Raw genomic sequence first — 255,867 nt, forward strand, 5'->3', positions numbered from 1 at the left:
TTAGCAAAACGTGCAAATGGTTTCTGCATTTCTATCCACTCTCGTGTTTCCAGACGACCTGACTGCAACCTGGCAGGGATGTTTAGTTTGTGTAGTTATTAGGGAAGAAGCGGTCAGTCTGGGAGAATTTATAGAAGACTGTTATTCTTGTTGTTGATGCTTTTATGTGTGTGTGAGTCTCTCATCTTCACTTTCTTCATGCCCTGTTTGTCTCAAATGTTCATATGTTCGTGTATGCTCCTGCTGCATGTCATCCATCTGTATACAATAGAATCTGCTCACTCTCAAACTGTCATTCTAATAAATCAAACTGCCATGATTTATTTCTTTATTTTCTCTCCTTTAAATTAAAGCAGAAGTGTTAAAAGGCAGGAATGTACAAGTTGAGTATACAATATACTCTTTTGTTACAGCAGTGAACATAATTTTAGTAGTAGTTAATAGTAAATATAAAGGAAAACATTTAAAAGTCAACTAAACAAACAATTGTAAAAAAACAAACAACAACAACCAAAAAACAGATGTTTCCCTGGCAAGATGGTGCAGTGGTTAGCACCATCACCTCACAACAAGAAGGTCCATGGATCAAATAGCCTTCTCTCTTCCTGTAGTCCAACGATGAGGTTAGGCTAATTTCTGATTCTAAACTGGCCACCAATTTAGAATCATAAAGTAACTTAAAATAACCTTATCTGAGTTTGTTTGAAGCTTTAAACTCAAATCTTTCTCAGTTGTTTCCTGCTTTACTTCTCACCAGAGTAATTGTGCAGTAGTATTCTGTTTTTCATCAGTTTTATTTTCTATGTGATTTTTAATTGTATATTAGTAAATTCAGTTAAGTTTCTGTTATTTCCCCGGAGGGATCAGTTGGTTTGAGTTTTGATTAGTTTTAGTGTGAATTAAATTTTTTTTTCTTCAAAATATTAGTGGTGCCAGATACTATTATTTTAATAATGTGCTTATCTAAACCTCCTAAATCTTACAAATTCTTGTCACACAGTCATCCCAGTCAGGTTAACCGTCTGCATTAATGTCTCTTCGGTCTGCTTGTGCTGGAAAATTTGACAAACCACAAAACCATTTTTTATCTGTTTTTCATTTATTTATTTATTTTTTCGTTTGATTGAATTTTTAGTTCCGTTGGCCAAAATGTTTTTTTACACTAAGTGTTACTTTTTAGTTTAATTCACTATATAAAAAAAACTTGCTTTTTGTGGAAGTTTTTTTTCATGCCACCACTTCAGAAAATCCAAATCATGCCAGGTGATAAGTACGTGACCAACTGTTAACATTTGTCCCAAACTGCTGCTGCGTCCGCCTAAATATAAGGCTGACAGGAACACCCAAGCAGAATAACCAGATCTCTTAAAGTTTATATAATCTGTGATAAATTTATGATAAAATGACGCTCTTGGGCTTTAATAGCGTCTCATCTGTGGTGGATTAATGGACAGGCGTTCACCGTCGATGCCTTAAATGCAGAAAAGGGGTCCTGTCTGTTTGCGCATGTCCGACAGATGATGCTGCTTTAGCAGACAGCAGCACGAAGAGCTGACACGCTGATTACAATCCTTATCAACGTTATGTCGCCACAAAATGAAGTTTCCTTACTCAAAGATTCCTGAGGAGTAAGTATCGCTCTTTTTAACACAGGTCACGTCGGTGCTTTCCGTCAACGAGAAGCTAAAGTTTGCTAACCAGCTGGCCTGTTCACAATAAGCACAAAGAGGCTCCTTATTTACTGTGGTGCTTGACTTGAGGTAACCTTTTGAACGATTTAACATCAGTTTTCTGAAGGTGTCCGGTTCTGCTTGGGGTTCACATGGTGTTTGGCCACTGGAATCGTCCGGGGTGATTTATTGAAGGCTACAGGCGTTAGCTAGCTGTTTAAAACTGCAGCAGGTTGAGACTGGATTGTTAGACAGATGGCTAACGTTACCTAGCTGCAGACTGGCTGTCAGAAAGTTCACCTCTCCCGCTGTAAGACCACTCCAAGAAAGCGGTTCAGCCTTAGGAAGACAGCTTTAGCTGGTGTATGTTTGAAAGGTTGGGTACAGAGGGTAAAATAAGTGTGTGTGTGTTTTATATATATATATATATATACAGCTAGGACTGAAGCGTCGATGTGTAGCCCAATGCATTTTAATTAAGATTAAGTAGAAAAGCCTGGTGTCTGGCATCTGACACAAACACCATTTCTCAGCAGGAGACTTAATCTGAAACCTCGGGGAAATTGTGCCAAAATAAACGCACCTTTGTGGTAAGGAAGGATGAGTGCTGATAATGTTTTATTGATTCCTGATTGTTTAAAAATTAGGGTTACACTGGCTTAGTAACTAACTGCTTTATATTTTGGGTCTGAACACTGTAGACAGACTTGTTTGTGTGTATAATCATAAATATGTCACTGAATAAAGTCAGTGAGCACACTAAAAGGCCTACAGTTTCTATGGATTGTATAGTTTATAACTGGTTTGTCTTTCCTATCCTGAATAACAAGTCAATCTTAACTTCCACTGTTCAGACGGTTAACTCGTGATGAATCATAAACTGCAAAATGGAGGATGATTCGGCATTTGTGCTTCTTAACAGATCCTCTTCCCTCTCAGTGGAGGAGCTGAGAAAGGAATTCTGCTGCAGTTCTCAAAATCTTTATATTCTCAATTAATCTTAATTCCATTAAGATTCCATTAATCTATTTTCTTAATTGTTGTCTTATTTCAAATCTTAAAAAAAAACTCCTTTAAAATATATTTATTTGAGTTAACATGAAGTCAGAGGTTTCAGTGACACTTTAAACCACAGCATATATAACTATGCAATATTACAGAAAAGTCTGAAGACTGCCTTCCAATTCCTTTTTATGGAGTGAGGAAAATGGAACTAGGTGCAGCAATTTACTTAATATCCAGAAATAAAAAGAAATGCAATATGTAAGGCAAAATCACAGTTTGTATTTTATAACAAGCTTTAAAGTAAATATTTGGTTATGACCACCAGCCTGACTTCTTAGGTAGCTGTCTTGTAACTTGCCAGTCTTCAAGAATGGTTCTCCAGGCTTCTTGAAGAACATTCAAAGCCCTTCTTTGGATGTTTGCTGTCTGCTGTTTGGTTTTGAGATGATTCCACGCTGCTTCAGTGTTGATGTCCAGACTCTGACGAGGCCAGTCCATGACTGATGGTGTTCCACTGTCTGTGGTTTTGTTTTTTTAAATCAGGGTATGCGTTTACTACACAAAGCTGTGGACAGTCAGATGTTTGTGCCGCATGGTGTATCAAAATCTGATGGTACATTTCTATATTCATGAATCTATCAATTTTGAAAAGATCTCCACCAGCGTGACTGAATGCAGCTCCAAACCATGACAGAACCTCAATTATGATTTGTTGCCACTGATTTTCAGTGTGGTTTCTATGTAATTTGGCATCCCTCAGCCTTTTCTCCCCCTCCAAACATAAAAAACATTCTTATGAAAATGGTAAGGTACAAGAACTGAACAGAAAATGAGTGAAAAAGCCACCAATGTCCAAATAGAACCTTGAAAGACATTAAGAAAACTTGGAAAATTATTGCTCTGTGCCACACAAAAAACAAAGCCTAGATCTGTTGAAGAAAATTGTAAAGAAATGAGAGTTACTTCAAGGCTTTTGCACAGTTCTGAATATGAGGTGTGTCTGTGTGGACTCACAGCTTCCAGTTCTGAAAAGTGAAGCTAGCGTATTGCTGATATAATTGACAGTCAAGAAGGGGATATAACAGTGAGATGTTAAAGAATGGCTTGTATGAAATATGTTTGTATTACTGGAGAAGATGAAAGTAAGTAATTCTAAAAGGACAAAAGGAAGAAAAAATGGCATTGTTTGTTTTCCTTATTTAAAACAATTCTTTATGTCACTGGTTCTGTACCTCTGCATTATGATGAAATATTTAAAATAAAAGTTTTAGATTGTGTTGTAAGCATGGCTCTTTGCTTTTCCCCAATTTTTTTTTTTTTTAATTTTCTGATTTGCTGCTAAAACATTTTGGCACATTCTTAGCTTGACACAGAAAGCTGGCTGGCTTACAGTCTGCCATCACTCTACAACTGTGCTGCTTTGTTCATCTCCATCTCAGCTCCTTGCTGCCTGCAGTGTGTACACAGTGAGCTTATACAGAGCCATGGTTTCTCTTTATTACAAGATGCCATTTGCAAAAGGTCAAACTGAACTGTGAAAATCAGTGATGCCAAAGTATTTTCACACCAATCTAAGTATGTGTGTGTCAACGGCTGACTTTGACCTGCTCTGTTTGTCCCCCAGTATGGTGAGGAAAAGGTGTCCCGTGCTGCATTAGTTGAAGAGTGACATGCTGGCCCGCCTGCCAGCATCAGTTAAGCCTACCATCAGACTACTTTCCCGCACGCAGATGAACACTGGACCTCCAAAATGTAAGTGCCGTCTTTTATCATGTTGTGGTGTTTCTTTTGACTTGTCATACTAGTCAAGCTGTTTTGTAAACACGACATCCACAATTTCCAAAGATTTAAATGACACTAAAGTTTAGTTGTATAAAATATCTAATCACTGAGGATCTGAAACTCGTAGTGGGATGACCTTCTAGAGCAATGCAGAAAATATGTAAAGGATAAAAATTACCAGTAAGTTTTAGACAACTGATTTTAAAAAGCAGTTGACTTGTGTCCATGCTTCCGGCTTTTAAAATGCAGTTAAATATTCAACATCTGTTCAGAACATTACCGTAAGTGAAGTGGATTTTGTTTGAGGCTAGTTTGGGTGCACAAATGATGGCAAATTATTGAAAACTTCTGAATTTATGTGGCATTTCCCACAGAATAAGATGGTGTTTGTGGCTATATTGCAGCAGGATGAGTATGGACAAAAACCAAAAACCTACTTTACTAAATAACCCAGTGAATGTTAGCATATTTACTTTGTGGCAGTTAATCTTAGTTAGTCTTTGTTTGTCACCTGGCTCTCTGGTTTACAAAAGATTCCAGAGCAGAACGTGCATAATCATAGCCAGCTACAGTCTGCTACTGTGTGCAAGGTGAAGTACTGTCTGATCAGTTTCGCAGCATTTGGCTTCATCTGAGCAAAGGGACCTGCCCTGTCTGACAAATGGTGAATAACTGACCGGACAGAACCTCAGAGCAAATGGATAATAAATGCAGAAAAACCAGAACAAGAAGCAACTGAAAGGTGGCTGCAACAACTTGAATGGGGATGTCCATGGGTTCTGGGGTCTGACTATTTTGGGTTTCTGATAATGGGGAGACTTGTATAGGGTGGTTGTTTTGTTTTTTGTTTTTTTGTTGTTGTTTTTTTTAAGCCCAGTATTATTGAAATCTGGTCCACTTGGCAGCTTTAGAAAATATGAGTGCATAGATAACTGTGTAACTTCTGTGTATTTTTGTAAATGTTACAGTTTTGGCTATTAACAAAGACCCCCACCAAACACATTTTCAAAACTCTATACTATAGACCAGGGGTGGGTGAACTCCAGGCCTCAAGAGCTGGTGTCCTGCAGGTTTTAGATCTCACCCTGGGTCAACACACCTCAATCAAGTGATTAGCTCATTACCAGCCTCTGGAGAACTTCAAGACATGTTGAGGAGGTCATTTAGGCTACATTCACACTGCAGGCGAAAGCGCATCAAATCTGATTTTTGTTTTTTTTGACCCTATGCGACCCATATCCGATCATGGTATGACAGTGTGAACGGCACAAATCCGATCTGGGTCACTTTCGTATGTGGTACTGAATCCGATACATATCCGATGTTTTAGAAAGCGACTGCTGTTTGAACGGTCATGTCGCATTAAATCCGTCTTTTATGTCACCGACACAAGACCGACGGCAATTATCAGCTCCGGAGAAGCGCCCGAGAAGACATCGCGAACGAGCGCTTCCTGGCCATCCAGTGTAGATGTCAGTGAAACTGTTGGGAAGACATTGTTGGAGAAACGTGAACATATTATTTGTACTGTATAATCTGCAGATTCTGACAAATCTGCAACTATCCTTTGAAGCACCGCTCCTCTCTTAAACAGCAATAAGGATCATTATTAGGCTATTTACATTATTATGTAAATAACAAAATAACTTAAAGCAAAAATTGGGAAACGTAAAGTCCGAAGTCTTTATATTAACGGCCATCTGTCAAACAATACTGTTTGGTCTGGGTCTAAACAGAGCGCATCTAAAACCTGCAGGACACCAGCCCTTGAGGCCTGGAGTTCTCCACCCCTGCTGTAGACAGAAGATGTTTTAAAGTTTCCCCTAAGAGCCGGTCACCTTGTTTTTTACCGCCAGTTTGCATTGAAGAACTTGTATAACTGCAGGCTGACAGCATGTTTCTCTATAAAGTTTTGTGCTATGTGAAATCCCAGTTGGTGTTATTTTCTAAGAATGTGCTTTTTTTTTTTTTCTGATTTTGCACATCTTGCAGGGGAAACTACACAGAAAATGAGATCTGCCAGCTATCCAACCCCAGCAGAGTTGGATGCCTATGCTAAGAAAGTTGCCAACAACCCTTTGACCATCCAGATCTTCCCGAGTAGCGTCAAAGTACCTCAAAAGAAGCACATTCGTCGCACAGTCAACGGGCTTGACACATCCTTGTCCAACCAACGCCAGAGTCCCTACTCCTCTCAGGTCGGCACCAGTGGGGGCCTGCTGGCTGTCCTCTGTGCACCTGTCAAAAACTCAGACACTAGCCACACCCGACAACTACATAATTCAGTCATGAACCCTCACAGTGGGCCCTACACCACTGAAAGCACTTTAAACCATCCTCAGCCTGCTCCTCACCTACAGGGTCCGTCTCAGTCTGCACTCCAGAAGCAAAACTTGGTTCACCCTCAAGCACTACAGCAACAGCACCGTTTGACTCATCCAATGGCTTTGCAGCAGCCTCACCCACAAGCTTTACAGCAAAGGAATATGGCTCGTTCACAAGCTCTCCAGCAGCAACAGAGCTTGTCCCAGATTCAGGCGCCACAGCAGCAGAGATTGGCTCACCCACAGGGTATGCAGAGACAGCAGAGCCTCCCTCACACACAGACTGTGCAGCAGCAGCCACAGCAGGGCCAGTCATGTTCGTCAGTTGTACCACAGCAGCATCTTTCTCATCTGCAGTCACTAAAGCATCAGGTGGCTCCTCCACAAGCTTTACATTCACAGCAAGGAGTGACTCGGGATCTGCGCCACATATCTGATGGATCTCAGCTTCCGAGCATGCAGCACACCCAGGGGCTAGTTGGGTCGCAGGCCCTTCCCCAGGCTGTTGCTGCAGGCCCTCCTACCATGCCTAATTGCCCCCAGCAAGCCCGACTGGGACCTTATGGGCCGCAGAAGCTCCCTGACCCAGATGCCCCACCAAATATAACTGTATCTACCTCCACCATCCCACTGTCCATGGCAGCCAGCCTGCATCAGAACAGACCCGGTGACCTGAGCATCATTGTGCACCAAATCAACCAACTGTGTCAGGCTCGGGCCGGTATGGGCACCACCTCAGTCTGTGAGGGACAGATTGCAAACCCCAGCCCCATTAGCCGCAACCTGCTCATCAATGCCAGCTCAAGGGTGTCCTCTCACCACCCAGCTCTGGGCAATGTACCCAGCAGCCTCATGGTGGGACCACCAGACAAAGCTGCAGCCCAAGCTCCCAGCGTTTCTCTCAATTCACAGCAGAGTATAGCTGCTGCTAATAGTGTACCTGCTTTTCACACCAACCCTGAGAAGGTGGCGCAGCAGCAGCTTCAGCACCATTTACATCAGCAGAAACAACAGCAGCAGCAGCAACATTTTCAGCAGCTTCAGCAGCTGCAGCAGCAGCGCTCCTGGGCTCAGCATCAGTTAGCCCACATGCAGCAGCCTCCTGAGGGGGCCAATCCTTGCAAGAATCCAAGGATGGAACCTCCAGCTGAGTGTGCTTTCCCCTCCAGAAACCTCTCCTACAGCCACAAGCTACCAAACAGTGCACAGAGCTTTCCCCTAAATCATCCTGCAGAAAAACCGCAACCCTCATCCCCTGTTAAATGCCCAGCAAGTTCTATGCCTTACGTTAATGGCCACTACATGAAGCCACCGTGGAGCAGCGTTCAAGCAACAGCAGGAAACAATGGCCCTCAAGACCTCTCAGTGGCTTTCCAGGGAGGGCAGGCTGCTGCTTCCAGAGACAGAATCCCAGGGGCAAAGTATAGGCCAGGGAAGGAGGGTCCTAATGACCAGTCAGAGCTGATGCAGAATGTGGATTTCTTAGGTGGGGATTTTCAGATGCCCAGCTTTCAGGAGCAGAATGTGGATGCAATGGGGAATATACACAGGTCCGCCAGGAGCCAAGTTCAGGAACCTGGCAGCAGCGGAGCAGTCCATGCTCATCGCCCAGGCTACTGTTAAATGTGCGTTGATGCCCATGTGGCGTGTACTGAATTTTGTTTTTGTTCTGGTCTACAGCTGCTTTCAGCTTCTGTATTTTACTCTTTAAAACCTTCAAAGTGTGCAGTTAAATTGCATTGCTTCAGAGCTTGATTTGGAGACCCACCAGGTGTGATGTTTCAAAGTATTCCTCAGGTCTTAAGCCATGTCGTACTTGTTGCAGATGAAGGGTTTTTGAGATCGTTGTCGACTGTTTTATCTCTGGCACAGATGTGCTGCTGTTTGTTCATATATCTATGGTGTTCAGAAATGTTAATTTGCAGCTGAGACTATGCTTGCCTTATGATTGTCACAGTGCTTTTCATAGGTTGACATGGAACAACTCAACTTTTATTAGCATGTGTGGCCTTAGAACTGCCCAGAGGCAAGATAGAATAGGATGTCTTTTGTGTAATGTTTTTATTTGCAATTATTTATCTTCCTAACAGCTTTGATCCATTTGAATGGGGGTTACTTGTATATGCAATTATTAGGACTGTTGACAGTGCTCAATCCCATAGCTGCAGTGTACATTTGTAAAGGGGTCTGGGTGTTAGCCAGAGCTTCCCTATCAGGAATACTAACATGGCTTCTGAACGATATTGTTGGTGGTCCAGGTGATTTTTGACATTGCTCTTGGTGGGATGTTTTTTTTGTTTGTTTTTTTTTTTTAAGGAAGAAAAAAAAAAAACCCTGCCAGAACTAGCAAAATCGGTAACCTTCTCCATTTCTGAGATTCTTGTTGTGTGGGAGTTCTTTTTAAATGTTTCTTTTTTGTTGTTGTTTTTGCATTTCTGTACATTGTCTTACTTGAATCATAGAATTTGCTTTTAAATGTCATGCTTAACATTTGGAACAGGGGCAGAAAGTCTCATTAGCTCCCCACATGTTAATCTTTAGGCAATGTGAAACAGAATGGGTCCCATTACTTTAAACTGAGCGTGTCTGTATGTGAAAGGTAAACTGATCATGTGCATGCATGCAAGTACGTCAGCTCATGCTACCGGGGAAAATGTCATTTGCCTTGAGCACAGGTTGTCACCATTTTACTACTGTAATGCAAGTGAATTGATGTGGCGTGGATGTTTCCTTTTCTGTGGGGCTTGTGGTCAGTTGTTCATCTACTTGTCACCGGCCTTACCACGTGTCGTATTTCTGTGACCTACAGAGAAAGAACTAAGAACATGTAATGCAGGTCATGTTGTACTAGATGTACCATAGTTGATGTTGTCTGGGCTTGTGTTGCTGCATTAACCTCAAGCCTTCTGGAAAAAGCCTTAAATGACACACTAGTTATAGTCTACTTTAACAGTTTCTTTGCCAGGATCACAACTTGTATGGCTGTGAGGAAGGTTGTTTGTTTTTTTTCCTTGTTGTTGTTGTTGTTGTTTTTTGCCCCTGAACTTTGGTTTCCCTGTTTAAAGCTAATGTTGGATTATTTGGGAGGTGTTAACATGGACAGGCAGTAGGAATGGATGATATTGCCTTAAGGTAATAATGCTACTCATCCCAGATTATAAAGCCCTCATCCTTCTGTCTGAAATGTTGCCTATCTAAGGATTTAGGATAGTGGAGAAAAAAATGACTTGATAGCAGATTTAATAGGTATTTAGCCCAGGGATGTAGCAGTTATTTTAAGGTATTTGAACTGTTTTTAGTTGTTACATGTAATATCCTCATAGTTTAATTTATTTTTTGGACCACTGCATCCTGAAGCCATAGGTATTTTCACATTAGGTGCCATAGGTGACATATTGATGCAGGCAATAGGTTTGCATCATTGCTTTAATGTCTTTCACAACAGCAGTTCTTTTTTTCCTAACTGGATTGTTCTCAGAACATCGTACAGATTAAAAGGGAGAAAGAATTGCAAGATAAATCTTCAAAGAGACAATTCTCTTACAAGCTGTAGCTTTTCTGGAGTTCAGTCTTTGTACTTAATGGCAGTTTTTTTTTTAATTACTTTTTAGTTTAGGTTTTTAGTTTGTTTTTGTTTTTTTTTTTCTGGCTCTCAGTTTTGATGTGCCTGCCCCCTGAAGCTGCTATTAAATTAAATCTTGACACACACGTATGATCTGTGTGTGTGTGTGTGTGTGTGTGTCTGTGTGTCTGTGGTGATGATATGGGCTGTATCAGTGAAACAAGTTCCTATTTATTTGATGGGTGAAAGTTGTCACCAGTCAAATGCAGGTATGTTTGGCTGTTTGTATGTCTTACGAGCCAAATTTTAAAGAAGATTATGTATTAATGAATTAAAACTGACCAGTATTCAAGGTGGCAGAGTGAAGTCTGACCCACTGTGGCCTAAAGACCTTCCAAGCCTGTTTGAGTTTCTTTAACATTAAGTTGACTGGGTGAAAACACTAAAGGATTAGACAGACCCGCCCTGTTAATGTTGAACTGCCTCGTTACAGCCCACCACAGTCAGGTTCTGCAGTTTCATATGAAGTGCCTCCACTGGGTGTAGTATGGAGAAGTGTGTGTGTGTGTGAGTGAGACTGAGTGCTTGCGTGTATGTTAAGCTTGGGTACTTGCACACAGGTGTGCATGCTGACAGAGGTGCACAAAGTTGATCTCTGATGGGGGGGACCAAGCTGCTTAGTATAACTACTGATACTGTGTCATGGACTGAAGTCCTGGAGTGTGCCACGATTCCCAAACACTGTCAGGATGTGTGAACTGTTTGCTGCTGACTCACTGACCAAAGTGACCAGAAGTCCCTCTCTAACCACTCTGGCTGAAAGCCTGTAAAAGCTTGTTAATGAGCAGCAACCTGGTGACCTAACAAAAAGCTGCTGGGGTTCAATAAAGTCGTGTGAAGTAAACGTACCGATGTGAAATGCGCATTTATTTAAAAAAAGGAAAAAGACAAAGAGGAAAAACAAAACAAAAACTAAATGACTTTAAAAAAAAAAAAAGAAAAAAAATCTAGAGTGAGTCGTTCCTTTCTGCAGAGTGCACCTCAAATGTTCTGGCTTTACCCAGAAATCTGGAAATGCATTAAAATACAGAAATATTGTACAAGAACCGCATCAAGAATCACATCTACTTAAGGATGTTGTAGCTCAGCTTTTAAGTTGATTCAGATGGCAATATTTACTGGGGCGCAGACATAACAACTCTCTCTAGATTTTGACTGATTTATATAATTGTCTTTGGTTATCAAAGACATGTTGTGAACAGTGGTGGAGGGGGGGCTTACTTTCTCTACTTTGAAAATGTGATATTCCACTTTTGCCTAACCTTCAGGAAAAAATGTCTTGCACAAACATTCCCCTAACCAAAATAAAGTTTTCAAACACAGCTATTGACTGACTTTTTTTGTGAGCAACATGTTTCAAGGGTTTAAAGCTAATAAAACTGCATATATGGAATTTCACTTGAATCTGAATTCAGTTTAAGTAGAAAGATATTTGTATGAATATTGAATGGACAACATTCTCCTTTAGGTTTTTCAGGTAGAGCAGAATTTATGGTTCCATCTATTACAGCAAGTCGTCCAGCTTCCAAAGCAGCCAGACCATCACACTACCACCAGGTCTGATTGTTTGTTTCACCTTGGAACTTTCCCATAGGCGCTGTTTTTGCTTGGTTTCTTTATTGTTGTTGAATCATGAACACTGATCTTAACTAACAAGTGAAGCCAGCAGTTCTTTAGATCATTGGTGGGGAACTCCAGGTCTCAAGGGCCGGTGTCCTAGAGGTTTTAGATGCATCCTTGATCCAACACAGCTGATTTAAAAGGTTAAATGACCTCCTCAACATGTCTTCCGAGGCCTGGTAATGAACGAGTCATTTGATTCAGTTGTGTTGACCCAGGGTGATATCTAAAACCTGCAGGACAGACATAACTGTCTCTAGTAGTGATGTGCGATACCACTGATTTCCTTTCCGATCCGATACCAAGTAAAATTCAGGGTGGTATCGACGATACTGATCCGATACCAACACTTTGTACAAAAACATATTTTATTTATTGTATCTCAAATTATAGCATAATGATTACAGGTCATCAGATTACTTGTTCTTATCACCTAATAATGCAGAATTCATCATATAGAAATAAAAAACCTGAAGTTGTGTGCTACTTGAACACCTTGCCTGCCTGCAGCACTAAAGGACTCCGTGAGAGATGTCTGTCTCGCCCTAGCAGCACCTGTCCCTGTCCACTCCTCTTCCAACCCCTCTTCAGTTCGCCTCAACATACGCTCGTCGTATTCTGTGATGGTTTACTCTGAGGTGTTTGACAAATTTGTGGTGTTGCCACAACACCTCACTTTCTTGCCACATGTATCACAAACCACGTTTGTGGATGTAAAATACGTCCACACATGACTCCAGCCATTATCGTGAGTGCGCACACCAAGGGGCCGTGACACATTTATACAGCCGTATTTCGCTCATGACTATGAAAGGCGGAAGAGGAAGTAGTTCCTTCCAGTCTAGACAATCCGAATGAAATAGGTTCTTCCCACTGTGTTCCTGTTAATGATAAACTATCGATATTTTAATGTGAGAATCGATTCTAGAACATAAATGATTGGTATCGAAGGAATCGATATATCCACACATCACTACTCTCTAGATTTTGACTGATTTATATAATTGTCTTTGGTTATCAAAGACATGTTGTGAACAGTGGTGGAGGGGGGCTTACTTTCTCTACTTTGAAAATGTGATATTCCACTTTTGCCTACTTGAGGCCTGAATTCCCCCACCCCTACTTTAGATGTTCTTCAGTCGGGGGTAAAAATAAAAAAGAGAAGTTAGGAAAAGGCACATTCTTTCTCTCGGCACTGTAAAAGATGTCATCAGTTTTACCAATTTGACTGTTGCTAAACTGGCAACATACTTAGATAAGAGGGCTAAGTTATAAGCTAATGCTAGCCAGTTTGTTTAGATAACTGCATGCATAAACTATCGATGCAACGCACAGATACCTGCTGACTAGTGCTGAGTAACATAATAAAATTCCCGAATTTCATTCACCAAACCTGAAGCACAGACTTCTTGGACAATCAGTTTCATGCCAGATAATTATTTTGAAATATTCTATAAGACACAGACCAACAAAAAAAACAAACAAAGAATACGAGTTCAATAACTCCAGTCAGCAAAGTTATTGCCTAGCCTGCAGCTTTGGACTAAAGCTAACTGTGTCAGCACACTCGTCAATCAAAGCAGCCGCACCATAACTTGAGCATCCGGATTGATGGGTTATTAGAAAAAAAACTTCCTCTGCCTGTTGTTAAGTAGGAAACAGTGCATAAAGACGAACACTTTCTGTGCCATCTTTAAACCTGCTTTTCATTGCTGTTAAGTTGAACATTTTAACCTCAGTTTGTGGGTGGATTGCCCAACTTGTGGAAATAGCTTTGAGTTGACATTGGAGGAATTGCAGTTTTAGGCACTTCATGATGACTTCTTCCTTCAGTTAGAACAGTTGGAAGAAAATAGTTCAATTTAGTTTTATTTTATTTATATCACGCTGAATTGCAAAAGCATTCACCTGAAGATGTTTTACATTGTATGAAGGAGACACTGCAATAATACAGAGAAAACCACCAATCAAACAAGGAAGCACTTGGCAACAGTGGGAAAGAAAAACTCCCCTTTAACAGGTAGAAAACTCCAACAGAACCAGGCCTGGAAGGGGCAGCCATCTGCTATCTGAACTACAGAAACGGGCACAAATTGAAACTTCAGTCCAGGAATCTCCTGTCCTCAGCTTAACCATAATATAAATAATATAAACTTGAAGACCAAGATACACGACCAACAAAGGATCACACAGCGGTCTTTTCCTGTTTCACATGTTAGGCTATGCAATCTTTTGGTAATTCCACGTCAGTGGAAACCCAAAAAAAAACACGTACTAAGAGGCTCTAATGGCTGTGTCTCAATGTCACGGCCCATGTCACCTCTACTTGCGGCCACATAACGACATGAAGAAATATTATTTTTAAATTATTGTTCAAAAAATTATTTAATATAAAGGCAATAGGCAGAGTGTTCCAGGCATAGCCCGAAAGAATGCAGCCTCATGGGCAGTGTAGCCCAGTTGTAAGTAAGCTATTAAGACTCGACTGTACACTGTGTTCGTGTTTTCCTCCAAAGACAATAAGTTCCGTTGGAGCAGCCTTTCAACACCTCTCTCTGTCTCTCGCTAGCAAAGTTGACCCAGACAACAAAGTAAAGCTAGTTTTCGGCTACAAGCCCGACATGGAACCAACATATTAACCCAGGGGTGGCCAACTCCAGGCCTCGAGAGCCGGTGTCCTTTAGGTTTTAGATGTGTCCTTGATCCAACACAGCTGATTCAAATGGCTAAATGATCCCCTCAACATGTCTTGAAGTTCTCCAGAAGCCTGGTAATGAACTAATCATTTGATTCAGGTGTGTTGACCCAGGGTGAGATCAAAAACCTGCAGGATGCCGGCTCTCGAGGCCTGGAGTTGGCCACCCCTGTATTAGTCCCTTTACTACGGTTTGGAGCCTCAGACTTGTTTTATATACGCGCAGAATCGTTTTAATACGAGATCGCTGCTAAAAGTGCAGCCTTACCTAATGTTCACTTACTCATTTATATTAAGATTTAAAAATCTAGTTGGTATTGGTATGGCGAGTAACCTTCAGTAATACGAATAAATCACACAACAATTGCACATTCAAGTAGTTGTAAAAAGCTTGATAATATATTAAGTAATCCAAAGTAGTCAGAATACGTTACTCTCATTGAGTAATGTAACGGAATATGTTACAAAATACATTTTGGGGCATGTATTCTGTAATCTGTAGTGAAATACATTTTAAAAGTAACCTTCCCAACACTGCATGTGGATCATCCAATGGGCTTAACGTTGTTTTTTTTAGATAAGATTTTTAGCAAAATACATCACTTTCTTCTGTACTTTGATTCAATTTTCTAGTTTTTAGTGGACCTCAGCGTTTTTGACTTTGGGAATTGCTGAGTTAGTGTAACTATTCTCACTTTCTCGAATTTCTGCTGTATCTGTCCCAGTGATAGATTGAAATTGAAAATAGCCATTGTTTCGAAAACAGCATCAGTGTATTTACAGGTAATCTCCCCCTTATTAAGAGTTACACCTGCATTTGTTGTTTCTATTTAAGTATTGCTGTGTTAGGAATTCATTGCTGTTGAGTCAATGATTGTTGCATCTGTCCACCAAAGGCTGGGTCTGGACTATGTTTTAATAGGGGTAACACCCACATATACAATAGAGAGGCTGTGGAAAATCACAGGCTGAAATGCACCTGTTTCTTTCTGCAACCATATAAAACTATTTTACATATAACTGTGAGTGCAATCCTATTTTATAGCGCATATTAGCAGTGAAAATGTGCTTTCTAAACACAGTGTAATGCACAAAGACAGTGGGGCGAGCTGTTTTTAGTCTCATCTTGCCCTTGGATATAATAAGCAGGGTTTACTGAAAATACAAATATATAAATGTAATATTTTGTATATTAACACTGGTGATGTTTTGCTTTTTGTTACTAAAGCTGTCACTTTAGTCTGAGAAAAATTGCACCTACTAATTTAAGCTAACCATTCTTCCCTCTCCGTGTCAGTGGGCAAGAGTATTATCATACTCCTTTCTCTCATTTTATACACTGTTTTGTTTGTTTGTTTGTTTGTTTGTTTGTTAATTTGTTTGTTTGCTTGTTTTAATCAATTTTAAATCATGCTTTTTATTTGTTTTTGTTTCTAATGTCTCTGTAAAGCACTTTGAATCACCTTGTTGTTGAATTGTGCTATACAAATAAACTTGCCTTGCCTTGCCTTGCCTCTGAGTGACTGGTGCATCTCCATGCTTTCCACAGAAGAAGGACACAATACAGGAAAGCACACCGTTTAGGAAAGATATTTTTAATGAATTAATTGTAGTAACTTAGTGTGTAACATTTAAATATTTGTTTTCATTCAATCTGTCCAGTCTGATGTACTAATTTACCCTAAATAAACAGACATTTTCTCCACGAGTAAACCAAAGAGAACTTTATTCCATTTTCACATGTTTGAAAGTGTGACTTATGTGATAATAAGTACAGGAGCTATAATATAATTATATGAAGATAAAAAAAAATAACAAAGATATTTTTAATTCTACCCATTTAAATGGAAACAGAATCAGTTGGCTAGTTGCCCTCCTCAATACATCATTTAAGTAATATAATATCCAGCAGAATTTCTTGTGCACACTAAAGATGCAAGATAAAACATTTTCTGAAAAGTCGACTCCTCCCTCATATGCATCACATTCGTTTGAGGTGATCTTGAAACAAATGATGCGTGAGATATTGTTCTTTGTTTCTACTCAGAAGAATGAAACTTATTTACACTTGTGACCAGACTGCATTTTGTTACTACTTTTCAATCTTGTTCCTCGGTGGAAACTGAAACACCCATGTCTTAATATATCAATACTAGGATGTGAACACTCAGCTATCATAAGACTGTGAACACGTAATAAAGAATGCAAAACAACTGACAACAGCAAACTCCTCTTCGGCATATACTTCAGTTGTGTGTAGGTAGGTAACACTTTTTATCCTAAGGCTCAAAAGTTTGACTTTAAATAGAGTCATGCAGATTCACACACATGCATCTGTGCTATCTAAATATTTAATTTAATACAAAAATTGCAGCTCTTTCATTGCAATCACAAATTTAAATTTGCCTGCTCAAGAATGTGACAATCAAAAATTCTGAACCCAAGCTGAAGCTCTGTTTATAGAAGACAGGTAATGGGAAACCAGTCAGGACATAGTGGGCTTTCAGGGAGAAAGCTTGAAAGGGACATGAGATAGAACTGCTTGTTTCAGACTGGAGCTGCTTAAAGTGCAATAAAACATCATTATTAGCAGTGACTAATATAAAGCTACTTCAGTCTAATCTGGTTATGGCTCTAGCAAAAATAATTGGGGGATTTTTATATTCTGCTTAATCTAGGGAATGTGGGACTGCTGCTGATGTTGACCACGGTTGTGTATCCTCTTCAAGAGCAGATTTACAGGCCCTCGAATCCCTGAAGATTTAAATGGTGCCTCTTTAGTAGCATTTTTGCAGAAAGAAATCGTAAAAATGTGCGTGTGGTCTTTTGTCCTACCAGTAAGGCTGCTGTGAAGCTTGCTTCCAGTTTGGATTTGGGAGACAGACACTTTTAAGATTAGGCTTAAAACTTTCCTTTTTGCTAAAGCATATAGTTAGGGCTGGACCAGGTGACCCTGAATCCTCCCTTAGTTATACTGCAGTAGGCACATGCTGCTGGGGGACTCCCATGATGCACTGAGTTTTTCCTTTTCAATTCAATTCAATTCAATTTTATTTATATAGCGTCAAATTACAACAACAGTTGCCTCAAGGCGCTTTATATTACACAGTAGAATAACAGGTATGATTCAATGCAGAGAGGTCTATTAGTCAGTCACCTTTTTCACTCACTTTGTATTAACAGACCTCTCTGCATTGAATCATATCTGTTATTAATCTCTGTCTCTCTTCCACAGCATGTCTTTATCCTGTCTTCCTTCTCTCACCCCAACCGGTCGCAGCAGATGGCCCCGCCCCTTCCTGAGCCTGGTTCTGCTGGAGGTTTCTTCCTGTTAAAAGGGAGTTTTTTTTCCCACTGTCACCAAAGTACTTGCTCATTGGGGGTCATTTTCTCTGTATGTATTATTGTAGGGTCTACAATATAAAGCGCCTTGAGGCTACTGTTGTTATGATTTGGCGCTATATAAATAAAACTGAATTCAAATTGAATTGAATTAAAGATTAGAGTCAACTGAATTTTGTTTTTTTACCCATGCCAATTCAAGTGCATAACTCTAGCTCCTAGCAAGTGGCTGGGTAGAGAACAAAGACTCTATAGTACTCATCTGTAGTCAGTGTAGGCTGTCAGTCCACTGTTTACCTAAGTGTCAGTGTGTGTCTGTTTACTCTGTAGGAGGTCATAAAATTTGGAGTCTGATGAGTCAGTGAAGCTCACTTCTGTCCAATGACAGTGATACTGTGGCAGATACTGGGGCGATCGTGGCCTTGGTCGTTGTGTCCTTGGGCAAGACACTTCACCCGTTGTCTACTGGTGGTGGTTAGAGGGCTCGGTGGCACCAGTGTCCGGCAGCCTCGCCTCTGTCAGTGCGCTCCAGGGCAGCTGTGGCTACAGTGTAGTTTGCCATCACCAGTGTGTGAATGTGTGTGTGGATGACTGAATGTAGTGTAAAGCACTTTGGGGTCCATAGGGACTAAGTAAAGCGCTATACAAATACAGGCCATTTACCATTTACTGAGGTGACTTGTAAATAAAATATAATATCCAGTATCTTAACTAATATAATGAAGAATTGCCTGGAATTTTTTGAGGTCATGGTTGCAGACTTTAACAGCATCCCACCTGCAGGTTCCAGATGTTTTTGCTTTGGTTTGAGAGTCTTTCAACTGTGTTGCTCATCAGGGCTATCAGCATGTTCAGCAGGAGGATGTATGTGAGAACTATGTAAGAGATGAGCAGGATGTGATAAACTTCTTTGTACTGAACGTCGTCCGTGAACTGCAGATCTCCCATTCCAATAGTGAACTTGAACATTTCCAGTATAGTAAAACGAACGTCTCTATAACCTAGCTTATTTACAGAAGCAGTCAAGCTCCTTCCTTGTAGCTGTATGTCAGCTGTCAGGTTTTGGGCAGCTGACACTACTGTAGGCGGGTCACGTATAAGAGCAACAAAAGCTATAAAAAAAAAAGAGAGAGAAAATCCAAGTCAAAACTGCAAATCTTGGTAAGCATCTATTTTGCACATTCGTATGTTCTTAGATTTGGAGTCTATTAAAATCTTACCAGCAGAAAATCCAAAAAGCAAGACACAGTAAACGGATAAAAAGTGCAACAGGTCACGTAAGATCATGTAAAGAGAGACACATATTTTAAACTGAGCCACTCATATCTGCCCAGGCAGCCTATTTTCATAGTTTTGGTAACAAAACCCTTACCCTTTGCATCATGACACCATACATCCCTAATTGCTTGGAACCTCTTAGGTAGTAAAGAAAGTTCACCCAGGCAAGAAGCAAGGAGAGCACAAGAAGTCCAACGTATTCCTCCTGCCCACAGCCATACATAATCACACAGATCAGGAGTGCTGCCTGCAGGAAACTGCAAAGACAAGAGATTTCTAAGACAGCAGTAATAGTAAGGTCAGGGTATATATAAATATTTCATGGTGATACTTACAACACAATATCATTGAATCCATCAATAGATAGGACCCTGAAATTCGGAGGGTTCCTACAGAAATGATTTATCTAGGGATTTGAAGGTTATTACATTAGTAAGTTTAACTCTTTCTGTGTGAATGATGTGACCAGGTTCCACTTTCTTAGCGTCTTATAGAGAAAGATTAGTGCTCCAAAGACACTGAGGATCTCACCAACACAACGGAGATGGTCAAGTGGAAAATTTTCAATGGGAAATGGCGGCTGAGGGTTTAAGAGTCTTTGCTTAGGCAAAGGTGAATGTCTTAAAACATAAACATTTGTCATTTAAGTTAGAGGATGTTTAACCCTTTTTACCTTTCCATCCTTTCTGTGCAAGGCCACAGCAGTGAAGATGGTCAGGTAAACCACATAAAGCAAGAAATTCATCAAGAATAATTTGGAAGCGAACCTTTCCCACTTATTCTGAAGAAGACTGCGAAGTGGTTCAATCTGAAGCATCTCGGGACGATTCTGAAATTTACAAGATAGGTTTTATATTAACCTCCTTTATATTAACCCAAACTCTTTCATGGCATGCATTTTTAATTTCTCTTTGCTATTTGGGCTGATTGGGACCAGATGAATGTAAAAACAAAGAATTACCTGATTTTTTTCCTGATTTTTGTTTCTGAGAAAAATGAGATGCACATAAGAGGACATTTGTTTTAAATTTCGATAGAACAGTATATATCATATATTTAATATTTGCTAAATTTATCCCATGCAATACTATCTAAGCACAGTGAGGCAAGAGGATTTTGCTACTGTTAATTTCTCTCTACACTGCCTATGCATAGAGTACTTCTAGTTTCATCTGAGCACATTCAACACTGTTTCCATCATTGTTTAAAAGGCTCTACTGCCTCTACAAACATACCCCACAGCATACCCCATTTCCTACTTTATCTAAAACATTGGAGGGAATAAAGCATAGAAATATAATAAAATAAATTAAAATGAGGTCAAAATTGGAATTTCTCACCGGAATCTCACTCCCAAAAATTATTATCTCTAACACAGAGTTTTCTTCATTGGTGTCAATGGAGGTCATGTCATAAAGTGAAGAATGAACAGGTCCGTAGACCCATTCTGTAAACCTCCTGGATAGTGGCCTTGTCTCCTCATCCATGAATTCTCGATGCAGCATGTGCCTAAACAGCTGGCAAATGAGAGAGCAGAAAGGAAAAGATCTATCTCAGAGACATTATCATTTTTATTTTCAGTGCTTGCTGTAAGTAGGTCAGGTCATAATAAACCTTTGTTAAATGCCCATTAATGCCACCTGGGACGCCAACTTCTGTGGAGGCAGAGGTCTATATTATATACATGTGACCTCTAACCACGTGACCTTAACTTGTCTGCTGTTTTGCTTGTGTGACAATCATGGTGACTGTATAGAATCAAGTGGATAAGGCCCCATTCACACAGGCCTCCATGACTATCTGGTAACCACCAGCCATGAGGAGAATGTGAGTATTATTATTTATTATAATAAATAAATAAATAAATCTTTGTTATTCTACAAAATGTGCAGCCATTTAATTTTTTTTATTTTTTTTTTTAGGTGATGGTCTGTGGGATCTGTGAGAAGCCATGTGGTGGAGAGGCAGCCAAGGAATGCTACCATAGATACCACAGTGGACGTACAGAGGTACATGGCAGATCCTTTGATTCTCCGGACAGAGGATCCACTCTACTTCTGGGCAACCAGGAAGACTGTATACCCCCATCTTTACAAACTTGCGTTGCAGTTTCTGTGCACTCCAGCATCATCTGTTCCATGTGAGAGGATTTTCTCTAAGGCAGGAAAAATTACATCCAAGAAACAGACTCAGTCCTCACACAGTGGAAAAAATTCTTTTCTTAAATAAAAACCAAACAGGATAACCTTAAATGCATTGTGTTTACTTTAAAAGTTTATAGAAGTTTATAGTTTTAAGCATTTTCCCCTCCCAGTTCACAATCAATTCTTTCCCCAGGTCCAAATATGTAAGAGATTTGCCCAATATAATAATATGATTTATAAACATACCTGTCCAGCTCTCTAGTGGTTAATTGCTAAGTACATGATGTATCGGAGGGGCTGGCCCAGCACTTCCTGTTTATATAAGTTCATGATGTCATTGATAGCATCACTGGGTGCAACCAAATGAAGGGTTTTTCCTTTTTGCATAGTATTGTTTATTTTCTTTAAAGCAACCTTTTGAGTTTTACTGTATAAAGTGTTTTACTTTTCAAACCATTTAGTTGTGTAAATGGGTGCGTAAATTAAATGAATATTCTTATTGTTTCTTTTTTTAGATTGTGTTGTTTGATCTAACCTATTTCTTAATGGTAGTGACTAATGAGGTTCAGGTGCGTGTAAAAAAAAAAGTATACAAAATGAGATGGCAGAATGGAGATGCCAGAAAATAAAATACACTAAGAAGAAATTTGACCAGTCTGCTGATAACATCACCTTTATTAGTCCCACACATGGGAAATTTGTTTTGTTACAGCAGAAAGTGAACAGTGCACAGTTATATAGCAAAAATTAGAGAACACTGGAATACAATAAGAATAAGATACTGTACACAACTGTACAGAATAGAAAAGAATAAAATAAAATACTATATACAATAGAATAAAATAAAATATACAATAGGATAAAAATAGAATACAAATGCTATATACAACTGAGTTAAAATACAATTTTGTCAGAAAAAGAATATTGCACTTAGTCTTATTGCACATGTGTGGGTTTGTGTGTTCGATTAGCTGCAAAGTCTTTGTTGTGGAGTCTGACAGCAGTGGGGAGGAAAGACCTGTGAAATCGATGCTGAAGTTGAGAAGTAGATGCCATCTACTTCTCAACTTCCTTACCGCTTGAACTACATTACCTCACCAAGTATCATTCAAAATTGTATTTCAAATAAAAGAAACAAAAACAAAGCCTTACACAAACCCTGGAGTGTGCGGTCAGTACAATCTGTGGTATAGATGCATGCATGGGTGGAAGAATGGCGTACGCAATATTGCTTAGTAGAGAACCAAACCAAAGGCAAAGGTGTCTCAAAGTAAAGCAGCACCCAGCAACTGACTGCTTATGGCTGTTAGAGAGCACAGGGCCCAGGTGTTGCCATTGTCACTGATTGGGAATGAGCCCTTCCACCCCTCCAATGCCTGCAAATTAGACACACAAACAGCCTAAAAAAAATTTTAAAAAAGGCAATATGGAGTGGGTCGTCACACCACTGGTCTCTCTCTGACTCCTTGTCCTCGCATACACTCAACCTTGCCTCCTCTTTACATACATATTGCGTGGCCACTCTGACTACATGCCACTACTTTTCCACAACCATCTTTTTTCTTTTCCTAATTGCTAATTGACACACTCATTTTCCCCACCTGTGCCACTTTCAAGAGATGTTTTTCAGTTTCACTTGTTTCACTGCCATCTGCCAAAATCCCTTCCCTCAAAAAAAGTTGCATAAAGTCAGGGTTCCAGGCAGTTCTTGGCCAAATGAGATTCAGCATAAAGTACATTTCCTTAACTCTTTAGAGCATAACACAAAGCCTGTAGAGAGTGTTGCAGTTTTGGCAACAAACCTGTGTGTAATTATCAACTTAGTGTCTGCACTGCAATGTACCCACCCCACATGCCATTTGGACTCTCCCTTGACCCATTCCTTGATAAACATGAGTTTGTCAAAATTACAAGTTGTTAAGTAAGTAAAGACTGCTCCTCCTCTTAACAGGTCATAATTTTAAAATCCATCATGTTATTATGAATGTAGTTTAGAAAATGCTTCTTACAAAAATATCAAAAGACAATAAAAAAAACTAAAAAGGATGCCAATGTTCATCTTGCTCCTTCATCAATTAGTAAGCTTGGGGGGTTGCTAAGGCATTCCAGTGAGAAAAAAGTGAGAAATACTGACTGCAGCATCATTGGTGTCTTTTATTTCTTTGTTTCTTGGCTGCTGGCGAAAGTATTGTCCCTAAGAACAACTGCATAGGATCGAGGTTTGGGACAGTTTTTAGCCAAGTGAGATTCTGCATTACATAAATGATATTTCCTTAATTCATTGTAGTCTCTTACGTTGTGTCCCAGTGCATTACAACTTCAGCAACACACCTGGCTACATGCATCTTCTGTATGTCCATATGTACTGCATTTCTAAAAAATTATTAATTGACATAATGAATCCCCCAATCTGCACGAATAGTGAAACATGCAGGTGGGTGACAATGTCTTTCATAACCAGTTGGGTCTTCCTTTAATTTAATTCTAAATTGTCTTTTCCCTGTCCATATTCCCAATGCAACTTTGATCTCCTTGACTCTGGGTAGCACAGTTACAAATGTCCCTAAAAAATATTGTATTGTCTTTTCGGACATCCACGGATTGTCCGTGTGGACTGTCACAGTCTGGTAGTCATTATGGTACAAGGGAGTTACAAGAAAGTCTTGAAGAACGATGTTAGCAAGCTCAAGTACTAACCTGGTTGGTTAGTATTTTCTAATCCATACTAAGCAAACTAATGGGTCTAAAATTAGACGGGTCTGTTGTGTCTCCATTTTTCTTCCTTTTTGTCCCTCTCCAACCAATTTCAGGACCTGGTACAGATGTTAAAGCTGGTGAGGCGTGATTGCAGATGCCATGCAGGTGTGTCCATCTCCCCTGCAGCAGCACCGCAGACCACGCCCCGCCACAAGACCATGTGCTATTCTTTCATACGTTAAATCACATTTATGACCATCTCATCCTCTCCACACTTTCCTGTAGGGCATTGAAAACTTCTTGTGGACTCCCTCCTTTTTAGGAATGTTCTTGTGGGTAAACATTCCAGAACAATTTGCCATGCCAAATCTTTTTAACATTATTCCAAGTCAACTTGCAAGACTTTTTATTCTGTTTAAAGGGAGTAAAATTGATTTCCGGCTAATGGCAGTTTGGTGTGAGTAGTAGTAGTGAGCTACTGCAGAGTTGGCTGTTTTTTCAATTAAAGGAGGCCTTTGACCTCGCCGAGGAGCCGCTGCTAGATCCTGTTCACCGTACTCTGCCTCCCAAGCCTAAGACAGGTGAGCAGCCCCATGCCATAGTAGTGAAACCACATTACTATACTGACTGTGTTAAAATCCTGTCGAGGGCAAGGGAGCTTCAGTGGATTAAGGTGAACAATTTGACCGACTCTGTTTTCCCCAATTAGGCCGCCAAGACGGCGCAAGCATGTGCAGCCTTCACAGACTGCTGCCGCCAGCTCAAGGGGTCCGGTTCCCACTGCTTCACCCAGCCTGGCTGCGGATTACTCGTGATGGGGTCACACTGGATTTTACCTCTACAGAGGAGGCCAAAACTTACAAGATGATAACCAAGTAAGAAAAATATACCTAGGGGAACTGTCGAGGTTTCCGGTTTATACTTTTGAGGAGTTTATTTTTCTTTCTCTTGGGTAAGCTATTCTTTGATGTTCAAAAAAATGTATGGGTCAGTTTTTAAATGTTTGTTCCTTATGGGTTTAACTTAAACAGTACTTTCACGGCAGGCATTCTTGGTTCTTGAGAATACTGCCTATCGTATATTTTCCTTTTATACTACTTGTCTAGTTCTGCAGAATTCACCCAGCACTTAGAAGTGTTTTTTTTTTTTCCTATTGCGCTATTTAACTGTAAGCACAAGTTTGTCATTGACTCTGTACCGTTCCTTCATTTGGGGAAGGACAGAGTGCAAGCAAGGGGAGGGATGGATGGGTGGTCTGAAGCGTGAAAAATGTGAAAAACCCAGATATAATATTTTTACAAGAAACACACCTGCAGGATACACATCATTTCAAGCTTTAGTATTCGTGGGTTGGGGAGATCTTTCATTCAGCCTTTAACTCTAAAGCCAGAGAAGTAGCCATTTTAATTAGTAAGAAGCTTCATTTTACAGTTTCCAAAACAATAAAGGATAAAAAAAAAAAGGAAGATTCCTTATAATCACTAGTACTCTATTTCACACTCCTGTTTTAGTAGTTAAACTTTTTGTTCCAAATTTTGATAACCCAGATTTTACAAATAACCTAATTAGCACTCTTCTACCAATTGTCTAATTCTCGCTGGGGAGTTAAATTGTGTAATGAGCCCGACATTAGCCGGCTCCTCACTTCGTGTCTTTCCTTAGTCCTCTATGTCAAAATCAGTCTTGGACTTCATGTCTCAGAATGGGTTTGTAGATCCTTGGAGGACACATAATCCACAAACAAAAAAGTATTTTTATTCCTCTGAGGTACACCAGTTCTATTCCCATATAGATAATTTTTTTGTTGATAGTTCTCTAATGCATTAAGTCAAGTCTTCTGAATACTACCCAATCGATATTTCAGAACATGCTCTGCTAAGCCTTGATAAAAACTTCATTGGTAGACCTCGCTCTTGCCCCCCTTGGAGATTTAATACTCTTTTACTATCTGACGATTTATTTAACCTTTTCATTCTATTAGCAATCAATGACTTTCTGGTCAACTATATCAAACTAATACATATAGCTGCCAAGTGCCTATCTTCTATATCTTCTACCCCAGCACTTTCCTGTCCTTCATTTTTAACATCATATAGTTCTTCAAAAGTTATCTCTTCCTCTAAAGCAGACCTTCCCAAAGTGTGGGGCCCAGAGCCATAGCGGGGGGGGGGGACAAAACTCTTGGACACTGCTAGCAGCCAGAGCAGGCAACATTGAGTGAAATTTAAAACTGCTGGCTAAGGGTAAACATAAATTTAGTAAAATTATAATTCACGAGAGCAGTAATGACACCCGGTTATGTCAGTCGGAGGTCACTAAAATCAATTTTGGTGTTTAACTTTGCCAAAACAATGTCGGACTCGGTAGTTTTCTCTGGTCCCCTCCTCAATCGGACCAGGAGTGACATGTTTAGCCACATGTTCTCCTTCAATTGCTGGCTGTGTGAGTGGTCTCCGACATGTAGGCTTTATAGATAATTGGGAAACTTTCTTGAGGAAACCTGGTCTTGTTAGGAGAGATGGCATCCATCCTACTTTGGACGGAGTAGCTCTCATTTCTGAAAATCTGGCCAAATTTATTAAAGCCCCCAAAATGTGACTATCCTGAGTTGCAGCTTCTCTCCTCTCAGCATATGTTGGCATACATCTTATTCTATTCATGCTTGATTGTCTGGCTGTTATGAACCTACCCATAATTTGAATCCCAGTGGCTGGATTTTGTTCTGTGTGTTCTGTATTTTTAAGAACCTGCAGGTCCTTGCTGATTGGAGAGCTGGCAGCTGCTGATTGATTTCCTGATCAAGTGGCTGATTTGAAAAACCCTCTACAGCAGCAGCAGACCTGTCCTTGGCCTCCGAAGCCCTTGATGACTTTTTGTGTGTGTGTTCCCTGAGGATCGCTGAGCTGTGTAAATAGATTGTAGTTACTTTTCACGTGTAAAAAGGTACTGAAGCAGAAGGGGTGAACTGCCTTATTATTATCTATACTGTTTTTTCAGTTAGGGAGTTAGGGTTAGCACTTGTCTTTTGTTTGGTTTTTGTTTCACCCAGGGTTTAGATAGTGTTTTGCTTTGACAGTCTGCATCCTATGTTAATGTTTTCAGTTTTGCGTCTGCTTTGTCTCGTCATGTTTGATTACTCCCAGCTGTGCTCTCCTTCTGTGTCTCCTTCCCTCGTTATCCCTCTTTGTATTTAAGCTCTGTCTTTGACTTGCTCTGTGTTGCAATCTCCCTCATTCCACACTGTGTGTTCTGTCTGCAAGCCTGCCTGTTTAGTTATTTGTGTTCTCAGTTTAGGTAGTTTTCTAAGGGTGTTTTTTTTTTTTGTTTGTTTGGTTTTTTTTTGTGTCCCGTTTGGATCTTTAGCCATCAGAATTGTTGTCTTAAGGCCAAGAAAGATGCCAAGCGGATTTATTTTACCAAGTGGATCATCATGGCCTTGCCATATTGGTCCATTCGATTGACCTTTATTATAATTATGAATTTATTTTATTTTCAGTTGCTACAAACGGGACAGACATGACTGGGGGATAGGACAGGGAGAAAGAATGAAAGAAAGAGAGGGAGAGAAAGAAAACCAAAGGGGAGAAGAGACGGTGAGAAGGGGGGAAGAAAGAACAAACAAACAAACAAAACACCTGGGTCACCTGTATGGAGAAAAAAAACAGAAGAGAAAGCAAACAACAAAGAGCAACATAATAAAAAACATAATAAAAAAAACGGCACCATCACAATAAACTAGCTAGCAGTAGATATCAGTAGATACTAAATAATAAACGATATTGTGCAGCACGCAAGATAGACAGCGCACAATGTGCTTTGAGGCAGCAGCCAAGAAAGCTGTAGTCCGCGTCTGTGAATACCCGTGTGCACACCCGTGTGCATACCTGTGTGGATCAGCATGCTTGCATTCCAAAGGTTTCTCCATGTAACGATCTGCTAGGGAGTGTGGGGAGCCACAGCCCCGTCCTCCAGGGCACGAAGCAGGTATGGAGGAGATCAAAACTCCAGACATCCAGAGGCCCCCAGAACACAAGAGACCAAGGAAGACCAACAGAGGGGCAGCCGCGCCACTGTCTCAGTTAGAGCTGAGGAGAGTCCCAGATGAGGGCTCACTCAGCAGCCGCGGAGCAGAAGCCAGGGGGAGTTGCAGTGACGCGCCCGTGAGCTCCGCCGGCAGCCAGCTGTGCCTGAGTGACCGAGCCCCAGGCCGAGAGGCCGGGGGCATCCCACCTCCGAAGTGGCCCGAGCGAGCCCCAGGCTCCAGGCCCCGATAAGCGGCCGCCAAGGAGTGAGCCGGTGTGTACCTGGATGCCCACCCCCAGACACAAAGAACCACCAACGCACCGACACCTGAGGGAGTCCGCCACTGGCAGGGGAAGTGGTGGTGGGTGGAGATAGGCCTCCAAACCTTGGAGGGCCTGAGATGTCCCCAGAGAGGTGGCGTCTGATACCCAACCTGACATATAGACACAGACATACAGGCACACACAGACACAAACATCCATTCCCACCCTCATGCTCTCATATGCACTTACTCCACACTCAACCAACGTGGAGACAGACATAAAGAGACGCTGTACACACGATCACACTCCCCAAGCGTACTCTACGAACCGGGTCTAGGTACCCTTGCCCCTGGAGGAGGGGAACTGCACCCAGACTCAGGTGGTGTTACCCTTTTCCCTGCGGTGGGGAGAGGCAGACCGCCCCGTTGTTTCTTTTCTAACTGCTTCATGCATGGGGAATATGTAAGCCAGGTATAGCAGGGTAAGAAGTATATCTATTTTCATCACCAGTACTTTGCCAGTAAATGAAAGGTTGCAGGCTTTCCATATAATAATAATAATAATAATAATAATAATAATAATAATAATAATAATAATAATAATAATAATTTATTTGCCATAGCTAATCTTTTGGACCAGTTGTGTAGGGCCCGCTAACCACCACTGTAGCGCTTACTGCACTGTGGTCCGAAAAGATTACCAGCGTCAACTTTTCATGGCCTCACATATATATTAGGGGTGCAATGATACACAAAATTCACGGTTCGGTTCAATACTTTGGTGTCACGGTTCGATATTTTTTTGATACAAAACAGTGTTCATGCCATAATTTTTTAATTTGTCACTTATTAAAATTATAAATATATATTTTAACTCAAAAGTACAGTTAAGGAGTTACCGCGGATCGTCCCATGCGTGGGGCTGGACGGCGTCAACACGTTAACGAGCTAACTGCGCTAACGCACTAGTTCCCACCAGTGTAATTGAGCATTGCGTGGCACATACTGTTTTACTTTTGTCCATGATGCGCTTACCATCAGGGTCATAATTCACATGACAACCAAAATAGTTCCAAACGCCAGATCTGAATGAGAGTGGGGGAGGTTCTATTTTGGGTAGTGTTGAGGCAGTTGCCATGTTGCAACGAGCTTAACTTCTGTCTCGCTAGCTTGCTCTGCGCTCAGTGGATCTGCGCTCGACAGTGGAGCCTAGGCAGAGTAGTGGAACGCAGATCCACTGAGCTCTCAACACAGACAGCATCGTCAGAAGAAAAGTTGATAAAATAAATTAAAAATTTTGTATTGTTCAATATATACAGTGGGGCAAAAAAGTATTTAGTCAGCCACCGATTGTGCAAGTTCCCCCACTTAAAATGATGACAGAGGTCAGTAATTTGCACCAGAGGTACACTTCAACTGTGAGAGACAGAATGTGAAAAAAAAATCCATGAATCCACATGGTAGGATTTGTAAAGAATTTATACGTAAATTAGGGTGGAAAATAAGTATTTGGTCACCTCAAACAAGGAAAATCTCTGGCTCTCACAGACCTGTAACGTCTTCTGTAAGAAGCTTTTCTGTCCCCCACTCGTTACCTGTATGAATGGCACCTGTTTGAACTCATCATCTGTATAAAAGACACCTGTCCACAGCCTCAAACAGTCAGACTCCAAACTCCGCCATGGCCAAGACCAAAGAGCTCTCGAAGGACACCAGGAAAAGTATTGTAGACCTGCACCAGACTGGGAAGAGTGAATCTACAATAGGCAAGCAGCTTGGTGTGAAAAAATCAACTGTGGGAGCAATCATCAGAAAATGGAAGACATACAAGACCACTGATAATCTCCCTCGATCTGGGGCTCCACGCAAGATCTCATCCCGTGGGGTCAAAATGATCATGAGAACGGTGAGCAAAGATCCCAGAACCACACGGGGGGACCTGGTGAATGACCTGCAGAGAGCTGGGACCAAAGTAACAAAGGTCACCATCAGTAACACACTACAACGGCAGGGAATCAAATCCCGCAGTGCCAGACATGTTCCGCTGCTGAAGCCAGTGCATGTCCAGGCCCGTCTGAAGTTTGCCAGAGAGCACATGGATGATACAGCAGAGGATTGGGAGAATGTCATGTGGTCAGATGAAACCAAAGTAGAACTTTTTGGTATAAACTATAGATATAACATACCATGATCACGAAGGTGGTTCACCCAGGGCGAGGCTCAACCATTGCACTCCGGTTGTGCTGACCCTTGTGAATTCCCCAAATGCGGGAATCTCAACTGCATAATTTGTGGTAGTGGGGGACTGCGTTCGCGCTCTCCCCTCACTCTTGTGTCCAAAGCAAAGATCCATGTGTCTGCTCTTCTCTCGGTGTGCCCTTTGAACTGGGACAAAATGCGATGGCTTGCTCACGTCAATGGTTTCAGGCATTGGAATCTCTTATCGAGATGGTAAGAGCGGCGAACGTCTCGATAAGAGCGTGGAGCGAACGGCGCGAGCCCCTAATTCGGCTCCCTGTTCTAAAAATGTGTTTAATACGTTGCCCCCAAATCGGGGGCGTATCAGATATTAAACTGATAAGAACAGATTTTTTTTTTTTTTACCGCGTATCTTTTTAGGTCTTCGCTTACTGCTGTGTTGGCTTTCCGTCTCGCGTCCTCCGCTCTCTCTGTGGTAGTTAGCGTCACATCGTAATATTTCTTAGCTGTGCTCTGTTGTAGGCAATAGATCTCTTCTGGCTGTATGTTGAGAGCGTCAAAGAGGATTCTTCTCCCAAAAGTTATCCGGTCTTGGAAAGCAGAGTCTTTGTCGATCAAATCAAAACGTAAAGTATTCTTCATTCCACTCCTTCTGTCCATCTCTTCCCCATAACTGGCCGACGCAGTTGCCATATTGCTTCTCGATAAGAACAGATTTTTTTTTTTCCTTTTTTTATTTTCAAAAAACAAAACATCACATACATGTAGATTATTAAACATCACAAAGGGTAAGCCTATTCTATACAAAGCGAGACATTTTCTCTCTCCATTGATCGAAAGGTTCAAAGGTCCTTTCTACAAGTACTGTGGCATCTAAATAGCAAAATAATAAGTCGTAAAGAGGAGAAACACACGTTCAATTGTACAGTCATACCAAAGTTACATCACATCTTCTAAATTGGCATAAAAATCCCCGTTACCTTATTTTCCAATCCTTTTATCAACTCAATACTGATCTTACCATGTGTTGCTCTCAAAGAAACGAACAAAACAACCAAAAAACTTTTCTTCTTAGGCCTCTATATTAAGTGACTTCTAAGGAATGTCTTTCCATCCATCTTTGATTGTATCCCACCCCCATTTCAATTTCTCCAGCAGCCGCACTTTTTCTATTTCCTTCTCTACCAATCTACATATACTCTTGGCTGTCCATTTGTATGACCCCAAAATATACCCTTGCCGGGCCTTCTACAAATATAGTTTTACCAAGGACACTAATAACAAAGACTTTCCTTTTCGGTTACTTCCCTTCTCCCATCCCGTAAGGAACATTACTTCATCGTACGAAATCCCTTTTAAACAAACATACTGCTTCTGCATTTCACCCCACACTTCCCTCGCAAAGGGGCATCCCCACATTACATGTTCTATTGTTTCTTCTCTTTGACATGTGCTTCTTGGACAGTTCTTATTATCACATAATCTATGTGCATGCATTATTGATCTTACCGGTATTTTTTTATGCAGCAGCAGCCAGTTAAAATCCCTGCAGCCGTTGCTCAGTCCCTTCTCCTGAGCTCGTATCCATACCTCCTCCTGCACCCATGAATTTTGGGTGTGCATTTTCTGCACCATGGCTCTATACAATTTTTTTGTGATTCAACATGAGGTCTTTGTCCTTATATTCCTGATGCTTCTCCCGCCATTTAATCATCCTTGAAAAATAGTCTGGTCTGCTTTCCGCCCTTGGCACCCTATTATCCCACTCGATCAATTGTCTCATGGGGCCAGATAACCAAAAGCGGATCAAGACTTGGCATTTATGTACATTGGACCTGTTCAATAAATTACATATGTTACTGTAATACATCACATCCATTTTCAAAGGGATGTATGGGACATCCCTCCCTCCCAGAAGCCAGAGTGTGTGTTTCTTTGGCCTCGCAGGAAGCCACAGTGACTCCTCGTCCCGGCTTCCGGCGTCACGGTAGGCCCTGTTTGCTTGGCTGAAGGGGCAGATCTCAGGCCCCGCCTGCTCTGCTCCAGAGTTCCACTTTGACAGGAAAGGGGTGGCTGGAGAGGAGCACATATGTTACTGTAATACATCACATCCAATTTCAAAGGGATGTATGGGACATCCCTCCCACCTTTTGATATTGTCTGATACATAGTTGTTCTTTTACATATTCATACCCCCCCCCCCCCCCCCCATATTAATTTAAAAATTCCCCGTGTTAGCACCTTCCTATGAGTCTGTAGCATTGGAAAGACATATGCCAAATGGAGTAGGGCAGGTAAGATGTCAGCTTTTACGGCCAAAACTTTGCCAGTTATAGTAAGCTTTCTTTTTGACCACATCCCCAATTTCTTTAAGATCTTTGCTATCTTCAAATCCCAGTTGTAATTTGCATCCCCCCCTGGATTTCCAAAATCTATGCCCAGGACCCGCATGGGCCCTTCACACAAAGCGTCTCTCTCCTACCTGCCCATCGTCCCAAAAATTTATATTTTGATTTCTCCTGTTACGTTTCGGTGTGTCAGTGTTTTGTTTTTGCGTGACTGTCATGTGTTTCCTGTTTTACTTTGAAGGTCTGTTGTTATCTTAGTGTGTTCAGTTTACATTTTCCCTGTCTCGTCAGTTCTAATTTGCCCCAGCTGTGTTTCCCTCCTGTGGTCCATTCCCTAATTGCTCCTTCTATGTATTTAAGCCTTGTGTTTCAGTGTGTCATGGTCGCGATCTTCCCCCCGTTGTAAATAGTTTGACGTCTTGTGTTTGGTGATGTAAATAAATGTCGTATCTTGCTTTAAATCTCGTTTTGGGGATTATTTTTGTGGAAGCTCGTATTAGTTTTTTCTCGTGTGTTTTCATTATTTTTATTTTTCTGCGTTGCACCCCGGTTGCCTAGGCCGGGGTGTAACATATGGGGGCTCGTCCGGGATTGCCTTCGCTGGGGGGTCCGGGGACCGCCCCAGCCTTTGTCGTCTGCTGGAGGGTCCGTGGGACCGCTCCAGCCTTCATTCGCCTTCGCTGAGGGGTCCGAGGACCGCTTCAGCCGTCCGCCGTCGCTGGAGGGTCCGAGGGAGAGCCTTCGTGGTTTTATTTTCCTTATTTTTATTTTCCTGCGTTGCACCCCGGTTGCCTAGGCCGGGGTGTAACATATGGGGGCTCGTCCAATCGCTGGAGGGTCTGAGGGCCGATCCGGCCTTCGTCCGCCTTCGCTGGAGGATCTGAGGGACCGCTCCAGCCTTCGTTTGTCTTCGCTGGTGGGTCCGAGGGAGGGACCGCTTCAGCCGTCTGTCTTCGCTGGAGGGTCTGAGGGCCGATCCGGCCTTCATCCGCCTTCGCTGGAGGGTCCGAGGGACCGCTCCAGCCTTCGTCGTCTGCTGGAGGGTCCGTGGGACCGCCCCAGCCTTTGTCGTCGCTGGAGGGTCCGTGGGACCGCTCCAGCCTTCATCCGCCTTCGCTGGAGGGTCGCGATCTCCCCCGTGTTGTAAATAGTTTGGTGTTTTGTTGTAAATAAATAGTTTGTTGTAAATAGCTTTAAATAGATTTGTCGATACTTTCGTTTTGGGATTTTGGTGGTGAGCTTTAGTGGGGTTTTTTGTGTGTTTTTTTTTTTCTCTTTATTTTTACTTTTTTTCGTGTTGCACTCCGGTTGCCTAGGCCGGGGTGTAACATATGGGGGCTCGTCCGGGATTGCCTTCGCTGGGGGGTCCGGGGACCGCCCCAGCCTTTGTCGTCTGCTGGAGGGTCCGTGGGACCGCTCCAGCCTTCATTCGCCTTCGCTGAGGGGTCCGAGGACCGCTTCAGCCGTCCGCCGTCGCTGGAGGGTCCGAGGGAGAGCCTTCGTGGTTTTATTTTCCTTATTTTTATTTTCCTGCGTTGCACCCCGGTTGCCTAGGCCGGGGTGTAACATATGGGGGCTCGTCCAATCGCTGGAGGGTCCGAGGGCCGGTCCGGCCTTCATCCGCCTTCGCTGGGGGATCCGAGGGACCGCTCCAGCCTTCGTTTGTCTTCGCTGGTGGGTCCGAGGGAGGGACCGCTTCAGCCGTCTGTCTTCGCTGGAGGGTCTGAGGGCCGATCCGGCCGTCATCCGCCTTCGCTGGAGGGTCCGAGGGACCGCTCCAGCCTTCGTCGTCTGCTGGAGGGTCCGTGGGACCGCCCCAGCCTTTGTCGTCGCTGGAGGGTCCGTGGGACCGCTCCAGCCTTCATCCGCCTTCGCTGGAGGGTCGGTGGGACCGCTCCAGCCTTCCTCCGCCTTCGCTGGAGGGTCCGTGGGACCGCTCCAGCCTTCGTCGTCTGCTGGAGGGTCGGTGGGACCACTCCAGCCTTCATCAGCCTTCGTCCGTCTTCGCTGGAGGGTCCGTTGGAGGGACCGCTTCAGCCTTCATCCGCCTTCGCTGGAGGGTCCGAGGGACCGCTCCAGCCTTCGTCGTCTGCTGGAGGGTCCGTGGGACCGCCCCAGCCTTTGTCGTCGCTGGAGGGTCCGTGGGACCGCTCCAGCCTTCATCCGCCTTCGCTGGAGGGTCGGTGGGACCGCTCCAGCCTTCCTCCGCCTTCGCTGGAGGGTCCGTGGGACCGCTCCAGCCTTCGTCGTCTGCTGGAGGGTCGGTGGGACCACTCCAGCCTTCATCAGCCTTCGTCCGTCTTCGCTGGAGGGTCCGTTGGAGGGACCGCTTCAGCCTTCGTCCGCCTTCGCTGGAGGGTCCGAGGCACCGCTCCAGCCTTCGTCTGCCTTTGCTGGAGGGTCCGGGGCACCGCTTCAGTCTTCGTTTGTCTTCGCTGGAGGGTCCGAGGCACCGCTCCAGCCTTCGTCTGCCTTCGCTGGAGGGTCCGGGGGACCGCTCCAGCCTTCGTCGTCTGCTGGAGGGTCCGTGGGACCGCTCCAGCCTCCACCAGCCTTCATCCGGTTTTGATCAAACATTTCACTTGGGGTTACATGTTTGATTTTTGGGTAGGGGGAAATGTTACGTTTCGGTGTGTCAGTGTTTTGTTTTTGCGTGACTGTCATGTGTTTCCTGTTTTACTTTGAAGGTCTGTTGTTATCTTAGTGTGTTCAGTTTACATTTTCCCTGTCTCGTCAGTTCTAATTTGCCCCAGCTGTGTTTCCCTCCTGTGGTCCATTCCCTAATTGCTCCTTCTATGTATTTAAGCCTTGTGTTTCAGTGTGTCATGGTCGCGATCTTCCCCCCGTTGTAAATAGTTTGACGTCTTGTGTTTGGTGATGTAAATAAATGTCGTATCTTGCTTTAAATCTCGTTTTGGGGATTATTTTTGTGGAAGCTCGTATTAGTTTTTTCTCGTGTGTTTTCATTATTTTTATTTTTCTGCGTTGCACCCCGGTTGCCTAGGCCGGGGTGTAACACTCCTTATTGACCTTTGACCCCGCAGCGCTCTCAAAGGTCTGTATTGTTCGTATCATCTCCCTCACACTTCCATCATCTTCCAAGTAAAGAACTGTGTCGTCAGCGTACTGGGAGATCTTCAACACCTCCCCCCCTGGCAAGGGCACTCCTCTAATTTTCTCGTTTCCTCTTATTGCACATGCTAAAGGTTCTACATATATAACATAGAGTAGGGCGGACAGGGGGCAACCCTGCTGTAGCCCTCTCGTTTGTTGTACTTCCTCTGTTAAGTGTCCATTTATCTTTATCTTGCAAATTATGTCAGTATACATCATACTTATCCAATTCAAAAATTTTCCTCCTATATCAAAATTTCTCATCACCCTCCATAAGAAATCATAATTGACCCTATCAAAAGCTTTTTCCTGATCAAGTGTTACGCATATTGTTGTCAAGTTCCTCTCTCCGATGTATGTAAGCACATCTCTATGTAATTGTAAGTTCCAACCAATCTGCCTGCCCTTTACCCCGCATGTCTGGTCTGCATTAATAATAGCAGGCAAGACTTGGGCCAGGCGTCTTGCTAGAGTTCGACTCAAAATTTTGTAGTCCACGCAGACCATTGAAAGAGGCCTATAATTTGAAAGCACAGCAGGTGAGCCTTTCTTATGTAGTAAACTTATCACACCCGTCCTCATACTCTTTGGCATTCTACCCGTTTCACACATTTCTTCAAATACCTCCAACAAGTGGTCTCCGATGAGATCCCAAAAGGTGATGTAAAACTCCTTTGTGAGTCCATCTATCCCAGGTACCTTGTTATTCTTCATTGTCTTTATCGCCTCGTATAGTTCGTGGTTTGTTATGCTCCTTTCCAAAAGCTTCCTTGCGTCCTCTGGTAACCTCTCTTTCAGAAAACCTAAAACCATTTCTTGAGCCCCTCTATCTACTTCTTCCACACCAAACAATGAACTGTAGTACTCCTCTACCATCTTCAAAATATTATCCCGTCCAGTAACCGATTTCCCTTCCCTTTCCAGTTCCATAATTGCCCCTTTTTCCTCTTTCTTTTTCATTTGAGCAAAAAAATAGGCCGAGCACTTCTCCTGTTGCATATACTCCTCCTGCATAAATTTAAACATTCTTGTTTTCGCCCTCTCCTGAAACAAAACCTCCTGTTCCTTTAATAATATATTCAGTTCCTCGCTCTCTTCCCAGTTTTTTTCCTTATTTCTCTGAGCTTCTATCCCTGCACGTTCGCCGCTTCCGGCTGCTTTCTGGCTCTTGGCTTGGCAGACCTTACTTTGTTTGGCTTTCTTGCTTTTGCACAAAGTCAGCAAAGGGGGCACCGTTCCCGGAGGCGATGCGTGGAGCGAACGGAGCGAACGGAGCCCCTTATTCGGCTCCCTGTTCTAAAAATACGTTTAATACGTTGCCCCCGAATCGGGGGCATATCAGATATTAAACTGATAAGAACAGATTTTTTTTTTCTTTCGAAAAATTTTATTGACACTCAAACATAGAAACCAAACACAGTCATCTCATAAGATTCAAATTCCCACCCAATTTAAAAGATTACTTTTTATTTCTTCCCACCCTTTCCTTAAAAGAAAATGCACAGGAGCGATAAAAAACAGTTTATAAAAGCCGTCCCGTCCTTTCACAAGCTCCTGGTGTTCAGGGGGGATCCTCACCACCTTGCTCCTTCCCACCTGCCTCTCCCGGAGAGCCAGGCCGTTGCTGCTTTGACCTCCCTGTGTGTGGCACCGGCTCCTCCGTCCGAATGGGCACAGAGGCGATTCTTCTTTGTGGCTGCTCCCACGGCTTGCTGCTTGCAGCACAGATCTCTTTTATTGTTGCTGCCGCCATTCGGAGAGCAGTCACGGGGGGGATCTGCATGTGCTTGCTTACCAGCAAGTTTCTGGAGGTCCAAATGGCGTCTTTGATGGCAGCGAGAGTAAGCCACTGCTTTTCAAAGTCTTTCCTTTGTGCCTTTACACCCTGGCTCACCCCATAGAGCACTAACTGTGCTGTTAGGACCTCCCTTGCTGGTAAGTACGGGAATTGCGAGGAGCCGGCCATTGCCCACAGGTCTACGGCAGCGCTGCACTCCCAGAGCAGGTGCCTCACCGACTCTGGCGTGCCACAACCAGGCCGGGGACACATGACTGTTGCAGACATGCCCCGAGAGTGCATAACGGACCTGACTGGGAGGATCCCATGAGCCACCATCCAGGACACATCCCGGAGCTTATGCGAAAGAATGGGACGGCTCACCAAACGAGAGGCCACGCACTGGAGTCACAGCTTCTCGCTCCTGCACAACAGAGATGAGAGACCGGTGTTTAGTTAAAATGTTTAAGTCTTCATTTTCCAAGTTAAAGGAGACTAAAAAGGACTTTAGCTCAGCATAGGCTGGGGGGAGACTAAAAGAGACAGGCACTTTTAGATCCACCGGTATCAATTTTCTCTGTCTTAAGTAGCTCCCCGCCCAAAATCTAACCCACGCCTGCGTTTTGAGGTTACTCGATCGGGCCGTGGCCTGCCTCAGGTGGCTGCTCGTATAGAGACTTCCTACAAACAGATACAGGTCTGGAACCCCCTTTCCTCCATTCTCCTTCATTTTCTTCATTGTCTCCCTTCTAAGTGTCTCCCATTTAGAACCCCATAAGAAGTAGAAAATGGCTCGTTCCAGTTCTAAGAGCACTTTTCGGGGAGGGATAAAGACTGAGCTGACTAAGAGAAGTCGGGGTAAAATCACTGCCTTGATGATTAACACCTTGCCCTCCAAAGTCAGCGTTCTCAGTCCCCAGTAACCCAGCTGTTGCTTCACTTTCCCTATAATTACAGGCCAATTTGTCTTGCCTCCTCCTTCCTTGTCAAACCTGATCCCTAAAATCCTCTGGTCGTTTTGTGTCAGATTCACCTCAAGCCCAGTCAACTCTGTAGCCTCCCATGGTCCATAAAATTGTACCTGAGTCTTATTCTTATTAAGCTTGGAAGCCGAGGCCTTCCCGAACCAGTCAGTCGCTTCAAAAGTCCTCTTCACCGAAGACAGGTCTGTACACAAAATATTGATATTGTCCATGTACAGGACACATTTTGCTACTTGTCCACCACTCCCTGGTATTTCCAAACCCTTTATCCCTTTGTCTCTTCTCAAGATCTGCGCCAGTGGTTCTACGCCGATAACATAAAGGAGTTCAGATAAGGGACACCCCTGACGAACACCGCAGTGTAAGTCCACCGCCCCAGTCAAGATCCCATTAACGACAAATCTACTACCGATCCCACTGTACAACAGTTTTACCCAAGAAATAAACTGCTCTGGAAACCCCATTTTCTGCAGCACTCTAAAGAGATACTGATGCGAGATCCGATCAAAGGCTTTCTCAAAGTCCAAATTTAAGACGATTAGCCGAATGTTTCTATCCCTCGCAAAACAAATGGTGTCCCTGATCAATACGAGGCTATCAGTGATCTTCCTATCCTTAACAGCACAGGCTTGATCCGGGTGAATTATCTGGCTTAGCACAGGGCGTATAAGAGTTTGCTAAAAAGCTTGCAGTCGCAATTTAGGAGCGCAATTGGTCTCCAATTTTCCATGTCGGTCTTGTCCTTTCCTTTATGAGCAAGAGTGACTACCCCTATTCTAAAACTGTCCGGCAGCCTGTCAAGTTGGCTAAAATCTATAAAAACAGAAAGTAGGTCCGCGGCCAAAATGTCCCAGAAAGTCCGGTAGAATTCCCACGGGAGTCCATCCATCCCTGGGGACTTCCCGTTCTTAAAACTCTTAAGACACTGATTGAGCTCAGTCAATGTAAAGCCTTGGCTCAAAAAACCACTGTCTTCAACAGTCTTGTCGATAAACTCCAAGGTTTGTGTAATATTCTCTCCACTAACATTTTTCCTCCCATATAACTCTTTATAATAATCTTCGATCACTTGCATGATCTCCTCGGTAGTCTCAACTTTTTGTCCGGCTTTGTTCGTTAGTTGAGAAACACAGCCAGACTTGCTCATAATTTTCTTGAAGAAATATCTTGTGCATTTTTCACCTTCATCTCTCTCTTTCTCCCTACTTCTTAAAATAACCCCCCTACTTTTTATGTCCGCAATTACCTGCATTTCCTCCTTGACCTCTTTTATTTCATCGTTAAAATCCATCCCCAATTGGTTTAAACGATAGTACCTCTGTAGTCTTTTCTGCAGCCCCATCCTGCGTCTATCCTCAGCAGCCTTCTTCCTTTTCCCGGCCTGTTTAAAAAATAACTGTGTCCTTTCTTTAACCGTTTCCCACCACTCTGCCCGTGTTTCATAAAAGTCCTGGAGGGTCTGCCACTCACGATACCGCTCCTTATACTGGCTGATCAAATTCTGGTCCTCGAGCAAGGAGCAGTTAAGTCTCCACAGTCCTCTCCCCATCGTCACACACGATGCCAGTGTGATAGTACTGGACAGCATCATGTGATCAGAAAAGAAGACGGGCATCAATCTAGCATCAGTTGGCAAGACATCTCTCACAAACAAATAGTCAATACGAGAGGCCCTAGAGCCATCCCCACTAAACCAGGTATAGCCCTCCTCCCTGGGGTGTACTGCTGCAAAACAGTCAGTTAGTTTAAAATCTCTAACCATCCCCTGTAATAAGAGTGACGTCTTGTCCACTTTAAAATCTTGCCTGGCTCGTTTCCTATCCTTTCTACTTAGGACACAGTTAAAATCCCCCCCCAAATACTAAAGGCACCTTTCCCAACAAATGGGGCTGCAGCTCCTCTAAAAGGTCATATCTTTCATGTTTATCATTAAACCCATAGACATTCAGGAGGTTAAAATCCTTGTCCATATAACTCAAATTAACTACAAGTGCTCTTCCTTCTCTCACCACAGTGCTCCCCTTTACCAGCACAAAGGGGTTTTTAACCAAAACGGCTACTCCATCATTCTTATTTCCATTTGATCCACTCCATATTGATGGTTGTGGCCACATGTCCTGCCACTGGTTATAAGCTTTTAAAAAGGGTATTGCACATTCCTGAAGTAAGATCACATCTGACGTTACAGTATTTAGAAAGGATAACACACTCTGGGCTCTCATTTTGGTCCTAACACTTCTAACATTTATAGTTGAGAAGGTAAGAGCCATAAGGAGTAAGACAAAGGGCAAACTAACCATTTTTAAGTTAAGGGGAGGTAATTCTCCTCAGGGAAAAGACTCAGCCCAGGTTTCAAGGATCCTAACGTCAATTTATTTCTCGTGAACAGAGCTCTTCCTTCACCTCACACGGTTCTGGAGGGAGGGCTGGTGCTCTATTCCCTTTACGGACTCTAGGAGACGGCCTCTGCTGCAGCGCTGCATTAACCATACGATCTTTGGGGGTTGACTGCAAAACTATGTTAAGAAAGGAGACCTCATTTGGCGAGGTAGAGGGGAAGACCCTCTCTGACGGTACTTCAAGTCTTCCCCTCTTTCCTGAAACAATTGTCCCGGAGGACAGTTCTGCCGCAGTTCTCTTTGCCAGCTGGGTATCAGGGGGGGACTGATCTTGGGCGCTATCGCTTGAAGTATTTCCACCTCCTTGTGTTCTACTTTCGACCTGTCCGCCCTCCTCCTCCTCTGAGGTTTCTGGTCGGACAGGCCCTCCATGCTCCTCCCCATTTCCCGCCTCCCCCTGTTCCTCTCCTCCACTCACAGGTTTTGGCGCCAAAATCAAATTTTCAGGCCCAGCTGCGTCAATCAAGTCTTCCTCATTACCTATTTCATTCAGGTTTTGCTCTCCAATCAAGCTTGTCCTCTTAAGTTTGTTTGCAAATGACCTAGGGCAATTTCTAAAGAGATGCCCCTCTCCTCCACACAAATTACACTTACGGTCATTTCTACACTCAGAATACGTATGTCCTCTTTCCTTACATTTCCCACAAATGATTTCCTCACATGCTTCCACCAAATGCCCATGCTCCCCACACCTCCGACAGAGCTTTGGCTGCCCCTGGTAGTGAATGTAGCCTCTATTGTCCCCCAAGACTATCATAGATGGGAGATGTTTCAGGCCCCGAAACCCATGGGGGTCTTCCCATTGCTGTATGGGGACCTTCCATGCACAGTTCCAGATTCCGTCCACATCCCTCACCTTCATAGCCTGCCCTTTCACCGTGCAGTATCTTCCCAGCCACACGCAGATGTCTTGAGCACTAACAGTTTCATTAAACATTCTAACAATCACCGTTTTCAAGGTGTTGTCAGTCAGTTTCTCAACAATAAATTCTTCAAATTGCGGTTTCACATTCTCATACCTTATCCAGAAATCCTCCAGATAAACGCTTGAGCAAAAGCTCACGTCAAAACCTTTGTTGAACGGGAGGGTCAGGATACAATTCAGGTCATTTGGTGAAAACCCCAACACCTGTTGAATCAATTTCCTGGAAAAATCCAATCTGGACATCTTTGGCAACTCTCCTTCATTTCTAATTAAGCTAAATCGCACACTGTGGTGCCTCCGCATGCCGGCATGGTAGGCCGCCATGGTGGAGGCACCACAAAACTAACAAAAGCCTTTAAAAAAGACAAGACAAGGCACAAACAGAGAATATTTTCAAAAAGGGCAAATAGTAACAACACTTACCTTCAAAGTGAGGGGAATCCCAAAGTATTTTCGTAATTCTTTTAGTAGACCAAGCACCCAAAGGAGACGATCGCAGTCTTAGCCCCTGCCGAGAAAACAAGTGTAAACTGATAAGAACTTTTTTTTTTTCCTTCGAAATTTTTTTTATTGACACTCAAACATAAAAACCAAACACAATCATCTCATTCAATTCTCAATCCCACCCAGTTTAAAAGTTACTTTTTAATTCCCTTCCCCTTTTCCCGTTTCGTTAAAACGTTCAATGGAGCCATCCCGTCCCTTCCCAAGCTGCTGGTGCTCAGAGGGGATCCTCGCCACCTTGCTCCTTCCCACCTGCCTCTCCCGGAGAGCCAGGCCGCTGCTGCTTTGACCTTCCTGTATGAGACTCCGACTCCTCCGTCCGAATGGCACAGAGGCGATTCTTCTTTGTGGCTGCTCTCAAGGCTTGCTGCTTGCGGCACAAATCTCTTTTATTATTGCTGCTGCCATTCGGAGAGCAGCCACGGGGGGGATCTGCATGTGCTTGCTTACCAGCAAGTTTCTGGAGGTCCAGATGGCGTCTTTTATGGCAGCGAGAGTGAGCCACTGCTTTTCAAAGTCTTTCCTTTGTGCCTTTGCTCCTTGGCTCACCCCATAGACAGTGTTGGGAAGGTTACTTTTAAAATGTATTCCGTTACAGAATACATGCCCCAAAATGTATTCTGTAACGTATTCCGTTACGTTACTCAATGACAGTAACGTATTCTGAATACTTTGGATTACTTAATATATTATCGTGCTTTTTACAACAACGTGAATGTACTATTGCTGTGTGATTTATTACTGTTACTGAAGGTCCGCGACTCCGAACTGTAGTAAAGGGACCTCTGACTAATACGGCGGGGTCCCTGTCGGCTCATAGCCGAAAAATAGCTTTACTTTGTTGTGTGGGTCAATTTTTCTTGCGAGAGACAGAGAGAGGCGTTGAAAGGCTGCTCCAACGGAACTTATTGTTTTCGGAGGAAAACACGAACACGGTGTACAGTCGAGTCTTAATAGCTTACTTACAACTGGGCTCGTCAGGCACTCTTCTTGGCTGCAGTGGTTATTATTATATTTACATGCTTCCAGCTCCCGTTTTTCCTCGACGACAACTCGTACCTTTCCACTCGCCTTTTTCTCCCTCCTCGCGCTCACAGACACATAACGTGTATGGCAGTCCATTCTCCCTGCAGCACGGACTACACTGCCCATGATGCTACATTCTTTAGAGCTATGCTTGTAGCATTCTGCCTGTTAGCTTAGCACAACAACAACAACGAAAAGGCGCTCTCTCACCCAGGAAACACACAGTCGCAGAGAGAGAGAGGGAGAGAGCGTCACCCTGTAACCATGGCAACCGTAACGCTGCCGCCTGGAACAACAGAACGTAGCTGTCAAACAAAACCCAAACAGTCCTGACCCGCGACAACATGAAACAGGAAAGTACCGCAGTGTATTCCATTTATTTCAACAAAGTAACTGTATTCTGAATACCACCTTTTTAAACGGTAACTGTAACGGAATACAGTTACTCATATTTTGTATTCTAAATACGTAACGGCGGTACATGTATTCCGTTACTCCCCAACACTGCCCATAGAGTACTAGCTGTGCTGTTAGGACCTCCCTTGCAGGTAAGTACGGGAATTGCGAGGAGCCGGCCATTTCCCACAGGTCTACGGCAGCGCTGCACTCCCAGAGTAGGTGCCTCACCATCTCTGGCGCGCCACAACCAGGTCGGGGACACATAGCTGTTGCAGACATGCCCCGGGAGTGCATGACGGCCCTGACTGGGAGGATCCCATGGGCCACCATCCAGGACAAATCCCGGAGCTTGTTTGAAAGAATGGGATGGTTCACCATACGCCACACATCTGTGGCTTCTCCAATAGAGAGGCCTCTGACTGGAGTCACAACTGCCCGCTCCTGCACAACAGAAATGAGAGACCGGTGTTTAGTTAAAATGTCCAAGCCTTGATTCTCCAAATTAAAAGAGACTAAAAAGGATTTTAACTCAGCATAGGCTGAAGGAAGAGTAAAAGAGACGGGTACTCTAAGATCTACTGGTATAAGTTTTCTCTGTCTTAAATAGCTACCCAACCAAAATCTAACCCACGCCTGTGTTTGGGGGTTGCTACTACGGCCCGTAGCCTGTCTCATGTGGCTGCTCGTATAGAGGCTTCCCACAAACAAATACAAGTCTGGGACTCCCTTTCCTCCATCCTCCTTCATCTTCTTCATTATCTCCCTTCTGAGTCTTTCCCATTTAGAACTCCATAGGAAGTAGAATATGGCCCGTTCCAGTTCTAGCAGCACATTTCTGGGTAGCAGAAAAACTGCGCTAACTAGTAGAAGCAAGGGTAAAATCACTGCCTTAATGACTAACACCTTCCCCTCAAAAGTCAGCGTTCTCAGTCCCCAGAACCCCAGTCGTTGCTTTACTTTCCCTATAATTTCAGGCCAATTTGTCTTACCTCCTCCTTCCTTGTCAAATCTAATCCCTAAAATCCTCTGGTCATTTTGTGCCACGTTCATCTCAAGTCCAGTCAGCTCAGTAGTCCCCCATGGTCCATAAAATCGTGCCTGAGTCTTACTCTTGTTGAGCTTGGAAGCTGAGGCCTTCCCAAACCAGTCAGTAGCCTCAAAGGTCCTCTTCACCGATGGAAGGTCTGTACATAAAATGTTAATATCATCCATGTACAGAACGCACTTTGCTGTTTGTCCACCACTCCCAGGTATTTCCATCCCCTTTATTCCTTTATCTTTCCTCAAGATCTGTGCCAGTGGTTCTATACAAATGACATATAGTAGTGCAGACAAAGGGCATCCCTGACGGACACCACAGTGTACCCCCACCTCACTGGTCAGGGTCCCATTGACAACAATTCTACTCCCGATCCCATTATATAGCAGCTTCACCCAAGAAATAAGTCGTTCTGGAAAGCCCATTTTCTGCAGCACTCTAAAGAGATACTGATGTGATATTCGGTCAAAAGCTTTCTCAAAATCCAAATTCAAGACGATTAATCGCTTGTTTCTATCCCTTGCAAAACAAATGGTATCCCTGATCAATACGAGGCTGTCTGCGATCTTCCTGCCCTTTACAGCGCAGGCTTGGTCCGGGTGAATTATCTGACTTAAAACTGGTCGTATCCGTGCTGCTAAGAGCTTACTAAATAGCTTGCAATCGCAATTTAGGAGCGTAATTGGTCTCCAATTTCTCAAATCAGTCTTATCTTTGCCTTTGTGAATAAGCGTGACTAAACCTATTCTAAAACTGTCAGGCAATCTGTCCAATTTGCTAAAATCTGTAAACACTGAAAGTAGGTCCGCAGCCAAAATGTCCCAAAAGGTCAGATAAAATTCAATCGACAGTCCATCTATCCCAGGGGACTTCCCACCTTTAAAACTCTTAAGACACTGGTTGAGCTCGGACAATGTAAAAGCTTGCCCTAGAATACCACTAGCCTCAACAGTCTTATCAATAAACTCCAAGGTTTGTGTAATGACTTCTCCGTCCACATTTTTCTCCCCATACAACTCTTTGTAATAATCTTCAATCACCTGCATGATATCCCCGGTATTCTCAACTTTTTGTCCAGCTTTGTTCCTTAATTGAGAAACAACACCAGGTTTACTCATAATTTTTTTTTAAAAAAATCTTGTACATTTTTCACCTTCTTCTCTCTCTTTCTCTCTACTTCTTAAAATGACTCCCTTACTTTTTGTGTCCGCAATCACCTGCATTTCCCTTTTGACCTCTTTAATTTCTTCATTAAATTCAATCCCCCATTGATTTAAGAGATAGTACCTCTGTAGTCGTTTCTGCAACCCCCTCATGCGTCTGTCCTCCGCGGCCTTCTTCTTTTTTCCGGCCTGTTTAAAAAATAACTGTGTCCTTCCCTTCACCATTTCCCACCACAAAGCCCGTGTTTCATAAAGGTCCTGGAGGGTCTGCCATTCACTATACCGCTCCCTGTACTGGCTGACCAGATTCTGGTCCTCCAGCAAGGAGCAGTTAAGTCTCCACACTCCTCTCCCCATCGTCACACCCGAAACAAATGAGATAGTAGTGGACAGCATCAGGTGATCAGAAAAGAAGACAGGCATCAATCTAGCCTCAGTTGGTGAAACGTCTCTCACAAACAAGTAGTCAATTCGAGAGGCCCTAGCGCCATCCCCACTAAACCAGGTATAGCCCTCCTCCCTGGGGTGCACTGCTGCAAAACAGTCTGTTAGTTTAAAATCTCTAACCATCCCCTGCAATAAGAGTGACGTCTTATCGACCTTAAAATCTTGTCTGGCTCGTTTCCTGTCTTTCCTGCTTAAAACACAGTTAAAATCCCCCCCAAACACTAAAGGCACCCTCCCCAACAAGTGGGGCTGCAGTGCCTCTAGGAGATCATATCTCTCGTGTTTATCATTAGACCCATAAACGTTCAAGAGGTTAAAATCCTTTTCCATATATTTCAAATTGACTAAAAGCGCTCTTCCTTCTCTCACCACAGTGCTCCCCTTTACCAGCACGAGGGTTTTTTTAACCAAGACGGCCACTCCATCATTTTTATTCCCGTTTGATCCACTCCATATTGACGATTGCGGCCACATATCCTGCCACTGATTGTATGCTTTTAAGAAAGGTATTGCACATTCCTGAATTAAAATCACATCTGACGTTACACTATTCAGAAAGGATAACACACTTTGGGCTCTCACTTTGGTCCTAACACTTCTAACATTTATAGATGAGAAGGTCAGAGCCATAAGGAGTAAAACAAGAGGCAAGCTAGTCATTATAAAACTAAAGGGAGTTTGTTCTCCTCAAAAGGCTCAACCCAAGCTTCGGGAGTCGTAACATCAATTTATTTCCCGTGAGCAGAGCTCTTCCTTCACCTCACATGGTTCACGAGGGAGGACTGTCGCTCTATTCCCTTTACAGACTCTAGGTGACGGCCTTTGTCGCAAAGCTGCATTCGCCATACGATCCTTGGGAGTTGACTGTAAAACTATATTAAGGAAGGAAACCTCGTTTGGCGAGTCAGAGGGGAAGACCCTGGAGTCCTCGCCAGAGGAACTCTCTGACGGTGTTTCAAGCCTACCCCTCTTCCCTGAAACAATTGTCCCGGAAGACAATTCTGCTGCAGTCCTCTTTGCCAACTGGGTGTCGGGGGAGGGGTGATCTTGGGCATTGTCACTTGCACCGCTTTCCCCTTCTTGAGCTCCATTCTCCACCTGCCCGCCCATCCCCTCCTCTGAGGTTTCTGGTTGGGCCGGCCTTCCATGCTCCTCCCCATTTCCCGCCTCTCCCTGTTCCTCACCTCCATTCACGGGTTCTGGCGGCAAGTTCAAATTATCGGGCCCAGCTGCATCAATCAAGACAACCTCATTGCCTATTGCACTCAGGTTTTGCTCGTTAATCAGGTTTTTCCCCTTAAGTTTATTTGCAAATGACCTCGGGCAGTCCCTGAAGAGATGACCTTCTCCTCCACACAGATTGCACTTATGGTCATTTTTGCATTCAGCATACGTATGCCCTCTTTCCTTACATTTCCCACAAATGATTTCCTCGCACGCCTCTACCAGATGCCCATGCTCCCCACACCTCCGGCAGAGCTTTGGTTGCCCCTGGTAATGAATGTAGCCTCTATTGTCCCCCAAGACTATCATGGATGGGAGGTGTTTCAGGCCCCGGAACCCATGGGAGTCTTCCCATTGCTGTATGGGGACCTTCCATGCACAGTTCCATATTCCATCCACATCCCTCACCTTCCTCGCCTGGCCCTTCACCGTGCAGTATCTCCCCAGCCACACACAAATATCTTGAGCATTAACCGTTTCATTAAACATTCTGACAATCACCGTTTTCAAGGTATTGTCCGTCAGTTTCTCAACATTGAAAATTTCAAATTGTGGTCTCACATTCTCGTACCTCATCCAAAACTCCTCCAACAATGCACTTGAGCAAAAACTTACGTCAAAACCCCTGTTGAAAGGGAGAGTCAGGATACAGTTCAGGTCATTTGGTGAAAACCCCAACACCTGTTGAATCATCTTCCTGGAAAAATCCAATCTGGATATCTTTGGCAACTCTCCAACATTTTCAGTTAAGCTAAAACGCACACTGTGGTGCCTCCGCAAGCTGGCATAAGCCGCCATGACGGAGGCACCACAAAACCAACCAATGCCCCTGGTACAATCAAGCACAAAAAGCCAACAATGGAATGCTTCCGAACAAAGCAATTAATATTAGCACCTACCTTCAAAATGGAGGGAATACCCAGGTTTTCGCTGACCAGACACCCAATGGAGAGGATCGCAGTCCTAGCCTAAGACCGAGAATCAAGTGCGAACTGATAAGAACAGATTTTTTTTCTTTCGAAAAATTTTATTGGCACTCAGACATAAATCAAAACATCGTCATCTCATTTGGTTCACAATCCCACCCCATTTAAAAGGATTACTTCTTTTTATTGCCTCCCTTCACCCCCTTAAAATACAGACTAATAAAATTCAAAAGGTTAAAATAAACCATCCCATCCTTTTACAAACTCCTGGTGCTCAGAGGGGATCCTCCCCACCTTGCTACTTCCCACCAACCTCTCCCGGAGAGTCAGGCCGCTGCTGCTTTGACCTTTCTATGTGCGGTACCGACTCCTCCATCCGAATGGGCACAGAGGCGATTCTTCTTTGTGGCTGCTCTCTCAGCTTGATGTTTGTAGCACATATCTCTTTTATTGTTGCTGTTGCCATTCGGAGAGCAGCCACGGGGGGGATCTGCATGTGCTTGCTTACCAGCAAGTTTCTGGAGGTCCAGATGGCGTCCTTTATAGCAGCGAGGGCAAGCCACTGCTTTTCAAGGCCTTTTCTTTGTGCCTTCCCTTCTTGGCTCACCCCATAGAGAACTAGATTGGCTGACAGGACCTCCCTTGCTGGTAAGTACGGGAATTGTGAGGAGCCGGCCAAGTCCCACAGGTCTACAGCAGCACTGCACTCCCAGAGTAAGTGCCTCACCGTCTCAGGTGCGCCACAACCCGGTCGGGGACACATTTCCGTTGCAGACATTCCTCTGGAGTGCATGACGGCCCTGACTGGGAGAATCTCATGAGCCACCATCCAGGATATATCCTGGAGCCTGTTTGAAAGGATGGGATGATTCACCAGACGCCACATTTCTGTGGCCTCTCCGATAGAGAGGCCTCTGACTGGTATCACATCTCCCCGCTCCTGCACAACAGAAATGAGAGAGCGATGTTTCGTTAAAATGTCCAGGCCCTGGTTTTCCAATTTAAAAGAGGTTAAAAAGGATTTCAGCTCCCCATAGGCCACAGGGGTATAAAAGGAGACGGGGACTCTAAGATCTACTGGTATGAGTTTCTTTTGTCTTAGGTAGCTACCTAACCAAAATCTGACCCATCCCCCTGTGTTTGGGGGATTACTATTAGACCCGGTAGCCTGTCTCATGTGGCTACTTGTATAGAGGCTACCCATGAATAAATACAGATCTGGGACTCCCTTGCCTCCATCCTCCTTTAACTTCTTCATTACCTTTCTTTTAAGCCTCTCCCATTTGGAGCCCCATAAAAAATAAAAGATGGCTCATTCTAGTTCTAGCAATACATTTTTAGGTGGTAAAAAGACTGCGCTAACTAAAAGAAGCAAGGGTAAAATCACTGCCTTAATGACCAAAACCTTCCCCCCAAGAGTCAGCGTTCTCAGTCCCCAAAAAACCAGTCGTTGCTTCACTTTTCCTGTAATTCCCGGCCAATTAGCCTCTCCTCCACCATTCTTATCAAATCTAACCCCTAAAATTTTTTGGTCAGTCTGTATCACGTCTATCTCAAGTCCAGTCAGTTCTGTAGTCCCCCATGGCCCGTAAAATTGTGCCTGAGTCTTGCCCCTATGAAGTTGGGAGGCAGAAGCCCTTCCAAACCAGTCCAAGACTTCAAAGGTCCTCCTCACCGAAGGTAGGTCTGTACATAGGATGTTAATATCGTCCATGTACAGGACGCATTTTGCCGCCTGCCCCCCACTCCCAGGTATTTCCATCCCTTTTATATTCTTATCCTTCCTCAAAATCTGTGCCAAGGGTTCTATACAAATAACATATAAGAGAGCAGACAAAGGGCATCCCTGCCGTACACCACAGTTTACCTTAACTGCACTCGTCAGGGACCCATTCATAACAAATCTACTCTCTATTTCTTTGTATAATAGCTTAACCCAGGAGATAAGGCGTTCTGGAAAGCCCATCTTCTGTAACACCTTAAAAAGGTACCGATGTGATATTCTATCAAATGCTTTTTCGAAGTCCAGATTCAAAACAATCAATCGCTTGTTTCTGTCTCTCTCAAAGCAAATCTTATCTCTAATCAACAAAAGGCTATCCGCGATCTTCCTGCCCTTTACAGCACATGCTTGGTCCTGGTGGATTATCTGACTAAGAACCGGTCTTATCCTTACTGCTAAAAGCTTACTAAATAACTTACAATCACAATTTAAAAGCGTGATCGGTCTCCAGTTTTCCAAAACAGTCTCATCTTTTCCTTTATGAATGAGTGTGACTAGACCCATTCTAAAACTCTCAGGCATCTTATCTAATTCACTAAATTCTGTAAAAACTGAGAGTAGATCCGCGGCTAAAATGTCCCAAAATGTCAAATAGAACTCAATCGGCAGTCCATCCAACCCGGGGGACTTTCCAGTCTTAAAACTCTTAAGACACTGCCTTAAATCAGCTGCAGTAAAAGCTTGTCCTAGCGTATCACTGGACTCGACAGTCTTATCAATATACTCCAGGATTTGTGCAATGACTCGTTCATCCACACTTTTCTCCCCATACAGGTCTTCGTAGTATTCTTCAATCACTTTAATTATTCCTTCGGTATTCCCCACTTTTCCTCCAGCTCTGTTTCTTAACTGAGAGACAGAGCCAGGTTTGCTCATAATTTTTTTAAAAAAGTATCTCGTACATTTTTCTCCATCCTCTCTCACTTTCTCTCTACTTCTTAATATAACTCCCTTACTTTTGTCGTTTGCTATTCCCTGCATTTCTTTTTTTACCTCTCTGATTTCTTCATAAAAGTCCAACCCCCACCGATTTAAGAGATGATACCTCTGTAGTCGTTTCTGTAATCCTCTCATACACCTGTCTTTCGCAGCCTTCTTCTTTTTCCCTGCTTGTTTGAAAAAGGACTGAGTCCTGTCCTTCACCATTTCCCACCACGAGGCACGTGTTACATACAAGTCCTGGAGAGTCTGCCATTCAGTATACCTCTCCTTATACTGTCTAACCAGGTCCTGGTCCTCCAGCAGGGAGCAGTTAAGTCTCCACACTCCTCTCCCCATTGTTATACCTAGTCCAAGGGAAATTTTAACGGTTAGCATCAGGTGGTCAGAGAAAAAGACGGGCATCAAAGTGGCCTCAGTTGGTGAAGCGTCTCTAACAAAAAAATAATCGATCCTGGAGGCCCTATCGCCAGCTCCACTAAACCAGGTAAAACCCTCTTCCTTGGGATGAACCGCTGAAAAACAATCTGTTAATTTAAAATCTCTAACCAAACCCTGTAGTAGGAGTGACGTCTTGTCAATCTTAAAATCTCGTCTAGCTTTTCTCCTATCTTTCCTGTTTAAAACACAATTAAAATCCCCCCCACACACTAAAGGCGCCCTCCCCAGCAAGTGGGGCTGCAATGCCTCTAATAAATCATATCTCTCATGTTTATCATTTGGGCCATAAATATTCAAGAGATTTAATTCCTTTTCCATATAAGTAAGATTGACTAGGAGTGCTCTTCCTTCACTCACTACGGTACTTCCTTTCACCAAGACAAGTGGGTTTTTTATCAGTATGGCTACACCATCGTTTTTATTCCCGTTTGATCCACTCCATATTGACATTTGCGGCCACATGTCCTGCCACTGATTGTATACGTTTAAGAAGGGTATGGCACATTCCTGAAGTAAGATAACGTCTGTCGTTACACTATTCAGAAAGGACAAGATACTTTGGGCTCTTACTTTGGACCTAACACTCCTAACATTTATAGATGAGAAGTAAAAACAGTAGCGAACCAGTCATTTTAAAGCTAAAAGAAGTTTATTCTCTCCACGGCTCAACCCAAGAAGTCGAGGGGTCATACCATCGATTAATTTAATTAATTGATTTAATTCAATTAAACTGATAAGAACAGTTTTTTTCCTTTTTTTATTTGCTTTCCAAAACATTTCCATACTTTACATTCACATTTCACATTTCTCATACATCTTAACATACTACTTTCCAAATCCTTGTCATACCTTCATTTCTTTACACCTAAATAAACATTCTACAGAAAGAAAAGAGAAGTTGATCAACAAGAAAATCCCACAAAATGAAAGACCAGAAACCGAAGAAACAATCGCGTTTCTATTATCTCGCTCCTTATCACTTACCACCTTTTTCTTGGTGGTTTTAAAAAGGTGATTTTCCACCTATCCTTAATTGTATCACTTCCCCACTTTTCTAATTCGTGCCAGTATATACTTTCAAATTCTTTCTCTATTGCCTTAACTGTTCCTATCTCTCCCCATTTATACACTCCAGTTATATGTCCCTGCCTTGCTTTCCATAATTTAAGTTTTACAATTGATATCAGCATACAAATTATTTTGTTTTGTTCTTTCCCCACTCCTTTAACCCCAAACGAAGTGATTTCATCATATGTCACATTCTCCAAGCACTTATAACTCTTTTTCACCCCATCCCACACCTTTTTTGCATATTCACATCCCCATAATACATGTTCAATTGTTTCATCTTCCGTACAGTTTTTCCTTGGACAAACTTTTTGCTTCCCCAAATTATGGGCATACATCGTGACCCTGACTGGTAGCCTTCTATGCAAGTGCAACCAATTAAAATCTTTAAGCCCGTTCTTAAAACTCTTGTCCTGGGCCCGTACCCACACTTCAGAGCTCACCATTACTGGATTGACATTGAGTTTCTGTACCAGTTTCCTATATAGTAACTTGTGATTTATCACTGTATCCTCATCTTTACATTCCGTATATCTCCTCCCCCACTTTACCATTCGCTGGAAGTACTCCGGCCTAGTCTCCGCTTTAGGGCCTTTATTATCCCACCCTATTAGAAACCGGTATGGTATGGACAGCCAAAACCATATCAAGATTTGGCATTTGTGTATATATGTCTTTTTCAGGAGTATACATACATTGCTATAGAATATTGCATCCAGCTTCAGAGGAACGTTTGGCACATCCCTCCCTCCATCTGCTATTTCCTGATGCATTAGCGCCCTTTTCACATATTCATAGCCCCCCCATATGAAATTAAATATTCCCCCCATTAGTTGAGCTCTATACTTCTGTGGCATCGGAAAGACGTAGGCCAAATGTAGCAGCTTTGGCAATACATCGGCCTTTACAACCAACACTTTCCCTGAAACGGAGAGTTTTCTTGTCTTCCATAATCCCAGATTTTTTTTCGACTGCAGTCATCTTCTTTTTCCAATTACACAATGCATCCCCCTCCCCGTTCCCAAAAGAAATCCCTAATACATCCATAGGGCCTTCACACAACATAAAATCACAGATCTTGTCCTTCCTCCCCTCCCACTTCCCAAGGTATTTGTACCTAGTCTTCTCCTTGTTTATTCTCGATCCAGTTGCTTTTTCATAATCATATAGGATGTCTATCACTCCCCTTAAGCTTTCATCATCTGCCAAGTATAATATTGTATCATCCGCGTATTGTGATATTTTTAAGCTCTCGCCCCGGGGCAGCGTTATCCCTTTAACAACGTGGCTCCCCTCCTCCTCCTAGACCCAGCCCCTCCATAACCTTCCACAAAAAAGCGTGGTCTACTCTATCGAAAGCTTTCTGCTGATCCAGGCTAACACATATTGCAGCAATGTTTCTCTCCTTTACATATGTGAGTACATCCCTGTGTAGATGTAAGTTCCATGTGATTTGCCTCCCCTGTACCCCACAAGTTTGGTCCATTTCCACTATGTGTGACATGACTCCTGCTAGCCTATTCGCCAGAACCTTACTCAGTACTTTAAAGTCCACGCACAGCATAGTTAGTGGCCTGTAATTATCTAGTTGGTTCGGGTTTCCTTTCTTAAACAGAATAGTCACCACTCCCGTTTTCATGCTTTCCGGCATCTCTCCTCCCTCCATGATTTCCTTAAAAACCTCCAAAAGTTGGATCGCCACCATATCCCAGAACGCCACGTAAAATTCTTTTGTTAGGCCGTCTGTTACGTTTCGGTGTTGTCAGTGTGTTGTTTTTGGCGTGACTGTTATGTGTTTCCTGTTTTACTTTGAAAGTCTGTGTTATCTTAGTGTTTTCAGTTTACGTTTCCCTGTCTCGTCAGTTCTGAGTTGCCCCAGCTGTGTTTCCCTCTTGTTGTCCATTTTCCTGATTGCTCCCTCTAGGTATTTTAACCCTGTGTTTCAGTGTGTCATGGTCGCGATCTCCCCCGTGTTGTAAATAGTTTGGTGTTTTGTTGTAAATAAATAGTTTGTTGTAAATAGCTGTAAATAGATTTGTCGATACTTTCGTTTTGGGATTTTGGTGGTGAGCTTTAGTGGGGGTTTTTTTGTGTGTTTTTCTTTCTTTATTTTTACTTTTTTCGTGTTGCACTCTGGTTGCCTAGGCCGGGGTGTAACACCGTCTATACCGGGCACCTTATTGGCCTTCATTGCCGTTACCACATTATACACCTCCCCTACTGTCAATTCCCCCCCCAGCTTGCCATTTTCTTCTTCAGGTAGCCTTCTCCTTAGCGATCTTATAAAAACCTCCCCCTTCCCCTCATCCAAGCTCTCCTTTGTAAACAATTTTCCATAATATTCTTCCACCGTTTTTAACAAATCATCTTTCCCCCTTATCACCTTTCCATCCCTCTCCAGTTCCGTTATAACCCCCCTCTTATCCCTAGTCTTCATTTTGCTAAAAAAGTATGAGGAGCATTTCTCATTCTCCTCATACTCTTCCTGTTTTAATTTATATATTACGGCCCTCGCTTTCCTCTCAAGTAATTCCTCCTGTCTCATTTTTAAATTTTCCAAGTACCCTTCCTTTTTAATTTCCCTTCCCCTATTTTCCATAACATAGATTATTTCTATTTCTTTTTGTATTGTGTCGAACTCTTTCTTTCGGACTTTTGCCCTCTCTGTACAATATTCGACCGTAAACTTTTTGATTTTTTTCTTCATGTCCTCCCACCAAACCACGTTGTTACTGTATAAGCTTTTCATCTCGGCCCATATCGGGAAGATTTTCATGAAGCCTTCCCTATAGGCTTTCTCTGCGAGGACGTCGTTGTTAAACTTCCAATACCCTTTTCCAAAGTCTGGCCCTACTATCTCTAGCTCCACATCAACTGCTTGATGATCTGTGAAGAGGGCCGGCATTGTTTTTCCCTCTATTATTTTGCACTTTTTTCCTACTAAAATGTAATCTAACCTACTCTTCACCCCCCTTGTGTTCTTCCAAGTATACCCCACTTGCTTTCCCAGTAACTTCCCCATTACGTCAATTAATCCATATTTCTTAATGAAGGTCCTAAAGGGGAGGGAAAACTTTTCCCTTTCCAAAGAGCAATTAAAATCCCCTCCCACAATAATATCTTTCCTAGTCAAAAAACAAGTATCCATTTTTTGGAAAAGGTCCTTACGTAGCCCATGCTCCACCTGTGCATATACATTTATTATCCGGCATTGAGTCCCATTTTTATCGATATCCACCACCATTACCCTTCCTTGTATTACAGTAAAGCTCTCAATTATCCGAATATCCTTATCCCCACATAACACCCCAACTCCAGTCCCATGTACCCCCCCAATGCTCCAAGAAGCTTCCCCTCCCCTCCATTCCTCAGTAAACAAAGCAACATCCCTCTCATCTCTCAGATGAGCTTCCTGGACCAAACAAACATCGAAATTGTAGCTCAATAAAAATTCATAAACAATTTTTCTCTTTTGGGCACTTTTTAGCCCCCTAACATTCAGGGTAATTATCCGTATTTCCCCCATACCATAAACAAAAGGCAAGTGGAGCACTAAGGGCAAATAAATAAATAAATAAATAAATAAATAAAGAGAAAAAAAATTACAATGAGTCTCTTGGTATATTTTACCTCCTCTCTTGGATTCTCTAACTATCCATATTGACGTGTAACAAAAGGTCTTTTATGAAAGAGTCCTCTGACTTTTCTTCGCTCTCGCCTTCCTCTTCCATATCTCCATCGCTTGTCACATCACTTAGAGGGGTATGCATGCACTCAGTCTGTGTTCCCCTCAACACATACCCCTCCACATTCCCACCTTCCTCCAAAACCTCCTCCCTAACATCCTGATCTCTTAGCTTACCATCTTCAGAGGAAGCGGCTGGACTCACCTTTCTCCTCCTTTTAGCAGACTTTCTCCGTGGTTTTCCGACCACTTCCCAACATTTTTGGGGATCCTCCCCCTGCTGTACTTTCTCGCCATCTTGCTCAAGACTCCTCTCTCCCTTCTCCTCACGTCGCACCATCCCCTCCTCCACACTTTCCACTTTGTCCTCGTTAGCCTGATTTCCAGCAGCTGGTAGCGGCTCCTGTGGCCTTGCTCCTACACCAGAGTCTATTTCCTCTTCGCTACGTTCTTCCCCAATAAGTCCAGTCTTTACCACGGCTGAATAAGGCCGTGGCTTAGTACAATCTCTCGCCATGTGTGCATCCGAGTCACATAAGTGACATCTTCTGGGCTCCTTGCAGTCCCTCGTAAAAATGTCCAAGCTTGCCGCAACTCCTACACCTCACCTGGTCGCATTGTTCCGCATTATGTCCAACACTCCCGCATTTCCTACATGCTTGAGGCTGCCCTGCGTAAACAAGAAAGCCTCTGTCCGCTCCAATAGAAAAGACTGCAGGTGGGTGGCAATATCCATCTTCACTGTTCATATCCGCACTCAATTTGATGCGAAATTGTCTCTTTCCGGTCCATATGCCCAGACCGTCCTTTATCTTTCGTACTCCTGGGAGAACAGTAACGTATCTCCCTAAAAAGTACCTGATAGTCTCCTCCGTGACCCATGGGTTATACATATGTATCGTTAAAATTCTGTAATCATTGCGATACAAAGGGGTCACCATATATCTCCGCAGTTCTTTATCTTCTTCCACAATGCTCTTCCTTCTCACTTCTTCCGCGTATTCTCCTGTACAGAATGTCACATCATAGTGCTTACTTGCAGTGCTCTGTTGTAGGCAGAATATCTTCTCCGGCTGTATCTTCAAGGCTTCAAAGAGGATTCTCCTTCCAAAAGTTATTCTGTCGTGAAGTTGTGTGTCTTTCTCCATGAGTTCAAATCTCAGCGTATTTCTTGTTCCAAAAGTCCATGCGTCCCTCTCAGAAAAACTGGCCGACGACGTCGCCATCTTTTTTTGCTTCCCACCTCCTCTGATAAGAACAGATTTTTTTTTTCCTTTTTTTTATTTTCAAAAAACAAAACATCGCATACGTGTACATTATTAAACATCACAAAGGGTAAGCCTATTCTATACAAAGCGAGACATTTTCTCTCTCCATTGATCGAAAGGTTCAAAAGTCCTTTCTACAAGTACTGTGGCATCTAAATAGCAAAATAATAAGTCGTAAAGAGGAGAAACACACGTTCAATTGTACAGTCATACCAAAGTTACATCACATCTTCTAAATTGGCATAAAAATCCCCGTTACGTTATTTTCCAATCCTTTTATCAACTCAATACTGATCTTACCATGTGTTGCTCTTAAAGAAACGAACAGAACAACCAAAAAACTTTTCTTCTTAGGCCTCTATATTAAGTGACTTCTAAGGAATGTCTTTCCATCTATCCTTAATTGTATCCCACCCCCATTTCAATTTCTCCAGCAGCCGCACTTTTTCTATTTCCTTCTCTACCAATCTACATATGCTCTTGGCTGTCCATTTGTATGACCCCAAAATATACCCTTGCCGGGCCTTCCACAAATATAGTTTTACCAAGGACACTAATAACAAAGACTTTCCTTTACGGTTACTTCCCTTCTCCCATCCCGTAAAGAACATTACTTCATCGTACAAAATCCCTTTTAAACAAACATACTGCTTCTGCATTTCACCCCACACTTCCCTCGCAAAGGGGCATCCCCACATTACATGCTCTATTGTTTCTTCTGTTTGACATATGCTTCTCGGACAGTTCTTATTATCACATAATCTATGTTTATGATTCAAGCAGAGGTCTTTATCCTTAAATTCCTCATGCTTCTCCCGCCATTTAATAATCCTTGAAAAATAATCTGGTCTGCTCTCCGCCCTTGGCACCCTATTATCCCACTCGATCAGTTGTCTCATGGGACCGGATAACCAAAAGCGGATCAAGACTTGGCATTTATGTACATTGGACCCATTCAATAAGTTGCATATGTTGCTGTAATATATCACATCCAACTTCAAAGGGATGTGTGGAACATCCCTCCCACCTTTTGGTATTGTCTGATACATAATTGTTCTTTTTACATATTCATACCCCCCCCCCCCCCCCCCCCCCCCCCAAAAAAAAAATTTTATTTGAAAACTCCCCGTGTTAATTTCTTCCTATAGGTCTGTGGCATTGGAAAAACATATGCCAAATGCAATAGGGCAGGTAAAATGTCAGCTTTTACGGCCAGTACTTTGCCAGTTATAGTAAGCTTTCTTTTGGCCCACATCCCCTAATTCCTTAAGATCTTTGCTATCTTCAAATCCCAGTTGTAATTTGCATCCCCCCCTGGATTTCCAAAATCAATGCCCAGGACCCGCATGGGCCCTTCACACAAAGCGTCTCTCTCCTACCTGCCCATCGTCCCAAAAATTTATATTGTGATTTCTCCTTATTGACCTTTGACCCTGCCGCACTCTCAAAGGTCTGTATTGTTCTCATCGTCTCCCTCACACTTTCATCATCTTCCAAGTAAAGGACTGTGTCGTCAGCGTACTGGGAGATCTTCAACACCTCCCCCCCTGGCAAGGGCACTCCTTTAATTTTCTCGTTTCCTCTTATTGCACATGCTAAGGGTTCTACGTATATAACATAGAGTAGGGCGGACAGGGGGCAACCCTGCCGTAGCCCTCTCGTTTGTTGTATTTCCTCTGTTAAGTGTCCATTTATCTTTATCTTGCAGATTATGTCAGTATACATCATACTTATCCAATTCAAAAATTTTCCTCCTATATCAAAATTTCTCATCACCCTCCGCAAGAAATCATGATTAACCCTGTCAAAAGCTTTTTCCTGATCAAGTGTTACGCATATTGTTGTCAAGTTCCTCTCTTCGATGTATGTAAGCACATCTCTATGTAGTTGTAAGTTCCAACTAATCTGCCTGCCCTTTACCCCGCATGTCTGGTCTGCATTAATAATAGCAGGCAAGACTCGGGCCAGGCGTCTTGCTAGAGTTCGACTGAAAATTTTATAGTCCACTGAAGTTGTGTGTCTTTCTCCATGAGTTCAAATCTCAGTGTATTTCTTGTTCCAAAAGTCCATGCGTCCCTCTCAGAAAAACTGGCCGACGACGTCGCCATCTTTTTTTGCTTCCCACCTCCTCTGATAAGAACAGATTTTTTTTTCCTTTTTTTATTTTCTTTTCAAAGTATCTCCACACTTTACATTCATATTCCAAATAGCTCAAACATCTTATCTTTTTTTTTTTTTTTTTTTTTCCACAACATTTACATTTCTTCATTTCTTTCCATCCCAAAGAGCATTCTCCCGAGCTAAATCCGATTTCCAACACACGAAGCAAAGAACATTTTGATAAACAATAACAACCAACACATACCTACTATCTCGCTCCCTGTCACTTACCACCTTCTTTTGGGTGGGTTTAAGAAAAAAAGCTTTCCACCTATCCTTAATTGTGTCACTTCCCCACTTTTCTAGTTCGTGCCAATATATACCTTCAAATTCTTTCTCTATTGCCTTAACTGTTCCAATTTCTCCCCATTTATACACCCCCGTTATGAAACCCTGTCTTGCTTTCCATAATTTAAGCTTTACAATTGATAACAGCATACAAAGTACTTTATATTGCTCTTTTCCCACTCTCTTAACCCCGAACGAGGTGATTTCATCATATGTCACGTTTTCCAAGCACTTATAACTCCCTTTTACCCCGACCCACACCTTTTTTGCATATTCACATCCCCATAATACATGTTCAATCGTTTCATCTTCCTTACAATTTTCCCTTGGACAAACTTTTTGTTTCCCCAAATCGTGGGCATACATTGTGACTCTTACTGGTAGTCTTCTATGCAAGTGCAACCAATTAAAATCCTTTAATCCGTTCTTAAAACTCTTATCCTGAGCCCGTTCCCACACTTCTGAGCTCACCATTACTAAGTTGACATTAGATTTCTGTACCAATTTTTTGTATAGTAGCTTGTGATTTACAATTGTATCCACCTCCTTACATTCCGTATGTCTCCTCCCCCACTTTACCATTCGCTGGAAATACTCCGGCCTAGTCTCCGCTTTAGGGCCTTTGTTGTCCCACCCTATTAAGAACCGATATGGTATCGACAACCAGAACCATAACAGGATTTGACATTTGTGCATATATGTCTTTTTCAATAGTGTACAAACACTTGCATAAAATATTGCATCCAACTTCAATGGGACGTTTGTCACCCCCTTCCCACCATCTGCTATTTCTTGGTACATTTGCACCCTTTTTACGTATTCATAACCCCCCCCATATGAATTTAAATATCCCCCTCATTAATTGAGCTCTATACTTCTGCGGCATCGGAAAAACATAGGCCAAGTGTAGCAACTTTGGCAACACCTCAGCCTTTATGACCAACGCTTTCCCTGAAATTGAGAGTTTTCTTGTTTTCCATAATCCCAAATTTCTATCTACTGCAGTCATCTTCTTTTTCCAGTTGCATAAGGCGTCTCCCTCCTTGTTCCCAAAAGAAATTCCTAATATGTCCATAGCACCTTCACACAACATAAAATCACAAATGTTATCCTTTCTCCCTTCCCACTTCCCAAGATATTTATACATCGTCTTCTCTTTGTTTATTTTCGATCCTGTTGCTTTTTCGTAATCATTTAAGATTTCTATCACTCCCCTTAAACTTTCGTCGTCTGCCAGGTATAATATCGTATCGTCCGCGTATTGAGATATTTTTAAGCTCTCGCCCCGTGGCAGCGTTATCCCCTTTACGACTAGACTCTCCCTTATTGCACAAGCCAGGGGTTCAGCGTAAAGCACGAAGAGCACCACCGATAGTGGACACCCTTGCCTCAATCCTCTTGTTTGTTGTACTTTGTCCGTGAGGTAACCATTAATTTTTATTTTTGAATTTATGCCCTTATATAGGACTTTTACCCATTTTGTAAAAACCCCTCCTAGGCCCAATCCGTCCATTACCTTCCACAAAAAAGCGTGGTCTACTCTATCAAACGCTTTTTGCTGGTCCAAACTAACGCATATTGCCGCTATGTTTCTCTCCTTTACATATGTGAGTACATCCCTATGTAGATGTAAGTTCCATGTGATCTGCCTCCCCTGTACCCCGCAAGTTTGATCCATCTCTACTATGTGCGACGTGACTCCTGCTAGCCTGTTTGCCAAAATCTTACTCAAGATTTTATAGTCCACGCACAACATAGTTAATGGTCTATAATTGTCTAGATGGTTTGGATTTCCTTTCTTAAGCAGTATGGACACCACTCCCGTTTTCATACTATCTGACATCTCTTCTCCCTCCACGATTTCCTTAAAAACCCCTATAAGGTGTATCCCCACCATATCCCAGAAAGCCACATAAAATTCTTTTGTTAGGCCGTCTATACCAGGCACCTTATTAGCCTTCATTGCCTTTATCACATTGTGTGCCTCTTCTACTGTCAATTCCCCCCCCAACTTGCCTCTTTCATCTTCCGGTAACCTTCTCTTTAGGGATCTTATAAAAAACTCCCCCTTTCCCTCATCCAAGTTCTCCTTCTTGAACAATTCTCCATAATATTCTTTCACCATTTTTAACATGTTTTCCTTCCCCCTAATCACATTTCCATCCTTCTCCAATTTCCTTATAACCCCCCTCTTATCTCTTATCTTCATCTTTCTGAAAAAATATGAGGAGCATTTCTCATTTTCCTCATACTCTTCCTGCTTTAGTTTATATATTACAGCCCTTGCTTTCCTCTCGAGCAATTCTTCCTGTCTTATTTTTAAATTTTCCAAATACCCTTCCTTTATTTTTTCCTTTCCCTTATTTTGCGTAACATAAATATGTTCTATCTCTTTTTGTATTATGTCAAACTCCTTCTTTCTAAACTTTGCTCTCTCTGAGCAATAATCGACCGTGAACTTTTTTATTTTTTTCTTTATGTCCTCCCACCAAAACACAACATTGCTGTATAAGCTTTTCATCTCTACCCATAAAGGGAAGATTTTTATAAAACCTTCCCTATAGGATTTTTCAGCAAGCACATCGTTGTTAAACTTCCAGTACCCTTTTCCAAAATCAGGCCCTTCTATCTCAAGCTCCACATCCACAGCTTGGTGGTCTGTAAAAAGAGCCGGTATAGTTTTTCCGTTTATTATTTTACACTTTTTTCCTACAAGAATATAATCTAGCCTACTTTTCGCCCCCCTTGAGTTCTTCCATGTGTACCCCACCTGCTTTCCCTGTAGTTTCCCCATTACATCTATTAATTCATATTTTTTAATAAAGGTCTTAAAGGGGAGGGAGCACTTTTCCTTTTCCAGAGAGCAGTTAAAGTCCCCTCCCACAATAATGTCCTTTTTTGTCAAGAAACAGGTGTCCAATTTTTGGAAGAGGTCCCTACGTAGCCCGTGCTCCACCTGTGCGTACACATTTATTATCCGGCATTGGGTCCCATTTTTTTCAACATCCACCACCATTACCCTTCCTTGTATTACCGTATAGCTCTCCATTATCCGAATACCTTTATTCCCACATAGCACCCCGACTCCAGTCCCATGTACCCCCCCGATGCTCCAAGAGGCTTCCCCTCCCCTCCATTCCTCAGTAAACACAACAACATCCCCCTCATCCTTTAGATGGGCTTCTTGTACCAAACAAATATCAAAATTATAACATAGTAAAAATTCGTAGACCATTTTCCTCTTTCGGGCGTTTTTTAGCCCCCTAACATTCAAAGTAATTATTCGTATTTTCCCCATACCATAAACAGAGGGGCAAGTAGAGCACTAAGAGCAGGATTAAACAAAAAAAGAATGAGAAAAAAAAGAAAAAAAAGAAAAAAACAAAGAAAAAGGGTTGCGATAAGACACTTGATAAATTTTTGCTCTTCTCCCATAGTCTTTATCTATCCATGTTAACATGTAACAATAAGTTTTTTATAAAGGAGTCCTCTGACTTTTCTTCACTCTCACCTTCCTCTTCCATGTCCCCGTCACTTGTCACGTCACTTAACGGGGTATGCATACACTCAGTCTGTGTTCCTCTCCATACATACCCCTCCACGTTCCCACCTTCCTCCAAAACCTCCTCCCTGACTTCCTGGTCTCTTATCTTAACCTCTTCCGAGGAGGCGGCCGGGCTCACCTTTCTCCTCCTCTTTGCAGATTTTCTCCGTGGCTTTGCGGCCACTTCCCACAAATGGGGATCCTCCCCCTGCTTCTCTTTCTCACCGTCTTGCTCGGGACTCCTCTCCCCCTTCTCCTCTCGCCGCTCCGTCCCCTCCTCCGCGCTCCCCGCTTTATCCTCGTTAGCCTGATTTCCAGCAGCTGGTGGCGGCTCCTGTGGCCTTTCTCTGGCGTCAGAGTCTATTTCCACTTCGCTGCGATCTTCCTCAACGAGTCCAGTCTTCACCACGGCCGAATATGGCCGGGGCTTAGTGCAGTCTCTCGCCATATGTGCGTCTGAGTCACATAGGTGGCATCTTCTGGGCTCCTTACAGTCCTTTGTTATATGACCAAGCTTGCCACAACTCCTACACCTCACCTGGTCACATTTGTCCGCGTTATGTCCAACACTCCCGCATTTCCTACATGCTTGAGGCTGCCCTGCGTAAACTAGGAAGCCTCTATCCGCTCCAATGGAAAATACTGCGGGCGGATGGCAATATCCATCCTCGCTGTCCATATCCGCATTCAATTTGATGCGAAATTGTCTCTTTCCAGTCCATAGGCCGAGGCCGTCCTTTATTTTCCGTACTCCTGGGAGGACAGTAACGTATCTCCCCAGGAAGTACTTGATAGTCTCTTCCGTGACCCAAGGATTATACATATGTATCGTTAAAATTCTATAATCGTTCCGGTACAAAGGGGTCACCGTATATTTCCGCAGTTCCTCATCTTCTTCCACGATACTCTTCTTTCTCACTTCTTCCGCATACTCTCCAGTACAAAAGGTCACATCATAGTGCTTGCTTGCAGCACTCTGTTGAAGGCAGAAGATCTCCTCCGGCTGTATCTTTAGGGCTTCAAAAATGATTCTTCGTCCGAAGGTTATTCTGTCATGAAATTGCGTATCTTTCTCCATAAGTTCGAATCTCAGCGTATTTCTTGTTCCATACGTCCATGCGTTCCTCTCAGAAAAATTGGCCGACGATGCCGCCATCCTTCATTGCTTCTCGCCCAAACTGATAAGAACAGATTTTTTTCTTTTGGAAAAATTTTTATTGATACTCAGACATATAACAACATCATCATCATCTCATTTATTTTCATAAGCCCACCCCATTTAAAAGGATTACTTCTTTATTATCTCCCATCCCCTTTTAAAATACAACAGGAAAACAAATATTTAAATGTTTTTTCCTTTTTCTTTTTTTTTTCTTTTTTTTTTCATAGAGAATTTAAATTATTTAAAAAAAACCATCCCATCCCTTCACAAGCTTCCGGTGCTCAGAGGGGACTCTCCCCAACTTGCTCCTTCCACACCGACCTCTCCCGGAGAGCCAGGCTGTTGCTGCTTAGACCTTTCTATGTGCGAACCCGGCTCCTCCATCCGAATGGGCACAGAGGCGATTCTTCTTTGCGGCTGCTCTCTCAACTTAGTATTTCTGGCACAGATCTCTTTTACTGTTGCTGTTGCCATTCGGAGAGCAGCCACGGGGGGGATCTGCGTGTGCTTGCTCACCAACAAGTTTCTGGAGGTCCAAATGGCGTCTTTTATAGCAGCAAGGGCGAGCCACTGCTTTTCAAAGCCTTTTCTTTGCGTTTTCACTCCTTGGCTCACCCCATAGAGGATTAGGTTTGCTGTCAGGACCTCCCTTGCTGGTAAGTACGGGAAATTTAAGGAGCCGGCCATGTCCCACAGGTCTATAGCAGCACTGCACTCCCAGAGTAGGTGCCTCACCGTCTCAGGCGCGCCACAACCCGGTCGGGGACACATTTCTGTTGTCGACATTCCTCTGGAGTGCATGACAGCCCTGACTGGGAGAATCTCATGAGCCACCATCCAGGACATATCCTGGAGCCTGTTAGAAAGGACGGGATGGTTTGTCAGACGCCACACTTCTATGGCCTCTCCAATAGGGAGGCCTCTGACTGGGACCACCTCTCCCCTCTCCTGCACAACTGAAATGAGAGAATGATGTTTTGTTAAAATGTCCAAACTCTGATCTTCCAATTTAAAGGAGGTTAAAAAGGATTTCAGCTCTACATAGGCTTCAGGAACATCAAAGGAGACGGGGACTCTAAGATCTACTGGCAGGATTTTCTTTTGTCTTAGGTAGCTACCTAACCAAAATCTAACCCATGCCTGTGTCAGAGGATTACTATTAGGACTCGTAGCCTGTCTCATATGGCTACTTGTATAGAGGCTTCCCATGAATAAATACAGATCTGGGACTCCTTTGCCACCATCTTCCTTTAATTTCTTCATTATCCCTCTTTTAAGTCTCTCCCATTTGGAGTCCCATAGAAAGTAAAAGATGGCTCGTTCTAGTTTTAACAATACGTCCTTTGGTGGCAAAAAGACTGCGCTGACTAAAAGAAGCAAGGGTAAAATCACTGCCTTAATTACTAAAACCTTCCCTCCAAGAGTCAGCTTTCTCAGTCTCCATAGGCCTAATCGTTGATTCACTTTTCCTATCATTCCCGGCCAATTTGCCTTTCCTCCACCATCCTTATCAAATCTAACCCCTAAAATTTTTTGGTCGGTTTGTGTCACATTTATTCCAAGTCCAGTCAATTCTATAGTCTCCCATGGCCCGTAGAATTGTACCTGAGTCTTGCCCCTGTTGAGTCTAGAGGCCGAAGCCCTTCCGAACCAGTCCGTAACTTCAAAAGTCCTTCTCATCGAGGATATGTCTGTACACAGGATGCTAATATCATCCATGTACAGTACACACTTTGCCACCTGCCCCCCACTCCCAGGTATGTTCATCCCGTTTATACTCTTATCTTTCCTCAAAATTTGTGCCAGGGGTTCAATACAAATAACATATAAAAGAGCGGACAGGGGACATCCCTGTCGTAAACCACAGTTCACCTGAACTGCATTCGTCAGGGTCCCATTCATGACAAATCTGCTCTTTATATCTGTGTACAACAACTTTACCCAGGATATAAGCCTTTCTGGGAGACCCATCTTCTGCAAAACTTTAAAAAGGTACCGGTGAGATATTCTATCGAAGGCTTTTTCAAAGTCTAAATTCAAAACAATCAGTCGCTTGTTTCTCTTTCGAGCAAAACAAATCGTGTCTCTAATCAACACCAGACTATCCGTGATCTTCCTGCCCTTTACAGTACATGCTTGGTCTTGGTGGATTATCTGGTCCAAAACCGGTCTTGTCCTTTCTGCTAGAAGCTTGCTGAATAATTTACAGTCACAGTTTAAAAGCGTAATCGGTCTCCAATTTTCCAAGAGAGTTTTATCCTTCCCTTTATGAACGAGTGTGACTAAACCCATTCTAAAACTTTCAGGCAGCTTATCTAATTCACTAAAATCTGTAAAAATTGAAAGTAAATCAGTAGCTAAAATATCCCAAAATGTCAGATAAAACTCAATCGGCAGGCCATCTAAACCAGGGGATTTTCCAGTTTTAAAACTCTTAAGACACTGACCTAACTCGGCTGTAGTAAAAGGTTGACTTAACATATCACTAGACTCAACAATCTTATCAATATATTCCAGGGTTTGCTCAATGACTCTTTCCTCCACATTTTTCTCCCCATACAGGTTTTCATAATATTCTTCAATCACTTTTATTATACCTTCAGTACTCACTACTTTTTCTCCAGCTCTGTTTCTTAGCTGAGAGACAGAGCCAGGTTTGTTCATAATTTTTTTGAAAAAGTATCTCGTACATTTTTCTCCCTCCTCTCTCGCTCTCTCTCTACTCCTTAGTATGACTCCCATACTTTTATCATTTGCTATTTTCTGCATTTCTTTTTTAACCTCTCTAATTTCTTCGTAGAAGTGTAAACCCCACCTATTTAAGAGATGGTACCTCTGTAACCTTTTCTGTAGTCCTCTCATACACCTGTCTTTTGCGGCCTTCTTTCTCTTTCCTGCTTGTTTAAAAAAGGACCGAGTCCTACACTTCACCATTTCCCACCATGAGACACGTGTTGCATAGAAATCCTGGAGAGTCTGCCATTCAGTATACCTCTCCTTATACTGTCTGAGCAGATCCTGATCCTCCAGTAGGGAGCAGTTTAACCTCCACACTCCCCTCCCCATTGTTATATCTAGTTCAAGGGAAATTTTAACAGTTAACATCAGATGGTCAGAAAAAAAGACGGGCATCAAAGTGGCCTCTACTGGTGAAAAGTCTCTAACAAAGATATAATCAATTCTAGAGGCCCTGTCACCGTTTCCACTATACCAAGTAAAACCCTCCTCCATTGGATGAACCGTTGGAAAACAATCTATCAATTTAAAGTCTCTGACTAAACCTTGTAGTAAAAGTGACGTCTTATCAATCTTCACATCTTGTGTGGCTCTTTTTCTATCTTTCCTGTTTAAAATACAGTTAAAATCCCCTCCAAACACTAAAGGCGCTTTTCCCAACAAGTGGGGTTGCAAAGCCTCTAAAAGATCATATCTTTCGTGTTTGTCATTTGGGCCATAAATGTTCAAGAGCTTAAATTCCTTTTCCATATAAATAAGGTTAACAACAAGTGCTCTTCCATCACTTACTACAGTACTTCCCTTCACCGACACCAGAGGGTTTTTCACCAATATGGCTACTCCATCATTTTTATTTTCATTTGATCCACTCCAGATGGACATTTGTGGCCACATATCCTGCCACTGACCATATGCTTTTAGGAAAGGTATAGCACATTCCTGTATTAAAATAACATCTGATGTTACACTATTCAAGAAGGATAGAACACTTTGGGCTCTTACTTTAGACCTAACACTCCTGACATTTATGGATGAGAAGGTCAGAGCCATGAAGATTAATACAGAACACAAGCTAGTCATTATGAAACTAAGGAAAGATTGTTCTCTTCAAAGGCTCAACCCAAACTTTGGGGGGGCATACCATCAATTTATTTCTTGTGAGTGTAACTCTTCCTTCACCTCTCCGGGTTCCGAAGGGGGGACCGCCACTCTATTCCCTTTTCGTACTCTAGGTGACGGCCTTTGTCGCAGAGCTGCATTTACCATCCGCTCCTTTGGCGTTGACTGCAGAACTATGTTAAGGAAGGAAACCTCATTTGGTGAGTCAGAGGGGAAGACCCTGGAGTCCTCCCCTGAGGAACTCCCTGAAGGTATTTCATGCCTCCCTCTCTTTCCTGAAACAATTGTCCCAGAAGACAGTTCTGCTGCAGTCCTCTTTGCCACCTGTGAATCAGGAAGGCCAGGGGGGGACAGGGGGGGGCTGCCCTTGAGCATTTTCACTTTCACCACTTACTCCTTTCTGAACTCCACTCTCCTCCTGCCCTCTCTCCCCCTCCTCTGAGGGTTCTGGTTGGGCAGGTCTTCCATGCTCCTCCCCTTTTCCCTCCTCCTCCTGTTCCTCCCCTCCGTCTTCAGGTGCTGGGAACTGATTTAAAATATCTGTCCCAGCTGCATCAATCAAGACATCCTCGTTTACCATTGCAATCAGGTTTCCCTCATTAATCTGGTTTCCTTTTTTAAGTTTATTTGCAAAGGACCGCGGACAGTCCCTAAAGAGGTGACCTTCCCCTCCACACAAGTTACACTTACGGTCATTTTTACAATCAGCATACGTATGCCCTTTCTCTTTACATTTCCCACAGATGATTTCCTCGCATGCCTCTATCAAATGCCCATGCTCCCCACACCTCCGGCAGAGCTTTGGTTGGCCCTGGTAATGGATATAGCCTCTATTATCTCCCAAAACTATCATGGACGGGAGATGTTTTAAACCCCGGAACCCTTGGGGATCTTCCCATTGCTGTATTGGTACTTTCCATACACAATTCCATATTCCATCCACATCTCTCACCTTCCTCGGCTGACCCTTCACCGTACAATATCTCCCCAACCACACACAAATGTCTTGGGCATTCACCGTTTCATTAAACATTTTAACTATTACTGTTTTCATAGTATTGTCTGTCAGTTTCTCCACATTGAAAATTTCAAATTGTGGTCTCAAATTTTCGAATCTTCTCCAAAACTCTTCCAACAATTCGCTTGAGCTGAAACTTACATCAAAACCCCTGTTAAAAGGGAGGGTCAAAATGCAATTCAAGTCATTTGGTGAAAATCCCAACACCTGTTGAATCAATTTCCTGGAGAAATCCAGCCTGGACATCTTTGGCACTTCTCCAACATTTTCAATTAAACTGAAGCGCACACAGTGGTGCCTCCGCATACTGGCATACCCAGCCATTGCGGAGGCACCAAAGGTTTAGAAAAAACACCTGCTACAAACACACAACAGAAGATTAAAAAGGAAACGTTTTCAATACAAACAAATAATTTCTATAAAAAAACCACGTACCTTTGCGCTGCAATAAATAACCAAGGTTTCACCGCCCAGACACCCAAAGGAGAGGGTCGCAGTCCTAGCCTAAGACCAAGAATCAAGTGCGAAATGATAAGAACAGATTTTTTTCTTTTGGAAAAATTTTTATTGATACTCAGACATATAACAACATCATCATCATCTCATTTATTTTCATAAGCCCACCCCATTTAAAAGGATTACTTCTTTATTATCTCCCATCCCCTTTTAAAATACAACAGGAAAACAAATATTTAAATGTTTTTTCCTTTTTTTTTTTTTCTTTTTTTTTTCATAGAGAATTTAAATTATTTAAAAAAAACCATCCCATCCCTTCACAAGCTTCCGGTGCTCAGAGGGGACTCTCCCCAACTTGCTCCTTCCACACCGACCTCTCCCGGAGAGCCAGGCTGTTGCTGCTTAGACCTTTCTATGTGCGAACCCGGCTCCTCCATCCGAATGGGCACAGAGGCGATTCTTCTTTGCGGCTGCTCTCTCAACTTAGTATTTCTGGCTGATGATAAGAACAGATTTTTTTTTTTTTTTCCTTCTTTTTATTTTCTTTCCACAACAATTCCAACATTTTACCTTTTCCTTTAAAATGATAAGGTTACATTCACTTTTCTCCCAACATTCGTTCATAACAAAAAAAAAAAAAAAAAAAAAAAAAAAAAAAAATCCTATTTTCATCTTTCCCCATACAAAGTAACATTTTCAAATAACTTATCATATTACTCCTTATCTCCCCCTCCCCACTTTACCCCTTACCCTTTATCTACCACCTCCTTTTGGGTACTTTCAAAAAATAATCTTTCCATCTATCCTTAATCGTATCAATTCCCCATTTTTGTAGTTCGTACCAATATATCCCTTCAAATTCCTTCTCTATAGCCTTAATCGTCCCAATTTCCCCCCATTTAAATCCCCCCGTTATGCAGCCCTGTCTTGCCTTCCATAATTTAAGCTTAATAATTGACAACAACATACAACGTATTTTATGTCTCTCATTTGTTTTGCCCTTAGCCCTAAAAAAAGTGATTTCTTCATACGTCACCATCCCCAACCCTTTGTACTTCCCCTTTACCCCTTCCCATACCTTTTTAGCGTATTCACATCCCCATAGTACATGTTCAATTGTTTCTTCTTCTACACAATTTTCCCTTGGACACTTTTTTTGTTTCCCCAAATTATGTGCATGCATTGTGACCCTCACTGGTAGCCTTTTATGTAAGTGCATCCAGTTAAAGTCCTTTAAAACATTTTTGAAACTCTTGTCCTGTGCAAGTTCCCACACTTCCGGGCTCACCGTTACCTGATTGTGATTAGCTTTCCATACCAGTTTTTTGTATAAAAGTTTATGATTTAATACTGTATCCACCTCTTTACATTCCGAATGTTTCTTCCCCCATCTAACCATCCTCTGCAAATATTCTGGTCTAGACTCTGCTTTGGGACCTTTATTTTCCCACCCAATCAAAAACCGGTATGGTATCGCTAACCAAAACCATAACAATATTTGGCATTTATGCATATAAGTCTTTTTCAATAATGTACAAACATTTGCATAAAATATTGTATCCAACTTTAAAGGAACGTTCGGTACCCCTTTCCCACCATCTGCAATTTCTTGATACATGTGTACTCTTTTTACATACTCATAACCCCCCCATATGAATTTGAATATCCCCCTCGTTATTTGTACTCTATAAATCTGAGGCATCGGAAACACATAGGCCAAATGTAATAGTTTCGGCACTACCTCGCTCTTTATGACCAAAACTTTCCCCGATATTGTAAGTTTTCTTGCTTTCCATAGGCCTAATTTTTTATCCACCGCATTCATCTTCTCTTTCCAATTACAGAAAGCATCACCTTCCTTATTTCCAAATGAAATTCCTAAAATGTCCATAGGACCTTCACACAAAGTGAATTCACAAATGTTGTCTTTTCTACCCTCCCATATCCCCAAATATTTGTACTTTGTTTTCTCTTTATTTATTTTCGATCCCGTCGCTTTTTCGTAAGCTTTTAAAATTTCTATCACTTCCCTTAAGCTGTCATCATCTGCCAGATATAATATCGTATCGTCTGCATATTGCGATATTTTTAAGCTTTCCCCCCGTGGCATCATTATCCCTTTCACTATTTGGCTCTCCCTTATTGCACAGGCCAAAGGTTCGACATAAAGCACGTAAAGTACGACAGATAATGGACACCCTTGTCTCAAACCTCTTGTTTGGTACACTTTTTCTGTAAGAAAACCATTTAATTTAATTTTTGAGTTTATGCCCTTGTATAAATTTTTTACCCTTTTTATAAAAGCCTCTCCTAACCCCATTTCCTCCATTACCCTCCACAAAAAATCATGATCTACCCTATCGAACGCCTTTTGCTGATCCAAACTAACACAAATTGCTGCTATATTTCTATCTCTTACATATGTAAGTATATCCCTATGTAATTGTACGTTCCAAGTAATTTGCCTCCCCTGGACCCCACACGTTTGATCCTTCTCCACTATGTGTGACATTACTCCTACGAGTCTATTTGCGAGTATCTTGCTCAAAATCTTGTAGTCCACACATAACATTGTTAGAGGTCTATAATTATCGAGTTGATGTGGATTACCTTTCTTAAATAATATAGAAACCACGCCCATCTTCATACTCTCTGTCATCACCTCTCCCTCCATGATTTCCTTAAAAACCCCCAACAAATGTATCCCCACCACTCCCCAAAACGTCTCATAAAATTCCTTTGTTAGACCATCTATTCCCGGCACTTTATTTGCCTTCATTCCCTTTATCACGTTATATGCCTCATCTATTGTCACTTCTCCTTCTAGCCTATCCCTTTCTTCTCCCGTTAATCTCTTCTTTATTTTCTTTAAGAAGAAATCCCCCTTCTCTCCCTCTAGTTTTTCTTTCCTGAACAAATCCTCATAATATTCTTTCACCACTTTTAACATATTTTCCCTCCCCTCGATCATTTTCCCATCCTTCTCTAATTTCGTTATAACCCCTCTTTTATCCCTACTTTTCATTTTTTTTAAAAAGAAAGCTGAACATTTCTCATTTTCCTCGTACTCCTCCTGCTTTATTTTATATATTTCAGCCCTTGCCTTCCTCTCAAGTAATTCTTCTTGCTTCAATTTAAAATTTTCTATTTTCTCGTCCATATTTTTATTTTTTCCCTCGTTTTGTTTTACATAAGTATGTTCTATCTCTTTCTGTAGCGTACAAAATTCTTCTTTTCTTGATTTTGACCTCTCCGTACAGTAATCCACTGTGAATTTTTTAATTTTATTTTTTACATCCTCCCACCAATCTAATTTCTTCATATATAGATTTTTCATCTCTGCCCATAACGGGAAGAGCTCTAAGAATTTTTCCCTATAATCTTTTTCCGTAAGTACTTCATTATTTAATTTCCAATATCCCTTTCCAAATTCCGTTCCTTCTATCTCCAATTCCGCCTCTACAGCTTGATGATCCGTAAACAGTGCCGGTATTATTTTCCCTCGCTTTATTTTACACTTTTTGTCTACCAATATATAATCCAATCTACTTTTCACCCCTCTTGTATTCTTCCATGTATACTCTACTCGTTTCCCCTGTAATTTGGCCATTACATCTATCAAACCATATTTTTTTATGAATGTCTTAAAGGGGAGGGAAGATTTTTCCTTCTCCAAAGAACAATTAAAATCCCCTCCCACTATAATATTCTTTCTTGTCATGAAGCAGGTATCCATTTTTAAAAAAAGTTCTCTTCTCAACTTTGGATCCACCTGTGCATACACATTTATTATCCGACTTTGCATCCCGCTTTTTTCCACATCTACGACCATCACCCTTCCCTGTATTATCGTGTAACTTTCCTTTATCTGTATACTTTTATTTCCACATAACACTCCAACCCCTGTCCCATGTACCCCCCCTATACTCCACGCAGATTCTCCTCCTCTCCATTCCTCCGTAAAAACAGCAACATCCCCTTCATCCTTTAAATGTACTTCTTGCAATAAACAAACATCAAAATTATAAAATAATAAAAATTCATAAACCATTTGTCTCTTTCGGGCATTTTTAAGCCCCCTTACGTTTAACGTAATTATTCGAATTTTCCCCATATCCCCACAACAAAAAGGAAATACAAAAACAAAACCATGGGGACATATTTAAACTTAAGATCCAGAGACAACAACAAAGAAAAATAAAAATAAAAATACCAACTTTAACTGTCCATATTAACATGTGCCAATAAGTTTTTTATAAAGGAATCTTCTGACTTTTCTTCACTTTCGGCCTCCTCTTCTATGTCCCCATCGCTTGTTAAGTCACTTATAGGAGTATGCATACATTCAGTCTGTGTTCCTCTCAGGACGTACCCCTCCTCATTCCCCACCTCCTCAGTCCGCTCCTCTCTGCCCTCCTTACCTTCCATCTTAGTCTCTTCTGAAGAAGCGCCCGAACTCACCTTCCTCCGTCTCTTGGCAGTTTTTCTCCGTGGCTTAGCTACCACTTCCCATATCTGACCGTCCTCACCTTGCTTCTCGGCATCCTGTTCACAAATCGTTTCTCCTTTCTCCTTTCTCTGTTCCACTCCATCTTCCATACTCCCAGCTTTCTCCTCATTAGTCTGATTTTCGGCAGCTGGTGGCACCTCCTGTGCTTTTTCTCCAGTATCAGTTTCTATGTCCGCTTCTCTGTGATGTTCAACCTCGATTCCAACCTTTGCCGCCTCCGAATATGACCTGGGCTTAGTACAGTCTCTTGCCATATGCGCTTCCGAGTCACATAAGTGACACCTTCTAGGCTCCTTGCAGTCTCTTGTTATGTGGCCAATTTTTCCACAACTCCTGCACCTCATTTGTTCACACTTGTCTGCATTATGCCCAGTGCTACCACATTTCCTGCATGCTTGAGGCTGCCCTGCATAAACCAGGAAGCCTCTATCCGCTCCAATAGAGAACACCGCGGGCGGGTGACAATAACCGTCCTCGGTGGCCGCATCCACTTTAAGTTTGTCTTTTTCCGGTCCATAGGCCCAAACCGTCCTTTATTTTCCGTACTCCTGGGAGTACAGTAACGTATCTTCCCAGGAAATACTTAATAGTCTCTTCAGTAACCCAAGGATTGTACATGTGTACAGTTAAGATCCTATAATCATTCCTATACAATGGAGTTACCGTATATTTCCTCAGTTCTTCATCTTCTTCTCCAATGCACCTCCTTCTTACTTCCTCCGCATACTGTACCGTGCAAAAGGTCACGTCGTAGTGTTTACTCGCCGTGCTCTGCTGAAGACAGTAGATCTCCTCCGGCTGTATCTTTAAAGCTTCATAGAGGATCCTTCGTCCAAAGTTGATTCTGTCGTGGAAATCTTCTTCTTTCTCCATAAGTTCAAATCTCAAAGTATTTCTTGTACCATGCGTCCATGCATTCCTCTCATGAAAATTGGCCGACGCCGCCGCCATCCTTCATTGCTTCTCGCCTACTGATAAGAACAGATTTTTTTTTTTTTTTTTTTTTTTTTTTTTTATTTTCTTTCCACAATCATTCAAAAACATTTTACCATTTCCTTTACAATGACAAGTTTACATTTCCATTTTTCCCCACATTCGTTCATGACAAACTGATTAACATTTTCATATGACATTTTCATTTAACGTGTAGCTTATCATTACTCCTTTTCCCTTCCTCCTTTCCTTACACTTTACCTACCACCACCTTTTGGGTACCTTCAGAGCAAAAAAAGGAGAGAAATCTTTCCATCTGTCCTTAATTGTGTCTATTCCCCATTTTTGTAGTTCATGCCAATATATCTTTTCAAATTCCCTTTCTATAGCCTTGATCGTCCCAATTTCCCCCTCTTTGTATCCCCCCGTTATACAACTCTGTCTTGCCCTCCACAACTTAAGTTTAACAATTGATAACAACATGCAACGTATTTTATATCTCTCTTTTTCTGTACCTTTAGTCCCAAAGAAGGTGATCTCTTCATAAGTCACCATCCCCAAACCTTTATACTTCCCCTTTACCCCTTCCCATACCTTTTTTGCGTATTCACATCCCCATAGTACATGTTCAATTGTTTCTTCTTTTACACAATTGTCCCTCGGACACTTTTTCTGTTTTCCCAAATTATGTGCGTACATAGTAACCCTCACGGGTAGCCTTTTATGTAAATGCATCCAATTAAAATCCTTTATGACATTTTTAAAACTCTTATCCTGTGTGAGTTTCCACACTTCTGGACTCACCGGTACCTGATTTTGGTTGGCTTTCCGTACCATTTTCTTGTATAGAAGTTTATGGTTTAATACTGTATCCACCTCTTTGCATTCCGGATGTTTCTTTCCCCATCCCACCATCCTCTGAAAATATTTTGGTCTAAACTCCGCCTTAGGTCCCTTATTTTCCCACCCTATCAAAAAACGATATGGTATCGCCAACCAAAACCATAGCAATATTTGACATTTATGCACATAAGTCTGTTTCAATAATGTACACACATTTGTATAAAACATTGTATCTAACTTCAACGGGACATTTGGTACCCCCTTCCCACCATCTTCTATTTCTTGATACATTTGTAGTCTTTTTACATACTCGTAACCCCCCCATATGAATTTAAATATCCCCCTCATTATTTGTGCTCTATATATCTGTGGCATCGGGAACACGTAGGCCAAATGTAGTAATTTCGGCACTACCTCACTCTTTATAACCAAAACTTTCCCCGAGATTGATAATTTTCTTACTTTCCAAAGACCCAACTTCTTTTCCACCGCGTTCATCTTTTCTCTCCAATTACAAAGCTCATCGCCTTCCTTGTTTCCAAAAGAGATTCCTAAAATATCCATTGAACCTTCACACAAAGTAAAATCACAGATGTTATCTCTTCTACCCTCCCATATCCCCAAGTATTTATACTTTGTCTTCTCTTTATTTATCCTAGATCCCGTCGCTTTTTCATAAGCATTTAAAATTTCTATCACTTCCCTTAGACTATCATCATCTGCCAAATATAATATCGTGTCATCCGCGTATTGTGATATTTTTAAACATTCCCCCCGTGGCATCATTATCCCTTTCACTCTTTGGCTTTCCCTTATTGCACAGGCCAAAGGTTCAACATAAAGTACATAAAGCACAACAGATAATGGACATCCTTGTCTCAAACCCCTTGTTTGATACACCTTTTCTGTAAGAAATCCATTTAATTTTATTTTCAGACTTATGCCGTTGTATAAATTTTTTACCCATTTTTTAAATTTCTCTCCCAAACCCATATACTGCATTACCCTCCACAAAAAATCATAATCTACCCTATCAAAGGCCTTTTGTTGATCTAGGCTCACGCATAGTGCTGGCAAATTTCTATCTCTAACGTATGTGAGTATGTCTCTGTGTAGTTGCACGTTCCAAGACATTTGCCTCCCCCTAACCCCACACGTCTGATCCTTCTCCACTATTTGCATCATTACTCCCGCGAGTCTATTTGCCAATATCCTACTCAGGATCTTATAATCCACACATAGCATAGTTAACGGTCTATAATTATCAAGTTGTTGTGGGTTACCTTTCTTGAATAGAATAGAAACCACACCCATCTTCATACTCTCTGTCATCTCCTTTCCCTCCATGATTTCCTTAAAAACTCCCAACAAATGTATCCCCACCATTCCCCAGAAAGTTTCGTAAAATTCCTTTGTTAATCCATCTATCCCTGGCACTTTGTTTGCCTTCATTCCTTTTAATACTTTATATGCCTCCCCTATTGTAACTTCCCCTTCTAAACTGTCGCTTTCTTCTCCCGTTAATCTCTTTTTTATTTTCTTTAAGAAGAAATCCCCTTTTTCTCCCTCTAATTTTTCTTTTCTAAACAAGACCTCATAATACTCCTTCGCCGTTTTAAGCATATTTTCCTTTCCTTCTATCATTTTCCCATCCTTCTCTAATTTTATTATAACTCCCTTTTTTTCCTTACTTTTCATCTTTTTAAAGAAAAAGGCCGAACATTTCTCGTTCTCCTCATACTCCTCCTGCTTTATCTTATATGTTTCAGCCCTTGCCTTCCTTTCAAGTAGTTCTTCCTGCTTCAATCTTAAACTTTCCATTTTCTCGTCCATGTTTTTGTTGTTTCCTTTTTCATTTTGTAGTGTATAAGTATATTCTATTTCTTTTTGCAATATACGAAATTCCTCTTTCCTTACGCTGGACCTTTCCGTACAATAATCCACCGTGAACTTTTTTATTTTGTTTTTTACATCCTCCCACCAATCCAATTTATTTTTATATAAGCTTTCCATCTCCTCCCATAAAGGGAAGAGCTCTGCAAACCTTTCCTTATATTCTTTTTCCATAAGTACTTCGTTATTCAGTTTCCAGTATCCTTTTCCATAATCTATTCCTTCTATCTCCAAATCCACCACTATCATTTGATGATCTGTGAACAAAGCCGGTATTATTTTCCCTTGTTTTATTTTACACTTTTTCTCTATCAAGATGTAATCTAATCTACTTTCCATTCCTCTTGTATTCTTCCATGTGTACCCCACTCTTTTCCCTTGTAGTGTGGCCATTACATCTATTAAGCCGTATTTTTTTATAAAGGTCTTAAAAGGGAGCGAAGTTTTTATTTTCTCCAGTGAACAGTTGAAATCCCCTCCCACAAAAATATTTTTCCTTGTCATAAAACAAGTGTCCATTTTTGAAAGAAGTTCTCTTCTTAATTTGGGATCCACATATGCATACACATTTATTATACGGTTTTGTGTCCCACTTTTTTCCACATCTACAACCATAACCCTTCCCTGTATTAAAGTATAACTGTCCTTTATTCGTATACTTTTATTTCCACATAACACTCCTACCCCAGTCCCATGTACTCCCCCGATACTCCAGACCGATTCACCTCCTCTCCATTCCTTCGTAAAGAGATCAACATCCCCCTCATCTTTTAAATGTACTTCCTGCAACAAGCAGGCATCAAAATTATAATACAACAAAAATTCATAAACCATTTTTCTTTTCCGAGCATTCCTAAGTCCCCTTACATTTAATGTTATTATTCGAAAGTTTCCCATGTCTTAAAACATAAATCAAATAAAAAAAAAAAAAAAAGGGGGTCTCAAAAACAAAACCAAAACAAATCAAAACCATAGGAGTTTTATTTCAGTATCCCCATTTTTAACTCTTCATATTAACCTGCGCCAATAAGTTCTTAATAAAGGAATCTTCCGATTTTTCTTCGCTTTCAGCCTCTTCCCCCGTATCCCCATCACTAGTGAAGTCACTTAAGGGGGTATGCATGCATTCAGTCTGTGTACCCCTCAAAACATGTCCCTCCGTATTTTCCACCTGCTCGATCCGTTCCTCCCTATCCTCTTTATTTTCCGTTTTTGTCTCTTCTGGAGAAGCACCTGAGCTCACCTTTCTCCGCCTCTTTGCTGATTTTCTCCGCGGCTTTGCTACTACTGCCCACACCTGTCCGTCCTCTGCTTGTTTCTCTCTCTCGGCGTCCGATTCACGTAATGTTCCTTCCTCCTTATTCCTCTGCTCTACTCCGCCTTCCTTGCTCCCAGCTCTCTCCTCGTTAAGGTGATCTTCGGCAGCCGTTGACGCCTCCTGTGTTCTTTTTCCGATATCAGCTTCTGCATCCGATTTTCTGTAATGTTCATTTCCTGCCGCTTCAGAATATGACCTTGGCCTAGTACAGTCTCTTGCCATATGGGTCTCTGAATCGCACAAATGACATTTTCTAGGTTCCTTACAGTCTTTAGTTATGTGGCCTATCTTCCCGCAACTCCTGCACCTCATTTGTTCACACCTGTCCGCATTATGTCCGGTACTGCCACATTTTCTGCACGCTTGGGGCTGCCCAGCATACACTAGGAAACCCCTATCTGCTCCTATGGAGAATACCGCGGGTGGATGGCAATATCCGTCCTCGGTAGACGTATCCACATTTAATTTAACTCGGAATTGTCTTTTTCCGGTCCATAGTCCTAAGCCATCCTTTATTTTGCGCACTCCTGGTAGTACTGTGACGTACCTTCCTAAGAAGTACTTAATTGTCTCTTCCGAAACCCAAGGGTTATACATATGGATCGTTAAAATCCTATAATCATTTCTGTACAAAGGAGTTACCGTATATTTCTTTAGTTCTTCGTTTTCTTCTCCGTGAAATCTCCTTCTCACCTCCTCCGCACATTCTCCCGTGCAAAAGGTTACATCATAATGTTTACTTGCCGTACTCTGCTGGAGGCAGTAGATTTCCTCAGGCTTTATCTTTAAAGCCTCGTAAAGGATCCTTCGTCCGAAGTTAATTCTGTCATGAATCTCGTCCTCTTTCTCCATCAACTCGAATCTCAAAGTATTTCTTGTACCTTGCATCCATGTATTTCTCTCATGAAAATTGGCCGACGCCGCCGCCATCCTGCATTGCATCTCGCCTTGTAACTGATAAGAACAGATTTTTTTTTTTTTCCTTTTTTATTTTTACTTACAACACCATCTTACATTTCCATTTGCTCAACATTCCATTGAATACTTTTCATATTTCACAAAAACATCTTTTACATCATTCATAATAATCCTTCCACCTGTCCTTAATCGTGTCTATTCCCCATCTTTGTAATTCATGCCGATATATCCCCTCAAATTCCCTCTCTATATCCTTTATTGTTCCCATCTCTTTCCATTCATACCCCCCCCCTTATATACCCCTGTCTTGCCCTCCATATCTTAAGTTTTGTAATTGATAACAACATACAACGTATTTTATTTTCCTCCTTCTTTTTATCCTTAGGCCTAAGATTAGTTATTTCCTCATATGTCAAAGCCTCTAGTCCCTTATACCTCCTCTTCATTCCAGCCCATACCTTTTTTGCATATTTGCACCCCCATAGGACGTGTTCAATCGTTTCTTCCTCTGTGCAATTATCCCTCGGACATTCTTTTAACTTCCCCAAATTATGTGCATACATCGTAGTCCTTACAGGTAATTTCCTATGTAGGTGCATCCAATTAAAATCTTTCAAAACATTCTTATAACTCTTATCCTGTGCGTATTCCCAAACTTCCGAACTCACTATCCCCTGGTTGTAGTTAGCATTCCTCACCAGTTTTTTATACAGAAGTTTATGATTTTGTATTGTATCCACCTCCCTGCACTCTATATGTCTCTTTCCCCACTTAACCATCCTCTGAAAGTATTCTGGTCTTGTCTCTGCCTTCGGCCCCTGATTTTCCCACCCAATTAAAAACCGGTATGGAATAGCTAACCAGAACCATAACAATATCTGACATTTATGAATATATGGCTTCTTTAACAGCGTACACACATTTGCATAAAAAATCGTATCTAACTTTAACGGAATGTTCGGTACCCCTTTTCCCCCATCAGCAACCTCCTGATACATTTGTACTCTCTTTACGTATTCGTAACCTCCCCATATAAAGTTAAATATTCCCCTCATTATTTGTGCTCTAAATACTTGTGGCATCGGGAACACATAGCCTAGATACAATAATTTCGGCACCACCTCACTCTTTATCACTAACACCTTCCCAGTAATTGTAAGCTTCCTCATTTTCCATAGTCGTAATTTCCTTTCCACCTCTGCCATCTTCCCCTTCCAGTTCCAAATAGCATCGCCCTCATTATTCCCAAAAGAAATTCCTAGAATGTCCATAGGACCTTCACACAAAGTATAATCACAAATATTTTCCTTTCTACCTTCCCACGTCCCCAAGTACTTATATTTTGTCTTTTCCTTATTTATTTTTGATCCTGTAACTTCTTCATATATTTTTAATATTTCCACAACTTCTCTTAAACTGTCGTCGTCCGCTAAATATAGTATAGTATCATCCGCATATTGAGATATTTTCAAACATTCCCCCCCCGGCATCATTATCCCCCTCACTCTTTTATTCTCCCGAATCGCACAAGCCAATGGTTCAACATATAATACATAGAGTACCACCGATAACGGGCACCCTTGTCTCAACCCCCTCGCTTGATGAACTTTTTCCGTGAGGAACCCGTTCAATTTGATTTTTGAATATATCTCTTTATAAAGGATCCTCACCCACCTTATAAATTGTTTTCCCAAGCCCATCTTAGTCATTACCTCCCACAAAATTTCGTAATCTAGCCTATCAAATGCCTTTTGTTGGTCTAAACTTACACAGATTGCCGCCATTTTTCTATCCTTTACATATGCAAGTATGTCTCTATGTAATTGTATATTCCATGAAATTTGTCTCCCCTTCACCCCACACGTTTGATCACTTCCCACTATATCCGACATTACCCCTACCAATCTATTTGCAATTATCTTACTTAAAATCTTATAATCTACACATAACATAGTGAGCGGTCTATAATTATCAAGTAAATGAGGATTCCCTTTCTTAAATAATAACGAAATCACACCCGTCCTCATACTCTCCGCCATCTCTTCCCCCTCTAATATTTCTTTAAAGACCTCCAACAAATGTAACCCTATCACTCCCCAAAATACCTCATAAAATTCTTTCGTTAATCCATCTATTCCTGGTACCCTATTTACCTTCATTCCCTTCACCACCTTATATGCCTCTTCCATCGTTATTTCCCTTTCCAGAAACTCCCTATCTTCCTCTACTAATCTCCTCTTTAATGACCCCAAAAGAACATCTCTTTTTTCTGTCCCTACTTTTTCTTTTCTAAATAAATCCTCGTAATATTCTTTTACTACCCCCAACATGCTTTCCCTCCCTATAATCTCCTTCCCATCCTTTTCCAATTTCTCTATAACCCCCCTTTTATCCCTACTTTTCATCTTTTTAAAAAAATATGCGGAACACCTTTCATCTTCCTCATACTCTTTCTGTTTTAATTTATATGTTTCCGCTCTTGCCTTCCTCTCTAATAACTCTTCTTGCCTCACCTTTAAGTCTTCAATTTTCAAATCTACATTTTTTTCCTTCCCCTCCTTTTGTATAACATAAATATGTTCTATCTCTTTTTGTAACATATTAAATTCTTCTTTTCTACGTTTAGATCTATCTGTACAATATTCTATCGTAAATTTTTTTATCTTGCATTTTACATCCTCCCACCAATCCCCTTTTTTTCCATAAAGTTCTTTTACTTTCACCCATAAAGGGAAGATCTCTAAAAATTTATCCCTATAATCTTTTTCCTTTAACACCTCATTATTTAATTTCCAATATCCCTTCCCGTATTCCATCCCTTCTATCTCCAAATCCACCTCTACCGCCTGGTGATCCGTGAGTAGAACCGGAATCGTTTTTCCCCCTTTAATTTTACACTTTTTATCTATCAAAATATAGTCCAACCTACTCTGTACCCCCCTTGTATTTCTCCATGTATACCCTACTTTTTTCCCCAGAAGTCTGCCCATAACGTCCGTTAACCCGTATTGTCTTATAAATGTCTTTAATGGGAGAGAAAATTTTTCTTTTTCTAAAGATACATTAAAATCCCCTCCCACTATAATATTTTTCCTTGTAATAAAACAAGTGTCCATCGACAAAAGGAGTTCTCTTCTTTGTTTTGGATCCACATGTGCATACACATTTATTATCCGGCTTTGGACCCCGTTTTTTTCTACATCTACCACCATCACTCTTCCCTGTATCACCGTATAACTTTCTTTTATTTTTATACTTTTATTTCCACACAACACTCCCACCCCTGTCCCATATACTCCTCCTATACTCCATGCCGATTCACCCCCCCTCCACTGCTCCGAAAAAATAACAACATCCTTCTCGTCCTTCAAATGTACCTCCTGTAATAAACATACATCAAAATTATAAAACAACAGAAATTCATATACCATTTGTCTTTTTCTGGCATTTTTTAACCCCCTTACATTTAACGTAATTATTCGGAACCTCACCATTTTGTAGTAAAAAAAGGGGTATCTATACACCTAAGCAGAGGGCACTTAATAATTTTATAACAAAGAAACAAAAGAAAAAAAAACAGATACCATCTCCTAGTTGTCTTTTTGATCTTCATATCCCCTGAAAAAAAGGAAAACTTTACAAAATTAGAGCCAAAAAAGAAAAAAAAAGAAAAACCTCTGTCGTCCATTTTCCCTTCCCTTATTAGTCCATGTTGACTTGCGCCAGCAAATTTTTTATAAATGAATCTTCCGATCTTTCTTCACTTTCTACTTCTTCTTCTTCAACGTCTCCATCACTCGTTAAATCACTCATTGGTGTGTGCATACATTCAGTCTGCGTCCCTCTCAACACATACGCTCCCATCTCCCCTCCCTCTTCCATCCGCTCTCCTTTACCTTCTTTCAAATTAATCTCTCCTGGAGGGACTCCCGAGCTCACTTTCCTACGCCTTTTGGCCGACTTTCTTCGTGGCTTAGCTGCCACTTCCCATATTTGTCCTTCTTCGCACTGCTTCTCCCCATTTTTCTCCCCCATCTTATCGCCTTCTTCTTTTCCTTGTTCGGCCCCATCCTCTCCCCCCCCCCCCTTCTTCCTCATTAGTCTGATTCCTTTCTGCTGGTGGCGCCTCTTGTGCGCTTTCCCCAATATTTGTTCCTATATCCGTTTCTTCATACCGCTCTACCTCGGTCCCTGCTTTAGCTGCTTCCGAATATGATCTGGGCCTAGTGCAATCTCTTGCCATATGTGTATCTGAGCCACATAAGTGACACCTTCTAGGCTCTTTGCAGTCTCTTGTGATATGGCCATTTTTCCCGCAGCTCCTACACCTCACCTGCTCACAATTGTCTGCATTATGTCCCGTACTGCCGCATTTTCTGCATGCTTGTGGCTGTCCTGCATACACCAAAAAACCTCTGTCTGCTCCGATGGAAAACACTGCAGGCGGGTGGCAGTATCCATCTTCCGTTGTCATATCCATTTTAAGTTTTACCCAAAACTGTCTTTTTCCAGTCCATAGGCCTAGCCCGTCCTTTATTTTTCGTACCCCTGGGAGCACTGTAACGTACCGCCCCAGGAAGTACTTAATGGTCTCTTCTGTAACCCAGGGATTATACATGTGCACCGTTAAAATCCTATAATCGTTCCTGTATAACGGGGTTACCATATATTTTTTTAGTTCTTCATTTTCTTCTGTACCACATCTCTTTCTCACCTCCTCCGCGTACTCTCCCGTGCAAAAAGTCACGTCATAGTGCTTACTTGCCGTGCTTTGCTGGAGGCAGTAGATTTCCTCTGGTTGTACCTTCAATGCATCATAAAGGATCCTTCGTCCGAAATTAATTCTGTCATGGAAATCCTTTTCTTTATCCATTAGTTCGAATCTCAAGGTATTCCTCGTTCCATACGACCATGTATTCCTCTCCGAAAAATTGGCCGACGTCGCCGCCATCCTACATTGCTTCTCGCCTTGTAACTGATAAGAACAGATACTACACTTGATCTTAGCCAAAAGGCCGAGAAGCGATACCCACATATCGCACGACAGAAACGACTCATTCTGCTTACTGCAACTCTAACTCATGGTTACAATGAAGAACACAGTCGCCTTCTAACAAATGGTAGAGGACAGGTCGATGTTTTACTGACGTTTTACCTCCGAAACATCACAATATAACTATGGTCGGCATGTTTCAGTTTTTAAACGGCGCCACATATATGACGACACTTTAGTTTCTGAAACGCCGGTCAGCGCATGCCGGTTAATGAGATTCAAAATCACGTGGTCGCCTGCAGTCCAATCAGCGGTCGTTGAGACGGAGCGTCTTCAATTCATTTTTATAACTTTCTTGGCGTTATAATTGTTTTCATAATATGATAATTACATACTGTTAAATTTTTAATGTTTCTCCTCCCGGTAACTGTATTCCTGTTATGTCTGGGCTTTCCCTAATTGCACAAGCCAACGGTTCTACATATAACATGTACAGTAAGACTGAGAGGGGGAGACCTTGGCACAGACCTCTCATTTGTCTTTCATCCCAGCTTTTTTGGGGGTGACTGGGTGGGGGGATATTGCTCACAGCAAATTCCTAAAAACTCCTATTGATCATTGTTGCTCCCATAGATACATTTCAGTTTACCAGTCATGAGGCTCCAAATTATACCAGGAGTGGGGTTTGAACCCACGAGAGCATGCGCTCATTGGAGCTTAAGTCCAACGCCTTAACCACTCGGCCACCCTGGTGGATATATATTGTGCATGCGTGTTCCTTTAGGAAACAGGAAGATTGGTAGGAGAAAGAAACGTATTAATCTTGTTTGTTAGGATCATAGCCATAAATGGAGGACTCTTATAAAGTCCATGGATTTTCATTCACACATATTACATGAGGTATCTACTTTTTACACACTAAGGATCCACACTACCAGGGCTACGGCACACAGCTGTTTTATAAATCATCAAAACCAATACTATCCTAAGATTTATTATATGCAAAAATGATCTGTTCCAAAATGTTTTCATGTAATCCTGAAAACAGAAAAACAATCTTCTGCACTATTAACCATCCACAAATGGAAACAACAGACAATACAGGTGATTTTAGCTAAAAAGCCAAGAAAAAATTGTGTGGTTTATTTTTTTTCAAACGATGTAATTTACAGCCACAGAGGACAGAAAGCTGCAGTATGTAGAGAAAGAGAAGAGTTAAACCTATAATCAACATGAGTCCTTGTAGATGGCAGCCTCCGGTTTTTAAAGACTTCTATTGGTCTCTAGTGGACAACAGAGGTAACTGCAGGATTGGAGCCAGAATAGTGTAACTGCAGTTCAAAACGACATATTTTTTTGATTTCCCATAGAAAGTGTGTGTCCAGCCACGTGTCAGTCCAAGTGGCAGGATTTAGTAATTCTGGTAATAGTTAAATGTAAGTCATTCACAAATATTAAGTCGCAACATTTCAGTCTGACTAACCTTGGAAGATTACACGAAGACAATGTCCAGATATGCAGACGCACGCATATATCTAGCGTATAAGAAATTTCTTTGCACAAACTGTTGAGTCAAATGACATTTGTTTTTCACAGCTTCAGGGGGTGCACCGTTCCTAGAAATACTGCAATACCAGGTCGATGCGTGGAGTGGACGGAGCAAGCCCCTATTCCATCTCCCTGCTCCAAAAATCAATTTAATATATGGTCCCCGGGTAGGGGACGTATCAGATATTAAACTGATAAGAACAGATACTACACTTGATCTTAGCCAAAAGGCCGAGAAGCGATACCCACATATCGCACGACAGAAACGACTCATTCTGCTTACTGCAACTCTAACTCATGGTTACAATGAAGAACACAGTCGCCTTCTAACAAATGGTAGAGGACAGGTCGATGTTTTACTGACGTTTTACCTCCGAAACATCACAATATAACTATGGTCGGCATGTTTCAGTTTTTAAACGGCGCCACATATATGACGACACTTTAGTTTCTGAAACGCCGGTCAGCGCATGCCGGTTAATGAGATTCAAAATCACGTGGTCGCCTGCAGTCCAATCAGCGGTCGTTGAGACGGAGCGTCTTCAATTCATTTTTATAACTTTCTTGGCGTTATAATTGTTTTCATAATATGATAATTACATACTGTTAAATTTTTAATGTTTCTCCTCCCGGTAACTGTATTCCTGTTATGTCTGGGCTTTCCCTAATTGCACAAGCCAACGGTTCTACATATAACATGTACAGTAAGACTGAGAGGGGGCGACCTTGGCACAGACCTCTCATTTGTCTTTCATCCCAGCTTTTTTGGGGGTGACTGGGTGGGGGGATATTGCTCACAGCAAATTCCTAAAAACTCCTATTGATCATTGTTGCTCCCATAGATACATTTCAGTTTACCAGTCATGAGGCTCCAAATTATACCAGGAGTGGGGTTTGAACCCACGAGAGCATGCGCTCATTGGAGCTTAAGTCCAACGCCTTAACCACTCGGCCACCCTGGTGGATATATATTGTGCATGCGTGTTCCTTTAGGAAACAGGAAGATTGGTAGGAGAAAGAAACGTATTAATCTTGTTTGTTAGGATCATAGCCATAAATGGAGGACTCTTATAAAGTCCATGGATTTTCATTCACACATATTACATGAGGTATCTACTCTTTACACACTAAGGATCCACACTACCAGGGCTACGGCACACAGCTGTTTTATAAATCATCAAAACCAATACTATCCTAAGATTTATTATATGCAAAAATGATCTGTTCCAAAATGTTTTCATGTAATCCTGAAAACAGAAAAACAATCTTCTGCACTATTAACCATCCACAAATGGAAACAACAGACAATACAGGTGATTTTAGCTAAAAAGCCAAGAAAAAATTGTGTGGTTTATTTTTTTTCAAACGATGTAATTTACAGCCACAGAGGACAGAAAGCTGCAGTATGTAGAGAAAGAGAAGAGTTAAACCTATAATCAACATGAGTCCTTGTAGATGGCAGCCTCCGGTTTTTAAAGACTTCTATTGGTCTCTAGTGGACAACAGAGGTAACTGCAGGATTGGAGCCAGAATAGTGTAACTGCAGTTCAAAACGACATATTTTTTTGATTTCCCATAGAAAGTGTGTGTCCAGCCACGTGTCAGTCCAAGTGGCAGGATTTAGTAATTCTGGTAATAGTTAAATGTAAGTCATTCACAAATATTAAGTCGCAACATTTCAGTCTGACTAACCTTGGAAGATTACACGAAGACAATGTCCAGATATGCAGACGCACGCATATATCTAGCGTATAAGAAATTTCTTTGCACAAACTGTTGAGTCAAATGACATTTGTTTTTCACAGCTTCAGGGGGTGCACCGTTCCTAGAAATACTGCAATACCAGGTCGATGCGTGGAGTGGACGGAGCAAGCCCCTATTCCATCTCCCTGCTCCAAAAATCAATTTAATATATGGTCCCCGGGTAGGGGACGTATCAGATATTAAACTGATAAGAACAGATACTACACTTGATCTTAGCCAAAAGGCCGAGAAGCGATACCCACATATCGCACGACAGAAACGACTCATTCTGCTTACTGCAACTCTAACTCATGGTTACAATGAAGAACACAGTCGCCTTCTAACAAATGGTAGAGGACAGGTCGATGTTTTACTGACGTTTTACCTCCGAAACATCACAATATAACTATGGTCGGCATGTTTCAGTTTTTAAACGGCGCCACATATATGACGACACTTTAGTTTCTGAAACGCCGGTCAGCGCATGCCGGTTAATGAGATTCAAAATCACGTGGTCGCCTGCAGTCCAATCAGCGGTCGTTGAGACGGAGCGTCTTCAATTCATTTTTATAACTTTCTTGGCGTTATAATTGTTTTCATAATATGATAATTACATACTGTTAAATTTTTAATGTTTCTCCTCCCGGTAACTGTATTCCTGTTATGTCTGGGCTTTCCCTAATTGCACAAGCCAACGGTTCTACATATAACATGTACAGTAAGACTGAGAGGGGGCGACCTTGGCACAGACCTCTCATTTGTCTTTCATCCCAGCTTTTTTGGGGGTGACTGGGTGGGGGGATATTGCTCACAGCAAATTCCTAAAAACTCCTATTGATCATTGTTGCTCCCATAGATACATTTCAGTTTACCAGTCATGAGGCTCCAAATTATACCAGGAGTGGGGTTTGAACGCACGAGAGGATGCGCTCATTGGAGCTTAAGTCCAACGCCTTAACCACTCGGCCACCCTGGTGCATATATATTGTGCATGCGTGTTCCTTTAGGAAACAGGAAGATTGGTAGGAGAAAGAAACGTATTAATCTTGTTTGTTAGGATCATAGCCATAAATGGAGGACTCTTATAAAGTCCATGGATTTTCATTCACACATATTACATGAGGTATCTACTCTTTACACACTAAGGATCCACACTACCAGGGCTACGGCACACAGCTGTTTTATAAATCATCAAAACCAATACTATCCTAAGATTTATTATATGCAAAAATGATCTGTTCCAAAATGTTTTCATGTAATCCTGAAAACAGAAAAACAATCTTCTGCACTATTAACCATCCACAAATGGAAACAACAGACAATACAGGTGATTTTAGCTAAAAAGCCAAGAAAAAATTGTGTGGTTTATTTTTTTTCAAACGATGTAATTTACAGCCACAGAGGACAGAAAGCTGCAGTATGTAGAGAAAGAGAAGAGTTAAACCTATAATCAACATGAGTCCTTGTAGATGGCAGCCTCCGGTTTTTAAAGACTTCTATTGGTCTCTAGTGGACAACAGAGGTAACTGCAGGATTGGAGCCAGAATAGTGTAACTGCAGTTCAAAACGACATATTTTTTTGATTTCCCATAGAAAGTGTGTGTCCAGCCACGTGTCAGTCCAAGTGGCAGGATTTAGTAATTCTGGTAATAGTTAAATGTAAGTCATTCACAAATATTAAGTCGCAACATTTCAGTCTGACTAACCTTGGAAGATTACACGAAGACAATGTCCAGATATGCAGACGCACGCATATATCTAGCGTATAAGAAATTTCTTTGCACAAACTGTTGAGTCAAATGACATTTGTTTTTCACAGCTTCAGGGGGTGCACCGTTCCTAGAAATACTGCAATACCAGGTCGATGCGTGGAGTGGACGGAGCAAGCCCCTATTCCATCTCCCTGCTCCAAAAATCAATTTAATATATGGTCCCCGGGTAGGGGACGTATCAGATATTAAACTGATAAGAACAGATACTACACTTGATCTTAGCCAAAAGGCCGAGAAGCGATACCCACATATCGCACGACAGAAACGACTCATTCTGCTTACTGCAACTCTAACTCATGGTTACAATGAAGAACACAGTCGCCTTCTAACAAATGGTAGAGGACAGGTCGATGTTTTACTGACGTTTTACCTCCGAAACATCACAATATAACTATGGTCGGCATGTTTCAGTTTTTAAACGGCGCCACATATATGACGACACTTTAGTTTCTGAAACGCCGGTCAGCGCATGCCGGTTAATGAGATTCAAAATCACGTGGTCGCCTGCAGTCCAATCAGCGGTCGTTGAGACGGAGCGTCTTCAATTCATTTTTATAACTTTCTTGGCGTTATAATTGTTTTCATAATATGATAATTACATACTGTTAAATTTTTAATGTTTCTCCTCCCGGTAACTGTATTCCTGTTATGTCTGGGCTTTCCCTAATTGCACAAGCCAACGGTTCTACATATAACATGTACAGTAAGACTGAGAGGGGGCGACCTTGGCACAGACCTCTCATTTGTCTTTCATCCCAGCTTTTTTGGGGGTGACTGGGTGGGGGGATATTGCTCACAGCAAATTCCTAAAAACTCCTATTGATCATTGTTGCTCCCATAGATACATTTCAGTTTACCAGTCATGAGGCTCCAAATTATACCAGGAGTGGGGTTTGAACGCACGAGAGGATGCGCTCATTGGAGCTTAAGTCCAACGCCTTAACCACTCGGCCACCCTGGTGCATATATATTGTGCATGCGTGTTCCTTTAGGAAACAGGAAGATTGGTAGGAGAAAGAAACGTATTAATCTTGTTTGTTAGGATCATAGCCATAAATGGAGGACTCTTATAAAGTCCATGGATTTTCATTCACACATATTACATGAGGTATCTACTCTTTACACACTAAGGATCCACACTACCAGGGCTACGGCACACAGCTGTTTTATAAATCATCAAAACCAATACTATCCTAAGATTTATTATATGCAAAAATGATCTGTTCCAAAATGTTTTCATGTAATCCTGAAAACAGAAAAACAATCTTCTGCACTATTAACCATCCACAAATGGAAACAACAGACAATACAGGTGATTTTAGCTAAAAAGCCAAGAAAAAATTGTGTGGTTTATTTTTTTTCAAACGATGTAATTTACAGCCACAGAGGACAGAAAGCTGCAGTATGTAGAGAAAGAGAAGAGTTAAACCTATAATCAACATGAGTCCTTGTAGATGGCAGCCTCCGGTTTTTAAAGACTTCTATTGGTCTCTAGTGGACAACAGAGGTAACTGCAGGATTGGAGCCAGAATAGTGTAACTGCAGTTCAAAACGACATATTTTTTTGATTTCCCATAGAAAGTGTGTGTCCAGCCACGTGTCAGTCCAAGTGGCAGGATTTAGTAATTCTGGTAATAGTTAAATGTAAGTCATTCACAAATATTAAGTCGCAACATTTCAGTCTGACTAACCTTGGAAGATTACACGAAGACAATGTCCAGATATGCAGACGCACGCATATATCTAGCGTATAAGAAATTTCTTTGCACAAACTGTTGAGTCAAATGACATTTGTTTTTCACAGCTTCAGGGGGTGCACCGTTCCTAGAAATACTGCAATACCAGGTCGATGCGTGGAGTGGACGGAGCAAGCCCCTATTCCATCTCCCTGCTCCAAAAATCAATTTAATATATGGTCCCCGGGTAGGGGACGTATCAGATATTAAACTGATAAGAACAGATACTACACTTGATCTTAGCCAAAAGGCCGAGAAGCGATACCCACATATCGCACGACAGAAACGACTCATTCTGCTTACTGCAACTCTAACTCATGGTTACAATGAAGAACACAGTCGCCTTCTAACAAATGGTAGAGGACAGGTCGATGTTTTACTGACGTTTTACCTCCGAAACATCACAATATAACTATGGTCGGCATGTTTCAGTTTTTAAACGGCGCCACATATATGACGACACTTTAGTTTCTGAAACGCCGGTCAGCGCATGCCGGTTAATGAGATTCAAAATCACGTGGTCGCCTGCAGTCCAATCAGCGGTCGTTGAGACGGAGCGTCTTCAATTCATTTTTATAACTTTCTTGGCGTTATAATTGTTTTCATAATATGATAATTACATACTGTTAAATTTTTAATGTTTCTCCTCCCGGTAACTGTATTCCTGTTATGTCTGGGCTTTCCCTAATTGCACAAGCCAACGGTTCTACATATAACATGTACAGTAAGACTGAGAGGGGGCGACCTTGGCACAGACCTCTCATTTGTCTTTCATCCCAGCTTTTTTGGGGGTGACTGGGTGGGGGGATATTGCTCACAGCAAATTCCTAAAAACTCCTATTGATCATTGTTGCTCCCATAGATACATTTCAGTTTACCAGTCATGAGGCTCCAAATTATACCAGGAGTGGGGTTTGAACGCACGAGAGGATGCGCTCATTGGAGCTTAAGTCCAACGCCTTAACCACTCGGCCACCCTGGTGCATATATATTGTGCATGCGTGTTCCTTTAGGAAACAGGAAGATTGGTAGGAGAAAGAAACGTATTAATCTTGTTTGTTAGGATCATAGCCATAAATGGAGGACTCTTATAAAGTCCATGGATTTTCATTCACACATATTACATGAGGTATCTACTCTTTACACACTAAGGATCCACACTACCAGGGCTACGGCACACAGCTGTTTTATAAATCATCAAAACCAATACTATCCTAAGATTTATTATATGCAAAAATGATCTGTTCCAAAATGTTTTCATGTAATCCTGAAAACAGAAAAACAATCTTCTGCACTATTAACCATCCACAAATGGAAACAACAGACAATACAGGTGATTTTAGCTAAAAAGCCAAGAAAAAATTGTGTGGTTTATTTTTTTTCAAACGATGTAATTTACAGCCACAGAGGACAGAAAGCTGCAGTATGTAGAGAAAGAGAAGAGTTAAACCTATAATCAACATGAGTCCTTGTAGATGGCAGCCTCCGGTTTTTAAAGACTTCTATTGGTCTCTAGTGGACAACAGAGGTAACTGCAGGATTGGAGCCAGAATAGTGTAACTGCAGTTCAAAACGACATATTTTTTTGATTTCCCATAGAAAGTGTGTGTCCAGCCACGTGTCAGTCCAAGTGGCAGGATTTAGTAATTCTGGTAATAGTTAAATGTAAGTCATTCACAAATATTAAGTCGCAACATTTCAGTCTGACTAACCTTGGAAGATTACACGAAGACAATGTCCAGATATGCAGACGCACGCATATATCTAGCGTATAAGAAATTTCTTTGCACAAACTGTTGAGTCAAATGACATTTGTTTTTCACAGCTTCAGGGGGTGCACCGTTCCTAGAAATACTGCAATACCAGGTCGATGCGTGGAGTGGACGGAGTAAGCCCCTATTCCATCTCCCTGCTCCAAAAATCAATTTAATATATGGTCCCCGGGTAGGGGACGTATCAGATATTAAACTGATAAGAACAGATACTACACTTGATCTTAGCCAAAAGGCCGAGAAGCGATACCCACATATCGCACGACAGAAACGACTCATTCTGCTTACTGCAACTCTAACTCATGGTTACAATGAAGAACACAGTCGCCTTCTAACAAATGGTAGAGGACAGGTCGATGTTTTACTGACGTTTTACCTCCGAAACATCACAATATAACTATGGTCGGCATGTTTCAGTTTTTAAACGGCGCCACATATATGACGACACTTTAGTTTCTGAAACGCCGGTCAGCGCATGCCGGTTAATGAGATTCAAAATCACGTGGTCGCCTGCAGTCCAATCAGCGGTCGTTGAGACGGAGCGTCTTCAATTCATTTTTATAACTTTCTTGGCGTTATAATTGTTTTCATAATATGATAATTACATACTGTTAAATTTTTAATGTTTCTCCTCCCGGTAACTGTATTCCTGTTATGTCTGGGCTTTCCCTAATTGCACAAGCCAACGGTTCTACATATAACATGTACAGTAAGACTGAGAGGGGGCGACCTTGGCACAGACCTCTCATTTGTCTTTCATCCCAGCTTTTTTGGGGGTGACTGGGTGGGGGGATATTGCTCACAGCAAATTCCTAAAAACTCCTATTGATCATTGTTGCTCCCATAGATACATTTCAGTTTACCAGTCATGAGGCTCCAAATTATACCAGGAGTGGGGTTTGAACGCACGAGAGGATGCGCTCATTGGAGCTTAAGTCCAACGCCTTAACCACTCGGCCACCCTGGTGCATATATATTGTGCATGCGTGTTCCTTTAGGAAACAGGAAGATTGGTAGGAGAAAGAAACGTATTAATCTTGTTTGTTAGGATCATAGCCATAAATGGAGGACTCTTATAAAGTCCATGGATTTTCATTCACACATATTACATGAGGTATCTACTCTTTACACACTAAGGATCCACACTACCAGGGCTACGGCACACAGCTGTTTTATAAATCATCAAAACCAATACTATCCTAAGATTTATTATATGCAAAAATGATCTGTTCCAAAATGTTTTCATGTAATCCTGAAAACAGAAAAACAATCTTCTGCACTATTAACCATCCACAAATGGAAACAACAGACAATACAGGTGATTTTAGCTAAAAAGCCAAGAAAAAATTGTGTGGTTTATTTTTTTTCAAACGATGTAATTTACAGCCACAGAGGACAGAAAGCTGCAGTATGTAGAGAAAGAGAAGAGTTAAACCTATAATCAACATGAGTCCTTGTAGATGGCAGCCTCCGGTTTTTAAAGACTTCTATTGGTCTCTAGTGGACAACAGAGGTAACTGCAGGATTGGAGCCAGAATAGTGTAACTGCAGTTCAAAACGACATATTTTTTTGATTTCCCATAGAAAGTGTGTGTCCAGCCACGTGTCAGTCCAAGTGGCAGGATTTAGTAATTCTGGTAATAGTTAAATGTAAGTCATTCACAAATATTAAGTCGCAACATTTCAGTCTGACTAACCTTGGAAGATTACACGAAGACAATGTCCAGATATGCAGACGCACGCATATATCTAGCGTATAAGAAATTTCTTTGCACAAACTGTTGAGTCAAATGACATTTGTTTTTCACAGCTTCAGGGGGTGCACCGTTCCTAGAAATACTGCAATACCAGGTCGATGCGTGGAGTGGACGGAGCAAGCCCCTATTCCATCTCCCTGCTCCAAAAATCAATTTAATATATGGTCCCCGGGTAGGGGACGTATCAGATATTAAACTGATAAGAACAGATACTACACTTGATCTTAGCCAAAAGGCCGAGAAGCGATACCCACATATCGCACGACAGAAACGACTCATTCTGCTTACTGCAACTCTAACTCATGGTTACAATGAAGAACACAGTCGCCTTCTAACAAATGGTAGAGGACAGGTCGATGTTTTACTGACGTTTTACCTCCGAAACATCACAATATAACTATGGTCGGCATGTTTCAGTTTTTAAACGGCGCCACATATATGACGACACTTTAGTTTCTGAAACGCCGGTCAGCGCATGCCGGTTAATGAGATTCAAAATCACGTGGTCGCCTGCAGTCCAATCAGCGGTCGTTGAGACGGAGCGTCTTCAATTCATTTTTATAACTTTCTTGGCGTTATAATTGTTTTCATAATATGATAATTACATACTGTTAAATTTTTAATGTTTCTCCTCCCGGTAACTGTATTCCTGTTATGTCTGGGCTTTCCCTAATTGCACAAGCCAACGGTTCTACATATAACATGTACAGTAAGACTGAGAGGGGGCGACCTTGGCACAGACCTCTCATTTGTCTTTCATCCCAGCTTTTTTGGGGGTGACTGGGTGGGGGGATATTGCTCACAGCAAATTCCTAAAAACTCCTATTGATCATTGTTGCTCCCATAGATACATTTCAGTTTACCAGTCATGAGGCTCCAAATTATACCAGGAGTGGGGTTTGAACGCACGAGAGGATGCGCTCATTGGAGCTTAAGTCCAACGCCTTAACCACTCGGCCACCCTGGTGCATATATATTGTGCATGCGTGTTCCTTTAGGAAACAGGAAGATTGGTAGGAGAAAGAAACGTATTAATCTTGTTTGTTAGGATCATAGCCATAAATGGAGGACTCTTATAAAGTCCATGGATTTTCATTCACACATATTACATGAGGTATCTACTCTTTACACACTAAGGATCCACACTACCAGGGCTACGGCACACAGCTGTTTTATAAATCATCAAAACCAATACTATCCTAAGATTTATTATATGCAAAAATGATCTGTTCCAAAATGTTTTCATGTAATCCTGAAAACAGAAAAACAATCTTCTGCACTATTAACCATCCACAAATGGAAACAACAGACAATACAGGTGATTTTAGCTAAAAAGCCAAGAAAAAATTGTGTGGTTTATTTTTTTTCAAACGATGTAATTTACAGCCACAGAGGACAGAAAGCTGCAGTATGTAGAGAAAGAGAAGAGTTAAACCTATAATCAACATGAGTCCTTGTAGATGGCAGCCTCCGGTTTTTAAAGACTTCTATTGGTCTCTAGTGGACAACAGAGGTAACTGCAGGATTGGAGCCAGAATAGTGTAACTGCAGTTCAAAACGACATATTTTTTTGATTTCCCATAGAAAGTGTGTGTCCAGCCACGTGTCAGTCCAAGTGGCAGGATTTAGTAATTCTGGTAATAGTTAAATGTAAGTCATTCACAAATATTAAGTCGCAACATTTCAGTCTGACTAACCTTGGAAGATTACACGAAGACAATGTCCAGATATGCAGACGCACGCATATATCTAGCGTATAAGAAATTTCTTTGCACAAACTGTTGAGTCAAATGACATTTGTTTTTCACAGCTTCAGGGGGTGCACCGTTCCTAGAAATACTGCAATACCAGGTCGATGCGTGGAGTGGACGGAGCAAGCCCCTATTCCATCTCCCTGCTCCAAAAATCAATTTAATATATGGTCCCCGGGTAGGGGACGTATCAGATATTAAACTGATAAGAACAGATACTACACTTGATCTTAGCCAAAAGGCCGAGAAGCGATACCCACATATCGCACGACAGAAACGACTCATTCTGCTTACTGCAACTCTAACTCATGGTTACAATGAAGAACACAGTCGCCTTCTAACAAATGGTAGAGGACAGGTCGATGTTTTACTGACGTTTTACCTCCGAAACATCACAATATAACTATGGTCGGCATGTTTCAGTTTTTAAACGGCGCCACATATATGACGACACTTTAGTTTCTGAAACGCCGGTCAGCGCATGCCGGTTAATGAGATTCAAAATCACGTGGTCGCCTGCAGTCCAATCAGCGGTCGTTGAGACGGAGCGTCTTCAATTCATTTTTATAACTTTCTTGGCGTTATAATTGTTTTCATAATATGATAATTACATACTGTTAAATTTTTAATGTTTCTCCTCCCGGTAACTGTATTCCTGTTATGTCTGGGCTTTCCCTAATTGCACAAGCCAACGGTTCTACATATAACATGTACAGTAAGACTGAGAGGGGGCGACCTTGGCACAGACCTCTCATTTGTCTTTCATCCCAGCTTTTTTGGGGGTGACTGGGTGGGGGGATATTGCTCACAGCAAATTCCTAAAAACTCCTATTGATCATTGTTGCTCCCATAGATACATTTCAGTTTACCAGTCATGAGGCTCCAAATTATACCAGGAGTGGGGTTTGAACGCACGAGAGGATGCGCTCATTGGAGCTTAAGTCCAACGCCTTAACCACTCGGCCACCCTGGTGCATATATATTGTGCATGCGTGTTCCTTTAGGAAACAGGAAGATTGGTAGGAGAAAGAAACGTATTAATCTTGTTTGTTAGGATCATAGCCATAAATGGAGGACTCTTATAAAGTCCATGGATTTTCATTCACACATATTACATGAGGTATCTACTCTTTACACACTAAGGATCCACACTACCAGGGCTACGGCACACAGCTGTTTTATAAATCATCAAAACCAATACTATCCTAAGATTTATTATATGCAAAAATGATCTGTTCCAAAATGTTTTCATGTAATCCTGAAAACAGAAAAACAATCTTCTGCACTATTAACCATCCACAAATGGAAACAACAGACAATACAGGTGATTTTAGCTAAAAAGCCAAGAAAAAATTGTGTGGTTTATTTTTTTTCAAACGATGTAATTTACAGCCACAGAGGACAGAAAGCTGCAGTATGTAGAGAAAGAGAAGAGTTAAACCTATAATCAACATGAGTCCTTGTAGATGGCAGCCTCCGGTTTTTAAAGACTTCTATTGGTCTCTAGTGGACAACAGAGGTAACTGCAGGATTGGAGCCAGAATAGTGTAACTGCAGTTCAAAACGACATATTTTTTTGATTTCCCATAGAAAGTGTGTGTCCAGCCACGTGTCAGTCCAAGTGGCAGGATTTAGTAATTCTGGTAATAGTTAAATGTAAGTCATTCACAAATATTAAGTCGCAACATTTCAGTCTGACTAACCTTGGAAGATTACACGAAGACAATGTCCAGATATGCAGACGCACGCATATATCTAGCGTATAAGAAATTTCTTTGCACAAACTGTTGAGTCAAATGACATTTGTTTTTCACAGCTTCAGGGGGTGCACCGTTCCTAGAAATACTGCAATACCAGGTCGATGCGTGGAGTGGACGGAGCAAGCCCCTATTCCATCTCCCTGCTCCAAAAATCAATTTAATATATGTTCCCCGGGTAGGGGACGTATCAGATATTAAACTGATAAGAACAGATTTTTTTTTTTTTTTCTTTTTTTTTTTTTTCTTTTTTTTTTTTTTCCTTTTTTATTTTTACTTACAACACCATCTTACATTTCCATTTGCTCAACATTCCATTGAATACTTTTCATATTTCACAAAAACATCTTTTACATCATTCATAATAATCCTTCCACCTGTCCTTAATCGTGTCTATTCCCCATCTTTGTAATTCATGCCGATATATCCCCTCAAATTCCCTCTCTATATCCTTTATTGTTCCCATCTCTTTCCATTCATACCCCCCCCTTATATACCCCTGTCTTGCCCTCCATATCTTAAGTTTTGTAATTGATAACAACATACAACGTATTTTATTTTCCTCCTTCTTTTTATCCTTAGGCCTAAGATAAGTTATTTCCTCATATGTCACAGCCTCTAGTCCCTTATACCTCCTCTTCATTCCAGCCCATACCTTTTTTGCATATTTGCACCCCCATAGGACGTGTTCAATCGTTTCTTCCTCTGTGCAATTATCCCTCGGACATTCTTTTAACTCCCCCAAATTATGTGCATACATCGTAGTCCTTACAGGTAATTTCCTATGTAGGTGCATCCAATTAAAATCTTTCAAAACATTCTTATAACTCTTATCCTGTGCGTATTCCCAAACTTCCGAACTCACTATCCCCTGGTTGTAGTTAGCATTCCTCACCAGTTTTTTATACAGAAGTTTATGATTTTGTATTGTATCCACCTCCCTGCACTCTATATGTCTCTTTCCCCACTTAACCATCCTCTGAAAGTATTCTGGTCTTGTCTCTGCCTTCGGCCCCTGATTTTCCCACCCAATTAAAAACCGGTATGGAATAGCTAACCAGAACCATAACAATATCTGACATTTATGAATATATGGCTTCTTTAACAGCGTACACACATTTGCATAAAAAATCGTATCTAACTTTAACGGAATGTTCGGTACCCCTTTTCCCCCATCGGCAACCTCCTGATACATTTGTACTCTCTTTACGTACTCGTAACCTCCCCATATAAAGTTAAATATTCCCCTCATTATTTGTGCTCTAAATACTTGTGGCATCGGGAACACATAGCCTAGATACAATAATTTCGGCACCACCTCACTCTTTATCACTAACACCTTCCCAGTAATTGTAAGCTTCCTCATTTTCCATAGTCGTAATTTCCTTCCCACCTCTGCCATCTTCCCCTTCCAGTTCCAAATAGCATCGCCCTCATTATTCCCAAAAGAAATTCCTAGAATGTCCATAGGACCTTCACACAAAGTATAATCACAAATATTTTCCCTTCTACCTTCCCACGTCCCCAAGTACTTATATTTTGTCTTTTCCTTATTTATTTTTGATCCTGTAACTTCTTCATATATTTTTAATATTTCCACAACTTCTCTTAAACTGTCGTCGTCCGCTAAATATAGTATAGTATCATCCGCATATTGAGATATTTTCAAACATTCCCCCCCCGGCATCATTATCCCCCTCACTCTTTTATTCTCCCGAATCGCACAAGCCAATGGTTCAACATATAATACATAGAGTACCACCGATAACGGGCACCCTTGTCTCAACCCCCTCGCTTGATGAACTTTTTCCGTGAGGAACCCGTTCAATTTGATTTTTGAATATATCTCTTTATAAAGGATCCTCACCCACCTTATAAATTGTTTTCCCAAGCCCATCTTAGTCATTACCTCCCACAAAATTTCGTAATCTAGCCTATCAAATGCCTTTTGTTGGTCTAAACTTACACAGATTGCCGCCATTTTTCTATCCTTTACATATGCAAGTATGTCTCTATGTAATTGTATATTCCATGAAATTTGTCTCCCCTTCACCCCACACGTTTGATCACTTCCCACTATATCCGACATTACCCCTACCAATCTATTTGCAATTATCTTACTTAAAATCTTATAATCTACACATAACATAGTGAGCGGTCTATAATTATCAAGTAAATGAGGATTCCCTTTCTTAAATAATAACGAAATCACACCCGTCCTCATACTCTCCGCCATCTCTTCCCCCTCTAATATTTCTTTAAAGACCTCCAACAAATGTAACCCTATCACTCCCCAAAATACCTCATAAAATTCTTTCGTTAATCCATCTATTCCTGGTACCCTATTTACCTTCATTCCCTTCACCACCTTATATGCCTCTTCCATCGTTATTTCCCTTTCCAGAAACTCCCTATCTTCCTCTACTAATCTCCTCTTTAATGACCCCAAAAGAACATCTCTTTTTTCTGTCCCTACTTTTTCTTTTCTAAATAAATCCTCGTAATATTCTTTTACTACCCCCAACATGCTTTCCCTCCCTATAATCTCCTTCCCATCCTTTTCCAATTTCTCTATAACCCCCCTTTTATCCCTACTTTTCATCTTTTTAAAAAAATATGCGGAACACCTTTCATCTTCCTCATACTCTTTCTGTTTTAATTTATATGTTTCTGCTCTTGCCTTCCTCTCTAATAACTCTTCTTGCCTCACCTTTAAGTCTTCAATTTTCAAATCTACATTTTTTTCCTTCCCCTCCTTTTGTATAACATAAATATGTTCTATCTCTTTTTGTAACATATTAAATTCTTCTTTTCTACATTTAGATCTATCTGTACAATATTCTATCGTAAATTTTTTTATCTTGCATTTTACATCCTCCCACCAATCCCCTTTTTTTCCATAAAGTTCTTTTACTTTCACCCATAAAGGGAAGATCTCTAAAAATTTATCCCTATAATCTTTTTCCTTTAACACCTCATTATTTAATTTCCAATATCCCTTCCCGTATTCCATCCCTTCTATCTCCAAATCCACCTCTACCGCCTGGTGATCCGTGAGTAGAACCGGAATCGTTTTTCCCCCTTTAATTTTACACTTTTTATCTATCAAAATATAGTCCAACCTACTCTGTACCCCCCTTGTATTTCTCCATGTATACCCTACTTTTTTCCCCAGAAGTCTGCCCATAACATCCGTTAACCCGTATTGTCTTATAAATGTCTTTAATGGGAGAGAAAATTTTTCTTTTTCTAAAGATACATTAAAATCCCCTCCCACTATAATATTTTTCCTTGTAATAAAACAAGTGTCCATCGACAAAAGGAGTTCTCTTCTTTGTTTTGGATCCACATGTGCATACACATTTATTATCCGGCTTTGGACCCCGTTTTTTTCTACATCTACCACCATCACTCTTCCCTGTATCACCGTATAACTTTCTTTTATTTTTATACTTTTATTTCCACACAACACTCCCACCCCTGTCCCATATACTCCTCCTATACTCCATGCCGATTCACCCCCCCTCCACTGCTCCGAAAAAATAACAACATCCTTCTCGTCCTTCAAATGTACCTCCTGTAATAAACATACATCAAAATTATAAAACAACAGAAATTCATATACCATTTGTCTTTTTCTGGCATTTTTTAACCCCCTTACATTTAACGTAATTATTCGGAACCTCACCATTTTGTAGTAAAAAAAAGGGTATCTATACACCTAAGCAGAGGGCACTTAATAATTTTATAACAAAGAAACAAAAGAAAAAAACAGCTACCATCTCCTAGTGGTCTTTTTTGATCTTCATATCCCCTAGAAAAAAAGGAAAACTTTACAAAATTAGAGCCGAAAAAGAAAAAAAAAGAAAAACCTCTGTCGTCCATTTTCCCCTCCCTTATTAGTCCATATTGACTTGCGCCAGCAAATTTTTTATAAATGAATCTTCCGATTTTTCTTCACTTTCTACTTCTTCTTCTTCAACGTCTCCATCACTCGTTAAATCACTCATTTGTGTGTGCATACATTCAGTCTGCGTCCCTCTCAACACATACGCTCCCCTCTCCCCTCCCTCTTCCATCCGCTCTCCTTTACCTTCTTTCAAATTAGTCTCTCCTGGAGGGACTCCCGAGCTCACTCTCCTACGCCTTTTGGCCGACTTTCTTCGTGGCTTAGCTGCCACTTCCCATATTTGTCCTTCTTCGCACTGCTTCTCCCCATTTTTCTCCCCCATCTTATCGCCTTCTTCTTTTCCTTGTTCGGCCCCATCCTCTCCCCCCCCCCCTTCTTCCTCATTAGTCTGATTCCTTTCTGCTGGTGGCGCCTCTTGTGCGCTTTCCCCAATATTTGTTCCTATATCCGTTTCTTCATACCGCTCTACCTCGGTCCCTGCTTTAGCTGCTTCCGAATATGATCTGGGCCTAGTGCAATCTCTTGCCATATGTGTATCTGAGCCACATAAGTGACACCTTCTAGGCTCTTTGCAGTCTCTTGTGATATGGCCATTTTTCCCGCAGCTCCTACACCTCACCTGCTCACAATTGTCTGCATTATGTCCCGTACTGCCGCATTTTCTGCATGCTTGTGGCTGTCCTGCATACACCAAAAAACCTCTGTCTGCTCCGATGGAAAACACTGCAGGCGGGTGGCAGTATCCATCTTCCGTTGTCATATCCATTTTAAGTTTTACCCGAAACTGTCTTTTTCCAGTCCATAGGCCTAGCCCGTCCTTTATTTTTCGTACCCCTGGGAGCACTGTAACGTACCGCCCCAGGAAGTACTTAATGGTCTCTTCTGTAACCCAGGGATTATACATGTGCACCGTTAAAATCCTATAATCGTTCCTGTATAACGGGGTTACCATATATTTTTTTAGTTCTTCATTTTCTTCTGTACCACATCTCTTTCTCACCTCCTCCGCGTACTCTCCCGTGCAAAAAGTCACGTCATAGTGCTTACTTGCCGTACTTTGCTGGAGGCAGTAGATTTCCTCTGGTTGTACCTTCAATGCATCATAAAGAATCCTTCGTCCGAAATTAATTCTGTCATGGAAATCCTTTTCTTTATCCATTAGTTCGAATCTCAAGGTATTCCTCGTTCCATACGACCATGTATTCCTCTCCGAAAAATTGGCCGACGTCGCCGCCATCCTACATTGCTTCTCGCCTTGTAACTGATAAGAACAGATACTACACTTGATCTTAGCCAAAAGGCCGAGAAGCGATACCCACATATCGCACGACAGAAACGACTCATTCTGCTTACTGCAACTCTAACTCATGGTTACAATGAAGAACACAGTCGCCTTCTAACAAATGGTAGAGGACAGGTCGATGTTTTACTGACGTTTTACCTCCGAAACATCACAATATAACTATGGTCGGCATGTTTCAGTTTTTAAACGGCGCCACATATATGACGACACTTTAGTTTCTGAAACGCCGGTCAGCGCATGCCGGTTAATGAGATTCAAAATCACGTGGTCGCCTGCAGTCCAATCAGCGGTCGTTGAGACGGAGCGTCTTCAATTCATTTTTATAACTTTCTTGGCGTTATAATTGTTTTCATAATATGATAATTACATACTGTTAAATTTTTAATGTTTCTCCTCCCGGTAACTGTATTCCTGTTATGTCTGGGCTTTCCCTAATTGCACAAGCCAACGGTTCTACATATAACATGTACAGTAAGACTGAGAGGGGGAGACCTTGGCACAGACCTCTCATTTGTCTTTCATCCCAGCTTTTTTGGGGGTGACTGGGTGGGGGGATATTGCTCACAGCAAATTCCTAAAAACTCCTATTGATCATTGTTGCTCCCATAGATACATTTCAGTTTACCAGTCATGAGGCTCCAAATTATACCAGGAGTGGGGTTTGAACGCACGAGAGGATGCGCTCATTGGAGCTTAAGTCCAACGCCTTAACCACTCGGCCACCCTGGTGCATATATATTGTGCATGCGTGTTCCTTTAGGAAACAGGAAGATTGGTAGGAGAAAGAAACGTATTAATCTTGTTTGTTAGGATCATAGCCATAAATGGAGGACTCTTATAAAGTCCATGGATTTTCATTCACACATATTACATGAGGTATCTACTCTTTACACACTAAGGATCCACACTACCAGGGCTACGGCACACAGCTGTTTTATAAATCATCAAAACCAATACTATCCTAAGATTTATTATATGCAAAAATGATCTGTTCCAAAATGTTTTCATGTAATCCTGAAAACAGAAAAACAATCTTCTGCACTATTAACCATCCACAAATGGAAACAACAGACAATACAGGTGATTTTAGCTAAAAAGCCAAGAAAAAATTGTGTGGTTTATTTTTTTTCAAACGATGTAATTTACAGCCACAGAGGACAGAAAGCTGCAGTATGTAGAGAAAGAGAAGAGTTAAACCTATAATCAACATGAGTCCTTGTAGATGGCAGCCTCCGGTTTTTAAAGACTTCTATTGGTCTCTAGTGGACAACAGAGGTAACTGCAGGATTGGAGCCAGAATAGTGTAACTGCAGTTCAAAACGACATATTTTTTTGATTTCCCATAGAAAGTGTGTGTCCAGCCACGTGTCAGTCCAAGTGGCAGGATTTAGTAATTCTGGTAATAGTTAAATGTAAGTCATTCACAAATATTAAGTCGCAACATTTCAGTCTGACTAACCTTGGAAGATTACACGAAGACAATGTCCAGATATGCAGACGCACGCATATATCTAGCGTATAAGAAATTTCTTTGCACAAACTGTTGAGTCAAATGACATTTGTTTTTCACAGCTTCAGGGGGTGCACCGTTCCTAGAAATACTGCAATACCAGGTCGATGCGTGGAGTGGACGGAGCAAGCCCCTATTCCATCTCCCTGCTCCAAAAATCAATTTAATATATGGTCCCCGGGTAGGGGACGTATCAGATATTAAACTGATAAGAACAGATACTACACTTGATCTTAGCCAAAAGGCCGAGAAGCGATACCCACATATCGCACGACAGAAACGACTCATTCTGCTTACTGCAACTCTAACTCATGGTTACAATGAAGAACACAGTCGCCTTCTAACAAATGGTAGAGGACAGGTCGATGTTTTACTGACGTTTTACCTCCGAAACATCACAATATAACTATGGTCGGCATGTTTCAGTTTTTAAACGGCGCCACATATATGACGACACTTTAGTTTCTGAAACGCCGGTCAGCGCATGCCGGTTAATGAGATTCAAAATCACGTGGTCGCCTGCAGTCCAATCAGCGGTCGTTGAGACGGAGCGTCTTCAATTCATTTTTATAACTTTCTTGGCGTTATAATTGTTTTCATAATATGATAATTACATACTGTTAAATTTTTAATGTTTCTCCTCCCGGTAACTGTATTCCTGTTATGTCTGGGCTTTCCCTAATTGCACAAGCCAACGGTTCTACATATAACATGTACAGTAAGACTGAGAGGGGGCGACCTTGGCACAGACCTCTCATTTGTCTTTCATCCCAGCTTTTTTGGGGGTGACTGGGTGGGGGGATATTGCTCACAGCAAATTCCTAAAAACTCCTATTGATCATTGTTGCTCCCATAGATACATTTCAGTTTACCAGTCATGAGGCTCCAAATTATACCAGGAGTGGGGTTTGAACGCACGAGAGGATGCGCTCATTGGAGCTTAAGTCCAACGCCTTAACCACTCGGCCACCCTGGTGCATATATATTGTGCATGCGTGTTCCTTTAGGAAACAGGAAGATTGGTAGGAGAAAGAAACGTATTAATCTTGTTTGTTAGGATCATAGCCATAAATGGAGGACTCTTATAAAGTCCATGGATTTTCATTCACACATATTACATGAGGTATCTACTCTTTACACACTAAGGATCCACACTACCAGGGCTACGGCACACAGCTGTTTTATAAATCATCAAAACCAATACTATCCTAAGATTTATTATATGCAAAAATGATCTGTTCCAAAATGTTTTCATGTAATCCTGAAAACAGAAAAACAATCTTCTGCACTATTAACCATCCACAAATGGAAACAACAGACAATACAGGTGATTTTAGCTAAAAAGCCAAGAAAAAATTGTGTGGTTTATTTTTTTTCAAACGATGTAATTTACAGCCACAGAGGACAGAAAGCTGCAGTATGTAGAGAAAGAGAAGAGTTAAACCTATAATCAACATGAGTCCTTGTAGATGGCAGCCTCCGGTTTTTAAAGACTTCTATTGGTCTCTAGTGGACAACAGAGGTAACTGCAGGATTGGAGCCAGAATAGTGTAACTGCAGTTCAAAACGACATATTTTTTTGATTTCCCATAGAAAGTGTGTGTCCAGCCACGTGTCAGTCCAAGTGGCAGGATTTAGTAATTCTGGTAATAGTTAAATGTAAGTCATTCACAAATATTAAGTCGCAACATTTCAGTCTGACTAACCTTGGAAGATTACACGAAGACAATGTCCAGATATGCAGACGCACGCATATATCTAGCGTATAAGAAATTTCTTTGCACAAACTGTTGAGTCAAATGACATTTGTTTTTCACAGCTTCAGGGGGTGCACCGTTCCTAGAAATACTGCAATACCAGGTCGATGCGTGGAGTGGACGGAGCAAGCCCCTATTCCATCTCCCTGCTCCAAAAATCAATTTAATATATGGTCCCCGGGTAGGGGACGTATCAGATATTAAACTGATAAGAACAGATACTACACTTGATCTTAGCCAAAAGGCCGAGAAGCGATACCCACATATCGCACGACAGAAACGACTCATTCTGCTTACTGCAACTCTAACTCATGGTTACAATGAAGAACACAGTCGCCTTCTAACAAATGGTAGAGGACAGGTCGATGTTTTACTGACGTTTTACCTCCGAAACATCACAATATAACTATGGTCGGCATGTTTCAGTTTTTAAACGGCGCCACATATATGACGACACTTTAGTTTCTGAAACGCCGGTCAGCGCATGCCGGTTAATGAGATTCAAAATCACGTGGTCGCCTGCAGTCCAATCAGCGGTCGTTGAGACGGAGCGTCTTCAATTCATTTTTATAACTTTCTTGGCGTTATAATTGTTTTCATAATATGATAATTACATACTGTTAAATTTTTAATGTTTCTCCTCCCGGTAACTGTATTCCTGTTATGTCTGGGCTTTCCCTAATTGCACAAGCCAACGGTTCTACATATAACATGTACAGTAAGACTGAGAGGGGGCGACCTTGGCACAGACCTCTCATTTGTCTTTCATCCCAGCTTTTTTGGGGGTGACTGGGTGGGGGGATATTGCTCACAGCAAATTCCTAAAAACTCCTATTGATCATTGTTGCTCCCATAGATACATTTCAGTTTACCAGTCATGAGGCTCCAAATTATACCAGGAGTGGGGTTTGAACGCACGAGAGGATGCGCTCATTGGAGCTTAAGTCCAACGCCTTAACCACTCGGCCACCCTGGTGCATATATATTGTGCATGCGTGTTCCTTTAGGAAACAGGAAGATTGGTAGGAGAAAGAAACGTATTAATCTTGTTTGTTAGGATCATAGCCATAAATGGAGGACTCTTATAAAGTCCATGGATTTTCATTCACACATATTACATGAGGTATCTACTCTTTACACACTAAGGATCCACACTACCAGGGCTACGGCACACAGCTGTTTTATAAATCATCAAAACCAATACTATCCTAAGATTTATTATATGCAAAAATGATCTGTTCCAAAATGTTTTCATGTAATCCTGAAAACAGAAAAACAATCTTCTGCACTATTAACCATCCACAAATGGAAACAACAGACAATACAGGTGATTTTAGCTAAAAAGCCAAGAAAAAATTGTGTGGTTTATTTTTTTTCAAACGATGTAATTTACAGCCACAGAGGACAGAAAGCTGCAGTATGTAGAGAAAGAGAAGAGTTAAACCTATAATCAACATGAGTCCTTGTAGATGGCAGCCTCCGGTTTTTAAAGACTTCTATTGGTCTCTAGTGGACAACAGAGGTAACTGCAGGATTGGAGCCAGAATAGTGTAACTGCAGTTCAAAACGACATATTTTTTTGATTTCCCATAGAAAGTGTGTGTCCAGCCACGTGTCAGTCCAAGTGGCAGGATTTAGTAATTCTGGTAATAGTTAAATGTAAGTCATTCACAAATATTAAGTCGCAACATTTCAGTCTGACTAACCTTGGAAGATTACACGAAGACAATGTCCAGATATGCAGACGCACGCATATATCTAGCGTATAAGAAATTTCTTTGCACAAACTGTTGAGTCAAATGACATTTGTTTTTCACAGCTTCAGGGGGTGCACCGTTCCTAGAAATACTGCAATACCAGGTCGATGCGTGGAGTGGACGGAGCAAGCCCCTATTCCATCTCCCTGCTCCAAAAATCAATTTAATATATGGTCCCCGGGTAGGGGACGTATCAGATATTAAACTGATAAGAACAGATACTACACTTGATCTTAGCCAAAAGGCCGAGAAGCGATACCCACATATCGCACGACAGAAACGACTCATTCTGCTTACTGCAACTCTAACTCATGGTTACAATGAAGAACACAGTCGCCTTCTAACAAATGGTAGAGGACAGGTCGATGTTTTACTGACGTTTTACCTCCGAAACATCACAATATAACTATGGTCGGCATGTTTCAGTTTTTAAACGGCGCCACATATATGACGACACTTTAGTTTCTGAAACGCCGGTCAGCGCATGCCGGTTAATGAGATTCAAAATCACGTGGTCGCCTGCAGTCCAATCAGCGGTCGTTGAGACGGAGCGTCTTCAATTCATTTTTATAACTTTCTTGGCGTTATAATTGTTTTCATAATATGATAATTACATACTGTTAAATTTTTAATGTTTCTCCTCCCGGTAACTGTATTCCTGTTATGTCTGGGCTTTCCCTAATTGCACAAGCCAACGGTTCTACATATAACATGTACAGTAAGACTGAGAGGGGGCGACCTTGGCACAGACCTCTCATTTGTCTTTCATCCCAGCTTTTTTGGGGGTGACTGGGTGGGGGGATATTGCTCACAGCAAATTCCTAAAAACTCCTATTGATCATTGTTGCTCCCATAGATACATTTCAGTTTACCAGTCATGAGGCTCCAAATTATACCAGGAGTGGGGTTTGAACGCACGAGAGGATGCGCTCATTGGAGCTTAAGTCCAACGCCTTAACCACTCGGCCACCCTGGTGCATATATATTGTGCATGCGTGTTCCTTTAGGAAACAGGAAGATTGGTAGGAGAAAGAAACGTATTAATCTTGTTTGTTAGGATCATAGCCATAAATGGAGGACTCTTATAAAGTCCATGGATTTTCATTCACACATATTACATGAGGTATCTACTCTTTACACACTAAGGATCCACACTACCAGGGCTACGGCACACAGCTGTTTTATAAATCATCAAAACCAATACTATCCTAAGATTTATTATATGCAAAAATGATCTGTTCCAAAATGTTTTCATGTAATCCTGAAAACAGAAAAACAATCTTCTGCACTATTAACCATCCACAAATGGAAACAACAGACAATACAGGTGATTTTAGCTAAAAAGCCAAGAAAAAATTGTGTGGTTTATTTTTTTTCAAACGATGTAATTTACAGCCACAGAGGACAGAAAGCTGCAGTATGTAGAGAAAGAGAAGAGTTAAACCTATAATCAACATGAGTCCTTGTAGATGGCAGCCTCCGGTTTTTAAAGACTTCTATTGGTCTCTAGTGGACAACAGAGGTAACTGCAGGATTGGAGCCAGAATAGTGTAACTGCAGTTCAAAACGACATATTTTTTTGATTTCCCATAGAAAGTGTGTGTCCAGCCACGTGTCAGTCCAAGTGGCAGGATTTAGTAATTCTGGTAATAGTTAAATGTAAGTCATTCACAAATATTAAGTCGCAACATTTCAGTCTGACTAACCTTGGAAGATTACACGAAGACAATGTCCAGATATGCAGACGCACGCATATATCTAGCGTATAAGAAATTTCTTTGCACAAACTGTTGAGTCAAATGACATTTGTTTTTCACAGCTTCAGGGGGTGCACCGTTCCTAGAAATACTGCAATACCAGGTCGATGCGTGGAGTGGACGGAGCAAGCCCCTATTCCATCTCCCTGCTCCAAAAATCAATTTAATATATGTTCCCCGGGTAGGGGACGTATCAGATATTAAACTGATAAGAACAGATTTTTTTTTTTTTTTCTTTTTTTTTTTTTTCTTTTTTTTTTTTTTCCTTTTTTATTTTTACTTACAACACCATCTTACATTTCCATTTGCTCAACATTCCATTGAATACTTTTCATATTTCACAAAAACATCTTTTACATCATTCATAATAATCCTTCCACCTGTCCTTAATCGTGTCTATTCCCCATCTTTGTAATTCATGCCGATATATCCCCTCAAATTCCCTCTCTATATCCTTTATTGTTCCCATCTCTTTCCATTCATACCCCCCCCTTATATACCCCTGTCTTGCCCTCCATATCTTAAGTTTTGTAATTGATAACAACATACAACGTATTTTATTTTCCTCCTTCTTTTTATCCTTAGGCCTAAGATAAGTTATTTCCTCATATGTCACAGCCTCTAGTCCCTTATACCTCCTCTTCATTCCAGCCCATACCTTTTTTGCATATTTGCACCCCCATAGGACGTGTTCAATCGTTTCTTCCTCTGTGCAATTATCCCTCGGACATTCTTTTAACTCCCCCAAATTATGTGCATACATCGTAGTCCTTACAGGTAATTTCCTATGTAGGTGCATCCAATTAAAATCTTTCAAAACATTCTTATAACTCTTATCCTGTGCGTATTCCCAAACTTCCGAACTCACTATCCCCTGGTTGTAGTTAGCATTCCTCACCAGTTTTTTATACAGAAGTTTATGATTTTGTATTGTATCCACCTCCCTGCACTCTATATGTCTCTTTCCCCACTTAACCATCCTCTGAAAGTATTCTGGTCTTGTCTCTGCCTTCGGCCCCTGATTTTCCCACCCAATTAAAAACCGGTATGGAATAGCTAACCAGAACCATAACAATATCTGACATTTATGAATATATGGCTTCTTTAACAGCGTACACACATTTGCATAAAAAATCGTATCTAACTTTAACGGAATGTTCGGTACCCCTTTTCCCCCATCGGCAACCTCCTGATACATTTGTACTCTCTTTACGTACTCGTAACCTCCCCATATAAAGTTAAATATTCCCCTCATTATTTGTGCTCTAAATACTTGTGGCATCGGGAACACATAGCCTAGATACAATAATTTCGGCACCACCTCACTCTTTATCACTAACACCTTCCCAGTAATTGTAAGCTTCCTCATTTTCCATAGTCGTAATTTCCTTCCCACCTCTGCCATCTTCCCCTTCCAGTTCCAAATAGCATCGCCCTCATTATTCCCAAAAGAAATTCCTAGAATGTCCATAGGACCTTCACACAAAGTATAATCACAAATATTTTCCCTTCTACCTTCCCACGTCCCCAAGTACTTATATTTTGTCTTTTCCTTATTTATTTTTGATCCTGTAACTTCTTCATATATTTTTAATATTTCCACAACTTCTCTTAAACTGTCGTCGTCCGCTAAATATAGTATAGTATCATCCGCATATTGAGATATTTTCAAACATTCCCCCCCCGGCATCATTATCCCCCTCACTCTTTTATTCTCCCGAATCGCACAAGCCAATGGTTCAACATATAATACATAGAGTACCACCGATAACGGGCACCCTTGTCTCAACCCCCTCGCTTGATGAACTTTTTCCGTGAGGAACCCGTTCAATTTGATTTTTGAATATATCTCTTTATAAAGGATCCTCACCCACCTTATAAATTGTTTTCCCAAGCCCATCTTAGTCATTACCTCCCACAAAATTTCGTAATCTAGCCTATCAAATGCCTTTTGTTGGTCTAAACTTACACAGATTGCCGCCATTTTTCTATCCTTTACATATGCAAGTATGTCTCTATGTAATTGTATATTCCATGAAATTTGTCTCCCCTTCACCCCACACGTTTGATCACTTCCCACTATATCCGACATTACCCCTACCAATCTATTTGCAATTATCTTACTTAAAATCTTATAATCTACACATAACATAGTGAGCGGTCTATAATTATCAAGTAAATGAGGATTCCCTTTCTTAAATAATAACGAAATCACACCCGTCCTCATACTCTCCGCCATCTCTTCCCCCTCTAATATTTCTTTAAAGACCTCCAACAAATGTAACCCTATCACTCCCCAAAATACCTCATAAAATTCTTTCGTTAATCCATCTATTCCTGGTACCCTATTTACCTTCATTCCCTTCACCACCTTATATGCCTCTTCCATCGTTATTTCCCTTTCCAGAAACTCCCTATCTTCCTCTACTAATCTCCTCTTTAATGACCCCAAAAGAACATCTCTTTTTTCTGTCCCTACTTTTTCTTTTCTAAATAAATCCTCGTAATATTCTTTTACTACCCCCAACATGCTTTCCCTCCCTATAATCTCCTTCCCATCCTTTTCCAATTTCTCTATAACCCCCCTTTTATCCCTACTTTTCATCTTTTTAAAAAAATATGCGGAACACCTTTCATCTTCCTCATACTCTTTCTGTTTTAATTTATATGTTTCTGCTCTTGCCTTCCTCTCTAATAACTCTTCTTGCCTCACCTTTAAGTCTTCAATTTTCAAATCTACATTTTTTTCCTTCCCCTCCTTTTGTATAACATAAATATGTTCTATCTCTTTTTGTAACATATTAAATTCTTCTTTTCTACGTTTAGATCTATCTGTACAATATTCTATCGTAAATTTTTTTATCTTGCATTTTACATCCTCCCACCAATCCCCTTTTTTTCCATAAAGTTCTTTTACTTTCACCCATAAAGGGAAGATCTCTAAAAATTTATCCCTATAATCTTTTTCCTTTAACACCTCATTATTTAATTTCCAATATCCCTTCCCGTATTCCATCCCTTCTATCTCCAAATCCACCTCTACCGCCTGGTGATCCGTGAGTAGAACCGGAATCGTTTTTCCCCCTTTAATTTTACACTTTTTATCTATCAAAATATAGTCCAACCTACTCTGTACCCCCCTTGTATTTCTCCATGTATACCCTACTTTTTTCCCCAGAAGTCTGCCCATAACATCCGTTAACCCGTATTGTCTTATAAATGTCTTTAATGGGAGAGAAAATTTTTCTTTTTCTAAAGATACATTAAAATCCCCTCCCACTATAATATTTTTCCTTGTAATAAAACAAGTGTCCATCGACAAAAGGAGTTCTCTTCTTTGTTTTGGATCCACATGTGCATACACATTTATTATCCGGCTTTGGACCCCGTTTTTTTCTACATCTACCACCATCACTCTTCCCTGTATCACCGTATAACTTTCTTTTATTTTTATACTTTTATTTCCACACAACACTCCCACCCCTGTCCCATATACTCCTCCTATACTCCATGCCGATTCACCCCCCCTCCACTGCTCCGAAAAAATAACAACATCCTTCTCGTCCTTCAAATGTACCTCCTGTAATAAACATACATCAAAATTATAAAACAACAGAAATTCATATACCATTTGTCTTTTTCTGGCATTTTTTAACCCCCTTACATTTAACGTAATTATTCGGAACCTCACCATTTTGTAGTAAAAAAAAGGGTATCTATACACCTAAGCAGAGGGCACTTAATAATTTTATAACAAAGAAACAAAAGAAAAAAACAGCTACCATCTCCTAGTGGTCTTTTTTGATCTTCATATCCCCTAGAAAAAAAGGAAAACTTTACAAAATTAGAGCCGAAAAAGAAAAAAAAAGAAAAACCTCTGTCGTCCATTTTCCCCTCCCTTATTAGTCCATATTGACTTGCGCCAGCAAATTTTTTATAAATGAATCTTCCGATTTTTCTTCACTTTCTACTTCTTCTTCTTCAACGTCTCCATCACTCGTTAAATCACTCATTGGTGTGTGCATACATTCAGTCTGCGTCCCTCTCAACACATACGCTCCCCTCTCCCCTCCCTCTTCCATCCGCTCTCCTTTACCTTCTTTCAAATTAGTCTCTCCTGGAGGGACTCCCGAGCTCACTCTCCTACGCCTTTTGGCCGACTTTCTTCGTGGCTTAGCTGCCACTTCCCATATTTGTCCTTCTTCGCACTGCTTCTCCCCATTTTTCTCCCCCATCTTATCGCCTTCTTCTTTTCCTTGTTCGGCCCCATCCTCTCCCCCCCCCCCTTCTTCCTCATTAGTCTGATTCCTTTCTGCTGGTGGCGCCTCTTGTGCGCTTTCCCCAATATTTGTTCCTATATCCGTTTCTTCATACCGCTCTACCTCGGTCCCTGCTTTAGCTGCTTCCGAATATGATCTGGGCCTAGTGCAATCTCTTGCCATATGTGTATCTGAGCCACATAAGTGACACCTTCTAGGCTCTTTGCAGTCTCTTGTGATATGGCCATTTTTCCCGCAGCTCCTACACCTCACCTGCTCACAATTGTCTGCATTATGTCCCGTACTGCCGCATTTTCTGCATGCTTGTGGCTGTCCTGCATACACCAAAAAACCTCTGTCTGCTCCGATGGAAAACACTGCAGGCGGGTGGCAGTATCCATCTTCCGTTGTCATATCCATTTTAAGTTTTACCCGAAACTGTCTTTTTCCAGTCCATAGGCCTAGCCCGTCCTTTATTTTTCGTACCCCTGGGAGCACTGTAACGTACCGCCCCAGGAAGTACTTAATGGTCTCTTCTGTAACCCAGGGATTATACATGTGCACCGTTAAAATCCTATAATCGTTCCTGTATAACGGGGTTACCATATATTTTTTTAGTTCTTCATTTTCTTCTGTACCACATCTCTTTCTCACCTCCTCCGCGTACTCTCCCGTGCAAAAAGTCACGTCATAGTGCTTACTTGCCGTACTTTGCTGGAGGCAGTAGATTTCCTCTGGTTGTACCTTCAATGCATCATAAAGAATCCTTCGTCCGAAATTAATTCTGTCATGGAAATCCTTTTCTTTATCCATTAGTTCGAATCTCAAGGTATTCCTCGTTCCATACGACCATGTATTCCTCTCCGAAAAATTGGCCGACGTCGCCGCCATCCTACATTGCTTCTCGCCTTGTAACTGATAAGAACAGATACTACACTTGATCTTAGCCAAAAGGCCGAGAAGCGATACCCACATATCGCACGACAGAAACGACTCATTCTGCTTACTGCAACTCTAACTCATGGTTACAATGAAGAACACAGTCGCCTTCTAACAAATGGTAGAGGACAGGTCGATGTTTTACTGACGTTTTACCTCCGAAACATCACAATATAACTATGGTCGGCATGTTTCAGTTTTTAAACGGCGCCACATATATGACGACACTTTAGTTTCTGAAACGCCGGTCAGCGCATGCCGGTTAATGAGATTCAAAATCACGTGGTCGCCTGCAGTCCAATCAGCGGTCGTTGAGACGGAGCGTCTTCAATTCATTTTTATAACTTTCTTGGCGTTATAATTGTTTTCATAATATGATAATTACATACTGTTAAATTTTTAATGTTTCTCCTCCCGGTAACTGTATTCCTGTTATGTCTGGGCTTTCCCTAATTGCACAAGCCAACGGTTCTACATATAACATGTACAGTAAGACTGAGAGGGGGAGACCTTGGCACAGACCTCTCATTTGTCTTTCATCCCAGCTTTTTTGGGGGTGACTGGGTGGGGGGATATTGCTCACAGCAAATTCCTAAAAACTCCTATTGATCATTGTTGCTCCCATAGATACATTTCAGTTTACCAGTCATGAGGCTCCAAATTATACCAGGAGTGGGGTTTGAACGCACGAGAGGATGCGCTCATTGGAGCTTAAGTCCAACGCCTTAACCACTCGGCCACCCTGGTGCATATATATTGTGCATGCGTGTTCCTTTAGGAAACAGGAAGATTGGTAGGAGAAAGAAACGTATTAATCTTGTTTGTTAGGATCATAGCCATAAATGGAGGACTCTTATAAAGTCCATGGATTTTCATTCACACATATTACATGAGGTATCTACTCTTTACACACTAAGGATCCACACTACCAGGGCTACGGCACACAGCTGTTTTATAAATCATCAAAACCAATACTATCCTAAGATTTATTATATGCAAAAATGATCTGTTCCAAAATGTTTTCATGTAATCCTGAAAACAGAAAAACAATCTTCTGCACTATTAACCATCCACAAATGGAAACAACAGACAATACAGGTGATTTTAGCTAAAAAGCCAAGAAAAAATTGTGTGGTTTATTTTTTTTCAAACGATGTAATTTACAGCCACAGAGGACAGAAAGCTGCAGTATGTAGAGAAAGAGAAGAGTTAAACCTATAATCAACATGAGTCCTTGTAGATGGCAGCCTCCGGTTTTTAAAGACTTCTATTGGTCTCTAGTGGACAACAGAGGTAACTGCAGGATTGGAGCCAGAATAGTGTAACTGCAGTTCAAAACGACATATTTTTTTGATTTCCCATAGAAAGTGTGTGTCCAGCCACGTGTCAGTCCAAGTGGCAGGATTTAGTAATTCTGGTAATAGTTAAATGTAAGTCATTCACAAATATTAAGTCGCAACATTTCAGTCTGACTAACCTTGGAAGATTACACGAAGACAATGTCCAGATATGCAGACGCACGCATATATCTAGCGTATAAGAAATTTCTTTGCACAAACTGTTGAGTCAAATGACATTTGTTTTTCACAGCTTCAGGGGGTGCACCGTTCCTAGAAATACTGCAATACCAGGTCGATGCGTGGAGTGGACGGAGCAAGCCCCTATTCCATCTCCCTGCTCCAAAAATCAATTTAATATATGGTCCCCGGGTAGGGGACGTATCAGATATTAAACTGATAAGAACAGATACTACACTTGATCTTAGCCAAAAGGCCGAGAAGCGATACCCACATATCGCACGACAGAAACGACTCATTCTGCTTACTGCAACTCTAACTCATGGTTACAATGAAGAACACAGTCGCCTTCTAACAAATGGTAGAGGACAGGTCGATGTTTTACTGACGTTTTACCTCCGAAACATCACAATATAACTATGGTCGGCATGTTTCAGTTTTTAAACGGCGCCACATATATGACGACACTTTAGTTTCTGAAACGCCGGTCAGCGCATGCCGGTTAATGAGATTCAAAATCACGTGGTCGCCTGCAGTCCAATCAGCGGTCGTTGAGACGGAGCGTCTTCAATTCATTTTTATAACTTTCTTGGCGTTATAATTGTTTTCATAATATGATAATTACATACTGTTAAATTTTTAATGTTTCTCCTCCCGGTAACTGTATTCCTGTTATGTCTGGGCTTTCCCTAATTGCACAAGCCAACGGTTCTACATATAACATGTACAGTAAGACTGAGAGGGGGCGACCTTGGCACAGACCTCTCATTTGTCTTTCATCCCAGCTTTTTTGGGGGTGACTGGGTGGGGGGATATTGCTCACAGCAAATTCCTAAAAACTCCTATTGATCATTGTTGCTCCCATAGATACATTTCAGTTTACCAGTCATGAGGCTCCAAATTATACCAGGAGTGGGGTTTGAACGCACGAGAGGATGCGCTCATTGGAGCTTAAGTCCAACGCCTTAACCACTCGGCCACCCTGGTGCATATATATTGTGCATGCGTGTTCCTTTAGGAAACAGGAAGATTGGTAGGAGAAAGAAACGTATTAATCTTGTTTGTTAGGATCATAGCCATAAATGGAGGACTCTTATAAAGTCCATGGATTTTCATTCACACATATTACATGAGGTATCTACTCTTTACACACTAAGGATCCACACTACCAGGGCTACGGCACACAGCTGTTTTATAAATCATCAAAACCAATACTATCCTAAGATTTATTATATGCAAAAATGATCTGTTCCAAAATGTTTTCATGTAATCCTGAAAACAGAAAAACAATCTTCTGCACTATTAACCATCCACAAATGGAAACAACAGACAATACAGGTGATTTTAGCTAAAAAGCCAAGAAAAAATTGTGTGGTTTATTTTTTTTCAAACGATGTAATTTACAGCCACAGAGGACAGAAAGCTGCAGTATGTAGAGAAAGAGAAGAGTTAAACCTATAATCAACATGAGTCCTTGTAGATGGCAGCCTCCGGTTTTTAAAGACTTCTATTGGTCTCTAGTGGACAACAGAGGTAACTGCAGGATTGGAGCCAGAATAGTGTAACTGCAGTTCAAAACGACATATTTTTTTGATTTCCCATAGAAAGTGTGTGTCCAGCCACGTGTCAGTCCAAGTGGCAGGATTTAGTAATTCTGGTAATAGTTAAATGTAAGTCATTCACAAATATTAAGTCGCAACATTTCAGTCTGACTAACCTTGGAAGATTACACGAAGACAATGTCCAGATATGCAGACGCACGCATATATCTAGCGTATAAGAAATTTCTTTGCACAAACTGTTGAGTCAAATGACATTTGTTTTTCACAGCTTCAGGGGGTGCACCGTTCCTAGAAATACTGCAATACCAGGTCGATGCGTGGAGTGGACGGAGCAAGCCCCTATTCCATCTCCCTGCTCCAAAAATCAATTTAATATATGGTCCCCGGGTAGGGGACGTATCAGATATTAAACTGATAAGAACAGATACTACACTTGATCTTAGCCAAAAGGCCGAGAAGCGATACCCACATATCGCACGACAGAAACGACTCATTCTGCTTACTGCAACTCTAACTCATGGTTACAATGAAGAACACAGTCGCCTTCTAACAAATGGTAGAGGACAGGTCGATGTTTTACTGACGTTTTACCTCCGAAACATCACAATATAACTATGGTCGGCATGTTTCAGTTTTTAAACGGCGCCACATATATGACGACACTTTAGTTTCTGAAACGCCGGTCAGCGCATGCCGGTTAATGAGATTCAAAATCACGTGGTCGCCTGCAGTCCAATCAGCGGTCGTTGAGACGGAGCGTCTTCAATTCATTTTTATAACTTTCTTGGCGTTATAATTGTTTTCATAATATGATAATTACATACTGTTAAATTTTTAATGTTTCTCCTCCCGGTAACTGTATTCCTGTTATGTCTGGGCTTTCCCTAATTGCACAAGCCAACGGTTCTACATATAACATGTACAGTAAGACTGAGAGGGGGCGACCTTGGCACAGACCTCTCATTTGTCTTTCATCCCAGCTTTTTTGGGGGTGACTGGGTGGGGGGATATTGCTCACAGCAAATTCCTAAAAACTCCTATTGATCATTGTTGCTCCCATAGATACATTTCAGTTTACCAGTCATGAGGCTCCAAATTATACCAGGAGTGGGGTTTGAACGCACGAGAGGATGCGCTCATTGGAGCTTAAGTCCAACGCCTTAACCACTCGGCCACCCTGGTGCATATATATTGTGCATGCGTGTTCCTTTAGGAAACAGGAAGATTGGTAGGAGAAAGAAACGTATTAATCTTGTTTGTTAGGATCATAGCCATAAATGGAGGACTCTTATAAAGTCCATGGATTTTCATTCACACATATTACATGAGGTATCTACTCTTTACACACTAAGGATCCACACTACCAGGGCTACGGCACACAGCTGTTTTATAAATCATCAAAACCAATACTATCCTAAGATTTATTATATGCAAAAATGATCTGTTCCAAAATGTTTTCATGTAATCCTGAAAACAGAAAAACAATCTTCTGCACTATTAACCATCCACAAATGGAAACAACAGACAATACAGGTGATTTTAGCTAAAAAGCCAAGAAAAAATTGTGTGGTTTATTTTTTTTCAAACGATGTAATTTACAGCCACAGAGGACAGAAAGCTGCAGTATGTAGAGAAAGAGAAGAGTTAAACCTATAATCAACATGAGTCCTTGTAGATGGCAGCCTCCGGTTTTTAAAGACTTCTATTGGTCTCTAGTGGACAACAGAGGTAACTGCAGGATTGGAGCCAGAATAGTGTAACTGCAGTTCAAAACGACATATTTTTTTGATTTCCCATAGAAAGTGTGTGTCCAGCCACGTGTCAGTCCAAGTGGCAGGATTTAGTAATTCTGGTAATAGTTAAATGTAAGTCATTCACAAATATTAAGTCGCAACATTTCAGTCTGACTAACCTTGGAAGATTACACGAAGACAATGTCCAGATATGCAGACGCACGCATATATCTAGCGTATAAGAAATTTCTTTGCACAAACTGTTGAGTCAAATGACATTTGTTTTTCACAGCTTCAGGGGGTGCACCGTTCCTAGAAATACTGCAATACCAGGTCGATGCGTGGAGTGGACGGAGCAAGCCCCTATTCCATCTCCCTGCTCCAAAAATCAATTTAATATATGGTCCCCGGGTAGGGGACGTATCAGATATTAAACTGATAAGAACAGATTTTTTTTTTTTTTCTTTTTTATTTTTACTTACAACACCATCTTACATTTCCATTTGCTCAACATTCCATTGAATACTTTTCATATTTCACAAAAACATCTTTTACATCATTCATAATAATCCTTCCACCTGTCCTTAATCGTGTCTATTCCCCATCTTTGTAATTCATGCCGATATATCCCCTCAAATTCCCTCTCTATATCCTTTATTGTTCCCATCTCTTTCCATTCATACCCCCCCTTATATACCCCTGTCTTGCCCTCCATATCTTAAGTTTTGTAATTGATAACAACATACAACGTATTTTATTTTCCTCCTTCTTTTTATCCTTAGGCCTAAGATAAGTTATTTCCTCATATGTCAAAGCCTCTAGTCCCTTATACCTCCTCTTCATTCCAGCCCATACCTTTTTTGCATATTTGCACCCCCATAGGACGTGTTCAATCGTTTCTTCCTCTGTGCAATTATCCCTCGGACATTCTTTTAACTTCCCCAAATTATGTGCATACATCGTAGTCCTTACAGGTAATTTCCTATGTAGGTGCATCCAATTAAAATCTTTCAAAACATTCTTATAACTCTTATCCTGTGCGTATTCCCAAACTTCCGAACTCACTATCCCCTGGTTGTAGTTAGCATTCCTCACCAGTTTTTTATACAGAAGTTTATGATTTTGTATTGTATCCACTTCCCTGCACTCTATATGTCTCTTTCCCCACTTAACCATCCTCTGAAAGTATTCTGGTCTTGTCTCTGCCTTCGGCCCCTGATTTTCCCACCCAATTAAAAACCGGTATGGAATAGCTAACCAGAACCATAACAATATCTGACATTTATGAATATATGGCTTCTTTAACAGCGTACACACATTTGCATAAAAAATCGTATCTAACTTTAACGGAATGTTCGGTACCCCTTTTCCCCCATCGGCAACCTCCTGATACATTTGTACTCTCTTTACGTACTCGTAACCTCCCCATATAAAGTTAAATATTCCCCTCATTATTTGTGCTCTAAATACTTGTGGCATCGGAAACACATAGCCTAGATACAATAATTTCGGCACCACCTCACTCTTTATCACTAACACCTTCCCAGTAATTGTGAGCTTCCTCATTTTCCATAGTCGTAATTTCCTTTCCACCTCTGCCATCTTCCCCTTCCAGTTCCAAATAGCATCGCCCTCCTTATTCCCAAAAGAAATTCCTAGAATGTCCATAGGACCTTCACACAAAGTATAATCACAAATATTTTCCCTTCTACCTTCCCACGTCCCCAAGTACTTATATTTTGTCTTTTCCTTATTTATTTTTGATCCTGTAACTTCTTCATATATTTTTAATATTTCCACAACTTCTCTTAAACTGTCGTCGTCCGCTAAATATAGTATAGTATCATCCGCATATTGAGATATTTTCAAACATTCCCCCCCCGGCATCATTATCCCCCTCACTCTTTTATTTTCCCGAATCGCACAAGCCAATGGTTCAACATATAATACATAGAGTACCACCGATAACGGGCACCCTTGTCTCAACCCCCTCGCTTGATGAACTTTTTCCGTGAGGAACCCGTTCAATTTGATTTTTGAATATATCTCTTTATAAAGGATCCTCACCCACCTTATAAATTGTTTTCCCAAGCCCATCTTAGTCATTACCTCCCACAAAATTTCGTAATCTAGCCTATCAAATGCCTTTTGTTGGTCTAAACTTACACAGATTGCCGCCATTTTTCTATCCTTTACATATGCAAGTATGTCTCTATGTAATTGTATATTCCATGAAATTTGTCTCCCCTTCACCCCACACGTTTGATCACTTCCCACTATATCCGACATTACCCCTACCAATCTATTTGCAATTATCTTACTTAAAATCTTATAATCTACACATAACATAGTGAGCGGTCTATAATTATCAAGTAAATGAGGATTCCCTTTCTTAAATAATAACGAAATCACACCCGTCCTCATACTCTCCGCCATCTCTTCCCCCTCTAATATTTCTTTAAAGACCTCCAACAAATGTAACCCTATCACTCCCCAAAATACCTCATAAAATTCTTTCGTTAATCCATCTATTCCTGGTACCCTATTTACCTTCATTCCCTTCACCACCTTATATGCCTCTTCCATCGTTATTTCCCTGATAAGATAAGAACTGATAAGAACAGATACTACACTTGATCTTAGCCAAAAGGCCGAGAAGCGATACCCACATATCGCACGACAGAAACGACTCATTCTGCTTACTGCAACTCTAACTCATGGTTACAATGAAGAACACAGTCGCCTTCTAACAAATGGTAGAGGACAGGTCGATGTTTTACTGACGTTTTACCTCCGAAACATCACAATATAACTATGGTCGGCATGTTTCAGTTTTTAAACGGCGCCACATATATGACGACACTTTAGTTTCTGAAACGCCGGTCAGCGCATGCCGGTTAATGAGATTCAAAATCACGTGGTCGCCTGCAGTCCAATCAGCGGTCGTTGAGACGGAGCGTCTTCAATTCATTTTTATAACTTTCTTGGCGTTATAATTGTTTTCATAATATGATAATTACATACTGTTAAATTTTTAATGTTTCTCCTCCCGGTAACTGTATTCCTGTTATGTCTGGGCTTTCCCTAATTGCACAAGCCAACGGTTCTACATATAACATGTACAGTAAGACTGAGAGGGGGCGACCTTGGCACAGACCTCTCATTTGTCTTTCATCCCAGCTTTTTTGGGGGTGACTGGGTGGGGGGATATTGCTCACAGCAAATTCCTAAAAACTCCTATTGATCATTGTTGCTCCCATAGATACATTTCAGTTTACCAGTCATGAGGCTCCAAATTATACCAGGAGTGGGGTTTGAACCCACGAGAGCATGCGCTCATTGGAGCTTAAGTCCAACGCCTTAACCACTCGGCCACCCTGGTGCATATATATTGTGCATGCGTGTTCCTTTAGGAAACAGGAAGATTGGTAGGAGAAAGAAACGTATTAATCTTGTTTGTTAGGATCATAGCCATAAATGGAGGACTCTTATAAAGTCCATGGATTTTCATTCACACATATTACATGAGGTATCTACTTTTTACACACTAAGGATCCACACTACCAGGGCTACGGCACACAGCTGTTTTATAAATCATCAAAACCAATACTATCCTAAGATTTATTATATGCAAAAATGATCTGTTCCAAAATGTTTTCATGTAATCCTGAAAACAGAAAAACAATCTTCTGCACTATTAACCATCCACAAATGGAAACAACAGACAATACAGGTGATTTTAGCTAAAAAGCCAAGAAAAAATTGTGTGGTTTATTTTTTTTCAAACGATGTAATTTACAGCCACAGAGGACAGAAAGCTGCAGTATGTAGAGAAAGAGAAGAGTTAAACCTATAATCAACATGAGTCCTTGTAGATGGCAGCCTCCGGTTTTTAAAGACTTCTATTGGTCTCTAGTGGACAACAGAGGTAACTGCAGGATTGGAGCCAGAATAGTGTAACTGCAGTTCAAAACGACATATTTTTTTGATTTCCCATAGAAAGTGTGTGTCCAGCCACGTGTCAGTCCAAGTGGCAGGATTTAGTAATTCTGGTAATAGTTAAATGTAAGTCATTCACAAATATTAAGTCGCAACATTTCAGTCTGACTAACCTTGGAAGATTACACGAAGACAATGTCCAGATATGCAGACGCACGCATATATCTAGCGTATAAGAAATTTCTTTGCACAAACTGTTGAGTCAAATGACATTTGTTTTTCACAGCTTCAGGGGGTGCACCGTTCCTAGAAATACTGCAATACCAGGTCGATGCGTGGAGTGGACGGAGCAAGCCCCTATTCCATCTCCCTGCTCCAAAAATCAATTTAATATATGTTCCCCGGGTAGGGGACGTATCAGATATTAAACTGATAAGAACAGATTTTTTTTTTTTTTTCTTTTTTTTTTTTTTCTTTTTTTTTTTTTTCCTTTTTTATTTTTACTTACAACACCATCTTACATTTCCATTTGCTCAACATTCCATTGAATACTTTTCATATTTCACAAAAACATCTTTTACATCATTCATAATAATCCTTCCACCTGTCCTTAATCGTGTCTATTCCCCATCTTTGTAATTCATGCCGATATATCCCCTCAAATTCCCTCTCTATATCCTTTATTGTTCCCATCTCTTTCCATTCATACCCCCCCCTTATATACCCCTGTCTTGCCCTCCATATCTTAAGTTTTGTAATTGATAACAACATACAACGTATTTTATTTTCCTCCTTCTTTTTATCCTTAGGCCTAAGATAAGTTATTTCCTCATATGTCAAAGCCTCTAGTCCCTTATACCTCCTCTTCATTCCAGCCCATACCTTTTTTGCATATTTGCACCCCCATAGGACGTGTTCAATCGTTTCTTCCTCTGTGCAATTATCCCTCGGACATTCTTTTAACTTCCCCAAATTATGTGCATACATCGTAGTCCTTACAGGTAATTTCCTATGTAGGTGCATCCAATTAAAATCTTTCAAAACATTCTTATAACTCTTATCCTGTGCGTATTCCCAAACTTCCGAACTCACTATCCCCTGGTTGTAGTTAGCATTCCTCACCAGTTTTTTATACAGAAGTTTATGATTTTGTATTGTATCCACCTCCCTGCACTCTATATGTCTCTTTCCCCACTTAACCATCCTCTGAAAGTATTCTGGTCTTGTCTCTGCCTTCGGCCCCTGATTTTCCCACCCAATTAAAAACCGGTATGGAATAGCTAACCAGAACCATAACAATATCTGACATTTATGAATATATGGCTTCTTTAACAGCGTACACACATTTGCATAAAAAATCGTATCTAACTTTAACGGAATGTTCGGTACCCCTTTTCCCCCATCGGCAACCTCCTGATACATTTGTACTCTCTTTACGTATTCGTAACCTCCCCATATAAAGTTAAATATTCCCCTCATTATTTGTGCTCTAAATACTTGTGGCATCGGGAACACATAGCCTAGATACAATAATTTCGGCACCACCTCACTCTTTATCACTAACACCTTCCCAGTAATTGTAAGCTTCCTCATTTTCCATAGTCGTAATTTCCTTTCCACCTCTGCCATCTTCCCCTTCCAGTTCCAAATAGCATCGCCCTCATTATTCCCAAAAGAAATTCCTAGAATGTCCATAGGACCTTCACACAAAGTATAATCACAAATATTTTCCTTTCTACCTTCCCACGTCCCCAAGTACTTATATTTTGTCTTTTCCTTATTTATTTTTGATCCTGTAACTTCTTCATATATTTTTAATATTTCCACAACTTCTCTTAAACTGTCGTCGTCCGCTAAATATAGTATAGTATCATCCGCATATTGAGATATTTTCAAACATTCCCCCCCGGGCATCATTATCCCCCTCACTCTTTTATTCTCCCGAATCGCACAAGCCAATGGTTCAACATATAATACATAGAGTACCACCGATAACGGGCACCCTTGTCTCAACCCCCTCGCTTGATGAACTTTTTCCGTGAGGAACCCGTTCAATTTGATTTTTGAATATATCTCTTTATAAAAGATCCTCACCCACCTTATAAATTGTTTTCCCAAGCCCATCTTAGTCATTACCTCCCACAAAATTTCGTAATCTAGCCTATCAAATGCCTTTTGTTGGTCTAAACTTACACAGATTGCCGCCATTTTTCTATCCTTTACATATGCAAGTATGTCTCTATGTAATTGTATATTCCATGAAATTTGTCTCCCCTTCACCCCACACGTTTGATCACTTCCCACTATATCCGACATTACCCCTACCAATCTATTTGCAATTATCTTACTTAAAATCTTATAATCTACACATAACATAGTGAGCGGTCTATAATTATCAAGTAAATGAGGATTCCCTTTCTTAAATAATAACGAAATCACACCCGTCCTCATACTCTCCGCCATCTCTTCCCCCTCTAATATTTCTTTAAAGACCTCCAACAAATGTAACCCTATCACTCCCCAAAATACCTCATAAAATTCTTTCGTTAATCCATCTATTCCTGGTACCCTATTTACCTTCATTCCCTTCACCACCTTATATGCCTCTTCCATCGTTATTTCCCTGATAAGATAAGAACTGATAAGAACAGATTTTTTTTTTTTTTTTTTCCTTTTTTATTTTTACTTACAACACCATCTTACATTTCCATTTGCTCAACATTCCATTGAATACTTTTCATATTTCACAAAAACATCTTTTACATCATTCATAATAATCCTTCCACCTGTCCTTAATCGTGTCTATTCCCCATCTTTGTAATTCATGCCGATATATCCCCTCAAATTCCCTCTCTATATCCTTTATTGTTCCCATCTCTTTCCATTCATACCCCCCCCTTATATACCCCTGTCTTGCCCTCCATATCTTAAGTTTTGTAATTGATAACAACATACAACGTATTTTATTTTCCTCCTTCTTTTTATCCTTAGGCCTAAGATAAGTTATTTCCTCATATGTCAAAGCCTCTAGTCCCTTATACCTCCTCTTCATTCCAGCCCATACCTTTTTTGCATATTTGCACCCCCATAGGACGTGTTCAATCGTTTCTTCCTCTGTGCAATTATCCCTCGGACATTCTTTTAACTTCCCCAAATTATGTGCATACATCGTAGTCCTTACAGGTAATTTCCTATGTAGGTGCATCCAATTAAAATCTTTCAAAACATTCTTATAACTCTTATCCTGTGCGTATTCCCAAACTTCCGAACTCACTATCCCCTGGTTGTAGTTAGCATTCCTCACCAGTTTTTTATACAGAAGTTTATGATTTTGTATTGTATCCACCTCCCTGCACTCTATATGTCTCTTTCCCCACTTAACCATCCTCTGAAAGTATTCTGGTCTTGTCTCTGCCTTCGGCCCCTGATTTTCCCACCCAATTAAAAACCGGTATGGAATAGCTAACCAGAACCATAACAATATCTGACATTTATGAATATATGGCTTCTTTAACAGCGTACACACATTTGCATAAAAAATCGTATCTAACTTTAACGGAATGTTCGGTACCCCTTTTCCCCCATCGGCAACCTCCTGATACATTTGTACTCTCTTTACGTATTCGTAACCTCCCCATATAAAGTTAAATATTCCCCTCATTATTTGTGCTCTAAATACTTGTGGCATCGGGAACACATAGCCTAGATACAATAATTTCGGCACCACCTCACTCTTTATCACTAACACCTTCCCAGTAATTGTAAGCTTCCTCATTTTCCATAGTCGTAATTTCCTTTCCACCTCTGCCATCTTCCCCTTCCAGTTCCAAATAGCATCGCCCTCCTTATTCCCAAAAGAAATTCCTAGAATGTCCATAGGACCTTCACACAAAGTATAATCACAAATATTTTCCTTTCTACCTTCCCACGTCCCCAAGTACTTATATTTTGTCTTTTCCTTATTTATTTTTGATCCTGTAACTTCTTCATATATTTTTAATATTTCCACAACTTCTCTTAAACTGTCGTCGTCCGCTAAATATAGTATAGTATCATCCGCATATTGAGATATTTTCAAACATTCCCCCCCCGGCATCATTATCCCCCTCACTCTTTTATTCTCCCGAATCGCACAAGCCAATGGTTCAACATATAATACATAGAGTACCACCGATAACGGGCACCCTTGTCTCAACCCCCTCGCTTGATGAACTTTTTCCGTGAGGAACCCGTTCAATTTGATTTTTGAATATATCTCTTTATAAAGGATCCTCACCCACCTTATAAATTGTTTTCCCAAGCCCATCTTAGTCATTACCTCCCACAAAATTTCGTAATCTAGCCTATCAAATGCCTTTTGTTGGTCTAAACTTACACAGATTGCCGCCATTTTTCTATCCTTTACATATGCAAGTATGTCTCTATGTAATTGTATATTCCATGAAATTTGTCTCCCCTTCACCCCACACGTTTGATCACTTCCCACTATATCCGACATTACCCCTACCAATCTATTTGCAATTATCTTACTTAAAATCTTATAATCTACACATAACATAGTGAGCGGTCTATAATTATCAAGTAAATGAGGATTCCCTTTCTTAAATAATAACGAAATCACACCCGTCCTCATACTCTCCGCCATCTCTTCCCCCTCTAATATTTCTTTAAAGACCTCCAACAAATGTAACCCTATCACTCCCCAAAATACCTCATAAAATTCTTTCGTTAATCCATCTATTCCTGGTACCCTATTTACCTTCATTCCCTTCACCACCTTATATGCCTCTTCCATCGTTATTTCCCTGATAAGATAAGAACTGATAAGAACAGATTTTTTTTTTTTTTTTTTCCTTTTTTATTTTTACTTACAACACCATCTTACATTTCCATTTGCTCAACATTCCATTGAATACTTTTCATATTTCACAAAAACATCTTTTACATCATTCATAATAATCCTTCCACCTGTCCTTAATCGTGTCTATTCCCCATCTTTGTAATTCATGCCGATATATCCCCTCAAATTCCCTCTCTATATCCTTTATTGTTCCCATCTCTTTCCATTCATACCCCCCCCTTATATACCCCTGTCTTGCCCTCCATATCTTAAGTTTTGTAATTGATAACAACATACAACGTATTTTATTTTCCTCCTTCTTTTTATCCTTAGGCCTAAGATAAGTTATTTCCTCATATGTCAAAGCCTCTAGTCCCTTATACCTCCTCTTCATTCCAGCCCATACCTTTTTTGCATATTTGCACCCCCATAGGACGTGTTCAATCGTTTCTTCCTCTGTGCAATTATCCCTCGGACATTCTTTTAACTTCCCCAAATTATGTGCATACATCGTAGTCCTTACAGGTAATTTCCTATGTAGGTGCATCCAATTAAAATCTTTCAAAACATTCTTATAACTCTTATCCTGTGCGTATTCCCAAACTTCCGAACTCACTATCCCCTGGTTGTAGTTAGCATTCCTCACCAGTTTTTTATACAGAAGTTTATGATTTTGTATTGTATCCACCTCCCTGCACTCTATATGTCTCTTTCCCCACTTAACCATCCTCTGAAAGTATTCTGGTCTTGTCTCTGCCTTCGGCCCCTGATTTTCCCACCCAATTAAAAACCGGTATGGAATAGCTAACCAGAACCATAACAATATCTGACATTTATGAATATATGGCTTCTTTAACAGCGTACACACATTTGCATAAAAAATCGTATCTAACTTTAACGGAATGTTCGGTACCCCTTTTCCCCCATCGGCAACCTCCTGATACATTTGTACTCTCTTTACGTATTCGTAACCTCCCCATATAAAGTTAAATATTCCCCTCATTATTTGTGCTCTAAATACTTGTGGCATCGGGAACACATAGCCTAGATACAATAATTTCGGCACCACCTCACTCTTTATCACTAACACCTTCCCAGTAATTGTAAGCTTCCTCATTTTCCATAGTCGTAATTTCCTTTCCACCTCTGCCATCTTCCCCTTCCAGTTCCAAATAGCATCGCCCTCCTTATTCCCAAAAGAAATTCCTAGAATGTCCATAGGACCTTCACACAAAGTATAATCACAAATATTTTCCTTTCTACCTTCCCACGTCCCCAAGTACTTATATTTTGTCTTTTCCTTATTTATTTTTGATCCTGTAACTTCTTCATATATTTTTAATATTTCCACAACTTCTCTTAAACTGTCGTCGTCCGCTAAATATAGTATAGTATCATCCGCATATTGAGATATTTTCAAACATTCCCCCCCCGGCATCATTATCCCCCTCACTCTTTTATTCTCCCGAATCGCACAAGCCAATGGTTCAACATATAATACATAGAGTACCACCGATAACGGGCACCCTTGTCTCAACCCCCTCGCTTGATGAACTTTTTCCGTGAGGAACCCGTTCAATTTGATTTTTGAATATATCTCTTTATAAAGGATCCTCACCCACCTTATAAATTGTTTTCCCAAGCCCATCTTAGTCATTACCTCCCACAAAATTTCGTAATCTAGCCTATCAAATGCCTTTTGTTGGTCTAAACTTACACAGATTGCCGCCATTTTTCTATCCTTTACATATGCAAGTATGTCTCTATGTAATTGTATATTCCATGAAATTTGTCTCCCCTTCACCCCACACGTTTGATCACTTCCCACTATATCCGACATTACCCCTACCAATCTATTTGCAATTATCTTACTTAAAATCTTATAATCTACACATAACATAGTGAGCGGTCTATAATTATCAAGTAAATGAGGATTCCCTTTCTTAAATAATAACGAAATCACACCCGTCCTCATACTCTCCGCCATCTCTTCCCTCTCTAATATTTCTTTAAAGACCTCCAACAAATGTAACCCTATCACTCCCCAAAATACCTCATAAAATTCTTTCGTTAATCCATCTATTCCTGGTACCCTATTTACCTTCATTCCCTTCACCACCTTATATGCCTCTTCCATCGTTATTTCCCTTTCCAGAAACTCCCTATCTTCCTCTACTAATCTCCTCTTTAATGACCCCAAAAGAACATCTCTTTTTTCTGTCCCTACTTTTTCTTTTCTAAATAAATCCTCGTAATATTCTTTTACTACCCCCAACATGCTTTCCCTCCCTATAATCTCCTTCCCATCCTTTTCCAATTTCTCTATAACCCCCCTTTTATCCCTACTTTTCATCTTTTTAAAAAAATATGCGGAACACCTTTCATCTTCCTCATACTCTTTCTGTTTTAATTTATATGTTTCTGCTCTTGCCTTCCTCTCTAATAACTCTTCTTGCCTCACCTTTAAGTCTTCAATTTTCAAATCTACATTTTTTTCCTTCCCCTCCTTTTGTATAACATAAATATGTTCTATCTCTTTTTGTAACATATTAAATTCTTCTTTTCTACGTTTAGATCTATCTGTACAATATTCTATCGTAAATTTTTTTATCTTGCATTTTACATCCTCCCACCAATCCCCTTTTTTTCCATAAAGTTCTTTTACTTTCACCCATAAAGGGAAGATCTCTAAAAATTTATCCCTATAATCTTTTTCCTTTAACACTGATAAGAACAGATACTACACTTGATCTTAGCCAAAAGGCCGAGAAGCGATACCCACATATCGCACGACAGAAACGACTCATTCTGCTTACTGCAACTCTAACTCATGGTTACAATGAAGAACACAGTCGCCTTCTAACAAATGGTAGAGGACAGGTCGATGTTTTACTGACGTTTTACCTCCGAAACATCACAATATAACTATGGTCGGCATGTTTCAGTTTTTAAACGGCGCCACATATATGACGACACTTTAGTTTCTGAAACGCCGGTCAGCGCATGCCGGTTAATGAGATTCAAAATCACGTGGTCGCCTGCAGTCCAATCAGCGGTCGTTGAGACGGAGCGTCTTCAATTCATTTTTATAACTTTCTTGGCGTTATAATTGTTTTCATAATATGATAATTACATACTGTTAAATTTTTAATGTTTCTCCTCCCGGTAACTGTATTCCTGTTATGTCTGGGCTTTCCCTAATTGCACAAGCCAACGGTTCTACATATAACATGTACAGTAAGACTGAGAGGGGGCGACCTTGGCACAGACCTCTCATTTGTCTTTCATCCCAGCTTTTTTGGGGGTGACTGGGTGGGGGGATATTGCTCACAGCAAATTCCTAAAAACTCCTATTGATCATTGTTGCTCCCATAGATACATTTCAGTTTACCAGTCATGAGGCTCCAAATTATACCAGGAGTGGGGTTTGAACCCACGAGAGGATGCGCTCATTGGAGCTTAAGTCCAACGCCTTAACCACTCGGCCACCCTGGTGCATATATATTGTGCATGCGTGTTCCTTTAGGAAACAGGAAGATTGGTAGGAGAAAGAAACGTATTAATCTTGTTTGTTAGGATCATAGCCATAAATGGAGGACTCTTATAAAGTCCATGGATTTTCATTCACACATATTACATGAGGTATCTACTCTTTACACACTAAGGATCCACACTACCAGGGCTACGGCACACAGCTGTTTTATAAATCATCAAAACCAATACTATCCTAAGATTTATTATATGCAAAAATGATCTGTTCCAAAATGTTTTCATGTAATCCTGAAAACAGAAAAACAATCTTCTGCACTATTAACCATCCACAAATGGAAACAACAGACAATACAGGTGATTTTAGCTAAAAAGCCAAGAAAAAATTGTGTGGTTTATTTTTTTTCAAACGATGTAATTTACAGCCACAGAGGACAGAAAGCTGCAGTATGTAGAGAAAGAGAAGAGTTAAACCTATAATCAACATGAGTCCTTGTAGATGGCAGCCTCCGGTTTTTAAAGACTTCTATTGGTCTCTAGTGGACAACAGAGGTAACTGCAGGATTGGAGCCAGAATAGTGTAACTGCAGTTCAAAACGACATATTTTTTTGATTTCCCATAGAAAGTGTGTGTCCAGCCACGTGTCAGTCCAAGTGGCAGGATTTAGTAATTCTGGTAATAGTTAAATGTAAGTCATTCACAAATATTAAGTCGCAACATTTCAGTCTGACTAACCTTGGAAGATTACACGAAGACAATGTCCAGATATGCAGACGCACGCATATATCTAGCGTATAAGAAATTTCTTTGCACAAACTGTTGAGTCAAATGACATTTGTTTTTCACAGCTTCAGGGGGTGCACCGTTCCTAGAAATACTGCAATACCAGGTCGATGCGTGGAGTGGACGGAGAAAGCCCCTATTCCATCTCCCTGCTCCAAAAATCAATTTAATATATGGTCCCCGGGTAGGGGACGTATCAGATATTAAACTGATAAGAACAGATACTACACTTGATCTTAGCCAAAAGGCCGAGAAGCGATGGCCTCCCGCAGGTTCCTGGCTGAGCCGCCTTCTCGGGACACTTCTCGCTTGTGACGGTGCGCTCTTTCACTTGGCTCACAGGGAGGGAGCTGCTTCAAATCTCCGCCCACCTACAGTACCTCAGAGGCCTGCGGAGCTCCCTGGAACTGCGCGTGTAGCTGAGATATAATATACTGAGTGTGAACATTCTCAAAACTGTATTGTATATACTGTAGTTTATTTTTTATTGTGTAAATTTAATTTATGTAAAACTAAGGTTCCACATGTCACTGTTGAAGTGGGGCATTAATCAGTGTGACGCCACTTGTAAACATGTTGCGTGTGTGGGGTTTCCCAGCCAGAGCTGTATGGACTCCACACTGGTGAGGCACACTTTCTGTAGCTCCTCTCCCTGTACTAAATTATACATTTAAATTTGGTGTATTTTTCTTTGCTAAGTATTAGTTCTTCTGGCTAAAAGCTCCCAAAGTGTTTTTGATTGCTTTGAACGAGAAAAATAGTAATTGGAACTGCGTTTTATCTGTTAAACCATCCGTTTATGTGGTCCTTACTTGTGCTAAACAGGGATGAGGAGAGGCCTGCTGTTGCTGTGTGACACTGATTTTGCTGCTGCACTTTGTCTTTTAGGTATGTGTAAATGTATAGGTTATGTTTTATGTGTATAATGAGTTCATCACCTGAGGCTGCACACTGCATAGTATTTCCAGCCATGTTGAGAAAAGTTAAAGTTGTTTGAATATGTATTGTGTAATTGATCCATCTTAGTGGGGATTTAAATATTACAAGTTATTATTAGTGGCTTCATATTTGTCTCTGTTTTACCCCACTATAACATTTGACTTTAAAGTGGCTGTTGGGAGAATCGTTGTTTTGATAGATTGTATTTTCTTTTATATATTGTAAGCAGAGCTGCATGGACTCCACACTGGGATGAGGAGAGGCCTGCTGTTGCTGTGTGACACTGATTTTGCTGCTGCACTTTGTCTTTTAGAAATAAATCAAATCCTTGTTTGAGGTGACCAAATACTTATTTTCCACCCTAATTTACGAATAAATTCTTTAAAAATCCTACCATGTGGATTCATGGATTTTTTTTTTTTCACATTCTGTCTCTCACAGTTGAAGTGTACCTCTGGTGCAAATTACTGACCTCTGTCATCATTTTAGGTGGGGGAACTTGCACAATCGGTGGCTGACTAAATACTTTTTTGCCCCACTGTACCTCTATCTTACCGAGCTTTGCTGCCAGTTTTAGAGGAGTCATGCCATCATTATTTTCAATCTCTACAAACTGGACTTTTTTGTCAAGCTTGTTCTGTTGAACAAGTATTTCATCATACATCTTTGCAATCATATCTGTGTTTTCTTTCGTGTTGTCTGCTATGACCACCAAGGTGTGCAAAACAGTGTTTCCTTGTGAGTCTCTGTCAGTCACGTCAGCTCTTCTGTAAGGGTTTTCCATGAGAAAGGACACAATATCAGGCTGGTTGGTGCAGGCAGCCAATGACAGAGGGAGCTCCCCTAATGGAAACACAAACAGATGAGCTTAGAGATAACACTCAGCCATAAACAACTGAGACAGAAAGTGTAGCTTGTTAACACCAATATGACATTACCCACCAGAATAAAAGCCCATTTCAGCATGACGCTGGAAAAACTTTCCATTTGCTTTGGCTTGCACATCAGCTCCTTTCTGGACTAGCAGCTTCACATGCTCAAAGCTCCGCCTCTCAATGGCAACTTGCAAGGCTGTCTGACCTGTTACACGTAGGACTTTTGTTATAAGAAACAAGCTGAGGTTAGTCATCACAATTTTGTATGATCCATAATTTATCTTGAAAGGCTTGCCAGTACAACACAGAAACATCGATAGGTCTATTTTAAGATTGGCAGTTTTCCTTCACCCTACCTTTGTAGTAAGGATCTGTATACGATGCATTGATCAAATTTTCTAAATCTCCAGTTTTCTCTGCTATGTCAAGGATAACTTCAATTGTGTTGTTATTTCCACCTTTCAGGTTCAGCAAAGCCTTCAGTAGTGCCGTTTTCCCATTAGTTTCATCTGAGAGCGAAAATGATCACACACACACACACAACCAAATCACCTCATTATATGTTCTCAGTTTGTTTTGCTTTTTACTTCAGCAACTAACAGGGTCTTTCACTGCACACCAGGTATTTCTGAGGACTCCCTGCAGACAAGTATGTTCACAGAGAACATTAGGACATAGTCATAAATAAGACAACAGCTTCCATGCTACTTGCCTGTGAATTCTGGGCTTGTAAGTCTTTTATCATGACATCGCAGGTAGTCAAGCAGGCCGTGAAGTTCTGTCGCGTCTCCCTTTAAATACTTTGTCCCTTTTGAATGTTTCACTGCAAGCGTGGTCAACACTGACACTAAACTGCCTGGAGAGCAGAAAAAAAACAAAGTCCCAAAATACATTCTGTAGTATCAAATACAGTCATTTTTAAAAATCTCTGCATCATAGTCATTGTCAATTGTTGATTTGTTTCTGTTCTCATTGTATGACGTATTATGATGGCTGTTTGGTAGCCGTTCGCATACTGTGCATACTCTCTCTCTCTCTCTTCATATATGTGTGTGTGTACAACAGCTTTATGTTAATGTACAATCCTTAATATGTTTTGTCTGTGTGTGTGTGTGTGTGTGTGTGTGTGTGTGTGTGTGTGTGTGTGTGAGGGGGGGGCGCCAGAGGGAGTGCTCGCCCAGGGCGCCAAACAGGCTAGGACCGCCACTGCCTGGGACACACCAACCCCTTCATCTCGATAAGGTAGCGATGCATGGAGGGGGAACAATATGGGGCGCCGTTTGTAAAGTGAACCATACTGAAATTAACGGCAAGTTTTTTCCTCAAAACCTTACAAAAACATGTTTTTTCGAGTCATTTTTTCACAACATTTAGTAAAATATTTGTAACTTTACATATTTAAAACACAATTTTAAATGTTAAATCTAAATATTAAACATTAAATCTAAATGGTAAACGAGCATGTCCAGCTATTTAGCTGGACATGTGCTGCAGCGATTGTGAAGTGGAGACTGCAGCTGCTGAGAGTCCACTACTCCTGAACCTTTGGATGGCCTACAAAACGGATCTTCCGATGTTTTCAGCTAAATCGCTGGACGTGCTGTTAGGCAAGAAGTGAAGCCGCTTATGGCGTTGAGAAGTGACCATCAGGGTAGAGCAGACACAATCTGACCACTACTGGCACACTTTTGCAACGGAGGTTTTCGTGAAGCTTTTATTTTGGTATTTCCGTTGATCCGTACAATAAATTTGTCCTGTAACATTTAGATTTAACATTTAGATTTAAATATAATATTTAAATTTAACATTTAACATTTCGATTTAATATTTAAAATTGCGTAAAAATATTTTACTAAATGCTGTAAAAAATGACTCCAAAAAACATGTTTTTGCAAGGTTCTGAGCTAAATGTGGAAAAATGTTGCCGTTAATTTCAGCATGTTTTCACTTTACAAACGGCGCCCCTCTTGAGAGAGGGAAGCCAACGGGTAAAAATATCGATTTTTATCGGATTACGTCGTGGAAGAGAAATTGTTCAAGCCATGTTTCCGAAGTAACAAAGAGCCGGCGAATGGCCTGGATTGCAGCCATTCGAAGACCAAATATAAAGTCCCAGAACACTCCAGCTCACATGTTAGTCTGCTCCAAGCATTTCCACAAAGGTAAGTCTTCTGTTGTAGTTATTACATAATTTATCATAACATAATTGTTGATGTAGGTTACAAATAAGTGTTATATTGATTTGAATTGAATTCGTTGCGCTATGCTGCTTTGTTCACTGTGGCTTTGCAGGCTAATATTTGTTGTGTTTTGTAGGAAAACCAGCCTATAAAATGCTGGAATGCGATCCAGACTGGGCACCCTCTATCAACCTGGGTCATACCGAGTTTAAAGCTTCTACCACAGCGAAATTTGATTGGTTAAAAGAGAGAGAGCGATATCAAAACAGCCCCGAAAAGTCCCGCATATGTGCCCAAGTGTTGTATTGAAGCAGCCAAGTGATGAATACCTGTTTTCCAGTATGTTGTTTTGTTTTTGTTTTTTGTTGCATTGTTAACTTGTTTTTCACCGGAGCTAATAAAGCACAATGGAATGCAATTTTTGATTCTTTCTTGTAAGATTCTATTGTGACACCATCACTGATGATGTTTTGTGCTTGCTTGAGTATCCTCCAGTTTTCGTTTTGCCATGTTTTTCTTTTCTGCTGTTCTCACCACTCCTCGCAGTGCCTGTTTGTCTGTTACAGCAGCGGTCCCCAACCCCCGGGCCTCGGACCGGTACCGGTCCGTGAGTCGTTTGGTACTGGGCCAGGAGAGTTGAGCCTCAGGTGTGAAATGTATGGTTTTCAGGGTTTTTAATCGGTTTTCAGCGTTATTTTGTTATCGTTTTGATCGTTAACTCTGTTTTCCTGGGTCTTTTCACGTGTGTTATGAATAAATCGTATTTTTTTCGGTACCGGTACTAGTTTTATTTTATTGTATTTATCTGCGACACTTTAAAGGCCGGTCCGTGAAAATATTGTCCGTGGCACAAAAAAGGTTGGAGACCGCTGTGCTACAAAACAGCCTTGATACCACACTGGTAAGCAGTGCATTACAACAGACTCAACTGCAGCACGTTAGAAAGAGCTGAGCAGTTGTTCCTCCTAAATCTCCTCTGATGTGCCCTCTTTATTCTACCAAGACTGGAAATTTAAAATCACTTTCACACAAGTGTCTTTAATGAGGAAACATTCAGGAGATCGTTTACAGATGAACAAAATGTTTCTCCGCTCAGTCAGTTAAGATTTGCCTTAGTTAAATATTAGAGCAGGAGAAATATGAACCTGAATGAATTATTAAACACATAATGACATTAAAATACTGTCTAGTGTGGATACAGATATCAAGCTAGTAAATGTAATTTTGATTTATAAAATTGCTGTAAGAAAGGCCGGAGTGGAGGAGGAAAGAGGCACTTTCTGTATGTGAGCTTTGCCTCACTGGTGTTCAGAGTTTAGAGTATGTCTTAGTTTTGGGACTCTTCTTCTCGAGAGCTGCCTGAGCTGATTTCATCAGATCTTCAGTCTGAAGCATGCTCATGTTCCACGTGGCCTGGAGAAGGAGAAATTATGAATTTAAGTCAGTACTTTAAAAAGGGAACTTTATAAGTTCATATGCATTTAAGTGAGCATGCCACATCCCCTTTATGCTATCAAGTGTCATATAAAGGACACCAGGAAACTGAAATGGAGGGAATGAGGTAGCAATGCCAGATTCCTTCCGTAGAACTCTGAACACAAACCTTAAGAGTGACGTTGTGAAGCTGACAAAAATATGCACAGAAAACTTTGTCATATTATATTCATCCTTACAATGTAATCCAATCCATCTGCTACGCTGTGGTTTCTGGCATAGATGAGGTTTATTTTGGTGCCCTGCACAGCAACTGGGCTGCGACCAGCAATCTCTCCAGCAATCTCCAGAGCTCCAGCCATCATCGCCTCCTTATCTGCAAACACTCGGCTGAAGAAGAAGGGAAGGGTTTCAAACTGTTAGAATGAATAAGTGCTTTTAATTTGGAAAAAGAGTGATGAGGGAACATTGTTTACCTGACCAGTCCGCTGCTCTTAGCTTCATCAGCATACATCTTTCTCGCTGTCAGAGCCAGTTCATTAACAAGACTGTTGAAAATAGAAATAGATTTTTTTTTAACCTACAAGCATTCAGTCACTTAACAGTGTCATGTCATAAATTTCTTTGAAACTTGTCCCAATTGTAAATCATGCTGCTGGCTCACCTTTGGCTGCCGATGACCTTCGGGAGTCTCTGGAGTGTTCCAACATCTGCTGCAAGTCCAATATCAACCTCCTATGGAGCCAAAGCAGAGGGCATCATCAATGCTACATTTAGCAAACAGAATCTCAAGATCTAGTGTGTAATCTCTGCTCAAAACCTTGCTGTAGGATATGACAGATCAAAGAGATCAAGATCTGTGAAATTGTTTAACACAAATCTTCATAAGTTGGTCTTAATTGAATCAGCTATCTATTCCATGCTTTCCCAATTGTCCTCACCACAGTGATAAAATCAGATGATTATACCTTAACTTGGAACCAGGCGTCCTGGGTGCACAGGCGAATGTCACAGGCTGTAATCATGTCAACACCTGCCAGAGAAAACACCACCTACGGTTAACTCACCGAAGCTCCTTTCTCCACCAAACTCAATGCGTCAAACACCTCCACAACCAAGAAGCCTGTATCACAGCCTGTGGGTTTCCCTGGCTCCTGCTAGCATCATGTCCATGCAGTAAACTAACCAGTTATATATCAAAGCTTGAAAACATAGTATTTTCAAATGTCTTGTTGTCTTCTAGGGTCAAGTCGAAAGCAGCCATGGGGAAGAGGGGCATATGTATAGTTTCAGCCACCGCCTTCAGAACACAGCAAATCTCCTTGGGGAGATATTTCAATTCAAATTCATCCATACCACAAACACGTTGGACTGGTCCAGCTGAATGACTCAATTAGGAATTTTAGGGGATTTGAAGCTTTTCACACAGTGGCTACAGCTTCTTATATCTGCACACTTCTCAAAGCATCATCCTCCTAACTTCAAGTGTTAAAATGCATAAAACAAAGGCTTAAAAAACAAACGAACATTCATTTATTTCTTCTTGGCTGTAAATGCGTTTATTTCTGCTGTAAAGTTGGACATTTTAACACGAGACTCTTTGGGAATTCACTCCCTTTTGCAGCCAGACTCAAGCAGACATTCGAGGAACTTTAGTGTTTTTCTAACTCCTGTACCTTAAGATGATTCACTACAGCACTGTAATCTTTACAATGTCCTACCTGCTCCTACACAGGCTCCATGGATGGCCACCACAACAGGCTTCGGGCACTGCGAGAACACAATTCAAGAGGAAACGTACTTTAATGATAGTGAGGGAGAATTTGTAAGGAAGGGAAGCTTGGTGCACGCTGGGTCCTACTGCTCTTACACTACAGACATTAACAGTGTGACAGTGTATCTTGTATTGAGTTCTTACTGTTGTTTCATGCAGGTCACACAGATGAGCAATGCCAATGGAAAAAAATATATAATTTCATTACAAAAACTGGAATTTTAAAGACAAAAATAACCATAAAATAAATCCTATGTTTGTAACTTCTGTCCTAAGGCTTTCTTTGGCTGAAGTAAGATTTCCACCATTCATCATTTATCCAATTCATAGCCAGGGTTGGTGGGGGGATTAAGTCTATCCCAGCTGACCCATGGTAAAAACTGATGACTGAATTTTAAAAGATAGCAATACAACAGTGGACATGAATGCAAAATGAGCTTTCATGAACCCTAATATTGTTAATATAACTTATCTTGATTTAGAGAGGCAACATCTGAGCAAGAAGCACAGTTCAGGAACCTTCCTGATAAAATCTGATAATTCAGTCACACCTCATGTTTGTGACTGGTTCAGTCTTCTCACTCTTTACATTAATAATGCGCTCTGACCTTCTCTATGACGGAGAAGGTCTCTTGGAATTTCCTAATCTTTTTTTTTAACCCCCAGGAGATTCTGGCTGTGTCGTCTCCTTCTGGTTGAAGTACATTGTTCATCATGTCCATGAGATCGATACCTGCGCATTAACACAGATGAGATTTTACACACTGATTATACTCCACTGAGAGAAGAGAACAGAGGTTTTAATATTCTGTATACCCACCAGCTGTGAAGAGCTTCCCTGCTCCAGAAACTACCACTGCTCTGCACTCGGGGTCCTCAGAGAGCTCATTAAAGCAGGTCACCATCTCACTGGCAGAGAAACACAAGTTCAGATCAGTGTTCACCCAAATAATAATTTAGCTTTTAATTCCAGTGATTAGTTTGACTTTTTGAGCTCTTTTATGTCTGATAATTTAACACTTTTAGAGTTCCATGTATTAGCATTATATTTTTTATTCACACTAAATGATGCAATATTGATTCTCAACGATTCACGAAATAGTAATAGTCTGAATATTGTGTTCACTTGTTTGTAGGGAATGACTGTATTTATTTAAACTCTTGTATGTGCTTCTCTCCTGATCAGAGGACTGAATACGTTTGGGAGCTAGCCTACTTGCTGGTCTGTGCTGTTACACAACGAGGGTTGCAGGATGAATGAAAACAAAAACAAACTTATACAAGTGCTTTTCCCCCCCTCACACACTATACTCCCAGCATAAGTAAGAGAAGCCAGCTGAGGTAAATACATGCTGGGTATGATGAACCTTCTCTTTATTTTCACCAAGATAAATAAGGAATATGGACAATATGGACTTTCTAACTGAATATAAACTGTGAGACAGGTTCCAGCATCCAGGTATAATATATAGCATTTGTCATGCCTCTGACACTGTGTAAAATATGTATATATGTAATTCTGATTCCTGCCTCCAGAAAGCACTGTTCATGGCATTGCGTTTCTCAGGCCGGTGAAGTTCAACATGCGTGATGGACTCTGTAGGACGACTGATGGCCAGGGTTGTGTACGGAGGGGTGGCACCACCTGAAGATGACATGGCTCTGGCCACAGTTTGACTAGGAAACCGCAACCCCTTATCTAAGAAGAAAAAACAGAACAACATTAGACTGTGGCCGAGAAGCAAGAGTCGTGAAAGCTACAAGGCTACAATGGACTATTCATAGGCCTTTTCTCATCTTTACCATTTTGTATCTTACTTACATTCAAGGCCTCAACTCACCTGTACACCTCAGTATTGGTTCAGTTTTACAATAAAGTGGTACAGTTTTACAGTAATTGCAATAGTTATTGAAAGGAAGAGGATACAACTAGCACAGACCTATAACAACTGGACAATAGAAGAAAAAATAAATATTGTCTGGCCTGAGTCTCGATTCTGATCTTGGTGCAAAGAACATGTTGCCTCGCAGCAGTGGTTTCACTAAGCATCTTCTGAATACTACGTCTATCTGAGTGTTGTTGCTGACCATGTCCATCCCTTTATCACCACAGTGTACCCATCCTGTGATGGCTGTGTACAGCAGGATAACAAGCCATGTCACATGTTTCCAGTACCTTGGTGAATCTGTGACATGAAGAATTAAGGTAGTTCTGAAGGTAAAAAGGAGTCCAACCTACACTAGGAACCTAATAAAGTAGCTGGTGAGTATAAATAAAGAAAAAAGTCAAGATATGATTAACAAAATTAAAACAAATATATAATGGGGTCATTAATCACCGCAACTCTGTCAATTTAACCGCTAAAATAGTAATTTCGTTTAAGCAAGTGATCAGTCCACCACTATTTATTCATGTTTTTCCACAGTCAACTCCCTTTTCTCACTTCTAGCTACTCAAATGCAGATATTGTTTGAAGAAAAAAGAAAAAACATATTTATACACTATTAAACTATATAAAATACATGGAGCAGAAAATCAACATTTATGACAAATTAAAATCACTACTATAACCTGTATAAAGTACACATTTTCTTGCGCTTCTACTCTGGACTTTACGGCAGCACTTATTCTCCTTCATTGCTGATTGCAAAGAACAGTTATGCTCAGATGGAAAGATGATGCAATATTTGCGTAATTGTGTTGAACTAGAGCATAATTCCCTCCCTTCATTTTTGTGGAATATGCAGACGATAGAGATGAAACTTCCAGACGTAGTTTGAGTCGTTGGACGAGAGAAAGAATGCGTCGAAAGTTTCACGTGAACTTTCAAGGATGATTTTTAATGAATTTTTGAATATGATGCAATCAGACTGTCTAAATGAAATCTGTTCGTATGTGTGCGCGAGTTTGCGATTAGCAATGAAGGTGAAAGGGCGCTGCAGTATAGTGATGGGATTTCCGGCTCTTTTTAGAGAACCGGCTCTTTCGGTTCCAAACCGGCTCTTCAGGTTGTTTTGTTGCTTCAATTAATTTATTATTAACAATAATATAAAATTATGCACAAAAGGAATTACCAATGTAAAAAAAAAAGTGGTTTTATTTATATAGAAATATATGCGGTGGCCTCTAGAGACAAAACACGTACAAACTCCAAAACACATTTCTAGCATGAACTGAACTTCCAAAACAGAGCTACCCAGATCACTTAAATTACACAATTGAAAGCATGAAAGCATATGTGTATTGTTTGTGTATTTATACACAAGCATTCATATATAGTCAAATAATTTAAAAAAAAAAAAAAAAAAAAAAAGTTCATTTACCTGTTACTACCACACACCAAATCCGGTCATTGGTACTTGCTGGCTTGTGTAGCCACTAGGTAACAAAAGCTCAACACTGCCCCTAGCATCCTGGAGCACTTCGGTTGTATTTTATACGTGTTTTGAGTTTTTATGTGCTTCTGAGTTTTTACGTGTTTTGGAGTTTTTACGTGCTTCGGAGTTCGTACATGATTTGAAGTTTGTATGTGCTTTGTCTGTAGGGGCCACCGTAAATATACTTTTATTTATTCACTCCACATAAAATGTAATAAATAAATCATATAATACAAAAATCAACTATTCACATTTCAACTTTTAACTATTTAAATTTTCAGCTTTTTCCTTTTACAAATTTAAAGTGAAACAACACAAAACACTGCAAACCACAACACAATTAAATATAAATTATAATATGAAAACAAAAAGAACATTCATATTCTCTGTCATATGGGCCTGCATGACTAACTTTCTGAATCCTTTATCATCTGCAACTGAAAATAGTTGTGGATGATTACTATACCTTTCTAATGTGAGGTTGTTGTCCCTGGCTCTTTCTCTGTCTCTCCCTCCCGCTCTGTTCCTGTGCTACTGAATGTAACTACCGCCCCTCCCTCCTCTGCCCAGCGTAAAGCACAAGGCTCGCATGCTGAGTGAAGCGGGAAAAAAAAGTGCGAGAGAGAGAGAGGGTGAGAGAAAGAAAAAAAAAAACCCATGGCTCGCGATAAGGCACCGGCTCGCGTCAAGGCACCGGCTCGCGTCGTTCACGTCAAAGAATCGGCTCTAAGAGCCATTTCGTTCGCGACCGACCCATCACTACTGCAGTAAAGCCTAGTGCAAAAGTTCAAGAAAATTTAGGCGGCGGAAAAGAGGTGGCTGCTTCACCGCGGCTCACAAATGACGGCTTGACCGTCACTTGACCGCGATCTTACAAACCACTGAAGCTGCACTGACGAGCTTTCACCCACTTATCCCTATAAAAGGTTTTGTGCATCGACACACGGCTCCGAGCTAAAACAGCGACAAACATTCAGAACATCCGGTGTATTTTCACACGCTTTGATGGGTTTCCCTACTAATTAACAACAAAGTTAAAATAATAATAAAAAAATACAAACAAATCACCGACACTTACATTTGGTGACAGCTGACCTGAAAACCACTGCCAACATCGCCCTTTGAACGGTGCAGAGTCCAGACCGTTTAGCGAGGCTGCATACAGAAACAATCATTCACTTCACCTGGCCCTCTGGACATTAGCCAGTTAGCTTTGCTAAAGCTAAGTAGTTATCAGCAGGGATCTTACGTGAGTTAATCGGTAGTTCACCGGTTATCCTTCGCACAAACAGCAGACATACAGCGTGGCTTTACTTAACAAATGTTAACGCACAGCTCATTAAATGAACCCGTGACGTCACTATGTGAACTATAAACAATTCGAACATTCCCTAGCTAAGTTAGCACTGGCGCTGCCGTAAAGCCTAGTGTAGAAGCGAAAGAAAACTTATGCGTCAGATAAGAGGCGGCTGGCTTCACTGCAGATCACAAATGACGGTTCACTTGACCGTGTTCACTAAACAGTCTGGACTCTGCAGGGTTCAAAAGGCGATGTTAGCGATGGTTTTCAGGTCAGCTGTCACTAGATGTAAGTGTCTATAATTTGTTTATATTTTATTATTTTACTTTAGATGTTGTGTTAAGTAGTAGTAAAACGTATCAAATCGTGTGAAAATACACTGCATGTTTTGAATGTTTGTCGCTGTTTTAGCGCGGAGCCGTGTGTTGAAGTTCTGGAGTCAAAAATTGGAAACAAAACCTTTTATAAAGATAAGTGGGTGAAAGGTCGTCACTGCAGCTTCAGTGTTTCGTAAGGTGCAGGGCTCACTTTGTGTTCTTTAATTTCACCCCTATGAAATATAAAGAGTCTTTTCAAAAACCAACCAGAAAACATTACACAGCTTCGAGAATACACGACTGAGGCAGGCTGGTCCTAATATTAAGATACCTTTATTAACTGCATTTGTTAAAATAAAAAAACTTAAAAAAAAAAAAAGAACAGAGCACAATAAAAGTTGACTGTGGCATGTCCTATCCTGTAATACTATCCTAAATTAAATAAAACCACCATACATTGAACTGGACTTGCCAGTAGCTAAGGACCATGAGAGAAGAAAATCACACGTGCAAACCAACTCTACACCCCAGGTGCCGTACAACAAAAGTAGTGTGGAAAACGACCCACAACCGAAGGTCCCACAGATACTGAGTATCCTCAATTCACTGCATTAAAAAAAAAAAAGTCATAGGTAATAGGGCACTTAACATCAGACGCATTGCTCACAGTGAAACTACAAAATGTACTCCCAACATAATAAAAACACAGACGATATTTGATCCCAGCGCACTCCAAAAAGGAATGACGCTCTCTCTGACGAATGGTACAAATCAAATGTGCAGGTACAAATGTCACTGTAAACAAACACCAGAAACGTAAAGGATCCCCAGAGTCTGGCTACGTGGTCAAACCAAATATAAACAGTGTCACAAAACTGTAGACGGTACAAGACAGCAGTTCCTTAAAGGACGGGGCCAAACGGCGGCTGCTGCAGACGTTTCCCTCAGCTTGACTGGGCCGAAACGATCAACACTGCCCGCCGAACAGGCTACAGTGGGCAGCAATTAAATCCCTGCCGGTAGAAGGGCAGCCGCCCTCTCCAAAACGGCAGAAAATAAATACACGGCCACTCTGTAACTGTACAGCCTGAAAAGTACAGTTACAGTACATTAGTGTCTAATACCTCACTCACAAATTGAGCAATAAATTGGGAAAGCTTCTCTTATTCTGATTCTTTTTCTTCTTCAGATTATTTATTGGTGGTTGACAAACAACAAAATGTTGCATTACCGCCACCTACTGGTGTGGAGTGTGGACCGAAATGTCAAAAATAAAAATCCATTCAAAGCTTCCCAAGCAAACTAGTCTGCCTTAAAAAACCAAAATATGGCCTGATAACATTCACTTCTCAAGTTCTTACGAAATAAATCAACCAAGTCCACTTTCATGTAGCCAAGCTTTTTGATTAATTGTCTTCTCTCTGCATCATATTTCTAACAATGCAATAAAACTTGTTCTGTTGTTTCCTGTTCTCTGTTGCAGTCACACTCCCCTGTACTGTGTTTTCCTATTAAAAACAATGCGCTATTCAAACCTGTGTGTCCAAATCTAAGTCGAGATATAACTGTCTCCTCTCCCCTGTTCCTTCCTGTGCTTCTCATTTCTCCTATTTTTCCTTTGGATTTTGTAAAACCATCGCCCTCTCCTAGAGATGACATGTGGCGGGCTTTGATTTACATATAAACTCAGAAATATCAGATAAATCAGGAAGATCAAAGGTGGAAAGGGGCTGAAAATGGAGAAAAGGTTCTGGAGAGGGGGTAGACACAGCATTTGAACTGAGTTGCCGGATGAATGTTATTCATTTTTGTAGTGAAGAACAGCATCAAGGAGTTACAGATTTCAGAAGAATAGAAGTGTGGTGGTAAAGCGTTGGGGGGCTGAAGAAGTTTTTTGAGAAGTGAAAACATAGTCCTGGAGCTACTCTCACAAGAAGTGATAATACCAGAGTAGAAGCTTTGTTTGGCCTGATTGATGGAGTCTTTATATTGGAGTACATGATATTTATAGATTTCTGCGTCAACAGTTAAAGCAGATTTCTTATAACTACGCTCTAGCTGCCGAGCTTTGGCCTTCAAAACTCGGAGGTCAGAGGTAAACTAGGCAGCAGAGCGAGCGAAGGAAACAGTGAGTTTTTACAGGAGCCAGAGAATCAAGGACAATGAGTAAACAATTATTATTATATAACAACAGATCATCGGGGGTAGAATAGAAGACAGGATTGGGAATATTGTCCAATCTGGTAACGAGAATGTCCATATCAATGTTCTTGATGTTGCAGAACGAAATTAGGCGGGTTGGCTTGGTAGAAGCGCAACAGAGAGTGAGGTTAAATGAAAGGAGGAAGTGGTCAGTTGTGGGGATTTCAGCAGCAGAAAGATTCGAGGGAGTAAGACCAGAACAGCAGACCAAGTCCAAGGTGTGTCTTTTTTAGTTAGTGGGAAAGTTGACAAACTGTTTGAATTCAAAGCCCTTGAGACAGGAGGAAATGTCTCTGGTGAGCAGAAGGTTATTATTTTCGATATGAATGTTGACATCTCCTATCAAAGTAACATTTGGGGAGAGAGATGAAAGGTGGGTTAGTAGGTTCGCAAAGTCACTGAGGTTAGGTTTGGGGGGGCGGTATACAGTAGCTATGATGGTGGGAATAGGTCCAGTCAGCTCACTTAAAAGTCACTCTAGAGAACTAAATCGATCAAAATTAACTGGCAGGACTTTCAAGTGCTGGCGAAAAATGATCGCGGGACCAACCCCACGATCTGAGCAGCAAGGTTTCGAAAAGTAAACAAACCCCAGAGGAGTGGATTCATTCAGTTGAGAAAAGTCATCAGGTTGTTGCCAGGTTTCAGTTAAACAGAAAAAGTCAAACTTACAGTCAGATAGGAGCTCTTGGATGAGAGGCCCCTTATTTGTCAGTGAACGGCTGTTTAGAAGACCGACGCAGAGTCTTCTTTGATTGATATACTTCTTTGTTCTGTCATTTCCATAGCATTACACCAACTACAGTTAGATGTTTAACTATCTTAAAAAGTGTGCCATTCAAAAAGCAATGACCTGTTCTTATTTTATTTATAATTGTCTCCTCCCGGCTACTTATTCCTCTGTTTCCAGTAACTTCATCTGTATTTTGTATGAATGGGGAAATGAAGCCTGTGTGGCCTTATACCGACAGACACCACCCTGCAATTAAAGTACAGGGGTGTTTCCACTCAACACAACCTGACAAGCAGCAAGAATGAGCGGTGGAGAGTAGTCCATTTAGCTGCATATAGTTTAATTGCGTATAAATATGCTTTTTCTTTTTTTTTCTTCAAACAAAAGCTGCATTTGAGGAGTTAGAAGTGAGGGGGAAAGACTAACTGTGGAAAAACATGGATCAATAGTGGTGGACTGCTCACTTTCTTAAACAAAATTACTATTTTAGTGATTAAATTAGAGTTGTGGTGATTTATGACTCCATTAGATATTTGTTTTAATTTTGTTTATCATATATTTACTTTTTCCTTTATTTACACTCACCAGCCACTTTATTAGGTTCCTTGTGCAGGTTGGACCCCTTTTGCCTTCAGAACTACCTTAATTCTTCATGTCACAGATTCAGCAAGGCGCTGGAAACATGCAACATGGATGGGTACACTGTGGTCATACAGGGATGGACACACTCAGAATATATACCAAAATATTCTTGGGCAAGATACTAAGCCCAGGTTGATCTTTGATGTGTCTGTCAAGGTATGAATGTGTGCAAAGAAAGCACTTACATAGAAGAAGAAGAAGAATGTTCAAATCAGTGCTCAGAGTAGAAAAGTGCTATATAAAACCAGTCCATTTACCATATCTACAAATAATGAGTTGTGGTCTCCTCTGAAGTCTGTACACGGACTAATCAAGTGCCCTGATTGCTCTCCATTCCTGGACAAGTGCAGCCTGCAGCTGTGAAATGGTCACTGTGGCTGCTTGTGTTGAACACATCGACTTAGCATGTCCCAGACATTTTCACAGCGAGGTGTACTGGGACTAAATGCTTGGCTGGACTGTGCAGACATTGTTGTGCTGAAACAGTCACAGGGTGTCACTATGTCGACTCAGATCACCAGTGGTCATCTCATTGACATCCAAGGCTGGACATCCATGCCAACTTCAGTCAGTTGTGGAATTGTGGCACTGATGACAATGTTGTGCATACCCTTGTTTTGTTTATTTGTTGTTTATTCGGTGTGTGTCTCTGTTCTATAATACTGGCTTGAGAACACTGTAGACTGAACCAATACTGAGGTGTACAGGTGAGTTGAGGCCTTGAATGTAAGTAAGATACAAAATGGTAAAGATGAGAAAAGGCCTATGAATAGTCCATTGTAGCCTTGTAGCTTTCACGACTCTTGCTTCTCGGCCACAGTCTAATGTTGTTCTGTTTTTTCTTCTTAGATAAGGGGTTGCGGTTTCCTAGTCAAACTGTGGCCAGAGCCATGTCATCTTCAGGTGGTGCCACCCCTCCGTACACAACCCTGGCCATCAGTCGTCCTACAGAGTCCATCACGCATGTTGAACTTCACCGGCCTGAGAAACGCAATGCCATGAACAGTGCTTTCTGGAGGCAGGAATCAGAATTACATATATACATATTTTACACAGTGTCAGAGGCATGACAAATGCTATATATTATACCTGGATGCTGGAACCTGTCTCACAGTTTATATTCAGTTAGAAAGTCCATATTGTCCATATTCCTTATTTATCTTGGTGAAAATAAAGAGAAGGTTCATCATACCCAGCATGTATTTACCTCAGCTGGCTTCTCTTACTTATGCTGGGAGTATAGTGTGTGAGGGGGGGAAAAGCACTTGTATAAGTTTGTTTTTGTTTTCATTCATCCTGCAACCCTCGTTGTGTAACAGCACAGACCAGCAAGTAGGCTAGCTCCCAAACGTATTCAGTCCTCTGATCAGGAGAGAAGCACATACAAGAGTTTAAATAAATACAGTCATTCCCTACAAACAAGTGAACACAATATTCAGACTATTACTATTTCGTGAATCGTTGAGAATCAATATTGCATCATTTAGTGTGAATAAAAAATATAATGCTAATACATGGAACTCTAAAAGTGTTAAATTATCAGACATAAAAGAGCTCAAAAAGTCAAACTAATCACTGGAATTAAAAGCTAAATTATTATTTGGGTGAACACTGATCTGAACTTGTGTTTCTCTGCCAGTGAGATGGTGACCTGCTTTAATGAGCTCTCTGAGGACCCCGAGTGCAGAGCAGTGGTAGTTTCTGGAGCAGGGAAGCTCTTCACAGCTGGTGGGTATACAGAATATTAAAACCTCTGTTCTCTTCTCTCAGTGGAGTATAATCAGTGTGTAAAATCTCATCTGTGTTAATGCGCAGGTATCGATCTCATGGACATGATGAACAATGTACTTCAACCAGAAGGAGACGACACAGCCAGAATCTCCTGGGGGTTAAAAAAAAAGATTAGGAAATTCCAAGAGACCTTCTCCGTCATAGAGAAGGTCAGAGCGCATTATTAATGTAAAGAGTGAGAAGACTGAACCAGTCACAAACATGAGGTGTGACTGAATTATCAGATTTTATCAGGAAGGTTCCTGAACTGTGCTTCTTGCTCAGATGTTGCCTCTCTAAATCAAGATAAGTTATATTAACAATATTAGGGTTCATGAAAGCTCATTTTGCATTCATGTCCACTGTTGTATTGCTATCTTTTAAAATTCAGTCATCAGTTTTTACCATGGGTCAGCTGGGATAGACTTAATCCCCCCACCAACCCTGGCTATGAATTGGATAAATGATGAATGGTGGAAATCTTACTTCAGCCAAAGAAAGCCTTAGGACAGAAGTTACAAACATAGGATTTATTTTATGGTTATTTTGTCTTTAAAATTCCAGTTTTTGTAATGAAATTATATTTTTTTCCATTGGCATTGCTCATCTGTGTGACCTGCATGAAACAACAGTAAGAACTCAATACAAGATACACTGTCACACTGTTAATGTCTGTAGTGTAAGAGCAGTAGGACCCAGCGTGCACCAAGCTTCCCTTCCTTACAAATTCTCCCTCACTATCATTAAAGTACGTTTCCTCTTGAATTGTGTTCTCGCAGTGCCCGAAGCCTGTTGTGGTGGCCATCCATGGAGCCTGTGTAGGAGCAGGTAGGACATTGTAAAGATTACAGTGCTGTAGTGAATCATCTTAAGGTACAGGAGTTAGAAAAACACTAAAGTTCCTCGAATGTCTGCTTGAGTCTGGCTGCAAAAGGGAGTGAATTCCCAAAGAGTCTCGTGTTAAAATGTCCAACTTTACAGCAGAAATAAACGCATTTACAGCCAAGAAGAAATAAATGAATGTTCGTTTGTTTTTTAAGCCTTTGTTTTATGCATTTTAACACTTGAAGTTAGGAGGATGATGCTTTGAGAAGTGTGCAGATATAAGAAGCTGTAGCCACTGTGTGAAAAGCTTCAAATCCCCTAAAATTCCTAATTGAGTCATTCAGCTGGACCAGTCCAACGTGTTTGTGGTATGGATGAATTTGAATTGAAATATCTCCCCAAGGAGATTTGCTGTGTTCTGAAGGCGGTGGCTGAAACTATACATATGCCCCTCTTCCCCATGGCTGCTTTCGACTTGACCCTAGAAGACAACAAGACATTTGAAAATACTATGTTTTCAAGCTTTGATATATAACTGGTTAGTTTACTGCATGGACATGATGCTAGCAGGAGCCAGGGAAACCCACAGGCTGTGATACAGGCTTCTTGGTTGTGGAGGTGTTTGACGCATTGAGTTTGGTGGAGAAAGGAGCTTCGGTGAGTTAACCGTAGGTGGTGTTTTCTCTGGCAGGTGTTGACATGATTACAGCCTGTGACATTCGCCTGTGCACCCAGGACGCCTGGTTCCAAGTTAAGGTATAATCATCTGATTTTATCACTGTGGTGAGGACAATTGGGAAAGCATGGAATAGATAGCTGATTCAATTAAGACCAACTTATGAAGATTTGTGTTAAACAGTTTCACAGATCTTGATCTCTTTGACCTGTCATATCCTACAGCAAGGTTTTGAGCAGAGATTACACACTAGATCTTGAGATTCTGTTTGCTAAATGTAGCATTGATGATGCCCTCTGCTTTGGCTCCATAGGAGGTTGATATTGGACTTGCAGCAGATGTTGGAACACTCCAGAGACTCCCGAAGGTCATCGGCAGCCAAAGGTGAGCCAGCAGCATGATTTACAATTGGGACAAGTTTCAAAGAAATTTATGACATGACACTGTTAAGTGACTGAATGCTTGTAGGTTAAAAAAAAATCTATTTCTATTTTCAACAGTCTTGTTAATGAACTGGCTCTGACAGCGAGAAAGATGTATGCTGATGAAGCTAAGAGCAGCGGACTGGTCAGGTAAACAATGTTCCCTCATCACTCTTTTTCCAAATTAAAAGCACTTATTCATTCTAACAGTTTGAAACCCTTCCCTTCTTCTTCAGCCGAGTGTTTGCAGATAAGGAGGCAATGATGGCTGGAGCTCTGGAGATTGCTGGAGAGATTGCTGGTCGCAGCCCAGTTGCTGTGCAGGGCACCAAAATAAACCTCATCTATGCCAGAAACCACAGCGTAGCAGATGGATTGGATTACATTGTAAGGATGAATATAATATGACAAAGTTTTCTGTGCATATTTTTGTCAGCTTCACAACGTCACTCTTAAGGTTTGTGTTCAGAGTTCTACGGAAGGAATCTGGCATTGCTACCTCATTCCCTCCATTTCAGTTTCCTGGTGTCTTTTATATGACACTTGATAGCATAAAGGGGATGTGGCATGCTCACTTAAATGCATATGAACTTATAAAGTTCCCTTTTTAAAGTACTGACTTAAATTCATAATTTCTCCTTCTCCAGGCCACGTGGAACATGAGCATGCTTCAGACTGAAGATCTGATGAAATCAGCTCAGGCAGCCCTCGAGAAGAAGAGTCCCAAAACTAAGACATACTCTAAACTCTGAACACCAGTGAGGCAAAGCTCAGATACAGAAAGTGCCTCTTTCCTCCTCCACTCCGGCCTTTCTTACAGCAATTTTATAAATCAAAATTACATTTACTAGCTTGATATCTGTATCCACACTAGACAGTATTTTAATGTCATTATGTGTTTAATAATTCATTCAGGTTCATATTTCTCCTGCTCTAATATTTAACTAAGGCAAATCTTAACTGACTGAGCTGAGAAACATTTTGTTCATCTGTAAACGATCTTCTGAATGTTTCCTCATTAAAGAGACTCGTGTGAAAGTGATTTCAAATATTCAGTACTGTTATTTGCCAAAATATTTTTACTTTGCATAATTTTATCTGATAAATTTTCTGATTCAGTTTGAGTGCAAATAACTTAAAATGCTTTATTGATAAAACTATAAATAAAATTTTCAAAGTAAACTATGACACAATCAAAGTCGATCACTGTTGGGTCTGCTTGGCACGAAGCTTCTGTAAGGTTTTCTGTGAAGAGATGGGAGAAAAACATTCTTTTAACTTAAATTCAGGAAGTTCCTGCAGCTCCAAGAAGCCTATGTATGATTAAAGCGCTTCACCTTGTGGAACTCCTTAGCTTTCAGTCTGTTTTTTGCATAATCTTCCTGTCGACTCTTCGAGGCTTTCCGATGCTTCACCTCCTCCAGCTGCTCATACAGCCTGCGGAACAAAATTATTTTGATCTGGTAAATTACACTTCTGTTTAAACTACCTGAATAACTCCAAATATTATTTGACTACCTTTGAGTTCTCTGGTGCATCTTGGAAAGATTACGTCTCCTTTGCTCCAGCGTGCAGATCTTCATGTCATCCAGCTTCTTCTGTTCGGAATCACTCACTGAGAGAAAATAGCAAAATGTCATTGTTACACACCATCACAACATAATCAGACTCGATACAAGCAGTGAAGTGAGTAAAAAATAAATTAAAAAAAAATATTTAGGGGACATTAGCCAATTCTAGCTAGTGACTGTTTCCATCAATTACCATCATCCCAGTCATTTAGTCAGCAAACTCATCCACTGGGCTTTCTCTGCACCAGATAAAGGACTCAGACCTTGAAACTTGGCCCACACACATTCTCATCCATTTCACTGAACACTGGAGCTCCTCAGGGTTATCTGCAGAGTCCCTTCCTTACCTACTGTACACCTCTGATTGCAGACCTGTTCATTTATCCAACATCATTATGTTGATGACACAGATGTTTCTGGGCTAATCTCAAGTGAAGAGGAGTCCGTATATGGAGACAGGTAGAGCGACAATCAGCACAGTGTTCAGTTTGCACCACTAAGACTATGGGGGGAAAGCAAAACAGACTCAGACCCACTGATGGAGAGTAAAGTCCTTCCAGAGAACCTGCCATAATAAAGTGGGCACATCAGAGGACATTTGGGAGGAACAACTGCTCATTTCTTTCTACAGTGCGACAGTTGAGTCTGTTGTAATGCACCGCTTACCAGTGTGGTATGCAGGCTGTTCTGTAGCAGACAAACAGGCACTGTGAGGAGTGGTGAGAACAGCAGAAAACAAAAAATATAAATGGCCCTACCTGGCGGATACTCAAACAAGCACAAAACATCATCAGGGAGTGCTCTCACCATCTGAACTGTTGCACTCTAGCAGAGGATAGAGATAAACCAAAACCCACACCTCAAGGCTCAGAGACCGGTCCTTTCCAAATACCATCTGTGTCACTTACATGCACCAATAAATGTCTGCACTGATAATTGACTCATGCTGCTATTTATAGCTTACTTGTTGTATTTTTTATTTATTATTGCTCTATTTGCAATGACAAAGCTATTTGGTTCTAAAGAATGCAGGTTTAACACATTTCCACATTAAATTTTTCAAACATAGAGGCTTCTTTAATATGCACTACATAAGCTGGTATAAACCTGCGTGCTGCCTCAAACCAGGCGCCTCATCTATAATAAAAAGACATACCATTGAAGATTAAGCTATCCAGCAGTGTATGAAATGATTAAAATGAGCCAGTAAAAACATCTGGAACTATTATCATTTGTGGATGATCCAGACCTCCTGCATGGCTTCCTGGACAGGCAGTGGAGCACCTTCTCTAACAGACTGATTCAGCTCCACTGTCATAAGGACAGGAAATATCTCACATGACATACCCTCACTCTCTATAATATAATTATCTCTCAGGCAGAAGCATCTGGCAGATTTCATGCAACCACTGTAATAAAATAATTTCCCTAATGCAGGATGAAGTAATTCTCATTTTTATTCTGGTGGTACCTGGTGGAAGAAGCTGGGGGGGTTTCTGCTGCTTGATGAAACCAGATTCCTCCATCTGTTGTGGGGCCTGTTCTCCCTTTGACTTTGTACTGGCCTTGTGTAGAGGTTCTGGTTTAGTTTTTGTGTTACAGGTCACTGGTTGACATGTGTTCGCTTTAGCTTGCTCACTTCCTTCTGGTAGCACTTGGAGCTCACGTTGAGTTTTAGCAAGAGCAACTTTGGCCTTGATTTCCTTCACCCTGTGGTTGGATCTCTGGAGCAGAGCTGCAAGTTTCTGCTGGTTGACATCTGGCTGGTCTCTGCACGGACCCCACTGAAACTCTAGGACTGTCACTGGAAAGAGGGAAGGAAGTAACGGTCAGGTTTATAAAGTTTTGGCTTAAAAATGATGTAATGTTAGGAGAGAAAATATGTATATCAGTCCCTTGACGTCTGTACTACAAAGCGATTCAAAGTACTACGGTATATTGCTTTTTGATGATTAACAAAAACTGTAGACCATCTTAGAGCCCCTTAATACCAGCACAATGAGGTCTGAGGGATCCTCCAGAAGGAATCATCCTGTGACATATTTGATCAGTAGTCCGTGATCTGTAATATCAATTATAACCTGATCTGGAGCACTTATCCTGCAGCATAAGTTACCATGGCGATGTACCCTAGTAAGACATGAACGACTTTACATTTAAAACTCAGAGTTTAACCTGAAGTTACCTCCCTGAGCTCAGAGTCCTGCTTCGTTGTTCAGGCCTATGGTTTTCCCACAATTCACCAGTTTGACTCTGTTATATTTCAGGCAGATATATTCCACTTGCTTTACCTGGATGTGTTTGGCTGTCGTACTCTGGAGTCTCCTCAGGTATCAACGTAGATTCTGCACCCTACAAGTAAATGTTAATGTTTAGAGATGAGAAAGTAACCTGAATGAAAACTCAGTCACGTCACTTCTGAACAGTCACCTCCATCTCTTGGCCTTTCTGCCCTTCCTCACCCCTTCCATCTGGATTCTTGATTACCCAAGCTCCCTCTTCCTCTGAGCTGGTGGACTCCTGGTCCTGCAGTGTAGAGTCTGTCAGGCTCACCAGTGTGATCTCAGACTGCTCCAGGATCCCCTTCTCTTTGGCTGCTTCCTAATAAACAACGAGTTATAAAAATAGGTAAAGCTAACTTAAAACACCAGAAATAACAGTTTTTACTAAAATAACTGTGCTTTTTCAAAGTTGACCAAAGTAACAAATCACAGATTCATACCAGTATCTTATCAGAGACAGGAGAAACATTCCTCAGATTTGGACCGTGACCACACTTGATCTCTTCGGCACTGATTGAATCCGCGCCTCCAAGCCTTTCCTCTACCCGTGACACACCCAAAGCAGGTGTCTCATCACACATGGATAAATTTGACAGAATCTCAGCTGTTTGCTCAACATCTGCCCTCACGGTGGGAGATACTATCAGAACAGACTCCTGGGGATGGCATTGGGTGGTAATGAGCTGGGAGAAGGATTCATGTAAGGTGGAGGAAACTGCGGGGCTGCGGTTTGGCTCCTCCGTTCGAAGACGCTCTGGTGATGGCTCGGACTCCACAGAAGAAAGATCAGAGTGCGAAATGACCTCTACAGGTGTGGTAACACTGCATTCCCTGGTGGCTGGATGCACGTCAGGAAAATTGTGCACGCTGTGCTCAGGCTGGTGAAAGGTGATGGAGAGGTCTGCTGTTTCGTTTTGGGTGACCTCTGCCAAAAGGGGGTGGAATGAATCTGAACCTGCAAACTCTAAAAATGGTGAAAAACAATCTTTCATTAGGAGTAGCACCTTATCTCATGGAGTCTCACTTTAACTCCTCACATACTAACACCTGTTCATTGGAGTGATGATTTATTTCGCTGGGCACCCTTAAGCAAACCCAGACCAGGCCTTTTTCCTAAACCTGACTTCGGCCAGGTTTAGGAAAAAGCACAAGCATAAGAAGGGAGCTGCCACCTCACCTCCTTGCTTATGCACTTTTAACATAATTTTCAACTTTCTAATAACCAGTTAATAAATGGATTATCTTGATTGCTACTGTAAAGTGTCACCACAGATGACTGACCCCAGTAAAGTCTTACGTGAATATTTTGCACCACACCTTCAGCTCTGCCTGAGTCCATGTCTGTTGAACTGGTTTGATTCTGCGTTGTCGGATCCTGTGGATGTGGGCTCATAGCTGGGACAGAGGCACTGTGTGATGAGGCCTCGGGAGGCAGCGCTGGATATGATGGGACCCGGATGTCAGCTGAGACACCAAGAGTCACACGATTTCTTTTACCTGCAAACAAATGAATGACACGTCAAACTTCATGGTGGACATGCTTATGAAGACAGCTGGTTTGTATGAGACTGTTTATAGAAGATGAATTAAGTCCCATAATTTAATGGTCCTGTTTTTTAAGCCTCAAGTTGGCTGTTTTTCTACAAATCACCATCTCTGTGTTCTGAAACTGGGTGAGGGGTGGAGCTCACAGATACCAAGATGTGGCAGTGATCATCCAAAAGCATACTCTGCATTACTGTTGTTTCTGACTTTAATGGGGGCCATTATTTACAAAATGCTCGTGTTTAACTTCAACTGAAGTGGAAACTTGTAAATGAGACAAAAACTCACAATTGGAAGAATTCAAGCTAAAGTTGTTCAGCAAACTAATATTTGGTCATTTTCCCTGAAAAAGATTATTAAAAATCACATTTCTACGTAGTGTTTTTTTAAAAACTTACTTTCATGCCATAATTTTCAGGTTCTGAAAATAAATCATTGTAACCTGATGCCAGGTATTGATTGTACTAGTTCTCGTCCAGTTGGCTATTAGGGGCAATGACTGCAGTCACACAAGGGGAAAACCTTGATTTATGTTTTGCAAAAATACACCATTAGATCTAGAAACTAGGTCCATCTTTTATATACAGCATATTATATGAGCTCTACATATCCTGCTATAAAATTACTGATATATTTAGTTATTTTCACTGCACTGTAGCTAAGAATGTGATATTAGGTTTCACTCACTTTCCCTGATATTCAGCCATTAATTGATAAATTCAGTCAAATGATCATTTTACCTGAGCTTCCACTGTGCTGTTCTGCAGACTCGTCCAGCTCTCCTACCAGGGGTCTCATCTGGCTCTCATCGGGAGCTTCATCTAACCATGAGGTCGACTGCTGCGTCTCCATCCGACCCATCATATGACCTGCATAAAGGTCTCGCCCGCCGCTCAACCAGTGAGAGCTGGACTGATGGGAGAGCCGACCAATCATCCGACTCAGTGTGGAATCCCATCCATCTTGACCCACACTTGGGGAGAACAGCTGGCCCGGAGAGTGACCAAGCATTGATGAGTGAGCTGACGGATGACCAACAAGCTGCTCCAGGGCCGAATCCCTCTGCTCGGTAACGAGGCAGGATGACCGGTCTGCCAGCTGACCAATCAGAGGCCGGAAAGAATCCTGCTCATGATCGTCAACCAGTAATGAGGCTCCAGCAGAGAACTCGCCCACTTTGGGATCCACTTGATTGTGCACTTCCTGCAACGATAACAGGGGAAAAAAAAGAAAAAAGAAGAAGTAGTCAAATTCTTCTAAATCTACTTTCCACTTTTTTTTGCAATTTAGAGACTGGCTAGAACATAATAGAACAGAATAGCCCTATATTGTCATTGTAGATGTACAACTCCAATTCCAATCAAGTTGGGATGTTGTGTACTTTTTCAACCTATATTTAGTTGAATACACTACGAAGACAAGACATCTGATGTTCAAACTGATAAACGTTATTGTTGTTTTGCAAATCTTCACTCATTTTGAATTTGATGCCTGCAACACGTTCAAAGAAGCTAGGACCGGGGCAGCAAAAGACTGGGAAAGTTGAGGAATGTTCAAAAAACACTTGTTTTGAAGAGGTTAATTGGAAACGGGTGTTTGTCATGATTGGGTACAAAAAAGAGCATACCCAAAAGGTTCTGTCGCTCACAAGCAAGGATGGGGCGAGGTTCACCGCTTTGTGAACAAATGCATGGGCAAATAGTCCAGCAGTTTAAGAACAATGTTTCTCAATGTACAATTGCAAGGAATCTGGGGGTTTCATCATCTACTGTCTACAATATCATCAAAGATACAGAAAACCTGGAGAAAACTCTGCACATAAGGCCAAATACCAACACTGAATGCCCGTGACCTTTGATCCCTCGGGCAGCACTGCATTAAAAACCAACATCATTCTGTAAAGGATATTACCACATGGCCTCAGGAATACTTCAGAAAACCATTGTCAGTTAACACAGTTTGTAGCTTCATCTACAAGTACAAGTTAAAACTCTACTAATTCAACTCTAAAATCTGATTGATATAGTCTGCTGCTACAAGTAACACTGAAGCTCCAAACTACAAAGCTAGTGGGTGATGTTACTGGATATGTCCGTCCTTTGTCCAGTCTGTTTACTACCAGAGGAGTCTGAGCCCAACGGGCCATTACAAGCAAGACATTTAGCTGGTTTTGAGGTACTTCCCGTTTCAAGTGCAGAGTCTATGTTTATCTTTTATATACAGCTTAATACTCATAATTTGTGTTTGGGTTACAACATGTGCATGCCCACAGACTCACTGAGCTCAGTTCAAGTGTAGAAACCATCATGAAATGTACTTTAACTTAGTTCACTTCAGGTTCATTATGTTTACATCATCACTCAGGGTATTCAAATATCGATAACAGTTGTTACAAAGAGCTTCAAAGGACTCTAGTATAACAGCTTAAAACTGAATCACTGACCAGGCCTCTCGTCTCCGTTCCTGCTGCGTCTGAGAGAAGAGACTGGCGTCGTGCAGAGCTTTCATCCTCCCCTCTTCTCTCCAAGACTCGAAACAAAGACTGCTGAGAGACCGAAGCGCTGTGTTCTTCCATATGTGAGCCTTCACTGTCTAAAGATCAACAAAGGAATAAAACACTGTGCTATCAGACAGCCTTTGTCACATCTCAGCATCTTATCACACCATGTCTTAACACTCCTACCTAAACTATCAAGGTGAAGACAGAGCATCGCCTTCAAATAAACATGTCCATTTTGTACCTGTTTTCCCAGCAGAGCTGAGGGAGAGGTCAAGTTCCCGTGTATATTTGTCTATAATTTGTTGGATACTGCTGTCACTGAACATCGAGTCCACAGACAGACCAGGAGGGCCAGTCGCTGAGTTTTCCTTAACACAGAAGCTCTCACCAGACAGACAGGAGACGTGTTGTAAATCTGCTCCACCTTCTTGTTGATCAGTGCGTTTATGGAGGACAGATTTATCTAAAGAAGAAGAAGAAGAACCAGGTCAGCACATTAGAAGTATAGCAAAGTCAGAAACACAATGCAAAATAAGAAATAAAAATACAGTGAAATGAATCTAAACCAAGTACTTTTGAAATTCCTAAACCTACCCAAGTAAGTTTTCTGCCAAAACCTTTTATTAATCTCATGATTAATAATAAAAATTAAAATGAACATTTCTTGTGTGTCAATAACCTTACTCTGTCCCTGCTTCCCCGTTTCCCCCTGCTTTTCTTTCACTAAAGCACCAAAATGCCCCAGTTTAGATGTGTAAACCTGCCCCATCAGAGACTCATGCTGTGGCTTCTGATGTGAGCAGCCAAAAAAATGAAATGATTCAGACCATGGCAAAGTCCTCCACACTACAATCACAGACTTCTCCAGCCCTTAAAAATATTATTAATATTTTAATAATAATAAAATGTGAAAAATAATCATTTGGGTACGTGGACATGAATCAGTACGTTAAAAGCTGCAGCTATAACAAGAACTGCTGTGAGACTGTGATGGTCAGTTGTAACAAAGTCGTCTTATTAGGCCATTTTAAAGAAGGAGAAGTTTAAACGGCTTCTTTCAGACAGAAAATGAAATTATGAGCTGCACAAAGACCCAGAATCATGCAAAGTTACTTTAAAATCCAAGAATAGTAATCTGGAAGTGGGAATGAGCAGAACAGGTTCACTTTAAAGTTTAAGGCATAAGTCCATGCAAATGCACAGCAGCACACAGCTGTAACATATAAACAACATGCTCCCTTATAATCCTTACAGTTTAACCATATTATCCGTTTAATCATGAAGAACTACCCCAGTATCTGCTGGATCATCTGATTTAAAGCTGCACAGACATGTCACCTACACACCTGGCTGTTCCTCACCGGTGTTTACATTCTGCTCTGGGTCAGTAGTTATGTAGCTTCCGGTGGAGATGGTAGTAGAAGAGAAGCTGTCAGACCCAGGAGGCCTGTTTGGAGACTGACACAAAATAAACTGTCATGGCATCTTATCTTGTTATAGAGATAAACACACTCTGGACACACATTCATACAGTTGAACATATTGAGGCATTTTGAAATGAAAGCACACACAAACTTATGTTTTGAATATTTAATGCATTTGTATATATGAGCATCCTGACCAGCAGTGATGTACTCAACAAAAAGACCAAACCCCTGAAGAATCACTTACTTTAACAGGAAACCCCACCTAAACACTAACACTGAAGCTCCAAAATACAAAGTTAGGGGGAAATGTTACTGTGGGGATGTCCGTCTTTTGTCCATCTGTTTACTACCAGAGGAGTCTCCCCCTACTGGCCATTACAGAAAGACACTGAGGTACTTCATGTTTCAAGTTCAGAATCTTTTTATCTTTTATATACAGGATAACACTCATACAAATGGACAGTGAAGACCTCTTTCCATTTGTAGAGAGACAACTTAAATTTGTGTTTGGGTTATAACATGTACCGACTCATACATAGACCTGGTGTTACGCAGACTCACTGAGCTCAGTTCAAGTGTAGAAACCATCATGAAATGTATTTTAATTTAATACAATTCAGGTTTATTATGTTTACATCATCGCTCAGTGGAAGGAAGGAAAGAAGAAAGACAAACACAAACCATTCACTCATCACAGGCAGACGAACACACACACACACACACGCACGCACGCACGCACGCACGCACGCACACACACACACACGCACACACACACACACGCAGCTTCTCAAACATAATCACAGGCTGAGGCAGATGCTGCCCAAGCACTCAGATTTGGCTATTTTTCATCATTGATCCACATCATCATGTGAACCTCAGAGGGTATTAAAATATACATAACAGTATTAATATGCACTGACATTTACTTCCTGCATATTAAAACTGCTCCTTCCCTTGTAGCTTTCTAACCCACTATTGGCTACATGAGCTTTCCAGGGGAGGAAAGAGCAGTGATAAACACTATATGAACACTGGGAAAATTGTCACTGGACTGGTTACCTCTGTGGGGGATCTGTAGCTCGTCACTGCAGGACCAGAGAAATCTGCTCCTCTCCCAGAGTCTGAGGAAAGGGGGGACTTTTTTCTTGGGACTGAATCTAGAAAACAGTGTTTCCACGTCAAGAAATCTTTAATTTCCCTGAATTCAGTGGTACCATTTTTTCCCTATGTTAAATCTTCTCTACCCACCAGAGATGGAGGATTCTGGAGATGCTCCTGCCTCTGTCAGTAGCAGTCTCTCTCTCCAGAGGCTGGATCTCCCTGAACTTGTCCCTGAGCTGGATAATCTTTCAGAGATCTTCTGTCCACTGCTGAACTCCGAGGTTGTCTGCAGAGTCCTGTCAGAAGCCATAGAGGAGTCGTACTCCTCCTGCTGATCCCAGCGTTCAATGTGTGAAGGAACTGTCACACCATTGTCTGGGCCTACAGCTAAAACAAATAAATAAGTCGGTGTTATACATGCAGGAGATGAAACTGCCCGATATTCACGTCTTACTGCAGCTGAGCAGACCTGCGAGTTGGCTGGCATCGACCGGAGTCTCCACCTCTTGAATAGCACTGAGCTCGTGCTGTTCAGTCATCATCTCCAAGAAGCCCAGCCTGAGGCGTGTCACAGGGGGCTTTGCTGCTCGTGGAGGGTGGAGGTGTCCTGAGTGGAGGACTGATGTCAGGCCAGGTCCGGCAGCAGCATCACTCTGAACTTTAAAGCACAAGAGAAACAACCAGTCAGAAATATGGACAAAAAAAAAATAATGTGTACCGTTTCATTTTTAAAAACAATGCATTACTCTACATTTTATTTGTGACATCGCTCTGCAACTTTACATGCTCACACTTGAGTTCATGTTATCCCTAAACACTACCACTTTGCAATAAAAGCACTTACAATTGATTGTGGAATATCTAGGAGAGGAATTTTCACAAACTGACTTGCTGTAATCCCATTACAGTAGACTGCATGGCTAGGTACTTGTTTTTATTGAAGCCCAGGTTTATTAGGACAGTTTTAAAGTTGAGAAACAACAATGACAACATTCAAAAAACACAAAGCCTGAATTTAAAGATGAAGATATAGTGTCCCGTCCTGGACTCTAACGAAGATAGACAAGACAAGATTCCACTTTTACTTTTGCAGAAAAGCTGGAAAACGCTTTTGGGAAAACGTTCTCGTGCCCAAAATGTTCTTTGAGCACCAGACACAAATTTAAGGATCCATCCATCCATCCATTCACTTCCGCTTGTCCTTTTCAGGGTCGCGGGGGGCGCTGGAGCCTATCCCAGCTGTCATAGGGCGAGAGGCGGGGTACACCCTGGACAGGTCGCCAGTCTGTCGCAGGGCCAACACACAGGGACAGACAACCATTCATACTCACATTCACACCTAGTGACAATTTAGGTTATCCAATTAACCTATCCCCACAAGCTGCATGTCTTTGGACGGTGGGAGGAAGCCGGAGTACCCGGAGAGAACCCACGCAAACACGGGGAGAACATGCAAACTCCACACAGAAAGACCCCGGCCTGATGTTGGAATTGAACTCAGGACCTTCTTGCTGTGCGGCAACAGTGCTAACCACCGTGCCACCGTGCTGCCCCCAAATTTAAGGATTTGTAATTAATTGTTCATCTCTGTTTTTAAAGAAGACAAAATTAAACTGTTAAGAAAAAAGAAAGAGAACCTGACTGTGAAACACTGACGGGGGCTTTATAATATCTGACATTCTGCCTTGAATCTGCACAGGAGAAAAATCAGAAGGTTTTGAAACATAAGGCAAACAAAAGCAACATTTCCGTTGCATTAATTAAGGACAGGGTTCATACGCCTTTTCAGGGTCAAATTCAAGCACTTTTTAAGCACTTTCAAGGTCCCTTTTCAAGCCTTTAAGAATGCACAAGCATCTACTTAAAATCTATTGAATTTATCATCCGTGATATTATTATGTACAATCCCAATGTATTTTGTTCATCTGCATTAAATAAACAGGCAGCCTTAAAGTATGAAATAATCATATATAAATACACATAAATGTGTGTACTGTCTGAGTGGCTGATTGTGCCCCACAGGCCTCAGTGTGAGCTTGAAGACATTTATAATGTTTAAGTAGTTTAATGTGTAGGAGCTGACGATAAACACATTTTGAATGAAAGCCGGGGAACTTTGGTAGCACAGAAACAAGTGGCTATTCTTTGTGACTATATGGATCACTCGTATTACCATTATTTCACCCAAAGGCACCAAGTTAATACTTTAAAAAAACTGCAGTAATACAAACAAATATAAACAGTACTTGGTGACAACTTTGCTTTTAGCCTTTAACCCTCTGGTGTCCAGGGTATAATTGGCCGTTTTTGACTACTTTTGATTTGGCCTCTATATTTCACCTTTACCTTTCCACCTATATTTCAGCACAATTGATCTAAATTCAGACATAATTTAAAATATGAGTAGAAAGTGATATTTTTGACTGTAAAAACCACAAGCATGTTTAAGGAATAATTTTCATAACTTGAAATGCAAATAGAAACTGTACATTCTTAAAAAATATGCACAAGTTTTGCAAACAAAGTTATATGGTACTATTTACCTAAAAATGCAGCCAAGGCTCAGGCGTTTTTCATATAACCATTTCAAACTATTTACAGAACAATCAGGTGCTCTGCGTCAAATAAGGCGGCACACAAATTATTTATGCAACTCCAAAAAATAGTTTGTGTCCACTATAACACAGATGAGAACAGCACAGGGATAAACCTGCAGGTCTGACAGCAGGTGTGTCACTCAGCGTTTACACTGCAATCTGCCTTTAGTGTTTTTTTTGCAGCAACTGTGACATTAACTAGTAGAACTAACACACAAAACAACAACCACACACTAACTACACAAGACAACACACTAACTTGAGACTCCAAACACGGTAAACGTCACAAATCTCTCACGTATCAAAACTCTCTCTCTCTCGCCGGTCACTCCTAAAACTTCCCCCTCTTCCCAAACGATCAAATGCCACATGTTGCCATATCATTTTTTGATTGGTCGACATGGTACATTTTTCCACCAATAGGGAAGGAGTGTTTTTTTCTTTTTTCACTCACAAGCTTTCACTTGAGTAAATTAACTCACATTACTGCCAAGTAATGTTAGCCAAGTTCACAGCATATACCATAATAGCGCTGCCACACTGCATCACTCTCAGTGCATTTCAATCATTTCTCCAGCGAGTTTGATAGCTAGCAAAATAATAATAATAATTTTAAAAAATTGCATGTGTAACGTACACGTACTGGAAAATTATTTACTAGGATTCACCTATCATGCGACTGGAGAGTGCCAACTCCGCCATTGTCGTTTTCCATCAAACACTCATTACAACAGCAACCTACAGGTATGTTAGCGCACTCATCCCCGACTGTTAGAGGGAGGGGCGGGGTCACACGTCGAAACAGACGCAAGGCAGCCAGGCGGGGAAATTTTGCTTTTACATTTTGCGACTCATTTTATTTCTCTATCTGATAAGAAAACTATTCAATCAGATAGTTATTTGTTGTGAATGAAATACAGTTACACTTTCAAGCACCACATCTGAAATTCAAGCACTTTTCAAACCTTGAAAAAGACAACATTAAAATTCAAGTATTTTCAAGGAGTTCAAGCACCCGTACGAACCCTTTAAGGAATAAAGATCAGTGGTTTGTAATAGTGCTTGTTAACTTAAGAACGATCGTTATTATTGTTTACTTCATTCAGTCATGTGCATTTGTCCCAGAAATCATTTTGACAAAAATATCTCCATTCTCAACATGTCAGCTACCTGTTTGACTGCTGTTGGATGGATGTTGTTCAGAGGAGCTGTCGCGATCTTGAGGGTCCTCTAGGTGTGATAAAGTTCCTCCATTAGACTCCTCTATGGCCTTGAGCAGGGATGCAAGTAACTGGAGGCGATTCTGATTAATGTTCTCCGAAACCGCAGTTTCACCATCAGGCCGAGAAACTGGCTGTAGGTGAGAAAAAGTCATCAAGATGGTTCATTTCTCACATGTTCTTTCACTCTTAAACATTTAAGCTGATGGTGTTTTTTGGCACTCTGCTTTTCAGTCTTTGTTTCTACGCAATCCTTTCTTAAAACTATGATTTTTTTTTACTGCAAAATAACTGCTTTAACAGTCCTCTCACTTACTTGTGCATCGGTATTAATCAGAGCCTGCAATGTCTCCTTTTGTCTCCTCATCTGCACCATCTCCAAGTCCTGTCTCCGCCTCTCCTCTTCCTGTTGCCTTTGCTGCAGCATCAGTGCCTCCCTCTGCTCTAGTACTCGCCTCTGGGCCTCCTGCAACTCTTGTCTTTGTCTCTCCATGTTGTCCTCTCCAACGCTCAGGGATCCAGTGCTCCGAGAGGCCTCTGCCTCAGCCAGAGCATAACCTGAAAGTGGAGCTGTAACCTCTGCGATGGTCGATTTCATGACTTTGAAGGGTTCAGAGGATGGCTGCACTGGGATGCTGCTAGAGTGATGTTCTGTGAATCGTTTACAAGGCAGCTTCTCTTTGGTGACTGACAGCGGTCTCATTCTCTCTGGAAGGTGCTCTGTTACTTTCTCCATTATGCTGTCAGTCAGCCAAGACGTGTCATTTAGTCTCTGGTATCTCAGACTGTCTGAGTCAGATTCAACATCATCTGGCAGCGGTTTGGAAGCCAGACTAAAACCAGATAGGCTCGGAGGGGACGTTAATGTGTCAGATTCTTCTGTGGAAACATCCTCAGAGGTTTGTGGCAATTCATGATTATACACAGGCACTGCATGAGCCTGGAGAGGAGCCTGGGGAGGAGCCTGGGGAGGAGCCTGGGGAGTCTGCAGAGGGGGGTGGAGAGGAGCATGGGAAGTATTCAGCGGGGGATGGAGAGGAGCCTGGGGAGGAGCCTGGGGAGTCTGCAGAGGGGGGTGGAGAGGAGCATGGGAAGTATTCAGCGGGGGATGGAGAGGAGCCTGCAAAGGGCCCCAGGGAGCGTGGAGAGGAGCATGGAGAGGAGCCGGCGCAGCTTGCAGACGACCTGGATGACGAACACACTGTGTACTGTTTGGAGGTGGATGAGCAAGGCCTGGAGGCACAACAGGAGGTAGTAATGAAGTGGCAGTCATGTTGTAACGAATCTGTAGAGCTTGTTGGTATTCCTCCAGGCGCTGGCGAGCCACTTTCACTCTTTGGTGGATTCTAAAATTTAAAAAAAACAAAACAACAACAACATCAAAGGCATTAAAGTTATGTAAACTCAGAATCACAAACTGGCCCAAACAGATTTATTCATCACACCTGTTTTGCTCTAACAACCGCTGCTGGTATTCTCTGATCCTTTTGCTATGGTCGTCCTTATCTGCAGGAGGAACTACCTGTGAAGATCAAACACAAAGGAAGGGATTACTCATACAGCCTGGAAAACCCCTCACAGAAGACAATGGTGGAGGACAAAACCTTGAATTTCCACAGTTCACATTACTAGTTTTTGACCAGTCCCTCCCAAGTGTGTGTGAATCTGTTAGATTTATTTTCTCAACTTAATTTTTCTCTTCTTATCTGGAAAATATCCCATCTAAGCTGTATTTGATTCTCTGTCCTGGATTGTCATAAATCATCACTAATATAATCTTCTCAGGCTCTGGCTATGACGGGGTGGGCAACTGGTAATGAACTAATCATTTGATTCAGGTGTGTTGACCCAGGGTGATATCTAAAACCTGCAGGACACCGGCCCTTGAGGCCTGGAGTTCCCCCGCCCCTGGGCTATGAGCACAGAAGCTCCACCTACATGTTAATCAAACCTGTTTGTGAGAGGCAGCCAATCAGAAGAATTGCTCAAATGAGGAGGAGCTAAAGTAGCTTGCTTCAAAGTCAGGATGTCATGAGGGAAAACACATACAACAATGTGAAGATTATTTTGAACTGTAAATCAGGCAAGAGCAAATTATACATAATACGTTGGTCAACTTTAAGCAAAAAACAACAAATAACAACTGAACATGTTTCTCAGACTAAAGTAATATTAGACCCAAGGAGGTTAAGCATCAGAAGATGTTAACCGCATGTATAACATCCATGACATATTTTGCATCTTCGCTATTATGAGCATGTCAAGATTAATCCAATAAATAGAATTTTCAATAGCCATTAAAAAAACCTGATAACAGGAAAATTGAATGGAGGTTTGACAGTTGGATTAGAGACCTACCTCATTGGCTAAATTAGGGGTGATAGAGATGACATCGTGGTCATGGACTGGCACTTCTGGTTGGTTAATGGTTTCTTCCTGGGTCACGGCAGCCTTCAGTCGTTCTTTCTCCTGCTGAGCTTCAAGCAGCATCTGCTCCAACTTGGCCTTCTGGTCTTCCAGCTCCTGCAGCAAAAACATCTGCTGCTGCTTCTCCCTTTCAAGCTCCGCTTCCTGGGCAGGAAAAAAAAAAAAAGAGGCTTAAAAAGTGATGCTACTAGATGCAAACTCAGATTTGAGCTACGTTTTAGTTTAGAAGATAAAATTTTAGCTGCATCAGGTGTGTTACTGTTAATTCAAAGCTAGTCCCTGGTAAAATCTTTATCACCTCCTCTCCAAAAATCACCAGCAGGAATTCACAACAAGCCCACAATGAGTTTCTCAGCAAAACCTGGTTCTAACCAGTCAGTGAACTGGTGATGAAGTACTGGGACAACAATGAAACAAGTGCTTACAATATAGAGAAGATCTGTTCGATCAACAATGGTCTGCTGCAGTGTCAAAATTCTGGGACAGAATAGAGAAGGGGGGCACAGAAAATCAAACAAGAGGGGGGCACAGAGCAGTAGTCTCGCATACTTTGTACACCGCCTCCATCTGACTACAGAACTCCCTGCAGGCATGCTCGGATTTTAGCGGACAGTGAACGTGCCATCTCTGCAGGACTAGAAAACCAGCTCCCAACCATCGCGGGACACAGAGTACAGACATTTAAGTTTTTTACTCTCAATATTAACTCCTCCCATCTAAGTGAAAAGTCTCACAGAAATTAAAATGAACACGTACCCGTTTCTTTCGCTCTTCTTCAAACTCTTGGATTCTATTGGCCAGAGCAGCAGGAAACTGAGTATCTGAAGCTGATGATGGCAGCGGCGTTTTCTCTGATGCTGGTTGAGTTCAGAAAAAAATCCACAAGATTATAACCTTGTAATAAACATTTGTACTTTTTTAAACTGTTAAAATAATATTAATAGTTTTATTAATATTTATGTAGATTGTTCTTACAGCTGATCACAGTCACTGATTACCTGGTGGAGACCGGTCAGCCTCCTGGGGCTCGGTGGGGGTCCATTCGTCTTTTCCTCCGCTGATCAGAGAGCCTGTTTCGATCGTCATGTCACGCTCTGGGATCTGATCTCGGATGATCGTTGGGGAATCAGCAGCAGAGCTGCGACTGCTGTGGTCAATCCACTGGTTCCTTTGGCTCCTGATACGATCCAGGAGCCTCTTCAATGCCCGTTGAGGAGCAGGTTTCTGGGAAACCACTGCAAACAAAGAAAAACTCAAGGAAATTACATCAAGGTTTCAACATTCATGCTACATTCTGGGCCAGAAGGTTTTTTATTTCTCAGAATTTGACATAATTCATACAATACACTTCAGTAAGCTATTATCTGACAACTGATCTTATTATAAACTGCACAAGAATGACTTGAGTTTTTAAATCTGGTGCTTCTGGTCACCTTCAGCTGATGTTTCCTGCTCAGTGCTTCCAGGTTCCTGCTCTGTGTCATGTTGTGCATTTTCTGTTTCAGGTGTTGTGATTTCATCCACTGTGACATCCAGCTCTTGATCTTGGCTGGTTGTGGAGTGGGCTGGAAGAGGCTCAGGTGCCAGCTGGACCACCAGGTCACCTTTAACCCCTGTAACAATTAACAAAGTTTAAAGAGGCTTCAGAGCAACTTCAGTGCCCATTTCTGGCCAACGTTGTTTCTCTGGTTTTAAGAACATGTATGAATACTGAAAACCCGGATTTGCTACAAAATACACGATGAAGAGTCCTTACTCCTCTCTCCAGTGTACATGTCCTCAAAGGCGAACTCCATCTCCCTCTGGAAGTCTTCTCTCATTTCCTGTCTCTTATAGAGAGGCTGGAAGATCTGAGGAGGCATCTGCGACACCTGCTGCCTCCTCCTGAGCAGATCTGTCTGCTGCATGTGTTCCAGTTCAACCAACAAACGCTCATGATCCTAAAGGAGGCCATTAAACACCGATCAGGCACTTCATATGACCAAAAAGTAAACAGTTCTCATCTCTTCTTACAGCTAAACAAGTTAAATGCAAGCCTATCAAACATGTTAAAGTACTACATTTTTTAAACATGTAATGAAAGTGCAACCTCCACAAGAATTTCTTTATTCTGGCATGTAAGTGACTAGGTTAATTAGTCGCCAGGTTAACAGGCAAGTTGTACCTGCATGAGCTGTTCCTTCCTCAGAGCCTGCCTCCCTCTGAGACGAGCCTTCTCCAGCTGCTCTTCTCTCCTCCTCATTTCCTCTGTCTCCAAGTCCTGCTGTCTTTTCGCATGTAGCTCAGCTTCCTCGTGGGCATTTGGCTGATTAGGCAGATCGATTAGATAACTCTGACAAATCGCGCTGGTAAATACAAACAAAAATCAGAGGGTGTTTTACCTGGTTTATGTCCACCTCTCTGTCCACTGTACTCTTGGCCATGTGGTAATGTGTGGTAGCGAAAGCACTCACATCCGATCTCCTTACGAAACGTGGCTTTTTGGGACTGATGTTCTGCTTCAAGGAGAGAAGACAAGGTTACCTTGACTTTCATTTAGCTTTACTTTCATTTGATATTCAGGATTTGGAAACGTTCAGGAAATTATTATCACTGTTTGGGAAAATCACCTGAACAGGGTTTGGGAGAGGCAGTGGAAGGCTAGCCACCTTTGCTGATCTTTCCTTTTCTGCCAGTAATGCCTTCTTCCTGGCATTGACAACTCTACAGAACAGTGAAGCCACAGGTTTAATGATCAGTTCATTCTGATTAAATTTAAACACATAAACATCTGAAAATTCTTGTGATGACGCTCACTGGTTTTGCTTCTCATGGTCTTTAAGCCTCTGTGATTTGAGCTCCTTCAGCGCTTCTCGATAACGCTCCTCTGCTTTGACGTGATTCTCCTCCTCCCTCTGAGCTATGGCTGCCAAGTCGGGTTCCTTGAACAACAAGTTTAGCCACGAAAAATAAATATCATATGGACAAGGGTTAACAAGAATCAAATATCAACATGGTGCAGTGTATTCTGCCATTTCTAAACAATTCAAATGCTACTAAAGTGTCCTAGTGCAAAAGACTGAAGCACGCTAGACTACTATTACTCTGCTTCTTCCTTAAGCAGATTGAACATTAATATTTTGTTTTCTCACAGAGTGAAAAAACCCAACCTAAGTTGGAGCTCTAGCTCGGGGACATAATTTATTTGACAAAAGTCATTCAAAGTTTAAACTTTTAGTAACATAATCAGTCTTTCAATAGCTTCTATGTTTTTTTCCCAAAGTTTAAATTTAGCTTTTATTAAAAGTTGACATTTCTCCTTCATTCTGCAGACACGATAGGATGACATCACTAACTGCTGATTTCCGTTCTAGTCTTTTAAAAAAAAATAGTTTCATGCACAGGTCTTATCCTTTCAGCGTACAAATGATAAAACATACCAAACTTTTTGTCCACTTTCAACTGAGAAGACACATTGTAAAATTTCAGTTGAGAATTGGAAATGCAGGATGTCTCTCTCTCTCTCTCCTGCAATTACTTCCATATAATAAAGACTAAGGTTGTGAAAAATTAGTATGTGGTCAAGCAGCTGGTGCAATGATACACTCAAAATGTCTTAGTTGGATACACAACAACTAGAACGTAGCAAAGAGTATTCGGTGGAGGTTTTTTCCCCAAATGATGACAACATATTTTTCTTTGGATTTTGGACTGTCACTGTTACTTTGATCTGTGGATTTCAGTATTCATGACAACTGAAAAAATATTTTTATAAATTAAATAATTAAAATAATAGCAAATATATATAATTATATATTTATATGAAGCTTGCTTTACATGATTTATCTAACTGTCTTAAACAGATGAATCTTCTCGGGAAGTTTAAGACATTTTCTAACTAATTTCAGACATTTTAATGACCCACAGAAACCCTGTGGACACTGCACTGATGTGGCTCAAAATTTGGATTCATACATTCTTTTTATTCTTTCATAATCCCCGTTTTAGTGTCTCTAATTTTAACTATTTTAGCCTTACGTTTTCTTTTGCATTCCTGTGCCCCTGGCCGAGCAGCTGGAGACTCTCCTGGTATAACCTCTGCAGCCTCTGGAGCTTTTCCCTCTGCTGTTGCTCCCACTCCTTCCTCAGCTCCCGCTCAAGTTGTTGCAGCTCATACTGTCGCCTCTGCTCAACATCTTGGCGGATCTGCTGTGCAATGTACCGGTGCTGCTCCCGCACCTGTGTGTCAACACAAAACACACACTCAGTGTGCATATATCACGCAGAACTATGCACATGGCATAGTGACAGTAGGTTACAGTGATGACCAACTTAATTATCTTCATCACGTCATCTGTCAACAGAAAAAAATGGATGCAATACAAAAGATAAATCTTGGCCACTAATACCAGCAAATCTAATCTTATTTGAAAAAATAAATAAATAAATAAAAATGTGTCAGCAAACTTCATAGCAGAATACTTTGTGAACTTTAGGTCCTTCACTGGTTAGTTACATACGAGACTTTACAGCTTCATCATGCTAAAAGAAATACTACGCGAATACCCTGAAACTGTCTGCCTTTGTTTATTCATGTGTCAAAGCAACTTTCGGAGACAGAACAGACCGATCAGACTTCAAAAAAATGACTGTACGCACATAAAAAGACAGATCTTTTACACATGCAAGTAAAATTGAATGTAGGCTGAAGTTATGAACTCATGTGAGCCTTAATATAGTGTTTATCAGACAGAAACAGGGGTTCAAGTAAGCACTGGCGCTTCATCGGAAAACATCCCACAGGTGCTGGAAATCAGGGACCTAAAGTGAAGCAGAAAGCCATAACACCGCCTTATTACCTGCTGTATCCGCAGTTTTCTCCTCCTTTCCTGCTCCTCTCGTATCATCCGAGCCTCTTCGTTGGGACTCGGTCTTAATCTGGACACTTTTCTCTTCATTTTGGAGCACTTCACTGGCGGACATTTCCCCCCAAAAAGCAAACAGCAGGTTGCGGTTCAGCTAGCGGCGACGGCTAATGTTTGCACGCTTCACTTTGTTCGCCGGCATAAAGGTTCCGTAGGACAACTTAAACTTGAAACAAGTGTTTACTATACAAGCAATTACCAGGCAGGACGCTTAAAGTGCTGTTTATTATCCGAAATCCATGCCAACCCAAAAAACGGACGTTTTTGTTTTTTTCTTTGTCCTAAACGTCACATCCGGTAGTTTAAACTGCCCGCCGTGTCTTTGCCGTCCACATGAAATATTAGTTCCTAGTCATTATATCTGCATAAAAAACATTTTATGCATTTAAACATAAAATACATAAAAAAATACATCAATAATATATATATACACAAGCATTAAATACGTAAATAGTGCTAAAGTGACACAAAGCGTTTGAAACAGCTTCCAGCCTCAGCGTTCATCACAATCGCGGTGGGAGGGGGACCGTGCAGGAGTTACACTCGTTCCTGTATTGATGAGCCTTTCACCGCTACTGGAACATTTAATGCAATACCCGAGTATTCCTCGATACCTCCAACACTAGTGAACGCCAGAGGTAAGATTTACAGGAGTAAAATAGTATTTGGTGTTTTAAGCTGTTCTCTTGAGCTTTCGAGTCTCCTTTTATGCTGTGAGCTAAGCAAAGAGCTAACACTAGCTAGTGTTGCTAACTAGTAAAACGTTACAAAGTGACTAAAGGAGCTGAATTATTACCATCCAAAGTTGTTGAGGAGCAGTTTCTAATTCTCGTTTTTCACTTTAACATTTGGAAGTGAAGTATTTTAGTGTTCTGGTTATTAAACAACCTATATTAAATGTTTGATTCAGAGGTTTTCTGGTCTCCCCTGTGTCTGTGTTTGATGACTAACCCTTTCTGCCTGTCCACTCCACTTCTCAGCCAAGTCTGTCATCATGTCTGGTGGTCCAGCGGTGAGGATCAGCATCGAGTCTTCCTGTGAGAAGCAGGTGCAGGAAGTGGCACTGGATGGGACCGAGACCTATGTCCCTCCTCTATCCATGTCCCAGAACTTGGCAAAGTTGGCACAAAGAATTGACTTCAGCCAGGGATCCGACTCAGAGGAGGATGTTGAGGGAGAACCCAAGGACCGAGAATGGGGCAAGCAGGATGGAGAGGAGGAAGAAGGTAAAATGCTTAAATAAAGCAAGGAGCTAGAGCTACACGAGCCATCACACATTCCTTGGTATAATCAGCTGCTGTGTGCCTTAGGCCAACATAAAATATCAAGCTGAACTTCATTCATCATAGGTTAAACATTTCAGTTCAGAACTTCACTTAGATGGTGAATAATTACTAATAAATATATAATTTTCATGCCAAATATCCTTGGACAAGATACTAGAAGTTGATCAGAGTATGAAAGCATGTGAATGTTACATATAAAGAGAATAGGAAAAAAGTGCTTGTGGGAATGGGTGAATGAGGCAAGTTGCGTAAAGTGCTTTGAGGGCTCAGAGTAGAAAAGTGCTGTATAAGAAACAATCTATTTACCATTTAAATCACAATGGAGCCTGTCATGTTTTGAGGCTGCAAGGTGTTGGAGGCCTTGTGAAAACTGATGGAATTATGAATTCTGTCAATCCTAAGAGTACACCCGCTGCTCCAATAAATAAATAAAATGGATTTCAGGAGTAATGAGATCCAGCTAAATAAAGTTAAACTTTATTTACAATTTACTCCTGACTCTGATGAAGAAAGGAGGACCACCAAGTAGACTCCACAAATGAATTGAAAACAGAACATAAGGTTTTTTATCACTTGTTGGAATCGAGCCCAATTTTCTGTTTTCTTGCATAGGCACAGTAAAATTTCAGCCGTCTCTTTGGCCCTGGGATTCGGTGCGTAACAACCTCCGCAGCGCCCTCACAGAGATGTGTGTACTCTATGATGTGCTCAGTGTGGTGAAGGAGAAGAAGTACATGGCTTTAGACCCCGTGTCTCAGGATCCAGCAGCTGGAAAGGTAAATTAAACATGTCACTTAAACTGATTTTTTTTAAGGGTTTTTTAAGGGTTCTACAAAAATATCTCTAAATGTCAGCAAAGCACTCTTAGGTTTGTCCACAAAGAGATCTTTTGCTCCTTCTCCAACTCCTGCAGACACCACAAGTTTTCCAGCTGATCAGTAAAAAGAAATCATTGGCCACAGCAGCTATGATCCTTCAAAAGGGAGCAGAGAAGCTCAGTAAATCAGTCACAGAGAACCAGGAGAACAGGAGGCAAAGGGATTTCAACTCTGAGCTGCTGCGGCTGCGCTCACAGTGGAAACTACGCAAAGTTGGAGACAAGATCCTGGGAGACCTCAGCTACCGCAGTGCAGGTGATAAGAGAGGAAAACACCTCACTCAGTCAGTGCTGCTGCATCCTACAGATTAACATTAAGACACTTTAAACCTGTTTTCTAACTTCCGTGTTTGCCCGTGCAGGCTCCCTTTTCCCCCATCATGGCACATTTGAAGTGATCAAAAATACTGACATTGATCTGGACAAAAAAATCCCAGAGGATTACTGCCCACTGGACGTCCAGATCCCCAGTGACCTGGAGGGGTCTGCTTACATCAAGGTCAGAGGGAAATGACATGTATAATATGTTTTTATTCATCTTTTCTCATTCCTTGTTCATTCTTTGATTTTAGATAATTACCAGATATATTAGGTGTAATAGAAAGATACTGTTTGTATCTTCAGGTGTCCATTCAGAAACAAGCTCCTGACATTGGTGATCTGGGAACCGTCAGCCTTTTCAGACAACAGCAAAAGAACAAAGCTGGTATGGTTCAGCACATATACACATTAAAAGTTGTTCAGTAACACAGAGGCTCTTTTCTTCCACGTTTTTTTTATTTTATTTTTTTTTAGAAGGGCATTTTATGAAAATACTAAATTATTACATTCTGTGTTAGAAAGCGCTCTTTAGGCTTTGGCAAAGGATGACTGAGCCCACTCTAAATTGTAAGAGTAAATCCCACAAACAAAACTCTTGGTCTTTTCTTTTGTCTCTGCTCAGGTACGCAGCAATGGCACGTGAAACTGGAGGCGGCTCAGAATGTTTTGCTCTGTAAGGAGATCTTCGCCCAGCTGTCCAGGGAGGCAGTTCAGATCAAATCCCAGATCCCTCACATTGTTGTGAAAAACCAGATCATCTCACAGCCATTCCCAGGTGAGAATATGACACAAATGGGGTCCTGGTTCAGTGTTTCTCACACTTATGTATGTGCTTATGTGTGTCATACGGAAGCATATGCCTTGCCTTGAGAGAATAACTGACCCAGTGCTTGAGCACAAGGACCAGTTCTCCACTTGCTGCAGGTTAGGGGGACCCTCCAGCTCACAGCAGGTCTTCAGAGCAGAACTAGGACTGCAGTCCAAAAATGGTGGAAATGTAGTTTGTCTCACCGTGGGTTGAGACTGCCGCAACAGAGTAAACTTTCAAAATAAGAGCACGGGAGGTTGTCCACTTGTCAAGTGATTGTGGATGGCATTAAAGAGATGAAAACATTTTAAAAAAATGCTACAATATCGATGCATTAGTCTATGTCTACCATGACAACACAGTGGTTTTGTTCGATATTATCATGGGAATATCTTGTTGTAATTTAATAGAACTTAGAACCAAAATGTAGACTCACAGCCATCGTACAAAAAATACCTGTGTGGTATTTTTCTCTAAAACTTGAAATATACATTATGGGGATTCGTTGAGACTCGAGTTAACGCGTCTTAATGTGAAATAATATGGGACCTATAGGTATTAACAAATGGTGAAAGATCCAAATAAGAACAGGTGGGGATGGAGGAAGACAGACAATCTGATAAAGAAAGGCAAGAAGTGATATTATATATATATACACACACACACACACACACACAAAGAGTTGTTTACAAAACAAGACACATGTGGGAACAGTGAGGGGAAAGGAAAACAAAAGACCAAAAAATAGGAGGTAAAACCAAAATAAGACGCGATAAAAACAACCTTTGAAGTAAAACAGGAAGTGACCAAAAGACAAAGCAGAGAGGCATGAATAGGAACATGAAGCGCTCTGACAGCTAGAATAACATTTAACATAATGACTGACTAATGTGGGCTTTTTTTCTTCTTTCTTTCTTTTTTAGTGCTCTTTTACTGGAGGTTAAGTAACAGGTGCTACCTGCTGCATTCCTCTTTTTATCTATAAAACAAACACCATATTAATGTTCTGAGTAATATTCTTAATGTTACGTACGAGCAGCCGTCATCAAGTCGAGGTATTCAGCTTTCACATTTGTCAAGAGTGTAAAGAATGTTCTTTCACTTTTAGTGAACACTCAAATCAAATCACTTTTATTGTCACGTACTGCAGTATCCGGTCCAGGTTCGGGACCTTGTTCAGTACTTACTGTTCAAATTGTAAAGTAGTTTGAACAGTTTATGGCTGGGGTGACTGGAGTCTTTGATGATCCTCCTGCCCTAATTCATCCAAAGTGTCATTCTCCCCTCCAAACACACCTGTGATTTTTCTCTCCCTAGGTCTGCAGCTGTCAATCTCACTGTGCCACTCTACGGGAGAGAAGAAAAACAACCGGGCATCTCCAGAGAAACCCAAACCGGACGACCACCTTTACGTACTAGAACACAATCTGCATCAGATGATGAGAGAGGTGAGAAGTGAGATTCCTATAGAGCGCAATCTATTAACCACCTCTGGAGGAAACCTATCAGATATGATCTGAAATGCGTTAAATATTTTTCTCTTTTTCCTTTAACTTTTAACTATATATCCTCAAAAAATCCATCTCAGTTAGGGAATACTGGTCAGGTCTCAGTGTGCTTAGACTGCGATAAAGACCGTAGAGAATTAAAGAGAAAACTGCAATAGTCCCCTGCAGTATTACTTGGTGATGGTGGGGAGGAAGAACTCCCTTTTAACAGGGAGAGAGCACCGGCTGAATTGCACTCATGAAGAGACAGTCATTTCTGAGCAGAGGGTGCTTACAAGAAAAATACAGCTACAAAGTGAAGGAATCTATGAGGGTTTTTTTTCTTGTAAATTTAAAGTTTTAATGTTGGAATTTTTTTAGATATTAAGATATATTTGTGTTCTTCTACCTACAACAACCCTGGAAACCTGTCGTCTTGTACTGTGCCAGGAGACACTTCTGTTGTTATTAATTTAAATTTCATTGTCTCAGTGCACATTTCATTGGCAACATTTGTTTCTTTTATAGTTTCACAAGCAGCAGCTGAGCTCTGTGGTGATACCGCACCCTTCTAGCGCTCCCTTTGGGCACAAACGTCTGCGTTTGGCAGGGCCACTGGCCTATGACAAGGCAGAAATCTCCAGTTGGCAGCAGACTGAGGGGCTGCTGGAGAAGATGATCAAACAGGCCAAACACATCTTCCTACGTCGCAGGTAAAATATCCTGATGTAATTTTACAAATACAGAAACAGTTACCAGTAGCAATATTGAATTTTACTGCAAATTTAGGAGCTCCAGAAACTTTAGCAGCCCAAAAAAGCAGCGTTTGCCTACATTTGGCTAGCAGATGGCTCACATTGTCTTTGTTGTTTCATCAGAATCAGAATACTTTATTAATCCCAAACTGATTATGGAAATTAAATTATGTCCTTTTATCTTAAAATATTTAATCTTTTAACAGAAGAATTGTTGTTAGCTACTTTTTGTTGGCTGTATAATGCTTAGCAATACTCTTCACGGGTACCACGGTGTTTGTGGTCAACAGGACGGCACGTACCATCGATAGTCTGGCCAGTCGGATTGAAGACCCGCAGATCCAGGCTCACTGGTCCAACATTAATGACGTATACGAGTCCAGTGTCAAGGTGCTCATCACTTCACAAGGCTATGAGCAGATCTGCAAGTAAGTGGAGTGCAGAGGAGTTTATTTTACTCATTATTTTAAATATCAATATTTATTTTTTTATTTGTACATTTTATTTTTACTATATTTTTTATTATCACAGATTTACAGATTTTAAATATTTACTAAATATTCACTATTCATTTTGTACTATTGTTATTTTAATTTAAAATACTTTTTTTTAATTATTAGAATTAATAAATTTTGTATTTTGTAATCGAAAAACTCAACAATTGAAAAAATCCTTGACACAAAGTTTTTGCTTTGCTGATTTGTTTAATGCTCGGCTCTGCAGCGCTCAGTGGCCGCCATGTAAATGCAAATGTTTTACCTACATTTGCAACTAAAAACAAACCTGCAATAGAAATGTATCTAGGATCTATTCTATATCTATTTCCTGTTTTTTTTGGGGGGGGGGGTTTGATAACCTGTGGGGTTTTTTTTGTTTGTTTGTTTTGTTTTGGTTTTTTTTCTCTTTTAAGTATTTATTATAAGGCAGATGTATTTCTTATCCAGTTACTTGAATAATCAATAGGATACTTGATTACTAAAATATTCAATAGCTGCAGCTTTTATTATTTAATAGTCTCAGGGCTCGCAAAATCGCTATCCCGACGTCCCGGGGCTAGCAGTTTTTTCCGGTCGGGCTACCAAAATCCATCCCAGCCCTGCCCATCAGGCTATCATAGGAAGAAAAAATATATGTCAATACTTTTGCATCCTTTCGCAAACGTAGCTGGGTAATGTTGTCATTGGCATCGAAGAGCCACTGTCAGTATGTAACATAATGAAATCGCGTTTAAATTTGCGCTTTTTTTTTTTGTTTTTGTTTTTTTGCTTCACGTTCACTTTGCCATTGCCCAAACTGTGAATAGAGAGCGGCAGTACTGATTGGTGAGTGACAGATTAATTCCTCTCCAATTCCTTATCACTCGTTAGCTTACTATGCAAATATGACAAGTGAAATCTTCCGCAGCAAGCTTAAACATGTCATAGAGGTTGATTGTGCAGAGAATTGCTGATCATTATGCAAGTGCCTGTGTAAAAGCAGATGGATTTACGCAGGTATTTTAGTTCTGCAGAGCCAAATAAGACAGGTCAGGGTGAAGAGGGGACAGCCAAAGAAAAGCCGACCACAAAATGGAAAAGTTATGACAAATCAGACTATGAGGCAAAAAGAAAGTGCAGCTTTTTTGGTTTCATGGACAAAAGAATTTCTGTGGCTGCAATATGACGAGCTAAATAACATAAAGTTCTGCCGGGTGTGTCATTAGTTTCACTCGATTTCTGAGTCGACAAGTGCCTTTGTTACTGGGACCAGTAATTTTAAGAAAGACCCCATCAGAACCCTTGAGAAATGCAAGAAATGCATTATTGCTCAGTCTACAGTATCTTTCCCTGAACAAACGCCAATTGCAAAAAACATATGAAAAATAAACTAAGCACAACAAGAAGTCCTGAAAAATCTGTTTAGAACAGCGTTCTGTTTTGCAAAGAGTGAACTACTTTAGCAGTCTTTGCAAACAAAGCAAATGGCCTAGATCTTGGTTCCACTTACCTCTTACCATTATATTTTTCTATTTTCGTTCACTGCTGTTGTGAACTATATAAATAAATGGATGTGAAAAAAGCTTTTCTCTCCTCATATATGGATGTTTACATGACTCTGGACCAGCGTGTTTGATCCTCTGAAATGAGGCTCACTGTGTTTTATTTGGTGTGTTTAGGTCCATCCAGCTGCAGCTGAACATCGGTGTGGAGCAGATCAGGGTGGTGCACAGAGATGGACGTGTGGTCACGCTGTCACACCAGGAACAGGAGCTGCAAGACTTTCTCCTCTCACAGGTAACACCAGTAACTTCCACAGTTATTGGAGGAGGCTGAATTTACTAGAAGCATGGCTGCACACTGTTGACTGTAATGCTTCAGTATTTAGTTCTGCGTATGCCTGCCTTCTTTTCACAGATGTCGCAGCATCAGGTACATGCAGTTCAGCAGCTGGCTAAGGTGATGGGCTGGCACGTCCTGAGCTTCAGTAACCATGTAGGTCTGGGCCCAGTGGAGAGCATCGGAAATGCCTCCGCGGTCACTGTTGCCTCTCCCAACGGAGAGTACGCCATCTCAGGTGAGACTGATGGCTCTCGGATCCTCAGGTTTCTCTGTAGTAGGAAGACCATATTAGCAGCAGCAACTCAGTACTACTCATGCCTCTATGCATGAGACATTCAGGCTCTCCCTTAGCTAACCTCCCCCCAATAAAGGCTAAAATGTTAAAAAAAAAAAAAAATTATAATTTTATTTTATTTTATTATTTTTTTTAAAGAAAAGGCAGAAACTAATGTAATAAATCAAGACGACACCCAGTCTGTCAGTTCATGGAAAATTACTCAGGATTAAGCAGACAGGTTGATACAAGTTGGGGAATCTTTGGGAAACTTCCTCTCTTCAAACATCATTGAAATGCATCATGAACCGGTTTCCATGCAACACTCATACTGAATATCTGTAAACACTGAAGAATAATGTGTGGCGAGACAAGAGAGAAACTTTATTGTCATTGTTTAAAAACAACAAAAGTCTGCTCAGCAGCTCTTTATCATTATGCAGCAAAGTAAATAACTGTCAGTGGTTTTTCATCAAAGTTTCTTTTCTCTTCAGTACGTAACGGCCCAGAGAGCGGCTGCAAAGTTTTGGTGCAGTTCCCTCGCAGCCAGATCAAAGAGCTGCCAAAGAGCGACGTCATCCAGGACGCCAAGTGGAGCCACCTCAGAGGGCCGTACAAAGAGGTCCATTGGAGCAAGATGGAGGGCCGAAACTTTGTCTACAAGATGGAGCTCCTCATGGCGGCGCTGACTCCCTGTCCTTAGGTGCTGACTCTGTCTGCTGACTCCTCCCACACACAAAATAACAGTTTATTTAAAGAGGACAATCTTCCTTCATAGACTCTCTTCCTCACATTTGAAAGAATCGACAGCACTTTCATTTATTTTAGTTTTTAACCAACTTGTGGACCGCCGTAAAGTCTGTCCACACAAGTGTCCTCTGCCTGTTGCTTATAGTGTAAGGTGTGGACTGTGTGTATATACCTCAAACAGTTTGATACAAAATAAAAAGCAGTCTGTCTATATATATTTGTCCTTTTTCTTAAGAATACAGCTGTGGATCAAAGAGACACTGTTTATAAAACTGAACTTAGGGATTTGCCGGTTCAAACTTTAAATTTGACCACATTAAGTTCAATGTTGTCTTAGGAGTGTGTGTGTGTGTGTGTGTGTGTCAGAGTAGATGGGTGCAGTTTTAATACCACTCCATTTGTCTGATGTGACAACATTTTAGATAAACTAACTTTGAGTCTGGACTCTGCACTTTCAGGTGGGGAACCTGAAGTTCCTGTGTAGGCACGAGGGAGGAGAGAGTTCGTTAAGAAAGAAATCACAAAATCATTTGCACTGTGAACCGGATATTTTTTCTTTAGGTAATAAAAGAAAAACAATTATTTTCTTTTGTTTCTACATTCATTCATTCTTTATTCCTGCATTCCTTCCTTTCTTCCTTTTCCGGGCCGTGATCAGCTGACCTGTGTTACTGCAGCTTCATGGCTCCGTGTGGATTTAGCAAACTGCAATTACTACTTGACTGCTTTGGACACAACTTTATTTACATTACTTTCTGATTTGCTGAGCCAGTATCATCAAGGCCTCAGCTGAAACTATCACCAGCCTGCAGCACACAAAAGCGAAACTCGTTTTTTGTTATCATGAAATAATCTGATTTAATTGCTTATTAATGAAACCAGCCCAGTTTAACCCTTGGTCATGAGTAAAATAAAGTCACACAGTTTCTTTGCTTAGAGAATAAATACAAGATTTATTGTGTTCCTGTATCATCGGTGGTATATTCACTCATTCAGTGACAGTCATCTGTAAATATCAATATCAGTACAAAATATCAACACAGTGCAGGTGTTCATAACTGACTGGTCATGCTTTGAGCTGTAAGTAACTAGAGTATATAAAGAGGACAGTTTGATGTACAAAACATTCCACCTTCAAAAGTATGTCCTCATGTTGTATCACTGACAGCTTTGATTGGCCATTTCAGGTGAGTCATCACTCAGACGTTCATTATCTGCAGCTCAGTCACATCGTTTTCTGCAAAAAAAAAAAAAAGGGATTAAAGTGTCAATACATGATTAAGACAACAAACAAAGCTATAATAGGTCTTCACAGACCTTTGCACTCAAACACGCCCTTACTGTGATACAATGATAGAGTCAAACCATAGTCAACCATCACACCCTTCAACATATATTTATTCTCCACACAATCATGCAGTGGTAAGAAGAACACATTTTAACTTTAGATAAAACAACACGCTCACAAACGTTTTTATGCGGAAAATTGTCTTCTTTATTATTTCACCCATTACCTAAAAAAGCAGCCACACTTCAGACACTGTATCAGGTTTTATTTGCCTTCTATATGAAACCAGTTTGTAACTTATTTAGTAGTAGCCTTCAGGAATAGTTCTCCTATGGCTATTCTTTGGATTTGGCTGCTTCGTGTTCTGTTCTCTCTGAAGATGATCCCACACTGCTTCAATAATATTGTGTCAGGACTCTGAGGAGGCCAGTCCATGACTGATGGTGTTCCACTGTGTGTTTTTCTATCCAGGTGTGCATTTACTGTGCTAGCAGTGTGTTTGGGATCATTGTCATGCTGAAAAATTAAGCTGCTGTAAGTTTCCAGATGGTATAGCACAGGGGTAGGCAACTCCAGGCCTCAAGTGCTGGTGTCCTGCAGGTTTTAGATCGCACCCTGGGTTAACACACCTGAATCAAATGATTAGTTCATTACCAGGCCTCTGGAGAACTTCAAGAAATGCTGAGGAGTCATTTAGCCCATTAAATCAGCTGTGATGGAGCATGGACACATCTAAAACCTCCAGGACACCGGCACTCGAGGCCTGGAGTTGCCTACCCCTGGTATAGCATGATGGATCAGAATCTGATGGCACTCTTTCTGTGTTCAAAATTTCTGCCCCAAACTTCTGCATGACAGAACTTTATGACTAAACCTGCACCAAGAGTTCATCCTCAGCACCAGGGAGAGTTTTGGGGAAACTGGCCTGCAAATGTGCCCTGAAATCCCTGAAAGCAGCAGGTCTGCCATGGACTACCTGTTAAACTGCATGTAGTTCAGACTATGCCTGTTTAGTGCAGACAATAAAGTATTGCATGAATGTGTATAAAGGTGTCCTGTAGTGTTTCCATTATCATTGCCACAAAAATGTAATAAATTCTGTAAAACACTGGATATTTGCAGGAGAAACAGACACACAAATCTTTTTATCTTTTTGTTTTTATTTGTTTTGGTTACATAGTTGTCCTCCATGTAGAGTGACCTATTTTGGTTATGAACGTTTTCAGCACGTATCCATACAAGAAATCAGGGAAGAATATGTTTGAGCAATGCCAGCAATCCAAAATCTTCTGAATGGGTATTCACAAGACATTTCCAAGTTGCAAACCTGTTTTTCTGGCATCACCTGAATGCACAATCATTGACACCATTAGAGGATATTCACTGAGATGGATTCTGCTGTTTACACATGGCTTTACCTGGCATCTCTCTCCTGCGCTTGCATGCCATTATCTTCTTGTAGGCCTTGTCCAGGAGCCACATGGTGAGCATAAGAAGGCTGGCCAAGCAGGCCAGGGCCAAAAAAGAGACAGTAAGGTACTGAAGGTCCTCATACAGAACCTCTGTAGGACAGAAACACAGGAGCCACATCTTATTTACTGCAAACTGAACTGCAAATAGGGCTGATCTGTTTATTAAAGATACTTTTTCATCATGTTCACTTGTTAAAAAAAAGACTTCCCCTCTTTGGTCAATCCATATGTTCTTCCTTCCTGCATTCATTCCTCCCTAAAATTATCACAGCACATGTGCCATTCTTCATTCTTCATTTTCATAGTTTATTTGCTTTAGAGTTACTCTGTCTGGTGTGGAAAACAGTTCTGAGCCTGCCTCTAATAACCACAGACGCCATGTTTGGGAAATCTGGGCAGGGCGTTTGTCGTCTTTAAATCCAAACAACTGTTACCACAATGCCAGTCAGACTACGTCAAACTGAAGCCGAGGGCTTTTGTTGATGCTCTAATCACGATTAGTGCTGCTTTTTTAAATCCTGTGAAGAAATTCTTTGTACAGGTATGACAGAAGTGCTGTTAATTACCTTAAGCTTTAAAAACTGAGCTGTTCTGCCAGGACTGTTTCTTTCTTTTATACTCTTTTTCCCTCGTTGTGTGTTAGTTTTCTGTTTTGTTTTTTAATGTAAAGACTCTCACCATTTACTTTTAGGACGAAACCAAAATCCTTGCTGCTCCCAGTTGATTCTGTGATGGTGACCACGTAAAATCCACCATCCTGCAGCCGCAGGTCTGACAGGCCCATCGAACCGTTGTCATAGGCCTGCACTCGGCTGCTGTAGTCCTCCGTTATGTTGGTGTACCCCCCCGGCTGCCAGGCCCCTATCGTCCGGCTCACCAATCCTGACATAAAAGTCCATTGTATGTTTGGGATCCCGCTACAGGTGAAATTCACTGAGAAGATCACATCGTCCTGCACTGAGCGGATCAGGCTCCTCTGAGGAGAGTATATGGAGATGGCTCCAGCTAAACAAACACATGAACATACATGCATACATTAGTCTGTATTCTCTGGGTTATTCTAGAATCAGCTGAATGTAAGTAAGTCAAAGGGAAATTCTGCTTTGCATCAGAAGAAAATTAACACAGCAGCAAATTGCAAAAAGAGCCTCAGTGATCCAGACTCTCCTAAAGTCCTAAAGTTGTTTGAGTAAAGTGGTACTTCCAAACTATTATACAGGATGTGAACACCAGTGTTGTTTCTTCCTTCAACAGCCATAAGCTGCGTTCACAGGTGGTTAAATTACAACATGTCGAACTGATTCTGGTATCAAAATACATGTAAAGGGAGACCTTTCCTGTGCTATAACTTGTTTTATCCAGCCACCTATCCTGCAAGGTGATATGACCTTTAAAAGTTTACCCAAAATGCATTTTTTAAACTTTTCTCGAATTAATGATCAGAAAACAGATCAAACATCCAGGACACCAATACATGTGTCATAACATGGCAGAGAGAGGACCCAAGCATCGGGCACGTAGGCAGATTCAAATGATAATGAGCCTTTACTTGGCTGAGACAGGACTACATACTGGGCAATATCTGGGGATTCGAAAGTCAATACATACAGGAAGTAAGAAGTGGAAACAAGACACATGAGAAAAGTGTCTATCAAAGTAAAACAAGAAATAAACACACAAACAACAGTACTCAGAATAAACAGGATCATAGAAACAGACGACTCAGCTGGAGGAACAAACACTAACATGACAACTGAACCAGAGCCCAGTGATATCACTTCACAAAATCTAAAGTCAGAGTTACTAGAAGCAGAATTCATAGAAAACACTAGAGTACAGATGAAAACAGCTCAAAACTGCAAGAGCATGACAAATATTTCTGTTACTCTTTAGCTTTAGAATTAAATTAATGTGGCTCATACCGTGTACATTATAACATACCATAATAGACCCATTTCTGTAATATACTCACATATTTATATTATTGCTAATATATATTGTAATATATCTATATCACTAAAGCACTTCTGGATGGATGCAAACTGCATTTCGTTGCCCTGTACCTGTGCATGTGCAATGACAATAAAGTTGAATTCTATTCTATTCTATTCTATTCTCTGCTGTTGAAAGTAAGACATATGTCACGATATCTTATGTTAAGGTGGTTATGAAAAAGAAACAAAAGCAAGATCTTGGCTTTAGATTACAATGTTCCAACCTTTGTATTTCAACGGACTGTAACTCAAAAAATATTCAAACTATGAGGATAACATTTTTATCATTAGATATACGGATGTTATTTTAAAGAAAAATCTGTTGATTCTCAGTGGTGGGGGGAGAGACTTGAGTCACAGTGATAGCAATTAGAGTAGAAACATGCTGGTGTGTGACACAATCGAGCGCCATAAAAAGGACTCATTCCACCATGACACGGTTAGCTGCTGTTCCTGACAAACACTGTGGCATGTCTCCTGCTCTGCCTCTGCTCTGTCTGATCCCCCACCCCCATCCTCTTTTCCCCAGAGGATTAAAACTAGTCAAACTAGCTGGGAGGTATCAGAATGAATATAAGAGGCAGTGTGTTTAGGCCAAGCTTTAATGCATATTTTCACGTGCGTGTCAGGGAGAGATCTGGTTCTGCTGGTGGTGTGTTTGTTTAATGAAGCAAGAATTTAAAATGAAAAATACTAGCGCTGACTGAGAAGCAAGTCAGTATGGGAGAGATCTTTTTGTCTGGGCTCCCCCCCCCCAAAAAAAAAACCTTTTACCAACAAATCTCGACTGACTCTTTCCTTATTTTTCTGTTAAGAAATCACATAAATACTTTTTAAAGCAGCCCTGATGTCTTCTTTTGACTGTTTCCTGCACCCTGGTTCGCTTTTAATTTTGCTACTTTTGTTTTGTGTTTCCTGAGATTTGGTTTAGATTCAGATTTTTTTGGAAACAACACTTCTGGGCATTCGGATGTTATTTCTAGGATCGTTATGTCGGTAGGACACAGCTTTATAGGTTCTGAAGCCTTGAGTGGTTGCAGTTTTATAGTTCAGATAAGGTACTTTGCAATCTTCAGCTTTCTGACTGTCACGTTGTTGCAGACACGATACAGCCAGAGAAAGAGAGAGTGGGCTCATCGTGTTATAGAGCGGGGGCTTGACTCCTCGGGACCTCAACAATAGAAACAGATCAGACGCTACGTAATAAAATCCCTATCATGCTTCAGCACGGTTTCATGGCTACATGCCTGAGCTCTGCTTAGATAATATTAGGGAATATTGACCTTTTTACTTCCCACTTCTGCCATGATCACCTATATTTACTTTCTACTGACAGGACTGAAACTTCATCCAACATTTCAAGTGTTAAACAAACATAGGTAGGTCGTACCACAAAGATAAAGCAGCAGAATTAGGAATGTGTTGAGCTTACCTAGGTGGCACATATATAACATGATGCTGAGAAAAACAGCAACATCTTGTATTTCCCAGAGCCTGAAATGCCACATTAGGATTCCAGACCCATCTGTCGAACTGCTGCAGAAGAAGCTTCCCGGGTTTATTTTACATTTTGTAGCATTCTCCTCGCCTTTCACCTTTTCCCATGGTTTCTTCTTCTTCTGTTTGTCTTCCTGGAGTTTCTGAGAGTTGTTCTTCTATTGCTTTCCTTCTGCTTTTCAGGAATGCAAAAGCTTCCCTCCTCTCTCTCAAGACTGTGTTGGATTTGACTTCATATCTGCGCAAGTCACTGCCAGCCAGCCCACACCTATCAGACAGGTTGAGCCAGAGATTACTGAGCAAACATGTAGTCCTTGTGTGGCAGTGCTCTCTCGCACACTCACACACAACTGAAGGCTGAAAGCCGTTGAGCAGTATATTCTAATTTACCTATTGCAACCACTTACTTGTCTATCTACAGACACACTGTCACAAAATGAAAGTGGGACAGGTGGAATCAAGTAGCGACACACCTGGCAAAACATGTCAAACAGGAAGTACTGTATTCACATGTATGCACCTAAAAAAACACACACAGTGACAGTCAAATGAAACTTCCCTTTAGGAGGCATATTAAAGCTGACTGTCTGTAGGTAACCCAGGTCTTATTTCTCGCTGTTACTTAGTTTATAATCATTTTAGACTCTAAGGGTGTTTTTTTAATGAATTTATGCGCTTACCAAGACCAGTGTTAGACAAGGCAATAAAAATCCAACATATATAAATGAAAGGAATATTAAAAACAAAACAAAAGAACAAGTTGGATACCAATTTAAACCCATACAAGACTGAGTTACAACATCAAAATTAAATAAAATAAAACAAACATTTGGCTCCAAGGTCGAGAATAAATTACATTAACCCAAGAATAAAATTTCAAAAGTAGGAAATAAAATACAATGTGGCCACGTAGACATGTATCAGTTTAGTGATAATATAATTATATTGCTGATATTTATATATAAATTATAATGATTTATAAAAACTACTTGCAAACCAATTTACAAGTAGAGCCCATGTGATACTCAATTGCAACACTGCAATAAAATAAAAGACTCCTCCATTCCCTAGTTAAGAATGAATAAAAATGAATAAAAATAAAATGTACAGTATGATTAAAGATAAACTAAATACCCATTGTTACAAAATGTGACGTAACACATAAGTAACAAAGAAAGCACTGGCATCAAACATGTTACATCATAGAATAACAAACAAAAAAACACTCAGAGTATTTGTACATGGATGAACAGAGAGTTGGTTGTAGCTCAGTTAAATGGATGGCATCTGTTAAAGCATGAGGTGCTCTGTGAAGAATTCCATTACCATAAAAGCCAGAACACTTGGTAGATTTATGGTTAGAGATGAATGAAGTTAAAGAAATAAGCTTCAAAATCCTAAATGAGATATAATAAGGTCTTACTTGGATGTGAGTGACTGTGTATTGTGTGGGAATAATGTATTTGTTTTTGTGAATTACTGCAGTCTGCCTCGAACAATATTTGCAGCTCACTACAAGACAAGAAATCTGAATTAAAATAAAAAGATCAGATCAGATATACTTTGTTAATATTAATACTAATACTAGAACAACTAATGTTACTGATAATTATAATAACAGTACCTCCAGCAACAACAGTAATCACTATAATAAATAAAAATAATACTGATTGTAAAATAAGAGCCGTGCATAACATACAAAAAATAAATGTTAAACTTAAAGAGCACGTGACTAATCACATTTAGAGCATGACTTTGTTTTAATGTGAAATAAATTTAAGACACATAAATTCGTACGTGTTAAAATGAAACCATTCGTAAACTGATGGTTGAAGGAGTGTAACCGCCAGCTGTAGGAGTCTTTCTTTACTCAATTTTTGTAAGTGTGACCCTTTTTATTTCCGTGGCAAAGACTATCATTAATTATTTTTTCATTTTATTTATTTATTTTTATTATTTTCTGTGTCTACAATTTATTTTTGTATTTTCGCATGTCCGTTAATTGATTTATTAATTAAAAACAAAAAGTTCCGGTTACTAGCGTCCAAGCTCACGACCTCTGCGCATGTTCGAACTTCACGCGCTCGCGCTTTTGCACATGAGAAACCCTTGAAGCTCTGAAGGTGACTTCTGGTAAGTTCATTTTTACTAAGTGGCATTTTGTTTATCTAATCCGACGTTGCTGTTATGTTCTGATAAAAGTTACCAAGCGGTAAATTATGGTCGTGCATTTCTTGTCTTCGACCAAATTTCTTTGTGACGCAGCACGAATGTGGGGATTAGCTAAAATAGCGAGCTAGCGTGCCTAAATTAAGCCGTTCTGAGTTTGTAATAAAACTTCAAATTTTTGTGTTTTTGGTGAATTAATACGTGTCCCCACATGAAACTGCTCCAAGTGCGCTAAAGGCATATTTACTTATTATTACGTTGTTTTTTTTTTTCGTCCCCTAATCACCTTTCTCAGCGATTTCGCCATGTCGCTTCCACGTGTACTACAGTGCCCGTGCTCACGTGCATTGTAGCAGTCACAATCTGAGTGGACGCTTTTATAAGTTGTCAGTTTGATTTGACACAGCTGTGTGAGAGTGGAGGAGTTGAGATAAAGTTAATTTAACCCTAACATGTGTTTTTGTTAAATCTGTGGACACTTTTATGGAGGGTCTGTGCTCGTGTTATTTGTTAATTCACTCTGCCTTATTTTACAAACTGTACACGTAAAAAAAAGTGACCGGAGTTTACCCTTTATCTGTAGTCAGATCTATTCGCCGTCACCTGCTGCTTTAACCTGCAAATTTCTTTGCTGGGTTTTGATTTGGGGCATGAAGAGTGCAATTAACCCTCCGCGCCACCAGAGGCCGCTAGTGAAGCGCCGTAATATATGTATTCTAACTTGAATCATTAAAACAATAATTTACATAAGCAGATGGGCTTGTTCCGTTTTGTTAAGTTAAAATAACACTCACTTGGCGTATTGGGTCTAGGTTGCGGCGTTAATGTGCTTAAAAATGCAGTTTATTTCTTGTTTTGCGCTTTCGTTTCCCATTGGAGTGACGCGTACCACGTGTACCGGAAGGCAAGATATTATTTATTTGCGAACGTCAGTAGACATAAATAAAACCGGATTCAACATAACACTGGTTATACCTAATCTGATGACCTTATGGCTACCGTTTTATGTCTTGAAATATGTCTTGAAATTTTTCCGAACCGTCAGTGAGGGAGACTGTGCGGGGAGTGACTCCGTCTGCTCCGACGTATTCCCGGCATCGCTTCTCGGCCTTTTGGCTAAGATCAAGTGTAGTATCTGTTCTTATCAGTTACAAGGCGAGAAGCAATGTAGGATGGCGGCGACGTCGGCCAATTTTTCGGAGAGGAATACATGGTCGTATGGAACGAGGAATACCTTGAGATTCGAACTAATGGATAAAGAAAAGGATTTCCATGACAGAATTAATTTCGGACGAAGGATTCTTTATGATGCATTGAAGGTACAACCAGAGGAAATCTACTGCCTCCAGCAAAGTACGGCAAGTAAGCACTATGACGTGACTTTTTGCACGGGAGAGTACGCGGAGGAGGTGAGAAAGAGATGTGGTACAGAAGAAAATGAAGAACTAAAAAAATATATGGTAACCCCGTTATACAGGAACGATTATAGGATTTTAACGGTGCACATGTATAATCCCTGGGTTACAGAAGAGACCATTAAGTACTTCCTGGGGCGGTACGTTACAGTGCTCCCAGGGGTACGAAAAATAAAGGACGGGCTAGGCCTATGGACTGGAAAAAGACAGTTTCGGGTAAAACTTAAAATGGATATGACAACGGAAGATGGATACTGCCACCCGCCTGCAGTGTTTTCCATCGGAGCAGACAGAGGTTTTTTGGTGTATGCAGGACAGCCACAAGCATGCAGAAAATGCGGCAGTACGGGACATAATGCAGACAATTGTGAGCAGGTGAGGTGTAGGAGCTGCGGGAAAAATGGCCATATCACAAGAGACTGCAAAGAGCCTAGAAGGTGTCACTTATGTGGCTCAGATACACATATGGCAAGAGATTGCACTAGGCCCAGATCATATTCGGAAGCAGCTAAAGCAGGGACCGAGGTAGAGCGGTATGAAGAAACGGATATAGGAACAAATATTGGGGAAAGCGCACAAGAGGCGCCACCAGCAGAAAGGAATCAGACTAATGAGGAAGAAGGGGGGGGGGGAGAGGATGGGGCCGAACAAGGAAAAGAAGAAGGCGATAAGATGGGGGAGAAAAATGGGGAGAAGCAGTGCGAAGAAGGACAAATATGGGAAGTGGCAGCTAAGCCACGAAGAAAGTCGGCCAAAAGGCGTAGGAGAGTGAGCTCGGGAGTCCCTCCAGGAGAGACTAATTTGAAAGAAGGTAAAGGAGAGCGGATGGAAGAGGGAGGGGAGAGGGGAGCGTATGTGTTGAGAGGGACGCAGACTGAATGTATGCACACACAAATGAGTGATTTAACGAGTGATGGAGACGTTGAAGAAGAAGAAGTAGAAAGTGAAGAAAAATCGGAAGATTCATTTATAAAAAATTTGCTGGCGCAAGTCAATATGGACTAATAAGGGAGGGGAAAATGGACGACAGAGGTTTTTCTTTTTTTTTCTTTTTCGGCTCTAATTTTGTAAAGTTTTCCTTTTTTTCTAGGGGATATGAAGATCAAAAAAGACCACTAGGAGATGGTAGCTGTTTTTTTCTTTTGTTTCTTTGTTATAAAATTATTAAGTGCCCTCTGCTTAGGTGTATAGATACCTTTTTTTTTACTACAAAATGGTGAGGTTCCGAATAATTACGTTAAATGTAAGGGGGTTAAAAAATGCCAGAAAAAGACAAATGGTATATGAATTTCTGTTGTTTTATAATTTTGATGTATGTTTATTACAGGAGGTACATTTGAAGGACGAGAAGGATGTTGTTATTTTTTCGGAGCAGTGGAGGGGGGGTGAATCGGCATGGAGTATAGGAGGAGTATATGGGACAGGGGTGGGAGTGTTGTGTGGAAATAAAAGTATAAAAATAAAAGAAAGTTATACGGTGATACAGGGAAGAGTGATGGTGGTAGATGTAGAAAAAAACGGGGTCCAAAGCCGGATAATAAATGTGTATGCACATGTGGATCCAAAACAAAGAAGAGAACTCCTTTTGTCGATGGACACTTGTTTTATTACAAGGAAAAATATTATAGTGGGAGGGGATTTTAATGTATCTTTAGAAAAAGAAAAATTTTCTCTCCCATTAAAGACATTTATAAGACAATACGGGTTAACGGATGTTATGGGCAGACTTCTGGGGAAAAAAGTAGGGTATACATGGAGAAATACAAGGGGGGTACAGAGTAGGTTGGACTATATTTTGATAGATAAAAAGTGTAAAATTAAAGGGGGAAAAACGATTCCGGTTCTACTCACGGATCACCAGGCGGTAGAGGTGGATTTGGAGATAGAAGGGATGGAATACGGGAAGGGATATTGGAAATTAAATAATGAGGTGTTAAAGGAAAAAGATTATAGGGATAAATTTTTAGAGATCTTCCCTTTATGGGTGAAAGTAAAAGAACTTTATGGAAAAAAAGGGGATTGGTGGGAGGATGTAAAATGCAAGATAAAAAAATTTACGATAGAATATTGTACAGATAGATCTAAATGTAGAAAAGAAGAATTTAATATGTTACAAAAAGAGATAGAACATATTTATGTTATACAAAAGGAGGGGAAGGAAAAAAATGTAGATTTGAAAATTGAAGACTTAAAGGTGAGGCAAGAAGAGTTATTAGAGAGGAAGGCAAGAGCAGAAACATATAAATTAAAACAGAAAGAGTATGAGGAAGATGAAAGGTGTTCCGCATATTTTTTTAAAAAGATGAAAAGTAGGGATAAAAGGGGGGTTATAGAGAAATTGGAAAAGGATGGGAAGGAGATTATAGGGAGGGAAAGCATGTTGGGGGTAGTAAAAGAATATTACGAGGATTTATTTAGAAAAGAAAAAGTAGGGACAGAAAAAAGAGATGTTCTTTTGGGGTCATTAAAGAGGAGATTAGTAGAGGAAGATAGGGAGTTTCTGGAAAGGGAAATAACGATGGAAGAGGCATATAAGGTGGTGAAGGGAATGAAGGTAAATAGGGTACCAGGAATAGATGGATTAACGAAAGAATTTTATGAGGTATTTTGGGGAGTGATAGGGTTACATTTGTTGGAGGTCTTTAAAGAAATATTAGAGGGGGAAGAGATGGCGGAGAGTATGAGGACGGGTGTGATTTCGTTATTATTTAAGAAAGGGAATCCTCATTTACTTGATAATTATAGACCGCTCACTATGTTATGTGTAGATTATAAGATTTTAAGTAAGATAATTGCAAATAGATTGGTAGGGGTAATGTCGGATATAGTGGGAAGTGATCAAACGTGTGGGGTGAAGGGGAGACAAATTTCATGGAATATACAATTACATAGAGACATACTTGCATATGTAAAGGATAGAAAAATGGCGGCAATCTGTGTAAGTTTAGACCAACAAAAGGCATTTGATAGGCTAGATTACGAAATTTTGTGGGAGGTAATGACTAAGATGGGCTTGGGAAAACAATTTATAAGGTGGGTGAGGATCCTTTATAAAGAGATATATTCAAAAATCAAATTGAACGGGTTCCTCACGGAAAAAGTTCATCAAGCGAGGGGGTTGAGACAAGGGTGCCCGTTATCGGTGGTACTCTATGTATTATATGTTGAACCATTGGCTTGTGCGATTCGGGAGAATAAAAGAGTGAGGGGGATAATGATGCCGGGGGGGGAATGTTTGAAAATATCTCAATATGCGGATGATACTATACTATATTTAGCGGACGACGACAGTTTAAGAGAAGTTGTGGAAATATTAAAAATATATGAAGAAGTTACAGGATCAAAAATAAATAAGGAAAAGACAAAATATAAGTACTTGGGGACGTGGGAAGGTAGAAGGGAAAATATTTGTGATTATACTTTGTGTGAAGGTCCTATGGACATTCTAGGAATTTCTTTTGGGAATAATGAGGGCGATGCTATTTGGAACTGGAAGGGGAAGATGGCAGAGGTGGGAAGGAAATTACGACTATGGAAAATGAGGAAGCTTACAATTACTGGGAAGGTGTTAGTGATAAAGAGTGAGGTGGTGCCGAAATTATTGTATCTAGGCTATGTGTTCCCGATGCCACAAGTATTTAGAGCACAAATAATGAGGGGAATATTTAACTTTATATGGGGAGGTTACGAGTACGTAAAGAGAGTACAAATGTATCAGGAGGTTGCCGATGGGGGAAAAGGGGTACCGAACATTCCGTTAAAGTTAGATACGATTTTTTATGCAAATGTGTGTACGCTGTTAAAGAAGCCATATATTCATAAATGTCAGATATTGTTATGGTTCTGGTTAGCTATTCCATACCGGTTTTTAATTGGGTGGGAAAATCAGGGGCCGAAGGCAGAGACAAGACCAGAATACTTTCAGAGGATGGTTAAGTGGGGAAAGAGACATATAGAGTGCAGGGAGGTGGATACAATACAAAATCATAAACTTCTGTATAAAAAACTGGTGAGGAATGCTAACTACAACCAGGGGATAGTGAGTTCGGAAGTTTGGGAATACGCACAGGATAAGAGTTATAAGAATGTTTTGAAAGATTTTAATTGGATGCACCTACATAGGAAATTACCTGTAAGGACTACGATGTATGCACATAATTTGGGGGAGTTAAAAGAATGTCCGAGGGATAATTGCACAGAGGAAGAAACGATTGAACACGTCCTATGGGGGTGCAAATATGCAAAAAAGGTATGGGCTGGAATGAAGAGGAGGTATAAGGGACTAGAGGCTGTGACATATGAGGAAATAACTTATCTTAGGCCTAAGGATAAAAAGAAGGAGGAAAATAAAATACGTTGTATGTTGTTATCAATTACAAAACTTAAGATATGGAGGGCAAGACAGGGGTATATAAGGGGGGGGTATGAATGGAAAGAGATGGGAACAATAAAGGATATAGAGAGGGAATTTGAGGGGATATATCGGCATGAATTACAAAGATGGGGAATAGACACGATTAAGGACAGGTGGAAGGATTATTATGAATGATGTAAAAGATGTTTTTGTGAAATATGAAAAGTATTCAATGGAATGTTGAGCAAATGGAAATGTAAGATGGTGTTGTAAGTAAAAATAAAAAAGGAAAAAAAATCTGTTCTTATCAGTTTAATATCTGATACGTCCCCTACCCGGGGACCATATATTAAATTGATTTTTGGAACAGGGAGATGGAATAGGGGCTTGCTCCGTCCACTCCACGCATCGACCTGGTATTGCAGTATCTCCAGGAACGGTGCACCCCCCTAAACATGTGGAAAAATATTGAAAGTTTGGCCAGGTGGTCACAGCACCAGAATAACTGAGACCCCTTATGGTTTCTTGTTGCTGATTACCAATTTGGAATGTTAGATTCCAAATTATTATATTAAGTTGCAACACAACAATGATGCAAACACATAGTTGCTGCAGACAAAGCAGCACACAAAAAAATTGTATCTTGGTAGATTTTAAAAAAATGTATTTAATGAGATTTTCCAATGCCTGACTAAAGCTGGCAAGGAAACAAATTGTCTGCAGTTCGTGGAAAATTGTTTATTTATCCATCTACAGTGGGAAACAAAACCACATCTACATTTATTGTCTTTAAGTCTTCTATTGATCATTTTCCAATATCCGTTTCTATATATTGGCACATTTATTTCAGTAGAAACAGAAAGCAGCTTGTGATTTAGAGCTATTTCTCATATTTTGTAGGCTTTGTAATATATTATATTATTTAATTAGTTCAGTCTGTTACTGTTATCCTCCTGGAGCAACTGTAACCCACACAATTTCCTTAAGGATTATTAAAGTATTCTGATTAGAGAAGAAAAAGGTGCAGTGCTGGTGGATAATATTTTTATTTTGCTTGCAGTAAATATTTTTAATTTATTTAACCTTCATTTATACAGCTAGTTCCAGTGAGACTAAATGTCTTATTTACAGTAGTCCAGTCTGCTTCTTAACCATCTATTATTTTCTCAAGTAGAACCTGGGTCGTCTTTATGTGTTTCACTGAATGTGCCTGAGAGAGAAAATGTTAGACCCTAGTACGTGTCTGCCTGTGTCCAGTGACGTATAACAATCTCTTGCTATGAAAACTGTTCTGTTGTTCATGAAATAAGTGGCTGTGTCACCCAGCAGCTCTCTGTGGGCTGTGGGTTTGGTCTTTATGTATATGTTTATTATCCAAAGCGCTTTTCTCTTAAAGTTGGCTCATTCCTTGGTAATCTGACTATGACTATATCAGCTGCATCTATTGGGTTATTTTGGTAATAGATTGATCTATTGATGTTTTTTTTTACCCATCATCTGTTTCATTTTTCTAAAAAGACCCCCAAACCTTTTGTATTTACGTGACATCTGAAATTGTAATTTTTTAAAGAAAATATTTTCTTAGCTGCCAAAATATATAAATGCGCTCAAGTAAAGTCAAAGCCAAATAAAGTAAGATAAATATGCAATCTAAAATAAGATATAAAAAATGAATCTTTACTGTCTTCGTGGAAGGCTTTGTGATTTTTGTTCATGCGTCTGCTTGTTTAAGTGTGCAGTGAATTTCTGTCTGTAAGCCTTTAAAGGAGAATGTGGTGCCTGCAATGCAGCGATGCGAGTATATCAGCAGTCTGAAGTTTGCCTTTGATGCAAAGTTTTTATGCTGCTGCAAACAAGATGTTATGATGGTGTAGACATTAATTAATATTAATAATAATTTAGTGTCCAACATAACGTCACTGTTGCTGTGGTGATGTCAGTGCTTCTTTTCAAAACTGGGCCCTGTGTTTGCTTAATATTGTCAGACTTTTTATTCACACGCTGCTCCTAAATCCCTTTGTATCGCAGGTCTGCTTTTAGTCGCAAATGCATGTGAAATGCACGCGTTTACATCCTTGAACACATCGGCAGGCTACAGAGCTGGGCATTAAATGAAGCAGCGAAGCAAAGACTGTGTTGAGGATTGTTTATAATCCAATTTTTCAAAATACTTGATGAATCGCTGCAGCCCTATTTCGCTGTAAGAAGTGTAATTCTTGCAAAATGCATGCATTGAAGTAACATTTAAAGTAAGAAAAGGCTTCGGCTCTTCTGTAATAGGTTTTGTATTTGATTTTGGATCTGGACAGTTACTGAGGGTCGCCTGTGAGACGAGGGAGAATAGTAGGAAATATTGATCCAGCTATCACCCCCTCATCGTCTTGTTTCCTGTCACTGCAAAAGTGGACAGGAATGCTGCTCTGCAGAATGTCCGATGTAGTTCCAGATATCTGGCTGATAGCAGCATCTCATCTTGACCATTTGGTGCCATTTGTTTTTCTCTGCAGCTGTCGTGTATTTCACCAAGCATGACATTTATATTTGTTAGTTCAGGTGTACCACCTACTTCTCTTCCACTGGCTGGGATGTCCTCTCTAAGAAGGAGAAGCATACTTCTGCAGTCATGGCAGTCCAGGCTTTGTTATGTGCAGAAGGGCCTAAACTCAACTCCAGCTGCAGCATTTGTTCTTGGTCCCTGTGAGCTGCAGGGAGCTCATGCGGTGGACTCGTCCTTAATCTGTGTTTTCTGATAGGTCAGTCGATCTTGTCTTTCTCACTGTTATCACTGGTCAAGGTGAACATTCAGGGTACGGCAAACTTACAACCCAGAGAGGAAATGCCCAAAGTATGTGACTGGCTGCAGACTTTTAAAAATGGAATCGCATTGAGTAATCAGATGGCAAGAGCGAGCGTCAGCCAAGAGCAATTAGAAATTGAATGCAGACAGATGTGAATGAATCTCCAATAAAAGCAGTGACAGGTTCAAATACTTTTGTTTGACCTATTGAGTCAAACAATGAGAGTCAAATATTGAGAGGAGTCTGAAGCTGCAGAATGTAGTTTGAAATCATTAAAGTGAGTGTTCCTACTCCGGGACAGTAGGGGGCAGCAGCAGGAGGAGAGTGAACTGTTCAGCAGCAGAGAGCAAAGGAACAGGAAGTGGTTGTGCTGTTAGCAGAAAACGTGTGCGCTTTATGCGTTTTTTCCTTTTTTCTAAACATCAGACGTGAATCAAACAGTTTTCAGCTGCAGTTTGATTTAACTTGGAGTTACTTGAACTTCCTGTTGGTTTGTTGGTGGATTTAAGGAGGTTAAATGGATGAAAAAAGGTGATCTTTCAGTTAGCTTTTGTTGTGCAGATGCAGCAATGCATGATGGGAAAGACTCCCCGTATATTTTAAACTCAACCTGATGTGGCTCTGTTGGAAGCTCCTTCCTGTGTATATAAATAGTGTGTAGTCCCAGCCTCCTGCAGGCTGTGTTTGTGTTGATTGTGAGATTGTGAGCACCGTGAGTGTGCAGGGTTTGTGTGTGAAAGAGTCCCCCATGTGTGAGGTGAACAACTCATACTTACCTGGCAGGGGAGATACCATGATCAAGAAGGTGGTTCACCCAGGGCGAGGCTCAGCCATTGCACTCCGGTTGTGCTGACCCCTGCGAATTCCCCAAATGTGGGAATCTCGACTGCATAATTTCTGGTAGTGGGGGACTGCGTTCGCGCTCTCCCCTGATCACATGTTCAAAGAAAACAGAGGAAGCAGATACTGAGGCAAGTGTCCTGCTGTTTATTAAGGCTCAGAAGTCTCCGTTGTTGTGTTATTTGAGGAAGATGTTAGTGAAAGCTTTGTGCTGCACAGTCTTTTCACTGAAGTCCTTTGTGCACTGTGGAGCACACTGTCACCTCCCGAGTGTTCATCCACTTAACAAACAGCAGCTTCTTTTCTAATCCAGGGCAGCTCGTCCCTCTCAGTCGTGTTAGGAAAGTCATTTTTGTCCATGTGCAGAAAGACAGCCTGTTTTTTCCCTTTTCTTTCCTCTAATGGTTCCACAGCAGCCAGCATGTGTGTTATGCAGATTGTGGAAGAGGGCAGGGCTGGTAGAACAGTTAGCCAAAGTGTAGCCACCACCGAGCAAAGAAAATGGTTTAAAGATCTATGACAGACGAGCAGCTCAGACCATAACTTATGTTGACCTCACTCTTTCCTGTGTACACAAAAAACTGTCACGTGTGAGCCGGTGCCCAATCAGCTCGAACAAACCGTTTGTATTCACACTTTGTGGGCTTGTCCCTCATATACGACTTCATGCCACTGGTAGCCTTACATGCCACCATCCTTTAATCTGTGCAGATGTTTCTACAAGGCTGAAATGAGCTTTGCAGGTAGTGTAATGTGATCATAGAGTGGATGTTCAGTCTGATCATGACAGAAACTCATCTTATTCCTTCTTTGCTGTTGTTTACACACAAGGAAGCTCTTAGAATATGTGTGTGCAATAAACAGTGTTGTTCCTACGCCGGGACAGTAGGGGGCAGCAGCAGGAGGAGAGTGAACTGTTCAGCAGCACATAACAAAGGAACAGGAAGTGGTTGTGCTGTTAGCAGAAAACGTGTGCGCTTTATGCGTTTTTTCCTTTTTTCTAAACATCAGACGTGAATCAAACAGTTTTCAGCTGCAGTTTGATTCAACTTGGAGTTACTTGAACTTCCTGTTGGTTTGTTGGTGGATTTAAGGAGGTTAAATGGATGAAAAAAGTGATCTTTCAGTTAGCTTTTGTTGTGCAGATGCAGCAATGCATGATGGGAAAGACTCCCCGTATATTTTAAACTAAATAACCTGATGTGGCTCTGTTGGAAGCTCCTTCCTGTGTATATAAATAGTGTGTAGTCCCAGCCTCCTGCAGGCTGTGTTTGTGTTGATTGTGAGATTGTGAGCACCGTGAGTGTGCAGGGTTTGTGTGTGAAAGAGTCCCCCATGTGTGAGGTGAACAACTCATACTTACCTGGCAGGGGAGATACCATGATCAAGAAGGTGGTTCACCCAGGGCGAGGCTCAGCCATTGCACTCCGGTTGTGCTGACCCCTGCGAATTCCCCAAATGTGGGAATCTCGACTGCATAATTTCTGGTAGTGGGGGACTGCGTTCGCGCTCTCCCCTGATCACATGTTCAAAGAAAACAGACCCCTAAACTCAGTTACTCAGTCAGATTCAGAGATTTGCTTCTTATTGAGTATCTCAGGGAGATGTGAGTGATGTCAGGACTGGCTGCTGTGGCTCATTTGTTGAGTGCAATTTGTAGTTCTCCCTGTTCTCCACTAAAGGAAGACAGAGCTTTGCAAGTTGGTCTGCTCTTTGTCTCGGAACTTTTATTACTGGAGGAATTTGCTCATTCTGTGTCCTGTATTGATTAAAAATCAACACATGGATAAAAATAAATATCCTCTCATCTTTGATTTTGCAGATTAAAATGTGCATTTTTATTATTTTATTTATTGTGACTTGAACACTATTTTTGCTTACATAGCTGAAAGTGCACTAATCTAACACTCATAAGGTTTTACTATATCAGATTGACAAACGTTTACCAACGCCCTGTAGGTACTGTTCTTTACAGCCTCTCCAACCCCGGTATTTTTACCATAAAAACGGTAACCTGACCAAAAAAACAGCCACAAAACAATTACAATTGTTAAAAAAACAGTGTTCAGTAATTCGCTTCTGGCGCATTTCTTTATAATGATGACATTTGCAGGCGGGCATTCAGGCTGTGGTTGCCTAGGAAACTATCCCGGGTTATTAATACCTCTGTCATTTGTGGGCCAGTGACAACCTTTGCTCGTGTTGTTTGTGTGTAGCTTTGTTTTGGAGTTAGATTAAGAGAAAACAGAGAGGACTAACCAAACTTGGTATCATACCAAAAAACAGGATTGTGAGTTGGGGATTATTAAATTTTGCATATTCCTCCACTTTACATTGTCAGGTTCTCTTGGCATACATTCTTTATGTAGTCCAGTCTTTGGTGTTCGCACTCAAAAGCAAGATAGTGTAGTTCATTTCGTAAGCCACCAGTTTGCTAATACTCTTCAATAGCACTATAAATATCTTGGCCGTGTTTCTCACATTTATCCCTGTTGTATTTAAAAATTTCACAAGCTTGCTCAGGGCACCGTGAACCTGGCAGTGTGACAGCGGTGTAGTCATGGGCAGACTCGTATGTAGGGAAGTTTTTCAGCTGGCTTTTTGAGTTTAAGATTAAGTAACATTCAGCACTGGTGCACCTAACTTTTTTTTTTTTTTTAAGGCGCACCAGCACAAAAGTTAGGCGACCCAAATTTTTCAACCACATCGCTTAACACCGCAGTTTTACGTGTGCACTTTTTGGGGGGGAAATTGCTGTCCGTTAGGGCTGCTTTGGCACTCTTTGGTACGTTTCTGAAACATCCACGTTGTCGTAAAACGATTGCTTCGCAGTATTTCACACTTGGAGGATAAATCAGGCTCATTAAAACTGACCTGCTCATGTTGTTGAGGCTTACTTGCTGTAATGACCTCTTTCCAGTGGATTTCTGCTTCACAGAGGAAAAAAAGCACAAGCTCCCACCTGCCTGATCATGCTATGATCAGGCAGGTGGGAGCTTGTGCTTTTTTTCTCAATAAGCAGCGGTATCTCTGAATCAATCGGCATCTTTGTTATGCACTCGTCTTTATTTCATGTTTGTCTTGTAAAGGTCCTTTACAAGACAAACAGTGGCATGTACTGCGCTGACTGCTAGCTGAAGTGAATAGTCTAAAATTTGTGTTGCGTTTGCCTCTGTGTGCTGCCTGTATGTCTTTTTTTGTTCTTGCTCTACGTGGACTACATACACCTGCTCCCTGTCACTTCAAAACATGCATCTCTAATCAGTGAGAGCGCCTTGGCACTATCCCTACTAGTGAAGACTATGTTGTTTCAACAGTGCTTTCCTCTCGGGTTCGTTGAACTCGGACATGCATAGAATCAACTTTTCCATGTTTTTGTTCATAGTGTGTTTGATCTTGGCGTGACTGTAGGCGCAAGAAGTAGAAAAGGATGGGTTTCAGAGCGAAGTGCTACTTTCTATGTAAAAGGGCCTTAACAGTGTGCTGTTTATCTTACATCCTTCTCTGGTAAAAGGTTTACCTTTACACAACTGCATTCTTATGCTTAAAGTAGCCAGATATATTTCTTGTACAAACTGTGGAAAGAACAAATAGTTTGTGTCCCTAGCAAAACCGTTATCAGCACAGGAAAGCCTGGTTTTGAAATATCTACAAGGCTCATTGAATGAATGAATGAATGTACACTGAACAAAAATATAAACGCAACACTTTTGTTTTTGCTCCCATTCCCCATGGGATGGACGTAGAGACCTAAAATTCATTCCAGATACACAATATAACCATCCCTCCCAAACAGTGGTCACAAATCAGTCCAAATGTGTGGTAGTGGGCACATCTGCTATATTGAGATAATCCATCCCACCTCACAGGTGTGCCACATCAGGATGCTGATCTGACATCATGAGTAGTGCACAGGTGTACCTCAGACTGCCCACAACAAAAGGCCACCCTGGAATGTGCAGTTTTGTCTCACAGCAAAATGCCACAGATGCCACAAGCAATGAGGGAGCGTGCAACTGGCATGCTGACAGCAGGAATGTCAACCAGATCTGTCGCCCGTGCATTGAATGTTCATTTCTCAACCATAAGCCGTCTCCACAGGCGTTTCAGAGAATATGGCAGCACATCCAACCGGCCTCACAACCGCAGACCTCGTGTAACCACACCAGCCCAGGACCTCCACATCCAGCAGGTTCACCTCCAAGATCGTCTGAGACCAGCCACCCAGACAGCTGCAGGAACAATTGGTTTGCACAACCAAACAATTTCTGCACAAACTGTCAGAAACCGTCTCAGGGACGCTCAACTGCATGCCCGTCGTCCTCATCGGGGTCTTGACCTGACTCCAGCTCGTCGCCGTAACAGACTTGTGTGGGCAAATGCTCACATTCGATGGCGTCTGGCACGTTGGAGAGGTGTGCGCTTCACGGATGAATCATGGTTCACATTGTTCAGGGCAGATGGCAGCTGAGAATGTCCCAGTTCTTGCATGGCCAGCATACTCACCGGACATGTCACCCATTGAGCATGTTCGGGATGTGCTTGACCGGCGTATACGACAGCGTGTACCAGTTCCCACGAATATCCAACAACCTCGCACAGCCATTGAAGTGGAGTGGACCAACATTCCACAGGCCACAATTGACAATCTGATAGACTCCATGCGACGATGTGTTGCACTGCATGAGGCAAATGGTGGTCACACCAGATACTGACCGGTTCTGGGTCCTCAGACCCCCAATAGCGCAAAAAACTGCACATTCCAGGGTGGCCTTTTGTTGTGGGCAGTCTGAGGTACACCTGTGCACTACTCATGATGTCAGATCAGCATCCTGATGTGGCACACCTGTGAGGTGGGATGGATTATCTCAATATAGCAGATGTGCCCACTACCACACATTTGGACTGATTTGTGACCACTGTTTGGGAGGGATGGTTATATTGTGTATCTGGAATGAATTTTAGGTCTCTACGTCCATCCCATGGGGAATGGGAGCAGTAACAAAGGTGTTGCGTTTATATTTTTGTTCAGTGTATGAATGAATGCAGAATTGTCTACAGTGACCGTAGACTCCGGACCAATCACAACGCAGAACTGTCTGCTTTAAGGATGCACTAATTTGACTTGTCTCAGATATGATACTGATGTCTCGGCTTCAAGATGTCATGTTGTTATTCATATAATTTATTTATTCATATAATTTATTTAGAGTAGCTTCATTTAAAGGCTGCTCAATGAGTTGTTGCACTGAACTAACGTCCTTCTAGCTTTCTGGCTTGTGAGACTTTCCTCTGACTGGACATAATGAAAGAAACCAAAACTTCGTCTGACTTAGGCTGGATATTTAAGGCAACACACTATCCACCGACAGCGCTAAAGTGGAAACACGAAAGAGATTAAAGTGAACAGAAGAGAGATTCTGCTGCTGTTTGATTCTTGTGTGTCATTGATTCTGTGTCTTGTCTGCCTTTCTGCAGGTTTTTCTGGCTCCTCAGTTTCCTGAGGGTTTGTTATATTATTTGTCCTCTCCCAAAACCCGAGTCCAAACCAGCCGGCTTACCACACGAAAAACAAAGCACATCTGCGTGCAGTGTCTTCTTTCTGTTTGGCCTGGATGCTTTGCCAATTTCCAGATAAGGTGGATGGGAAGTGGAGATGAGGCAGATGAGATGGTGTGAGAAGACAATAGCAAATCGGAGGGGAGAAAGAGAACATTTATAAACCCAGACAACAGATGGTGAGTGAAAAAGAAACACTTGGTCCATCATGGGAAGCCCCCAGCAGCCTTGGCCTATTGCAGCATAACTAAGGGAGGATTCAGGGTCACCTGATCCAACCCTATAAGCTTTCAAAGCATAGAAAGTGCAAAGCCTAATCTTAAAAGTACAGTGTGCTTCTGATAAAACACATGAGGAATACACTATGAAATAAGTTGTTACCTTAAGGTTTTTAATTAAATAGGCTACACAGAACAGCTGTTTTTGTGTGAAGGTCCTTCGTTTCATTATTTTGGCTGCTGTAGAGCTGGAATGTACCAGCTTGTGGGATAAAGTGTGTTTTCTCTTCCCCACAGCCTGCGATGTTGCCGCGGCAGCATCAGACAGTTGGAAAGAAACAGACTCCATGTGGACGGAGGGCAGATGTCCTTCTGCCCAGCTAGAGAACACCAGGATGAATTCCTCAGACTCGGTATCTGACCTTGTGCTAGCGTGGCGGGCCTCGAGTTCCTTCTGATGCTGAACAGTGTCCGGCCTTATATGACCACAACGTGTAGGTGACAGACTCCCTCGTGTTCCTCAGATCTGGATCACTGGCATCTTTTTTTTTTTTTTTAAAGCATATCTTAGTGCTGTTTAAGTTTTGTTCATGCACATTTCAAGGTATTTTACTTACCTCTTGGTATTTTAATGTTATTCTAGGAATACTGCCTCGGTATCTTACTAAATATAATAATGCGACTTTTTCTTCATAATTGAGCGGTGCCTACTTCAATAAAGTGCGTTGTCAAGAATAGGTTATCTATATAAAAACCAGTGCTACAAATAAGATCTGGATCTGACTCACTCCCTGATGGAGACAACTTAGAATTATGTTGCCAAATAAAACTGATTTTGATTGAATATTCTCATTCTTGTTGATTCTGTTGGCTTTTATATGACCTACTTTATCCTGGTTTAACCTTAAAGCTCATCCATTTCTGCAGTACACCGCTCCACTCTGAGCTGCATTAAAAATGAGGGTCACGTTTACACTCAAGACACCGAAGAGTGAACGGTGAAGTCAGAATGATGGAACAATAAAGTCTGAATTCAAGTTTGTTTTTTATTTTGTAAGAACAAAATTCTCTGCGCACCAGACACGAAGACGCAGACCTAAACAGACAAATTAAAATAACAAAAAAAAAAAAAAAATTTGATAAAAGTTGCAAAAGACAGCTTTTACAAAACCATGTTGTCCACTGCCACTGAACAACCCGAGCTTAGAACAATCTTTTAAATGTTCTATGTCAGGTTCCTGTATGATACAAAAAAGTAAAAAGGACAACTTAATATTGAAGACACACAAAAACTGATACTCTAATGCCAACTTGTTCTCACTCTCAGGGTTACAAATACAGCTGTTATGTCAGAAGATAAGCATCCAATGACATCTTGAGGCTTCTAACAAAAACGGCAGTAATTGAGGGGCTGGGGTGAAAACATGTTGATGCCACACATCTGGGGGATAAATATCAAAAGTTTAAATGCTTGTTAGCATTAGTTAAGCTTAATATATCAAATACACAGAATCACAACTGCATTGTGAGAGGTTACAATACATGACTGTTGAAAATCTGTTTCTCCCCCGTGGTGTGTCGCAAGCAGTTATGGTCTAAGTACACGTGAACATGGGAATGCAGGACCAATCTTCAGCTTCCTCGATACAAAAGAGCGCTCAGTTGGCGTGCTGAACAGTGGAGAAGCACAGTTTGAGGGTGTACGGGTAGGGACCGGCTACAGAGAGAGAAGAGAGTCAGCGTTAGCTCAACCCAAAGAAACAAAAACAAACCATATACAAAATTCCTGCAATGAGCCTCCCAACTGAACTGAATGTGTGCTTTAACAAGTGTGTAGGTGAAGCACGGTCAGCTCCTTAGAGTTAACTAACTCTTAACCTGACAACTGCTTACTGTGTATAATTTAAAAAAGGATACTTGAGAGCATCATTGAAAACTTACTTGGATTTTTCATTTGGTAGTGGTTTATCATGGCCAGAGCTTCCATAGCATCGTTGATCGACTCCCACTCTAACAGACCTGAAGCACTGCGATCACTGGGAGCTGCTCCGCCTGGTGGGCACAGATGCAGAAATGTGATGAGACGTTAGATTTTATTCAGATTCAGTCATCGTTTTAAATATTTATCGGTGCATCTGCCAGTCTTCTTAAAGCTCACTGGCATAACTCAAATACACGTCAAGAGGAGGCGGGTGTAAAGCAGCGTACTTTTTCCTGTGAACATTTTGACATTAACAGGAGCCTTGACACCGATCTCGTCACAAATCTGTAAGAAGACAAACATCGTTAGGGTCTGCAGGTGCAACACTTGTGATAGTCACAGTTTGTAGGAGGAACTGTGCACATGCAGCCCAAGGATTCAGACCTGAGAGAAGATCTCCGGCGTGGCTTCTGGCTGAGCGTTGAAGAAGTGCAGCACGTTGCTCGGGTGCTGGATGCGGTTTTTAGCTGCTTGTTCTGGGGAGGTGAACCGGTTGTTCCTGGAGCCATGGAATTCCTTGAAGCTGCTTGTGCCATCTTCCAGCTCGTAGCATTGACCAGGAACGATGGCTTGCTGCTTGGATACGCTGCAGGGAATAGGAGGGGGGAGGGGGATCAGCCTTTTAAAATCATTTATGGCTCTTACTATTTAAGTCTCCAAAACTCAGCAGCTTCAGAAGCTCAGGCATAAACCAGTGGGTGATGTGTCCATGTTTTGTGATGACATTTCCACAGCCTTTACTTTGGACTAAAACAGTGTGTCAGCCTTTGTGTGATTCAAGTCTTTAAAGTGAAACTAACATCAGCCACTCTGCTGCCCGTAGACTTCTTGTTTGTGATTGGTCAGATGTTTTCAACTCCAACTGCTATCCAGATGATCGATTAGAGAATCCGGGGCAAACGGCTATCAGTTAACACTGGGGCGAGTGAAACTGTTGTGCGTGACTAGAAGCTGCTTTGTTCGGGCTCAGATGGTCCTGGAGCGATTTCGTCAGTCTGACACTTGTAGATTAAACTGTTCAAGTTTAACTCACCACACATTCAGTTTCTGTCCAAACAGGAAGTTGTTGTTGAGGTGAGTGATTGCACGGTCCACAGCGTAGCAGTCTCCCATCTCCACCATGGCTGCTCCGGGCTTACTCTTCATGAACTTCACCTGGAAGGGTTCAAAGACAGGATTGACTGGTGCTCTGCTATTTGCCTTTCGCTTTGACCTAAACACAGAATCAATTTGCTCTCTTGACTTGTGTGCGTGCTGATGAACTGGAACACAAGTGTGGCATTGTTGAGGTGGAAAATATTGACTCCGTTTCAGCCATGATAACACTTCCTGCTTACATTCCTTTGTTTCACTCTCAGTGTGAAATTTTGCTTGCTGGTAACTTCATCCTGCTCGCTGAGCTTTTATATCCAAACAGGAGTTAGAAAAACAAATGTGAGACACCTCCTGGGTCATTGTTAAATGTTCATGTCAGTGCATTTACTTCTGAAGGAATATACATTAACTGCATAAAAAGATTGAGACCGTTATGCAAAGTAGCAAATCTGGACACAGCACCTGTACCAGTTACCATTTAAAATCATGAGCCTGTGCTGGTCCGACGCAGGATTTACATTTTCCTGTGTTCATTATTTTAAATGTTTGCGTTAACTTAATGTTCACCTAAGTAATCTCACTTCAGGTTTTACTGTTCAAAGGTGCCATATTAGGTTTAAGTCATAATATAGAGTTACAGGGTTTTGTAAGTTCATATTAATTACTACAGCACACATGAAGACCCACAGGCACGACATCCCAGGGACTTAGACACGCACCAAAATCATCTTTTATTAGACCTGTGTTCTTTCTAATGGTCAGCAGAGGTCTGACTGCTGAAGACTTCTGGTCCTAAACCATAGGTGTCAAACTCTGGCCCGCGGGCCAAATTTGGCCCGCAGCGTAATTACATTTGGCCCGCGAAGCCATACCAAATTACTATCAGAGCTGGCCTACTGGTATTATACAGCTAATATATATATTGTTTAGTATTAAGCTTTGCTTGTTCCATATTCAGTTTTTCAGCAAAACGTGTTTGAGTCCATAAGAAAAGATTCATTCAATAAATATTAACGTTAGCCCGTGACTTTGTTCCAGTTTTGAAATTTGGCCAACTGTGTATTTGAGTTTGACACCCCTGTCCTAAACAATAAGAAAACATCCATCAGCTCCGAACTCTGACATCATCCACCGATGTCGTTAAAATAAAGACCATAGCCTGATATAAAAGACTGATGTCTTTTATAAAAGACCCACCTTCATCTTAGCTCTTTCAAACCAGGACAGTTCTGACCAACTGTGGGAGCGTGAACATACCCATGATTATCAATACAGTACTTAGAACTCATGATTTAACCCACAGTATAAACAGGAAAGTGTTTACTGAGCTCAAGGGAGATGAAGGATGTTTTCACATACACCAAACACAATCAATGATTGATGATTTACAATGCAGCAGCTCAACCATCAGCTTCGCAGCTAAAAAACAGGCACTGACCCGCTCTACGTTCCCATAGAGACAGAAGATGTTGAAGACGCGGTCGGCATTCATCTTGACAGGGTCCAACCCGTACACCATGACAACCGGCGAATCAGCATGTGCGCCGTACTCGCCAGGAGGAGGGGGAGGAGGTCCGTAGCCTGGACCGTAGCTTCTCCCTCCACGCCCTCTCATTGGTGGACCCATACGACGACCTTCGTAGGGCGGGGATCCGTAGCTTTCATCGTAACCATGGTAACCGCCTCCTGAAGAACGAGGCAGAAATCAGGAAAGTGAGAAAACGTGAAAATAACCCCAGTAATCAAGCAGGGTGAGGTAAATACTGAAATCTGTAGAGCCAATTACATAGGACACAGCACCACCTCACTGCCACTGTGTGGAGGACCCAATTTACACAATCGTCTTAACTTGAACGTACCAAGTTTAAAATGACTGTTGACTCATATTGGATGTAGATAGTTTGGATTATTAAAGTTTAAACCTCAGTTTCCCCAGTTTAGGGCTAATAAACCTAGTCTTAAACTAGATCTCGACTGAATCCTTCTTTCAGTCTGGGACTAGGATTAATCCACATACAGAGGAGATTAGCTCAGCATTTTGCATGTTGTGTTTCAGTGGGTTCTCTTGTTCCCCAGGGGCGTGAGAGCCTTACCGTACTCTGGAGGGTGGTCGCCCAGCAGAGCAGGCTGTCTCTGGCGCTTGTTAGGGTTGGCATTCACATCGTCTATAAGAACAGGAAGACAAAAGGAAAGAAGAAAAGGATAGAGAAAGAAAAAAAAAAAAAAAGGTGATAAATATAACAAGAAAAGTCTGGAAACAGAACTGTAATCTCTACATGACAATGGGATGCTTGAGCACAAAATATGTATTATGGTAAATTGACATTTTGATGCCAAAGGTGCATCAGAGTGCACACCAAAGCGTCTAAATAATCTGTCAGAGGAACAATTACAAAAACAAAAAAAGAAACTAATCAGAGTACTTAAGAGAAACGCATGCATTTAAAGATTGATGCATCTGGCTCTCACAGGCCCGATGCATCGGGCCTGCGAGAGCCGCTCAGATTACAGATTACACTCCAAACATCTCAACCATCTCAGCAACTGCCCCTTTTGGTCTTGAGTGATTGTAAAGGAATGGTGGGGGAGGGCAAGGACGTGTAATGAATGACAAAGACAGCATTAGGGTCTAAGGAAATAACCCCAAAACCCCTTTAACTCAAAAACATCCACAATGCTAAACCCCTTAGCATGTAAAGTGGAACAGGAGTAAATGGCAAGGGTGAGGTGGATGCTGATGATCTCAGAGGTGAAGAGGGTAAGGGTATCAAACAAAGTCAGTCTGGATAAGTATGACAAATGGCTAAATTTAAAAAAAAAAAAAAAAAGTTTGTACGCTCACACACACCTGCATTGCTCCCATTGCCATCTGCATCACCATCTGTACAGGTACACAATAATCATACACAATCAGAAGGGAAGCCAGGTTAATCATGGTTACATCTTAACTCAAGTGAAGTTACCCGAGGTAAGTGTGGAGAGTGCATTAAGACCACTCGTAAATGATAAGGCTTTCTGTCCTCAGTGGGGAAGAGTTTTATAAGAAATGCAAGCTTGGTACCTTTGCAGGTGACAAATTTAGACTCTCCTAGCTTTACCAGGTGTGTGCCGCTTTGTAATTAGCAGGGTTGGTCACAGACACAGACTAAATAAAAGAAGGACGTAACCACCATTGGTTTGCGAAGCCTTGTTAGGAAGTTTCAGGATGAGTTCTGAAACCACACGAAACGAGAGAACCCGAAGGGCACCGCTCACTCTTTGGCTAACAACTTGTGACTCACAAGCAAATAGCCAATAGGACACCCTGGAAAACCTTATTGTGTCCATAGTTTATTTGGTAAACTTAATGCGTTACTCGGTGAGAACATAAACCAATCAGGAAAGTGTTAAATGAGGTCACAGAATGGACCAGTTTTCCATAGACGTCTACACAGCTGCAAGTCTTTTTGCCCCCTACCGCCCATTTAGAAGAAACTTTTCAGCGTTGGTAGCTACGCCCATCTTTTATGCCATCTGTTGTCAAGCACATCCGACACGAGCCCATTAAGTTCACACCCAAACTCCAGATTAAAACATGATTTATTTCCCAAAGAAACTAGCACAGCTCCAGGGAAGATGGATGAGATTACTGATGGCTGTAAACTGCCAACAGAGGGAGCAACAACACAGCTTACAGACATACAGAGAGCAGGTTTGACATTAGAAAACAGAACCACAGCCTCTTCCAGAAAGAGAGATTAAGCCTGTGTGAGGGGAAGGAAAAAAATAATTTAAAAAGAATGGAGTCATGTCTGTCTTGTGTGGCGATGTTGGTAGCTGGGCTTTGGGGTCATGTGGTGCTGTGCAGTTATGTTCCTTGAGAACAGGTCTCGATTTACTTACTGCAAGTTTACAAACAGTGGGAGGAAGACATTTGCTGCGGCAGTTCCACCACTCTCCACTCAACTCATTTCATCCCAAACTCTTATCCATTTCCTCTTTTTGGGGAGGGGGGGGCAAGTCTCCACCTCAGGATCGATTTCCTGGTTTAGCAAGCTGAAACGCCCACTGGTAGGTGGGGAGCTTGGTTGGCGTTTCCATCCTTTTTGTTGCGTTTTGGAAAGGTAGGACTTGAAGCTGCCATAGAGCACATTTCAGTGGGGGGGAAGCTGGCTCCTCTTAGCCGCAAATTGCCAAACCTGCATCACATGGAAGGTGTTACACAGGTTCTAGAGACTTAAATATATTTAAAGAAAAAAAAGGAGAAAGAAGCTAAACAGGGATGCAAGTAGTAAGAAAATCAGAGGGAGAAAGAGGAGAAAGAGCGAGAGAGAAAAGCTGAACTCCATGTGAGGGAGGGACACAGTGGATGGTCTGACTGGACTCTGAGTGTGCTGATGGTGTTGTCAGCAGTGTCTTGTCTTCATCAGTTGTCTTGTGTTGACTCCAATGTGAGTGGAAATGTCTTGATTCGAGGGTGTGAGGTGGATCAGTCGGTACGGCATCAGTGTGCTGCGTTCGTGTCGCAAAGCGTGACGAGCAGTTTAGCTCGAGGCTTTAAAAAAAATGTGATCTTGACTGATTGTTATCAGTATGCATCGTCTGCTGTGGTGAAAGATGCCTGTCACTAGCTTCTGACTGGGTGGGTGGTGCTGTGTCTTCTCTGGTGTCAGTCTTCGTTTGGTGTAGACAATGGGAGCACTGTAGCTGCTTGTGTCTCAAAGTGACGAAGAAGGGGGAAAACGGAGGGGAGGGACCGAGTGTAGCTCAGTACCAAAACTCCCCACACTCTACAAATGTCTCCATGGATCTTGTGCAAGAATGCAGAGATGACGATTGAGTGGTGTATCAGTCCTACATCGGCGTGTTGGATGGATGGTATCTCAGAGGACATTTGGCCCTCTGTGTGATAGTGGTAGTGTCCTCCCTGAAGAAGTGGATGCTTGAGATGGTGGTCGCTGAGTGTTGATGTCAGCGTGTATCTGCACAAAGCTTCTGTGCATAGTTGGTTTTTTTTGAAAGTCACCCATTACAGAGAGCCAGTCAACTGATGCTGGTCCAACACCTCTGTTCTCAGCCAAAATTAAATGTAATAAAATACAGAAGCAAACTTCAACTGAAGCACATTTGGCTTTTTACACCCGACTACCGACCCCCCCCCCCCCAAAAAAAAACATGTTTTGTCAACCGAAATGTAAATTTTAAGGTGTAATTAAAAACAGTGGGAAAGACCAGCATTAGTCTTGGTGGCAAACACATGTTTTTCAGTTAAGTGACTTTAAAGGTACCTTTTGTAATTGCCCTCTGCAGGCAGGAGGGCAACACTTAAAAACTTCAGATGCTTAACCTTAATTAGAAAAAAACAAACAAAAAAAACCAAGCTTTTTTTAAAAAGTACAATTGTAAATAACTGTTCGCCTGGTTTAACAATGGTTAGGTTAAGTCACTGTACCTCGGGGTAGAAAGTGGCATTACACAAGAGTACAGCCCAACCATAGACCAACTTCAGTTGTACAAAAAAGTACCTTTAAAGTCAAAGTTTAACCACACTTTGAGAAAAAAAAAAAGTAATAGTACTAACAGATATCCAAAAACAATCCTGCAAAAATGTGCCATGAGAAGGGCAGGAACAGCAAATGCCAGCAGAAAGAAAATGTGCACATAGCAGGTTAGCTTCTCTGTGACTGAACTGATTCAAGAGGACATTTAATGAGAAATAATAGAGCAGCCAATGCTCAGTCAGTGTGACCATACAGACATCTGTCTCAAAACTGGGACTGGGAAAAATAAACCTTAATCTTCTCTACTTTAAGTTACATGAAGAATATCAAAATGTCTTATTTAAATTTTAAAAAAATAAATACAAATAACAGTATAAAGGAATAAATACTGTTGCTTCCAGTCAGTCACACTGCTGTAATGTGAAGAAAAGGCTGTAAGACATTTCGACCTTTTCTGCAGCAGAAAACAAAAACGCACTTTAACTGTCCAAGTTTGATTTAGACTTCTGCGGGAAATAGACGTCCTAACCTGTCACCTCTACCTTCCACGCCATTCAAGTCATTACATTTATCAGGACGCACACATCAGGTTACGAAGTAAGGTTAAAAGGATTTTCCATTTCCTGTTAAGCTTTGAGGCAGATTTGCTGCTGAAGCCTATTTCAGGCATTAGACTGGTCCCTGCAAACCAAGTAATTTTAACATCTTTACACAAGAAGCTAGCATAATCTTTAAGACTGAATACTAGATTTGTTTATATTATTGGTCTGAAACTGCAAAATGATTACCAACTTGAGCTTTAAAAATAATAGTAGTGGAGCAAATATTGCGCATTAGCTCTAATTTAGATTAGATTTAGTTTTAATCAAGCAAGAGAAACGCCTCCACCTCCCTGCTTTTTCCCCAGCCTTATTGTTTCTGTAATGTTATAGACTTCCTTTAACGTAAAACAGCTACAAGGAAAAGAAAGAAAGAAAAACAATGTTTAACGGTGGGTTCGCTTTGCAGGTGAACTGACTGGTATATATACACCATCACTGGCCTGGCTGTTTTTAACCCTTTATGCATTTTGTTGTTTTGCAGTATTATTTATTATAAGACACCCAACTTTAGAAAAATCAACCCATTTATTTAAATCACTCTTTGTGGAGGAGGACATATTGTTAATGTGCTGTCCCAGCATTAGGCAAACAGTCTCTCTACTGCTTTGGGGAAAAGAAAGCTGCTCTATTCTTGAAACAGTGAAAACTACTTCCTGACAGTAACTTCCGCCCGAGGTGAACTGACTTAATGAGCTGCTGGGAAACACAAACTAGGTTAGACAGGTGCCGAAGCAGGATCTACAGTCACAAGCACCACAATTTACTCATCTTAAGAGTCTGAAGGGAGGGTCACGTAACAAGTAAAGTACACAAGTAAACCAGAACAACAAGATGCCACAGAAAATATTAGCCTCGCTATGTTATCTTTCTCTCTGTCTGTTCCTGCCAGTCTCTCCACTTAGCGATATGCTGGTTTGTAAAAAATAAAAAATTACAAGTTCTGCTTTTTTTTGTTTTTACTTAATGAACCTGAAAACCCAGAGAAATGTAAAGACCCAAAGTAACGCTTCAGTCATAATGCCACATTGGTTTGTTTCAAAATATGCCACATACACTTAAAAAAAAAAATAAAATGGATCCATGTTGTAGCATTATCAGTGAAGAGTGCTGCCTCCATCTGCCCAGTAGCATGCTTGCTGCAAGTCCCCACAGTGGCAGTAAGGGTGCTGAACAGTATCAGGCTTCTCAGCTACAGAGCATATGTAGCACTAAGCAAATGTCTGGGGGTGTGTGTCTGCTGCTTGAGGTTTTACCTGGGCCTCCCAGATTGGGGTTTGTGTAGTCCCAAGTGTCCTGGTCATTCTTGAACACATTCAAACGAGTTGGCTGGAATAAAATGAAGAAAAAAAAAAATTATATGAATAAACAAATCCGACTTTTAACCTGTCAAATGAAAATAAATTTTAACTGACTGGACCGGGGTTCTAAACCGGTGGCTCTTTCCCTCCAATCTACTGTGGCTTTGGCTAAAAAACTATCTAGAATCAGTTTTACTTATAACTAGCTTTCATTACATGTCATTAACTCAGAAACATTCACTTTCTAACAAAGAATTTTATTTGCAGGTGTTACCTTTGCATACTCGATCTTCAGGGTGCAGCAGCCAGAGTAGATATCTGCTCCATTGAGTGACGCCTTGGCCCTCTGGGCACTTTGAACGGAGTCAAACGTGATGGCATGGTTAAGGGCACAAGGTGTGTATTTGGACTTTTTAAATGCCACTAAAGAATGAAAAAGAAGACAGCAGACAAAAAACAAAACAAAAAAACCCCCACATGCTGTTAGGCACTGTGGGTAAATTTTAAGCAACTGTAAAAACTTTTCTGATCTCCACCCTGTTTCTTATATGTTTATAAAGATACCAGCTTTCCTTTGTTTCTCACAGTTAACAAATAAGATAGCAGCCAATGAGGACTTGAAAGGATATTCAACCATTGCCTGGACGCCGTTTTTCCTGAAGATAACGATTCTCTGGACCGGCCCACAGTTGTTGCAGATAGTGTAGAGGACGTCCTGAGAACATGAAACAAAACACGTTTTATGATTAGATTTGTTATTCAAAACAATCTTAATGCAAGTTTTGACCCCCCCTTAAAAGTTTCATACTATTTAGTTATTTTTTTTTTAAATAATCAGTTTTCTTGAAACTCCCAGATTTCCCCCCAATCTGAGCACCACCTTCTGTACAGTCTGAGAATCTGAGTTACAAAATTCTAACTGTGCAATTACCCAAAGCAGCATTAAAGTGCAACCAGCAGGTGTGAAGTCAATTCCTGAGTGTACTCCCATTCAAAAGGTTTACAACTGTAATCATAAGCTAGGTGGAGTGCAGCGATTCCCAAATGGTGGCGTTCAGAACTTACTGATGCTGTTGGTGTGTCATTAACTATATAAAAGATCCATGTTAAATTTTAAAAATTGATTAAATATGTCAATCTGAGGATGTGAACTTCTTCAGTAGGGTGCACCATATAAAGTGGATTAACATAACGCTACTCATTGTGTATTAGGGCTGGGGGTTATGGCCTAAAATCCATATCACGGTATAATTTGAAGCATGTGCGGTGACGATATATATATCGCAATATTTTCTTTTCTTCTGTATAACGTATTTTACACACTATAAGGCACACTTAAAATCCTTTAATTTTCTCAAAAATCGAGAGTGTGCCTTATGTATGTATGTATGTATGTATGTATAACATTAGCACAGTGAAGCTGAAGGATGAACGCTAACTTTTTCCACTCGATAAAAGTTAACGTGAGGGTTTCTGGTGGTTGGGGACAAATGCAATTGCATGGCAGGATGCTATAAATGGACCAAACTTCAGTCAGGAGAACAACTGAGATAATCCATCCACAATACGAGGTTAGTCATTAATATACTGCAACTACATGGGAATAGAGCAGCTGTGAGAGAATTTGGCATTAAAGAATCAAAGGTAGGGAAGTGGAGGAAGCGCAGTTTTTGGCTTTCCTCATATTCCAAAAGTGCTTCGTCTCTTTGCTATTACTGTCGCCCGGCATAATTTGCAGAGGTTGTTTGCAGCCGCTGCAATGCTTTCGACCAAAACGGGCGCAGCTTCATGTCACCATCAACATGCGCTATCGCGGTAGAGTGGTATAGTCAAAATCTCTGGCCAAATTTATATGGTTTCTACCGTATACCGTTTATACCGCCCACCCCTATTGTGTATGTGTATACACTTTCACTGACAGGACGTCTACAGGCTGGTACAAGCCTGGGGCTGTATGGTGTCCATGAATGATCTAAGCAGGGATGTCTTTCTACCGTTACATCGCCAGTACCGCCACTCAATTTTCAGAGAAAAGCAGCACATTCCAACAAATGGCAAAGACACTCTGTATTTGTATGGGTTGTAGCATTTGTGGTCTCTGCTTCCCTTTTATTTCAGCCACCGACACATAACTGACATTGTTCCAAACTACCAGAGCGGCAGCCAACTTTAAAACTTTTCCTGCAGTGCATAACTACTAACAACCGTTTGTGGTAAAACAACAGCACTGACATTTAAGGACACCCGTCAGCTGGTACACAAAACAGTCCCAGGCAAAGTAATGACACAAATCGTTGCACTCACCGTTGTAATAGGGTAGATGGGGTTCATGATAGTGAACAGAAGAACATTGTTAACGGTTCTCGAGTCATCAGAGTCTCCGGGCCTGGATATCTTCTGGCTGGTGGAGTAGTTGATGAACGCTGGGTGGCCGGCGATGTATACCTGGTTGTCTGCAGCATAAGTCACAGCTGTGGATGATCCGTTCATGTCCTCGTACTCTACCAGCGCCTGACGCTTATTGGGCATCACCACCACATAGCTAAGACAAACAGAACACATTAGCTGGGAGTTGATAACTTTATTTATATCGCACCTTAAAAAAAAAAAATCTTCAAAGCATGCCAAACTAAGACAATACACAAACTAAAAGCTGATAAATGAATGACATGTAAAAACCATCCTGTTGGATCTGACGAAGTAATCTGAAGGAAGTCATGAAGCGTCGAGCCTTGGTGAGGTTGTTCCAAAGTCTTCAGATATAAGCACTGACTTAAGGACCCTACCTGAGGGTCTAAAGGGATCAGCATTTCTCTATGTAGTTGAAGGCCAGAGTTGGGTTTGGTTTATAAGCAATCATTAAAAGTCACTCAGCTGCTGCTTGCGGAAAACTTTATTCCAAGTTTTTACCTGATTGCTCCAAATTCTTGCAAGGCTTCCACGAGGTCAGCTTCTGTAACACCATCCACCAGCCCCCGGACATGGACCACCACGGATGGAAGGGTCTTGTGCGGATCTTCGTATCCCTATTAAAAACACAATTTAAAAATCAAAACAAAAAAACAACTAACTGTAGACTTCTTCTTTATGAAGGTTTTTTTCCTGGCTCATAACGAGCATCCGTACAGTGAGAGACTTTGTAATTATGCAACTGTATAAGGACCACAAAACAATCGAGATGCGATTCTATTCAGACTTTTAGCTTTAATTCAGGATTTCAAGAAATTGAACTATATTTATACAGCGCCAAATCACAACAGCAGTTACCTTGAAGAAGAAAGACAAGAAATTAACTGGATTATTCTGCATTTAAAAAAAAATGAAATACAATACTTGGAATTTTCCTTTTATTGGGCACCAAAATATTTGACAATCAATGACGGAAAGTCGAAACATGTCCAGTTACTTGTGCAACCTGCGGACATCGGGTCATCTATTTAAGGATTCTGACACGCTTAACGAATTTATCCTGCAGAAATAATTGCGAGTGGAAGGTAAATTCCCATATGTGCATTTTTGCGGGGGGGTTTTTTGTGTGTTAAACCGTCCCACAAAAGATAAAATATATTTTAATACTGTAACACGCTCTCTTCCACATGGTCTAATAAAATTACACCTAGCTACACCAACAAGCTACTCAGTGAGACACTCAGGATTTCCAGTTTGTTGCACTTCTGTGCGTCCTTCTCGGACTGAATACTGGTCACTATCCCGTTTGAGTTTTGAGCAGTTGGGGGGGAAGGGGTGCTAATCAGGCCCACGGTTCTAATAACGTGCTTTCAATTGCATAGTTATACAGTTCTGTATAAACGTAAATAATAATAATAATAATAATAATAATAATAATAATTGGCTTGCTCAAAGTATGGACTAATGGTCAATGATCTCTACAATAAAAAGCGGGTTATTTCGTGGGGGACTAATAGCTAGCACGTTGCTAACGTTACCGGCACTAGAACAAAGCCGAGCTACGGCAAGGCCGAGGCGGAGAAACCGCCCTCCGACAGCTCCATTCAGAGGGCAAGGCACGGGCACAATACTATTTACGCCCAGAGACACATCCCGAGCAGCTGCAATCGAAACTACACAGCGTTTAAATGGAAAAACATTGTAAAACGCCCAGTTTTGTTGGACAACTATCTTCCCGGGCATGGATTTAATAACCTGCGGCGCGTCGTGACACATTTTTGCCAGCTCACATCTGAATGAATCAAACTGCACCGAGAAATGAGTTACCGAGCTGCGTATATTCACACTGTACGCTAAATTAATTCCCATTCTTCCTGAGACCAACGTACCGTGGCCATTCCGTCGGTTTTCTGTCTTTTCGTTGCCCTGCCGTCTTCGCTGTAGTAACGGTTAGCTGCAGTAGCCATGTTGTCCCGGTTAAAAAGGATGGTGGTAGTGACGACGAAGTGAAATGGACGGAAAAGTCAAGAAAAACGAGGCTTGCGTATCCACGCCCACTTTCAATACATAACGCGATATGATAGGCCCAGGCAGCTGTCAATCAGCTTGTAACTTGAGTAAGAACCAATCGGAAAAAAGAAGCGTTTAAGTCATTATTTTGAAGTTAAACGCAGCATATACCAATACAAGGCTGGTTATTTTCAAGTGACCTCAGATTATGTACTTTTACCGAACAGGCGCAATATTATTCAGGTTTAGCATTTACAATAAAACCGTATTACTAATGATCAGATCTGATCTGAGGAGCCTCAGGTGCTACCATCTTTATGCGGTCTGAAATCATCGTTGGCTGAGTGTTACTGGTCAAAATAATGACAACTCAAAATTTCAGAACAGAGCAACATTTTAAAGAAGCCATCCCTGTGAGGTTAGTGTTGCAGGTAATTGGTGCATACCAGGGAGTAGTTTTTTGTAGCCTTTGACCCGGTTCTTGTTTTCATAAACAGGAAACATGTTTATATAACATGTGTCAATACATTTGCACTTTGGGTCTCTGCCGGACAGCCGACAAACAAAACTAGTCTGGTTTTAATATCGTACACATGGAAGGATTACTGAGATAACAGGAGCCAAATACTTAGCATCGACCCATACTAATGCTGGCACAGAGGTGGTGTAAACCTTTGCTGAAACATCTTTACTTTAGACACATTTCACTCTTTATTAGTATTAGTCAAATGTACGAAAATAAACTGGACACTGATGTTTGTCGAAGAGATTTATTGAAAAATAAAACTGCCACTGTCACCATATAAGCCAGGAAGAGCAGAAACTGTTGAAGGAGCCCTGTCAGAAATCCACCTGAACAACTGCATTTGTTTTAAAATCAAGTGATGGGGACAAAGCAGAGGAGGAAACTCCCGCTGCACAGTGATGCTGATCTGATTTTATCACAAAGGATGTGCAACAACAACAACAAAAAAAAAAAACAACTAAAAAATAAAAAGCAAAAACAACAGGAATGTTGCATCATATTTAAAGGCATGCAAGCTGGCAATTATCTCCCTCTGCCATCATAATCAGGAACTAAACAGATCAACCCAGGCATCGAACAACAACATTTACAAATTTTCAATGGGGAACCTTTTTTTTTTTCCCCCTTTCCCAAGAAGAAATGGCTTCTTGGTTCTCAGAAATTCATCCATTTACTCCACGGAGATCCTCAAATTACTGCTAAAAGTAATCTTCAACATTACCTTCTTACAAATCAGTGTTGGGGAAAAAAAGGAAAAGAAATATGGCCTACACAGCAACAGCAACATTTAAAACAATCTGTATCTAGTGGAAAATTTGTTTTTATCTGCTGTACTGATTACATCTCAAACAAGGATGCACATAGACTACAGCCCTGGGGAGAAAAACCGCACGAAACCGGGACAAGACAGACAAATTCAAAAACAACAAGAAAAAAAAAGAAGTTGCTGCCAGGGTGTAAAAGCAGAGAGGGTGCAGGGGTTAAGGGTTTGTCTTAGGGACAGTGGTGGAGGGAAAGGGGGGGGGGGGGCAAATAGTCGCCTTCGCTCAGTCGTCTGCTGGAGTAGGGCTTCGGTTTGGAGTTGCCGAACGGGAACGACTGAAACAGAAAGGAAGAGGAATTAGCCCGCCGCAGGGGAGGGGTGGAAGAAAGTTCGGACAGGTGTTAACATTCTTAACAACAACCCTTGACCTCTCAGGTACACTTCATGTCATCTGCCTCTAATCTTTTCAGAAATAGCTATCTATGTTCAAAAGCTAAATTCATAATTGAACCCCCAGAGCAAACGCTCATTGAAATAAATGGCAGGTCTTTGATTGACACTGTCTCATGTTTTGCTTCTAGAGCTGCTGGTTAGCAGCATTTGTGCTCTAAGAAATGCAGAACTCAATCCTCCCCTTACCTACAAACACAGACAAGTTGCTTCAAATGGTAACGATGAGGCAACAAGTGAGACACAGTGAGAAAAACGTATCAGACACATCATCCCACTAATATTCATGGTGCCTGTTTGTCTTTCACTCACTCGCCCAAGCGCTCTCACATGCAGACACACACTTACGTACTATGAGCATGCTTGTTAAAAAGGATCAACTTTAACTTCTACAAAACACCTTTTTTTTTTTCAGACTACATCAAGCCTGCAAATGTTTCTTTTCACCATCAACATGAGCTTGTCAGGGGGTTTGATTTTTGGTTACCTTTGGAGACAGTGGCAGAAACAACAAGTACAGAGAAGCGAAGGATGAAAGGACTGAAGGACGGATGACTACAACTTGGAGATACACTGCGCTGGGAGGCTCTTGAAGACTGATCTCTCGTCAGCTCTCTCACTTTCAGAAGCTAAGACAGAGGCGAAGAACTCTGGTAGGTAGGTAGGGGGTCTGGTAGGTAGGTAATGGATTTAAAAATGCCGAACTGTGATCTGTGTGGGTCAGCCCTCTGGTACATCTGAAGGCTGGCTGGCTGGGTGACTCTAGTTGAGCAACTGTATGTGTGCACGGGCTGATCTCGTCTGAGCGTGTGCGTCGGTTGGAACAGACACCCATTCACTGTGGGGAGGGTTCGGTCGGTAGGTCGACCTCTTTCTCGCTGTCTAACACCAGATGCAGGCGAAGGCTGATCTCAGGTCAGCGCTTAGTCAACCTCCCGCAGGACGTACACACCGCCAGCTGGCAGACCCTGGGCCTGGGATCAGCTGCGGTGTCAGTGCAGTGCTCAGCTCCCACCACACGCTTTAAAGAAAATATGAAAAATAAACAAACTGTGCTGCAAAGATGCTTACCGCAAGTCACACCTACGGCGTCGCTTTGTCTGATCTCTGCTAGTAGCTGTTTTTACTTTTTTCCTCTTTTGATAGAGCCAGATTCAGTAAATTTTAAGAAAGAATAAAAACATTAAATTCTTTGTTTAACACTTGTCAATCCAGTAAATTTTTAAAAAGTAATAATTCTGTCAGCTTAAGATAAATTTAGACCAAGGTACATCAGTGAGGAAAATATCAAAGGAAGGCAAGAGCAGAGGTAGTCTTTCATGTGCTTTCTTTTCAGGGTAAAGGCCTGATTAAGAGCCAAGCTGCAAAGCGCTGACAATACAGAGCCATCAAGAGCTGAAAAAGAGAGCACAGGAAAGAGATCCAGTCATTCCTCTAGGTATACCTCCCTAGACCAGACAGAGGGCCGGGATCCCTGTCCTAAACCCCACCCACTCCACTGCTGGCAGCGGAGGCAGAAGATCTCTCTGTGCTGAAGAGGCTGACGGATCTCGGAGGTCGTCCATCTCGTCATCCCGCCATCCCGTGGTGGTCGGCTGACAGCAGCATGCCGCTTCCAGTTGGAAGGAGGGTCTATTTAATTCCCTGCCTTACTCTGGCTAAGGTGGAAAAACTTAACTGACCCTCAGCAGGAACGCAAGATATCTAAAATCTGTTATTCTTGATCTAAAACTTAGATTATGTTTTGGTTTAAAGAAGAAAAAAAAAAAGACTAAGCATCAGAAACTCAAACTGTCTACACCCTGTCCAAGTGAGAGAGAACATCTAGACCGAGGGCTTACCTGTTCCTCTTGTGGTTAGCAGACTGAGAACGTGACCGGGATCTGGACACAGAGCGCCCTCTGGGAGCAGAACCGGACCGAGAACGAGACCTGGAACGACTGATTAAAGACAGAAAATATTTTAGACACCTTCAGATGATAAAGACGATCTTATACATGTGTCTGCAGAGCTGCATTTCCCTGCTCAGCTGAATTCGGTTAAACACTTCAAGAAGTTCAACTCATCTTGCAAGCCTGTTATAATTAAGGATAGGCATCTGTCAAACCAGAACACTATTCGATCCTCACTCTAAACCATTCCTCTAGTCTTTGAAGATCGCTCCCACCTAACGGCCATTAAATTTCTGCCCAGTCGTGGCACACCCGAGACATGCTCCCTTTACCTGGCAGAGTCTTTACTGAGCCTCACCTTCGTTTCTCACTCACACACATACCTTTGAAGGTTTTTCCTGCTGCATGCCATTCTTAATTGCTCCTTGGGTCTTTCTGATTCTGATCTAAACTCACCACCTGTTACACACCTGGGCTGCAGTCAATTAGTTCTTAGGAAAGTTGGTAATTGAGAGAAGTGACCCTGAAGTATGTGCAGCCAAAACACCAGAGTGTCAAGTTCTCTAAATACTAAGGAAGGATGGAGGATGCTTGAAGACTTGTCCAATGTCATTTATTTATTTAGATATTACAGCCGCATTACTGCCACCTTTTGGCAGTAGTAGTGTGTTCCACTGTAACAGTAGCCAGTAAGCATCGACCAAGTCAACCATTTTTTAAATAATGTATTACTGAAGTGGCCATCACCATTAATAATGCTTGTTCATCATCACTACACCATCCATACATTAACATGAAAAGCACAGCGAGTCCATGTTACCACTGAAAAAAGTGATTTACAGGGAAGAACCGAGTGATATACAAATGTAATTTCTCATGTAGCAGCGGTCAGAGCACAGCATCAGAGCAACAAACAAATTCACTGCGTCTCTCTAACAGTGAGTTTGGGATAAGAATAGCTGTGGACAACTCACCTTCTGGCTGGAGTCCTGGACTTTGAGCGGGCAGGGGATCCAGACCTGATGTCACAAAACAAAAAGCAGCGATTTCAATAAAACTTTGGAGAACAGCAGGAACACCCAGTAATTACTCTCCAACTTGTTTCTTAAAGAGGTTTCAGTATCACAGACAAATGTCCATATGCTACAATAACCACACTTTGTAACCAGTTTTAACGACACACCCGTCATCAGTGTTTGATGTAAGATGGTCATAAAACTTTGTGTTTAACACTTTTAGAAGTGTTTTTAAATTTCCTCAGGTTTAAAATGTTTGAGAAACAAACAGCCAAAACATAACAGGATGTTAAGCACGATTACAGAAGACGTTAGGTAGTCCACAGAGAGTTGAGCCAGTGTTTTGTGCATGGTGACCAAGGAAACCCTGTAATGTGATCTGCTTTCAGTGATGCACACCACTCGCCCTACAACTGTGCAGGTCTCCTGAGGCTGCTGCCTGCGGCTCTCCTCACTGCGGCACTTTTTTCCTGCAGCAGAGGCAGACCCAGGCTACTCGGGTCTAACACCTAGTTCATGCTGGCTGCTGCCGTTTTGTCTCTTGCAAAGGGTGTTGTGTTTTGGTGTCGTTTTGCTTGCTTATGCACCTCATGATCTTTGTAACCTGGTGCATGAGGTGTGGCCAGGTTGATGACATGAATGTCACCTCCATTTCAATATCAGTCCAAGGGCTCAGATCAGCAAATTATACAAAGTGTGAGCTGGAAAAGTTGAGACTTTCTAGAGAAAACTGATGCTCAATCAGAGAGTGAAGAAAACTTTGTCATTTCAAATTATTTACTCCTTTACCAGCTCTGATTCCGAGTTGTTTAGGATGTTTTCCTTATTGGAGTACCAACAGCTACAAGAGACCTCAAGTGCCAGTATCTACAGCGACACGGCTACAGTCCTGTTACAGTTGGTGCATGCCCGTAAAACCAGCTTGTCCTGTCTCACACGTCTTTTTAATTGTTTTTATTGAGTCTTTACCTTTACATTTAAAGATTAAGTAAATGCCATGCTAAAAGACTTGTTTAGAAATGTAAGAAATACATGTTTAAGTTTTTTAAGGTAAGTTGGGCTAAAATATTAAGATTTCAATAATGACCAAAAGAGTTTTATTTTAAATAATTGAAGGCTTAACAGTTGACACAACTTTAGTTGCATAGTAGGCATCTGTTGTTATAGACCAACTTTAAGTCAGTTTCAGCCTCTGAGAAACTGAATTAGCAGCAGCTACTCATCTTCACTCATCATAGGAAACTGTATTCTTACCTGCTCCTGCGTCTGGAATAGGATGGCGATCTGCGTCGGCTCCTAAAAAACATAAATAAATAAAAGTTTGCACAACAGAGTTGGCAGAATAAACACCAGAAAAATTACACAGCTTAAGAGATTGCAATAACCACACGCCGACACAGTGATGAGCACATTTAGTCGTTGGCCTTTCCAAATCTACCACAACCAGATTTTCTTGTTGACATATCACAAGGTGTGTCTGTGCGTCAGTGTCGGCATACCTGCTGCGGCTGCGGGAGCGGGAGCGAGAGCGGTAGCGGCGCCCGCGGGACCTTGATCTGGAGCGGGATCGCGATCGAGAGCGAGACCTGCAATGAAAAATAAGAAACGAGTCCATCCGCATTAGTCATCCATAACATGGCACTGGTTTTATAATGGTACAAAATGGCAAACGAGCTACATGAGCCTTCAAATGAAACATGCTTTCACTTCACCTGCTGCGACGGCCTCGCTTGCTAAAGCGGTAGCAGTCATAGGCGTAGTGACCCCTGTCCCCGCACTGGTAACACCGATCGTTGGGGTCGAACTGGCGACGGCTTGGCCGCCCACGGCCCTTTCTGGAGAGGCCTGTTGACATCTCCACACGAACACGGGAACCACAGAGGATCCTGAGCAGAACAATTCAGTTTTTCACTGTTAAGCACAGAATAATTAAAGAAAAAAAAGAAAGAAAAGAAACACCCTGTACGTGAGACACACGAGACCAGTCCAAGGAAAACATTTACTCACTTTCCGTCCATGCCTTTGACAGCATCTTCTGCATCTCTGGGATCCTCAAACTCCACAAAGGCAAACCCAGGAGGGTTCCTGGCCACCCACACACTTCTCAGTGGGCCGTAATAACTGAAGGCTCGCTCCAGCTCCCCCTTTGCAGCGCCATTGCCCAGGTCACCGACGTACACTTTACAGTCAGTGGCCCGAGACGAGCTACGGGAGGATGAGTAGTAGGACATTTTTTCCTCACCTGCAGGGAGATGGTAAATATATTTAAGACGGGGATCATAGTGAGAAGAATACAAAAACGTCCCTCTACATTTGGGAAATAAGATTAAATGGAGTAAACTGTTGTGTCCCATCAAATTTACTCAGATTTAACTTTTTAAAAATTTTATATAGGAAAGGTTGAAATTTCTAGAATATGCTTGTTTTCTGCCAGATGTTACAGTTAGTGCATGACTGCTGCGTGGAAGTGTGTCAGAATCTTTCTTTCTTTTAAACGTCAGGTTACTCAGAGCAGCCGGAGCACAATAGCTCAACTTTTCATTGACAAATTGTATGTAATTTGTATAGTATTTTTTCTCTCTCTTATTTTCTTTTCTAAATGTACTTGTATATTGTTCACATGTTGAAATAAATTACCAATCAATCAATCGAAGTCAATGAAATTGAAGGACTTAATGGCAGATTTTCAACAACCGTATTCATGTGAGTGACACAAGGTGAAATATCCCTTTGTGTTTCATGTGAATGCATCATTAAATCCTCAGGTGTGGTCCTCCTGCCCTTTCCAAAAATTTACACTTAAATCTAAAGGTGAGCTTTTACCACTGGCTTTATAAGTACCTACATGTAGAGATCAGGTTTCCTGAATTAGCGACCGTGTTTTGTGTCTCCTACTATCTGGGTTGTACCTAATGCTTATCTAGTTTGGTTAATATTGCATACATTAAGACAGTTGGAAAAGTGATTATAAACCCATGACCCTTACAGCGAGGGGGACCTGGTAGCTCTGGTATATTTTGCTGGCATGGTTTGGAACTATAGAAAGACTCCCTGCAGATACTTGAATCAACCAGCTGTATATAAACTGGGGGGGGGGGGGGGACGACTATATTGCAGAACACCAAGGCTGTTTGAAGGAACAGTGAGATGTTAAAGTGCCATAATTGATCTGCAATCTTACAGCGTGCCAGAAACATCCTACACCTTTAAACAAAGATCTAGGGCTGTGCGATATGACCAAAATCTCATATCCCGATACAAGACATCTATCGTCCGATAACGATATAATATTAAAAGAAAAAAAAAAAAAATTATATATATATATAAATCACAAAAATTTTACATTTTCTGTACATTCTGAGAATCGCGGGCAGCTCGACTTGCGTAAAGTGTTTCCAGCTGGGCGTCGTGCACCTGGAGTCGACCGAAGCATGAAACGACACATTTTTAGACCTAAGTTGTAACAGCCGCCGTTTTCTTTGTGAGTATTTATTACACGGCGTGCTGCGGGGCAAGGCCTGTTCTAACGTTTGAGTCTAAGGTCTATTTTTTAGCACCTGGCGGCTCTTTTTTGCTTCTCATTCGTAAACACTCTGCATACTCTTTTATGTGATTAGGTGTATTTTGAAAGGTCTCAACAGGATCTTGAGCTTTATTGTGAAAGGTTTATGTAGAAGATAAACAAGCGGAGGTTTTACCGTTGCTGTTGCTAACGACAACGCATAAAAACAGTCACTTGTCTGTCTGTAGTGTGGTTGTATTAAATATAAGAGAAAGAGAGAACTTTAAGAAATGAATATAGCCACTACAGTGACCATCAAAACCATGAAAAAATATTGCTGTAAACAGTTTATTTTGCGACACCACGAAACAAACGATAGCGTAAAATGAAACAATAGATGTTTTTATATCGTTATCCGATATATATCGTTATATCGAACAGCCCTACAAAGATCAATCACCTCCTTTTAATTTTAAAGTCAAATTCAGCCATTTCTGATTCAAACATATTCCTGGTGTATCCTGTAACCCTGGCAACTGACCACATGTGTGAAATTAAACTTGTCATCAAGCTCTGCAGAAGTACTTCCCACATCACCATTTTTAAAAATGTTTAATGCAGTAGGACCTCATGTGGTTGGCCTGACACTGTTCCACCTATTTTAAACATGCCATTGTTCCACCCTGGCTGAAAACAAATGTAGCCAGGACCAATCTTTACTGCCTTATTTCCCACAGATTTTAGAAAAGGTTAGAGCTGAGCAGGATTTTCCTTTTCTGGAAAGGCAGAAAAAGTCAGTGACACTTTGATGGGCTCAGGAGCAAATTATACAAGTTTTGATACTGTACAAGTAGGTAATATCAAGTGGTCGGTGTGTTCAATTGGTGTCCTGCAGACAGTTATCTTGTCATCATTTCTTGGAGAAAAGGCTGCCTTATCCTGTGGCGATCCAGAAGGATCTACACCTCTTGGACAGATAATTGCTCATTTTAAAAACATTTGCCATCTATATCCAGTGACATGCATCTGTCCTGTTCTTGCTGACCTAAGGAGCTCTCCACACTTGGTTAAACGCCAATTTCCTAAAGTTAAATTCTAACAAAACAGAAACTCTTATCACTGCTCCAGATATTTCCACCCCAAGAATCGTAGCCTTGGTTTCTAGGTGCTTGTGTTCTAATCTACAACTACTACTCGTTAAGATGTGTTATTTTTAAGATGGAAATGATGCAAACTGTTAATGCTTTTACATTTTTTGTAAATTTTAAAGCTTTGAAAAGCAAAGCACCCAGTATATTAATGCCTCTTACTCGTTTAAAAACGCAGAGATAAGAAATTTGGCATACTGGCTACATAAAGGCTTTCTTTTATTGATTCCGAGGTGGGTTAAAAACCGCTTAAAAAAATCCTATTGACACAGCCATTGGGGTGATTGTGTGTCCGACTTGGGTTGATCATGTCCGTTTCATTGTTTCGTTTCGTCTTCTTTTGTATCAGGTACTTAAAAGATAACCTTTATCCATCAATGCTTTTACAAAGGTCATCTTTCACACGCAGGTACGACGCTCGTCATTTATTAACCGGACCAGTAGCTTTTTGAAGTTCACTACATCTATATATCTGATAACGGCCAGGCCCCGAGGCCCTCCGATTTGGTTGGATTAAACTATATTCGCTGATCGATCTGTGTAATTCACCGGCGTCTTATACAATACGATCGTTTGTCTCCCGCGTATTTTTAAGCGAACACCGCTGGGTATCCGTTCAGGAAACCGGCGCTAACCTCCGTGTGCGTCTCACAGACGGAAGGCCACGCCACTTCCAGTTCAACACCACACTTTTAAACACCAACTTTATGCACGCAAATAAGCTAATCGGCTACAAGTAAAACAGAAAAAGCAGCTCTTGTTGAGTTTGCTGCATACGCGCGAGCAGTTATTTTCGGAATTACTCGAGGCCTTGGTCCGCGCTTGCCTATAAACAATGGCGGTAGCACGCGTTAGCCCGATCTTACCTTCGTCCGATGATTTCTGATTCCGCTCCTAAGACGAACTTCAGCCGCGTCAAACTGAAGCCAGACGTCGTATCGTCACAGTTCAATTTGATTTCTGCGATTTAAACTGTTTACAAAGCCGAACAGACGATCATCAGGGACGCTTCCACATGGCTCTGCCGCAAGATGAGCGGCTACAAAAGCAAAAGAAACCAACCACCACTGCAAAGCGACTACCGCAGCTGCGCACTGTGACTTCAACAGCGAAGCCGGAAACGTCCGGTGAATATTTTCAAAATAAAACGACCAAAATGAAGAATTACCACAGCAAGAACTTCCCACTTTAAGTCCCAAAGCAGAAAAGCTGATGTGCTTATAACTGCTACATTTCTTAATGACTACAACAATTGGCTCCACATTAGCTAAGCACGTGTATGGTTTCACAAGTAGTCAGTATATCTCTAATATGATCTTGTAGTTTTGCTTGCACTTCCTTGATTTAGTTTAATTTTAACCCTGAATTTTCCAAAAAGCCCGCTGATGCAAACCTCTGGACTCACAGATCGTTTGTCTACTTTAAACAAACACACAAACAAAAATTTTAAAATGTACTGCTGATATAATATGAGGATATGCCATATCCTTATTTATACCTACTGTCAAATTTTTGGAAACAAATTGTTTTAAAGATTATGAATAATAACATTGACAGTAACTAAATCTCTCCATATTAAATTTTACTCACAGTTAATCTTAATGGTAGAGCACGACACTAAAAACAGTAGGCTCATCAAAAGCATGATAAAGCTTTCTTTTTGAAATTTAAACATAAAACCTCCTGTTGAGACAAACAAAAACAATGTTGTAAATTGATGTTTGTTTTTTAATGTCCCCTTGTGCTGATGTAACAGATCAACCTTAATAGACAAGCTGTGCAGATACTGTCTTTATTGTATCAGTAAATGCATCCCTGATATAAAAGACATGTTCATTTCCTAACCATGTGGTGGAAACTCAAGAGATTTCAAACTTATTTTACATTGTGGGCCATTTACAGCCAATGTTGGTCTTAAGTAAGCTGGACCATTGAAACTAGCCTGTGACTCAGAAGCTTAACTGCACATTCAATCTTCAGGATATCTTCATGTAAGAAAAAAAAAAGTGCAATTTCCACACTGTGCTCATTTTTTCTGCATTATGAAGAAATGCTGGTGCAGTTATTGAAAATCATTCAGCAACTCTTTGGTCTTAAATTGTCAGAAATAAATGTATGAATTATATTATTCTGGTAGCTCACTGACCAAACTCACTGAATTAAATTAAGCTCCTAGGACCTGGCATCCACATTTGGGCACATCACATTTTAGGTTGTCTAGACAACAATACAAAATTTTGCTCTTTCAAATGGCTTTCAAATAAGCCATATTGCTCAAAGGGGCACAATTGTTTTTATACTCAGGAAAAAATGTTGCTGTGTTCGAGTTTTGCACATCATTACTCAATTGTGGCTTTATAGGGTTCGATAGAACCCTATAAAGCCAAACAGCAAAGAGAAATTAAAATTGCATGTCATGAAACAGTTTAGGCCATAGGATTTTAAATAAGCGTTACTTTTTCCTACTCCGTTTTTCAACACGTTATTTATTAATAATAATGGATTGCATTTATATAGCGCTTTTTGGGGCCCTCAAAGCACTTTACAATTCATTCACTCTCACATTCACACACTGGTGGAGGCAGCTACAGTTGTAGCCACAGCTGCCCTGGGGCAGACTGACAGAAGCAAGGCTGCCATATCGCGCCATCGGCCCCTCTGGCCAACACCAGTAGGCGGCAGGTGAAGTGTCTTGCCCAAGGACACAACGACAGACTGTCTGAGCTGGGGCTCGAACCGGCAACGTTCCGGTTACAAGACGAACTGCCAACTCTTTGAGCCACGATCGCCCCTGTGACTATGATTATGATTATTCTGTTTATAATGTGAGTCATCACAAGAGCCAAGGTGTTAAAGGTGCGAGTCATTTTTAATCCTGGGGTCAACAGGTGAAACACAGCCTCAGATAGCTTCAATAGCTATCTGAGGTAAGGTGTGAATGGGGGTTGAAGTGCCTGGGAAGGATTGAGAGGACTGCCTTGTAGGTGGCTGATAGCTGGTGTTGTAAACCACCCGCCCTCAGTTCAATAATGGTCGTTCACTTTTCTCTCGAACGGCCTGTCTTCTTTGTATAGCTGAGTATTGTCCTATCGAAGTGGCTCTTCTATGTTGTGTCTTACATTTATGAAGTGACTGCTTTGTTTCTCCAATTTAGAACTCAGGACTCCTCGCTGCACTGCACAGCAGTTTTGTTGGGAGTTTTGTCCATGGCATGAATCAGTTTTTGTGCAAGTGTGTGGCTAGGGTCTGTGGTGCACTGGGATGTCATGCTTGGTGAAAAAGTTCCTGAATTTCTCTGAAAAACCTGCTACATAAGGGATGAGAAAATTGTTCCACCTGTTACTGTGTTTCTACCTAGATGGTGTCTGACCTTTTTTCCTGTGCAGCTTCCCAAATTTGATGAAGGCCCAGTTGGGATAACCACATTTTAAGAGCTTTCTTTCTGTGTGTGTTCCTTTCCTTTACCTTTTGCTTTTTGTAACGTTTCCTGCCGGTCGATAATATCAAACAGTTCGTCCAGTGCCCATGTGGTTTCAGCGTGGGGGGGGGGGGGGGGGGGGGGGGATAATATATCTGCAATCACGCCTCGCTGGCTTAAAAGCCTGGATTTTGAGTTAACGTTGTTGTTGTTATGTTGAGCTGGCAGCGGGACAGCTGCAGCTGTGTGTGTCCAGCAACCGTCATTAAAGAAGTAAAAATGATCACAACGCCACTGGGTCTGTCGTGCATGTTTACAACGTCTAACAGGATACTGATTGGAGGTAAAGCTAGTCCTGTCGTGTGAGGAGTTGACTCCCTCTAATCGTTTTCGGACTGCATCTGCACTGGCTCAATTGTAGGCTTACAACTGTGAGATGACATCAAAGGATGCTATGGTTTCATGTAGAGTAAGCTTACACACCTTATTGGTGAAGTCTGAGTCTTTGATGTGGGGCATGTGTAGTCAAGATGGTGACGAGGTGTTTGGTGGTTTTTATTATTAAAAGTAGGACTCCTCCTTTGTGGATCAGTGCACTCAGATATATGGACTTTGAGTATCTCCAGAATAAAGGCGGTGGTATGTTGGGTGGTAAAGGGCTTATTCGCTTAGAGGTTGTTAATGACTTTTGCAATTAATTACTTTGTAGCTGCTTGTGAGGTCTCCCTTAAGACCTCATAAATGTTGCTGGGACTGAGGAATTATGCACCTTTCCAGTCAGCTGGTAGTACGTCGATGTTTTGGCCTTTACTCAGGGATGTGATGGGCTTTTCTTTAATGTTGAGGTTGGACAAAGGAATTCTTGCACTGTAGAGGGCCTCTTTAACAGTTTTCCCAATTTGCTTTGCTTCAGATAGTGTTCATTTATTAATCTTTATTACTGTTTCTGTAGCGGTGTTGAGATAAACTTTGGAAGGCTGCTGTGGAGATATGAGAAACATGAGTCTTCTGAGTAGCACATCCTTTTCCGGTTTTCTGTTTGAGGTCCCCATCTAATAAGTTCATCGCCTACTTATTCTGGCTGGCTTTAGTTAGCCATCCTCCTGTTCTTTTCCAGATGGTCTGGATATTGACTTGAAGTGATACGTTTGTGTTTTTGGTTTACAAAGTTGTCTTTCTTTGTTTTTCATGAGTTGTGCCAACTGTGTCTTGTCCACAAACTTTTAAGATGGAGAAATGTAAGAGTGCTGCGAGTTCCTGCAGGGTCTGGTTTACTCTCGCTTTATAGCAAGAGTAAACCACCTATATTGAAATTAACCCATCTTATCCCTTCACTCATGAACTGTTTCTGTGCTTCCCATAAGATGTCTCTTGACTGTAAACCCAAGTCTGGATTGTCTGCATCTCAGACCATGGGCCTGTTCTTCGTACCTCGCTAAGTAAGTTAGCCGGATTAGATTGTTGACGATTTCGCGTGATCTTGGATCGTTCGGTTCCCCGAAACTCATCCGGGACTTGCTGTCATAGCAACAGAGCCGTAAGCGTAAACCTGCTCGGGAGCAGGTTTACTTTATGTAAACAGGATTAGATCGCGGCCACGCAGGTATGTCCGCTTCATTTATACGAAAGCAACAGCGATATTCCACCACTGTTTCACCATAAATAAATAACATCAATGTAACTAAAGATAATGCAGCACTTGATCCTTTTATTGATGTCATACAGATACATACAGGTCATTTCCTAAAAAAGGGAAATGTACTATTAACATTCTATTACATGTATGTGATTATTACAGATGTAATTCATATTTCAGAGTAGTAATTGCAAATCACTTCGTGTAATCAAGATGAGAGACCACGGCTATAAAAGCGAAGGTGGATTTGGGAAGTCTGTCGCAGCCATGTCCTGTCCGTTTACGCGAGAAACCCATTGCGGAAGGTGCAAGATTGATAAGGAGAGTCCTCAGAATCCAGCGTATATTGCGGGACAGACAGGATCCTTTAGCTCAGCGCGACAGTGTGCTCATTGAGAGATATCGATATTCCCGTGAGGATATTATTTACTTAACCAACTTGTTGACGAGGGGGTGCAGGACCACCACCTGTCTTTTTTTTTGCTCTGCCCTTTTCTTGGTTGCTGTTATGAACAAACAAATAGATTATTTCAGGGTCTCTTTCCAAGAGACGAAAAGCAATATAAGTGATAAATATTACCATTCTGTAGAACATTCTTATATTTCACTTTTACCTGTTCCCATGTTCTAGTGGGTCCTGTTGTGGCTCTAATGTGAAAGGGGATATAATATAACAATATAATATAATGTAATATAATATTGGATAATATAGTGTAATATAATAAATCTATGAATAAATAATAAAGTGACTGAATAGTGGTATTGTCATGCGCTTTGGGTGCCTTGAAAAGCGCTATATAAACCCACTCCATTATTATTGTTATTATTGAATTACTTACGAGTTTAATTTGTCAGCAACTTCCTGCCAGCCCTCTCTCCTTGCTTTTGCAGCCTTTGCAGTGTTCCCTTGCGTTTTAATTAAACTCTGAAACTCCTGAAATCCCTCAATCAAGAGTTCTTGCTCTGCTGCCGGAAAATACCGAGCGCGCCCCTTCGACATTTTCGCCGACCAATCAGCGGGTTGCCGATCAATGTTTCTACTATCGATGCGTAGCCCCTTTTACGACACCCAGTGATGTCACATTACTGCGTCCAGCTGTACTAATCGTCAACAACAGGTGTGTTCGGGGAACCGGATTAGCGAGCTCACGGTTAGCGCGATGGTTTGGTCTTGGATGTGTCATTTGATCTTGGATGTAGTGAGCGACGTACGAAGAACGGGCCCCATGTCCACACTAATACGTTTTTGTTTGTAAACGCATCTTTTTCTCTCCATTTTGGCCTTCCGTCCACACTGAGACGGCATTTTTGGTCAAGGAAAACTGAGTTTTTTGAAAACGCTCTCGAAAGTGGATAAATTTGAAATCACTGTTTTTGTGTCACAGTGTGGACTGTGAAAACGGAGGCTTTCGAAAACGATGTCATACGATGCAGTCATGTGACCAAGTCAACTAAGATGGTGGACTGAATTCTACAGCAGTTGTTTTGTTTGCTCTCAATTTTGACAGCCCTATTAAAGATTCATATCAGTTTGTACATGCTCCAGATAAAACTTGGCACTTTTCCTCAACATTTTGCAGCAACTTTTCAAAGAGCCGGAAAGTAAATAAACGGCAGATGGAAATGACGCAGCTCAATCATATTACTTTTCACGCATGCACAGTACAGGAATGTAGCGTTTTCAGTGTGGATGTGGAGCGTTTGTAGACGAAAACACAGTTTTCCAATTTATCTGGGTTAGTGTAGACGTAGTCTCAGGTTAAAGCAGAGGTGGTTCTGATACGTTTCCTAGAGGATAACAGAGTTCACAATGTCGAATAAACTTTTTCCTACTCCACTACTAACCGCCTGCTAACAACTAGAAATCTCACTCAATCCTAGTCTATGTGCATTGTTCTGCACAAAAATAAACTAAAACAAACCATTTTATACCAACCTTTTTAACCATCTACAAACACTGTTTCATCAACAAATGTTCAGCAAACACAAACCAGTCCGCAAAGTATGGCTACTTACTCACATTACCAATAAATGGCTAACAGAGGATTTAAGCTTTTCCAAAACAAATGATAGAACTTTGACAATGACAATGACAGCAACCTAGTGTTTGTAACCAGCAACAACAACAGGGACAAAACCCCATTTCGTTAAATGTGGCTCCAGCTTACAGCAAAGAGTCCAATTGAGCATTAATTTGTTTATAAAATAAAAAATAAAAAGTTTCTCAGTTTATAGTGTGTGCTTGGACTTTATATATCGAATCCAAGCACACATTAAAGCTTTCTTTTTACATTAAAAGTTTAACTGCAGACAACACCTGTCAAAAAACAAATAACTAAACCTTTTATGTGCTTAGCTATCAGCAAGGTGTTTAATTTAACCGGTCAGGTAAAGTTAGGACCAAGTTCTCTGTTCAGATGCATATTTTGATGTTGCCTTACTTCTGTAGCTTTACTGCAGATTTTCTTCTGTGTAACACAATTGGCGCTGGATGAAGCAGCTAAAAGAGTTCACTTTTCTTAATGTTGGATTTTGTTGATCAGGTGCTTTGATGAAAGACGCCTGCTAGTTTCTTCCCAGTAATGGTTTTACTGGTGATTATTGGAACAGCGCTGCTGTTTTGGACGCCAGAAAAGTGGTCTTTTACTCAACTGACTTCACCGTCCCAGTAACAGCTCCATCTCTTTGCAGCGACTCCAGCTCCAAGTTAAAGTGGGCCACTAACACAACAGTCACTGCTGCTGTTGTGTTATCAGTGTTTTGGTTTAAAACTGGGCCCTGTGTTTGCTTAATGTTGTCAAACTTTTTATTCACATGCTGCTCCTTAATATGTTTGTATTGCAGGTCAGTTTCTAGTCGCAAATGTGTGTGAAATGCTTGCATTTACATCATTTAACACATTGGCAGGCTACAGAGCCGGGCACTGAAAGAAGCATCGAAGCAAATACTGTTATAATCGAATCATCAACGTACTCGATGAATTGCTGCAGTCCTAATTTAAAACTACAATAAGATTTTTTTTCCATATCAGCAAGTCCTCTGTGAAATACAGTGATTCCTCACAACACTGAATTTTTGTGGTTTCATTCCCATTGAAAACAGTCACAGATGTACCAGGTCACACAGTTCTCACAGTTCTATGTTAGCCCAAGCATTTTTCTGTTGTGTGTCTAGTAAAGCTGCACACTTAAGTTGGCAAACTTAAAGCTTCTTCTTATGGTAATTTTCATTCAACACGTTGGCGTGATAACATCCGCTCATGTGGTTCGGCACATGAGCCACATGAAGCTCAAGTTGAAATCCTGAGACTTAATGAATACCATAAACCTGACTGCCTGGGTATGTATTTTTCTCTGTTTTCTTTGAACATGTGATCAGGGGAGAGCGCGAACGCAGTCCCCCACTACCAGAAATTATGCAGTCGAGATTCCCACATTTGGGGAATTCGCAGGGGTCAGCACAACCGGAGTGCAATGGCTGAGCCTCGCCCTGGGTGAACCACCTTCTTGATCATGGTATCTCCCCTGCCAGGTAAGTATGAGTTGTTCACCTCACACATGGGGGACTCTTTCACACACAAACCCTGCACACTCACGGTGCTCACAATCTCACAATCAACACAAACACAGCCTGCAGGAGGCTGGGACTACACACTATTTATATACACAGGAAGGAGCTTCCAACAGAGCCACATCAGGTTATTTCGTTTTAATAAAATACGGGGAGTCTTTCCCATCATGCATTGCTGCATCTGCACAACAAAAGCTAACTGAAAGATCACCTTTTTTCATCCATTTAACCTCCTTAAATCCACCAACAAACCAACAGGAAGTTCAAGTAACTCCAAGTTAAATCAAACTGCAGCTGAAAACTGTTTGATTCACGTCTGATGTTTAGAAAAAAGGAAAAAACGCATAAAGCGCACACGTTTTCTGCTAACAGCACAACCACTTCCTGTTCCTTTGCTCTCTGCTGCTGAACAGTTCACTCTCCTCCTGCTGCTGCCCCCTACTGTCCCGGAGTAGGAACACTCACTTTAATGATTTCAAACTACATTCTGCAGCTTCAGACTCCTCTCAATATTTGACTCTCATTGTTTGACTCAATAGGTCAAACAAAAGTATTTGAAGCTGTCACTGCTTTTATTGGAGATTCATTCACATCTGTCTGCATTCAATTTCTAATTGCTCTTGGCTGACGCTCGCTCTTGCCATCTGATTACTCAATGCGATTCCATTTTTAAAAGTCTGCAGCCAGTCACATACTTTGGGCATTTCCTCTCTGGGTTGTAAGTTTGCCGTACCCTGAATGTTCACCTTGACCAGTGATAACAGTGAGAAAGACAAGATCGACTGACCTATCAGAAAACACAGATTAAGGACGAGTCCACCGCATGAGCTCCCTGCAGCTCACAGGGACCAAGAACAAATGCTGCAGCTGGAGTTGAGTTTAGGCCCTTCTGCACATAACAAAGCCTGGACTGCCATGACTGCAGAAGTATGCTTCTCCTTCTTAGAGAGGACATCCCAGCCAGTGGAAGAGAAGTATGTGGTACACCTGAACTAACAAATATAAATGTCATGCTTGGTGAAATACACGACAGCTGCAGAGAAAAACAAATGGCACCAAATGGTCAAGATGAGATGCTGCTATCAGCCAGATATCTGGAACTACATCGGACATTCTGCAGAGCAGCATTCCTGTCCACTTTTGCAGTGACAGGAAACAAGACGATGAGGGGGTGATAGCTGGATCAATATTTCCTACTATTCTCCCTCGTCTCACAGGCGACCCTCAGTAACTGTCCAGATCCAAAATCAAATACAAAACCTATTACAGAAGAGCCGAAGCCTTTTCTTACTTTAAATGTTACTTCAATGCATGCATTTTGCAAGAATTACACTTCTTACAGCGAAATAGGGCTGCAGCGATTCATCAAGTATTTTGAAAAATTGGATTATAAACAATCCTCAACACAGTCTTTGCTTCGCTGCTTCATTTAATGCCCAGCTCTGTAGCCTGCCGATGTGTTCAAGGATGTAAACGCGTGCATTTCACATGCATTTGCGACTAAAAGCAGACCTGCGATACAAAGGGATTTAGGAGCAGCGTGTGAATAAAAAGTCTGACAATATTAAGCAAACACAGGGCCCAGTTTTGAAAAGAAGCACTGACATCACCACAGCAACAGTGACGTTACGTTGGACACTAAATTATTATTAATATTAATTAATGTCTACACCATCATAACATCTTGTTTGCAGCAGCATAAAAACTTTGCATCAAAGGCAAACTTCAGACTGCTGATATACTCGCATCGCTGCATTGCAGGCACCACATTCTCCTTTAAAGGCTTACAGACAGAAATTCACTGCACACTTAAACAAGCAGACGCATGAACAAAAATCACAAAGCCTTCCACGAAGACAGTAAAGATTCATTTTTTATATCTTATTTTAGATTGCATATTTATCTTACTTTATTTGGCTTTGACTTTACTTGAGCGCATTTATATATTTTGGCAGCTAAGAAAATATTTTCTTTAAAAAATTACAATTTCAGATGTCACGTAAATACAAAAGGTTTGGGGGTCTTTTTAGAAAAATGAAACAGATGATGGGTAAAAAAAAAACATCAATAGATCAATCTATTACCAAAATAACCCAATAGATGCAGCTGATATAGTCATAGTCAGATTACCAAGGAATGAGCCAACTTTAAGAGAAAAGCGCTTTGGATAATAAACATATACATAAAGACCAAACCCACAGCCCACAGAGAGCTGCTGGGTGACACAGCCACTTATTTCATGAACAACAGAACAGTTTTCATAGCAAGAGATTGTTATACGTCACTGGACACAGGCAGACACGTACTAGGGTCTAACATTTTCTCTCTCAGGCACATTCAGTGAAACACATAAAGACGACCCAGGTTCTACTTGAGAAAATAATAGATGGTTAAGAAGCAGACTGGACTACTGTAAATAAGACATTTAGTCTCACTGGAACTAGCTGTATAAATGAAGGTTAAATAAATTAAAAATATTTACTGCAAGCAAAATAAAAATATTATCCACCAGCACTGCACCTTTTTCTTCTCTAATCAGAATACTTTAATAATCCTTAAGGAAATTGTGTGGGTTACAGTTGCTCCAAGAGGATAACAGTAACAGACTGAACTAATTAAATAATATAATATATTACAAAGCCTACAAAATATGAGAAATAGCTCTAAATCACAAGCTGCTTTCTGTTTCTACTGAAATAAATGTGCCAATATATAGAAACGGATATTGGAAAATGATCAATAGAAGACTTAAAGACAATAAATGTAGATGTGGTTTTGTTTCCCACTGTAGATGGATAAATAAACAATTTTCCACGAACTGCAGACAATTTGTTTCCTTGCCAGCTTTAGTCAGGTATTGGAAAATCTCATTAAATACATTTTTTTAAAATCTACCAAGATACAATTTTTTTGTGTGCTGCTTTGTCTGCAGCAACTATGTGTTTGCATCATTGTTGTGTTGCAACTTAATATAATAATTTGGAATCTAACATTCCAAATTGGTAATCAGCAACAAGAAACCATAAGGGGTCTCAGTTATTCTGGTGCTGTGACCACCTGGCCAAACTTTCAATATTTTTCCACATGTTTAGGGGGGTGCACCGTTCCTGGAGATACTGCAATACCAGGTCGATGCGTGGAGTGGACGGAGCAAGCCCCTATTCCATCTCCCTGTTCCAAAAATCAATTTAATATATGGTCCCCGGGTAGGGGACGTATCAGATATTAAACTGATAAGAACAGATACTACACTTGATCTTAGCCAAAAGGCCGAGAAGCGATGCCGGGAATATGTCGGAGCAGACGGAGTCACTCCCCGCACCGTCTACCTCACTCACGGTTCGGAAACGTGGTACTCTTCCGTCCAATAGGAAGCAGAAAAGCAAAAAACAAGTAGTACACTTAATTTAACAATATTAATGTTATAAAACTCACGCCCATTACGTTAAATACAAGTGCTATTTTCACTAACGAAACAGAGATTTAATTTAGCAGAAAGAGTTAATGTTTTTACGTTTCTAGTTAAGAAAAAACGAACTTCACTAGCGGTCTCTGGTGGCGCGGAGGGCTAACTGCACTCTTTAAGTTACACTCTAGGGTATTTACAACAGTCAACTCCATGAACAAATTGTAAATATTAACGAAAATCCTTTTTGTTCTGGCTCGAGTTTTCCTTGCAGAACACCCTCTACATGACAGCAGCAGATACCAGTCAAAGTCTGACAACATCCTACCGCTAACATGCAACAAAGTAAAGTTAGCGCATACTTTGAGTCAACAAACTTCATAAAAGTCTCCCGTAAATCCATCTGTCTGAGAACTAAACACGCTATAAATATTCTGCAGGCTGTGATAAACACGCGCTTGGTGTGAGGAAAAAGCCATTATAGCCAAAATGGCGACTGCAGTTGAGACCTAAACAGCACAAATCCACGAAGAGCCGTATGGAACTCCAAAATTAAATAAATAAATAGGTCAAGATGAAATAAATAACTATGTGAATAAATAAGACACAGATATGTAATGTGAGAATGATATTGTGAAATAATGGAACACATTTTGAAAACAATGCTCATTATTGTGAAACATATTACATTCTGCTATATTAATTTTCTTATTATTGTGAAATATTATTTCATGGTCATTATTTTTCACAATAACAGAGATTATTCCTGAGGCATTTTATTTATTTCCAGCCGTTTTTAGTCCAAAATGACCTTTTTTCAAAGTCAGTCTTTATTTCAAAATCCCGTTTTTCCCGATGGTCTATTTATTTCATAATGCGACTTTTCAGCAGAATGACTTTGTCTGTCAATCAAGAAAGACAGGGCGGAGCCAGTTGTGTGATTGGTTGCTCCTTTACTCAGACATAAGTAATAGCACATGAATTGTCGATTTAGGTTTAATGGTGCAATGCATCTCCTATGCAGCTGGTGGCAGTATGCAGCTCAAAATAAACTTAAGGCACCGACAAATGCAAAACACTGGGCGCGAATAACGTTACAGGTGTATCAATTCTTGTGAAGGGCATGGCTGCAGGAAACAAGTCCGTTTCTGAGTTACTCAGAGAACTTGCTAACCGCTTAGATTGAACGTCTTCACCTCAGTCTGCGTATTGCAGCAGTGTACTGGAGATGAAGTGGTCCCTGGTCCAAGTTCTCATCACAACCGCACAGTGTTAACGTTAGCAAATGCTAACGCTATCACAGCTAGCTCCACTCCACGAAACGCTGTTCAGGGTAAGTAACGATATGTTATTATTGCTTGGTTAGTCTGTCTGTCTGGCAAAAATGAGCTTTTTAATCAGTTTAGTCACAGATTTTTTTTAATACTGTTTTTTATCATAGCAAAGAATTCTATAAATTAGGTAAGAGAAAATAATTGTCTTCTGGGTTAATGTCTGTATTACTATTTACATTGTTGTAGGTAATAGTTATTCATGACTGTTTTAAAGTGGCTTATGTTCTGTGCTAATATGGAAGACAAGTAATCTATGTGAAAGAAAAGAAAGCAATTTTAGTTCAACGTAGTGATTTTGTAAGTGGGTATAATTTGAAAATGCTTTTACTAGTACAGTGGATGTTCTTTAAATATTTAACATTTAAAGTGTGTGTCACTTTACAGACTCCAACTTCAGTTTTGGTTTGGTCTCACCGTTGTAGGTCATAACACAAACAAGTCGTCAAGTCAAGCAGCTGAGGAAAGGGCTTAAGGAAACCATGGTATGGCCGCTTCTGACAGAAAGATCAGACATCATTCCTCCTTTCTTACCAAGGGAATCAGAGACTGCTCCCTGTTGTGAGGTAAGGTCAGGTCACATCTTTTAACATCTGAATAGTAAAGCTATTTGGTTAATTTATGAAGGATGAACATTAATTGTTGACACAAAACACCAATATACTGTTTTGTATGCGTGGGTTAGTTGAACAGCTGGGTTACATTTAATAAAAATACACCTAATGTTGCTGATGCTCTTAAGACTACAAGATAAGTAAAGCTATAAAATGACTGTGGCCTGCCACAGAAGATGAAGATGAGGAAGAAGAGGAATGCTCTCGAGGATAAATGCAGAGTGGCAGGTTACCTTCGGTCCTTCATTGAAAATGGTAAGTCTGCTGCGATAGGTATTTTGCCATTGGTTTTCTCTGATTATACTTTGGTAAATTACATACAGTCCAGTGATCTTGGGTCATTAACAAAGTACACTATAGTAGAGCTGGGCGATATGAGATTTTTTCATATCACGATATTTATTTTTATTTATTTTTTTATAAAAAGGACAAGAGCGGTGAGGTCTATCGCAATAGTTTAATTTTTCTATTGAGAAAAAGTTATTTCGCAATACATATCGTTATCGTTCTATCGCCCAGCTCTACGCTATAGTATAATTTTGTTTTGTTATTTGCTCCATGCAATACATAAGAGTGGTGGCATTATCAGTTGCACTAGAATTGTATGTAGACTACTTTTAGCTTTGTTAACATAAAAATATCTATAAAAGCTACAACAGCAATTTGAGTGGGGCAAAAATGTCTGGTGCCCTGTATGTAAGTGGTCATCTTTTATGGTATTTCTCCATAAAAGATTCAAAATAATGAATATAGGATGTCATTATAGTTTAAAACAATCTTCTGTTGCAGCATCTTGTGCACAACAAAAAGCCCTCATCAAGTTTTGGACAGGATGGGAAGTCTTGCCGAGAAATGACTGTGGAAGTGGTCAACAGCAATCTTCCAAAGTCTTCCACCGGTTTTGAAGTACTACGTCTTCCTGCACACTACTGTACCTATGAGTCATTTCTAATGGACATTCAGGTGTGTCTCAACTCTACTGACTCAGGTTTTGGTCTGGTTTACGATTGATTCCATAACCACATGGTAAAATTAGACCATTTCTTCTTTCTTGCATCACATTACTGTACTCGGTGTTCAAAGAAACGGACAATCTAGTGAGTTCTAGTTCTTTTTAATACACTTGACAGTGAAAAATACAGAGTACAGGTGTGCATTTATGGCTTTTTTAATATAAACTGATGAAGAGTTCAGATATCAAAATCAGTTGTTCACTGTACATTATAAATTACACAATATGTTTTGTTTATACTCGCTACTGATACAAAAAAAATTTCTAGAAAAAATTATTTGAATTAAGATGTTACACTACTCTGTGTTCATTGTATTAAATCTGCTCAGAGTTGACATGTACTGTATATCCAACCAAGAAATGAATATCATTAAAGTGACAGCTGTATAAAACAAATCCTGTTTTATAGCCACTCACTGTTTTGTTGAAAATGAAATTGGTTATGCTGTTTTGAGTCAGTATTAGCTACAAAGCTGTAGAAATTAAAAAAAAAAAAAAATCCTCCTGACATAGAAACTGATTAAATGTAATAATGTCTTTCTACAAGTGATTTTGAAGTATTGGTAGCACAGCAGGGTCTTGTTCATTCAGTGCATCTGGGAGCTGAATCTCAGGAATGGTGATCTCATTTGATGGGCGGCGATTATGTTGTCCTGTCCAGTCCACACCATAATCCTCATCAACCTGAAAGAGCATGCACATGTTTTAAATCTAAACTGAAGAGGTGTTTCCTGCAGCTGTTCCTAGATGGACTTATTGAGTCTGCCAGGGCCTATGTGAGTTGCTTAGGCATTGGCTACCAACTAATTATTCATTCACCCATTCTAGGTCAGGATTGGTTCTCTTCAGGTATAACAAATTTAACTTTGTTTAAAGTATTGCCATCTATACCTGACAGGTGGGATAAAAGAGAATGGCTTGGGAGGCGCACAGCAAATCTCAAAGTTTTCCAATTAATGCTGAAAGAACCAAGGATGTAAATGTATTCTTGTTTTAGCTTTACCGAAGACACCAGAGAAAGTATATCTATAATGCTGCTGAAATAGACAAAACCATTTCAATAAACTCGCTATTTAACATCAACCTTGTTATGCGTTATCAGAGAACAATCAACTGCAAACAGCAATGAAACATTCAACTATGTACTATTTAAAGCACTAATGACCCTGTTGTCTAACAAGATGTGATAAGTAAGTAGACTGTGGAAAGCTGGTGGGTCTACTCTCTGTGTAAAAGGTTCCTACAGGCTCCACTGACCCCAGTCTCCGAGTTAACACACTAACAGCTAACACTGCTAAACGTGTCTCAACGCCGAGATGGCGCCGATAGCTTTAGCCGTAGCTGCCCCACTTAGTTTAGACAGTAACAAAAAAAAGTAAGCGATAATAATTCATTGTCAAACGTCATAATTAAGGTCAACACCTAAACAATGCTGTGTACAGAATCACACAGGTGCTCAATTACAGCATAAACTTACCTTAGACCTTCCTCCGTCATTTTCCTCCTAATTGTGCTCGGAGACACAGAAAATGTATCGGCAATTACCCCGATGGTTATACCGGACAGCACTAAAGTCCTGAGTGCTGCACCGGGATTTCTAGACGTGGACGGCCAACATTTGAAGACTGTTCTTCCTCGGCGTATTCCAAACGAACACGGTGCTGAATTGATCTTAAACCTTTGACAATGCTGTCATCGATGCGAACATCTTGAAGAGCAATTATCATCCCAAGCATTTCAGAAACATCTAAACGACTCAAAACAGTATCTACAGGTAAATGAGCAGAACTGGCTGAAGTTCACACCAGTCCGCCATCCTCCGTGACTTTTGACCTAGCACGCTGTTGCTAGCTGCAGTAGCCGTCCGCGGAGCCGGTATCCAGGAAAACTAGTCGATGGTAAACGATAAGCCAATAGGTGCAAAGGTCCAGCCCACTTACATTGATTGACAGACAAAGTCATTCTGCTGAAAAGTCGCATTATGAAATAAATAGACCATCGGGAAAAACGGGATTTTGAAATAAAGACTGACTTTGAAAAAAGGTCATTTTGGACTAAAAACGGCTGGAAATAAATAAAATGCCTCAGGAATAATCTCTGTTATTGTGAAAAATAATGACCATGAAATAATATTTCACAATAATAAGTCAATTTATATAGCAGAATGCAATATATTTCACAATAATGAGCATTTTTTTCAAAATTTGTTCCATTATTTCACAATATCATTCTCACATTACATATCTGTGTCTTATTTATTCACATAGTTATTTATTTCATCTTGACCTATTTATTTATTTAATTTTGAACACTTTGGAGTTCCATAGGGAGCCGCGAGTCAGTCAACCTGCTTTTTAAAAATACCCGAAAAACTGGAAGAGCTTTTTTCATCGACACAGTGGTCTAAACATGAACTAATAATTATAAATTATAAAGTTATTAGGTAGAAACTGACTTACTAAAAGTCTCCGTCAACCTGCTAATTGATGCTCAGGTGGCGTCGAACTAGATCTGAGCATGCGCAGTGGTGGTGAGTTTGACCCACTAACTTGAACCCTCTATTAAGTACCAACAGTTTTATTGTTACTTCGTGAAATAGTTTGCCATCATATAAATGTTGTTTTTTTTTATCGGAAGCTTAATGTAGCCTTTTCACAAATAATTATGTTGGAGTTTTTATACAAATATAGCATTTATTCTGTATTTAGTTATTTTTATTTAACTTTTTTCATTTTTAAGACTTTCACTAAGGACTCACTACTGATGGACTGTGCCACTTAACAAAATTTAATAAAAACAAATCTCCTTTTTTGTATTTTATTTATTGATTTATTTTTACAAATATCCTCCCCCTGCTTGAATTAGCCTATGATCTTTGGTTTAGGTTTGAAACACCAGGATGAACAAGGTAGAGGCAACTGCTACAGACCCTGGATAGCTTAGATGGTAGAGTATCAAACCGTTAACCCAAGGGTACAGTGTTGAAGTCCCTATTCAAGTGAAATGAAAGTCTCTTAAGTGCTTGTATTAAAGTTTAAAGTGGTGGATTTTGGGCTTAACGTTTCTGTAGCGAGCCTGGAGAGGTGAAGTTATGCTCAAGAGAGAAGTCAGTAGAAACAAAGACAGAATACATGTGTGTGAAGGAGAGGGCAACAGGTAGAAAAGTAAAGATGCAAGGAGTAGAGAGGGTGAAGGTTTATGATTTTAAATACCTGTGGTCAGCCATCCAAAACAACACGCAGTGAAGAAGAGTACAGGTGGGGTTGAGTGGGAGGAGATGATTGTCGGTGGTGATTTGTGATAGAAGGATAACAACAAGAGCGAAAGAGGAGCTTTACAAGCTGGTAATGACGCCTGCTGTCATGTATGTTTGGAGACGGTAGCACTGACAGAAAGGCAGGTGGCAGAGTTGAAGATGCTAAGATTTTCGTTGGGAGTGAGCAGGATGGAAAAGGTTAGAAATGAGTACATCAGAAAGACAGCTCAGTTTGAGCTAGTGTCAGCGTATGGATGGGCATCGGGGGTCCGGCCCACCAAGTAAAGTCACTTTGCCCTCTCAGCTGATACAGTTCCACAATAACTTATACTAATCCAAACCAGATTCAGGAGACAAATTTGGGAGCTACTTTAAGATTAGGCTTCAAATTTTCCTTTTTGATAGAGCATATAGGGTTGGATCAGTTGACCCTGCATCTTCCCTTAATTTTGCTGCTTAGATTTGGTGCTATATTAAATACAACTGAATTGAAATAAAATTCAACTGCTGCATGGCTGCAGTGTGAGTTCAGTGTAACTATTTAGTTCACAGCAGTTTAGTGCTTCAGCAGCAATCCTGCTAACCAGCGTGACAGAGGACACTGAGCAGATAAGACTGCACACACCAGACACTGAAGTACCTTTCATGTGTCTTTGAAACTTAAAAAGAGGTCATTCATGTGTGCTTGTGCAGCTAGTTTGAAAGCATGACATGCCCATCAAGTTCAAATAGTCTGTAGGCGGTGTTGAGTTGAGCAGTTTGGAGAAAAAGTGGGAGAGGGTTGAGATGTGCAGAGGAGGGTGATTCTTAGTTGAGGTAAAAAGAAAGAAAAAGTTAAACTAACCAAGTAGTCAAAAACTAAGAAACACTCAGATTAAGCTGAGAACCATTAGATAGATAGACCCTTTTAAAACCAAAAATTAACACTTAAAGAAGCTATGGTTGCTATATTTTAGTGCCAATTGTGATAGCTGTCTCACTGAACTGTGATGACTGACAATGATGCCATTATTTATCCTTGTTCTAGTGTAATATGTGTTAATTACCGCGTGGTTGTGTTCACTGATAGAATTTGTGGTATGTTTTTTTTTGTTCCAGGGACAAACATATTGATCCCTCCAGTTTTTCCACTTCTTTGTGCATTCCCACATGTCCATTCCTTTAGTTTCAGCGATCTTCCTCCAATAATTTGCTGATATTTCTAAGTCCTTGTATTATTATTATTATTATTATTCCTTGTATTTAGATGAAGATTGTTATTTTGTTATTGATAAATTCAAAAACTGGGGCAAAAAGGAAATAACCTGGAAATGCACAGGAGGACTAGAACAGAAGCAGAGCAGGTCAATCAGGAGTTGTGGGCAGCACCGACGTGACAAGTACTTACGTTATAGGGAGCTGTGTGTCTCCACAACTGTTCTCAAACTAACGAAGGCGCTTGGACAGGAGACGAAACCTGATGTCCTCCTTCACTTTCAACATTTCTTTCAACTTTTTACTAAGTGTGTCAGTGAAAAGCTATGAAACGGAAGTTCAGCCCTCAAATCAATCCCAGTTGTTTATCCGCTTTTATTGTGATAATGAGGGAACGGGCCTCACATGGCCAAGAAAGTGCATATGGTACTTTTGAGTCTTTTAAAATATATTAAAATAATAAATCCTCAGCTAATGCAACCCCCTTGAATTAAAGCTTTAAGTTTAAAGAAATTCAATCATGTCTTCAGCGTTTGAGTTAAAATCCACTGTGACACTGTACAGAGATACAAAAACTGTATTACTGCCCCCCCCCCCCCCCCCCAAAAAAAAACAAAAAAACAAACCAAACAAACCTTTGCCTTTATAGCTAAGAATTAAATTAATTACATTTGTTTTTACCTGGTGACCGGTCTGTCGAAACAGAGACACAGGCATCCATTCATTAAGCTAATTTAGCGTCACCAGTTAACCTAACATGCATAAAGGATACTCATGTGGGTACACATGGGAAAGCCCCCAGCCCACCGATTCAAATCCAGGACCCTCTTACTGTGAGGTGACCACCACTACTTATTAATCTGCAAAACATTTCACTGTATTTATGAGTCGAGACATGAAAAATGTCCTTTACGTTTCAGATTACAGCAAGTGTTTGATAGCTGGATGACTCTACGAATCACTGACTTTGATTGTTATATTGGTTCAGTTATAAAAAAAGACTCAGACACGTTGAACCTTGAAAATAAATAAACTATATTTAAATAAGGTCAACTTCACTTGATTAAAGACCTTCGTTTTCTTTCAGGAACACGTTACACCTCATGCCATGATTCAAAACCGAGTTTTTTTCTAAGATTTTTTTTGTTGCATTTCATAAAAAAACTTAAATATCATCTTTAGTTAATTTATTACAGTATCGAATAAATGTTTATGTCTATCACATGACATCGTAATAATTTCAGTCATTATTTCCCTACAAAGATTCAGGCAGAGAGAAATTTTCATCATCACAGGAAACGACTTCACAGAGAGACACACTGAAGAGAGCAAGACCCGGGAGGGGAGGAGAGGAGGCTGAACACGAACACAGACACTGAAATATCATACAGCAACAAACAAAAAGATGACCTGGGATGTAGCCTGGACCCAGCACAGCAGGATCTCTTTTCACAGCTTCTACAGAAACAGGTGAGGAGGAGACTCTGACTCCAGGAATGGTGCTTGTTTGTGTTTCTGTTCAGTCTGTCTGAACAGAGCAGTGGTTGTGCGTGTCACACTTGCTCACTTTATTTCACAAGGGGAATCGATCTGACAGAATGACCGACAGGCATCCATCACAGTAGACCATGCTGCTATAACGCACGTACACCGGGCTTCTTCGTCATGCATGTGCAGGGGAACACAAGAGGGGATTTAAACATGGATGCACACTGGGGAGGGGCAGGTAAGGAGGGGAGGCTGATAAGAGCCGGGGGTGGGGGCATTACATCTAGCTACAGAACAGCGAAGACCAAAGGCCGACAGTTAGTACAGAAGTTTGTGGAAACATGGAACATTGTCCGGACATTGTAGACAGTTCTGTTTTTGGCTCCTGGGCCACACCGAGGTCACAAATGCACACATTGTGGAGGTGATTCGCTCTGTTCCTGCTGGTGCTGGTCATTACACAAGAGTTCAGCAGACCTCTGCATGTGTGCGTGTGTGTGTTTCATATCTAATGTTGGTCCCACCTGGTGGTTTGAGTGAGTACTGTTCAGGGGATTGTTTGAACCTCACACACAACAAACCTGCCTCACAGCCACAGCTAATATCTACAAAACTTTAGCTCACAACAGCCTGAGACTGACAATTATACTGGCAATGTTCCACACTGTTTCTTTATGTAAACATGCTACTTACACTCAAAGTTCCTCCGTCACAAGGACAACATGAAGAAGTGTACACTGGCGGAGGGTTACAACAAACACTGCGGCAGGAAAAAAAGACACGGACCGAGCTCGAACAAAGTAAGCTGCAGCTGAACCTTTTCTCGTATTGCACATTGAAACTTAATTCCATGAATAAACTCCAAACTGTTCTCCTCAAGGACCTGCAGCACATCTTATGCTTAGAGAAATAATCTTCTATAAATAAATAAATAAATATATAAATTATCTACTATACATGAAAAACAAAGACACAAATGAGTTAGCGGACCGTGTATTTCAGTAAATTAGATGCTTTAAAGTTTGGTTATGATGCACTACTACACCGTTAAAGGGGAGATTCCTCTCTGTGGAAAATATATCAAAGTCTAATCCACTAAATTCAGACACCATGTAGTCTACATACCAGCTTTATACACTGAAACTATCCTAAATGTCGTTTAGAAATACAAAAAAATCTACCTTGGCTACATCTGCAAGGAAAAAGATACAAAACTGGATTTTAGAAAGTTTACAAAGTTAGTCAGGGTTAACCAATCGAATCCTTTTCAAATTGTCATGTTTAACAACAATAATGAAGAGTTCCACTTGTATAGCACTTATCATCTGTGGGTGAGAGGTTTAAAATGCAATGTCCTCAAAGAAATATATTTAATAGGACTGAAATTAGGCAGTTACAATACTAATAATAATAATAATTGAAGCTTTTAGTCATTATTATTATTATAAGACAATCTTACTGCTGTTTGTTGTGACATTTTTCACATGCTGGCTTTCCTGCTTCATGCATCTCAGTGCTGAACATAGTAGCTCTGAAATGCCAGCGTGGAAATGTCGAAACAAATCAGAGCGTGTTCGCACACCGTCCAGTGTTTTATGGTGTATTTAGCAGCCAATTTCTTCAGTAGCTTGTGAACATTTGTTCCAAGTCTGCCATGCAATACTGAGCAACACATGCATGCCTTGCAGAGCCGTGTTTCCTAATGCATTTCCCATAGAAACCAGTCTCTGCTGTGGCACTATGCCACTCCCGTGTAGACATCCTCATTTGAAGTAGACCCTCTGGTGAAGGAGAGGCGATGAATTACATTGCACGGGACAACATGATGGGTCCACCTGGATCTGGTGTTAGCCGAACCAGTGGAAACTCGAGACAGTTCTCCCTTCGTATATTGCACAGTAACCACTTATAGAATGATGGAGGAAAAGATAAGCACAACACAGTGTTTTAGTTATGTTAAATAAAGTGCAGCCTGGGCAGTTTGTACAGCAGAAATCTTGAATACTAGATTTTTTTACTTGAGCTTCCCTTAAGGCATTTTTTGTTTGCTATCTTAAAGCATCAGTGTGCTGTAGACTACAGTCCTGCAGCCTAATTAATGTGTAGATTATTAGCTTTTTCCTAACAAATGCTGCAGACCGGATGTTGATGATCGCAGTCAGCAACTTTAGAGACTTTATTTTTGAGAGTAAACTAACACTGTTGAGTCCTGTTGTCTGCCCATGCTGCTGTTGCTTACGATAAAGGAATGGACGAGTCTGCCACTAACAGTAACACAGTGATGGCTGACTGCAGCTCATCAGCCCATCTGACTGCCTCAGACAAAGTTTTTAAATGACACTGCA

At 41.1% G+C, this 255,867-nt stretch overlaps 10 protein-coding genes, 38 non-coding genes and 12 pseudogenes across 54 annotated transcripts; 8 read left to right on the forward strand and 52 right to left on the reverse strand.

Annotated features, from left to right (window-relative positions):
• The first annotated feature begins 1,527 nt into the window (after positions 1 to 1,527).
• Positions 1,528 to 21,300, forward strand: LOC146619406 (protein FAM222B-like). Of its 2 annotated transcripts, XM_085370385.1 has the most exons (4): positions 1,528 to 1,628; positions 4,300 to 4,427; positions 6,450 to 8,406; positions 21,261 to 21,300. In XM_085370385.1, exons 2-3 carry the CDS (start codon positions 4,346 to 4,348, stop codon positions 8,402 to 8,404), a joined length of 2,037 nt encoding a protein of 678 aa, XP_085226511.1. In that variant the 5' UTR covers positions 1,528 to 1,628; positions 4,300 to 4,345; the 3' UTR covers positions 8,405 to 8,406; positions 21,261 to 21,300. The 2 variants fall into 2 exon arrangements, with proteins under 2 accessions (XP_085226511.1, XP_085226510.1); XM_085370384.1 differs by lacking the exon at positions 21,261 to 21,300 and having other exon boundaries at positions 6,450 to 9,006.
• On the reverse strand, positions 18,823 to 137,782 carry LOC146619407 (transient receptor potential cation channel subfamily V member 1-like). Its single transcript, XM_085370226.1, has 11 exons — positions 137,431 to 137,782; positions 137,075 to 137,227; positions 136,786 to 136,923; positions 136,388 to 136,686; positions 20,679 to 20,855; positions 20,012 to 20,167; positions 19,815 to 19,918; positions 19,674 to 19,727; positions 19,433 to 19,595; positions 19,281 to 19,371; positions 18,823 to 19,172 (listed from the first exon to the last, which is right to left on the reverse strand). Exons 1-11 carry the CDS (start codon positions 137,609 to 137,611, stop codon positions 18,823 to 18,825), a joined length of 1,866 nt encoding a protein of 621 aa, XP_085226352.1. The 5' UTR covers positions 137,612 to 137,782.
• On the forward strand, positions 30,631 to 30,790 carry LOC146619408 (U1 spliceosomal RNA). The gene has a single exon (XR_014906806.1). It is a non-coding gene; the product is annotated as a U1 spliceosomal RNA (small nuclear RNA).
• LOC146619409 (U2 spliceosomal RNA) lies at positions 30,894 to 31,087 on the reverse strand. Its single transcript, XR_014906805.1, has one exon. It is a non-coding gene; the product is annotated as a U2 spliceosomal RNA (small nuclear RNA).
• Positions 37,348 to 37,514, reverse strand: LOC146619410 (U2 spliceosomal RNA; annotated as a pseudogene).
• LOC146619411 (uncharacterized) lies at positions 37,917 to 38,641 on the reverse strand (annotated as a pseudogene).
• Positions 49,442 to 50,195, reverse strand: LOC146619412 (uncharacterized; annotated as a pseudogene).
• Positions 65,540 to 69,505, reverse strand: LOC146619413 (uncharacterized). Its single transcript, XM_085371408.1, has 2 exons — positions 69,275 to 69,505; positions 65,540 to 66,220 (listed from the first exon to the last, which is right to left on the reverse strand). Exons 1-2 carry the CDS (start codon positions 69,503 to 69,505, stop codon positions 65,540 to 65,542), a joined length of 912 nt encoding a protein of 303 aa, XP_085227534.1.
• Positions 85,931 to 86,046, reverse strand: LOC146619414 (U2 spliceosomal RNA; annotated as a pseudogene).
• Positions 86,683 to 86,765, reverse strand: trnal-uaa (transfer RNA leucine (anticodon UAA)). Its single transcript has one exon. It is a non-coding gene; the product is annotated as a tRNA-Leu (tRNA).
• Positions 87,613 to 87,803, reverse strand: LOC146619416 (U2 spliceosomal RNA). Its single transcript, XR_014906846.1, has one exon. It is a non-coding gene; the product is annotated as a U2 spliceosomal RNA (small nuclear RNA).
• Positions 88,440 to 88,522, reverse strand: trnal-uaa (transfer RNA leucine (anticodon UAA)). The gene has a single exon. It is a non-coding gene; the product is annotated as a tRNA-Leu (tRNA).
• On the reverse strand, positions 89,370 to 89,560 carry LOC146619418 (U2 spliceosomal RNA). Its single transcript, XR_014906847.1, has one exon. It is a non-coding gene; the product is annotated as a U2 spliceosomal RNA (small nuclear RNA).
• trnal-uaa (transfer RNA leucine (anticodon UAA)) lies at positions 90,197 to 90,279 on the reverse strand. Its single transcript has one exon. It is a non-coding gene; the product is annotated as a tRNA-Leu (tRNA).
• LOC146619420 (U2 spliceosomal RNA) lies at positions 91,127 to 91,317 on the reverse strand. The gene has a single exon (XR_014906849.1). It is a non-coding gene; the product is annotated as a U2 spliceosomal RNA (small nuclear RNA).
• Positions 91,954 to 92,036, reverse strand: trnal-uaa (transfer RNA leucine (anticodon UAA)). The gene has a single exon. It is a non-coding gene; the product is annotated as a tRNA-Leu (tRNA).
• LOC146619422 (U2 spliceosomal RNA) lies at positions 92,884 to 93,074 on the reverse strand. The gene has a single exon (XR_014906850.1). It is a non-coding gene; the product is annotated as a U2 spliceosomal RNA (small nuclear RNA).
• trnal-uaa (transfer RNA leucine (anticodon UAA)) lies at positions 93,711 to 93,793 on the reverse strand. The gene has a single exon. It is a non-coding gene; the product is annotated as a tRNA-Leu (tRNA).
• On the reverse strand, positions 94,641 to 94,831 carry LOC146619424 (U2 spliceosomal RNA). Its single transcript, XR_014906861.1, has one exon. It is a non-coding gene; the product is annotated as a U2 spliceosomal RNA (small nuclear RNA).
• Positions 95,468 to 95,550, reverse strand: trnal-uaa (transfer RNA leucine (anticodon UAA)). Its single transcript has one exon. It is a non-coding gene; the product is annotated as a tRNA-Leu (tRNA).
• On the reverse strand, positions 96,398 to 96,588 carry LOC146619426 (U2 spliceosomal RNA). The gene has a single exon (XR_014906851.1). It is a non-coding gene; the product is annotated as a U2 spliceosomal RNA (small nuclear RNA).
• trnal-uaa (transfer RNA leucine (anticodon UAA)) lies at positions 97,225 to 97,307 on the reverse strand. Its single transcript has one exon. It is a non-coding gene; the product is annotated as a tRNA-Leu (tRNA).
• On the reverse strand, positions 98,155 to 98,345 carry LOC146619428 (U2 spliceosomal RNA). The gene has a single exon (XR_014906852.1). It is a non-coding gene; the product is annotated as a U2 spliceosomal RNA (small nuclear RNA).
• trnal-uaa (transfer RNA leucine (anticodon UAA)) lies at positions 98,982 to 99,064 on the reverse strand. Its single transcript has one exon. It is a non-coding gene; the product is annotated as a tRNA-Leu (tRNA).
• On the reverse strand, positions 99,912 to 100,083 carry LOC146619430 (U2 spliceosomal RNA; annotated as a pseudogene).
• On the reverse strand, positions 104,956 to 105,071 carry LOC146619431 (U2 spliceosomal RNA; annotated as a pseudogene).
• Positions 105,708 to 105,790, reverse strand: trnal-uaa (transfer RNA leucine (anticodon UAA)). Its single transcript has one exon. It is a non-coding gene; the product is annotated as a tRNA-Leu (tRNA).
• Positions 106,638 to 106,828, reverse strand: LOC146619433 (U2 spliceosomal RNA). The gene has a single exon (XR_014906853.1). It is a non-coding gene; the product is annotated as a U2 spliceosomal RNA (small nuclear RNA).
• trnal-uaa (transfer RNA leucine (anticodon UAA)) lies at positions 107,465 to 107,547 on the reverse strand. The gene has a single exon. It is a non-coding gene; the product is annotated as a tRNA-Leu (tRNA).
• Positions 108,395 to 108,585, reverse strand: LOC146619435 (U2 spliceosomal RNA). The gene has a single exon (XR_014906854.1). It is a non-coding gene; the product is annotated as a U2 spliceosomal RNA (small nuclear RNA).
• Positions 109,222 to 109,304, reverse strand: trnal-uaa (transfer RNA leucine (anticodon UAA)). Its single transcript has one exon. It is a non-coding gene; the product is annotated as a tRNA-Leu (tRNA).
• On the reverse strand, positions 110,152 to 110,342 carry LOC146619437 (U2 spliceosomal RNA). The gene has a single exon (XR_014906855.1). It is a non-coding gene; the product is annotated as a U2 spliceosomal RNA (small nuclear RNA).
• trnal-uaa (transfer RNA leucine (anticodon UAA)) lies at positions 110,979 to 111,061 on the reverse strand. Its single transcript has one exon. It is a non-coding gene; the product is annotated as a tRNA-Leu (tRNA).
• LOC146619439 (U2 spliceosomal RNA) lies at positions 111,909 to 112,080 on the reverse strand (annotated as a pseudogene).
• LOC146619440 (U2 spliceosomal RNA) lies at positions 116,953 to 117,068 on the reverse strand (annotated as a pseudogene).
• On the reverse strand, positions 117,705 to 117,787 carry trnal-uaa (transfer RNA leucine (anticodon UAA)). The gene has a single exon. It is a non-coding gene; the product is annotated as a tRNA-Leu (tRNA).
• LOC146619442 (U2 spliceosomal RNA) lies at positions 118,635 to 118,825 on the reverse strand. The gene has a single exon (XR_014906856.1). It is a non-coding gene; the product is annotated as a U2 spliceosomal RNA (small nuclear RNA).
• trnal-uaa (transfer RNA leucine (anticodon UAA)) lies at positions 119,462 to 119,544 on the reverse strand. The gene has a single exon. It is a non-coding gene; the product is annotated as a tRNA-Leu (tRNA).
• On the reverse strand, positions 120,392 to 120,582 carry LOC146619444 (U2 spliceosomal RNA). The gene has a single exon (XR_014906857.1). It is a non-coding gene; the product is annotated as a U2 spliceosomal RNA (small nuclear RNA).
• On the reverse strand, positions 121,219 to 121,301 carry trnal-uaa (transfer RNA leucine (anticodon UAA)). Its single transcript has one exon. It is a non-coding gene; the product is annotated as a tRNA-Leu (tRNA).
• On the reverse strand, positions 122,149 to 122,342 carry LOC146619446 (U2 spliceosomal RNA). Its single transcript, XR_014906864.1, has one exon. It is a non-coding gene; the product is annotated as a U2 spliceosomal RNA (small nuclear RNA).
• On the reverse strand, positions 124,425 to 124,515 carry LOC146619447 (U2 spliceosomal RNA; annotated as a pseudogene).
• trnal-uaa (transfer RNA leucine (anticodon UAA)) lies at positions 125,152 to 125,234 on the reverse strand. Its single transcript has one exon. It is a non-coding gene; the product is annotated as a tRNA-Leu (tRNA).
• Positions 126,082 to 126,253, reverse strand: LOC146619449 (U2 spliceosomal RNA; annotated as a pseudogene).
• Positions 133,283 to 133,407, reverse strand: LOC146619450 (U2 spliceosomal RNA; annotated as a pseudogene).
• On the reverse strand, positions 134,044 to 134,126 carry trnal-uaa (transfer RNA leucine (anticodon UAA)). Its single transcript has one exon. It is a non-coding gene; the product is annotated as a tRNA-Leu (tRNA).
• Positions 134,974 to 135,164, reverse strand: LOC146619452 (U2 spliceosomal RNA). The gene has a single exon (XR_014906860.1). It is a non-coding gene; the product is annotated as a U2 spliceosomal RNA (small nuclear RNA).
• Positions 137,783 to 139,922: 2,140 nt separating the features above from the next.
• On the reverse strand, positions 139,923 to 146,983 carry ech1 (enoyl CoA hydratase 1, peroxisomal). Of its 2 annotated transcripts, XM_085371261.1 has the most exons (11): positions 146,734 to 146,981; positions 146,563 to 146,639; positions 143,637 to 143,805; positions 142,927 to 143,015; positions 142,715 to 142,839; positions 142,054 to 142,102; positions 141,301 to 141,365; positions 140,997 to 141,067; positions 140,809 to 140,880; positions 140,572 to 140,722; positions 139,923 to 140,311 (listed from the first exon to the last, which is right to left on the reverse strand). In XM_085371261.1, exons 2-11 carry the CDS (start codon positions 146,597 to 146,599, stop codon positions 140,207 to 140,209), a joined length of 933 nt encoding a protein of 310 aa, XP_085227387.1. In that variant the 5' UTR covers positions 146,600 to 146,639; positions 146,734 to 146,981; the 3' UTR covers positions 139,923 to 140,206. The 2 variants fall into 2 exon arrangements, with proteins under 2 accessions (XP_085227387.1, XP_085227386.1); XM_085371260.1 differs by having other exon boundaries at positions 146,563 to 146,983.
• Positions 146,934 to 155,707, forward strand: LOC146619454 (delta(3,5)-Delta(2,4)-dienoyl-CoA isomerase, mitochondrial-like). Its single transcript, XM_085371259.1, has 10 exons — positions 146,934 to 147,072; positions 151,528 to 151,696; positions 152,318 to 152,406; positions 152,494 to 152,618; positions 153,228 to 153,276; positions 153,965 to 154,029; positions 154,263 to 154,333; positions 154,450 to 154,521; positions 154,608 to 154,758; positions 155,019 to 155,707. The coding sequence occupies exons 1-10, from the start codon at positions 146,934 to 146,936 to the stop codon at positions 155,121 to 155,123; spliced, it is 1,035 nt and encodes a 344-aa protein (XP_085227385.1). The 3' UTR covers positions 155,124 to 155,707.
• cep295 (centrosomal protein 295) lies at positions 155,488 to 176,213 on the reverse strand. Its single transcript, XM_085371258.1, has 29 exons — positions 175,880 to 176,213; positions 175,059 to 175,259; positions 173,838 to 173,962; positions 173,651 to 173,744; positions 173,423 to 173,539; positions 173,206 to 173,346; positions 172,798 to 172,981; positions 172,475 to 172,654; positions 172,040 to 172,276; positions 171,798 to 171,898; positions 170,969 to 171,185; positions 170,060 to 170,132; positions 168,931 to 169,960; positions 168,565 to 168,748; positions 165,267 to 165,455; positions 164,945 to 165,184; positions 164,756 to 164,853; positions 163,616 to 163,727; positions 162,511 to 162,732; positions 162,213 to 162,361; positions 160,510 to 160,972; positions 159,542 to 159,721; positions 158,665 to 159,188; positions 158,373 to 158,543; positions 158,234 to 158,294; positions 157,414 to 157,746; positions 155,890 to 155,986; positions 155,709 to 155,808; positions 155,488 to 155,616 (listed from the first exon to the last, which is right to left on the reverse strand). The coding sequence occupies exons 1-29, from the start codon at positions 175,976 to 175,978 to the stop codon at positions 155,575 to 155,577; spliced, it is 5,964 nt and encodes a 1,987-aa protein (XP_085227384.1). The 5' UTR covers positions 175,979 to 176,213; the 3' UTR covers positions 155,488 to 155,574.
• A 274-nt stretch (positions 176,214 to 176,487) lies between these two features.
• med17 (mediator complex subunit 17) lies at positions 176,488 to 185,018 on the forward strand. Its single transcript, XM_085370856.1, has 13 exons — positions 176,488 to 176,583; positions 176,926 to 177,171; positions 177,844 to 178,007; positions 178,145 to 178,364; positions 178,471 to 178,607; positions 178,733 to 178,814; positions 179,052 to 179,204; positions 180,555 to 180,685; positions 181,253 to 181,437; positions 181,770 to 181,907; positions 183,635 to 183,752; positions 183,873 to 184,032; positions 184,566 to 185,018. Exons 2-13 carry the CDS (start codon positions 176,940 to 176,942, stop codon positions 184,772 to 184,774), a joined length of 1,929 nt encoding a protein of 642 aa, XP_085226982.1. The 5' UTR covers positions 176,488 to 176,583; positions 176,926 to 176,939; the 3' UTR covers positions 184,775 to 185,018.
• Positions 185,019 to 187,410: 2,392 nt separating this feature from the next.
• Positions 187,411 to 191,083, reverse strand: vstm5 (V-set and transmembrane domain containing 5). Its single transcript, XM_085371619.1, has 4 exons — positions 191,008 to 191,083; positions 188,260 to 188,586; positions 187,528 to 187,671; positions 187,411 to 187,454 (listed from the first exon to the last, which is right to left on the reverse strand). The coding sequence occupies exons 1-4, from the start codon at positions 191,081 to 191,083 to the stop codon at positions 187,411 to 187,413; spliced, it is 591 nt and encodes a 196-aa protein (XP_085227745.1).
• A 3,254-nt stretch (positions 191,084 to 194,337) lies between these two features.
• On the forward strand, positions 194,338 to 194,453 carry LOC146619458 (U2 spliceosomal RNA; annotated as a pseudogene).
• A 4,818-nt stretch (positions 194,454 to 199,271) lies between these two features.
• On the forward strand, positions 199,272 to 199,460 carry LOC146619459 (U2 spliceosomal RNA). Its single transcript, XR_014906863.1, has one exon. It is a non-coding gene; the product is annotated as a U2 spliceosomal RNA (small nuclear RNA).
• Positions 199,461 to 202,576: 3,116 nt separating this feature from the next.
• Positions 202,577 to 202,740, forward strand: LOC146619460 (U1 spliceosomal RNA). The gene has a single exon (XR_014906803.1). It is a non-coding gene; the product is annotated as a U1 spliceosomal RNA (small nuclear RNA).
• Positions 202,741 to 204,003: 1,263 nt separating this feature from the next.
• Positions 204,004 to 204,167, forward strand: LOC146619461 (U1 spliceosomal RNA). Its single transcript, XR_014906837.1, has one exon. It is a non-coding gene; the product is annotated as a U1 spliceosomal RNA (small nuclear RNA).
• Positions 204,168 to 209,608: 5,441 nt separating this feature from the next.
• LOC146619462 (heterogeneous nuclear ribonucleoprotein L-like) lies at positions 209,609 to 223,276 on the reverse strand. Of its 3 annotated transcripts, XM_085371265.1 has the most exons (14): positions 223,180 to 223,276; positions 221,792 to 221,907; positions 221,186 to 221,423; positions 219,511 to 219,596; positions 219,156 to 219,252; positions 218,837 to 218,909; positions 214,350 to 214,382; positions 213,595 to 213,666; positions 212,940 to 213,187; positions 211,440 to 211,561; positions 210,791 to 210,992; positions 210,634 to 210,691; positions 210,367 to 210,477; positions 209,609 to 210,142 (listed from the first exon to the last, which is right to left on the reverse strand). In XM_085371265.1, the coding sequence occupies exons 1-14, from the start codon at positions 223,255 to 223,257 to the stop codon at positions 210,084 to 210,086; spliced, it is 1,593 nt and encodes a 530-aa protein (XP_085227391.1). In that variant the 5' UTR covers positions 223,258 to 223,276; the 3' UTR covers positions 209,609 to 210,083. The 3 variants fall into 3 exon arrangements, with proteins under 3 accessions (XP_085227391.1, XP_085227392.1, XP_085227393.1); XM_085371266.1 differs by lacking the exon at positions 214,350 to 214,382; XM_085371267.1 differs by lacking the exons at positions 213,595 to 213,666; positions 214,350 to 214,382.
• A 1,532-nt stretch (positions 223,277 to 224,808) lies between these two features.
• On the reverse strand, positions 224,809 to 233,659 carry srsf7a (serine and arginine rich splicing factor 7a). 3 transcript variants are annotated; one of them, XR_014906779.1, is made up of 9 exons: positions 233,464 to 233,659; positions 229,955 to 230,189; positions 229,660 to 229,833; positions 229,447 to 229,533; positions 229,202 to 229,243; positions 227,906 to 227,950; positions 226,881 to 226,979; positions 225,527 to 226,060; positions 224,865 to 224,924 (listed from the first exon to the last, which is right to left on the reverse strand). XR_014906779.1 is itself a non-coding variant. In XM_085370397.1 (8 exons), the coding sequence occupies exons 2-8, from the start codon at positions 230,176 to 230,178 to the stop codon at positions 224,873 to 224,875; spliced, it is 723 nt and encodes a 240-aa protein (XP_085226523.1). In that variant the 5' UTR covers positions 230,179 to 230,189; positions 233,464 to 233,659; the 3' UTR covers positions 224,809 to 224,872. The 3 variants fall into 3 exon arrangements, 2 of the variants coding, with proteins under 2 accessions (XP_085226523.1, XP_085226522.1); XM_085370397.1 differs by lacking the exon at positions 225,527 to 226,060 and having other exon boundaries at positions 224,809 to 224,924; XM_085370396.1 differs by having other exon boundaries at positions 224,864 to 226,060.
• Positions 233,660 to 241,026: 7,367 nt separating this feature from the next.
• Positions 241,027 to 241,190, reverse strand: LOC146619464 (U1 spliceosomal RNA). The gene has a single exon (XR_014906848.1). It is a non-coding gene; the product is annotated as a U1 spliceosomal RNA (small nuclear RNA).
• Positions 241,191 to 244,312: 3,122 nt separating this feature from the next.
• Positions 244,313 to 244,503, reverse strand: LOC146619465 (U2 spliceosomal RNA). Its single transcript, XR_014906844.1, has one exon. It is a non-coding gene; the product is annotated as a U2 spliceosomal RNA (small nuclear RNA).
• Positions 244,504 to 255,867: the final 11,364 nt, after the last annotated feature.

This window comes from Diplotaxodon limnothrissa, linkage group LG14, assembly GCF_057381915.1.
Source record: "Diplotaxodon limnothrissa isolate DT_005_m linkage group LG14, D_limnothrissa_male_GT1.1, whole genome shotgun sequence".
Lineage (NCBI taxonomy): Eukaryota > Metazoa > Chordata > Actinopteri > Cichliformes > Cichlidae > Diplotaxodon > Diplotaxodon limnothrissa.

Excerpts from the sequence above, each read along its gene's own strand:
- LOC146619413 (XM_085371408.1), bottom strand. The coding sequence starts at position 69,505 with ATGCTCAAGGGCAGCCCCCCCCTGTCCCCCCCTGGCCTTCCTGATTCA. Across the intron at positions 66,221-69,274 it reads CAACGCCAAAGGAGCGGATG|AGGGGAGAGGTGGTCCCAGT; the intron begins GTAAATGCAGCT and ends GTTGTGCAGGAG.
- LOC146619454 (XM_085371259.1), top strand. The coding sequence starts at position 146,934 with ATGCGTCAGATAAGAGGCGGCTGGCTTCACTGCAGATCACAAATGACG. Across the intron at positions 152,407-152,493 it reads AGGGAAGCTCTTCACAGCTG|GTATCGATCTCATGGACATG; the intron begins GTGGGTATACAG and ends GTTAATGCGCAG. Across the intron at positions 153,277-153,964 it reads TGGAGCCTGTGTAGGAGCAG|GTGTTGACATGATTACAGCC; the intron begins GTAGGACATTGT and ends TTTCTCTGGCAG.
- LOC146619407 (XM_085370226.1), bottom strand. The coding sequence starts at position 137,611 with ATGTATTTTGGGACTTTGTTTTTTTTCTGCTCTCCAGGCAGTTTAGTG. Across the intron at positions 136,924-137,074 it reads TACAGATCCTTACTACAAAG|GTCAGACAGCCTTGCAAGTT; the intron begins GTAGGGTGAAGG and ends TACGTGTAACAG. Across the intron at positions 19,728-19,814 it reads CTCTATAAGACGCTAAGAAA|GAACCCTCCGAATTTCAGGG; the intron begins GTGGAACCTGGT and ends TCATTTCTGTAG.
- cep295 (XM_085371258.1), bottom strand. The coding sequence starts at position 175,978 with ATGAAGAGAAAAGTGTCCAGATTAAGACCGAGTCCCAACGAAGAGGCT. Across the intron at positions 171,186-171,797 it reads AAGAAGAGCGAAAGAAACGG|GAAGCGGAGCTTGAAAGGGA; the intron begins GTACGTGTTCAT and ends TTTCCTGCCCAG. Across the intron at positions 170,133-170,968 it reads TAATTTAGCCAATGAGGTAG|TTCCTCCTGCAGATAAGGAC; the intron begins GTCTCTAATCCA and ends CTTCACAGGTAG.
- vstm5 (XM_085371619.1), bottom strand. The coding sequence starts at position 191,083 with ATGTGGCATTTCAGGCTCTGGGAAATACAAGATGTTGCTGTTTTTCTC. Across the intron at positions 187,672-188,259 it reads TTTCGTCCTAAAAGTAAATG|AGGTTCTGTATGAGGACCTT; the intron begins GTGAGAGTCTTT and ends TCTGTCCTACAG. Across the intron at positions 187,455-187,527 it reads GCGCAGGAGAGAGATGCCAG|GTGATGCCAGAAAAACAGGT; the intron begins GTAAAGCCATGT and ends TTGTGCATTCAG.
- srsf7a (XM_085370396.1), bottom strand. The coding sequence starts at position 230,178 with ATGTCCTACTACTCATCCTCCCGTAGCTCGTCTCGGGCCACTGACTGT. Across the intron at positions 229,834-229,954 it reads GTCAAAGGCATGGACGGAAA|GATCCTCTGTGGTTCCCGTG; the intron begins GTGAGTAAATGT and ends TGTTCTGCTCAG. Across the intron at positions 229,244-229,446 it reads CGCTCCCGCAGCCGCAGCAG|GAGCCGACGCAGATCGCCAT; the intron begins GTATGCCGACAC and ends TATGTTTTTTAG.
- ech1 (XM_085371260.1), bottom strand. The coding sequence starts at position 146,659 with ATGATTGTTTCTGTATGCAGCCTCGCTAAACGGTCTGGACTCTGCACC. Across the intron at positions 140,881-140,996 it reads AAGGTCATCGGCAGCCAAAG|TCTTGTTAATGAACTGGCTC; the intron begins GTGAGCCAGCAG and ends TATTTTCAACAG. Across the intron at positions 140,312-140,571 it reads CAGATGGATTGGATTACATT|GCCACGTGGAACATGAGCAT; the intron begins GTAAGGATGAAT and ends CTCCTTCTCCAG.
- med17 (XM_085370856.1), top strand. The coding sequence starts at position 176,940 with ATGTCTGGTGGTCCAGCGGTGAGGATCAGCATCGAGTCTTCCTGTGAG. Across the intron at positions 178,365-178,470 it reads CCTCAGCTACCGCAGTGCAG|GCTCCCTTTTCCCCCATCAT; the intron begins GTGATAAGAGAG and ends TTGCCCGTGCAG. Across the intron at positions 179,205-180,554 it reads CATCTCACAGCCATTCCCAG|GTCTGCAGCTGTCAATCTCA; the intron begins GTGAGAATATGA and ends TTCTCTCCCTAG.
- LOC146619462 (XM_085371265.1), bottom strand. The coding sequence starts at position 223,257 with ATGGCTACTGCAGCTAACCGTTACTACAGCGAAGACGGCAGGGCAACG. Across the intron at positions 219,597-221,185 it reads CCATCTACCCTATTACAACG|GACGTCCTCTACACTATCTG; the intron begins GTGAGTGCAACG and ends TCATGTTCTCAG. Across the intron at positions 210,478-210,633 it reads CAAAATGTTCACAGGAAAAA|GCGGAGCAGCTCCCAGTGAT; the intron begins GTACGCTGCTTT and ends TGTGCCCACCAG.
- LOC146619406 (XM_085370385.1), top strand. The coding sequence starts at position 4,346 with ATGCTGGCCCGCCTGCCAGCATCAGTTAAGCCTACCATCAGACTACTT. Across the intron at positions 4,428-6,449 it reads GAACACTGGACCTCCAAAAT|GGGAAACTACACAGAAAATG; the intron begins GTAAGTGCCGTC and ends CACATCTTGCAG.